The sequence below is a fragment of the Meriones unguiculatus genome, chromosome 14, assembly GCF_030254825.1.
Source record: "Meriones unguiculatus strain TT.TT164.6M chromosome 14, Bangor_MerUng_6.1, whole genome shotgun sequence".
NCBI lineage: Eukaryota > Metazoa > Chordata > Mammalia > Rodentia > Muridae > Meriones > Meriones unguiculatus.
The window spans coordinates 6,789,544-7,064,357 of NC_083361.1; the positions used below are offsets into that span (position 1 = coordinate 6,789,544).

Genomic DNA, 274,814 nt, shown 5'->3' on the forward strand with positions numbered 1-274,814 from the left:
GCTTTGTTTCCCATGCTCTGATGAGTACTCCGGCAGAAAGCAACTTAAGGGAGAAAGGGGCTTATTTCTGATGATGATTCTGATGATGATGGCTGCAATCCACCCTTCTGGGGACGTCAGGGCAGGGACGGCACAAAGCTAGTCACGGTCAAGGGCAGAGAGACATGAACGCATGCTTGTCAGCTTGTGCTCAGCTCTCTATCTTTAGTCATACAATTCAGGACCACCTGTCTAGGGGGCAGAGCCAGCTCCAGCGGGCTGGGCCTCCCCACATCACAAACTTGATCCAGACAATCCCTCTCCCAGGGAAATCTCAATTTAAACAGCCCGTCCCTCAGACTCTCCAAGTGATTCTGGGTATGTCAGGGTGACAACTCAGGATAATGATCACAGCCTCTGGAAGCATGGGCCCAAACGAACTGTCCCCCCTTTAAAGTGGCTTCTGTAAGGTTCTGGGGTATAGTGAGGAGTAAAATAACTAATATATCACATCCTCTCTGTCACACGCCTTCCTGTCCTACCTGGGAGAAATGAGGTTGGGAATATATCCTCCTGTCCCCTATCTGTCGCACGCACGCACCTCATGTTGACATGAATCAACATGAGTCAGAGGACCCAGCCAGTGGTCAGCAGTGTCCAAGGACCTGTGGGGGAGTAGTAGCTTAGCAGAGAGGGTGTGTAGGGCAGGACCAGCTGGTCTGACACAGTGCCACAGGGGGAAGGAGGACCTGAAGGTGTGGCTAGGCAGGGCACTTCTGGCAACTGGGCTAACAAGCAGCTACCTCTCAGCCACCTGTAGGCCATCACCAGGCCAGACTTTGTCTCGAAGGACCCACGCATGACCTTAGAGGTGATGTGGTGCAGTGAGAGGCATGAGCGCGCCGCCCGGTGCACTTCCTCAGCTAATTTACACACTCCCACGCCAACTCTCTAAAATCAATCTTTCCCCAATTGCCTCCTGGCTCCCAGCAGCGTCTGGGTCTGCCCTGCATGAGTAACTCCAAAATGTTCTCCCACACCCCCGAGCGGCTTCTCCTGTAGTCCCTGCCAGAGCCTCTGCTGGGCGGGAGCAAGGAGGCACAGGGAGGCTCTCTCTGCCTCAGCCTCGGGGGAGGGGAGGGGGGGGTTGGGAGGGAGCTGTGGTAGGTGGCAGGAGGCATGATGAGATCTGATGGAGAGCAGTGAGGGCTGCGGTCAGGCTGGTTGGAAAGGTTCTTGAGCAAGAGCGGGGGAGGGGTGGGGAGACGCAGGGAGTGTCTGACATAACAAAACCACTATCAGAGCAGACCCTGCCTAGAGACCCACTGTGCAGATGGGGCTGGGTGGGCAGTGGCCATGGGCAGTACTTCCCGTTACAGCCAAGGAGAGAGCGCTCCATTCAACGTTCCCTGCCTCTCTTTTGTAAATATTTGGGATAATTACTTCTTTTACACATTAATAAGCATTAGGCTGGCAGTTGGCTTAATTTTGACATATTTTGTGTCAAAAGAAGTGGGGCTGTGATTAGCTGGGGGCAGGTTTTCCTGAGACGAACGGACACGAATAGCTCTCCGCTCATCCTCTGCTATTTTTAAAAAGTGTCCCTTATTAGGGAGTTGAGACTCTGTAGCTGAAGACGGAGCCAATATACTGTGTGTGTGTGTATGTGTGTTTCTGAGTTCTCAAGAACCCGTTAATCATGTGAGTTCAGGCATGTTACTCACCCTTCTGAGCCTTAGTCTCCTTCTCTGTAAAATGGTTCCATGTCAGTACTTACCTCTTGGGGCTTTCGTGCAAAGAATTTGAACCAGTGCCTGGCCTGTAAGTGCTGGAAACCTTCTGAGAGTAGGGAGGGCAACACCTGCCTTCTGATTCCCCCTTCTCTGTAGGACTCTACCCTATCACCAAGGCGGGGCTCTGTGCCCTCCCCACCCCCGTTTCTCTTCCTTCAGCTCCTCCATTCTGCACTTGTGGAGACTTGGACTAGATTCTATTAGATCTAGCTTTCCAACTTATATTCAAGGCCCTGAAGGTCTTGCTTATCTCTCCAGCCAGAGATGCCCCTCTCACACTCCGGTTCCTGAAGGCTTCTTTTACTCCAGTTGCCCAAGCTCTCTGCTTTCCTCCCTATGCTGTCTTTCTTCCTGTGTTTCTTCCTCCCCATGTGTCTTTCTCACGGGTGGGCTGCCACAACCTAAGGTCAGGGGCTGACTTAGCATCAGTTCATCTCCTGTCTCAGCACACTTCTTCCCACGAGGGGAAGCCTCGTGGTTGCTGCTCAGGTCCATCCTAGGTCTTGGCGGGAGCCAGGGAGACGTCCAGCTCAGATCCTGAACTCACCAGGGCTCCGCCTCTTCTGGGTGTGCTGTCCGGAGCCTGAGGAGGAGGGACCGGGGACGCCCCGCCCCCACCTCAAGCCACGCCCCTGGCCCCGCCCCGCCCGCCTTGGCGGAACCCGAGCAGGTTCAGCTGACGCCGCACTCCACGTGATACTAGCGCCGAGTGAACATGGCGTCCGCCGCGCGGTGAGTGCAGTTTGTTCCTCGCTCCTGCCCGTGGGCGCGTAGAGGTGGCCTGTCTCGGCGTTCCGAGCTGTACAGTTGGTGACAGCCTCCGGGGTTCGAACTGAGGTTTCTCTGTGGCCCTCGGGAGGCGCGATTCTTCTCGCGAGCACCGGAACCTAGCGCCTGGCTGCAGTGGTACCCACAGAGTCCCTGCACGTTCGCGGTTGCCCACTGGCCCTTGGGTCTCTCCTGGAGCTCTACTTGTGGCGACTTCATCGTGTGTGGCCGGGATCGGAGCTTGATAAATCTGTTCACTGCCACGCCCTTCCGCTTGGGTGGTCAGCCTGGTCTGGGCGCCAGATCTCTAGGCTTTTCCCCAAAAGAGAGGGAAAGTGTGGGTAGTATTTGGAGTGGGCGTGGAATCCCGGTTAACCAGGCCAGCACTTTCCTGATTCTTTCCTAGCCCAAACGTCAGCTCCTCCAAGACACTTTCCTCCATCTGATCAACTCTGTAGTGCCTCATTTTCTACCTGTCCGTTGTCTCCTCTCTGTTTCCATTGCGGGTTTAATGCCGAGCCTAACTAGCTCAGTTTCTTGCTCAGTTCAGGCCTGATTCTATATAATTAAATTATGATTCTATACCATTAAAGGGTCGGTGGTCCTGTTGGGAGGAAGTGTAGACAGACGGGCTCTCTCAGTGTTGGGGAGGGACAGCTGATCAAAGGTTAAGAGATATAGATTGAGAAAGTGGGGTGCATCCTTGAGCTTGTAGGTGTGGTGCCCAGTGACCTCTCCAGACTTTGCTCTGGGGGAGCAGGAAAGATTATCATCTGGGATCTGTTTTTTTTGTTTGTTTGTTTGTTTTTTCCTTTTCTTTTCTTCTACACAGGGTTTCTCTGTATAGCCTGGCTGGCATCTGCTTTTTAAATTTTTTAAACAGGGTTTCACTATGTAGCACAGGCTGGCCTGGGACTCTGAATCCGCTTGCTTTGCCCTTCAGAGTGCTGGCATTACAAGAATATAGATAGCATTAGATCCTGCTTGGGATCTGCTTCTGCTCCTCCTCCTCTTCTTCCTCCTTTTTGTCCTCTTCCTCCTGCTCTTTTTTTTTTTTTGAGATAAGGTTTCTCTGTGTTCCCCTGGCTGTCCTGGAATTCAACTCTGTAGACCAGGCTGGCCTGCAATTTGGAGATCCCCCTGCCTCTGCCTCCCAAGTCCTGGGATTAAAGGCGTGTGTCACTTGGTTTCTTATTGAGCCTGATAGCATGAGCTGTGATTTCAGTGGGAGAGGGTGTGGACCTGATGGGAGAGGGTGTTAGGAAGGATAGGGATAGAAGAGGGCAATTCTCCACACATACTGTGTTTGGAATTGAGATAAGCATGGGGAAACTAGAGGACCAAATGTGTCTCTCTCTGTTTGAGATGTGGGAGATGGAACCAGTGGCATCTTAGCTGGCTCCTAAGGTTAGGAGAGTGTTGAATGTAGCAGTCATGTGGTGGATGCCTGCTGTTTTTTTAGGGACAACCCTGGGCCGTTAAAGCTGATGGGCATGTGGGATTCTCTCATTTACACTTTGTGCCTCTGATCTTGGTTTGAGCCAGCAAGCGGCGTGTGCTCTGCAATGATCTTTGTGCTAGGTGATCTCTGGGGTAAACTTTAAACAGTGAGACACACTTAGAGGGGAAAACTGCAAAGTCCAAGAGGCCAGGACTAGAACTTTGCACCTAACCTCTGACCCTCTGTTAAGAAGCGCAGTGAGCAATAAGTATGGTAGGTATCGATGGGTCTTACCTGCTCATCTGGGCTGGCCAGCTGGTCACAGGCAGTTCCAGCAGCTGTGTTTGGGTTTGAGGCTCCAGGCTGCCTCAAGGCTTGTTGTTTCTTTCTGAAAGATTCTCAGTCTGGATTGGAACTAGCCACACCCTCAAAGGAAGCCTCCTGTCACTGAGCTGGTTCTCTGGTGTCATCACGAAAGATGATTGAAAAGGTGACCCAGGTCTTGGAGAGGCATATTTGTTGGGAAAGCTGACAGAGGTGGGGAGTTTCCAGCTGGCCAAGGCCTCCTTGGGAGGATGGTTGTAGAACTCTCCTTGGAAATGTTGAGCTTGGCTGAGTCTAGCAACCTCCTTAAGGGGACAGGTTGGAGGATGTTCTGCAGAAAACTTGGCTTCCTACTGCTGCATTTCCATGATAGGTCAGCTTGTCAGTTGTCTCCCACGTTTTGGAAGTATCAGGGTTGTAACCCAGGACTTGGCTTGTGCCAAGCCAAGGGGTCTTCTACATTCCTTGTGTGTTTTTGTTTGTTTGTTTGTTTATTTGTTTGTTTTTTAAATTTAGCTTTTTGAGATAGGGACTTACTTACAGGCCTTGAACTCATGATCCTCCTGTATAAGCCTCCAGAGTACTGGGATGACAGGCTTATACCCTCATGCCCAACTAAGAGTGTCAGGTATAATGAGCCCCAACTCATAGCCACAGGCTTCCAATGAGTCAGCGCTGCTTTCCTGCAGAGTCCCAGTGAAACCAAGGAGAGGGCAGCTCGTAAGAATCTCAGGTGTACCCTATATGAGTTGGGGAGCAGTAGAAGCTCTAAGCAGCATCTCAGACTCAGAGAGAAACTCCCCTGATTCTGTGCACTGCTGGAAGGTAGTTCTGCTTTTTCTCATTGAGCCACGCTTTGAGTTTTCTATGTACAGAGGCTGAGACCTCTCAGCTGCAGTTAGACCTGTTTGCATTTGTTGCCCTGTATTCTCCTTGTCCTGGGGCCTGCTCACCCGATGGCCCTGGGATGCTTTTGTCTTCTGACATGATTAAAAGATTGTTCGCAGACTTACGGGTCCACCCTGAGGGCTCCTTCTCCCGTGAACAGGCCTCCCATTGAAGGGTCCCTGCTCCAAACCCCCAGAGAATCTCAGTTTTGTGTTGGTAGCACACAGCTTCTCGTCTTCCCATCATGAGTAGCTGAGGGCTTGGTTTCTGTCATCCCTTTCTTGGCATCCTTGGAGCCCAGGGGCCAACTTGGTTTATATCCCTTGGGCCACCAAGGATACCCTGTGATTAGAAGTTGGTGAAATGGTGCCATTCGAATGAAAGGGACATTTGCCATATGAATTATTCCAGAATCTTCTGCCTTCCTGGGAGACAGCAGTGGCCAAGGAGGGGAGTTGTGGGTAAGAAAGGGGACAGAATTCAAAGAGTAGGATGAAGAACGCTCTCTCATTCCTCACGGGCTTCACACAAGCTTCCCTGGGTGTATATCTGAGGAGTTACTTGCCATGCTGAATCAGCATTCTGTCAGGGTCTTGATCAAAAGCTGTCACACCCTATGTGAACTTTGCGCTGCTGAGCAAAGTCCTCATGCTGGCCCTGGAAAGCAGATGAGCCGGTGGAGTCAGGCTGGCCCAGGCGCCCTTTGCCATCTCTGGTTCTTTCCTAGGCTCAATCCTCTCTCTTGTAAGCCCTCTCCTTGTCCCTAGATGCATGTGCTTGTTCTCTCTAGTCCTTCTCAGGAGAGAGGGAGGTGGCCGTGTGGTGGCACCTGCCTCCTGCCCAAAGTCCCCCCAGTCAGGAATATCGTCTTGTAGATAGGTAGCTAGTGCCTGGTCATACTTGCCTGGCCCCTCTTTCCCTGGGAGCTTATCCATGTGGCTTCAGGCGGCAGCACAGGGATCTTGTTACGGTCTGTGCAGTGGAGCTGGTAGGTATTGGTGAACCTGTATGCCGTCCTAGCCTGTTTTCTGCTGCTGTACCTACATGCCTAAGGCTAGTACCTTATAAAGAAAATCATTTTAGTTTGGCTCACGGCTTTGGAAGCCGTGTCAGCCGACCCACCTGATGTCACTTGGTGGGTGACATTGCATGGAAGGAGTGCACATGAAAGGGACCTTGATTGTGAAGGCGTGATAAATGAGAATGTTGCAGCAATGCTGTGGAGCGAAAGCACCGGTGAGGGCTGTGGGTGCTGCCTCCGAGACTCAGTGGCTGGTTGCTACACCAATAATTGAATAAAATGCAAATTTGAATGATAAATTAGAGAAAACAAAGGAGCATTTTTCATCAAGAAGACAAGGTGTTAATGTTCTATGTGTGGCTCTCTGTGGGCCTTAGGTCAGAAACCAACAGGTGGCCATTGAGGGCAAAGGAGGGGGTGATTGTGCTGACTAGTTTTTTTTTTTTTTAATTTTTTTTTTTGATTCTTTGTGAATTTCACATCATGCACCCCAATCCCACTCATCTCCCCATCCTTTTGTATCTGCCCTTACAACCCTCCAAAGAAAAGAAGAGAACAGTGATTTTTAAAAACACCATCCCACAGTCCATCCTTCTGTCCACACATCTTCACCCACCCATGTTCATTGCAGTGAGTCGTTGGTCTGGTTCGAGGCCTCTGGCTTCTGCTACACTGTGTGTGCTGGGTCCTCATGGGGACTCCCCTCGGATATCCTGTTGTTGCCCTGTGTCACGGAGATCCTGCAGCTTTGGCTCTGCAGGACTGGCGCTTTCACTCATTCGGGCAGTTCGTAGATGAGGTAGGTGTGGGGGTGGGCCAACTGGAAGCCCTGGAACTGGGTCTGGGAGGTAGCTGATTGGTCAGTCCGCCAGCTCTCCTGTGCTCGTACCACCGGGGCCAGCTCCAACACTGCCCTGGCTAGCTCACCCCGTGCCGATGCCAGCGAGGGGCAGGGGCAGCTCTCCTGCTCTCAGGCCCTTGAGGCCGGCTCACCTGCACCTTCACCAGCAGGGCCTGCTCTACGGTGCTGCCCAGGAGGTGAAGTGCTGCAGCCATGGAGGGGTGGGGCCAGCTCACCCACCTGCCACAGGCGGTGGTATTGGGGCATCTCTCCCTTGTGCATTCACCCCATGGCAAAATGGCAGACGAGGGTCAGGGCTGTTCTGGCTAGCTTTAATGTCAAATTGACACAAGCTAGAGACATTTTGGAAAAGGGAACCTCAATAGAGAAAATGTTCCCACCAGCTTTGTCTGTAGGCACCCTGTGGTACATTTTCTTGATCAGTGATTGATCACGGAAGGCCCAGCTTACTGTGTTATAGAACCCAGGACCACCACCCTGGCTGGTGTCCTGGGTTCTGTAGGAAAGCAGGCTGAACAAGCCTTGGGCAGCAAGCCAGGAAAGTAAGCAGCACCCCTCTGTGGCCTCTGTATCAGCTCCTGCAGTGAGGTTTGTGTCCTGACTGCTTGGATGATGGACTGTGATGTGGGAGTGGAAGCAAGTAAACCTTTTCCTCCCCAAGTTGCTTGTGGCTGTGGTGTTTACCACAGCAACAGAAACCCTGAGACAGTGGCACAGGGAGTTTGGGACAGGGTTAGGCTACAGGGGCAATGGCATTGCCTTGCATGCTCCCTAGGGGCTGGCTCAGTTATTAGTTATTAGTCTGCTATTGACCCCTGGCTGCTTCCTAGGCCTTGGTGGTTGGCCTGGGAGGGTCTGTCCTGTGAATGTCTTTAGCCCAGAGCTGGTCCAGCAGCCACTTCGTTCCTCTCAAATATATCCCTGGATTGTGTTTTGTTTGGCCGGGACTCAGAAATGGCATGCTGGGGACTAAGGAATGACATGCTTGTGCTTTTGAAATCCCAAGCGTCAATTAATTAAAAAACAAACAAGCAAAACCTTCACAAACCAGTTGGGCAGCCAGGCCTAGAGGCAATGGCCTGAGATCACAGCTACTCAGGAGTCTGGGGCAGGCGGATTGCAAGGTCAAGATCTGGGAGAGCAAGATCTTGGCTGGGAGAGCAAGTTCAAGGCCAGTCTGTGTGAAAATACAGTATTGAAAAAGGGGTTTGACTGGGGATGTAGTGCAGGGGTGGCGTGCTCGCCTGGGATGTGCCATTTTCTGGGTTCAACCCCCCCCCCCCGCATCATGTTTTATGGGCGCTACATTAGGTGAGCTTACAGGGAGAGGTTACTCTTAGCCCTGGCCCTGTCTTTCCCTCCAGGGGTTTGGTATGTCAGGCCACGCCTGAGAGCGTCCTGGAGTATTCTGTTACTGGAGCACATGGCCTTGCCTGGCGCCTCAGGCTAAACTGCCTTTCTTTAACCCCAGCCCAGGACGAGGTGGGTGGTGTTGGGACCGAGACATGTGGAGGGTAAGTTTGCTCACCCCTCATCTCCCAGGGCCTTGTCCCAGGAGACCCTCAGATAGCAACATGTTCAGATGCTCAAGGCCCGTATAGGAAGCAGGCAGCAGGCCCCGAGTCTGGGTGTCCGAAGGGACTTCAGACCTCTGTACCTTCTAGCCAAGAGGCCAAGAGCCTTCTAACTGGGGTGATCACATGCCAGGGACATTATGAGGCTTAAGGAGGTGTTATAGACACGGGAGGCTATGGGAGGCAAGGAAGCTCCAGCAGGGCATTTTCAAACCGTGGTACTGTGGGTGGGGTGACTTGGCCGGGAGCCCATCCATGGCAGGAATCCCTCTGCATTTGCTCCTGAGGACCCTGTAAAGATGAACTTCGCTCCTGTGCTCTGCTGACTCCCTTCCATGGGTGTGACTGAGAGGGCAGGGAGGGTGTTCGAGTTCCTGGGTGAGGGTGCTAGAGGATGCACTTTCAGTTCCTGTCAGCCAGGCCAGCTGGGAGCCATGCCTACGAGCTGTTACCAGGATATGCCTGCCCTTTCCTCCTTGCTTTGTGGAAGCCCTAGGTACTCATGCCCACCCAAGCTCGCACTCATTCTCCTGGGAGGAAGGAAGGGCAGGTGCTGGGGATAAGAGTGAAGTATCTAGACCATGGGCATGTGAAGGTGTCCCCCCTTCCCCATCCCCCCAGTTGATGTGGTACCCTCCAATCTGTACAGTTGGGGGTGTGGCCCCCCACAAACTAACTGTGACAGTGGCACACTCAGCAGCTGTTTATCGAGCACTTGCTGTGTCAGGCAGGGTGCTAGGCACAGGACACAGACTCAGACAGATGCAGGTCTGTCTCCTGGGGCGTGGACGGCCTGTTTCAGTTAGGGCCCTGGTTGAGGCCGGGAATTTGTTGCAGGGATGTTTTCACAGAACTGCAGGAATGTGATGGGAACCTGAGAAGAAGAGGGGAGCCGGGCCCCTGCTTTGAGGCCTGCACAGACCTGCCAGGGAAAGAGCCAAGGGAGCTTTGTGCTGATTTATTCCTTCTCCTCTCCCATCCCTCACGCCTCTCATAGGCTCAACCGACCTGGAATCCAGAGGCAGGACACAGGCTGATGAATCTACGGAACTCTCAGTCAATAGGTCCCCGACGTGGGTTAGGGTTGGATCTGGAGGGCAGGTTGGGAGACTGGCCAAGTGCTGTGGGGTTGTGCTGTATGTGTATACTGAGGGTTTGGGCATTGCTGGGCCTGGGACTACCAACATAGGCTATAAGGCTGGCAGCATATGTGCAGGGGCACAGAATGGCATGTGCAGGATGGTTGGCAGTGCTGTCTGGGTCAGGGCTCCGCCCTCCCACCTGTTCTAGAAAGCCCAAAGCAGATGGCAAGCCCTGGAGCGTGGCACAGGAGTGGTCTCCCTAGCCCCTGCAGAGGCCTGCCCCCACAAGCCTTGCCCACCTACCAGCTGAGTAGGTACCCTCACCCCTCATCCCCAGGGTAAGCCAGGCGCTCAGGAACAGAAGGGTGGAGAGCATGATGGACAAGCCTCTGTAGCCTTGGTTGGGTCGGTGAAGGATGCTCTCTGGGTCCCAGTAGGTTGAGCTTGGGCTGACTTGCCTAAGCTCCTCCGCAGGCCCAGACCTCGGGCGACGGCGCTCACTGGCCAGTGCTCTCTGTTCTCATGACTCCGCAGTCCTTCCTTTTCCCTGGGGAATGAGACCCTGAAGGTGCCACTGGCACTGTTCGCCCTGAACAGGCAGCGCCTGTGCGAGAGGCTGAGGAAGAATGCAGCTGTGCAGCCTGGCTCAGTTGTTGTGTTGCAGGGAGGTGAAGAGATGCAACGCTACTGCACCGATACCTCCATCATCTTCCGCCAGGTGAGCCGCACCCCACTCTCACAGGCCTGTCTGCCTCCAGCATGGGGCTGGGGGCGAGGCAGGGGTGGTTCCCAGGGCCTCTAGAGGCAGCATGGGAGCAGGGATCCACATCTGGGGTCAGTACCTCTAGTCTTACCTGTTGGGCAGAGATCTCAGCATATACGAAGATATATCCCTGGGGGAGCAAGCAGGAGGAGTGGTGTTTGGAGTGAGCTCTGAAGAGCCAGGGTGAGTTTGGACAAGCAAGAGGATAGTGTGCCTAGGAGTGGGTAAAACAGAGGGTGGTCTGGGCCATGGCAACAGTTTTGGGTACAGCAGAAGATTAAGCTGAAGGCGAGAGGTTGAGTCCCTGGGACCAAATGCTGGCAAAGAGGAGAGCTGGGAGGGTTGTGTGACCTGGTTTGGCTGATGTTCACCCTTGCCACCCTAACAGCCCTGTATGTGAACCAGGGACTCTGAGGTTCTGGAACTCTGGTGTGCACCCTAGACATCCTGTACTTAGCTGAGAATTATGCAGCATGAAGTCCCCAGGAGTAACAACGCTTGCCCAGGAAGCTAGGGTGACCCAGGTTGGGCCTGATCTCATTGATCCTAACATCATATGCACTTTAGAGAGGAGGACACAGGCCTGGGGGAAATAGCCTGCCAATAGGTAGACCTGGATTAGAACCCTACCTTCTAGCTGGGCCCGGTGTAGGCCTATGATCTTAGTACTCCAGAGGCTTAATTAGTTGGATCACTAGTTCAAAGCCAGCGTGGGAAATTTAGGGAGACCTTACCTCAAAACAAAACAAACAAAAAGAACTGAGAATGTCATTTAGTGGTAGAGCCCTTGCCTAGAATCCCCCAGTGAGGGGCTGGGGGTGTGGCCCAGTGGTATAGCCCCTGCCTAGAACACCCCAGTGAGGGGCTGGGGTGTGGCTCAGTGGTAGAGCCCCTGCCTAAAATCCCCCAGTGAGGGGCTGGGGGTGTAGCTCAGTGGTAGAGCCCCTGCCTAGAATCCTCCAGTGAGGGGCTGGTGGTGTGGCTCAGTGGTAGAGCACCTGCCTAGCACATAGTAGGCTCTAGCTTCAATCTCCAGTACCACCACCACCACCAACACACATGCACACACCCTAGTTTCAATCTCCAGTACCATCACACACACACGAGCACAGACATGCACATGCATGCATGCACACATGCATACAAGCATGGATGCATGAATGCACACACACAAAACTATCTGACTCCATGGTTGTGGTCATGGTTGTGGTTATTTTCTCTCTCAGCTTCTAGACCCATAACTGTAGCCAGAAGCTTTCTTGGAGTAGGAGTGGGGCACAGAGGAGTGAGAAGGGCCAGGTGGTATGGAAAGGAAGGGTAAGGTTGGCCCAAGCTGGTGCCTGTCCATGGCAGCAGCACATCACCGCCCTCTGAGGCTCTTGCTCGTGGCCCCATTGTCCTCACAGCCATAGGCCTGCAGTCCCCAGTTGCCCAGTATCATGGAGGTCTCAGTCTCTTTCTGCCTCGGCTTGAAGCTTCTAGAGGTTTATGTATTTGTGGTTTAAAAATCACCTTTCTAAATTCAGCTATGGGCTCCCTCACTGATGCCATTCTGGGTTCTTCTCAGAAGAGCCCCTCCCCCACTTCATACCTTGACACCAGCTCATTGCTTACTGCTAAGCATCAGAGAAAAAGAGAGAGAGAGAGTGCCCCCATTTGGGTTAAGATAGTCTGTGTGGGTTTCCAAATTGCTCTTGTGCTTGCTTGATGCTGTTGGCTGCTGGCTGCCATGAGCCTAGTTAACCTTCAGATGGATGAAGTGGGGGCATGCAAGAAACCTGAACCATTAAAAAGAAAAGACAGGAGTTAGGCTGGGGAAATGGCTCAGTGGATGAAAGTGCCCGCTGCCAAGCCCGGCCACCTGAAATTGATCCCCAGGACCCACAAGGTAGAAGGAAAGGACTGATTCCTGCAGGTCGCCCTCTACATGTGCTGTGGCACATACAGAGATACACAGTACATAAGTAAATGTGATTCTTAAGAGATGGTAGGAGGCAGAGTCAAAGGGGCCCTGTCTGCTCTTGAGAAAGCACATCACGGCAGGATGGACAGCGGCAGCTGGGCTGCTCAGGGCTGGGGCCATTTCCCAGGAGGAAGCCTGAGTCCCAGCTCGCCTGCCTGTTGCACCTCATGCTTCTGCTCCGTTCTTGCTCCCCCTGCAGGAGTCCTTCTTCCACTGGGCCTTCGGTGTCACCGAGTCAGGCTGTTATGGTGTCATTGATGTGGACACTGGGAAAGCAACCCTGTTCGTGCCCAACCTTCCTCCCAGCTATGCCACCTGGATGGGAAAGTAAGGAGAGGTCCCTGCCTTGGTACCAAGCCTGCTGGGAATGATGGTGGGGTGGGGACATTGTGGGGGAGGGACAGTAGCCAGCCCTTCGCTGGCAAGCTCTGACTCAACAGCCCTGAACCTCAGTTAGGGAGAGGGGTCGGATCAGAGCTGTAGGGTGGGGGCACAGTTTATTGAAAGCCCAGATCCCTTGCATACTAAAAATGCCTGTGGCCTTTGCACAGTAGGTGGTTGCTTCTGCATGGGCTTGCTGGGGGATGTGTGCTGTCTGGGTCCCCTTTCTGAGGCTTGTCACCATGTTCAAGGGTGTTACTAATGCCTGTCTCTGGCCTCACATGCTCTGCCCTTCACTGTCCTCTCTGTGAGAGATGGTGGAGAATTAGGGCTGTGCCGTGGTAAGGAGCAGAAGCCAGGTTAAGCTCCCTGGGAGAGACTGGCCCACTTCTACCCTCTAAGACACCCGGCAGCCACTCCCGCCTGCTCGCAGCACTGAGGCAGAGGCTATGTAGCCAGGGACGCTTGAAGCGATCAAAGAATCTTGTCTTCCCATCTGTCATTGTTCCAGGCTAATGTGTAAATTGCAGCCTTGGCTACCTGGTGCCCATCTTGCTCATGACCAGGTGGGCTAGTGAGTCTGTGGCTGGTTTGAATGACACGGCACCTGGCTGCCACCCTGACTCCGAGCTCTTAGAGAGGGCCAGACTCCTAAAGGGCTGTCCTCCAAACCTGCTGTGCTTTGTGTGCTGTCCCTTCCTGCTGCGAGCAGACTCCACGGCGTCCATTGCTGGTCCTGGCATGTCACCCTTCTGCTGTCTCGGGAGGAGGGTTCAGCTCCACGAATTGGCATCAGTCCCGCTTTTAGGCCACTTGGCAGCATCCCAGGCTGGCCCTGGGCCACCAGGTTTGCTGTGGAGATGCAGCTGAGGTAGAGTTGGCAGCAGGAGAGATGCAAGCTCTGGTTCCCCTGTGACGTTGTCTTGGCTTGACGCTTGGGAGGGACCAAGGCAGGATGAGGAGTAGACGTGACTTGTCTAGCTGCCTTTGGGGTCGACAGCTGGACTGCCAGGGAGAGGCCATGCCTGATGCCCACCTAGCTCATATTCCATTTGGAACCAGATCCTTACCACTTCCCTTCTAAAAAGAGGAAACAGGCTCAGTGTGCTGGGGAGAGCTATGTCAGCACTGTGGCCTCTTCTTGTGGGAGTTGTGATTGGAAGTCAGGCTTGCCCATGGCCTCTCCTGGCCTCCTTATGGTGGCTATGAGGCACCAGTGCTCCGGTTCCTTCCTAGGAAACAACACCATCACAGTGGTGTGTTGTTGGGTTGGTTGCATCTGAGCTGCCAACGTGAAGTGACGGTATTGCTAGGAGTACCATCCCTGAGTGGCTGAAAGTCACTGTGCAGTCCCAGGCTGGCACTGAGCTTGTGATCTGCCTGGCTGGAGAGGTGGGATCTGTTCACTCCTGTTTGACCTTGGCCTTGACAGGATGGTGCTGTGTGACTGAGGCCAGGCCATGGAAGCCCCTTGTCCTCTCTGATGGGATGTTAGAACACAGTTGCCCTATCATAAGGAAGCCCAGACTCACCCCTTTGGAGAGCCTCCAGCTGGTGCAGCACCAGCCACAAGCATGGAGGAGCCTTCAGATGAGTCAGGGCTGCCGAGGTCACAGGTGTCATGGAGCAGAGGTCAGGCCCAGGCTCTGTCCTGCTTGCTGACCTTGAGAGTCCACACATCAGTGACTTTTCTCATTTCAACGAACTGCCTGACAGAAGCAACCCAGGGGAGGAAAGGTGCATTCTGGCTTAGTGTCTCGAAAGGCACAGCTCATGACGGGTGGGGAGGCATGACAGCGGGGGTGACTCCAGGGGTGTCAGCAGGATGAGATCACATCATGGCAGCCAGCTAGGCAGCAGAGAGCAGGACCAAACATGTGGCCAGCTGTGCCTCTCACAGCTTGCCCCAGTGACCCAGCTAATAAAGGTTCCGCAGCCTTCCAGAACAGCACTCACCTAGGGACCACATGTTCAGCCACATGAACCTATGGGGGATGTTCAGATTCACGCCATAGCAAGCGCAAACAGTTTTTTGATCTTTGTACTACTCAGCCGTGGAAGTCAGGTTTTCACTGCTATGACAAAGTACCCGAGGGAAACAAGATTTTAAAAGAGGATGTTAAAAAGAGGAAAGGTTTATTTGGGCTCATGATTTCCGAGGTTTCATTCCGTGGTCTGTAGGCTTCATTACCGTGGATCTGACTTAAGGGTGAATCATAGCGGTAGGAGCATGTTGCACAGTAGGTAGAAAACAAGGGGTAGGGGAAGACAGGCAGACAGCCTAGGGTGCTAAGATACTGTTTTAAGGTTATGCCTCCCAGTGACTTATTTACTCCAGTTAGGCTCCGTCTCCTAAAAGTCCATTGAGCTATTAGTTTGTCAGTAGTTAATCCATTGATGAAGTTAATACCTTTATAAGCCTCTCCTGAGCATTGCCTCACAGGGGAGCAAGCCTTTAACATGTAAGTTTGACGCTTCTTATCCAGGCCATAGCATCTAGAAACTCAGCCAGCCTTGAAGAACTGCTTAGGTCTCATCTCCGTAAGGTGCTCCCAGAATGCTTCCTGCATCCCAAGCTGTCCTTGGTGAACAGAACCTGCGGCTGTCTTTGATGATTTGAATGAAAATGGCCCTCATAGGCTCATAGGGAGTGGCTCTATGACCTTGGTGAAGTGGGTGTAGCCATTTTGGAGAAAGTATGTCACTGGGGGTGGGCTTTGAGGTCTCAGGTGCTCAAGCCAGGCTCAGTGTCTCACTCTTCCTGCTGCCTGCCAATCCAGCAGCATGCCTGCCTGCCAGCATGCTTCCCACCATGATGATAATGGACTAAACCTCTGAACTGTAGGCCAGCCCCAATTAAATGTTTTCTGTTATAACAGTTGCTATAGTCATGGTGTCTCTTCACAGCAACAGAAACCCTAACTAAGACAGAATCCCAGGGACTGGGGTATTGCTGTGATTGGCCTAACCATGCTTTTGCCTGGAGAAATGTGGAACACTTTGGGACTTTGAGTTAGAAAAGCGATTAGACACTTTGAGTGGGGTTTAATGAGCCAGACTAGGAGGAGCGTGGAAGAGAGTGGTGCTGAGGGTGATTTGAACTGTGGAACCTGGCTCAGGAGGTTTCAGAGGAGAAGAAAAGTAATGTGCGGCTTAGGAACCATTCTTGTGATATTTTGATGAATAATGTGGCTGCTTTTTGCCCTTGTTCAAAAAAGTCTGCCTGAGGCTAAATTGAAGAGCTATGGATCAACAACTTTGGCAGAGGACATTTCAAAACAGCCTAGTGTTGACTGCCACGTGGTTATTAGTGGCCAATCTTATGGAGGTCTATAATGAAAAGGAGCAAGCTGAGCAAGGAAAAATACGAAATGTACAGATTGTGGAGAAAAGGGACACCAGGAGGTGTAAACAGATTATGGAAAAACCTGATACTAATTGGAATAAAGGGAGTGGTGGTCTCAGAGCCAGACCCATCCAGCTAAGCGTCCAACTTGTGATAAGTGCTCCAATTTGGTAGCAAACACCTTTAATCCCAGCACTCTGGAGTCAGAGGCAGATGGATTTCTAAGTTTGAAGCCAGCATGTTCTATAGAGTGAATTCTAGGACAGCCAAGCTTAGGCAGTCAAGGAAACCATCAAAAACAGCTGGTGAAAATGCATTTGAACAAGGGGTCTGTGCTCCAGACCCAGCAAGAAGAACTTGACAGCTTCGGCCATGTGGTTCTGGCTTTAGAGTCAAGGATAGAGGAAAGGGGTTATAGGACCGAGGAAAGTTTCCGAGGCCAGGTGTGTGTCAGGGGTGTCCCTGCATGGAAGCCCAGAGAGGCCATTGTGAAGCTGTGAAGGTGAAGCCTGGATTGCCTTGGAGACTCCATGATGTTGGAGATGCCAGAGTCATGGTTCCCTGCTGAGGAGAGCTGCTGAGGGAGTGGAACCAGCCCAAGAGAGAGACCTGTGCTGCGGTCAAGAACGCTGAAAGGAGTTGGAGATCTGAAGAGCGCTTTGACGTCAGACATGGAGTGCAGAGCTTGGAGTTTTCCCAGCTGGTTTTCAGTCTTACTTTGGTGCAGTATTTCCTCACTGTACTCCTGTTCCTCCTCTTTGGAATGGTAATATATATCCTGTGCCATTGTAGGTTGGAAGTATGTGATCTTCTTTTTCATTTGATTTTACAGGTGGTTATAATTAAGAGTTTGCCATGAGTCTCAAAAGAGAATTTGAACTTCGGCCTTTTGAAGTTGGACTGTATGCATTTTGCATTATGATATGGCTGTAAGCCTATGGGGGCCAGGGAGAGAAATGTGGTAGTTTGAATAAACTGGACTCCATAAGCCCAGCGGGGTAAGCCCCGTTAGGAGATGTGTCCTTGTTGGAGGGAACACATCACTGGGAGTGGGCTTTGAGCTTCAGGTGCTCAGAGCAGGCCCAGAGTCTCACTCTCTTCCTGCTGCCCGCCAGTCCAGTGCCACCGAGCTTCCCACCGTGATGATAATGGGCTAAACCTGGGAAACTGTAAGCCAGCCCCAATTAAGTGCTTTCCTTTTTAAGAGTTGCCGTGCTCATGGTGTCTCTTCACAGCGATAGAAACACTAAGACACTACCCTCATAACATCCACTTGGCCGTACCTCCTTGCTCAAACTGAGCTTGCGAAGACAGACAGCTCAGAGGTTGGCAGATACTTTCTTTTTCTTTTTTTTTTTTTTTTGGCAGATACTTTCAGCTGTGAGCTGTAAGGATAGAAAGCAGAGGTCCACGAGGGTCAGCTCAGGGCCTCAGCGGGCCCCACCTAGAGCTCCTGTCTGGAGAGGTGGAGACCCTCAATGTGTCTCCTCTACCGTCTCTTCTCGTTGCCTCTCGGCTCCTTTTTCTCTTGAGACGGAATGGCACTGTGTAGCCTAGGCTGGCCTCAGATTCATAGCTGCCCCCCTCCTCCCCAGTGCTGGGATTACAGGTGGTCATCACCATGCCTCCCTGAAAGAAGTCTGTGAGTGATTGTGTGCATGCAAGTGTATGTGTGGTGTGTGCTGCTGGGCAGTGGATCTGGACCATGCACAAGCGAGGCGAGCACTCTGCCATTGAGCTGTGCACTTCTTAAGAAGAAAGGAAAGGAAAGGTGTGCCTGGAGCGGAAGGCCGACGGCTTCTGCAGCTGGTAGACTGGAGGATTGATCGTGCCTAAGGGACTCTCTCCCAGTTGCTGAACCCGTGTGAACGCCCCATGTTTTCTACACGTAGTGTATCCTGGGAACTAATAGCTCTTGACTGAAGGGCTTAAAGCCCTGGACCTGATTGGTCAGGTATCAGCAGTCTCAAGAATACAGGAGCCCCTCAGCTGGGTCTGAGACAGTTCAGAGCGCCCCCTTAGTCTACCCCTGCTTTGCTGAGACAGCTCACTGCCTGATGCAGAACGGGTAACCTTGAATGTAGGAGCGGGCCTGCAGGGTTGGCCCCCTGGTGAACGAGGCTGTGTGTGCTCTGCAGGCCAGACCAGCAGACACCATGGCCGAGACAGTTCCTCAGCAGACCTTTCCCTTCTGTGCTCTGGGGCGATTGTCTGTCTCTATCCTGAGTGTTTGGGAGGGAAGGCCTGATTGTAACGGGCAGGTGACAAAGGGGCCGGTTGTCTGGGCAGGAGCTGGGAAGCAGCCAGATCTGATGTGCACGGCTGCTTCCAGACGCCACGATAATCGATAGGGCACCAGGAGCAAGGCTGACGGGATTACCTGGCCTTTGCAATCAAAACCCACCAGACTGCACATTTGACCTTAAGCTCCTCAGCTTCCTTTGGAGTCTCTATCTGATGGCTTTTGAAAATCCATCTGGCAGATTCTACAATCCAGAGTCACTCAGGGAAACCCGCTGGAGAATCCGCAGCTGCCGTGGGCATAGCCTTGCTGTCAGGGTTGCCGGTGCTGGGGGAGGGGACTGGAAGCCTAGGGCTGGCCCGCACCTCACCCCACACCCTAACTGAAGTAGGAGGGGGAGCACCTGATAGGTTTTTGTAGGAGTCTTTCCAAAAGGAGGGTTAGCTGACAGTGGCTCTAGCCTGGGTATCTGGGCCCCTCTAAGCAAACACACTGCTTTGGTTCTGGTCATTCCTGCTACCCCCCCTCCCCCCCTAGCAAACTGAAAGGAGAGTTAGTGTGCCTGGCCTAGCAGGAGGTGGGAGGACCTGTCCAGCCTCAGGCTCCTCAGGAAGAGGCTATAGCCTGGTGAGCTCTCCAGAGCTGAGTCCCAGAGGCCCCGTGCACAGCTCCTTGTGATAGTGGAGCCCTTGTGGGCGTGTGCGTGCGTGCGTGCGTGCGTGCGTGCGTGTGCATGCTTGTGGTGAAATGCATATGAGGTGACTTTTATTTGAGACAGGGTCTTGCTACAGAGGATAACCTTGAATTCAAGATCCTCCTATCTCAGCTTCCTGAATACCGGAGTCCTAGGCGTATGCCATCACGCTTGGTTTTATGTGGGCCGTTTGTGGCATGAGATGTGGTGTGTAGGAGTTGGTCTCTTTTATGGCACAGCCCCCACCTCCTATAGTCTTTGGAGACACAACAACCGCAGCTTCCTCGGCCTCTCTGGGGCGGTACTCTGGCTCCTGCTGTTACCAGGAGGAGGGATGGTGTCTTTGAGGGTGGCAGGCCTTGAGAAGGGGCTAATGGGTGCTTTCTGAGTCCCCCTGAGCGCCTGCACCTAGGGATCAGCCAGAGCCCCTAGCTTTCATGGCTGCGCCACTTTTGGCCTGTCGGTCACCGATCCTTACCTGGCCTTCCTCTGCCTGGCTTCTCCATGTCGGATAATCTCAGTGGCTGCGCCATGGCCGCTCCAGCGCGCACACAGGAGCAGTCTCCAGGCTGAGAACACTGCTCTGATTCGCAGAGGGCTACTTTCCTCTTTGAGAACTTAATGACATCCTGACATGGTTGCTGACTTCTGCCCTGCAAGCACCATCAGCGGAGTAAAAGGCAGCGGCATTGTTTGGAGCCGAAGGCAGGCGCCAGGCACTGGAGATGGACGGCGGCTGCTATCATTTGGCCTTATTACTTATTCATTAGCCGCATGTAGGTGGCCAGCTAGCCACTGAGACCCACTCTTTAAAATTTCATTTTCTGGAGCGTTCCATCATGTCTGCATCACGTGGCATTAATTGAATGGCTCCTTCTCATCTGAGGCCTCTCGCAGGGCTTCCGTGCTCATGGCACTCTGAGCAGGCATCATCCACTCCAGGCTTGAGCTTGGGCCCAGCTGCTTGGCAGAGCAGGCCTGCGAGGGCCTTAGTGCCAGACCTGAACTGTGCACTCGGACGGGCCGTACCCGAGTGAGCTCAGCTCTGCTCCCGATTTGTTCCTTCAGTCTGGTTCTTTCTTTCCATCAGGCTCTCCCATGTGATGAGGCCAGGCTGTGCTTGCTCAGCTCCACAGGCCAGCTCAGTGTAGACCTTCCAGGAAGCCAGTGGCCCGGTCAGCACACCCTCAGTGCATTCAGTCAGTCCAAGCGACCCCTCCCCCCCAGCCAGTGGACCTGTCACTTCTTTCCCATCAACATCCTTTCCCATCAAGTCATGGCTGCCAAGTCGTCCATGGCTGGTTTGATCGTGCAGCCTGGCACACATACCCCTTCAGGTAACATCTAAATGATTTTTACAGTAATTAACCCACAGACATGAAAAAAAGCAAGTACTGTTCAAACTTAATTATCTCTGCCCTTTCTAAGAAGAATGTAACGTGCAGAGCACTAGAGAGAGTGCTCACAGCCCTTCATAATTTATATGTTGGTGGTTATTCCTGGCAGGACAGTGTCTGTCTCCCAAGACCCAGCAACGTTGGCCCCCATAAGGAGAGCAAGTACTGGGCAAAGGGCGCAGGGTGGGACTTGTGCCCACTTCTTCCTGCTGGGGCTTGTCTGGGGCCAGCCACCTCTGGCTCCACCTGGCCATTTGCCCAGTGGAATGGCTCAGGACACGGTTGAGGTTTGAAAGTCATTTGTCCCCCGTAAGGTCACGTATTGAGTGCTTGGCTCCTACCTGGTGGTGCTGTTGGGAAGGACGACTCTGGAGGAAGTAGGGTGGGATGTCTCTGGAGTGGCGTCTTGTCTTAGGCAGTCCCCTGTGTCTGCTTCTCCCGTCCACCATGAAGGGAACAGCCTTTGCGGTACATGCCCTCTACTGTAGTAATGTTCTGCTCCCCACTAATTCCGGATCAGTGGAGCCAAGAGCCACAGACTCAGCCCTCCGAACCCCACAACTCTGAGCCAAAATAAGTAACTCCTTTCTTAGGCTGTTCTGTAAGGCATCTCCCCACAGTGACATAACAGTAACCGCCTTACGGGAGTTTGTAGGTGAGCACCCAGCTGCGGGGACACCCAGTGGTCACGGCCCGCTACGGTAGTTTGCTGCCACCTTCCCTGGCTTTATGCTATGAAGCTCTTGACCTGGGGTTTCTCTGCTCTGGCAATTGTCTGATGAATCCTAACTTGTAAGAGAAGGACAGGGAGAGGTTTCCTGGTGGCTTCCTTCTAAAGGATGGTTTTTGGAGGGAGGCTTTGGGTGTCCTACAGCAGTGGACATGAGGTTAGGCCCTATGGAGTGGCTGCTCTGACCTCCTCTACAGAGCGCCCTGGAGGCTGGATCAGACCTTTGTGCTTCTGAATCTGTAGGGAGATGGCTTTTCATGCCTGTCACACTGGTGATGACAGAGTGACTGGGGCTAGAGAGAGCCGAGCAGGCCCAGCTACAGAGGGAATGATAAAGATACCCAGCAACTGTTTTGATGGTGGCCCTGCCTCTTGCTTTCCCAGTCTGCAGTTGGGACTCCCAGAACCCAGGTGAAGTGAGACCTCCTGCCTCAGCCCCTGAGGCCTTTTGCTAATGGAGGTGTCAGATCTTGGCCAGTTAACTTGTGAACCCTGTCTCCTGGCGGAAGCTAATGTGACAGAATTGTGCAAATTTAATTAATGCAAGAGCTTGACACCCAATGAGTTTTTCAGAGGCTCAAGGAGAAGGGGGAAGAAAAAAAGCAGAGGGTATTCCATGAGGTCACAGTGAGACTGCAGTTCCTTAGCCTGAGGTGGGTTTTCTACCTGCGCTGGAGCCCCTTGCTGCTGGCTCCACTGCCCTCCCCGTCCCCCGGTCCTATAGCCCGCACCTCTGGCAGCCAGTTTTGCTAGTTTTGGAGATTGATGTTGGACCAGAGAGAGCTGTGGGCTCCCAGTTCCCAGTGTTGTGGTGCATAGGCCGTGGAGCTCTGAGGCTTTCCTCCTGGTTTCATCTGGGACTCCCAGGAATACCACCCCCATCTACACACCCCAGAAAGCCCTGGAAGGAGAACGTGAAGACCGCCTGCTTTACCTGTCCCGAGGCCTCTGTTGGATGGGACCCATTCTGTGAGAGTGCAGGAGGACAGAAAGGGTGGATGCCTCCCCTTATGTGGCAGCCAGCGAGTGTGTGAGAGTACAGGGTGGCATATGTGCACACCACTGGCCGTGGCTCTTGGGTGGTGGCACCCCCTGTGTGAGCTCGGTGAATCCAGGGGAAAGCATCAAGAGTTGGCTGCCGCTTGCCTCACCTTATCTACTCCATGCTTTCTCTTTGGCTAATTTTTTTTAAGTTTGACGAATAAGCTTAAATCTTTAAAGTGTTAATTTATTAACCTTCCATTAAGGAGGTATAGCCTGGGAAGTCACTTATTCTGTGCCCCTAACGGTGAGACATAATGGCTGCCTGCCTAGAGGCTCAGTGATGTGGAGAGAAAGAGTGGAAGCAGGGACCTTCTCCTACCACTGCTTGCTGCAGGCAGCCAGGGACATGGTGGCCTGAACCAGGGGCCAGGGATGGCAGAGGTGGTTCCGTGGCACAACGCCCTTTATCGTCAGCTGCTGGGTGTACCTGTTTGCTGCGGGATCCTCACACCGAGGCAGGAATGAACCCTGAGCTTCGTCGCCTGGATTTGGCAGGCAGAAGGTGGCCAGGCTGAGGCGCTGCCAAGCCCTGACCGTGGTTTCCGTTCTGCTTTCTTTCGAGGATCCATTCCAAGGAGCATTTCAAGGAGAAGTACGCAGTGGATGATGTCCAGTACTCGGATGAGGTGAGTAGCCGACATGGCGCTGCCTCTCTCAGTAGCCCTGGACTGGCAGGAACCCTTCTTCCCTGGCCAATCTCCCTTCCTCTGCCACAGTCTGGGGACACAGCTGCTGGACACCAGCCCCTCAGGAGCACCCCTGTGTAGAAAGTGCAGGCAGAGAAAACCCACAACAGATCTCTCTGATCAGAGGATGCTCGCCTCAGGCTGGAAAGTGCATCTACCTCAGGAAGAAGTCGCCTGGGTTATGGTGACCACTGAGGTCCCTTCAGGAAGGGTGTCTGTGAGAGGCAGCCTGCCTGCAAATGGGACAGAGATGTCATCAAAGCTGCCAGCAGGCTTGGTCTGAGCCTTCATGTGTTGAGGGGACTATTTATAAGAAGAGCCGAAGGTCGTGAATGGCCCATGAATAGACAGGAATTGGGATACCTTGACTTGAATCTATCTTCCAGCCTGGTCACCCAACAGATGCTGGGTGGTGTGGGCAAATATATCACTGTCGCCCTGAGGCTGTGACTCTGCCCCTTGTCCAAGCAGATGAAAGGGGCTCTTTCATCTTCCACTGCTGACAGAACAGGGCTGAGGCAGAGATGGGAGCAGAGCTAGGAGCTTCAAGGTCTGAGGAAGCAAAGGCTTCTGATACCATGGCCACTGCCTGGCACACAGGGGGCTTCTCTGCTCCATCCCTGGACGCTGTCACAGCTCTATGCTCTGTGCAAGTCAGAGCTGGGCAGGAGTCGGCACCTGTCACTGGCCATCCATCCTGGACCTGGCTGGATCAGCTGGACAGCACACTGCATGGCCCGAGACAGAGCTTGAGAGTGGACACGTGCTAAGAGCTGGGGCTGCCAAGCTTTGGAGGCAGCATGGGTGCCTGTCAGTACAGGAATGGAGAGAGGGTTGCTGTGTGCCCACAGTGGACTGTTAGGCAGCCCTGAAGTCATCTGCAGGAAAGTGATGGCCTTGAGGACCCTCATGTGAATGGAAAGAAGGCAAAAGCCATGAGTTTGCCCTCAGATGTGTAGTCTAGGTAAAACCCATCTATCTACCTCCCTATCTCCCTGTCTCCCTCCGTCTGTGTGTCGGGTGAAAGCAGAAGGACTGTTTGGGAAGCTGAAGTTGACCAGTGAGGGGAGGAGGGAGACAAGATAGTGGAGAATGTGATAAAAGATGCGAGAGATCAGGCATGAGAACATCGTAAGGAAGCGCAGTTTTGTGCTGTGAATATACATTAATAATTTCTCTGGAAAGACGTTGATGAAGAAAAAAGAGGTAGCAGCGGAGAGAGGAGGGGAGCTTTGAGGACCAGGACTGGGCTTGAGGTGGTCAGGAGTGCCGTCCAATGGAGACCAAGCAAAAACCTGTCGCACTGGGCAGGACACAGCTATGTTGGGGTAACAGAACCAAGTGAAGAAGCAAGTTTTGGGGACCGTGGCCAAATACATGGCACTGTCAGGAGCCTGCCTGTCTCTGCCCCGTGTTTTGTGCCTGGCCACTGGCTCTGGGGCAGACAGTTCTTCTTGACCTTGGTCAGAGCGGCTTCCGCCGCATCCTGTACAGAAGCAGCATGGTTCCCACCTTGAGTCCCGTAGCCCTGGAACGCTAATCCTGTTCCACCGCTCATCACCTCCACCCATCGAGGCCTCGTGCCGGCCCACTCCAGGCTCTCGGGATAGCTTGTGAATGGCAGCACTGCCTAGCCTTCCGTTGTCCTGTCTCTATCTTGTTTGCCTTGCCATGCCATCCTTGCACTCTTCCATCCAAGTCCCAGAGACGTACAAGGAAGTATCAGAAGTGTGTAGACCCAGGGCTCCACCTGGCAGCATGGGCGTGGGCCAGCACAGGAAGTGAATTCATGGATGAAGCCACTGAAGGAAAGTAGCGCCCTGTCAGGTTCCCAGGAACACCTCAGGGAAGGTGAACACTCACATACATACCTGTACCATGGTCCGTGTTCTCTCTACCTTCTGCCCTGTTGGACCATGAAGAGATAGATAGTTTATTATCTTTTTCTGAAGTATTTAAATAATTATTAGTATTTGTGTGTTTAAAAATATTATTTACAAGTATGTGTATGTGTCTGTGTCTATGTGCTTGCCGTAACTATGGATGCCAGAAGGGAGCATCAGACTTCCTGGGGTGATGAGTTATAAGTGGTTATGAGATGCCCAATGTGGGTGCTGGGAACTGAACTCCGAAAAGGCAGCTGGTGCTCTGCACCACAGAACCATCTCTCCAGCCCCCAGAATGTATATACATTGTAGAGGAAAACGAGTTTCATTGTTACGTATTCACACGTGCACACTGTGAACTTTGTTCATGCCTCCATTTACTGTTTGGCCTTCTTCTCAAATAGTTCCCCTTCTACTCTGGGATCTTTTCCTTTTAGCTGTAGATTCTGCAGGTGAGGGAAAACACACCAGGTTTGTCTTTCCGAGTCTGCTTTAACAAGATGATCTTTGCTGCCGGTGACTTAATCTCATCCCTTGTATGGTCAAATAATACTCCACTGTGCCTGTGCACCGAATCTACACTCTGCATTTGTCTATTGATGGCCACCTAGGCTGACTGCACATTACTGTTGTGAATTGAACTACGATAAATGTGAGTATGCAAATATCTCTGTGGTAAGCTGATTTAGCGTCTTTTGGCTATATATCCAGGAGTGGTGCAGCTGGCTTATACGTAATTTTGTGAAGACCTTCATACTGATTTCTGTATTGGACGCCCTCATCTAAACTATAGTGTATATGGTTTCTTCCCCCACATACCGGGAGGCAGCTTTTGATGGATGCTTATGCCATATGACTTCAGGCTTTTAAGGGGGACTGAATGTTTATTTACATGCTCCTAGTGAGGTCATTTGCGACATTTTGTCTCTAAGCGCTAGAGAAGAGAGATCTGTTCATCCTTCACCCTGACCTTGTCCCTGATGCCGTCCTTTGGCAGGTATGTTTCCATCACCTCCACCCGGTAATGTTCATCTCAATGCCTTGCTCTCTGGGCCTTGACTGAGCGGTCTCCCACTGTTAAACCTGGCAAGAGATCGAGAATAGGCTCTGTCTCGGGGTGGGGAAACAGACTCCGCCTTTGCCTGGGCTTCATCCACTGCTTCGAGAGAACCTTCTCTGGGCTGCAGTCTCAGTGATTGACATTTTGCATTTATAACTGCAGGGAGGGGAGAATTCAACTCCGATTTACACTGTGGTTTCTGGGGAAAGGAAGGAGGAGCCCCCCAGGTGTAGGACAGAAGAGGAAGAGGAAGGATCCAGGTGGGAAAGTCCTCAGTGAAGGTGCAGGCCGGCAGCCACTCAGGCCAGCTGGCTCTTAATCTTTTAAGGCAGAATGGTAAATTCAAAGCTTCAATAGAGGTCAAAGGGCAGAGCCTCTTTAGGGTTCTGGAGTACTCTGCAGGAGCAAAATAATTATTATCGTCATCAGTCAGCCCTGTTGATCACCATGATTGTTGTTTTGTATTTTTTTATTTCTCTGCCAGAGAGAGACCTAAGGGCCTTGGACATGCTGGGTGCTGGCACTGAGCCATGCCCCCAAGCTTTGACTGCAGTGCTCACTCTGGGGTTGCTTGCAATAATCCCTCCCAGTCCCTCCCATCCTGTCCCCCAGTGAACCACAGATCCAGCCCTATTTATAGACAAGGAGGTCAAGACTGAGAGGCCCCACAGCTGGGGTGTGGCAGCGTTGGGGTGACTCTAACTCTGCACTTGCCTGTCAGAGGTGAAAGGCTGACTGCAGGAGGCTTGCTTATTTAGAGGTGACCCAGGCTTCCAAGTTCCTGAAGCTGGGAACGAGGCCCACCAGAGGAGCTACTGCTGCTCTGAGCCCCTGGGCTGGGAGCATTTTCTGATGTGGGCAGCGCTCAGGGCTTGGTCTATCAAGGAAAGTGACAGAGTGTTCCGTAGGCAGGTATTCCTGGGCATTTTATAGTGTTCAGTCCTATCTGGCCTTGGCCATCCTTATAAACCAGACAGCTAGCTGCAGGTTCCTGCATGCTCTGAAAGAGGGTGGGAGTGGCCCCCGGTCATAGCTCATTCCTTAGTGGCTTATATTTAAAATTAAATAAACAAATAAATAAAAAGCAGGTATCAGAGAGTGTAGCTCAGTTAGTAGAGCCTGGCTTGCAGGAAGCCCTGAGTTCGGTGCCCAGAAGCAAATGAATGAAGCTTAGTGGTGCCTGCCTGTAGCACTAGCCTGTGGTAGGTGGGGGCAGGCCGATCAGAAGAGAAGACCATCCTTAGCCGTGTAAGGCACTCAGAGGCCTACGCTGGACGAGACCTTGCCTCAGAAACAATGCAGTCATGTGAGATGACAGGCCTGGTCCCCCTCCTCCTCACAGAAGAGCCAGAGCACTCAAGGGACCCCTGGGAGGGGGCTCCACAGCCCTGCGGTGTGTCTGACTAACTGGGAGCCAGCAGGATGGAGGGTGATTTTTGCACCTGCTTTATGGCACAGGGCAGATGTTTGAAGGTCACAGGGTCAGTGACTCAGCTCCTCAGCCGTAGACAAGGAGCATGTAAGAGAAACAACCCCAGCTGCCCAGAGCTAGATGCTCCTGCTTCTCAGCCTCGGTGTGGGAGGCTTCCGGAAGTACAGGGGTCTATAAAGGTCAGGCTGCCTTGCTCCGAAGGGGCTACTGTATACCCCAATTGTTCAAGAAGAGTCAGATATCCATATTGTTGGTTCATTTTAAAAGCAGATTCAAAATTTTAAGGGCATTTCAGGCCACTGGTGTATGCTGGTGTTTTGGGAAACTGCCATGAATAATGGCTTGTTTTCAGGAGTTTGAATGCTGCTAGGGCAGAGCCTGCACACGGGGACCACATGGGCTTTCTCAGCAACACAGTTGAAGCGCATCTAACTCCTTTTCAGAGTGACTCACTGGCTTGGTCAGAGTCCTGGTTAGGAGCCTGTGCAAGACTCCCTGGGGATTGTCCCCAGGGCAGGATCTGGGCTCACAGGGTTCTGATAAATTCTTAGGGTGCATGTCCACTAGTCAGGGCTGCCTGGGAGATGGATGCTGGCTATGGCCTGCAGCAAGACAGGAACATTTAACAGCCCCGCTGGGAGAACAGACGGGTCCCCTGTGGCCTGCACTCCTGGGGTTGGCCTGGGGTTGTTAGAGCTGTGCTGTCTAGTCCTGGGGCTATATTCAGAGCCAGTGACAACAAAAGAAAACCCGCATCTTATTCCCTTAATTTCTGAGGCCTCCAATCGGTGTGCTGATGAGTGTAGCACTGATGGGTCTCCACAGGGAAGGCAGATGGAGCTGCTGGGCTGGGAGACAGTCTGCAGCCATAGAGGTACCCAGGGCCCACTCAAACAGCTGTGATCAATAACAGACGTTACTCTGCCAGGACTCACTGATGCCCGGCCTGCTCTCAGCATTCGGCCTCCATGCATCTGAGCAGCAGGCCTGCAGCGAGGGGGCTTTCTCCTCCATTGTTCCTAACCAGCGTGTCCGGAGAGTCACTGCGGAGAGAAAAGCCATCAGCCCACACATTTGTTATCAGCTCCTCTCCCAAGGACAATAGCAGATACAATCCCCAAGTGCCTCCTCGCTCTCTGATTCTGCCGCTGTAATTGACGGCATCGTTGTGTGCTGATGAATGTAGACCCTTCATGTCAACGAAACAACACACCCAGGGCCTGACACACTCAGCTCTGTTGGTTTTAATGAGCCTCTCTCCCCTCCCGTGGGGGAGGGCAGGCGGGAGGAAGGGGCTGTGCAAGCCTTCATTTGTGCAACACAGAAGCCAGAGCTCAGCCATTCTCCAAGCCGGTACTGAGTGAGGGGAGAGGGGCGGCTCCTGGGGAGCACTCCTGCCCAGATGGTTGGCATGGAATACTGGCCTCTGGCCCCAGCCCCGTATTCAACTGGGCCACTTGAATTTTTAATTTTATTATTATTATTATTATTATTATTATTATTATCACCCCTCTATCCTTTTGTTCTTACCTTCCTTTTTGTTTTGTCTTGGTTTTCTTTCTTTTTTTGAGACAGGGTTTCTCTGTGTAGCCTTGGCTGTCCTGAACTTTGTAGAATAGGCTGGCCTCAAACTCACAGAGATCGGCCTGCCTCTGCCTCCCAGTTTCTTGTTTTTTTTTTTTTTTTGTAAGGTAGGGTCCCATGGGGTATAGCTGGTCTCGAACTTATGATCCTCCTACCTCTACCTTCCAACTTCTGGGAAAATAGGCACATGCTGTTATGCCTGCTCATTTAATTTTTAAGTAAACTTTTGTTTTTTTTTTTATGAGATAGGGCCTTACTTTGTATTCCAAGCTGACCTCAAACTCACAATTCTCCTGCCTCAGCTCCCCAAATGCTAAAATTATAGATGTGAGCTACCACACTGCATCAGGAAATAAACCCTTAAAGAATATGTAAATATATGTAAAACCACATATACCAGGATGCACACACAGCGTTATTTATAATAATTCATCATTATAAATAATTTACATGACTAGCAGAGGGAAAGATCAAGTAAATGTTGCTGAGTCTATTCAGAGAGGCTTTTCTGTAGCCATATGTTAAAACCTGGGCTTTGCTAATTCTTTTTTAAAGGGGTGCTGTGTGTGTGTGTGTGTGTGTGTGTGTGTGTGTGTGTGTGTGTGTGTCCCTGGGAACTGGAATTATAGGAGGTTGTAAGGCGATCAATACAGGTTTTAGGAACCAGCTTGGATCTTCTAGAAGAGCAGTGGTCAGAGCTCTTAATCCTTGTGTCTGCTCACTGTCCTTAACTATTTCTTAACTGTGAATTTAGGCTCCATAGCCGTCACGCAAGCCGTTTTCATCTGTGAGTCCTGGACATTTGGAAGTAGTGTGTTTATGGGTGGTTAAATGAGGTGATGTGTGTAAGATGACTGACATGGGCCATAATCAAAGACTTATTGAACGTTTACCATCCCCAGCGGTAGTGACTGCTAAAAATTACGTGTTTGAAGAATATTTAATGACAGGAAATAAGCGAAGCATGTAATTTCATATGATCCAAATGTCATTACAGTTCTGTGTTTCTATGCATAGAGCTGAACTGTCTCTGGGGAGGATGGCAGGTGCATTTTCCCTTTCATGGCTTCCAATATGTTCCAGCTTTTCTCTGGGAGCCTTTTAGTATTGAAAAGTGTGTGTATACGTATGTCAAAACTTATCAAAGTATCCACCTTAAATGCATACAGCGTGGAGTGTTTCAGCAATAGCTCAGCCAGTCTGCTACCTCAGCGCCCTCCCCCTAAGGGTGTCAGAGAGCATAGGGCGGGGGGGGGGTGAGGAGCATGGCTCATGTGCAGTCAGCCTGAGGATTAGATTGCTTCCAGCAAGGTGGCCAGCACTGGAGTGCAGGTTTCCTACCTGGTGTAAGATGGGCGCTTTGTCATCTGAGCCCATCTCCGCTTATACACGTGCTGGGATGGAAACATTCAGCATGCGGGCGCAGGAGGCCTGAGGGGGTCAGGGTAGGAGCCGGTGGGTGGAGCTGAGGACCGCTAACTCCCCTCAGTTTAGTCCAGGAGGTCAGCAGCGGGAAGAGAGGGAGGCATGTGCCTTGAGAATGGGCAGGCCTGGGGCCTGTGTGTGACAGGACCGCTGTTTCAGAAGAGCAGGGAATCTGCACACTGCCGCTGGCCCTGGAGAGCGGCCAGGTCTGGCTCTTCGGAGCCAGGGATCTGTGTGGTGCCTGGAGGCCAGCCTCATGGTGAGGAGGGTGCCAGGTTTAGCTTCGTGCCCTCTGTACTGTTTTGACAGCTGTAGAGCTTTCCAGAGTCCTTCCGCCTCTCTGAACCTCAGTTTCCTCAACTTAAGGATGGGGTGGGTGGCAGTGGCCTTGAGGACCTACTCCCTAGATGAGGGATGTAATCATTCGGTCGTGGTTGTCCATGCTCTCCATTCCACTTTGTTGCTGCTTGGGTTAGTCACTTGTCACGACAGAGTACCTGAGAGAAGCAACTCGAGAAAGGGAGAGTTGATTTTAGCTCACAGTGTCCGAGGTCTCAGTCCATCGAGGGTGCAGTTTGTGATGGCAGGAGCGTGTGGCAGAGCATGAGCATTCTCGTCAGCGGGCAGTGAGCATGAGCGAGCGAGGCAGAGATCTGGGGCTGCAGGAACGCTCTTCAGGGCAGCCTGCAATCTCCTTCAGCCAGCCAGACCCTGCCTCCTAAAGGATTTGCAGCCATCAAGTTAGTGCCACAAACTAGCCACGTAACACACTAGTCTGTCTGAGGCATTTCAGATTCAAACCATGTGCTCTAACATGGGTTTTCTTTTTGATTTTCAGATTGCCAGTGTCCTGACCTCTCGAAGTCCCTCTGTCCTCCTCACCCTGGTAAGTGGCTGCTGCCCGGGGATTGATTGAAAAGAAGCATAGATAGGCTGGTTTGGGAGGCAGAAGCAGAATGAATCAGAGTTAGAGGCTTGTTTTGGCCTAATGGCTGACTGTGGCTAAGATGCTATCCTCCAGTCTGAGTGGGATGTGCTGTGTTCTTGTGGCCACAGTGGCAAGGTACCACCAGCAGTCATGGGGTTAAAACCAGGCTGGAAGATGCAACTGCGTCCAGCTTAAGCTTGTGACATTTCAGTTATAGATTGTCACTCTTCATTTTCACCCTGAATCCGCTGTGATGACACAATTTGAAAATCACACTCCTGGCATCTTAAGGAGGGGCACGGTGTGGGGTGCGGTAGGGGTGGGGGCTAGGTTGTTGTACATTCTTCCTTCTTGGCCTCAGGATCCTCTTTCACACACAGAACCCTTCATCCTTCCAGAATGGCCCTTCTCTCCTTTGTTATTGGAATAACAATACACAGTAATAACCTTCCTCCTGCTTCTTCTCTTTACTAAGCAGGAAGATTAACTTATGATGGTGAGAGTTGGCCCAATGGGGTTTTGTTTGTTTGCTTTTTAACTTTTTATTGATTCTTTGTGAGTTTCACACCTTGCACACCAACCCCGCTCATCCCCCCTTCTTCTCGTACCCGCCCTCCAGCCTTGCAAGCTCCCTCACAACAGAGAAAAAAATAATCTCGTTGTGAAAGCAGTAGTATGTGAGAATTCTGGAATTTTGGTTTCTTTAAAAAACACACACACATACATACATACATACATACATACATACACACACATATTAAATATAGGAATGTTTTTGTTTTAATCCCAGGTATGGGGCTGCTTGCAGCAGCTGACTATGATTTGCCTCGTGCTCTAGGAGAGGTGTGGTTTTGCCAGCTCCAGATAGTTTCTGTGATTGTGTGACGTTTGGAATGCTGGGAATTTTTCAGAGGATTATATAAATGCTGTGGACCCAAGAGGTGGGGTTGGGGTTGGTTGTAGTTCGTTAGTGCTCAACGAAGAAACAAGAACGAAATGAGATTCAAGAATGTCTATTTCTGTCTCTCCCCTTCTTTCCTATCTGTTGATAGGGGTTGAAACTGGGAATAAACAGTGGGGGGAAAAGTAGCAATGACAGCTACAAGCAAAGAAGAAACAAGAAGAAAGAAGTTAGCTTCACAGATCTCTCTTTCTCTCTGCCCCACCCCATCCTTTCTCTTCTATCTAGTGATGCTGGTGAAACTGGGAGGATAAAGGGTGGGAAAAAGAAGAACCCACAAATTAGCAAATCCAGCTACACTGTAGTGTGTCTCAGTGTGTCCCACAATACACCCTTTGTTCACACTTCTTTGCTTGCAAATGTTCATTTCAGTGGCTTGTTGGTCTGGTAAGAGTCTCTGGCTTCTGCTATTTTATCAATACTGAAACCTTACTGGGACCCCTCTCAGAGGAAGGATGGGGCCAGTTCTGCATAGCCCTCAGACATTGACATGGCCCTGGGCAGCAGGCCAGACCAGGCCTATGGCAGTTAACAGACCCTTCTGCTGCAGGGCCACAGACCCCGACGTGACCCCTGGTGGCAGTGCAGGCCAGAACCCTGCCATGGTCCCAGGTGGCATCACCAGCTATTCACATTCATCTGTTCCTCACTATCCTCAGAGTCTCCAGTTCTGCCTCTCTTCATTGTGCCCACATCCATCTGCTTCTCTTTCTCTTCCATTTCTCCACCGCTTAATTGTTCCTCTTAGTGGTACCCAGAGTCTCTGAGTGTCTGGGGTCATCTTGGGCATGATCTCCTCCTTACCCCAGGACGGCATGGCGCCAGCCTGCCAGTGACCTCAGCCTCCCTGTCCAGACCCCGTGGAGCAGTCTGGCGGTGTCTCTGGCTTGCTCCTTGCCCAGCCTGCCTGAGTGGCCCCTTACACTGGTCGTCTATCTTGGGGTCACTCCTGGGTTTGTAGTCCCAGGCAGGAATCTTCTGATCTCTGGCTTGCTCCCCTCCTGGTGCTGCCCCGGTGGTCGTCTCGGGCTCCCTTTTTTTAGGGAGTGTTAGGCTACTAATCATCCAGACATTCTTAGGTCAGAACACAGTGTAGACACGGCTTCCCTCCTCTCTGCCACCTACTGACACACAGCCACACCTGCACCGCCTCCACAGGCAGGGGGATCTGTGTGTTCCATGTGGAACGGAAGTTGGGCAGGGATCAGCTGAGATCGAGAAAGCTGTGGCTGCTGAGAGCTTCTTCCCCCTCTGAGGTGGCTCACTTCTCTCCGAACCCCGTGTTTCCTCTCAGCGGATGGCTGCGTTCCTGTTGGATATCCGACGGAGGCCAAGTCCTCAGTTGTCCCTGGGTATCCATAGAGGGTCGGTTCCCAGACCCCCCGGGGATCCCGACACTACAGATTCAGGAGTCCCTTTCACCGCGTTAACACACGCACAGCCTCCCGTGTCCAGCAGCATCTGTAGGTGACACGGAACACCGACTACAGCGCCAATGCCTGTCTTAGTTAAGGTTCTGCTGCTGTGAGCACACCGCGACCTAACGCCCCTTGCAGTCCGTCATCTGGGGCCGGGCAGGAACTCAAGCAGGACAGGGACCTGGCACTGATGCAGAGGCTGGAGGGACTGCTGCGAACTGGCTCGCTCCCCGTGGCCTGCTCAGCCTTCTTTCTTATAGAACACCTGCCCAGGGAGGGCCCCACCCACAGTGGGCTGGACTGTCCCACGTCAGTCATAATCAAGGAAATGCCCTCCAGGTTTACCTCCACGCTAATCTGGTGGGAGCATTTTCTCCACCGTGATTCCCCCTTTGCAGACGACTCTGGGTCAAGTTGACATAAAACTAGTTCCCTGTGTATAATGCTAAACTATCTTGTTTAGGGGTGATGTTAAGGAAAAGAATCTGCAGCTGTAATTGTTTTTGGGTTTGGGGGAGATTTTGTTGTTGTTTTCAAATATTTTTGTTTTGTGATTGTGGATTCTGTGGTTACAAAAGAGCAGTATGGAGAGAAGGCTGCATTCCTTTGGACCGTACATTAGTGAGAGAGAGAGAGAGAGAGAGAGAGAGAGAAAGTGTGTGTGTGTGTGTGTGTGTGTGTGTGTGTGTGTGTGTGTGTGTGTGATAAAAGATAAGGAGACTTGCCTGGAAAGAGCAGGTGGGGTGGGGGAATTTGTCTGTGTGTGTCTGTCTGTGTCTGTGTGTGTGTCTGTGTGTGTGTCTGTGTCTGTGTCTGTGTCTGTGTCTGTGTGTGTGTCTGTGTGTGTGTCTGTGTGTGTGTCTGTGTGTGTGTCTGTGTGTGTGTCTGTGTGTGTGTCTGTGTCTGTGTCTGTGTCTGTGTGTGTGTGTGTGTGTTGGTGGGGAAGGAGTCTCAGGTTCTTGCTTTTCTTGCCCAGCCCCTGCCTGAGCCTGAGTTTCTGAGTAGTGTGAGCAAAGTGCTCTGACCCATCCAGACCCACCCTACTGTGTACCTGGGGTGCTGCAGCACACCCACCCCTATGTACTCAGGGTGCCCTGATCCATCCAGGCTAGTCTTGATCTGGTGGTGTCCCCTTCCTCAGTGTCCCCCGTGTTAGAATTACGAGCATGCACCGCTCTTGCTGGATATCTCTGCTTTTCACATTGCGTTAGGACAAAAGGCCCTGTCTTTGCTCTGGGGCCCAGCTTAGACTTAGCCTGCTGTGGAGCTCATTTGTCAGGGAAAGGCCAGAGGGGAAGGCCATGCTGTGCTGTGGCAGCCTCCTTGTTCTCTTCCATTTGAGTCTGTCTGGAGGAGGCAGCCTCTCCTCGGCAGGCCCGGGGGATCTTGCAGTCCTTGAGTTACACACCTGATCTCCTCACGTTCCCTTCTTCTCTCCACAGCGTGGTGTCAACACGGACAGTGGCAGTGTCTGCCGGGAGGCCTCCTTCGAGGGCATCAGCAAGTGAGTCCGTCCTCTGCCCACTCCCACCTTCACCTGCTGATCTTTCCCAGGCTAGCCCACAGGCCAGGAAATGTGGGAGTGTGCTGAGAATAGGTGTGATCAAGTGTTCGGAGGGAACATGTGTGAGATCATTTGTGGAAAACCACTTCTTCCTCGTTCACTTGAAGGAAAACAGCCATTGGTGTTGGGCTCCATCTTGGAAGAGCCTGGGGGCCCTGGCCACTGTGTGGCTAAAGCAGCTATTTTCTTTCTTTTGTTTTTGCTGTTTTTTACACTGACTGATCGGTTATGTGTGTATGTGGGGGTGAGTGCATGCTGTGGTGCATGTGGAGGTCAGGGGACAACTTGGGGGTGTCTTTTTTCCTTCCACTGTGTAGCTCCTGGGACCTGATCTGAACTGCCTGGCTTGGTGGCAGAGCCACATCGCCCACATGACCAGCCTTGTTTTGTTTTGTTTTGTTTTGTGTTTAGCCCAGGCTGTCCTAGAAGTGGCGTAAGCAGTGGCTGGTTGCTCTGAGCTTTGTAGTCTTTTTTTTTTTTTTTTTTTTTTAAGTTACCCCTCTCCCTCTCCCCCACACCTCCCAGTCCTGGTCCAGCCCAGTTCTCAGCAACTCCCTGTGTCTCCCGCTCTCCTGATCTTTTACTCACTACCCAGTTAAGCTCTGGGCTGAGCCCCTTAATCCCTACTCAAGAAATTGGTCCCCTCTCTGGGCAGGAGGGTAACAGGTTTGTCTCCTTGTCACCCCTCCCCAGAGTGCTGCCAGCCAGGCTGGGTCCTGCGAGGTCTGGGCTGGAATGATTGGAGTGGTATAGATGGGCCCCTGAGGCAGCAAACAGCCCTTAGCCATGCTCCTGCACCTGAGCCACAGTGACCTTCCAAGCACAGGTCCTCTGTAGCCACTTTGTCCTCTGTTGTCCCTTCATGGACCAAGGTAGTCCCGGAAGAGGCTCCTTATAATTATGTATGAGTCTGAGCCACAGGAGGGAATCTGTGCATGTTCGATGGAAGGGTGATTAGAAAGGATTATGAACTCATGAATATGTATCGCTTCTCCAATGAGAAGAGCTTCGGGGCAGGGGGCTGGGTATCTAGTTTGCTTCTTTCATGGCACAGGCTGCTGCATCCTCTGGTGAGTTTGCCCTAAGTGGCCCAGTGGTGGCCAGCCCAGCTTGCTGAAATGCCGGCTGCCAGGTCTCTGTTCTCCTCTCCCAGCACCCCAACACCCTCTTCACCTTTCACAACCCAAATCACCTGCAGCCTCTGCATGGGTCTCAGCTCCACCGTGGGAACCAAAGGAGACAGCTGGGGCCCAGAGCCTGCACAGTATTTGGCCGCCTGCTGCAGGTCCTGCTCAAATCTGTTACCCCAAGAGCCTTGGTCTCCCCATCTGTGCAGTAGCCAAATGGAGCCAGCACAGTCAGTGGCTGTAAGCTGCAGCATCTGGTGTCTACCTCAGAGGATGCTGAGTTTCTCCCAGAATGGGGTCTGGTGGATCATGTGACTGGTGGGGTCCTGGGGTGAAGCTGCTGAGGCAGGAGGTTCACCGAGAAAGGCAGGTGGAACTCTGAACGGCCCTCATGGTCACCGGGAGCCAGAAGTGACCCTGCCTCACTGAGAGGATTCCCTGCTTGCTTCCACCACTGTCTCCCCCCGAGGCTCCTCAGTCTTTTTCAGGATCCCTTCCATCCTCCACCCAGTTGACATCTTGAGACTTGTGTGTCTGATTTTGTTCTTGAGACAAGATCTTGTCCTATCGCTTAGGTGGGCCTGGAACTCACAGGGCTCATGTTACAGGTACGCACCAACATGTCAGCCTGGAACCTTTTGCTGAGACCCAGGGACCACCTTTTTCACAGTTTTTCCCACTCATGGGGCACACATATTTCATTGGGGCGCTGCCTGTGGTGCTCCCCAGGTCCCATAGCAGCTGAGCTGGGTTGGGGGACAGCTCTCCATGCTGGGTGTGGACTGGTTTAGTTTCTGCACCATGTGATGGCCAGAGTCTGACCTGTATGTGATAACTATATTCCCTCCCCTCCCTGGTCCAAGGGAGATTTGCCCCTTACACTGTGGGCCTCACCTCTCATTCTGTCGCCCTATGTGGTTTTCATGCGTTCCTCTGCTGGGACAGGAGCCTTCATCAAGTGTCCTCTACCCCACATGCCGTGAGCACTGACTTGGGATCTCGGCCACTGGCTCAAGGGTCCCTAGCTCTTCCCTGTTAAAAGTGACGTCTATTCCTGGGCTCTGGTGTTTCTCGGACCCCTTCCTCTCGCCAGACAGGCAGCTAGCACCTCAGGCCTCTCTCTGTGCCAGGTTGGGAAGAAACCTTGTCCTCAAGGGCCACCATGACTGAGGATTGCATTTACCTGCCTGTCGAGTATCTCCAGCTGGTTGCTGGATAATAATAACCTATTTCTAAGCAAGATGAGTCATTCTGTTGTCCTAGTTTCCAATATGTGGAACTGAACTGTCCCCAGTCACCTCTCACTGTCCAGCTGAAGCACCACGTTCCTGGGATTTTTTACGTTTGACCTCTTTAAATGTGTCTGAAATACCTCCATCTTGGATCTCTGTTTGACCCTTCTTCCTAGACTGATACTCAGGTTTGGCCCTCTCTGTCTGTCCCGAGGAGCCTCCCAGGCTGTCTTTTCCCCTTGGCCTGCATGAAGGAGGGGCTGGCAGTAGCCTGAGTTGTCTACGCCCCAGACCCTCTGAGCTGCGGTCCAGCCAGGTGGTTGGTGTGTGACTTTCACTTCCAAGTGTGGCTCCCTGGGGCTACCTTTCTGGGATACTGTCCAGTGTGTGTATACCTTGAGCTCAGACCCTCCTACCTCCCAGGACCAGAGACAGGCCTCCTGAGGCCCACAGCAGGATGCACACCAGTTCTAAGAGTGGCAGGGACAGTAGAGGAGTAGAGGGAGAAAGGAGGCAGAGGTGAGGGAGGTGGAAGACATGTCAGAAGCCAGAGAGCTCTCGCTGGAGCCACAGGCCCAAGAGGTTATGGCTTCTGACTACTTTGTGGTATTTGTGCTGAGTGAGGGGTCTGGCCCAGCCCATGCTATCATGATTGGCCCTGTTGTATTAGAGACGAGTTCCAGGGAACGCTTAGAAGAAGGCCTCTCTGTGGATTCTGGAGGCATATGGTACATGGAAGCAGGAGTCAGGTACTCGTTGCCAGGCTCTGCTGTGAGTGCAAGGGCTGGTTTGTGGGCTGGAGCTGGGAGAGGCAGAGCTAGGGAGGACAGACCTGTGGTGAAGAGGACTTGAGATGGCTTCTTGTGGACTCCAGGCACCCAGTGCCTCTGGAGCACTTGGCTCCTGCAGCCCATGGCCAAGCCAGATGACGTGGATCTGTGTTAGTGTCTGAGGAAGTAGATTTGGGGGCAGAGTTTATTGAGACTGGGGAACTGACCATGAAGGCTCTATGGAGTGTGCATGTGGCCTAAGCCGAGGACCACCCATCCGTCAGAGTCAAGGCAGGGGCTGGGGACATTTTCCCAGCACGAGACCATCCCCCTTCCAGACACGCAGAACCTGTGCCCATGAGTTCTGGGTGGAGACAGCAAATTACAGAGGTCGCCGTCATCCGAGAGAGAAATATGGTCCTTATTTCACATCAGCTGGCTATTGAGAACAAGCGTATTTCTTATCTTTTGGCATTTAGTTAAATTGCCTTGCCTATTTGAAGACAATTGGTTACAAATTAATTCCATTTAAATAAGCAGTTAAATATGAAATGCTGAATTTGGGACTTGTTAATGCAAGGATATTAATATTCAACGATGTGAATTTTAAAACCCAGGAACTTAGAAGGACATTTTTAAAACTTGACGATTTACAGCAAAATGCCAATTTGTGGTTCGGGAACCATGACTTTTGGATAACGGTTAACTTGCATAGCAAGTTAATATTTAGGATTAGGCTTCAAGTTATGGCCCATGGAAATCTCCATGAAGGGAGAATCTTCCCCAAACCCCTTGGAAGGTTGCGGGGACGGGGAGAGGGTATGCCTCATTTAGTGGCTTAGAAACTCTGGGCCAGGGATGGGGAGAGATGGAGGCTCAGGGGCCGGGCCTGCCCTGTGCTACCTTCCATTGTCTGCCTTCCACCCTCGTGGGCCTGGTGGGATCTGTTGTGCTTTGCAAGATGAACATATTCTTGTGAGTAATGCCTGAATTTTATTATTTAAAGCTAAACCTATCCACACAGTCTTTTGAACTCTTTCTGTGTGCTGAGTGTGTTTCTCACTCAGTAGAATTCTGTGTGTCTCTCTGTGTGTAATGCCTTGGTCTGTGTGTGTTATTTGTGTTTCTGTGATTGTCCTTCCAGATGTGTGTATCTGACTGTCTGGATGTATGTGTCTGTACATGCCTGGATGGCCCTGAATCTGTTATCGTGTGTGTGCTGTATATGTCTGCCTGTGTCCGTGCAGAATAATCCCTCCTTTATTTGTAGCTTTGATTTCTGCCATTTACCTACAGTCAACCACAACCTAAAAATATTACATGGAAAATTCTAGAAATATGTAAGTTGTAAGGACCCCAAGTCGGTGCTCAGGGCATTCAGGGTAGGACACCTATGGCTCCTGTCTCAGCATAGTAGCCCCTGAAAAATACACAGTGGGGTGACAGAGTTAGAGGTGAGGCCAGAGAAAGGAGGCACAAGGGGACAGGCATTCCTGGGGACAGGCCAGGCACTCCAGAGCACACCGCCCACTGCTGAACTACTCTTGGCCTTCACTCGTACCCTGCAATTTGAGATAGGGTCTCCCTGTGTAGTCCAGGCTCGCCTCAACTTCATAGTCCTCTTCCCTCAGACCCCTGCGTGGCTGAGGTTGCATGCATTGCCAAGCTTGGCCAGTTCATAAGTTCATGTTGTTCTGCCAAGCATGAGCCCACCTGGCCTCATTTACTCAAGACATGAACCATTCCCTTGTCAGTTATCCATGACATCTGACACTCACCCGTTAGTCTCAGTAGCTGTCTGTAATCAAATCGGTCGCGTGCTAGCCCAGTACTTGTGTACTGATAGCCTTTATTGTACTTGAAATAAATTTTTCCAAAGCTCAAGTATAGTGACAGTGACAAGTTTCTTAGAGCATGTTGTAATTGTCCTATTTTATTATTACTTTTTAGTAGCCTCCTACTGTGCCTGACTTATAAATTCTGCCGTAGCTGTTCAGGCTTGCGGGAGGGAACCACGATACACCTGGTGTTCTATACTGTCTATGTTCTCGGGCATCCACGGGGGGTCTAGGCGTGTGTCCTTCCGGTAACACAGGTGACATCTGTGTCCATCTGTGCGTGTCTCAGGTATCTCTTATGTGCACACCTGTATATGGCTTCTACACCCACAGCTGTCTTTGTATGTGTGTTTCTGCAGCTGTGTTAGTGTGCCGCCATCTTACCCTGTTTAACCTTACTGCTTCTGCTTGTGTGTGTGTGTGTGTGTGTGTGTGCGCATGTATGTCTATATACGCGTGTGAATGTGCATTGTGTGAAGTGCGATGCAGCCAGCTGTTGAGTAGCTAGACCAGTGCCTTCTCTAAGGTCACAGTGAGACCTGGCAAAGATGGAGGCAGCGTCTGTGTTGTCCTGATTTAGGTGACCTGCTGCTCTGATCTTGGTTCTGAGCCATATCGGGCTGTTTGTAACCTCTGTGATACTTCTTAGGTCGGACTCTGATTCTCTGTCCTTAGATCTATTTTTATTTTATGTATAAAATAAAATATGTGTCTGCCTGCATGTATGTCTGTGCAGCACGGGCAGGTGTTCTCAGAAGCCAGAGAGAGCCCTGGACCCCCTGGAACTGGAGTTACAAATGATTGTGTGCTTGCAGGTGCTGGGAGCTGAACACAGGTCCTCTGTAAGAGCAGCAAGTGTTCCTAACCACTGAACCACCCCTCCGGGCCCATTTTGCTTCTAAAGTATTGAAGTTGACTTAGAACCAATAAGCCTTGTTTGTGTACCTCGGAATCTCCAAAGCTTCAGAGCTGAATCTCTGAGGCTACTGGTCCCTTTTCCTGACCATCCCTGCTCCTTGGTTAGAGTCAGGCTACTGGCCCTACAACCATGCCTTACCTCAGTTCAAACTCCATGAGGCCGTGGAGAGCCTGAGTTGTGTGACATCAGGAGCTCATAGCTCTGCCTGTGCCTCTGTGGGGGAGATCATGGAATCCAGAAGGCTAAGTGCTTACCCAAGGCCTCTCTGCTGGTTCACATGAACAGGGTGCTGGGATGTTCGCTCAGTTATCTGACCAGCATCATTATCAGTTTGGGAACATTTTCACCACCAAAGAAGCCCCGCGCCTACCTGCAGACAAGGCTGTTTCTCCAGGCCCCTCACCCTGTGCAGCTCCTAACCAGCTCTGTCTCTCTGTTCAGCTGACACTGATAACAAAGGGAGTCATCCCGCCTGTGGGCTTTTGCATCTGGCTTCTTTCTCTTGTCAGTGTGTTGCATGGAGGTGGGGGTAATGCTTGTCTGTGCGTGTTTGCGTGAGTGGGCATATGTGTGTGTGCATGTGTACGTGTGTCTGTCGATAATTTTTAAGGAGTTATAAGCAAAAGCTACATTCCTGCTGTCTCCATATTTGCCTCTATGGTACCTTTACCAGTGCCCCATGCCCAGCTAAGGTTCATTTTTATTGGTGTCTATGTGTCTGTCTGTGTGAGTGCACAGATGTGTGTGCAGGGCCTGCAGAGGCTAGAAGAGGGCATTGATCCCCTGGAACTGGAATGACAGGAAATGTGAGCCACCCAAAATAGGTACTGGGAACCAAATTCCTTTCTCTGGAAGAGCAATCTGCACCCTGAACCACCAGCCATTTCTCCAGCACCAGCCACGGTCTTTAAACAAGCAAACGAACAGAGACCCCTCCCCTTCTCACATTCAACCATCTCTGTGGGTGTGCATAGGGCTTACTCATGGCGCACATGTTGAGATCAGAGGACAGCTTGCAAGCGTTGGTTCTCTTCCACACTGTGGGCCCCAGGAATCGAACTTAAGCGATGAAGCTTGCAGCAAGTTTCTTTACCCACTGAGCCATCTCCCTGGCCCATCCGTGCCTGTTTCTCCTTCATGGAGATTCAAGTCACTCTGGAGTGCCCCTTCAGCCTAAAGGAATCCTTGTGGGATAAGTTTGCTAGCGATGAATTCCTCTTGTTTTGTTTATCTGAGGTGTTCTAATTTTCCTCCTCCTCCTTCTTTTAGCGATGCAAGGGACTGTTTCTTTTCAAAGAATTTTGCCATAACCATAGCGAACAGGGTCCATGCAGCTGTCTGTTCTTTCCCTTCTTTTTGTACGAGTTGATGGCCTACTTCCTTGCAGTCCCTCTCTAGGGCAGCCAGATCCTTCTGCCTCAGAGAACTCCCCTCTTCCATGTCCTTACCCTGATACCAGTTTACAAAAAGCCCCCTTGGCATACATCAAGTCAAACTTGTGGCCCATGCAGGTCCATGCAGGCCCAGGCCTCAGCAGTGGCAGGCATGTTGTTCGGAACAAGCATGGCCCATTGCATGCTGGACCTTAGCCAGACTCTGAGGCACCACACTGGGAGGCAAGTAGTTGCTGCCAACCTTGGAGCTCTTGTGACACCAGTCCACAAACCGGCTGCTGTTCTTGGTCTTGATGACGGTGGTGGCGGCATTGGCATCCTTGGGTAGCACATTTCCATGGTGCAGGAGGCAGCAGCACGTACACTTGGCCGTGCTGGGGAGGCTCACTTGATTGGGAGGCTCAGAGCAGCTCTGCCACCCACAGTGCCCACAGGAGCCTTCTCCACAGAGATGACTGGGCCACACACAGGGGCCAAGGGGAAGGAGATACAAGCTCATCCAGAACTCTAGATCTGTGTGTGATGCCCCTCTGAAGAGCAGAATTGCTGTGATAGAGGAGCCAGTTGAGCGATGAGGCAGCCGAGCTGGTGTAGGCTGGGTGTTTGATCTCATGTATGCTCTCATATTCCTCCATGAAGGGGCAATCTGTGCTCCAGGGTGGTGTGGGTGACCAAATGAGAGCTATATGGTCCCCACATCTGTGAACACCTGGGGCACTGGGGAGACGGAGAACTCCAATTCCGGCATCTTGCCACAGTCAGTAGAGGGCTGCTCCATCAGCAGTGGTGTGGAGCCAGCGCCCTCTCCAGAGCTGTGGGGACCCGGGAAGCCCTGAGCACACCCTGACTTGGGGAGCTTCTTGCCGGTGATGCAATGGCTGTGGACAGAGTTGTTAGTGGCATTCTTTGGGCAGGAGAGGCAGCAATATGGGTCATCTCAGATCTCACCAGTTGCCGTGGGCTGCAGGTCTACAGAGACCGCCTATGACTCAGGTTTTCTGGCACCGGTTTCTATCAGGCCGAGGCCTGTGTCCTAGACAGTCAGGCTCACACAAGTCTTACCTGTCCTGATATAGGAACTGAGCTGCATTCACACTTGATGAACCCAGTGGTGCCTCATATAGTCAGGGTCACAGGTCACAGTAAGACCCCTTTCTTTCCTTTTTGGAGCATATATTTGCTGGAATTCTTTGTTCTCAAATTTTTGTTTCTATCAGTCTTGTGGCTGTTAACCCAGGGCCTTCTGGTTGGCATAGTTTCTGATTCAGAACGACCGCTGATCAGAACACATCAGGAACATCCCCTACGTGTGAACTTTCTCATGATGCTTACAAGATGTGGAAGCTCCTTGATTGACTGTGCTATGTCCTGAGCAGCCTTTTGTGAGGTTAGAACCTGGGAGTTGGACCGTTCAGATGTAGATGCTCCTCATCATATCCAGTCAGAAAACGGGGAAGACCCGGGTCCTTCCACCGTGAGTTCGGGCCCACCAACGCTGTTGCTAGGCAGTTTGGCCAATGGTAATGTCTTGAGATTTGGGTCCTTCCACCGTGAGTTCGGGCCCACCAACGCTGCTGCTAGGCAGTTTGGCCAATGGTAATGTCTTGAGATTTGTGCTCCGTAGAGACTGTTGAGCTTTAAGGGTCTGGAGAAACGTTCAGTGGCAAAGAGCACTGACTGCCTCTAGAGGACCAGGTACTGTTCCCAGAACCCACGTGGTAGCTCCCAGCTGCCTATAACGTCAGTCCCAGGGAATCCAGCACTCTCTTCTGGCCTCTGCAGGCTACCAGCCATGCATATAGGGCAGCGATGTACATGCAGGCAAGATAGCCACGCAATAAGATGAATTTGTTTTTTTAAAAAGGATTTATGGTTTTCTTCGAATTACTGAAAATTTCAGTCTCTTCCCTCCAAAAAGTCTTTCTGCCCCTTCCCTTCTGGTACTCCCATTGTGCGTGTGTTAGTGAGCTTGATAAAGAGTCTGCCTAGTGAGGAAGGAAGGGTGTTTTATAGTCAAAATGATTGCTCTCCTACTGACCACGCTTAGAGCTAGCAGCCCAGGCCTCCAGGCCTGCATGAGGTGAGCAGCCCCTATCTCTGGTCCAGGGAGCCAGGAAGCTAAGAGGTGGGGGCCTCCCTTAGTCATGGTGTATTTGTGTTGAATGAGGTTTTTCTCTCTGGGATATGATAGGCCATTCAACTGATGCCACTGGTGTATTTCCTCTCTACAGGTTCAATGTCAACAACACGATTCTTCACCCAGAGATCGTGGAATGGTGAGTACATGGCTTGCGACTGCCTCTGCTAATTGTTGTGCTCAGTTCATGGAGAATGAGAACAGTTCCTACTTAGAGAACCCGTCCTGTGACCCACGCTCTTCAAGGCTGGGCTCTTCCCCACGCAGCTCTTCCCTGCAGCACAGCCGGCCCGTCAGATGGCTTTGGGGTGAGCCTTCTCAGGCTGGGGGTGGTGTCCGGGTGCCGTCACGTCTCTTCCCAGGCCACACAGCTGCAGGCTTTCTTCGTCAACTGGCCGTACTTACTGTGAAAGTGGGAGCGAGGCAAGATGGAGCCTGTGGCAGCGCAGCATGCTGTGGGGAGTGGCGAAGACCTCTCACTGCAGATCCGGGCTCTTCACGGGGGGGAGGGGGATTCCTCCTACTTAGGACATCTGACTTGGGAGCCCTAAAACGTGGGACTACTGTGTCCTAAACACGATGGGGGTGAAGGTGGTGCACGAGGAGGTGGGGGTCAGGAACTGAGGGCTAAGGAACCCCTTGTCCAAGGACATCAGGGAAAAGGGCAGTGGTCTCGGTGGCTCTTCGAAGCCAGGGAAGTGGGCCCTGAGTGGACTGAGGGACGTTGTTGCTCTCAGGTTTTCAGCTCTGTCCTGAGAGGAAAAGAAGGCACAGGAAACTTTTGAAGGACTTAGGACGGTATGGATCAATTGGTATTTCCAAAAGCCATTTTAACCTCCAACTGGAGACTCAGCTAAAGGCAGGAGTGGGAAGCAGTTGGCCCTGAGGGGACTCCTGTAAGAGCCAGGTGGCCACGGAGACAGCAGGGTGACATGTCTGGGAGTAACGTGTCTGAGATTTATCTCCGTGTGTTGAGTCTGAGGCAAGTGCCCACGAGAGATGGGTAGAGACCCAGAGCCGCTGGGTGTGTCGGCACTGACCGTGGCCCAGCGCCCATTACAGCCACACACTCCATGAGGATGGAGACTGTGTCCCTCAGGCTCATGAGACCTCTTCTTGCATGTGTCAAGTAGCCGACATCTGTCTCTGCATCTCATTCAGCAGAATGAGTCCCGAGTACTCGGCATTGGCCTGTGTCCGCCATCTGCCTCGCCGTGACTTTCTCCTGAGGTCGTCACGGCAGGGAGTGTGCTGGAGACCACAGCTGGCTTGTGAGCTCCAGCATCTCCCTGAGGGATGAGCCATTAGTTCGTCACTTTAGAGCAAGCTCACTTTAATTCCAGTGACATTTGCAAGGCTCCAAGGTGGAGTCTGCGTTTATAAGAATATCTCTCAGCTTTATTAAAGCGAGCAGCAAAAAGGACTTATTTGGCATTTGATGGTAGTAGAACAATTTCAGAAATGTCACATTGTCCTTGCCGCCTCGGGGGTGTGTTTTAATAGCACAGGGCCCAGTCTCTGCAGTGATACAGTTGATCTTGGCAGATCCATCATAGCCACAATTACTGCCCTTTTTGCCAGAACCCAAGGAGGGGCTCTGGCTGTGACAGCGGCGGGTCCTTTATCTCCCAAAGCAGGTGGTCTTTTCTGTGATGTTAAAGTAGCATTTGGGGAGTACATTTTGGGTAGATTTTGGGGAGTTCCTGGGTCTTGCTTACGTGTGTGTGTGTGTGTGTGTGTGTGTGTGTAGAGGGGGATGGGGAAGATTACTGTATAACTCAGGCTAGTCTCAAACTGGATGCTCCTGCCTTTGCATCCCAAATGCTGGGATTGTAGGTAGCTGCTTCCCAGGTCTTGAATGCCCTGGTGGCTGCTCTCTTTCTCTCAACCTATGGAGGGGATCTGTCTAGGGAAGAGACTCCCCGCCAGCGTACAGACTAGCCCCAGCATGTGTCCCTTCCAAAAGCATCGAACTATTCTGTGTCTGCTGCTTTAGCTGTGAAACAGCTGTGCTGAGACCCAACTCATGATGAAAATGGAAGGATTTGCCAGCCTCTGCTTCTTCATCTTCAAAGCAGGTGGCTGGTGCCGTGATTGAAATGAGACAGGAGTCAAAGGCTGGCACGCCTTAAGGACACTGGCCCCTGCTGAGACTCCCCATGTAAGGCCTGTGCTAGTAAACACTGGCATGCCACACTGTTTAAAGAGGATGTTGTTATTGTATATGAGGCAACTGCTCTAGCTGTCCCCATGCTACAGATACGGCAACTGAGGCACAGAGTTAGTGACTCACCCAAGGAAGAGCCAGGCTGTCGGCTCCACAGTCTTACACAGCCTCTGGTAGCTCAGCAGAACATGCTGGAGTTCAGAGCCTGTTCGAGGGCCAGCCTCCCCAGCTCACTCCTAGGCCATCTGGAAAGCCAGCAATCCTTGGACTGGGTCTGGGGTCTAGTGCAGCAGGCCCAGAAAGCAGGGGCTGTAGGAAAGCTTCCTGCGTATCTACACAGTGCCCCAGGCCCAGGTTGGCATGTGGGGCTTTTCCGTCTGATTGGGAGGCAGAGAACAGCCTCTCCCAGCACGGGGAGCTGGTACTCTCAGATTTTCTTCTTGGTTTTTGGTTTTGGGTGACATTCATTTTCTTTGTGTGACTGTTTTATTGTTCTCCATCCTCTCAAGCGGCGCTTTTTTTTTTATTTCCTGTAAATTCCTCCATAATTGTACTTTCCCCACAAACACAAGATCATAACTGCACATTTCTTCCCTTGTGCTCAGTATTGCGGCTAGAAGGTACAGGTCAAAAGTTGAAACGTACTAAGAGCAGGCATGTCACTGCCATAATTCAGGCGGGGTCTCCGCTTTGCTGTTTTGTAGAGGATGAAATTGATCTGGAGGCAGGGTAGGAGGTAAAAGAAGATGCCTTCATCCCGTCTCAGAGCTCCGTGCCAGGAGCCCAGATCACACAAGAGTGAGTGTGTCCATGGCTTCTGTGGTTCTCCTTAGATTTTAAGTGAGATTGTGAGTCAGATACTAGTTTTAGAACTGTGAATTACACGGAGTGAAAGTGGTCTGCATTCATTAAGATGTGGGCTGTGGATAAGGCAGCTACTTTTTCTCCTCTGCCCGCGGCCTGCACAGGTAAACTGTAGAGGGCTTCAGGACAGAGGTGCATCGGACCCACCATCTCGGGTAACATGTCCCAAATTTTAAAATGTGTGCCGATGATGACCTAGATTCTTGGTAGACTGCAGTAGGACCATCGCCTGTTTCCTGCTGAGTAGTCCTGGCACTCTTCAGGGGCCCGTCACACCGTGGCCAGAGGTTCCCAAGGCAGAGTGAGAACTGGGTTCCTGAGTGCCAGGAGGTGGGAGACGGGATGGGGGAGTGGCCCTGTGCCCAGAGTCCTGTACCAGGAATCTGATCCAAGAAATCAGGTCTGGTTACTAACCTCAGAAATCAAGTGGAAAGGGGAGTGGCCACCGTGGTTGTACTGGGAAGATGAAGAACAGGAGTGTCAGCCATTGGAGGGCATCGCTTGAGTTTTAGGGAAGGCAGGACTGAGAAACCTGTAAGCTAAACAGTCTGGCTGTTTGTGGTCTGGCTGGTCCTGGTGTCAGTTCTGGTTCTGGCAGGTGAGTCCAGAGAAGTCCGAGCACTTGAGGGGACCATCTAGTTCTTATGAGAAGCTTGCTCCTGTTCAGGGGAGAGGAGACACTTTCTTTCTCTGGTTCTTCAGTCTTTGAGGCCATTTCCCCCAGTCAGGTGATCTGCCTGCAGGCCTCTGCTGTGACTGCAGGTTCAGAACAATGGTTGGAGACATTGACCTGTCTTTGAGGGTGTCTACTGCTAGGATAAAACACCGTGACCAAAAGTAACTTGGGGAGGAAAGGGTTTATCTGGTCATACTTCTCGATCACTGTTCATCAGTGAAGGAAGCGGAGACCATGGAAGAATGCTGTTTACTGGCTTGCTCCCCGTGGGTTGCTCAGTTTGCTTTCTCATGTACCCCAGGACTACCTACTTTCGGACCCTATCACCCACAGTGGGCTGGACCCTTCCGTATCAGCCGTCAAAACAATACCTCACACACTTGCTTACAAACCAGTCTTACAGAGGCGTTTTCTCAATTAAAATCCCCTCTACCCAAGTATGTGTAGGTGTGTGTCGAATTGACAAAAACCAGCCAGCACAGGGGGTCTGAGTAGGATGTTGTCAAGCTCACAGTACCATCCTTAACTAGTCTTTATTTTGTTTTTGAGACTGGGTTTCGCTATATAACATGGCCCACACTGGAAACTCGAGCCTCCTGCTCCCTCGAGGCTGAGTATCTTAGTTACTCTTTATGCCCGCAGCCTTGAAGAGGAATAAAATAGGTCAAGTTTCATTTCAGGCAATCAGATTTTAGACAAACATCCCTTCAGTATTCACAATGTGTGGCCTTGAACAGGAATCTGACCCAGAACGAGAGTAGAGACGCCAAGTTTCCTGGAGCTCTGGGTCTGAGGTGCCCAAGTAAGGAGTCTGTACTGTTTTAGCAAGACCCCGAGTACTTTTTCTGTCTGCACTGCGACATGCACAGTCAGGCCCTGGTCTGTGTAGAGGACTTCCCCCGACACCCTCTGTCCCCCCAACCCCTCTAGAGGCTGAGCTTGGCTCTGGTTTATTTGAGAAGACTTGCTGGGGGAGCCTCGCAAGGATATGTAACTCTAGCCAGCCCCTTTTGTGTCCCTCCTGTTACTGGCAATTTTCTCCTTTTTATCTCAGGCTCCAGTGTGGAGGGGATGTTGCAGCAGGGCCTGGGGAGCCCTTTGGTATTGAGCTCCTGCCCACCTGGCTACCACAGAACCATCCCTGCGCATTCATCTTTGGGAGAGATGGAATTCCTGGCCCTTTAAATGGATTTTATTCAGCAGGCTGGCACCTTGATGCTTAGAGACAGATCTGGGAAATACTTCATCCTGTCTTGCTACTATTTTAATCAGTGCTGCATTCAGACCTCGGTTAATTGATGTCTTAATCCTGGGTTTAATACCTAGAGGCAGTTTTGTGACCTGTGAATATTTAAGGAGAAAAAAAAAGATTGCACAAATAAATCTCTGCCTACTATAGTTTTCGTCATTTCAGGCCTAGAGCAGGAGACTCCAGTTTCTGGTTTGAGGGTGATGCCTGTGATTCTCATCTTCCCACGTACATGTTGGTGCCTTTGTTGGGGGGGGGGTGTATGTGTGCACAGCTACTCTACTACTGAGCTTCATATCCAACCAGTGGGATTTTGCAGTGCCCAGGCTGGCTTGAAACTCAGAATCTCCCTCAGATCCTCCGGTCTCCATCCCCTGAGTGCTCACCTGTATGTGCTGGCAGGATCTGGTTTGTTCTAGCCTATCTGTTTGAGCAGCTCCCTGGGTATGATGACCCTCAGAGCCATTACCCCAAGGCCGAGCACACATCACCCTCTTTTCCTGTCTGAGAACTCAAGCCGCCTCCTGCCCCAGCCTCATAAGGGGCTGTGTTGTCCTAGCCTGAGCCCTGGTCCTTGGTGAATTCAGAGGAGGCAGCTTTGACCTCTTGTGGTGATATCAAACTTGGTGGGTAGATTTTATATTTTCAGTAGCCATCTCATGCCTCCTGGGACAGTTGAGAATCCATCCGTCAGGCTCAGTAATCTATAGAAGACAGAGAACCATGCAGCCTAAATGTTGTATATGTAATAGCTGTGTTTTGGAATTAGCCAACCAAGTAAGACAGGCCCTCTGCCTGGCCCCTGGGAAAACCCACAGGGCTAACACACCAAAGGGCTGTGTAATTGATAAATTAGTATATGCAGATATTTTCTTAAGCTTATATTAAGTCGGGAGGGCCAACTAGGCCTCCAAGTATTGTCTTTCCAGGATAATTTGCCTTAGTTCTTGTTTTGCCTGTTTGGTTTTGGTTTTGTCAGTTTTTCCAAACAGACTATGTCTAGGAGGCTCAGGCTGCCCTCAAATTCCATCTTCCTGCCCCAGTCTTCCAAATGCTGGGGTTAGAATAGGGTAGTTTACTACTCCAGCTAGATTTCTGTTTAAGGAGACTTAAAAAAAAAAAAAAGTAGCTAAAAGTCTAATGACAGGGCCCTGAGCCTCCAGCCCCACTGGCTGCACATGAGCATGGTCTCTGTCTGGGAGAGGGCTGTGTGGGGTCTGGTCTCCTTTCTTCCTCCAGGGATGGTATTCCATTGCAGACAGGAGCCAGGATGAGTGTGGGAGGGAGTAACGGTGACCAGGGGTTCGAGCCTGGGCCTCTTTCAGGCATACGTGTGGTGGGGCGTGTGAAGGACTGTAGCCTGGGCCTCTTCCAAGGATGAATGTAGGGCTTACTTCCCAGATGGGAGTAAGGCTCTGGAGTGGGGGATGTTTCCAGCCTGGGCCTCCTCTCTGTGCTCCAGCAGCAGTTTCCAGGAGGCTGCACTGCTGGCCTGACAGGACAGCAGTCCTGGTGGACCCCGCTGCTCTGACTGGAACTGAAGAGGTACCTGGTTAGAACTAGGAAGGCAGTGATCTCTGACCCTTCCCCTCACTAGGCTAGCCCCAAACTCATGCTCCTGCCTCAGCCTCTTCAATCCTGGGATTACAGCTGTATGTTACCATGCCTGCCTTTTTTTTTTTTTTTTTTTTTTTTCTGAAGTGAGGTCTCCAGTCCGTGTACTGTCTGACTGTTCTGCTCTGACAGTGGTGGTGAGCATCAAATTCCTCGGCTCTACTCTGGGCCACAACTGTCCATGCCTGTGGGTTGCTGCTCTTCAGATTCACTCAGTCTTCTGAAAGAGATATTCAGTGCATTCATTCTGGGAGGATCCCTCAACTCTCTGGGACAGAGAAGGGTCTTGGCTTAGGGTGGGGTAGGGGAGCCCCCTGCAACCTTGAAGAAGCTATTTCCTGGGATCTGGGGCCCGCCGAGCCAGGTGAAAGGACAGGTTCCAGACAGGAGGGAGGAGGCTGCAGGAGAGGCAGCATGTAGGTCGTGTGTAGGAGCAGTCAGGGTCGTGTGTCTGCCCTCATCGAGAGCAAGAGGAAGTCAGGGACCTGGCCTGCCTCACCATGACCCCACGTGAGTGTGGAGCAGGCAGGGGTGGGGATGGAGAAAGGGAGGGTCTGGAGAAGTTCTGCAGGTGAGGGGCAGCTTGGGGCCCTGGGTTAGATGTAGGCTCTCAGTGGACCGGAGGGAGATGTCTTCAGCAGCAGAAGGGTTTGAGAGACCAGAACACAGTGGGACTTCTTGCATGTTGGGGCCTCGCTCCTAGGGAACTTCAACAGGAGATCCCGTCCAGAGGCAGGTATAAAGGCAAAGCGGAGGGGCAGGAGGGCAAGAGGATGCATGTAGTGGTGAGCCCTGGGTTCCAGGAGCAGGCGAGAGGAAGGTTGGCAGAAGGGTTCGGGGGCAGGATAACCAGAAGGCAGAGAAGGAGGGCAGGTTTATGGTGAATGAAGAAGCTGCTTTTGAGGAGCTTGGCTGTAGGTGAGGGGGCGAGGGCAGGCTTCCCACAAGGAGGCCCAGTTACAGGGGCCCTAAAGCTGCAACGAGAGGGGGATGTGGGTAGCTGGCGTGGCGCCTATTCCCATAAGCCCCAAACTCCTGCTAAGGCAGGGAGGTCAAGAGCTCAAAGCTAGCCTGGGCTACGTGGTAAATTTGAGGCCACCTTGAACTATAGAGTAAGATCTTGCCTCAAAAAACAAAAACAAAGCGGGTGAAGAAGGTGGCAGGTGGGGCAGAGAGCCAACTGCAGGAGAAAGGATGAGAGGATGTGTCCCCAGATACCAAAGCCGGGAATTGTGGAAGGAGAGGCAGAGCGGCCTGCCCCTGTTCAGTTGTTCATCTGCTGAGAGGGGACTCTGCGGGAGGCGGGGGTGGGGGGTGGTGGAGGAGGAAGAAGTCAAGTTTATGCCTCTTGAATGCTCTCCCAAGGGATGGGGCCTGTGCAATGATCAAGTGGCTGGCAGCGTCCATGCCAACTGCTGGGTCTTGTGCTTTCTCCTGCACTCTGCAGCAAACAAGGTGGGGTCCTGCGGGTGGGCAGACGCAGGCTGAGGGAGCATGATATACTGGCTGGAGCAGTACAAGCCCCGTAGAGGGGCCAAGGGCCAGAGGTGGCACTCCCATGTCTGATTCACCTCCGCCATCACTCTGGCCATCACTGCATCCAAGAGATGCCCGCAGTCCGTGGAGGGTGGCAGTGAGGAATGAGATGCAGTGGTCACAAGGTCATCCTGTGGGTAGATGTGCACCTCCGCTGTGAGCGGGAGCTGCTTCTCAGCCCCAGCTGTGTCTCGTGACCCGCCCCTTCTGGGGAGTACCACCAAGCATTCCGTTCCCCTGGGGGGACTGCCGCCAGAACCCTGCTGTGGAACCAGGCCCCTCCGACAAGCAGTGCAGTCAGTCTCCTGGGCTGTGGTTGGTCTGCCTACCTCAACCTAAAGGAAGGCTTTGCTGCCTGTGGAAGGCCTTCCGCTTTTCACAGTAACCATGTCTAGCTGCCCAGCGTATGGCATCACAGAGCATGTGTATCTTGTTAGAAAACTCAGCTAGCTTTCTTGGTAGATAGCCATTCCAACGGAGTGAGGCGGAACCTCGCCGCATTGCCCGATGTGAAGGCTGATGAGGTTTCCTCGCGTGCATATTGACCATTTTGTATGCCACCTTTTCAGAGCTGCCTGTTCTGTGCATTTGCCTATTCATTGATTGGCCCGTCTGTCCAACCAATAAATTGATTTTATTTTCTTAATAATTTTTTAACGTATTACAATTTATTCACTTTGTATCCCAGCTGTAGTCCCCTCATCCCCTCCCATTCTTACCCTCCTCATCTCCTCCCACACCCCTTCCCAGTCCACTGGTAGGGGAGGTCCTCTTCCCCTTTTATCTGACCCTAGCCTATCAGATCTCATCAGAACTGTCTGCATTGTTTTCCTCTGTGGCCTGGTAAGGCTGCTCCCCTCTTAGGGGGAAGTGATCAAAGAGCCAGCCACTGAGTTCATGTCAGAGACAGCCCCTGTTCTCCTTACTAGGGAACCCACTTGGACACTGAGCTGCCATGGGCTACATCTGTGCAGGGGTTCTAAGTTATCTCCATGAATGGTCCCCAATTGGAGCATCAGTCTCAGAAAAGACCCCTGGGCCCAGATTTTTTGGTTTTGTTCTTGTGGAGTTCCAGACCCCTCCAGGTCTTTCTATCTCTCCCTTCTTTCATAAGATTCCCTGCACTCTGCCCAAAGTTTGGCTATGAGTCTTTAATACCCTGCTGAGTAGAGTCTTTCAGAAACCCTCTGTGTTAGGCTCCTGTCTTGTTTCTTGTTTTCACCCTCTTCCGATGTCTATCCCATTTGCCTTTCTGAATGAGGATTGAGCATCTTACCCAGGGTCCTCCTTCTTGCTTAGATTCTTTAGGTGTACAGATTTTAATGTGATTATCCTATATCATATGTCTAATATCCACTTATTAAGTGAGTATATACCATGTGTGTCTTTCTGCTTCTGGGATAGCTTACCCAGGATGATCTTTTCTAGTTCCCATCATTTGCCTGTAAATTTCATTATTTCCTTGTTTTTAATTGCTGAGTAGTGTTCCATTGTGTAAATGTACCACAATTTCTGTATCCATTCCTCAGTTGAGGGACATCTGGGTTGTTTCCAGATTCTGGCTATTATTAATAAAGTTGCTGCTAACATGGTTAAGCAAATGTCCTTGTTGTATACTTGAGCATCTTTTGGATGTATGCCTTGGAGTGGTATAGCTGGATCTTGAGGTAACACTATTCCTAATTGTCTGAGAAAGTGCCTGATTGATTTCCAAAGTGGTTGTACAAGTTTACATTCCCACCAGCAGTGGAGGGGGGTTCCCCTTTCTCCACATCCTCTCCAGCATATACTGTCACTTGAGTTTTTGATCTTGGCCATTCTGATGGGTGTAAGGTGAAATCTCAAGGTTGTTTTGATTTGCATTTCCCTGATGACTAAGGACGTTGAGCATTTCTTTAAGTGTTTCTCTGCCATTTGAGATTCTTCTATTGAAAATTCTCTGTTTAGCTCTGTACCTCCCCTTTTTAATTGGTTTACTTGATTTGTTGCTGTTTAACTTCTTGAGTTCTTTATATATTCTGGATATTATCCCTCTTTCAGATATAGGGTTGGTGAAGATCCTTTCCCAGTCTGTAGGCTGTTGTTTTGTTCTGACGACAGTGTCTTTGCTTTTGAAATCGATTTATTTTTTAAAGAACATTCTGGATGGTAATCCCCTGTCAGGTGCTTTTTCTGCCACTCTAGAGCCTGTCTCCGTTGGTGGGAATGTAAACTTGTAGAGCCAATATGAAAATCAGAATGGAGGTCCCTGAAAACCTCACATAGAGGACATATAATCCACCTTACCACCCCTGGTGTTTATCAAAAGGAATCAAAGAGTGCTACAGACACACCTGCACACACATGTACAGCCGTGACACGGAATCAGCCCACCAACAGCTGAAAAAGAAAATGCGGTGTTCGTACACTAATGAGCTTGATTCAGCCACAAAGAACGAAATGGTGTCATGTTCGGGAAAACTGATGGAACTAGAGATCATCATGTTAAGGGAAATAAGCCAGGTTCCAAAGGGAAATACCACACCACACATGGCCCTCATGTGTAGAATTTAGATGAAAAGTGTGTGTGTGTGTGTGTGTGTGTGTGTGTGTGTGTGTTTGTGTGTGTTAGTGTTTATGTGTGTGGTGGTGTAGGGATGTGGGGGGGCTGGGAGTATGACATGGGAAGGTGGGGAAATTTGTGTGTGTGTGTATGAGGGGGTGAGGGATGATGTGGAAGGGTGGGGTAAGGTGTGTGTGGGTGCATGCATGCATGTGTGTACACACGCGTGTGTGTAGAAGTGGAATTATTTGGGCAGAGGAGGTGACCTAGCAGGAGTGCAGGATAGGAGTGCAGCATGACAAAGCACATTACACACAGGTGTAGGTGAAATTAGGCATGACAGACATGCCTTTGATCCCATCACCTAGGAGGCTGAGTCAGCCAGAGTCATGACTTTAAGGCTTGCCTAGACTACTATAAAAAAAGTGAAGTACAAAAATGTCAGAACAAAGCCCATTATTTTATATAATTCATATATGCTGATAAGTGTTATTAAGAGAAAAGGCCCCTCAGTGCAGAATAGCACAGGGGCCGTAGATCAGAATCCAGCAGCCGTCCGGCCTGTCGTCCCTCACAGCACTGTTGCTCTTTTGGCTCTTCCCTGGGTTCCCTCTGCCTACTTGCCACACAAAGGCCGTCTCTGTGACCTGCTCTACACACCACCTTCCTTCCCCTCCCACGCTGGGGCAGCAGGAGGCCCTCCTCACACCCCACGTGGCTGTCCTCCGACTCCCATCATGTTTACGTGGTCAGGGTTCTTACTGTTTCCTCCGTGCTCTATCAAGCAGTAAATCTTGCATGTTTGGGCTGAGATGATAACTGTAAACGGTAAAAATAACAACAAAAGTAAAAAAAATGAACAAAACCGTAAAACTGGGTTTGCACGGACGTCACATGGCTGTGTGGCTGTGGGCCACGAAGAGCGCAGGCTGTCCCCAGTGGCCACTCCGTGTCCTAACATCCCATCCAGCCTCTGCAGGGGCAGGCTGCTAGGAGCCAGGCAAACAGATTTTTCTCCCTTGCGTAACCAGCAGCTGCAGACCTCTAGGGCCTGCATGTGGCTCTGCAGTAGAGCCTTTGCCTAGCGCCCATAAGGCCCTGGCGCCGTCCCCAGAGCTGCACAGAAGAAGAATTACTCTGCGTTTTCATTTATCCCCCCTTGGTCCACCTTTTCGAAAAGTAAAAACCCTGTTGTTAGGGTAAAAGCAGCATTTGTACCCTTTTGAATGTTAGAAAATATAGCTGGAGCGTGGGAAGAGTGTGTGGAGAGAGAGAGGTGCTCAATGCACGCAAGGACGCAGCCGGATAGACACGACTGCCAACAATTGACGGAATATTCGCAAACAGCCCCTGGGGAGGAGTTTTGAATGTTTTTAATATAAAGAAATGAGACATAGCCACCTGTAGGTTACACGCACCTGTGACCCCAGCACTCTACAAGTTCAAGGCCAGCCTGGACTACATGATGACTTCAAGGCCAGCCTAGTCTACATAGTAAAACTCTATCTCAAAATAAAATAAAAAGGTCAAAAAAATGTACGCCTGAGGTGATAGATTTACTGATTATCCTGCCAGGATCATTAAACCTCTTGAAATACTTCTCCCTACTCATAAATATGTACAGTTTGTGTGTCAGTGTAAAACAGGCCAGTATGAGGAGCTGGAGAGAGAGCCCAGCAGTGAGGGGTACTAGCTGCTTGTCCCGCCTACTTTTTTGTCAACTTGACACTGGTCAGTCATGTTAGAAGAGGGGGCCTCCATCGAGAAAATGCCCCCATCAAATCTGTGGCCTGTGGTCAAGCATGCAGTACTTTTTTTTTTTTAATTAGGGATTGGTGAGGGAAGACCCAGTTCACTGTGGGTGGTACCATCCCTGGGCTGGTGGCCCTGGGTTCTGTAAGCAAGCAGACCGAGCAGGCATGGGGAGCAAGCCAGGAAGCAGCCCCCTCCATGGCCTCCGCATCGTCTCCTGCCTGCAGGTCCCCGCCCTGAATTCCCTGGATGCTGGACCACAAGCTATTCTTCTTCCCCCAGCTGCTTCTGGTCACCGTGTTCTGTCGCAGCAATAGAAACGCTCAGACTGGCTGGCACCATATCAGCCATCTTACCAGCACCTATGACTCCAGTTCCAGGAGATCCAAAGGCACGTGCACACACACACAAATAAATCTGTAAAAATGTTAATGTTAAAGAGGAAGCCCCCCCTTTTTTTTTAGTTAAAAAAAGAAGTATAAACAGGAATTTCCCCAGTTGTCCTCCTATCTTCCCTGGATGTAGTCACATTTTCTTACCCATGATTGTTGGTCAGCTTTCTGCCACTATGACAAAATCCCCAAGATACTCGTGTAAAGGAGGAAAGGTTTATTTTGGCTCACATTTTCGGAGGCCTTGGTCCATGGCTTCTGACCTGCCTTCCTCCAGCTCTGCCCACCTAGTAAAGGTTCTACCCCAGGCTGGTTCTTCCCTGCAGGCTGGTGACTGGGGCTTCAAAATTTGGCCTCTGCAGGGACAGTTAAGGCCCAGGTGACAGCCCTGGCCTCTGAGAAGGGTGGCCGCTGTGCTGCAAAGCTTCTGGCTTCTGGACTCATGTGGGTGGCATTTTCTGTGCCCCTTTGTAGTCACGTCGCCTGTGGCCTGGAAGTCAGGCCTACTGGCATTGTAAGCGTGGGGTGTGTGTCTCTTACATCTGTAGCCTCTGTGCACCTGTGTTTAATCCAGAGTTTTACCCACCTTCTCCTCTCTTATTGAGAGGCAGCTGCGTTTCTCCTTTACCACATCATTGAGCATTCGGAAGTGTCTTGAGTGTCTATGTGGAAATGAGCCCAGCCAGTTCTTCTGGTGGATGTTCTCAAAGCCGCATACTTTGAGCACTGAGTTTTACAGTTTATTTCCTTGACCTGCTGGCCACCCTGCCTTTTAATTATGCTGCTTCTTAGAGATGGCTCAGTGGTTAAGAATCCATACTACTTGTGCAGAGGACCTGAGATCGCAGCACCCACATGGTGGCTCCCAACCACCCGTAACTCTAGCCAGGTGGCCTCAACACCCTCTCTGGTCTCCATCGGCAATGCCACTTATGTTCACAAACCCACACACAGACATCCTCATGTTGTATGGTTTGGTTTGGTATGGTTTTGATACAGGGAGTCTCTGTGTAGCCCTGGCTGTTCTGGAACTCACTTTGTAGAACAGGCTGGCCTCAGACATACAGAGATCTGCCTGCCTCTACCTCCCGAGTGCTGGGACTAGAAGCATGTGCCACCATAAGGCTACTCCTCAAAATTAAAAAAAATAAAAATGAAAATAAGTGTTAATAGTATCTTGTTATATCTGTTTATCATCTGTTTTGTATGTATGATGCCTAGAACTATTTTACTCCTGAGCTTTTGAGTGGCTGACCACGTCCCACCCCCCTCCCCCCGTGGTGTTTGATTAGTAGATTAGGTATAGAGTTCTGGTTTTGTGTGGAGTGTAAGGACAGGGGAGCCATGCAGCCTTTGATATTGTTTTGGCTAAGTCTCAGTTTGAAAAAATGGGAATGAAGATGCCTTTTCAGGCCGTGTTCCCTGGGAAACTGAACTCTGAGGTAAATGATCAGGAAGTGTACTGAGGAGGCCAGTGGTGAAGACGCAGGCCTGAGCTGGGCCCACCAGCAACATCCCCAAATGAAGTAAGGGGTCACTGAGACTCCGGGAGAGGCCTGGTTGGCTACCAGTTCTCTGAGCTGTTGGGAAATGAGTGCTGTGGTGCCTGAGGAGGTGAGTTAGGGCAAAGTAACCAATAAGCAAAAGGCAATTTAAGAAAGGAGGCTATGTTTATTTTCTGAGGTGTGTCCAGCCTTGTGGGTGGGCCTTCTGTAAATTCCAGTGTTTGGATATGCAGTAATCCCTGATTTCCATGGGGTCAGTGAGCTACGATGAGTAAAAGAAAATCCAGAACATTCTAAAAATCAGTACTTGGATCTACCAAGCACTGAGCACCATGCTAAATCTACCTAAAGGAAGTTTGTGGGGATACCCAGGTCTAGGCTCTGCTATCCCCCGACCCTCAGTCCTGCCCCAGCACCGGTTTTGTGCATGTCATCCATTGCATACATAGTTCTTGTGCTCTGTGGTGAGTCCCGGGGTGGCTGCGTCTGAACTTACATCAGTCACTTTGTATCTGTGTGACAGATACAGACCCACTGAGGGGAGAGAGAAGGGTTTGTCCTGGGTCACAATTTCATGCACAGATGCCTGGCCCTGTGCCCTTGGGCAGAGCGTCATGGCTGCAGGAGCATGTGACAGAGGAGGGCTGTTCCCTCCCCGGCCGGGCAAGAAGCAGAGAGAACTGACAGAGAGTCCACCCCAGGTTTCACCCCCGAGACCTGTTTCCTCCATTTAGTCCCTGCTTAAAATCGCAGAATCTCCCAAAGCAGTATCGAATCTGGGGAGCACGCAATCAGAAGATGGGCCCCTAAAGACAGTGCAGATTTAAGCCACGGTGGGGTACACCTGTAGCACCCTATTTCCTTGTCAGTTCCTTGTGAACAATAAGTCATCCAGAAGCACTTCAAAGGACAGGAGGATGTCTGGGGGGATGTGTGCAGGTTGTGGATTTGGGCATCATGGGGGTCCCAGAAGCAGTCACCTGTGAGTACTGAGGGCAAACAATGCCATCATCTCCACAGATGAGAAAGCAAGACAAAGAGTGGGGTGTCTGAGCTGTAGCTGGGGTGTGGCGGCTCCCTGGCCTGTCTCTGGCCAGTGTTCCCGGTGCCTCTCAGGCCCATGAACCTGTGACCTGGTGATGGTCACAGTGGTGACCTAGTGGTGGTCACTTCCGGTGGGTGCGGGTGGAGAACTTACTCCTTTTACGTGAGTCTCAGTTAGGGAGAAGCCTGGGTCAAGGACTAGAAAGCAGGCTCCTCCCGGCTGATGCGTCCCCAGGGCTTAGCTGTGCCCCTCCAGATACCTCCGGAAGTGAGTTTGTCGGAGATTCCTCAGGGTCTGCTGCTCATGCTTCATCGCTCCCTCTATCCTCGGCCTTCCCCAATGTCCTGCTCTCTGCAGACCAGCCGTGTCCACATTTCCCTGCACACAGGGAAGAGGGACCCACATCCCCTTGGTCTCCTACCACTCAACCCTGTCTTGGCTGAAGGCCTGAGCCACGTGGTGTGCTGAAGGACCCCGGGGTACTGTCTTAGTTAGGGTTTCAGTGCTGTGAAGAGACACCACAACCGTGGCAACTCTTAGAAAGGGAAACATTTAATTGGGGCTGGCCTACAGTTTCAGAGGTTTATTCCATTATCGTCGTGGCTGGGAGCTTGGCAGAGTGCAGGCAGACATGGTGCTGGAGAAGGAGCTGAGAGTTCTACATCTCGAGTAGAGGCAGCAGGCAGAGAGTTAGCCTCTGGGTCTGAGCTTGAGCTTCTGAGACCTCGAAGCCCACCCACAGTGATGCACAAAGCCACAACTACTCCGAAAGGCCACACCTCCTAATAGTGCCTCTCCCTGTGGGCCTATGGGGGCCATTTTCATTCAAACCACCGCAGGTGCCTTCAGCCAGTGGCACAGATTCCTGAGATGCCAGATCTACCTACCCCTCAGTGTAAGGCCCAACACAGCTGCCATGTAGATTCTGTTCCCCTGCTGTGGATGAGGAAGCTGGGGCTCAAGCAGACAGGGTGTGTATGGCCCCCCAAGGCTGGGGCCCCCCAGCAGCTGCCAGCCATCATCATGTCAGGGTGCATGCCTGTGGCTGGTGCTGGGATGAGGGGCAGCTGCTCTGTTTCCCCAAACTCAGGCTTTCTTCTAGGTAGCTCAGGACCGCCTCTTGCTGAGGGTGTCGGGCCTCTCTGGCCTTGCTTCCAGGAGTGATGGTTGGTCTCCCTGGGGAGGTGCAGGCCCAGCTGGATCTCTGACTTGGCCCTTTCCTTTTCTCCTCTCTGCAGCCGAGTGTTCAAGACAGACATGGAGCTAGAAGTTTTGCGCTACACAAATCGGATCTCCAGCGAGGCCCACCGAGAGGTGAGTTGGGCAGCAGCACCCATCGGGACGTACATTAATGACCTGGCTAATTGATGTCATCTGACAAGTCATCTGACTTCAGGGAGGAGGGCTTTGTTCTGTCTCACAGTCTGTGATGGAGTAATGGGTCACTCCACAGTGCGCATGACTCCATGGTGCCCCCCACAAGAAACAGCTCACTAGCACCCCATTTCCTCCACTGAGGCCGCGCCCCCAAAGGTCCCACAGCCTCTCCCAAGCAGCACCACCCACTGGGAACCAACTATTCAGCACAGCAGTCTGTGGGGGAACATATCACATCTACACCTTCCCAGACTGCATCGCTTTGGATAGGGCAAAAGAACTGTGAGGAAGATAAGGCTCACAGTTGGGGACCAGGCTGTGGTCATCAGGGACCACATCAAAGGCAGGAAGTTTCACAGGAAAATCCTCTCTTTTTTCGTGAGTGTAGGGCAAGGACTCTCTGCTCCTTCTTTTCATCTTACAATTCCCACCTTCCTGAGGGTCATGATCCCAGTCCTCGGGGACCGGCCCAACCAAATAGCCCCACTTCCAAGAAAGCAAGGCTCTCCTTCCTGACATCCCAGACTCCCCAGCTCGTGTTAGAAACATCTTTCACCTGTAACTGTAATTCCAGCTCCCGTGGCCTCCTGTCTCAGCGTTCTATAGCTGTGAAGAGACACCATGACAACTTTTATAAAAGAAAGCTTTAGTTGGGGCTGGCTTACAGTTCAGAGGTTTAGTCCATCGTCATCATGGCACACAGGCAGACATGGTGCTGGAGAGGTTGAGATTTCGGCACCCAGATCCACAGGCAGGAAGAGGGACTCTGGGCTTAGCATGGGCTTCTGTAACAAGTGGCACCCGTCCTCCAACAAGACCATACGTCCTAATCCTTTCAAATTGCTATTCCCTGGTGACCAAACATTCAAATCTATGATCATGTGGGAGCCGTTCTTATTCAAACCATCCCATTATCATTCTTATTTTTTAAATTGAGGTTATGGCTTGTTTGTGTCTGTGTACATTTGCATGTGTGTCAATTTAAGTAGTGTGCATTTGAGTGCAGTGCTCTTGGAGGCCAGAAGAGGGCGTGATCCTTTGACAGACAGTTGTGAGCCCAGTGTGATCGCTGGGATCCAAATTCCAGTCCTCATGAATGAGCAGCAAGCACTCTTCAACCACTGAGCCATTTCTTCTTTCTTTCTTTTTGTTTTAAAAGACAGGGCCTTGCTGTATATCCCAGGCTGGCCTTGAGCTGACTGTGTGGCCCAGGCCATCTCAAAGTCACGATCCAACACCTCCACCTCCCAAGTCCTGGTATTGCACGTATGCTTTACCAAGTCCGCCCATCTCCTGTTTCCCAAGAACAGCTTCACATGCGAATAAGGAAACCAGGACTTTAAAGGCCGCTCTAGGTCCCTGGGATGGCCTGCCTGCTCAGGGACCATCACAGACTAGTGTTAGGCCATGTAATCTCTTGTGCCTAGCTAATGTCTGAAAGTTAGGAAAAAGTAAATAATAAATAAAGCCCTTTTCTAATATTCAGGATTCACCAAACATCTTGGTCATATCTTTTGTCTTTAGGTTACTAGCCATCTGCACAGTGTCTGTGGGCTCCCAAACGAAAGTGCTCCACAATGATCTAAATAAACTCTGCGGGTCTTGGAGCTGTTAAAAGGTCCAATTTGTCACTTTTCTGCACCACTGTGCACAGATCACCCTTCCTTTTTTTTTTTTTTTTTTCCGTTTAAAGAGGAGCTTTTGAAAAAGTGTTATACATTATTTATAAGGCCGTGTTACTTATCTGCTTAATACAAATGTCTTTGCTTAATGCCCATCCTCTAGGTAATGAAGGCTGTAAAAGTGGGAATGAAAGAATATGAGATGGAAAGGTAAGCTGTGTCTCTCTGGGTAAAGATTACAGTGTGAAAAAACCCGGCGGTTTATGTTCCCCAAGCAAGTACCAGCTGAGGGGCTGGAGTGCGTGCAGATCGAGTGGGGATTATGTGCAGCTTTGGGATCCCAGGCAGAGCTTATGGCCCCTCTGGCGGCGGCCACCTCCCTGGCTCCTGGCAGAGTGCTTGATGGTAATGGGCCTTGATAACTTTCCAGGCCGCTTTAGTGTCCCATCATTCCACTCTTGGACTTTGTTTCTGCAATTTGTAGGGGAAACTTTACCAAATAGCTGCTATTGCGCCTCCAAAAGCCACTAGTAAAACAGCTTGCCGTTTCTATGTGTAAATACCACCCTTCTACCGGCTGTGCTCTGCGACGGGGTTGAGGGATGGTGGAGTGGCTCATAAAGCGCCCTGGAGAGCCCCGTCTGCCTTCGGCTCCAATTAGGCTTGCCGCTCGCAGGTCGCCATGCCCACCTACTTCCTGGGGCTGCCCAGCTCCACTCCGGGACCCGGGGGTGGGCTTACTCCTGCCCGAGCCCAAGGATCCCCCACCACGCATGTCCTGGGTCTCCCGCCAGTGACCACAGGGTGGCCCAGAGAGGAGCTTCTTGCCCTACCCATCCCGGGTTCCCTTTCCTACCAGGCCTCGTGCATGCTATAAAAAGAGCCAGCCTGGCAACACCCAGACCTTTGGCTTCTTAAGAGACCAAACCAGTAAGCCTGATCTTGAATTTTTAGTTTCCAAAATTATGAGCTATACAAACCTCTTTTCTTTATAAAATAGCCTGCCTTGGTTATTTTATTATAGTAACAGAAAAGGACTGTTATGCTCTCCCAACCCTCATGGCATTGCCTGCTGCATCAGTGCAAAGAGCAGTACTGAGGCACCTAGGTGGGGTTAGCAGTGACCAGCTTGACACATCTGTTCGCTGTGGGCTTGCACGCGGAGCCTTTTTCAGAGTTTAACCCTGAAAGGTGAGCGGAGTGTCTGTAGTCCTCTTCTTACCCCGCAGGGCACGGAATTGTTAAGATGGCTTTCCTCTGCTGCTGTGACATCCCGGGAGGGGCCACATAACAGCTGTCTATCAGAGCTGCGGCTCTGTCTCACCAAGGGCGCTGGGGAAGGACATGCGCCGTCTTTGCTTGCATTCCTCCTAGGTAGGAGATGAGAAGGATCTCAAGGATCTGAGATAAGAGAGCTCCAGGGCTAGCGCGGGGAGGAAGGCGGAGCAATGAGTCCCTCAGACTGGCACTGCCCCAGAAACCTGTTCCCAGCTGAGTTGACTCATAGTGACCCATAGCAGATGCCTCAAATAAAAATAACCAAGGAATCGGAGCAAGAATAGCGTATCTCGGCGCGGGGCCCCCACAGTCTCTGCCTGCCAGCCAGCTGTGCCCTGTGCTCTGGGGGGTTGGCTCTGGAAGGGACCCCGAGACACTCTTTCCTTAGCCTCTGACCCTGGCTCTGCTGCCGTCACAGGCAGAGCTACGTGGGCTGTGAGTCTGTAGCAAGGACTGCTTTGGAATAATGGAGGGTTTTTGTTCTTCAGAAATCTAGCGGAGTTCGGCTAGCATAATGAACCCCAAGGCCGTCATCCATTGTTGCTTAGCCTTGTGCCTATGTTTTGGTTTGCTGGTGTATGTAAACAGCACAGACAGACATCATGTCACTTCTCGTGTAAATATTTCAGGAGATGCCTCAGTCGGCCAGCCTCTTCCCTTTTTATAACTGCCATTATCCCATCTCACCAAATAAACAATACAAGCAGCTTCCTCTACCTGAGCAGCCGCAACGCGGTTTCAGGCCTGTGCCAACTGTGGTGCCTTTTTTTTTTTTTTTAACTTGCATCAGTAACTGAACATGCGCAGGCCTTTTCTTGTCGTTGTCCTGTAGGCCACGCAATGTAGCTACTATTGACACTGTATTGGGACTTATAAGTCACCTCCAGTGGGTGTGACGGGTTGGGGGAGGGGGTGTGGGCATAAGGGGCTTGGGCATCAGGCAAGGCTGCTTAACTTCAGTCTCCTGCCAAAGACGGACTGTGATTTCTTATAGTCAGTTAGTTGCTTTAGTGGGGGAGGGGGCACTGCACGCCTGAGCCTGCCTACGGAGGTCATAGGATTAGCCCCAGGATCAAACTTGGGTTGTCAGGCGTGGAGGCAAGTGCTTTTACCTGCTGAGCCATCCTGCTAGCCCGTGTGCGTGCGTGCGTGTGTGCATGCGTGCGTGTATGTGTGAGTATGTATGTGTGCGCACGCGCGTGTGCCTGCCTGTCTGTCTGTGTCTGTTAGTTTATGAGCACCAGGGGTATGCAGGTGCCTGGGAGGATAGTGGATCCCTGGGACTGGAGTTCCAAGTGGTCCCTCCCCCTGATGTGTGTGCTGGGAACTAACCCTGGGTCCTCTGGAAGCTCAGTGAGTGCTTTGACCCCCGAGCCCTCCCTCCCTGACTGTGATTTCTTAGTATCATCATTTGCATTGGTCTGCTTTGGTGTAAAACTGTCTTTTTTTTTACCTTTTTGGACTCGGCTTTCTTAAGCCTAGATCCAAGCAGAGGCCGCACATTGGGCTGGGCTGTCAGGAATCCTTTTGGAGTCGAGGGTGGCGAGAGTTTGCAGCCTCCTTTTCCTTGGTGACGCGATCCCTGATGGGCAGAGCAGCCTGAAGCTTGGCCAGGTGTACGGAAGGTGCCAAGTGGACAGGTTTGCCATGATGCCAGCCGGTTTTCTCACGTGTGCCATGTGTGCTATACCCACCTGTGGCCCATGGTACAAGGCCCAGACGTCTAGATTCTAAGCAGTGGTTCTCAACCTGCGGGCCAAGACCCCCCGTGGGTCATGTATCAGATATTCTGAATGTCAGATATGTATGTTATGCTTCATAACAGCAGCAAAATAGCAATTATGAAATAGCAATAAAATGATTTTGTTGCTGTTGGAGGCCACCACACGGGAGGAACTAGGAACGGCGAGAACCCCTGTTCTAAAGGGAAATAGTATCTGTCTGTGGACCTCAGCCACGGAGCACCTGGTCTTTGGGTCCCCTTGAGCTCAGCATAAAGGGGCGAGTGGGAGTGGGGCACGCCCCGGGAAAGGGTAGAAGTGGAGGTAACAGGAGTGAGACCCGAAGCCTGTTCCCGAACACAGTGAGAAGACAGCAGTTCACGGACACCGTCACATCTCAAGAAGTCTCTGCCTAGCTTCAAGAGGGTGGGTTCCCCTGTCCCTCGAGCATCGTAGCCATGAACTAGACTGCTGTTAGTCCCAAGCTCTCTCTTCACAGGCAGGCCTGTCTGCCACTGCCTGGGTCACTCTCTGGCACCGTGGCACAGTCTGTGCCCAGCAGAACCTAGAAGCGTGTCAGGAATCATGTCCCATCTCCCTGTTCAACAGCTGGTATCAGGAAACACGTCTGGGCTGTTTGGATGGATGGATGGATGGATGGATGGGTGGGTGGGTGGGTGGGTGGATGGATGGATGGATGGATGGACGGACAGATGGATGGAAGAGAGAAAAAAAGGATCTGAGCTATTTTCTACGCATCCTGCATGCCACCAGACTTGAGTATTATTCTCTTAAACTGGAAATCAGAGTCTTCTAAAGCAGTGTTGTTGGCTGCCCAGGGGATGTGGCCCTTCGAACACAGACTGGACTGTTACCCCAGCGGATCAGGGCAGCTCAAGTGCCACGTGGGCCGTGGGCTCACGGGGACAAAAGGAAGTGAGCTTCTTTTGTGTGTGTGCTGATGGTGCCCTGCACTCATGGTGGGCGTCCTTCAAACCTGCCGGCCACACAGAATGGGCTGGGGGCGGGGCAGGAAGCCTTTGAGGCAGGACTGGGGCTGGGGTGGAGGACAAACAGCTTTACACACTCAGAGATGCCAGCTGGAGACCACATTCTAAGCCTTGTCTTCCCACCCCCCTGCCTTTTTTAATTATCAGAGATTTATTATACAATCTTGAGGGCATGTTAAAAAAGCGTAAGCTAGCTGATGTCGTTCATGAAGGCGCCGCCTCCTCCTCCTCCGTGCTACGCCTGCCAGCAAGGAAATGAAAATCATTTTCTGAAATCGAGGTGTAGTAAATTGTGTTAAACCAATAAGACGTTAATGTTTGGACAAATCAGGCTCGCCCAGCGTCTGACTCCGGGCCCAATCAGGCAGTCCGTTTTACCAGCTCGTATTATTTAATGTTAGTGGTGTAACTGGCTTGTAGCTGGCTGGCACGGGGCTGGCAGCTGAATCAATTACCTGCAAACACTAATTTAGAGCATGCTCAATTGGCTGTGTAAGCAGGTCCCGGTTCACATTTACTACCAGGAGATTAATAACTTGATGCCGTTGACAGCCTGGGACCTTAATTGGGATTGCTGTCTCCCTCACTCCCAGCTGTGAAGGGGCTGTTTGGGGCCCTCTCATGACAGCTGTGTGTGGGGGGGGGTTTACTGTGAGTAACTTGAAAGACAGGTTCTGTGGGTATGACCATGTCCCATCGCCTTTCTCCTTCCCCCTCCCCACACACATGCAGACACACAGACACACACACACACACACACACACACACACGCCTCTCCTAGTGCGGGAGTCCCTCTTGGCCGACCTTCAGCCCTGCCTGGAACCCCCTCCACCAGGACTGGGGTTTTCTGGGTTCCTGTCCCAGGCAACAGCTCGCAGGGGTAGCCTCTTGTTTTCTTTTGGGCCTGTGTTAATGAAGAACTTGCCCAGCTGTGCCTCTTCAAAATTAAAGGTCTTATTGCTTTTTCCTGCCCTTTGGCCAAACGGAGTGAGTCATGTGTGTGCTGTCTTCAGGGTGCCCGCTGGGTCCAGATCTGGGGAGGAGGGGTGGGACGTAGCCCGAGGGCCTTCATCTCTTCATCACATGCATGCCACACTCTGTACACACTACACAGTGACGCCTACCGCCCATATGCCTGCACCCCCACACTCACACCACACAAACACAGCTTCTGTGTGCGTGCACACTCCACACACACCAGCATGCCTGAGTCACGCATCACATAGATACACATACACACACCTCTCGGAACTCCGTCAGCTCACCTCCAACTTGGATATTTCACCCAGGTCTGCGGTGCTGGGGCAGTCGGGAAGCTTCCCACGTACCAAGGGCTGAGGTTGCAAAGCCCCAGCCATACTCACTGCACACGGGCCCGGTTTTTTCTGTCTTTAAAGAGTTAGAAACTGGAAACCCTGTGGCCAGAGCTGCAGGGGAAAGCAGCCTGCAGCACATGGGCTTTGTGGACCCCTCACTCTGGGCAGGCAAGCATTGGCTGCCCTGGCCGTCAGCTAAAGCTGTTTCCAGCTCTCCTCCTCTTCCTGTTCCTTTTCTTCTTCCTCCTTCTCTTCTTCCTCCTCTCCTTCCTCCCCACCTTCCTCCTTCTCTTCCTCCTCCTTTTCCTTTTCCCTCTTCTCTTCCTTCTCCTTTTCTTTCTCCCCGATTTTCTTTCCCCCTTCCCCTCATCCTCATTCTTACTTCATCACCTTCCTCTTAGTTTTTTCATGTGGAAATGAAACACAGGACCTTTGCACCTAGGCAAAACACCACCACCTGACCTGAAATTCAAGAGCCTCCTTTGCTTGCCTTCCAAACACTGGTTTTAGACACTGTGCCCAGATACGCCCTTCCTTGTTCACCCATCCCTCTTGGCACATTGCCATCTCTGAAAAATGACCGCTGTGCCCACACTGTCCTCTTCTTGTTCTGGGGCTTGCCCACATGCTGTCTTCACTGGGCATGAGGTCAGACCTGGCCTTGTATGTCCATAGCAAGGGTTGGAACTCCTCATGGGTCATTCAACAAGATAGTTTTTGTTGATGGTGGATGTCCCTCAAGTGTGTTTCCTTCCTGGAAGAGTCCGGAGATGCCCTGCTTCCAGCTAAGTTACATTCTTATCTAATCTGGCCATGGCTGGACATCAGTGAGGCTGTCCTTGGTTTACTGTACTCTCCCTTGTAAAGGATACTTGGGTTTTGTGGAGATGGAGGTTTTGGGGACAAAACTGGGGTGCAGACTGTCTCAGACCTGGGCACCAGGGAAGAGGTGATTGACTGATGGTCCTTCTCTGTGAGCCTGGTGATCGTCCATAGGAGGTGCCGGTACTTCCGTATCAGACACAGCTGCATTTAGCCAAAGCTGAAGGGTGAGAGCTGTGGTACAGCTCATTCAAAAGGGATAGGCCACTGCGAACCCGCGCCTGCCTATGGGAAACCCTTCTTGGCCTTGATGGCCTGGTGTGGGTTTCTTGGTGTGGCATTTCCTTGGTAGCCCACCAGGACAGAGGTCAGCAATACCCCATCCCACCTTTACCCTGAATGTGCTCATGAGTGCGTGTGAGCATGTGCTTCCTGTAAATTTATAGTCAAGTGATGGACTCATCTGGGCTTTAGAGACAACACCAACTGAAGCAGGCACCCATTCCTGTGCCAGAGGTGTCAGAACCCAGTGAGGCCCATTGGGCATCTTTGTGGATCTGAACTGGTTCACCACCAAGGGGGTTCTGTTCATTTCAGATAATGTTTAGCATGAGTTTAAGTGTCTTCCTGGCTTGCTTGGAGATTGTATCAGGAGAGGATGTAGAATGTTATCAGCTGCCTTTTAAGTATCTCTCTTGGCCAAATTAGGGTACAGCTCCAACTTGTCTCTTCAAATGTCTTTAACATTTTTATTGTATCTCTACTTATGAGCGTCTGTATGTGAGTGTATGCCGTGTGTGTGTGTGGCGGGGGGGGGGGGGTCCTTGGAGGCCAGAGGAGGTCAGGAAATCCCCTGGAGCTGCAGTTAGACATGGTTGTGAACCACCTGGTGTGGGGAGTGAGATCCAAACTCAGGTCTTCTGCAAGAGCAGGAAGTGCTTTCGGGAAGTTTTATAGTAGAGAGTTGGGGGCACAGCAGAGAGTTCTGGGCACACGGGATTGTGTTGCTGACACGGCTGTGGACAGGCTCAGCCCCTCGGAGCAACACTGATACCGTTAGCTAATCTGTTCTAGGTTCCTTAGCTTTCACCCAGTGTCCTTTTCCTGGTTCAGGAGACCCTATGAAATCCATCCGTACTGTGTCCTGGAGTCCTCCGCTCTGGCAGTCCCTGGGACTGCCCTGGTTTGTGATGACCTTGACAGTTCTAAAGAGTCATGTTTAGGCCATTGGAAAGGCACCTCCCCACTTTAGTTCCTCGGGCTTAGCTGTTACGTCATACTTGTAGGAAGAAGATGAGATGTAGCCACCAGAAAATAGCAAGGCCGTGTGCTGTCATGTGGTGCGTCCCCCTTGGTGTCGCTCTAGGTCACCTGCCTAGGTGCCCTTTGTCCGGTTTCTCCCTATGAGGCGACGCACACCCCTTCCCCCACCTCCTCACTTGTGAGGCCTAGGTGCACACTGCTCTCTTCTCTCCTGGTTATTTACTCAATTTGTTATATGTGTCTCTAGTTAGATGCCTGGCTGTTTCATTTTAGATTTGGGGATGCAGCCTGAGCACAGGCTGTTCATCTCAATACCCAAGTCGTTCAGTGTTGAGTGTTGAAGGCTTTCACTCGGCTCTCGTGTCTCTTTGATAAACACCTGTCATTTTGCTCTCTGAGCACTCCCTTGGCTTTCTTTCTGATTGCAAGGTGCTCCAGGCTCATCTTGTACATTCTTTGTTCAAGCCCTCAGGGGAGACATTTCTCTGAGGAGTGCCGGTTGCTGTCACTGGAGAATCATGTCAGAAACCGGGGTCTGGGGGGCTGGAGAGATGGCACAGCAGGGAAGAGCACCCGCTACTCTGGCAGAGAAGCCGTGGGTTCCCAGCACCCACATGGTGGCTCACAGCTATCTGTAATTCCAGTTCCAGGTGATCAAATACCCTCTTCTGGTCTTCGTGGGCACCTGCACGCATGTGGTATACATACACATACACATAAAGTAATGACTAATTTTTTTAGGAAAACGACCAAGACTTAGCAGTGAGCACACCTCAGGTAACTGATGGCCACAGAGCCAGTTCAGCATCTCGGAACACACTGCTTTGCCGGGGTGCATTGCTGTTTTAAACAAGCTTGAGCTTGTGTCTGTCTGTCAGTGGGGGCAGGGGATTGTCTTGGAGTTTCTGTGGTTAGAGTCCCCAGAGATGGCTGTCCTGGGCTTGGCTTCCGGCTCTGCTACTTAAGCAGCTGCATGACATTGGGCAGGTTGGTAGCATCGCACCTCGATTTCCTCATCTGAGATCTTTGGTTATAACCCTTCATTGCCTGGCTGAGAGGATTCAGTGAGTGTAGAGGCTGCTTATAGTGACTTACTAACCACCATAAAGGGGTTGGCTCATTAGCATTCTCTGTTCACATTTTATATAGTATCAGAACAGAAGATTTGGGCTCCAGATGCCTCCCCCTCCCCATATCCCTTAGCTGTGTGGTCACCTTAGATCACAGGTTGGGGCAAGCCCATCTCCACCCCCAATTTTCTTTTTTGGGGGAACAGTATAGGAAGCACAAGGCCTGGCTGTCTCTGGTGTGGTGACAGTCCTGTGCCACTGTCAGACCCCATCTTGCGGGTGGGGTTCCCGCAGAGCTGACTCACTCCAGTTCTCACTGGAACACCAATGCAGTGTAGGCTCTTGGAAAGGTTTTGCTTTCTCCGAGGATTTCAAATCACCGTTTTCTGCTCCCCAGTTTTTAAAGTCTCTCCTATAGCCATGGTTACATTTCCCTTCACTTTCCTGCCTTGAGCCCACGTTCCTCCTCTATTGATCAGGTTGTAACAATCAGATCTGCTTTATTGGTCTTTTCTCCAGTCCTAAATTTCTTTTCTGACTCTGTTGTTTGTTTGACTCATGGGTTTTCAGTTTCACCATTTACTCCTTTCTCTTCTCTTCCCAATCCTTCTTTTCTGAACATCCAAGTTTTAACCTCTGTAGATGAATCTCAGCGCGCTCTCTCTCTTTTCTGATAATAAATGGATTTGGGCTAATGTGTTATTGAGTACAGCCTTGGTCATATTTCAGTAAGTTTTGATTGATTTGTTTTTTGACCCGAGAAATGAACTAATTCATTCCAGATTGATATATTTGGATTCTTCTTGGTTAACTTTTTGTTATTAGTTACTGGGTTTGTCACCATTTATAATAAGAAAATGTGGCCTTTGTTAAAAAAAAAACAAAAAACAATTAAATTTACTTCCAGTGTTTCTTTGTGCCTTATTTTATAGTATTTTTGTCAGTATTTTATAGAGCACAGAAGCTTGTTTAGTTTTTAATTTAGAGAGACTATTTCAGTGCACACTCATTGGGTTCTAGTCTCGTGTGTTCTTCCTCCTCTCAACTTGCATTTGCTCTCGGACCGAGACATGGGCTTTATGAAGTCCCCTCATGGGTGAAATCCCTTTAAACTAAAGAAATCCCTTTAAACTATTTGATCAGAGACTTGAATTTTATTTGTATCTGATTTTGTTGGTGGTGATATGTTTTCTTTGTGTTATATTTCTTGCTGTCTTTGTTCTCTTGTTTGTTTTTTGAGACAGGGTCTTTCTTTGTAGCCTCAACTGGCCCACCTACCTCTGCCTCCTGAGTGCTGGGATAAAAGGCGGGTGCCACCATATCTGGCGCTATTTGTTTTTCAGGTTGGTTGATTTATTTTTATGTGTGTGCAGGTTTGGTCTCCTTGTCAGGGCACCGCATGCACGCAGCTCCTGTGGGGTCTCCTGGAGCTGGGTTTTAACCAACTGTGAGCCGCCCCATGGGTGCTGGAAACCGAACCCAGGTCCTCTGCAAGAGCAGCAAACTCCCTTCACTGCTGAGCCATCTCTTCAGCCCGTGTTTGCTTGCTTGTTTCTTACTTGCTTTCTACTTTGTGGTGCTAGGGACAGATCCCAAGAGCCTGTTCACACAGAGCAACTGCTGTACTGCTGAGCCACACCCCTACCAGACCCGTATTTTATTTTATTTTGAGATAGGCTTCTCACGGGCCTGAAACTCACTGTACGTGCTAGCTGGCCAGCAAGCTCCTGGACCCACCAGGCTTCTCCTCCCCAGCTCCAGGCTTGTAGGCACAGAAATACCATACCTAGGTGTTTTTGTTTGTTTACTACATATGGGAAATGGGACTTGAACCCAGGTCCTCAGGATTGCCTGGCAAGCACTCTGCTGGCTAAGCTATGTCCCCAGCTCCTTTTCCTTTATTTTGATGTTTCCTGTTGCTTTTAAGTTGGAGTTTGCTGCAAATAGCTGGAAGGGCCTGCCTGTGCTAGCAGAGCCCTTCCCTGTGGTGGGCTGGGATGTAGCTCAGTGGTGGGACCCTGGCCTAGCATGTGCAAGGCCCTGGGTTTGGAACGCCCGCACTGCAAGAAAACAAAAATAAAAACAGACTTTTTTTATGTGACACATTTAGTGGGGAAACCGCATGCCTGTTCTGTCCCCTGCAGTTCCCGGATACTTTCTGGTTTCTGTTTTAACTTTATAGCTTTGATTTTTTTTTTCTTGCTGCTTTGAACAGCTGAAGTGTCCTCTGTGTTCTCTCCTGTGCATCCCATTTTCACTGCGGAGTCACCTGTAAATTAAGAAACAGATGACTTGCGTTTCTCTGTTGTCTATCTGTGTTAAAATTAAGTTCATATCTCTGTCTCAATTAAAGAGCTGGAACTTGAGTGTATACTTGCCTTTTAATCCCTTTTCCTTTTACCTCTTAGTTGTGTGGTCTTATGGTGGGTTTTATATGACTTATATTTCCTTGAATTACTTTCCTTGTGTGCATTGTTTTATAGTGATGTAAACTTGTGTTGCTAAAATCCTTGCCTGGCTTGGCGGTGGCGTGGAGGGATGAGGGGAGGGAGAGACACCCTCCTCCTCCCTCTCATTCCTTGACATCTGTGGCAGGTGGGAGAGTCGGGCCCCCAGGTTATGAGAGTGGGAGGACTGGCTACGCCCCTCACTGGCTGCAATACATAGGAGAGCGGGCTGCATCTTACTTGGGCAGTGGGGTAGAGCTGGCCCTGGTTGCAGGATTTGCTAGTGAGCCGCCCCGAGGGCATGAGAGCCGCTCAGATATCCCTCAGGCCCAGATCCAGGGCTTTGAAATGACCTACCCCACCTTAGGCCAATCCACCTTATTGATGAACCGCTAGGGTGCATGAAGAGGCTGATCCTACAGATCCAAAACCGCAGGATCTTCATGACACAGGACAACGGGATATCTGAGAGGGGTCCCAGTGAAGTGTCAGTATTGATAGAGTAGCAGAAGCCAGAGGCCTCGAACTAGACCAGCCAGTCATTGCAATGAACATTTGCAAGCAAAGAAGTGTGGCCTCACTACAGCTTCCATAATTTTTTCCCCAGTTGTTGGGGGGAGGGGAGAAGCACAGGAAAAGGGGAGATGACTAGAATTGGAGTGTGTGATGCAAATTCACAAAGAGCCAATACAAAGTTTTTAAAAACTCCTTTCCTGGGGGAGACATAAACAAAGTCTACCTCAACAATAAACCGAGGCCCTGGTCCGTCCAAGCTCACTCTAGGAAACCAAGGTGTTTATTAGGCTTGCAGAGCGATGGATGGGGCAGGCAGGCAGGAGTGTGGGTGACACTAGAAGGTCTGTACCTAGCGCAGTGGCATCCCTGTGGCCGTAGGCACGGAGAACCCTTCTTTGGTTCTTCTCAGCCTGTGTACTTCTGACCCCTCCCCAAGGCCAAATGTGATTCCGGCAGAATTAGATACGCTGGCTGGCAGGAGTGGTTGGACAGTCTGGCGTGAGTCTCCTGATGCGCCGATGTCCCCTCCCTGAGCCCCACTGTGATGTCTTTTGCAAGTGGGCACCGCTGAACTCTGGCTTGGGAGATAGTCCGGTACAAGCACCTGAGGCTCTCTTAGTAAAGGCCTCGTGTGCCTCGTGCTTTTGAAGTCTTGGCTCGGTGTTTTGAGCGTCTCATACGTGTAAATCTTCTGTGATCAATGATGGCATAAATGGTTTCCCCAAAATAACTGACTTGTCTTTGACAAGTTACATGCTCTTTTTTAGAGCACTTTTAGTCTTCCTGCCTAGACAGATGCCCCTAGGATTCTTAAGAGAGAGATGGTTTCCCGTGGCTCTGTCATGGTGCTAATCAGACAGATGATGTTCCTGGAGAGTCTGAGGTGAATCTGTCCCCCTGCCAGTCACTGGAAGACCAGTCAGGGAGGCTCTCTGAACCTAGGCCTGAGCAGGGCCCTGGTAAAACTCCGTTTTTCAGCTGGCGGGTAGCACCTTAGGTAGCAAGATTCAGAGCACTAGGTTCTGACTTGGGCCCATCAACACTGGTCAGAGGAGCAACCACATGTAACATAGGAGCAGATGAGGGAGGAGGGACAGCAGAGCTGCTGCTGACCATCTTCTGGAACAGGCTTGTGCAGCCAAGCCTGTTGCCCACAGGCTGCTCTGCCTCCACTGTCCTGGGCTGGCAGTCCTACTCAAGTGACAGTGTCACATGGCACATTGTTACTATCATTAAACCCACAGCAGCAAGCCTGCAACCCCTCAGGTCAGGTGATCTCAGACCTGTGACGGAATGGTTTATCATGCCTCTCTGAACGAGTCCCGACATCTCTCTGAGGCTTCCTTCTGTGTTAAAGGAATATGGTGTGGGCAGAAGCCATGCTCTTCGGTCAAGGGCTGTCTCTGTCAGCCCCATCAATGCCTGTCTTTGTCTCTGGTGCTTCTTTAAAATCCCTGCTCTCACAGACTTACTCCAGGACAGCCGTCTAAATCAGGGTGGCCACGAACTCCCAGAGATCTTCCTCCCTCCGCCCCCTAGGGTTTCACTAAATTGTCCTGAATGACCCTGAACTTACTCCCTAGGTCAGGCAAGCCTAGAATGAATGTGCGCTCCTTCTGCCTCTGCCTTCTCAGTAGCAGGAGTGACAGCCTTTACCACCAAGCTACCCCCATCATAGCAAAGGCCAGAGCTCATATTCCAGCGGCCTCTGGGTTCTTCTCAGTAGGACAGCCTCAGTTTGGTCCATAGAGTGTTTTTTTTTGGGGGGGTTGTTTTGTTTTTATAATAATTTTTAATTTTTTTTGAAATTGTAATTATATTACATCATTTCAGCCAGGCATGGTGGTGAAACACCTTTAAGCCTAGACTTGGGAGTAGTGATAGTAGCCTTCAGGTGCAGGACACGGCTTCCCCACAACCCTCCCCAGCCCCCACCCATGCCCCTAACCCTCCCCACGCCCCTTCCTAACCTTCCTTCCACCAGCCCCTCCCAGCACCTTCCCCTCTATTCCCCCTCTACTCCAGGCTGACTTTTCCCATCACCCTCAGAATGGTGAGTCTCTCCTAGGTAAAAAAGATTTCTCATACCAATGTCTCTATCAAGAGAGGCGGAGAGGGAGAAGTCTAAAGGGTCACATATTTTTTTTTTTTTAAGAAAATGGCTGTGCTGTGGGCAGAAAATAAAAAGGCCTTTGCGTTTTATGCTTAAATACCGGGCGTGCTCTGCTCCTGCCAGGGTCCTCCAGGCCTCGGAGTCAGCTCTGCTTTCACCCAGGAGCCCCCACCTTTCCTAACACACTCCCAAAGGGGTCCCCTGGTGTAGATCCCAGGCCCGTCTCAGAAGGGCTTGCTCCTCCTCCTTGGACTATCAGGAGCCACTGTGGTGCTGTGGGGGGTCTGGGAGGGCTGCTCCAGAGGAAAGGTGCTGTCAGTTTGGCTCCCGGAGCAAGCAGACGGCCACGATTAGCTGCCAGCTTCCTTGCGGGTTTTTAGAGAATTCTCATCCAGACCTTGTACATGCCAGTGCAAAACGACGCTCCCTGTGGGAGCAATTATTCCGGGCCGGGAGTTTTTTTCCTCCCAGCTCTGAATTCCGTGGACGTCATGATGGGTTTAACCCTGGAACTTTGAAAGGCGTTTCCGTATCTCCACTAGACACGTCTGCTCCTGAAACCTGGAGTCAGTTTTTGTGGCACATGGGGGTGGGGTGGGAATCCTCCTGTAGAGACCTCCGTTCTTGGGGCAGTGAAGCCTCCCAGGCTGGGCTAGCCGCTGCCCTGCCCACAGCTAAGGCTGTGTGTGGCTTCCCTCAGTCAAGGAATATAGATGGTGAATGTGTGAGCCCTCGGCTTCTTAAGCATCTGTCCAAGAGCGTGCCGGGGAATGGCACCCAGACTCCCATAGCTACCCTAGAACGAGTAGATGAAGCGTGCCTGGGGCAGTCTGCCAGCATGCCAGGCCACCTCCCCCTGCTTGCCACAGTGCCTACGGCTGCCACACAGTGAGTGACCCCCACACACTGGAGAGTCTGAAGAGGCTGGGACACCCCAGGGAGCCAGCTGCTGATGGTGGTGAATGATGCCCAGTGCTGTTTCCAGGCCCTGGGCGGGGCTGTCAGGATCTCGCCCTGTCTGCAGGAATGGTGCTGTGTTTGCCAGGAATCGGAGGTTTTAGCCACTTCGGGAGCCTAGCAGGGGTTTTGGGTACAGGGAAGGACCTGTAATGGGTGCTTGCTGGTTACAGACCTATCCAGCTGCCTTCACATGAGTTCTACACTCTTCGACAAGCTCTTTCTGTACAGGAAGAGTCCATAGCCTTACCTCTCCATCCCTGCCTGATCCTGCATTTCCCTAGGGCTGCACAGTGTGAAACACACACACATACACACACATACACCACACACACACACACAGACATACATTCACCACATACACTCACACACTCACACTCACACAGGCCTCTTGGCACTCATTCTGCAGACACAGTATCTCTGGCAGCAGTGACTGTATAACAGCAGTCTTTAATAGCACTCTGGGTCCTTCCAATTTGTGAGTGGCTAGCCTGGCCTTTTGTGTCTGGGCCAGGGTTAGTGCTGTTCCCATGTCACTCAGCCTTCAACAGCAGCACTGTGGCCTGCTCAGAGTCTTCTCTGGGAAACCCTATCTAGGATTAGGTGTTTTGTGGCGCTCCCAGTATGGAGTTCCAGGGCTTCTTGGTAGAAGGCTCTTAATGTCTTTCCCGCCCCTTGCCATGCCAGTGCCTGGGAAGCTGAACCTGGCTAAGCTTCGTTTGTGCTGTTTTATTTTCTACCTGTTCGTCCAAGCAAGAGGAGCAGGCTCAGCTCCTTCCTAGACAGCTGGTGGCATGGGGAGAAAGATTCACCTGAAAGCTGTATGAGCCCCCATGGATGGAGAAGGCCTAACCACCACTGTGAAGGGAGGAAGCGGTTCTCTGCCTGCAGAGCCTTGCCCTGGGATGAGCAGCCACAGCTGAGCATGCCCTGAAAGAGAGCTTTCTAGGCTGGGGGAGGGGAGTTGCCAGCAGCAAGGCTGGGGGTAGGGTTCCCTTGGGATACAGTATGCAAACAGGGTGCCTCCTCCCTCCCTCTAACCAGTCAGCTGGCATATGCCCTGAGATTGTCAGTGGCACAATGCAAGGGGCAGCAGGGGCCTGGCCTGGCTTGGACATGCATCAGCCTCGCCATTCGACCCAGGAAAACACTGCAGAGGGCATGTGGCTCCAGGGCATGCCAGAAGAGCAGCAGCATGCTGGCCAGTGCTGGCCCCTTATGCCGGCTTATGCAGAAGCAGCTTTCACAGTCTGTATATTTCTAGCCACAGCCAGAGTCTTTGAATCATTTATCTCATCAGCTCTCCTTAAAGCCGGAGAAGGGTAGAAATTCATCTGGGTCCTGAGAAAAGAGCCTAGAAGAAAAAAGTGTCTGGTGGTGGCCGTGATGGGTGGCGTGCCTGGAGATAGTGCTGGTGGCTGGGAGATCAAACAGCTGAGAAATGGTTTTGTAGGAAGAACCTGGGGAATTCTAAGTAAATAATGAGGAGTGACTCTTTTTTGATTTACGGCGAGGCTTGGCAATCAGTCTAGAATGCTTTGAAGAGGAAAGAAACGAATCCAACAGGCTTGGAATCTGGTTAGGATGAGTAGCCCTTGCAGGGTGGGGTGGTCAGAACCCCAGCTGGGGACAAACAGGTCCTCTCCTCTGTCCTGAAGATCCAGGTCTCTCCTGCACAGTGTCAGGGACTGGCCTGGAGGAGAGCTCCTGTCTTTTTACTGACTCCTCCTAAGGTATTAACCCTGACCCAGGAAAAATTCTAGTTTAGAATTCAAGTCAGGGTAATTCGGGTGCCCTGATGTACCTGGGGACCCTTCTGTCACCCCTCTGACTTAGAGGTACAGTTACTGGTCAGCTCAGACAGACTGGGAGGTTTAACAACAGAGATTTATTTCTTATGATTCTGGAAGCTGATAGTCCAGGATCAAGGAGTCAAACCATGTCCATGTCTTCTGGAGCTGGAGTTACAGGCAGTTAAGAGCTACCCCATATGGCTGCTACAAACCCAACTCAGATCCTTTGCAAGAACACTACATTCTTAACCTCTGAGTCACCTCTTCAGCCCTGGGTATCATCTACTTTCTTCAAGGCTGGCTTCTGGGGCTGGGCACACAGGTGACATCCAGAAGGGCGACATAGGGAGAGTGTCTTAATCACTCTTCTGTTGCTGTGAAGAGACCCCATGGGCAAGGCAGCTCTTATAAAAGAAAGCATTTAATTGGGGTGCTTACAGTTTCAGAGACTTAGTACATTTTCATTATGGCAGGGGTCTTGGCACCGGAGCAGTCGCCGAGAGCTATATCTTGATCCGGAGGGGGTGGGAGCAAAAGAGAGAGCGAGAACGTGGAGAGTGAGAGAAAAAGACCCTATGCCTGGTTGGAACCTCAAAGCCCACCCCCAGTGACACACTTCCCCCAACCAGGCCATAGCTCTTAATCCTTCTCAGTGGCACTCCCTGATAGCTGAGCATTCAAATATATGAGCCTCTGGGGGCCATTCTCTTTCAGAGCATCACAAAAGGGAAACTTGATAGTAAAAAAACATCTTTGTCCAGGAAAACAAGGCGCTGGCTTTGTCCCTGCCCGTCATGGGAAGGTGTGCCACAAAAGGAGTGAGCGAGGCCTTGAGGGGAGGAGAAGGGTGGGCAGCCGAGCCAGTTCTCAGTACCGCTCACAGCAAAGTGAGCCGAGCTGCTCCTATCAGCTGGGGATGTGGCTCTGGGCGGCCAGTGGATGGGAGGAAGGTGCTGAGAAGGCTGGCGAGTGTGTCTGAACAAGATGAGGAAGAACAGTAGGGAGTCCCAGCTGCCAGGGGCGGCTTTGGCTGGTGAGCATGGGAAGCGACCCAGGCAGTCCTGGGCACCCTGCCTTGTGTGTTGACATTATTCCCTGCCTCCTGTAAAACTCAGAGGCTCTGCCTTCCAGCCATACTTTTATGAGCTTCATTAATGTGGACAGGGAGGAGTCCCCCAGGACTCTGGTGCTACAGTAAGACACATACACACATACACACACGTGCAGATACACACACACACGCACACACATGTGTGCAGGGTTGGGGTCGGGTCGACAGTGAACATCATGAGAATACCCATGAAACATAGTCTGTGTCTGCACAGCTCTCAGCTCAGAGCAGGCTGCTTCAGCCTGTCATTACGGAGCATCTCCTGGGTATTGTGAAGTCCATGGATGCAGTAATGAGGAAAGGGTCCAGCTCCACCCAGCACAGGTGCGCTGGTTGCTTCTTCCATCCGTGTGACGTGGCAGAAGCCACTTAAAGGAGGAGAGGTTTGGCACACAGTTGAGATGTGGCGAAGGGTGTGTGGCTGCTTCGTAGTTTGGTGAATCAGAAGCAGAGAGGTTGGGCCAGAAGCAGAGGTGGATATATGGCCTTCAAGAACCACCCCGAGATAGTTTTGGGACCTTGTTCAAAAGGCCCCAAAACTTCACTCAAACAGCGCCACTGGCTGAGGACCAGGTATTCAAATACTTAAGCCTAATAGGGGACATTTCAGACTCCATAGCCACAGTTCTTGGGACTTCCAGTGGACATGCTGAAGACCTGGTTACAGGCCAGTTCTGGTCTGGACCCCATATGTGTCTATAATTAAAGGAGGGTATGAGGCATCAGAGCTTCAAAGCTGCCCCGAGAGCATAGTGGCCATTATTAAGCTCCTTTAATGGTTGAGGAACAAAGAGGCTGAGTAACTTGTCCATGTCCATGCCAGAGACAAACTGGGGAAGCAGGATTCGGAGGTTGGCTGGCTGTCAGCCCTGGGGTCTACTGCCAGGCCTACGGCGAGGCCTAGCACCCAGCAGTGTGAGTATCCCCGTGAGGAGGAGGGATGAGGCTGCACGAGGAATGAGATCCGCAACTCCTCGCCAGGCACATGGCGGGAGGTGGAGGGGATCGGCCGCTCAGGGCAGCGTCAGATCTGGGTCACAGTCACCTGGGTCTGTGTGTCCTGCCAGCAGCCGTGCTTCCTGGGGATGTGGTTGTCACAGCCCAGGGGTTATCAAGGAATCAGGTCCGCGCTGCTGGGATGACAGATAAAGGGCATGTTGTTGGTGTTGCAATGAGGTGTGTGTGCCAGTTGGTCCCCATTCTCAGACAGGCCGTAGCCTCACCATGAAGATGTCAAATGCCTGCATGGGCTTCTTCGGAGGCCATCTCAGGAAGCCTCAGGGCTAGTGTCTCTGGCCTTCCCAGAAGCAACAGAAACCACTGGGTTTGTTTTCCCTTCAAGAGCAGGGGAGAGAGCCTGTTTGTCTGTCTGAGTCGGGATCTTTCTGTGTAGTCACATAGCCCAGTCTGGCCTCTAGTGCCCAGGCTTCCCACCCGTGAGCCCTGAGTACTGGCTTTACAAACACCACCACCCCTGCCCCAGCCAGGAGAGTCCACTGTTGTTTCCACAGACCATAGGTGGCCCCGAGTCAGCCAGGAATCACACCTCTGGGTTTCTGATTCAGAAAGCTCTTGTTGCCGAGCAGTTCAGCAGGTGTCCCCCCATCCTTGCCGGGAGGGTGGTCTGGTTCCTACTGCCTGGCAAGAGTGTCTTCAGGCTGCCTGCGCCGGTTTATTAGATCACAAAGACTTACAGAAGTGTCAGGCCCTCTTCTGGGAGCCGGGGAGACAAAAAGCGGGGAAAATCTGTCCGTAACGCTCTAGGAGATAAATCAGGTAAAGAAGTCAAATGTGGTATGCGTCTGGTGACAAGTCCAGTGCCAGAAACTGAAGTCGGGGAAGGTGACGGGGGAATGTTGGAAGCCATTTGCCATTAGCTGCATTCGCGGCTGTCACTGTGCCACAGCTGAGGCGAGAGGCCTGTGAGGAGGGAAGGTTATTTTGGCTCACGGTTGCAGTATTTCTGGTCCACGATCCAGTGGCTGCATGGCTTCAAGCCTGTGACAAGGCAACACCCCGTGGAAGCACGCGGCACAGCAGCCGTGTTTCCCACAGAGAAAGGGACAAGCGTCTCATTGTCCCCACTAAGGCCATGTGCTTACTGACTTGAAGACCCCAGCCAGGACCTCCTCTTAAAGCGTCCATCACCAAAGGCACCAAGCCTTGTGGATCGTAGGTGGTGCTAAAGGCCTGCTGTAGATGCATCGGCCTAGTGAGACCTAGTGAGGTGGCAAGAGGCCCCAGGCTGTCAGAAGAGAGAGGGGGCTTGCGGATAGGAGGGCAGGGGCTGGGGCCGCAGGGAGCTGAGCAGAGACTTGGTGAGGCAGGCTTCGAGGACCAAAAGCTGAAGCAGGGAATTTGTGAAGGGGCCTAGACTCAAGATGAAAGAGATGAGGGGGGATCAGGGGCAGAGAGCGGGTTGACAGTACACACCCCTTTCTCCCAAGGTCTCAGAAACACACCACAGTAGGATTTCACCCTTCACTCACCGGACACAAGTGCGGTGAGCTCAGAGCAGTCCCGAGGAGAGTCCTCACCTCGAAGAGCTGATCGCTTCCCCATGGCCCCATAGAGACCCCTCCTCTGCTGGTCATCCCCAACACACGCCCTAGCATTTCCCGGAGGCCCAAGGCATGTTCGGCTAGGCAAATTGTATATGAATGGTCGGGAGGAATTGCCCAGGGACCCTCCCCACACCCTCTTAGGAAGGGCTGTCATAGTTCACAGGCTCAGTCTTGGTGGACATTTCCGAGTAGGCACAGCTGATCTCATGAAGACGTCGGCAGTCTGGCTCCAAGCACCTGACAGCAGCTGTCAGAGTGGACAAGAAAAGGGGCAGGGCCAGTGTTCTCTGATGAATGAACAGCTGCACATGTCAACTTGCTGCTGAATGAGGCGGGAAAGGCTAAGAGAAGGGACCCTCCACCACATGGGGAAACTGAGGCAGCAAAGGAGAGACCTGAAGAGCATGTGGCAGAAAGGTTTACTTCCGGCCCTGGATACCACCCCCATGGCACACCACATGGGAACATAGGATTTCACTGAAAAGGGTCGCATGACCCTGGGCTGTGCTCGAGGGAAAGGCAGCGTTGAGTTTGCATCTAGAGAGTGGTTCAGTAGATAAAGGGGCCTGCCACCAAGCCTGCTGACTCAGTTCAGCCCCCACACGGTGGAAGAGACTAACTAACTTCCTCAAGTGTCCTCTCTGACCTCCACACTAAATAAATAAAGTTTTAATTCTTTGTAAAAAGCATGTATTGGAACCAGTGTTCGGCATTCCCTCCAGGGAGGTAGCACCTTCACGGTTGTGACTTGACTTTCTCACAAGACGGAGTGACAGCTGGCGGGCCCTTCACAGGGTAGGGATAGGATAGCCTGGCCAAGGCAGCCCCGGGTTTTGAATCTGTGTTCACTTGAATTGTCTGCGGTGGACTTTGCTTTGTCTATAAAGTTTTTTTTTTTAGTTGTGTATACTGGGCGGGGCAGGTCCACAGGCACACAGGTGTCTCTGGAGGCCTCAAGAAGGCACTGGATTCCCCTGGAGCTACAAATACAAGCAGTTGTGGGCTGCCCAGTGTGCATGCTGGGAACTGAGTTCAGGCCCCGTGGTGGGCTTGGGTTGGTACCTTCTCACTGAGGAAATTTCTTTCCTAAAAGGCTTCGACAGGGCTGGGCTTGGTGGTACCTACTATCTTAGTGCATGGAGTATAGGCAGGAGGATTGAGGCAAGATCAGCCTGATCTCAAAGAGTTCTGGCCATCAGACAAGGCCCAGTGAAGGTCTTGGCCTCACCTATCCTAGAGCATGAGGCAAGGGAGGACCTTTTGACATCTTTTTCCTGGTGTCCCACAAACATCAGTTTTTAACAGCCACAAAGTCAGGGCCTGGCCTAGGAGGGGAAGCAGCCCACCGTGTTGGCCTGCAGCCGAGCAGAATCGCAGACAGGTGTGGCGTCTTCTGCTGAATGGGTACAGCGTGAGTCCCGTGAGAGTTGGGGCATCTGCCCATCAGGTCCTTCCTAGTTCTTGACACTACCGGTCTTGTTCGTTAGTGACACCCTTGACGCTTGTGTCTGGGCATATGGTCAGCCAGAGGGATTTGGGGGTGAGCCCCCCAACTGTTGAGACTCACTGACTGCTTTCAGGCCTCCTGCCTCATACCCCACCCTTGCACACTTCACTGCATTGTTCTCCCGTCATCCCCAGACCCCCCCCCTTTTTTTTTTTGCCCTTTCCTTGGCTCTGCTATGACTTCGCCGTTTCTGGGAACAGGGTAGGAATCAGACCTCACGAGTTACCAGAAATGTAGGCTGCCCCTCCTCATGCAACACATGATGAGAATGTGTTACAGTGAGTGAGAAAACAGACCCCAAAGCATGTGTTCGGTGTGTTTTCAGAAGTCAGCGTCTGAGCTGCTGGTCATGACTCCTCCCCCTTGAGAATCCCCCCAGTAGCATCACGGCCTGCTCACCTGTAGTAGGCAGTTGGCTGGATTTATGCCAATGGGCTCCTCACGTAGCAGTTAAGAAAGAAATTCATCGTTTTGCTATAAAACATCAAACCTGTCATGACCTAAACGATTATGACAGCAGAGGGTTCAACCACAGTCTAAAATTCTAGCTTTATTTATGACACTTGGAGGTCTTGTGTCTACAGCATCTCCTTAATCCAGTCTACACCCAGAGTGCTGTCTCCTGGGCTTGCCCGGATGTCTCCCGGGGCTGTTAATAACTGCTCCTCCAGGCGCCCTGTTTGCCGACGGAAAATCCATCTGAGGTTTTACATGTCACGTGGCTGTTAAAACTTGATGTCTCCTTATTGATGTCACCGGTTCCTGCCAAATACTTAGGGACAAATAAAAGTAGCTGGACCTAGAGACAAGCAGAAAACCATTTGTTCATGAAATTGCCAGCCAATTGATTTTGACAGTTAAACAAGCCATCATTTAAAAGAATCTTGAAAGGAAAAAGTTGACAGTTGTGAGACAGGATTATTCGGGGTTTTGTGCCAGGGCCCAGGCGATGCTGCCTTTCTGTGGGTGGACACCCATTTGGCCTGGAGGCCTGCCACTTTTTCAGGCTCTGTGCGTGCACGCTAGCCAGGAACTTGCTATTGTAGACCAGGCTAGCCTCAAACTCATAGAGATCTGCCTACCTCTGCCTGCTAAGTGCTAGGATTAAAGGTGTGTGTCACCATGGCTGGCTCAGGCTGCAGTTTTTGCTAAGGTCACTGATCCTCTGACACACCTCTGGATTCCTACTTGCCAATCGTTCTGAAGGAGCCACCAGCCCAAGGTCTGGCCTCCAGGCCCGTCCCACGGCTGTGTTCTCCTGGCACATAGCTTCTGTCTCGTTATGTTCAACATTGACGTGGAAGGCCTTCTCTTCCATAGCCCTGGGGCCTGGGTTTACCATGTTGTCATTGCACTATGTGGCTGGCAGGCACATAGTAGGTCTATAGAAGGGTTGCCTGCAGACGTGACAAATGAGCCTCAGAGTGTCAAGGGCCAGTGGAGTACGGCATGATAGCTGTCTGCCACCGCTTCTCTCTCGGGATCTGCTGAGATACAAGCATAGGTACCCGAGTGCCCCTACCCATGCCCCGTTCCAGAGATGCTGGTTGTGTTCTGGCTGTCCTCCATAGTGATTGGCAGGCAAGCAAGTGGGGGAAGATGACATAAACACTAAGATCGGTTTTTCCACACAGATGTTAGTTTGCAGTGTAGGAACCATGCTAGTGAGCTCTGGCCAGCAGGAAGAGGACAAAGGGTATCTTGGAAGAGTGTTGCCCGTGGTCTCTGGGCCCGTGGCCCAGGGCCACACACGGTGGGGCAGTTGTCTCTTCAGGTGAGCGTGACTGTAGCCATCTTGGATAAGCAGCAGCATCCTGGCATGGGCCACTAGGAGATACTGAGAGAGGTGGGGTGCTCAGGGCCTGGCTCTGGTCTTCTTTCTCCCACTCTCTTCATTGTCCTCATCCCCCACTGTCCTCATTTCTTTTCCCCCTCTCTTTCTTTTTCCCCACTCCTTCCTCTTTTTCCCCTTTCCCTTCATTCCCTCCACTTCCCTCATTCTCCTTCCTCTTCACACTTCTCATCCCAGCCAGAAGTAGCACAAGATGGGACCAGCAGTGACTTGAACATGGTTTATGCAGAGGCCTGGCCCTGCATTTGCAGTGTGGATACCTGTTGGGCCTACAACTCTCCAGAGAGTGGCCTCTCAGTCCTGTGAGGCAGGGTTGGTTACTAACAGGAAGAGCTGCTAGGATTGCCTTCTTGGGCTCACACTTCCTGGCCACTCTTACCCATGTCCCCGCCACGTGATGTCATCTGCTATGTTGAGATGCAGTGAGGTGCTCACCAGAAGCAGCCAGTGTCTTCTTGGGCTTCTAAACCCACGAAGTAAATACATAAGTCTCTTTGCTTTATAAATTTCCCAGCCTTGGATACTTGCTGTAGCAACAGAAGACAGACTGAGGTGAGACGGAGAGGTCAGAAGGAGTCCAGGGCTGACCTTAGCTGAGCCTTTCCCGGTCTGCACCTCCCTCTCGTCCTTTTGCTGCTCTCGTCCTCCGTGCCCACTCTACCTGTTTGCAGTTTCCAGAGTGTTCAGTGCCAGACACCTGAAAGAAGAAACCTACTAAGGGCCCACAGGGAGCTTCTACACGTCATGAGCACCCCATGGGGCGGTGTCCACAACCCAGCTGGGGGACATCACAGGAAGGTGGCCAAGTGTGTGGTGAAGTGAGGGTTGGGGCACCGGTGTGCCCGCAGCCTTCAGCCGTTCTCGTCCCTGGATCCTGCGAGGCTTGCCCACGCACGTGGACAGCTAGGAGACACACAGCCTAGAAAAACAACCTCTAGAGCCCTCGTGCTCACACTGATGAGGCAGCAGAGGCTCGAAGGACGTGCTTGAAGATCTAGGGCCCCAACACCAGGGCAGCCATACCCAAGGCCAAGCGAGGGAGTGGGTTCTGCAGGCAATGGGAAGTAATTCCAAGTCCCCCAATAAACTGTGTCCCCCAAGACTTTTGTTCCTGGCTGTAGCTGAGAGGGGGGGCTTGTCTCCCACTTAGGCCCTGTCCTCTCTGAGAGGCCAAGGGGGGGAGATGACAGGAGCTCACCCACGGGCTCACTTGTCCTGGGGCTTCCGCTTGGCTCAGGTTCTGTTTTCCATCATATTAATTGCATTTATTCATAAACTGCTGAAACTGGCTTCTGGGGCCCCAATTTCCCAAGGCCCCAGGCTGTCACAGCAGAGGCTCCTCTGTGTCGGCGTGCCAAGGGTCCCTCATGGTTTTGGGTCAGGATCAGACATTTGCATAGCCAAAGGGCCTTGGAGGGCCTTGGAGCTTGGAAATGAAAACAAAAGACGCCCCGGCTTAGCAGCTTCTGCAGCCACCGCCGAGGGTGCTGGAAATGCCGGCTGGATGAGGGGGGCCACCCCCACCCACGCTCACCAGCCTCTTCCTATTCCAGCCTGTGCCTTTGATCATCTTTCCAATTTTTCCCCTGAATTTTGGTTTTTATAAGTTGTGGAGCCGCGAAGGGACCCAGGGCCTTGTGCATGCTGGGCAGGCTCTCTCGAGGCTCTCTCGCCCTGCCCTGCACCCACAGCCTTCGTGCCTTTGAGCTTCTGAGTCCGTCTCCTAGACCCACCCTTGAGAGCTTTCTCTGTGGAAGCTAGTGTCCACCTCACTTCCTTCTCTCAGGTGTTTGAAACTGTCCCATCCATGGATGTCCTTGAATGCTGTGTCTGCTTAGCAGGGAGGGCCAGGCAGGCCCGTGCGGGCAGGCCTCACCTTTGATTTGCTGGGCTTTCTGCTGCTCTGACTGGCTTGTTTCTGAGCCTGTTCCCAAGCTCTGTGGAACACTTCAGTGGGCATGACCTTACCCCCAGCCAGGTAAGAATGGTAAGAATGCCCAGCTGGCAGCTCTGGCTTCCTGTTGAGTGGAACCTGTGAGAATTTGCAGAAACATAAACATCTACCTGCCTCATTTCAAGGCCTCAAGACGATGCAAAGACAGGTCCCATTGAGCTTCACCCTGGGGAGCCAGAGTTCACTGGGCTTAGCACAGCAGTGAGCATGGGGGAGGGGTGGGGCCACATGCAGGAGAGTAGGGAATTTCCCAAAAGCGCTCCAGTGCAGTGTCTTTCCCCTGGGGGATGATGGCGTTCCCACAGCCACACAGATGGAGGTGTTCTCCTAACCTTCCCTAGCCTCTGTACCGTGGTGCCTCACAGGTCTGCGGGGCCAGTTAGACAGCCCGGCAGCCAGGGCAGAACTGCGTACAGATGACCTGGAGAATCGGCTGGAATCTCAGATGGGGCCAGTGACCTACTTACCTCTGACCTTAGGGGTCCCTTGCAAGTGGTCCTAGTGCGCGCTCTCTCTCACTCTTGCTTGCTCTCTCGCCCTCTCACTCTCTCTCTCTCTCTCCCCTCTCTGTCTCTCTGTTTCTCTCTGTCTCATTTCCTTTTCTATGACGTCTCTACGTGTAAAAAGAAAAGTCTCAGCCAAGAGAAGGTCACCCGCTCAGCATCCCGCTTCTGCCTGCCGTGAGGAAGACAGCAGTAGGTAATGGGCAGCCCCTCGAGCATGGTGAACCCCGCTGACACCTTGTGTTCAAGTTCAGGCTTCCAGGTTCATGCTGGTGATGGCCTTGAAGGCTTAGTTCCTGTCCAGGGAGAAAGCAAACAGGAAATAAAAGTTCTGGGACTGTTGCTGAAAACCAGCCATCAGCAGCTACGAAACCTGAGCAGCCCATGTCTGATGCCCCAGCAAACCCACTGAGCAGGTAGCACCTAGGCAGAAATGTACGAGCACACATGTTCCAAGACCAGGATAGGTCTGAAGTTGGGCAAAGCTGGAGCCTGTTGCTGGTGGAGCAAATGTGCCACACAACGGTGGCTCAGGCCAGGCGAGCAAGCAGGTGCTGCTGTGCACAAGAACACGGATGGATGACGCTCAGGAAGGTGATGTCAAATGACAGAAGGATGGACTCCAAACAAGCCTCGTTTATAAATAAAACTCTCAAACAAGTACAACCCTGCTAAATGAGGAGCAGAGAGGAGCATGGAGGACAGGACAGCAGGGTCCCCTAGGAGACCAGAAATGCCCTGGGTCTTGGCCTCCAAGAAAGGCTTGTGCAACTTTCTCTGCCTGGACACCTCAGATGCCTGGGCATTACTGGAGTTAGTGACCGTTTCAAAAAATAGACTACAAAGCAGGGCCTGCTGACCCAGAACGGCACCGGCAGGCCTGAGTGGTCCTCGTAACTTCAGATTCACAGGTGTCATCTGGAATTACGAGCTGACACAGTGAGGTGACCACTTGACCACTTTCTGAATTAGTCTGCTGACCAAGGACAGAAATTGGAAAGTTAAATGCAATCAAGGGAAGCACTGCCCCTGCTGTCTGCTAAGGCCAGGACCTGAATGTTGAGTCTATTAGAAGCAATTACAAAAGGGACAGAATTTCTTCATGTTTCTCATTTGACAAGAAGCTTTTTTAAATATGGGACATTAGTTAATAAAAAGTCCCCAGAAGCCCAATGTAATATATTACCTAATTCCTTACAGCTCATAGCCACTGGAATAGGTAAAAAGGGGGATGTAAAATTAATATATAGTTATTATTAAAATTGCCTTATAAATTAGTTAAGGCCCCTTGAGGGACAAAGTAGCCATCATCATTCTAGGACCGTGTCAAGGGCTTTGCTGTGCCCCACGTGTTTGCAGAGTGGGGTTGCCCTCTGTGCAGGGTGGGGCAGGCTGGGCACTGGGGTTGAAACACTTGCTCCCACTATGGAACCAGCAGCCAGGACGCTGCTGTTTCCCAGCAGGTGCTCTTCCTGGGTCACTGAGGTTTCCAGGGAAGCAAGCACTCTCGGGCATCACCCAGAGGAGTCCTTGCTGGAGGCAAGCAACGACAGACAGTGTAACCCCACCCATCAGGGTCGGACATGGCCAGAGCGTCACATGGGAGCATGTGTAACTCTTAGGGTCCTGGGGACCCACTAGCTTGTCCCAACCCTGGTAAGGTAGAAATAATTTCCTGAAAGGATGCCCTAAGTCACAGGTAGGATGGGGAGGAAAGCCTGCAATTTTAAGCATCCGTACAGGCTGCTGTAGCTGGAACGGCACGACTTAGGTCACGTCCGGGCCACTGGCTCCAGGCCGTACGTCCTGGGAGCCCAGGATCCTCACCCTTCCAACCTTTGCCATGCAGCCGTGCGTTTAATTGGGGGATTTAGAGGCCGTGACTGTAAAGCCCTTCAGATCCAGGCCGTTGGTTGAATCTCCGTTTTCAGTCCCAGGAGATTTGACCCTGTGAAACTCTCTACAGTGGAGGTGATTTGCCTGGGCCTGTTGGATCTGTCATGGCAGCAGGCTGGAGTCCACCGAGTGACCTGGCCTCCAGGGTGGACAGCCTTCCTGTTGCTCCCTGCCCAGTAGAGGATAGCACCAGAGGCACCTTGGCTGTGTTAAGAGCTGCAGGTTAGCCCCACTCCGCCTCAGGCCGCAGCCGCCACCCTTAGGGCGGAAGGTTGTCTTGGCTTACATGGGTGACCCCAGACAGAATGCAGTGTGCGTGGGATGGAAGCCAATGAGGGGTTTCCACCAGGTGCAGCCCCCCTGTTCACCATGTGGGGATTGTGGACCCCTCTCTGTGCAGAAGGTTTTTGAGAGCTCCAGTTTTAGAGAAAGGCTTTTGGAGGCAGAGCTGAACAGATGTTGTGGTGAGAGTTTCCCGAACCTCACACCAGCACCTTGCCTACAGTCTGTTCTGTACTTTTTGACACAGTGGATAGGAGATGGGGTGCATGTCCTCTAAGAATACACACTGCCCTGCTGAGGTTTCTTCTTGACCCCTGCCTTTCACGGGTTTCTGTGGTTTTCTGGCTGGGGGACACCGATTGTTCTCAGAAAGCAGAAGAGCAGCGTTATCCGTGTCTTTAGGCAGAGCTGCTACCAAGTGTGTGTAATAAGAGGCTAGGAGGAGAGTCTTTGAGGGCACTGTCCTTCCTGGGAAAGTGCTGTGCCCAGGAGACACAGGGAGACCATGAAGGAGGCATTGGCGTATGCATTCTGAAAAGTCCCCCTCTGAAGAAAGTCCCTGTGCGGTTCCTGGGGTGGAGCCTGCGACCCCAGTCCCAGCAGCACTGAGTCTCAGCCCATGTCCAGGATTCCTGCCTGGAGTCAGGCCAGTGGTTTTAATTTGTTCCTTACAGTGGTCTAGAAAACAGATGGTGCTCACGGTCAGCTCACAGGTGTTTCAAGGTGCTCCCAGCTGGAGGCTGACGGTGCGCACGAGCGACCCCTTGTGGCAGCCTCTGAAAGTCGTCCTGGCTCTAGGCCACACTTCAGAAGTGTGGGTTGTAGCGAATGAGAGGAGGAAGGCTGGCTAGTCCATTGCTCTTTGATGGGCAGTTGTCATCACTCTCAAAAAGTATTCAGCAATGAAAATAACTGACAACCTCTTCCTGTTGTCAGCACAGAACGTTGTGAACTAGATTGTGGGAAAACCCGTGTGATGAAGCTCACCCATCCCCTAGCCCACAGGCTGAGGGTCTCTCTGAGTCCCAGAAGAACCCACCAAATGTGCAGGAGGCTCACACTGGGGGGTGGTCCCTCCCTCTTTACAGACCTGAGGCGCTCTAAAGGGAGTGTAATCTGCCTGTCCTGTCCCCCGCCGGGCAGCGAGATAGTCCCCAGGGTACCTCAGATACCTTGAGGTAGCTGACACTCCAGCTATCTTCCTGCTTTCGCTCCTCCGTGAGGATGTCAAAACGATCGTTGTTTCAGGGTGAATTCCTGCAATGGAATTTCTGGGAATATTTCAAAGCACAAAGCATAACTGCCTTTCAGGAAAACTGTCCAACTCACAGTGCCAGCCTGCGGCGGTGGGCAGCTGCGGGCCACTTATGGGATTTTTCAGCTTACCCTAGGAGGGGTCAGCAGCAGGCGCTCCGCCTAAGACACAAGCAAAGAGGGCTTAAGGAACTGCCCCAAGGCCTTGGCCTTGAAGGAACCAGGTGAGCCTTCTCCAGAGGCCACCATGTCCACCACTGTGCCCACTGGACCTCAAGAGTAAGAATGACGTCATTCTGATTCTTGTTCCCCGGACCAATGAGAAATGTTTCTTCCCATCTTTGTGGATGCTTTCTGGGGAGCTGGGGAAGTTGGTCTTCGCCCCTCAAGCGTTTATCTCTCGGCCTTCTTTGCTCTTTGCCTTTTGGTAAAAGGACGCGTGGAGTAGACAGACTGGTCTGTGAGAGCCCTGGGAGGTAGGGCGGCGTGCCTCATCGTTTGCCTATGTTTTGAAAATATGTTTTACGGTGTGATACGGAGAAATTCTAGGCATCAGCTTTCAGACCGGTCTTCTCTTGTGTGTGATTCACACCTCTGCTTAATCGCATTTGCCCCATTGCTGTTTGCATTACTGCAGTACAGCAGTATGGGCGTTTTCTGGTCTTGACAGTTTTACCTAAAGATTTAAATGTATTTGTTATTTATGTTTGAAATTGCAAATGGTGTTCAAATACTACTGCGCATGGCATAGCATATTCTGTAAGCACGTGGGTTTGCTTTTGGTTTTGAGACAAGTCTTGCTAAGTAGCATAGGCTGGTCTTTTTAATTTCAAGTTTTTAGATTTATTTCTTTTATGTGTGTGAGTGTTTTTGAGTGTTTTACACGTGTACCTCATCTGTACCTGGTGCTTGTCAGGGTTAGAGGAGAGGTTTAGAGCCCTGGGGCTGGAGTTATGGATGGTTGTGAGCCACCGTGTGGTTGCTGGGAACAGGACACAGAACCTCTGCAAGAGCACCAAGTACTTTAATCACTGAGCCGTCTCTCCAGCCCCTGGCCTGGGATTTCTAACCATCCTGCATGAGCACTGGGATCAGAGGGTGCGCTGCCGTGCCCAGCCGTGCCCAGCAGTTCCACAGTTTAATGTCAGGCACCTCATCTACCACCTCACTTAAGAGTAAGTTACGGGGCTGGGAGATGGTTCATTGAGTAACATACTGTCTGCGTGAGCATGAGGGCCTGCGTTTGATCCTCAGAACCCACATACAGAAGCTGGGTGTGGGGGTCACACTTGTAATCCCAGCACTAGGGAAGTGAGACAGAGACAGGTAGATCCCTGGGCTCCCTGGCAGCCAGCCTAGCCCCTTTGGTGAGCACCAGGCCAATGAGAGACCCTGGCTCAAAACAAAGGGGCGGAGGCTGGACAAATGGCTCCTGGTTAAAAACAGGTGCTCCAGAGTTTGGTTCCCAGCCCCACATCAGACAGCTTCCAACCACCTATGACTGCAACTTCAGGGCCTCTAGGGCCCTAGTCTAGCACACGTGTGGCTCATGTGGCATACATACCCACAGACACAAAAATAAACAAGGACAGTTTCTGAGGAATGACACTTGAGGTTGGCCTCAGGCCTACACACGCATAAACACACATAAACACACACAGACACGTAAACACATGCAAAAAGAATCTGCCTTTTTTGCCCTAAGAAATTAGCCAGCTGGCCCACTGTGTTCTGGATAATGTCTCTGCCCTGTTGGTTTAAAACTACCTCTTCTAAATGTGCATCTGTTAGTCAGCAGAGAACAGCTTTTGCTGCAGTAACAACAAAAACCCAAGTCTGCATGGCTTAGCACAGTCAAGTCTTATGCCCTGGGCATGCTGCAGCCTGCAGCTGGCAAGGGCTGTTCCCCCAGCAGTGACGCCAGGTTGCCTCCACTTCCCGCCTGGGCCGGAGCTGAGCGGCGGGAGGGAGCGGGTGGAATTCCTATTCATACTCCTGTTGGGGGGAGGCAGTCACATGGTCTCCACTGAACGGTATACAGTCTTAGAAGTGAGCCCAAGAAGGGAAAAGGAAGTTAGATGGCCAAATCTCCACCAAGGCCCATCACTGGACAGATGGAACTTAAAGTATACAGGATGTGTATACATCGTGTATACAAAGGCTCTGCCATGGTCATTATGCTTGCTAGGCTAGCTCTTGCTGCCCTCCGTGACCCTGTCTTTACACGCTCTCTGAGGACCTATTCTGAGCTCAACCTTGTGCCCAGCCCTGACTGGGTCCAGGTGCTGTGTCCCTGCCTTTAGGAACTGACACAGGAAGAGGCCAGTGCTGTGGTCAGCTTCGTGCCAGGCCGAGAGCCCCGCGGAGTAGGAATGGGGCTGAGCTCAGTCGTGCAGGGGTTTGGTGGTGAAGGGAAGGAAGGAAGCGCATGAGGAGACAGGGAAGTTCCTGGGGAGGGCGATCAGGCGTGGTATCTGAAGGGATGCAGGGTAGCGAACAGAGGTGAAGGTGCTCCACTCCTACCCCCTCCTGGGTGGAGTGGGCCAGAATGGAGATGGCTAAAATTGGGAGGTCGCCGCAGTGGGGTGCTGACACTGGGTGGGTTTGGGCTGGTTGCCGAGGGAGAGCTTGGGGCATGCTGGACAGGCATGTGGGTGTGTGCACTCCCCCTTGACTGAGCACCGCAGAAGGGAAAGCACCCTCCAAGCTCCCCTTTTGTTTTAGGAACCTTCTCCATTCCGGTGTTCTGGGTGGCTCGTCCTCATGAGGGCTTGCAGGCCAAGCAGTGGCAGGTTCCAGGGACATCCTGCTTCTGCCTTAGAGAGCAGCGACTCCACAGGGCAGGAGAGCTGCAAAGATGGGCTACCCTTGGGCACCCCTACCACCCTACAGGCCACCGAGATGGTATTTTATGCATGGAAGAAATTCTTCCAATGTCTGCTGGCCCCATTGAGCAGTTATTAACATAAAGAATGTTCAACTTTGCATCGATAGGCAAAGAATAATTAAAATGTAATTAAAAGCATGAAACCTTCTAATTATTAGCTTTGTATAATGCGTATTTAAAAACAAGACATCTGCAAACGCTTCCTTTTGAATACATCTAGAAACAAGAGAAGGTAGCATTTTAATTAAAAATGGATTATTTCAAAAACAGTTTAATCATCCTGTCATCAAAAGATGTAGGCCTTATTAATTAGCTATTGCTATGTAGGCCTAACCTAGCAGAAATTTAAATTCTTGGGCGTTGTCTCTGACACCCTTCTCCAGGAAGAATTTCTTCAGAGCTCCTCTGTGTCTTTAGGATGTCAGCAGGAGCAAGGTCTGGGTCACATGGCTCTAACTCTTTTGTCCTCCTTTATGGGCCGCAGTGGACGTCCTGGGTCAGGGAAAGATGGGGAACGCCATGTGGCAGCCCCACCTCTCCCGCCTCTGTGGGCAGCATAGGTGGGTGCTGAGGTGGCGTCTGCCCACTACATGTGCCCTTCCCACCTGGACCTTGCCTGGCACCCCTCTGACAGGCACGGCATGTGCTGCGAAGCACGGGCGAGTCCTGAGCCCTCCCTCCCCCCGCACCACGGCAGTCACATCTCCTCCTCAGGGCTGGGCTTTCCGTAGGGGCATCGTGAGCACAGCCCCATCCATCATCCTAAGTGGATGAAGACATACAGCTTGATGAATGGTATTCGTGTGGCTCCCTTGGCCTGCCGTGGCTAAACTAACGCTCAGAAGTCACCCGGCTCGGAACAGCTGGGCCTGTCCACACTCAGCACGCCAGCACACCATGCAGGGCAGAAAGGGCCCCCTTCCAGGACCCACCAACGACTCAACCAGGCTCTGGCCCTGCCTCCCTCCTCTGTAGTCCTGGATCTGTCTTGGGCTTTGTAGTTCCTGGATGCTTCAAGACATTTCTCAGGAGGAAACGGAAGCTAGCCTTCTTGGTCCTAGCTCGTATTTCCTGAAGGTAGCAGGGAACTTGGCCTCTCTTTCTAGGTTTCTCCAAGCTGGCATGGCCTCTGATAACCCACTGACCACTGGGCTGCCGCTTGGGTGACTTACATTCTTATATTGAGTCTCATACCTAATAGCATCTCCGGTGACTTGTGACTCTGCCTGCCTGCTCACAGTGACCACTTCCCCCTCTGACCCCTTCAGTACCATCTGCAGAGACGTGTGAACATGGAACCCAAGAAGTAGATGGGGGAGGGGGGTGGTGGCTGCAGAGGGCTACCCAAGACCTAGAGCTTGGGATGACATACGGAAGACTGTGCGTGCCTCAGAAAGGCATCCATCCAAAACGGCATTTCCTCACAGTCGTTTCTGAAATAACTCACAGGGTTTTGCATTTATAAAATATCCGAAGTAATAAGGCTGAGGAGGATTGAATATCTAGAAATGAAGTGTCGCTGGAGTCATTTAAAGTGGCACAAACACCCTGAAGGGCTTTACAAGGCAAAACACCTTCCCTAAAAGGGGATTTGGTTCTGCCATCCTGCCTGCCCTGGCTGGGACCCGGGCTTCCAGTATTTAGGGAACAGCTGTCTGCTGGAAGATCTCAGACTTCATTCTGAAGGGAGAACACAGAGTTGGGTAGCCTTGAAGGATCCCCCAGTGGAGTGAACAGCCACTGGGCACTAGTGGTGCCTGATAAGTCTGGAGACTGATGCTTGGGCCAGGCTGTGTCTAGGGACAGGTCTCAGGATGTTGAACAAAGAAGACGCAGCGTGGCGCCTGCCAGCGCCCTGGGCTGTGGGAGGCACCTACGCCAAGCCTTGTTAGCAGAACAAGCCATCCTCATGGATTTGGCACTGCTTAGATAGTGCCCTCAGCTGCCAGATTCCCCTGAAAATGACTTCAATCCCTTAAATCTCTCAGCACCCCAGGTCCAAAGATCAAGAGGCCTGTTTGGCCTTTGTCCACAGTCCTCTCTGGCCTGTTGTCGCATGCCAGCTGAGCCAGGCAAAGATGCAGGCTCAGACACCGAGGTGAACTTGGAGTCCGTTGGAGTTCATCCCACAGCTGCTTGAGAGCACTGGAAAAGAGTCCAGACACAAAAACACTCTCCTGTAGAACCAAGACCAGGCTCTTCTTCCAAGAAGCCTCAGAGCAGAAGAGCCAAGCCCTGGCCATTTGCTTGACACTTTCTCAATTTTAGCCAATTTCATATCCCACACCTGCTATTTCTGCACCCTAGCTTTTGTTGAGTCTTTTCCCTGTAAGTATGCTCTTGAAAAGATCGGTTTCTGTCTATATGTATGTGTATGTCTGCATGGGTCTATGCACATATGCATGCAGGAGCTTCTGGAGGCCAGAAGAGGCTGTCTGATCCCCTGGAACTGGACTTAAAGACGGTTGGGAGCCTCCTGATACAAGCGTTAGGAACTGAACGCAGGCCTCCACAAGAGCAGAGTGCCTGCTGAGCTGTCTCTCCAGCCCCTTTTAAAGTTTTTATTTTAATTTAATTTTATTTTTTTATGTTTTTGTTTTTTTGAGACATGGTTTCTCTGTGTAGCTGTCCTAGACTCACTTTGTAGACCAGGCTGGCCTCGAACTCACAGAGCTCTACCTGCCTTTGCGTCCCTGCGTGCTGGGATTGCAGATATATGCACCACTGCATCCTTTGCGTCCCTGCGTGCTGGGATTGCAGATATATGCACCACTGCATCCAGCCCTTTTAAAGATTTTAAACTTTTATTATTTTGTTGTTTTGTGTTTCAAAACAAGGTTTCTCTGTGTAGCTCTGGCTATTCTGGAACTCGCTCTGTAGACCAGGCTGGCCTCAACTTAGAGATCTGCCTCCCGAGTACTGGGATTAAAGGCATGCGCCACTGCCCAGCTAAAATAAAAGCTTTTTATTTCTATCTTAAGTGTAATTTTCCAGTATGACAAGTAACAACTTAGAAGAGACACAGTAAATGTCCCTTGGGAAGAAAATGGCCTCTGGGTTACGTCAGACTATAACCATTGCCCTCCACAGTGGAGACCTTCTGTGTGGCCTGAGTCTCCCAGAGTGAGTCCTGCTCCAGGGCATCGGATAGAGAGGGGGAGGGGTGCTTTTAGAGCCAAGAACAGTGGCATGCTGTAGTCATCACGACTGGTGGGCTCCGAGCAGTTGTGACCAGACCTTGGCCCCAGCCAGAATCAGGTAGAGAGCCATCAGCAGGCTCTACTCCCATCCTCCAGTGGAGCCATCCAGAGCTGGGCTCTCCTGCTCAGGGTACCTGTCCCCAGAAGGGTGCTCAGGCCAGAAATTTCCCACCCGAGCTATGTGCTGTGGGCTTGAAGCTTCTGCCTCCTGTGTGTTGTCGCCTGGCCATTGTCCTGGTGCGTGTCCTACCCCGGGTCCCTATTCCTCTGAAAATCATCGAAAGGGATACTGGAGAGCGGCAGCGTGTGCCGGGCCAGCTGCTTGGGGTGAGCGTGGTCCTTATCCTACTGGCCCCAGTGAGGGCAGGAGACAGTGCTTGCACTTAAGAACAGACCAGGGGGAGCTGGAGAGATGGCTCCAAGGTCAGCAGCACTGGTTGTTCTTTCAAAGGTCCTGAGTTCAATTCCCAGCAACCACATGGTGGCTCATAACCACTATGATGATATCTGGCGCCCTCTTCTGGTATGTAAGCATACATGCAGGCTGAATACTGCGTAAGTAAATAAATAAACCTTAAAAAAAATAAGACAAGTGGAGGTGCTGGGTGTGTGTGTGTGTGTGTGTGTGTGTGTGTGTGTGTGTGTGTGTGTAGAATTCATTTTTTGCTGGGTGTGGTGGTGCACATTTTTAGTCCCAGAGGAAGGCGATCTCTGAGTTCGAAGCCAGCCTGGTCTATAAAGAGTGTTCCAGGACAGCCAGGACTGTTACATAGAGAAACTCTGTCTCTAAAAAACAAGCAAACAAAAAATAATGTCTTTTACCAAGATGGTGGTCTAGGTCAGTGTGTGAGGGCACTCAGTGAGAGAAGACAAAAGGGAGCCATTATGGTTTGACTCTGACTTTTCGTGTTGTAGATACTTGTGTCGCCGTGGGCGTACTTTGGGAGGCTGTAGACCTTTTAGGAAGTGGCGCTGGCCGGTGAAAGTAGGTCAGCTGGGGCAGCGTTGGAAGGTTCTGTCTACTCTGGCCGCCTCCTGGTCTGAAGCCACACGGACAAGCCTCTACCTTGCACCCCGCCACCACAGATGGAATCATTCCGTCCTCCCTTCCCTGCCACAACAGGCCGAAAGCTCTCTGAGGTCATGCTCCACATCAGCTCTGCCTCCCCCCAGCTGTCTGCCGGCTGTTTCGGTCACAGCCACACCAGGGTGACCGACTGGGCCCTTCCTCAGAACCTCAGCCCAGTCCAGTCCAGGCTGGCTGGTAAGTGGGGAAGCAGAACCCTGCCCCACACTGAAAGGAATAGTTTATGTTATGACGGGGGGAGGAAAGAGCAACCTTAAATATGATGCCAGAGGAAGAAGCCGTAAAGAAAAGAGTCAACACCACACCAATAAAAATGTAAATGATCTGTCCAGAAATACCATAAAGAAGATTAAGGAGCGGAGGAGAGAATGTTACATGGATGAGAGGCCGAACCGCTGCCTAGAACCCTCCATATATAAATCCCATAAGGATCAATAAGAAGATGAACGTCCACATTTTTCACAAAGGAACAAACCATTGAGAAAGGAAGAAATATGAAGACTAAGCATTTCAGACTCATCGGTTTATTAGTAAAGCATCTGCTGTTTGGTCTGCCAGATGCCCAGTCCTGTGGGCAGAGAGGCCCCAAGGTGGGCGCTGCCCAGGACCTTGAGAGTCTTGTGAATGTCCAGAGAACTGTTTGCAGAACACTCCCTGAGACTAAACACAGGCATATGTTCGGTAATTCCATTGTTAGGAATTGAGCCCATGCCAGAGAAAAGGCACATGGCCATTGTAACTCAGGTGGAAGTAGCCCAGACACCTGACCACACGAGCTAACGTAATAAATTGTAAGCTCTGTGTAAAAGCAACCGCCAGCTATACTTATTCAAAGTTAGTTATTTAATCAGTCTTCAGAAATGTAGGGTAAACCTCCTATGCGCCCAGCACTAATATGGAACAGATGGAGGTGAACAAAAGATGAACCCCAGCCTGTGCCAGGCGAGGGAGAGAGGGAGGGAGGGAGGGAGGGAGGGAGGGAGGGAGGGAGGGGCAGACTCAGGACTGGCCTCTCTGGGACTGAGTCATTAGGAGTGATACCTAGAGAAGGTAAGAAACCACACTATGGATTTTCTGGGTGAGCTGGGCCTTCTGCAGAGAGAACAGGTTGTACCCAGAGGTAGGAGGTCAACTGGCAGTATCAGGAACAAGGGAAAAAAAACTATGAAAATGAAAGGAGCTAAGGCAGTGAAGTGAGCTGTGGATGCTACGATTAAGCAGGAGTTCTGTGACATCCTGGGTTACTCAAGGAGACAAGCAGAAGGCCAGCCAGACTACTGTTGACAATGACCAGGCAAGAAAGGAGGGTGCCTGCTCAGGACACGACAGTGGGAGTGGGGAGAAATGGTCAGCATTCAAAACAGACACAGGTCTCCTGGCAAAGAGCAGATTTTTGAAATTCTTGGGTTCTCACCGGGACAGGGTAGGCTTTGTCCACAGACCCATCTTGGTTCAATGTGGCTCCCTGCACAGGTATGAAGAGGAAGACACATCAGACAGAGATTTGGTGCATGTGGCTACCTGGAAACCCTCTTGTCCCTTCTCTGTTAAAGCCGAACCCACACAGGCCCCTGTGAAGCAGTGCCCTGCTCCCAGGTGTCAGCTCGGTAGAAAAGCACAGGGACCCCAAAGACCAGGCGGCTTTCACAGCTGCAGCATTCTTAATGGCTGTGACGTGGAAGCAGCCTGAAGGCCCACTGTGGAATAGGAAAATACGCTGGGCTTTACTCAGCCAGGGATCCGTGCCCGTGATGGTTGTTTTTAAAGGTATATTTATTTATTTTTACATTACGTGTTTGGTACACATGTGTGCATGTGTACCACATGTGTGCCTGGTGACCATGGAGGCTGGAAGATCCTTTGGAACTGGAGTGATGGATAGTTGTGAGCCATCATGTGGGAGCTGGGAACTAAAACCAGATCCTCTGCAAGAGTCAGTGCCCTTAACCACTGAGCCATCTCTCTGTTTCTCTCCTCTCTCCCAAGTGGTTAATTTTTAAGTGTGTGCATGTATGTGTTCACATAATGTGTAATAGCATGTATGCCTATGTGTGAATGTGGCTATCCATGTACAATGGCACAGATATCTAAGTCAAAAGACAGCCTTGGATATCAGTCCCAGCTGTCTTGATACTGTGTCTCTTTGTTGCTTTTGGTTGTATACACTAGGCTTTTCTGGCCCTTGAGGTTCCTGGAGTTCTTTCTCCACATCCTGTCTCCCTGTGGGAGTGCTGGGAGAATGCACCCTCGAGGCTTTTATGTGGGTTCTGGGGTTCTAACTCAGGTCTTCACATGTGTACAGAATTTTACCTGCTGAGCCATGTCTGCGGCCCTCTGGTGGTTAATCTTGAGTGTCAGCTCGACTGAATTAAGATGCAGGATTAGCGAAGCCCACCTCTGGGTATGTCTGTGATGGCATTTCTAGAAACCGTCAGATCATGCGGGTGCCAGCGCACCAGTGATTCAGTCCCCTGATGGTGTCGGAATGTGTCACTATTCCTGGGAGGCTGTGAGAGATGGGAGGTGGGCCTGTTTGGAGGAAGTGCCCACTGGGGGGTAGGTCACTAGGGGTCACTGTAGACAGGAAAGAGAAAGAGCACACAGGGACAGCATCTTGCCCTGGCCTCTCCCTGTGTGCTCTTTCTCTTTCCTGTCTACAGTGAAGAAGTTCACGAGCCCTACCCCCCCCCCCAGTGCTCCGCCATGATGTTCTGCCCAAGATGTGGGACCGAGCAACCAAAATAAACCCTTCAGCCCTTACGGTGCTTTTGTTGTGTGGTTAGGTTCCAGTGATACCAAAGCAGCTCATAAAATGAACCAGTGACTAGGACGAATGGGCAAGAGCACCCACCACCCACACAGATGTCACACACGGGATGCTGGGTGGTGGGAGGTGCCACACAGTAAGAGCATGCTGCCCGATCCTACCTGCAGCTCAAAAACCAGCAAATGCCATCTTCAGTGTTAGGAGTCTGGCCACGAGTGGGGAGGAGGGGCTGATGGAGCAGAAGGGGCACACGCTGCTTTCGTGGTGCCAGTTCATTACGCTGCCTCCTTAGGATCTGGATTCTGCCTGCGCGGATGTCATCTTTCAGTAAAACCACTGACAGCTAATTATATTCTTAAATCTGTGTTTATGCATTTTAAAAATGGCTAGGAGGATGTTCAAAATATTTAATAGAGGTTATCACTGAGTGACGGGAGTGAGTGTGTGTGTGTGTGTGTGTGTATTCACTGTGAAGCCTCTGTCAGCCTGGGCTCTCTATGTAACCAGGCTGGCCTCAGACTCTTAGAGATCCACCTGCCTCAGCCTCCTGAATGCTGGCATTAAAGGCGTGTGCTGCCATGCCCAACTATGTGTATAATTTTTAACAAGGTTTGTTTTTAGTTTAGTGTATGGGTGTTTTGACATATATTGCAAGTGGACCCCATACGTGGAGGCCGGAAGATCCCCCGGAACTGGGGTTACAGATGTGAGCTGACGCATGGGTGCTGGGAACTGAACCCACGTCCTCTGGAAGAGGAAGTGCTCCTGTGTGTCATCTCTTCAGCCTCCACAGTGCATAATTTGTTAAAAAGTTAAGAATGTTTTAAGAATGTCTAAGATCCTTGTGTGTGGTGTGTAAGAGTGAGAGGGGGAGAATTATTAGCAGTCCGCGGCAGCCCGGGCTTTGACAATTAAAGCAACATGTGGAGCTCCAGTTGGCTTTTTTTTTTTTCTTCCAATAACTGATATGGACAAAGTCAGAAACTCAGCTTAATCAAGCATGTCAAGAATAAAGGGGACGATTTGTTAATTGAATGTCATGTTATGTCCTCCGTTATGCTTAATAGAAGATAGGCAATTTAGAATTCCCAATTATCCAATTAAAATGCTAATTATCTCGTACCTTGATAAGGCCTTTCCGAGTGAAGGGAGCTGCCGCACAGTCACTGCTCACCTTCTTGTTTTCCACCGTGACCGCTGCAGCCTCTGCTGCCGCCTCTGTTTAGTGGGCCGGGCCCTCTGGGGTTCCTGCATCCCAGCATCCTTCCTCCAGTACCAGCTGCTACTTCACACCAGCCACCTGGGGTCGCTTCACCCAGCCTGGGGGAGCCGCATGTCCTTGCGGACCCGTGCACAGCTCTAGAGGGTGTCGCAGCTCCTCTGCCGCCGGCATTTGGCAGCACCAAGCCCTTCCCTGCACGGACTCATTCAGTCTTCCCAGGAAGGTCTGCAGAAGGTGCCGTTCCAGCCCGCAGGTGCTGACAGGCCCCACCTTTGGAGGCCGCCATTTCTGAAGTTCTGCATAGATGCCAAGCCCGGCCCCACTGGCCCCTGTCCCTCCTTGGTAGGACCTTAGACTATAAGTGTCAGGGTTGATCTTCACTAACATCCTGATTAGAGTTTAGAATCATCTAGGAGGCACAATTAGAGGGATGTGAGGGTTTTCCTGAGAGAGTTATCCGAGGGAAGAAGACCAGTCCTGATTGGACAGCACCATCCCTGGGCTGGAGTCTTGGATGGAAAAAAGAAAAACTCCAGCTGAATGCCAAGATTGGCCTCTGAGGCAAAATAAGCTCTTCCTTCCTTCCTTCCTTCCTTCCTTCCTTCCTTCCTTCCTTCCTTCCTCCCTCCCTCCCTCCCTCCCTCCCTCCCTCCCTTCCTTCTTTCTTCTGCTTCTGCTTCTGCTTCTTATCAGGTGTTTGGTCATAGTAGCAAGAGAGGTAGCTAATGCGTAAAGGAATCCCATCAGAAGCAGAGCAGTTAGGACAAATGGCTCAGGGTGGTCTGTGCAGGCCCAAGATGCCCTGCCCATGCCATGTGGTAATATTGGCAGGACCTCTGTGAAGCTGGGCTGGGAAGGCATTTCCCTAGTCAAGTCTTCTTGACTAGGACCAGAGCAGGGCTGGTGGGAAGAGGGATGATGGAGGCCTGAGGAGCACCAGGAAGCAGGAGAGGCCACTAAAGGCCAAGATGCTACCACACTCACTGCAGACGGCCTTGTGGCTAATGATGCCACGTTGGCGCAGGCTGTGCTGTGACGCTGGCGGGCCCTCTGCTCCTACTGGTTTCACTAATAATGCAGTGCTGTTTTAGTCTAAGGCTTCACGACCCTTCCTGGCAACGTGCTATGAATTCCACTTGATCATTTAAGACACACACAGCCTTAGTGGTGGCCTGTCTGTCCCTAGCCTTCTCTGGGTCTGTCTTCACCTGGGGTCTGGGGCAGAGGAGGCCCAGAGCAGTACCCCAGTTTGCTTGTCCCAGTGTCTGTCCTGCAAAAGACCCACAGAAACTACAGGTAGAGTCTGTCTGCCAGGGGCCTTCTGATGACCCCACAAGGAAGGAGTTATTCGGGGGAAGAAGACCCACAGGCTGCTTCCATTCTGTGTCCTCATGGAAGAGGGTTCCCTTCCGCTGACATACCGAGACCAAATGTCCGATATAAGGAACTTCAGGAGGGATGATGACTTTGGCCTCACAGAGAACTCAGTTCATGATGGCGGCAGCACGTGGTTGAGTTTGTCCTCCAATTCTGAGCGGGTAGAGAGCAGAGAGAATGCCAGCACCCAGTCACCTTTTCCTTTCCCCCCTTTTTATATTGCTGCGTCTCCACCTCCTGGGACGGGGCCAGCCACATTCAGGGAGGGCCTTTTTCCCCACAGCAAATCCTCACTGGCATGCAGCAGCCGATTTCCCAAGTGACCCTGAATACGGCTGAGCTGACCATCACTGTGGCTCCCAGTCTCTGAAGCTGCTGCTGACACTTTGAGGAAACAGGGAAGCACCCCGTGTCCCCTGAGATGCATCTTGGGCTCTTCTGTGGTGCACTGTGTCTCTCTCCCTCTGAAAAGGACTCCCCTTCACCATCCCTTAGGCTATACCTAAGGAAGCTCTTTCCACACATACATAAAGCCTTTCTTATGTAGAAAACATCGGAGCCAGTATATAATATAAATGTAAATTAAAAGTAACTCAGGCACAATAAGTTATAGAAAAAGTAGTTCGGGCTGACAAACTGGCTCAGTGGGCAAAAAGTGCTTGCAACTCAAACCTGATGATCTAAGTTTGATCCCTGAAATCCATTTAAAGTGAGAAGAGAGAATCAACTCCACAAAGTCATCCTGACTTCCACATACACATGCCAGGGCACTCCCCATCACAGACACAATAATAAAAATAAATTCTCAAAGATAAAGGTGCCTGCTGCCAAACCTGGTGACCTGAGTACCATCTCTGGGAGCCACAGAAGAGAGCTGACTCCTGCAAGCTGTCCTCTCTCTCTCTCTCTTTCTCTCTCTCTCTCTCTCTCTCTCTCTCTCTCAGAGAACTGACTCCCGCAAGCTGTCTTCTCTCTCTCTCTCTCACTTCCCTTTTTTCCCTGTTTTCATGGCCGGCCCCGAGACTCCAGGATCAGCCCTGCCTGAGGCTATGATGAAGGGTCAGGAAGCCCTTAGGGGAACATAGATCCCGGGGCTGTGGGAAGCCCCACATTTGCCTCCTCCATATATGTCGGCCTGTCCAGGGGCTGGTGTGACTGCACTGACACGGAAATGGGTGTCAATCACAAGGGCCAGGCCTGGTGGCACACGTCTTTAATCCCTGCTCTTGGAGACAGAGGCAGGTAGATTTCTGTGTGAGTTCGAGGCCAGCCTGACCTACATAGCAAGTTCCAGGCCGGTCAGGGCTACATAGTGAGACCATGTGTGTTAGGGGGTGGGGTGATTTGTGTGTGTGTATGGGGTGTGAGTCTGTGTGTGAGTGGGGGGGGGACAGGGTAGCCAAGGTCTGATTCACACTCAGTGCTAGGTGCCTATAACTTTCTGTTTCCTACAGGAGAGGGCTCTACCCTGTGGGCTCCCCTCAAGCTCTTTGTTCTGCACATGGTGCTCTTGTGTGTCAGTCACCGATCCACATATTCTAAGGGTTAAGCCAATAACCCGGAGCAATGGGGTTCCACTATTGCATTTTTCACAAGTGAGGAAACTGAGGCCCATCAGGCACACACAGCTGACAAGTGGCAAGGTGAGGGTTTAGTGTCTGAGTGAGATTTGAGCAGAGCCCAGGAGTCAGGGCGTGTGGATTGCTCATCAAGGAGCAAGAGCAGAGGCCTGGGTTGGGGGCTCCTCAGGGTTCCCCCTTTGCCTCTACCCGGCTTCGTAGCCAGCGTGCAGACTGCCCACTCTCCCCGCCCTTCTGCTTGTGGCCTGCACCACCCCTGTAGTCTTCCCTTCCCTGCTCATGCTGTTCTCCACATCTGGAAGTCCTTAGATCCATCGGGGACCAGCCTGGGGGATGGTGTGGCCAGCCGCCTCTGCTGACCTCCAAGGCCTCAGCCTCGAGAGCTACCAGTCGCTGATAGCTTAGCTGACCTTTGCTCCTGGGGCAGGCCGTCTGCTGTTCTCTTTAGCTCTTAGTGCATCTTACAGGCCTGCTTATCATCATGTGTTAGATTATAAACCCTCAAGGGCTAATGCTGGGCCACGTGCCAGGGAGCACTCCCAAGGCCAGAGAGGCAGACTCAGCAACGCTGACCCCAGGGACATGGTTCTACAGACATGGGCCTGGGTATTTGCTGGTTTTGCTTCATTAGTCATCTCCAGGCACTGACAAATGGCCCTGCCCCACTCTGTCACTGCAGTGACTCCATCCACCTTGTTATTCACTGTGCAAATTCTCGAAGGTTACCTCAGGTTCTCGTTTATGCCTGGTTACAGTGCAGCTTCTACCCGAGCCTGGCTTGAGAGAACGCCCAGGCAGCGGGGATGGGGGAAGGGTGGGTGGCTAGGACATCGGCAGCCCCTTGCCCTCAGGAAGTCCCTTGGTGGGCACCCTGTGCCTAGTCAGCGGGCCTGTCTTGGTCACTCTTCTACTACTGTGAAGAGACAACACAGCCAAGGCAGTGCTTGTAAGAGGAAGCATTTAATCGGGGGCTGGCTCACAGTTTCAGGGGTCACAAGAAAGCATGCTGGCAGGCAGGCAGTGGAGCAGGAGCTGAGAGCTGCATCCTGACCTGTAGGCAGAGAGAGAGAGAGAGAGAGAGAGAGAGAGAGAGAGAGAGAGAGAGAGAGAATGAGTATGAATCTAGGCCTGGCTTGAGCTTTTGGAACCTTGAAGCCCACCCCCAGTAACACGCTTCCTCCCACAAGGCCACACCTCCTAATCCTTCTCAAGCAGTGCCACTCCCAGATGAGGAAGCATTCACATATAAGAGCTTGCAGGGGACAGTCCCATTCAAGCCCCGTAGTGCCCATTCTAGATCCTTTCAGGTAAGCCAGAGGGAGCAGGATCGATCAGCAGTGGAACCCAGCACCACGCCTAAGGGGTGTGATGAGTGCATGAGTCTACGGAGGGAGAAAGGGCGTGATGAGTGTGTACTGAGTCCATGTTGATGGGGTGTGATAGGCGTGTGAGTTCATAGTGGTGGGAGGGTGATGCGTATTTCTTGTGTGTGAGCATCACACACGTGTGTGTGGCACGAGGTGTGCGTGGCACGGTGGATTGGCTATGTATGTGTGGCGTGAGTGTGATATGAGCGCAGGAGAACTGAACTGTGCTTTGTCTCTGGCGTATGTGATGTGCATGAACGCCGTGTGTGGCACGTTCATGGCGTGTATAAAAGCCTGTGCTGTGGATGTGTACACGGTGTGTGAGTGTGATGTGTGTGATGTGCCGTGGGGGTGACAGGTGTGTATCTAGGCCTGGGCTGTGGCGGTATCTGCGGTCCTTGGCTGACCCTCCTGAGGCTGTGGCTATGCACTTCGGACTCCGTGTGCTCCTGCTAGCAACTCCAGGATGACAGTCAGGGACTTGAGTCTTTTGTTTCTGTCCCGCTCGTGGGTTCTAAACCCTGGAGATCATTCCCACTTGAACAAGGAAACCTGCGGCTAGTGAAGCCGTGTTTGGATGCTGAGATATGCGTGCCCTTGCGTAGCCCAGCAGGCATTCTGGCTGCTTGCTCTGTTCCCAAGTTGTCCCAAGTCCCACCTCGGTGTGTGTGTCACCATGTAGGCCCGGCGTGGCGTGTACACGACCTCTGCCCTGCGCCTGCCCACAGGGCACTTCAGCTATGGCTTCTGGGTCCCTGGGCTGACTGGCTTCTGCTCCATGCATTCTGCCCCTCCCATGTGTTCATGCTACACCTGTGGGGGTGGGGGCGGGGCAGGAGGGTTCTGGCTGCAACTCTCTGGCAGTTCGCATACTGTAGTTCCTGAGGGGCAGCTGGCGGCCTATGGCAAATCGTGATCATGGAGTTGGGTCACTCGGCAGTTGGCCTCTCCATTGGTAAGTGAGGCAGACGCCTTCTCTGCCTTACAGTTGGCCCTGTTTCCCAGGAAGAGGGGTCTCTTTGAAGTGTCCTGGCCCATACTCGTTCATCCCAGCTCTGTCTGCTGAGCTCAGACCGGGCTGTACAGAGCCTTGCTTTGCTCCATGCACCAGCTGTGGCTCAGTCCAAAGCCTTCGCTCCTCTGTGCTTTCCCCCTAAAGATCATCGATGCGTTACTTCATCACGTCCTCCTCTCCCCAGTCACCCTCACTTTCCTTAGAACTTCCACAGCCCAGGCTAGAAGCCTGCAGAAAATGTGGCTGGCCCACTTAATTTACTCATCACCTCGAAAGCATGCATGTGTCCTTGTTTTTCTATCAGAAAAGGAGAAAAAAATGCAAACACCAATGGCGTGAGGGTAGCTCCGTGGCTTCGCTTGTGCAAGCTCTAGATCTCGTTTTGGCTACTTTTCCTATGGCATGACAGAAGAGCTCACTCAGGCTGCTTAAGGGAAGAAAGCTTTATGTGGGCTCACAGTTCAGGGACTTTCAGCCCTTCATGGCAGGAAAGGCTTGGCAACAAGAGGAGCTCCGCCTTGGGAGAGTTGGGCGGCATTCCTCTTATTTTGGGGGATCAGCAGGTGGAGAACTGGATCGTGGAGTGCGCCCACTCCTAGTGGGCTTCATGTTCCAAAGGTTCTGTAGCCTCCCCAAATACCAGCAGCAGCTAGCCACCAGGCATCCAGACAACCATTTAAAACAAAATAGGCCGCTGTCCAGTGTAAAGAACCAGAACCTCAGACTCATTATAGGGTGGGTTTTCTGTAAGGGGGGGGCTCTCCTTCCTTGAGTTCCTGCTTGTGGGAACATGGGATCATACATATGGCTGGAAAATGGCCAGTGTCAGGCTGAGGCATACAGCGTCGTCTTTGCCTTTCTGCTAGATGCTCCTGTAAACCAGGCCTAAGCCAACGATATAGGAACAGTTGTCTGCTGAGATTAGGCCCCAGGCAAGAGTGCCAAACCCATCCCAGGCTCCATCGTGGTGAAATACGTTTGCCAGTGGCATGGCTACCCCTCTGCCTGTCCTTTCTGAAGCCAGACAATCCCAGTAGCACCTCAAGGGTCAGGTACAGGACACCTGACTCCACTCCAGTAGAGTAGCCATGTAGCCCCTGGATGTTTGTGGAGGACCACAGCTCCTAAAGCTAAGGAGCACTGAGGCTCCGTGGGTGCCCCGAGGCCTGCTGTGTAGAGAGGGAGCTGTTTCTGAGGATTTGCAGACTACCCGGGGCACACAGAATATCGCAAGGTTGTGCCTAGCTGAGATCTGTCTGTCCATGGCCTCTGTGCTCCCATTGTGAATTCGGGACCACCTAAGGAAAGGAGTGGGTGTCCCCCCCCACCTTCGCACAGCTCCTCAAATCCTTTGTGTTGAGGAAACATTTCACTTGTAAGACACCCAGTTATCCTGGAAGGTTTGCAAGGCAAGCCTGAAAGCCAGTCAGATCCCATGGAACCGTTTCTGCATAACAACTACTTAATACCCAATCATAACAATTATACATAATTTGTGTTTACAGTGCCTAGAAGATTAAACTCCTCCGCAGACACTTTCCAAAACAGGCCTAGATCATGCGGGGCTGGCAGGGCTGCCGCTCCGCGTGCCCGTGGCTGCCTCTGGCACTCTGCAGATGGCAATAGGAGGGATGGGGCCGCTTAGGCCCGCTCGCTGTGGCAGTTAGTCAGGGCCCAGCAGAGAGAACGTGCTGGGGCCTCTGGGATGGAGTGAAGGCGGCTCCCGCCATTGTCCCCTTACCAGCAAGGTTCTGCAGAGTCTGGACAGCTTGTGTCCCAAGGCTGAGGGCCAAGGCATGCGGGAGAGGTGGGGCCCAGGGGCATTCTGAAGCACAGGGCAGTGCAGCCTCCCTGGGGTTCAGCTTGCTTTCTTTAAATAAATAAAGCAGGCCTAGTGGCACATGCCTTTAGTCTCGGCACTCTGCCTCTTTGAGTTCAAGGCCAGCCTGGTCTAGAGTTCCAGACCAGCCAGGGCTTTTTAGTGAGGAACTGTCAAGGGGGGTGAAGAGAGGGGGTTTGCTTTTATTTTATTTTGTTTTGCCTGCCTGCCTGCATGCATGTATGTTTTGCCTGCCTGCCTGCATGCATGTATGTTTGTATGCGCACCACGGGTATACCTATGCCCATAGAGGTCAGAAGAAGGCACCCGTCCCCTGAAGCTGAAGTGTCAGGCTGAGAGACTTTAATGTGGGTGCTAGAACCAAACCGCAAAGACAGAGCCAGCTCCCCAGCCCTGCCTTTCTCCTGTTTGTTCTTGTTTGGTTCTTTGGCTGGTTTTGGAATTTTGAAAACAGGCTTTTCACATGTATCCCAAGCTTGTCTTGAACCCATAGCAGTCCTCCTGCCTCAGTGTCCCAGGGGCTGGGATTACAGGCATATGCCACCATGCCCACTAAGAGTTCGGCCTTCTGATGTGATGTCTGGTCTGTCAGCATCTGAACAGCCTCCACTGAGTCTACCCAATGTGAGGAGATAGCTCACTGCCCCTCCCCTAACAAGTGTTCTCACAGCTGAGCCTTCCGGAAGGCCGAACCACCTCTTGCCCTCCTTGTCACTATGCAGTACTATGATAGCCCAGTCTCCCAGAGGCATCCCTTGGCACTGGCACTGGGGCCAGAGCCCATCTATCCCTCCAGCCCTTGCCCTTGGGCCTGCCTGTTTAGGTGTGAGCATTTCCCTAAGCCCAGCCGACTTCTTGCTTTCTCGGGCAAGGAGACGTAGAACCTGCCCCCAGGACCTGCCCTTCGTCACCTCCCTGGAGAATGCCCTGCCTTGCCCACCTGCACCAGCCCTGCCATCCCATCTGCATAGCACTCCCTTGGCAGCCCAGGATAACACTGGGTCATGCCACTCCTCAGCCACGCACCTGTCAGAGAGCCACAAGGAGACCCTGGCAGCCCTGTGTCCCTCATCCCAGCTTTTCTCCCAAGAGTCAAGCTCTGGTGCTCTGCCTGCCCAGGAGTCCTGACAGTCCAGCAGGCAAGCTCCGCCAGCGAGGGTCTGTGCCTGCCTCCTTCTCAGTGGCGCTGGCTTCCAGAGTTTGGCCCGGGGCTGGCCCTGTGCTCACACTCCCTGGGGAACTCCAGCCTGCTCAGGAGTGTGGCAGAAGCAGGTCACTTGGGGGGGGATCTGCATTCAAGGCTCTGCCGACTCCAGTCACACCCCACCGTGTGTCTCTCTCCACAGCCTGTTCCAGCACTACTGTTACTCTCGGGGTGGCATGCGCCACACCTCCTACACCTGTATCTGCTGCAGGTAGGTCTTGGGCCCGGGCCTCCCGGGAGGACACGCAATGGGGAGCACTTCATCCTCCCAGCACCTAGCTCAGGGCCCCTTGCTCACTCCTGAACCCCCACCAGTGCCCGGAAGTCATCTTGCCCGCCACTGCTGGCACTCCATGCTGCGTCACATGCACGCATAAGGCGAGCAGCTAGCCTACGGGTAGCATGCAGCAAATGGGTGCATTGCTGTGTGTGGTGGGGGTAAAGCACGGATGGAGCTGTGCCAGTGCAGGGCTGCGGTGCCGAGTCCTTCTAGAGGGGGGGACGATGCCGGGCGCTGTGGGGGTGTTCGCGTGGCACGCTGAGGCTGTGTCATCGGCACGTGGCAGCCTGTGCCCCAGCACACACACGGAGAACTAACCCTGGCGGCAGGGGCAGCCGTTGGCCCTGACCGCACTGCTGAGGTCTCCCCGGGCATGCACAGCTGTGTGAGGGGCTGGGGTCATTCTGGGTGTGACCGCATGGGCACATCACAGGTGTGGGTGGGTGGCCTCTCGTGTCTGGGGCTGGCCCAGGCTAGCCTCCCAAGCCCTACCCTTGCAGCCCGGTCCCTGCTCAGCCTGGACAGCGGTGGACGCTCTCGCTGATGCGCCTGAGCACCCTCACATATGAATAATACATCCAAACACCTCAGTCCCTGGAAATTTGCTTCTCTGGTGGATAGAGAGAAAAATCATTATTTCTACTTTTATGATTCCCGAGACTCCCGAATAGGGCCATAAATATTACACCCAGGTGTGTTTTTCCCCTTTGGACAGTTCTTTTAAGTTCTTCTAAAGGGGTGCTCATTAGGGTAGCTCCATGAAATGGGGAACAAGGAGATACTGGCCCCGAATAGCACTCCAAGATGCCCCTGAGACTGCCAGGAAAACCTCCCCACCTTTAGTCCCTCTCCAGGTCCATGAGCCTCTGCTCTTTGCACATGCTGCCTGCACCCCCAGCCCAGAAGGCAGCTGTCCCCAAGGAGCTGCTCCCGGCTCCGTGTCAGGCAGGGTCAGCATGTTCCTCTCCTGGCTGTGGGCCTGGCCCAGCCTCCTGGGCCTGCTGGGTGGCAGTGAGCTCTTACCCACCCTCCGTGGCTCTTTGCAGTGGTGAGAATGCGTCCGTGCTGCACTATGGCCACGCTGGGGCCCCCAATGACCGGACGATCAAGGATGGAGATATTTGGTAAGTGAGGCTGAGCTGCCGTCAGCCCACTGTGCACATGCACAGCCAGGACAAAGGTAGGTGCTCCACATCTGGGTCAGCCAGAGGCCTCTGGGCCTCTGCCCCAAGAGGGTTGGCTACAGCATTCAGCCCGGACCTCTCTGCTATAGCTGTCAGCCTGCAGGCTGCCTTCTCCCAGCCTAAGGCCTGCACCTTATAAGCAAACGTCATGAGGCAAGATTTCATGTGGAGCTGGGAAGGGGTCAGGGGCTTTTTGACTATCCCAGGCTGTCCTTTCCCTGTGTGTGGTGTTCCCCACCCTAAAACCCATTACCCTTGGCCACCAGGCTCCCTGCCATGTGCAGCCATTGCGTCAGCACTGCCATCCCCTCGGTTCCTCACCAGGCCGTGCTAGGCAGGTGTGGGCAGAGCCTGCTGGACTGCCACCCTTGGGCTTGGAGGGATCTGCACTCCCAGTCACTCCTGGATCCCCACCAGACAGTGACCGGGGCTGGCTCAGCTGTTCTAGGCTGCTAAGGGCCACCGTGAAGTCTGGAGCTTGGTCACGAGCCACAGAGAGCCAGCACGCCTTGGTCTTCAGATGTGAGCACGAGCTGACCAAAACTGTCCTTCCCTGCCTGGTTCCTACATATGTGTTTGTGTTTTGTTTTGTTGACTGGGGGTCTAGCTAGAGCTGGCCAAGAACTTACAGCAATCCTCCTGCCTCTGCCTCCCAGGTACTGGGATTACAGGCAAAAACCACCATGCCTGGCTGGTTCTTAGATGTTGTTTGGTCCGTTGTTCAGACCGGGGCTCCTTGGCAGTGCCACGGCCTCCTCTTGGCTTGACTGGAGGTGCCTGGCCAGACCATCAGCTTCCTTCTCAGCCACCTGCTACCCTCATTCCCTAGCCTCGGGTTCTTGTGGTGGCTGCTCACTGGGTGGCTTTGGCCCTGCTGCAGGTAGACATGGGGGCTCATGTCTAATGAGGGGGAGCACACATGCATGGACAGACAGACATAGCTGCAGAGAAAGACATCATGCTATGCGCAGTCACTACCAAGTACAAGACAACCACTCAGTCCCAGGGTCCACGCTGGCATCTGATTGGCCAGTCTGCCCCCAAGGGTCAGCAACTAAGTGAGACATTCTGGTTGGAGCCACTCAGCTTTCTATAAGGGAAGCTTCTTCCTATGCCTCAGTTTACCCATCTGTGAGTAGACATAACATACACATCTCAGGACTCCCCATGATAATGGCAGAAAGGGCATAGGAGGAGCACAGGGGCTAAAAAGGACCTCTTCCTGGGGCCAAAGCTGAAGAGACAAGTGGGAGCCAGCAAAAGATGAGTGGCCGTAGAGACCAGCATTTATGACTGCCAGACCCCCACCCCCTCCCTAACAGCAACGGGCCCTCAGTCAATGTCAGTCTCTCTGTGCTTAGGCCTGGGAGCTGCTTCTAGGCAGCGGGCTCAGGCACTGGCTAAGGCTGGAGTGACTGAGGTTCAGCAGGGTGCTGGGCTCATGCGTGGTGTCATTGGGATTGGGGGAAGGGTTGGCTGCCTCAGATTTGGCTTAGAGGAGAGAAGGAAGAGACGAATAGGCCTTTGCCTCTAGGCCATGGTGGAGCCAAAGACAGCCAGAGAGGCCACCTGGTCTCTTGAGGCACTAATTGCCCAAAGCTTCCCCCTCCCTGCCCTCATGTGCTCCTCAGCCATGTCTCATGGCATTCCCCAGTACCTAGGGCTGTAAGCATGTTTGGCAAATTCTCTAGCATTGAGCCGAACCCACATCTAGCCCTCTTTTCACCTGTTATTTGTGAGACAGTCTTACTAAGTATTCCAGGCCCTACTTGAAGTTTCAGTTCTCCTGCCCCTGCTGATACTTTGGCCTGAAGCACAAGATCCCACTGCCCAAGAGCTTTTCTGATGCTCTATGGCTCTGGCCTGTTCTGGCTAACACCAGAGAAAGGGATACTGGAACCCAGCCCCAGGGCAGAGGCTGAGGCCAGCCACATTAGCAGGTCCCCACCATCCAAGGAAGCTCTGGCTGGCTGGAGCCCCCCTTGGCTACAAGCTTGACTGTTCTTGAGTTCAGCGTACCCTAGAGGAAGCAGCTACTTTGCTTTATTTTATCTGTCCAAAAGCGGGTTCTTTCCCCGTGAGAAAACCAGCCCTACCTACAATCCTGGGGATCCCAGAGATGGGTAGGGGCCAGCCAGGATTCTGTAGAGGCCTGGCCTCTACCTGGCCCAGCCCTCATGGCAGCATGTGGCACCTGTGCCTCCTGATACAGCTGTGGACAGGAGTGATCTGAGGAAACCCACGGATGTTCATGCCAAACTCAAATTGGTAATTTTGCTTTTCTAGTGCTAACTTTGAAATGTAGCCAGTGGAATCATTATGAGTTTATTATAGTCAATTTATTATGTAGCATTTAGAACATGTTTTGTTGATTACTGCTACTGCCAGATTGCTGGCTGCATTTATAATCCATTGTTTTATTGAAATTGATCTGCCAAGCACCTAGCGCATTTGGTAAATAATAAATCACACTGTTATCATAACGTAAAGTCATGGTACTTCATCAGAAGGTAGGGGACCAGAATTTGTGTATAGTTTGGAGTCTGACAGAAAGCTGAGTGCCCCTCGGGACGGGGCATGTGTTCCAGGCATGGAGCCCAGGGATGGGCTCTGGGCTCTACCTAGCTTTTGATAAAAAAGCTATTTTAGCAGTAATAGGGCTGTTGGTGAGTCAGAGCTGGTTCAGAGCAGCGAGGGAAGGAGGTGCTGGGTGACAGGCAGCCCCCTCGGCTTCTTTCAGTAGTTCAGGAGTGAGCACGCCCACACTTCCAGCATATAGCCACAGAAGCGCACCAGGAGCCATGCTGTATGACCCTGAACACAGAGGTTCCTCCCTCCCACCCCACTTCTTCCATCTGTGGGGTCCTAGAGCACCTGGCTGGGGCAGACCTGCAAAGCCTCACATGCCGGCTTCCTGCTTTCTGCATCTCTGAAGTACGCGTTGCAGTCCTGGGCTGGGCAGAGCACAGAGCGGGCCTACTTTATTCCAACGACCTCTTTTGTTTTTACAGCTGAACGAGGGTCTCGGGTGTCGCCCAGGTTGGCCTTGCTTTATAGCTGCGCCCTTGCCTTGGCCTCCCACTGAGGATGTCTCCACTGTTGCAGGCCTCCATGTAAACCTTAGGTGGAGCTGAAAGTCAGCTAAGGCCACTTTCAGCCACTGTGGGCCACAGCCCTCACTCGCCCAGGCTGGTCTGCACTGCAGATGGAGTTGTCAGCCAATTGCATCCCAGCTGGCTTCCAGGTCCTTTCCTGTTTCCCTGGGCCAGATCCCACCCCCAGATGCTCGGTGTGCACCCCAGGGAAGGCATGGGGACATGTGGGACTCGAGATGTCCCTGCCTCCCATCAGCTCAGTTCAGAGCCCTGAGGCCTGTGCAGTGCCTGCAGCTGCTGTTAAACCTCTCAGAGTTTTCCTCTTGGCTCCCGGAGCACCTTCCAGCTGTGTCGCCGGAGTTCCGCCTGAACCTGCTGCTCGGGGCACTGTCCTGCAGGAAGCATCAGCTGTATTTTGTTTCCCTCCTTAAGGCCAGCAGGCAGGGCTTTGATGACCGGGCTTGTCCAGGGCGCTGTCTTGTGGGTTGATGCTTCCAGCATGTTCACATAGAGGATGGTGTCAAACAAGGTCACTGGAGGCCCTTCCTGAGTGGGAGGCCACAGAAGGTGCTGCGCACTGCATCTAGCTCCAGGCAGGTGGGTGTGAACACATCCGGCCTAGAGAAACAGGGAAGGAGCCGGGCCACCGGCTCTGGGTAAGGAGTGGTCCCCATATCCTCCGAGCCCTCCCACAGCCAGCTCAGACCGTGGTCACCTAAGCCCACTGACAGATAAAGGCTGCACCTGGGCCAGCAGGAAACCACCGTCTGTACCTGAATCCACCGACAAGCAGGGCATCCCAGGTTGAACCAATCTTGTGCAAGACTCTGCAGCCCAGCTATGCCATTCTCTTTCTCCTGACTGTTCTACAAGCTCACCCCAGACAGCAGAGGACGTGTGCGCAGCGGGGGGCTAGGCTCTGGGAAGCATCTGGGACACTTCTCAGCTGTCTGCCACCCGATAAGAACAAGAGTTACAGCTAGGTGCCATGCCCCCTCTCCCGTGCTTTTAGAGCACAGGTCCATCAAGTGCTTCCGGTCTGGCTGACAGATAGGTGGAAATGCAGGGTTTTCCAGCACTGGCCAGAAGAGGGCAGTGTCGCCTCAGGACTCAGCCAGGCCTCTCCGGTTGTGGTTTGTTATGCTGCCCTGGGCTGTGGGAGGTGGGCCTGCAGTCCAGCTAGAGACAGGCCTATCCTAGCCCTGCACTCAGCATCTTGCCAGCAGCTCCAGCTCTCTGTCCATCTCTGCTGTGGCTTCCAGCCTCATCTGTCTCCCTGCTCTGGTAATGGCCATGTCTGGAGGTCACCAAAACCCAGAGATCAGGGGGGTTTCATCTCAGGACAGTTAGTACTTCAGGCACCTGGAACTGTGCTACTGTCAGTCTGTCTGGGTCACAGCTGGAGCCAGGGTAGCATCCAGGCTGTCTTGTAAAGCTGTTGCCTGTTGCCATCACAGGCATGCCAGTTCGCACCCCTGGGCTGCAGATACTAAGGGCTGAGGCAGATCCTGCCTCACTTGAGCCCTGCATTGGAGAAGATGATTGTGCCTGTTCTGGTTGTGTGTCTGATGGCCAGCTGGGACCCCAGGCAGGGTGAATGTGCCCAAGGCTCTTCCCTGCTGCAGAAGACCTGGGGAAAGGTGGGGGCGGGTTAGGGGCTCCACGCTCCGAGCCATCAGTGCCTAGTATTCCAGTAGGCTTCAGAGGAAGTCAGCCAGGGCTAGCCCCCCACTGCCAGGCTCAACTCATAGCCCCTCTCCAGCCTTGCTGTTTCCAAAGAGACGCTTGGTGGCCACCAGGGGGCCCCACGCAGAGCATTTCATAGGGGAAGATTTGCCAGCCTTTGGCTAAGAGAGCTCTCTTGCAAACACAAGGCCCTGTCTGTCTGTGACCAAGGCCTTCAGTGTCCCATCCCAGAAGGCCATTAGCCTTCTAACTAGGGCTCCTTTTTGCAGATATGCCTCCTGGTCATAAACAGATGCCCTCCCCACATGCTTTCTGTCCTGTTTAGTTTGTCACTGCTTTGTGGCCGCACCCACTCCATTGACGTCACAGCCCATGGTTTAAAAAGCGCTAGTCTAGACAGTGCTCACCGACATCACAAGACACTGGTCACCAAAAAAAAAAAAAGTGAAATGAAGCATGTGCTGTCTGCATGATGCTGACTGCTGGCCTCTCCCCACCCACGGCAGCCATGGCCCTGGTGCCCGACCCTGGGCCCACGGGGCTGAGGCAGGAAGCAGCTGAGTGCCTGCCCTCCAGTCCAGGCTACACTGTGGTGCTCTCCTCGGGCTTGGCCTGGCACTAGTGCTCTGCATCTCTAGGACATTTCTTAGAGGGTAGTGCCAGTGATCTGGGGCTTGGGGACAGAGATCTGCTGCTGGCCTGGGGGGACCACCCCTGCCTACCTAGACCCTGAGGAGCAGCTGGCCCAGGAAGTCTATAGGAAGAGCTTTACCTGTAGCCGAGGATGGCTCTTCTGCCGGCTGGCATGCACAGGAGGCCTGGTGGGGAGCTTGGTGTGGCCAGCTGACCTGTGGGCCAGAGAGGCAGGCGCCCACTGTGGCTAGCCTAGAGGGCATGGACCGCCGCAGAGACAAAGTGACCAGCTACCATCCTTTCTGTCCCCTGCTGAGGTCCAGGGTGGATGAGCTTTTTCCTCTGCTCAGAAGCCCGCCTCCCTCCCTCCAGCCTGGGACACAGCCTGGGGAGTCTGCACAGAGCAAGCATGCTTAGCACACGTGCGTGTAAGATGTCAGTCTTGGGTGAGAAGCAGCACACACTCGGAGTAAAATGAAGCTACAAGCCGAGTACAAAGTGGCCCTTGTATAAACATTGCAGCATTGCCTTGGAGGCCTTCTGCCTGTGGGCCGGCCGGTCCCCGCACAGGGCCTAAGGGAGTCAAGCAGGACCTGGACAGGGTCTGGGTGGGCCCATGGTGGCAGGTAGCCCAGGCCTGGAGCCGCCCCACAGAGAGCCAGCGGAAGACAGAACCGTTCATCCCGGCCAGAACCACAGCCATAGGAACACATGTGGGGAAAAGGCGCCAGCACATTGCTGGGAGACATGTCATCTCCCAGATGTCTCAGATTATCGCGCAGACCCGCTCTGCCAGTGATGGAGGTGTCCCTGGTGGGTGTCCCTACACCGCCAGGAAGGGGAGATCTCACATTCTCGAGTGAGCCAAGAATGACCGAATTCTCTATCGTAGCTCTGCCTGGAAAGGGCAGGCGCGGTAGACAGAAAACTGGAGGCAGATGATTTATAGGAGTGATGGCTTTCGTCCCTGGATCCCAAATGGCTCGAATTGGAATCACTTATGCATGGAAAAGCACCGAGGGAGGACTTTAAAAAAAAAAAAAAGTAAACAACAACAGAAAAAGGCAGAAAATATGGGGAACTGAGAACACAAAAATAGACCCGAGCCCCTGCCCGGGTGTCGCAGGGCAGGATGGAGCTGGCCGGCTGAGTGTACACTTCCTTCTCCAGAAAGTCTTGACAAAAAAGAGAGTTGAAGTATTTAGAAGCTAGAGGAGAAAGCCTGGCAGGCTGAAGAAATCAGAGCACCCACCATCTCGTCCCTGTTTCAGGCAAAGTTTGGAGAACCTGATCTTGTCCGCTGTGCCCCGAAGAATCTTGGTTTGTCCTATTCTAGATGATTCTAGCACTTCATGTCATCTTGCGAGCTTCCTGGTTTTTAAAAATAGTTCATTTCTGTTTTTCCTTTAGCCCATCACCAGTAGACTCTTCTTCCCCAGGGCCGACTGCAGGTCACCTTTATGTGGCGCCTCCCAGGAATCAGTGTCCCCACACGCCTGACCCTGCCCTGGCTGCCCAGGCCATGTATTCTCAAATGCTCCTAATCCATCAAACGGTGAAGCTCTGCTTCCCTTACTGACTCCGGGAAGCCCAAGTAAAAGTATTGTTGCTTCCAGCAACCCGAGCCTGGGACCCCGAGCCCCTGTCCCCACTGCGTTGGCCCCAAGAGCCCTTTACACACCTTCAGCTTGCAGGGGTCGCATTTTAAAGGTGGGGAAATGAGGTCCCCAAGGCTACGTGCCAGAGGCAAAACAAGGTAACTGAGATGTTTACCATCCTCGCCTGAGGGCTTTGCTGGACCTGTGCTCATAGCCTCAGTTTCCCTTCCATCTGGGGCTTTGGTGTGCCCAGTTCTGAGGGGGACACCCCCTCCACAGGAATAAAGCTGCAGGCAGTTTCTGGCCCCAGGGGCCACAGGGCAATCCAGGGAGCAGATGCCCGGCTGTGTCTCCAACGGCTCGTGTTTCATGGCCCTCTTGTAACTGAGCTGGGTGGGTCTTTCTGAAGAGAGGCCCAGGTCCCTTGAGTCTACACCACACAGGGTCCCCCAGAGACTTTGACCCAAGCCAAAGTTCCCAGTCATGCTGGGGGTTGTGGGGGGCGGCTCGCTAGGAATCACCTGAGATGTTATCTCTGCCTTGCCTTTCGTGCTGTTGACCCCGTTTATGGCGTTTTGCAACCAAAAGAGTCAGGAGATTAAAAGTGCCTTGTGGAGGACTTTGGATTCCAGGATGGCGTCCAGGCATCCTGCGCATTGGAGTTTTTCCTGTAAAATCAGCTGCCACGCAATAGCCAGTGCTGTCTGGCAAGCCATGCAGCCGGAGTCCGTGCTCTGCGTGCAGGGCCGGGGTCGCACCCTGCTGCCTCGCTCTCCCTCTCAACACCAGCACACAGGCAACTTGTGGAATGTCTGTGGTTACCGTTAGAGTGGAATCTGGGTGAGAGGCCCCATTAAGGAAGCCACAGATATGCCCTGGGTTCAGGCTGGCCGGCGTGTGTGTGGCTGCAGATGGACATAGCCACCCCCCACCACACTGAGCAGAGCTGGCCTCCACTGGTGCCGGGAGACTGAAGCATGGCCCCTCAGCCAGTTTGATTGGGATGAATGTCATGACCCCAGGAATAGGCCCGTGCTCTGTGTTGCCGGACCCCCCCCCGACAGGTGCTAAAGGGAGCGGGTTGGGAAGGGGCACCCTGTGTGTACACACCCCTTTGCCTTAGTCACTCTGGCCTTGAGGTGACCCCTTGCCTGACCCATGTTCCGAAAGCCAGGCCTAAACCCACAGGCCTTCTTTGGCTCCATCCCAGATGGTACACAGGGCAGGACTCTTCTTGCTCCCAGAGTCGAGCCCCATGGCCTGCTATGTGGTCTCTGCCATACCAGGAGCCATCACACGCTATACGGAGGGAGCGCCATCCTCCTAACTCAGCAGGCTTGGCTGCTTCCCACTGTCCAGCCTCAGCTGGCTCAAGGCTCTGGGCCGCTGCTTCCTGTCCCTCGGGTCCTCTTCACCGTCTCAGCCTGCACAGCCACCCACCTGGGAATCACGTGCAGTACCCTTCATCCAATCCCCAGGAAAGCACTGCTAAACGGGGCTACACACACCCCAGCATTTCCTCTTCGCCCCTCTCCTATGCCGGTGAGCTGTGTCCTACCTGAGCAGGGGGAGCAATGCTACCAGACAGTAGAGCAGAACCAGAGGCGCCAGCCTCTTGCTGGTTCCTCCCGAGCACTGTGGGCCTGTCAGAAAGGCCTGCTGCAGCTCAGCCCGCTGGGCACGTGTCCTGGGTACAAGCAGGGTGGGGCCAGGGAGTCTCTAGGCTTGCTCACGTGGCAGGCAGTTGTATGTGGGAATCTGGAGACCTACTCACCTTCCCTTGTGCCCCCTCCTCCCCCATCCTGAATGCACCCCTACAGCTGAGGATAAGGCCAGGCAGGCTTCTTCCTTAGCTTTCCTGGACAGCCTGAGCCAAGCTCCCCCCCACCCCCATCCCTCCCTCTTCCCTTCCCACCTTTCCTTCCTTCTGTGGTTCTGGAGGCCGAGTCTGGGATCTCACGTGTGCTAGGCTAGTGCAATCCAAGTGCCATCTCCAGTGCTCTTTCTCCTTTTTTTCTGAGATTGGGTTTCACAGAGTTTCTAGGCTGGCTTAGAACTTAACTCTATAGCCCAGGCAGATCTTGAAATTATTCCAACTCCACCTCCCCCCCCTGCACACACAGGTGCCTGGAACTCGCTCTGTAGACCAGGCTGGCCTCAAACTCGGAGATCTGCCAGCTTCTGCCTCCTGGATGTTGGGATTAAAGTCATGCACCACCACACCCAGCTCAGTCTTAAAGTTTCAGTCCTCCTGCCTCCAGCCCCCCTCCCCCAAGTCACTGAGACCTGCATCCATCCCTTCTGAAAAGGAACCTCCTACAGCAGTCACATCTGCTGAGTTGACCTCAGCTCCCTGCCGGGCTGCAGCGGGCTGCAGTGGAGTGAAGGGGCGTGCGGGATGGCGCCTCCGAGCGTCGCCTGCCCGCCTCACGGTGCCCTGTCCCCACAGCCTGTTCGACATGGGTGGAGAGTACTACTGCTTCGCTTCAGACATCACCTGCTCCTTCCCTGCCAATGGCAAGTTCACGGAGGACCAGAAGGCCATCTACGAGGCAGTGCTCAGGAGCTGCAGAACTGTCATGAGCACCATGAAGCCAGGTGAGGGGCGGGAGACCCTGCGGAGGGCCTGCCTGGAGGGTGGGGCGGGGCGGTCCTGAGTGACTGACAGACACCAGCAGGAAGCAGATCCCGAGTCTGTTTGCATCTACTCTGCATGCTTGGCCAGTTAGATTACAGCTGGTGTGAGGCCTCCCAGAGCACCCTATGGGTGCAGGACTGGCCTCCCATCAGGAACAGAGCGGGGTCTGGAAGTTCAACCCCTTGCAACCCCGTGTCCTGTCCTGTCACATCTCTTTACATCATCCCTCCACCTGTACGGGTCACAGGGACAGCAACGTGCCCCCTGCCCTATCCCGAAGCAGAGTCCATTTGAGAAAGGTCCAGGCCAGCTTTGGGTCTGGCTCTAACCTCTCGGGGGCCACGCCCTTGAGTCCTAAAGTTCTCCTGGGGTTGTTTTCCCGCCTGTATGTGGGGAGGCAGCACCCTATAAGGTCTAAGCTGAAGGGTAGAAAACACCTAAGACTCCAAGCACCAGGTAGTCATCAGTCATGGTCACTGTCCCTGCCACAGTGGTAGTATTGGGCCTGGTGTCCTTTCTTCCTGCAGCCAGCTGCTGCCCCCTTCACTGTATGGTGTCTCCCACACACCTTCAGACCACCTACAGAGCCCCCAGAAACTCCGCCTCATGGCATCTCACCGCGTGACGGTTCTCTAAAGGGAAAGTGAGCCCAGCCTTCCAGCCTTCCTGCTGGGACCTTCAGGTCCTCCTGTTCCTAGTTCAGCCACTGACCGTGCCACCTGATGAGCCTACTCCCACCCCCGGCCTGTAGTGCTGAGATGTGGGACCAGGCACCCACAGCACCGAGCCAGCGCTCCCTGCCGCACCTAGCCGCATCAGGGAGTCCTGCCTGTATGGGCTCCTCAAAGGGAAGCATTTAGGGATATGATGGCTCTGCTGGGTTCTCACCTTGAGCCCACCCTGTGGGCTTGGGGTTCCTTACGTCATCCTGAAGACAGCTTTAAGTGCCAGTCACACACACACACACACACACACACACACACACACACACACGAGGCCAAGCCCTCTAGAGACACATGGCTACTGGGTACCACCTAAGTCTGTTTGCTGCGGCCAGGCTCCCTCTGGCCATGGGGCAGTCTTCCCTGCCTGTCTCCACCTGGTGATTCCCGCACACCACCCCAGGCACACACATCCCACTAAGTCATCTCTGCCTGTATGCAGTAGGGTCCAGACATGGGTGGTCACAGACCTGGCCATGCAGACCCCAGCTTCCTTCCTTCTACATGAAGCCCCATGAGGGCTACAGGTGAGAACTTAAGATGATGGCTCACAGCACTATGCTACCACAGAGCCTCCTTCCCTGGCCCCGCCTCATCCCAGAGAAGCAGCTAACCACCCCCAGGGCAGCCCAGACCTCCCTGGGTGGGGGTAGGGGACACAGGCATCCCCCCACACCACCTGGGGCCCACAATGCAGAAGGGAACACAGTGGGCCCAAGGCATCCAGGCCCAAGCCCTGGCCCCAGCCCAGTGGCAGGCTTGTTGCAAGCTGGGCTTTAGCCTTGCAGTTTTCTTTTCCCAGCTGGTGGGGTAGCTCCCTGTCCTACCACAGAGCCTATGGCAGGCTCACCCAGCTCTGGTCCCAAGCATCCACACTCTTAAGGACCAGGGAGCTGGCCGCAGCCACCCAACTCTTCTATGATCTGGAGGTGAGAAGTAAGAGCTCCAGGGTCTGTGGGGGCCATGGGAAGCCTGAAAGCTGATTTGATAGTGTTTCTAAGGATTCTGGTGGCCAGACTTGTACATCTCCATGGTGCCCTGATTTTATTAGAGAGAGAGAGAGAAGGACGATCTTGATCCCCAGAACTGTAAAAGCCCCAGGATGTGGCATGCTGTAGTCCAAATGCTGGCTCAGCATTTGGCTAAATTAGTCTCCTGTGACCCCGTTTCCCATTGTTGGAATATTTACATTGCGGTCTCAGGGACCAGTCATTTTCAGAGGAGGAATGTTGAAAACATCCCTTCAGTGTGGACCCTAGCCTAGAGCTCCCACCAGAGGCTAGGAGCTGCAGGTGGCTGTGGATACAGCCAGCCACTAGAGCCAGGACTCGACCCCCCCAGCCCCACCCCCTTACTGGGCATGCAGGAGCAGAGCTTGACAGATGAATGAGTGCAGAGAAAGAAAGTCAGTTTGCCTGAAGGGAGACAAGGAAACTGTGAAAGCAAAGCATTCCGATAGAAAGCAGGGGTGGCTAGCTCACCTGGGCTGCTGCAGGGCACAGCAGCTTAAAAAGCAACAGTGCCCCTGGGCATTAGGCAGGGTGGGGCACCGGGAACTGTGGCCCTCACAGCCGCTCTGACTCAGGGAACAGTGTTGTCTCCCGTGATGTATAACTAGTGCTACTCCACCAGGGACTGGGCCATCTTCCCACTGAGGCCTCTCCACGGGGCACAGTCCCTGGGATAAGCTGGGGTTTCTGCCATCCAGTGTCTGTGATGCTGACCTCAAGTCTCTCTCTGCAGACAACTGTGTCATTCCGTGGGTTGAGCTGGCAATGGCCCCGTCACATTGGGTGGTATCTCCAAACCTCTGCAGGCAGCAGTGAAATGCGGGTGTTGGGCCAGAAAAGGCTGTTCCCACTGGTCAAAGCAGGGCTTGCTGTGTAAGAGCCCCAAGGCCAGCGTGAGCCCAGCCACCCTCATGTCCTGATGATCAGGCACCAGTGGTTATCACGGGAGCAAGGAGTGGGCCTTTCCGACCCCGCCTCTCCACACAGGAAAGAAGGGCATGTCGTTGTCTGCCACACGCCACCGTGAAGGCTGGAGGAAGGGCTAGGCCTCAGAGAGGAGTGTGGACACAAGGGGAGCAGGTTGGAGCAGCAGTCCTGCTTATCAACACAGCCGTGTCTCTCCATCCGTTCACCCTGGAGCACCAAGCCTCCACCCTTCCATGCCACCTGCGTCTTGGCCGCTGCAAAGCCTGCTGACTCTGGACATTGTCACCCGTCAGTGGCTTGGCCAGCTCAGCCCACTCCAGTTGTCCAGGAAGTGGCCAGGCTTACAAAGCTGGTTCCTACTTTGCAGTCAGGGAAGCCTTTAGCTGGATACCTACACCCACCTGGTCACCTCTCTTAGCTATGCAGACTGCTTGGGGCAAGCACCAGGCTGGAGCATCCAGACCCAGCTCCTGTGAGTCCACCTCTGCAGCCCACATGACGAGGAGCCTCCCTAAAGGTCCACTCTTTTGTCAATTCGAGGCTCTTGTGGGCACAGACCGGGCCTAGGAGAGCCCACACTGGTGGCTTGGAGATTCCTTGCGGGAGAGTAGAGCAGAACTCTTCTGTAGATTACGGCACTCTGAGGGTCCAAAAGGGCAGAGCTAGGCTTTTGTCTGGTCCCCCAGGATAGGCCTGACCCGCAGGGTTCCTGTGTTCACAGAGAGCTGCTCAGTAGCTGGGGACAGTTTCCCTCACCAGAGTGGTGAATTGGCAGTGGCTAGGTCAGGCCCCTGCCCATCTCAGTGGAATTGCCCCTGGTTTGTGGGTTCAGCTCCCGAGCCAAGACAAACGCCCTGCTGAGACTGCCCGGCTGCTTCCTGAGACCTTCCAAGGAAGAATAAATAAAGACAGGCAGGAAGTCAGACAACGACGCCCAGGGGAAAGGCAGGACCAGAGTGATCAGAGCACACATGGACCAGCAGCTGCAGCCCCAGGGGATTGAAGAATGCAGGCCTTGGCTCCCGTCCTGGGCCAAGAGGAGGGGCAGCCTCTGTCACTCAGAGAGCAAGGGTCCGTTGAGCTTGGCCCGGAGGTCACCGGCCAGTCTGCAGGAGTATGGGCAGGGTGGGCACGCCGCTCTGGCACCAGGAGAACACCGTCCGCTGGGGCTGGCTGCTGGCCGGGTGGAGTCCAAGTTCAGGTGGCTTTGGGGTCTTCAGGGCCCGCAGCCCATCCTGTGCCAGCAGCCCCCTTTGAGATTAAAGGCGTTCGCCACCACACCCAGTTTCAGTCCTCCTGCCAGTCATTGGTGCGGGACCCACCATTTCTCCCTGCCCTGCCCAGCCGCAGTCTGCCCACACACACCTTCTCCCCACGTGAGTGGCTGTTGGTAAAGGCTGCTGTGGCCCTCCTGACTAGTCTCTGTGTGTGGGGATGCATGCCCACACACTGCAGCAGACGCAGAATAGCAGCATGAAGTGAGGGGGTGGCTGGCACTAGCCAACCAGCAGTACCCCTGCTCCCAGAATGCACCTGGGGCCGAGAGGAATGTAGGTGATGACCAGGTGGAGTAGGGAGGGCCTCAGGGCAGCGTCTGCATCAGCTGAGTCCGTATGTCTTTTGTTGATCCGTGTGTGGGGAAAGGGCTCACCTTTCCTGGCTCCCTCCTACCCCAGCAGGCAGGTAGGGAAAGGTGAGGTGGCTAGATTTCCTGTGGACCCTTGCCCTCAGAGATGGCGAGGAATGTGGAGATTGTGCCATTAGTGGTACAGGGACCTCATGACGCCCATGTGCCCGTTGCAGGAGCCAGACCTGGGAGGGCTGTCCCGGGTCCATTGCCCACCACCCACTGGTTGCAGGACGGAGAGGCAGTGCTCCCTCTGCCTAGCCGGGAGCACTTGTATGTGTGTGCTCCCAGAGTGTGGAGGGAAGAGCTCCGGGAAGTGTGCAGACCACAGCTCCGCCCCCGCTTCATCAGCAGCATCAAGGCGCCTGCAGCCCGGACACATGCTGCTTCCTGCCCCTCTACAGGGTGAATGAGTCCCCATGGTCCCCAAGTAGACACTGCAGGGTGGGCTGGGCTAGAGGCCCTGGGCCTGATGCCAGCTTGGCCTGCCATGCAGCTAGCTCACTGCAGCTCCAGGGCCTGCCCTGAGACCTGGGCTTTATGCCTTTGCTCCCACACCCCACAGGCCTGGCTCCCACATGAGCCATCCCGTGAGGGCCATTGTCCACTATGAAGTGAGCTCTTTGTCTGACTGAGCACCCTGGGGGTGGGAGAGGGGATCTGCTGCCTTCCTGGCTTGGCTTGGGAGCCCCCCAGGGCTGTCACACTCTGGGCAGGAAGCCTGGGGCTGTGATGGATGCTGCTAAAGCTCTAAGAGGCCTCCCTGGCTCCAGCAGCAGCAGGCTGCAGGCCTACTGGAGTGCTGGCAAGGGAGGCCAGGTGGAGCAGGGGGCCCGAGAAAGCCATCCTGGAGCCCAGGCACGGGCACTGTCTCCCCTCTCAGCCCTTGTCATGAGGTGGGTGGTGTGGTGCTGATGGCCGGGATGCTCTTCCCACCCGGTGCTCTCATCTCAGAGTGGGGTGCAAATCACGCATTGATTCGGGGCTACATATTTCCAGCTGATGAAAAGCCACGCGGAAGGCTAGTGCTTCGCCTACTCCTCACACTTAGCAAGTGCCAGGCACAGAGCAAGGCTAGAACCCCACCCCCTCAGGCCCAGGCTACACCGTCATGGGTTGGCTCTGGTAGGCCAGGAAGGGACCGTCAGAGAGGACTTGCTGGGGAGAGTAAGACAGAGGCCCGGGATGGAGGAATAGGTGCTTGGAGAGGCATCTCAGCCGCAGGGACAGCAGGGAGATGGGAGCACACAGAGGGATGGGTGAGACCACAGGAGGGATATAACTTTGCTGCTGACACCCTGGTCTAGCTGCTCCCCAGGAGTGGGGAGCAAGATGCCATTACCATTGCCCAGCAGTCTCTCCCATACCTCTGAGCAGTACCCAGAGATACTGCTGTAAGAAAGCAGGAGTGAGATTGCCAGGAGATCAGGCAGCATTCACCCGATCCATAAAGGGCACTTACTGTGATGTCTAGTATGGGCCTGCTTGGATGTCCCCAGCTCAGGACTATGGGCTGCAAAGGTAGAAGGAGCCCAGGAGTGGTTTGTGCCCAGCCACTGTCTTGTCCAAGGAAGGCAACCTTCACACACTTCAGAGTCCGCGCCCCAGCCGTGAGTGTCAGAACCACCACCCATGCCAGATGCTGAGGCCAAGTTGCTGGAAGTTTAATCACTGTCACAACCCAACCACACACAGGCAGAAAGCAAGCCCCCACTTACAGCCAAGGGAACTGTGCCTTACATCTGAGGATGTGCCAGCAAGGAAGACAGAAGCACAGGGGCCCCAGGCCTATGTCTGGGCAAGTGCCAACAGCCCTGTAGGAGCCACCATGAAGCGTGGGCTCTACCTGATGCCCTTCTCAGGTGAGGCTCAATCAAGCATGTGGGCCCATCACTGAAAGCAGCCATGCTGGGAGGCAGGCTGTTTCCTGGGGCTCTCCTTTAGTGACTAAGGAAGGCCCTGTGCAGGGAGAGAGTTTAGGCGACCTGTGCTGGGCTCACTGGAGCTGAGCACACCTCTTTAGACATGTGTAGGGCCTGAACTCAGGGTACATGTTCTGCCAAGCCAATTCTTGGGGTGTCATGGTGGAAGCAATTAAGTGGCTGTATCAGGGAGTGTACAGGGAGCATCGGCAAGGATGGGGGATGTCTTCCTGGACATCCCCAGCTCACTCCACAAGGATAGCTTAGCCAAGGCCAAGGCACCAGTGTAACTTGTGCTTCTGATAACCTGATCTCTGGAGCGTCCTCCAGGGGGTGGGCTGTAGGTGGGACAGTGAGCCTGAGGCTACTCTGGTCTTTAGGAAGAGCAGCCTGAGATGAGGCAGACTTGCCTCACACACCTAGAGCACCGTGACCAGAGTGCTGAACCAGGCTCTGGCTGGTCATAAGTGACAGAGCATTAGTGCCCTGGAGACACGAACTGTAGCCAGCTTTGTGGGACTGCTGTGTGGCTCCTGGGCAGAGGCAACACCTGCGGGTCAGGGAATCAGGAAAGCCTGCTCAGGCCACAGCATGAGTGACAGCTGGGATTCCAGTTACCCAGCCTGCACTGATGAAATGCCAACCACTGGAGAAAGCCCTCACCCACAAGGGCGCAGACTGGGTCGGTTGGGGCATTCTGTGTGTCTAGGAGGCCCCCAGATGTGAGGCGGCAGTAACCAGGCGCACCCTAGGAATGCGGATTCAGCCTCGGAGACAAACTTCTCCCACCCCTCCACACATAGCCGTCGGGCCAAGTGTCGCCCAGCACCCAGTGAACTAGGCTTGCAGCCTCACCACCTTCACGAGACCACGTAGCCAGCCTTCTGTCAGCCAGGGAGGCTCCACAATCTGAGCCTCCAGGCCAGGCCTGACCCTTTCTGGTTCAGGAGCCTGCAGAGCAGCGGTTCTCAACCTTCCTTCAGTTCCCCATGTCGTGGTGACCCCAGCCATAAAACTGTGTCATTGCTACCTCCTAACTGATTTTGCTGCTGTTATGAACTGCAATGTAATCATCTGATATGCAGGGTGGTCTCAGGCAACCCGTCACTAGACCCACAGGTTGAGAACCCTGCGGTAGCGCCTGGAACTACATAGCATCCACAGCCCTCCCCTCTTACAGCCTCGATCGTCAAGGTATGGGGCTGATGAGGGCACACCTGGTTCTCAGCCCAGGGAGGCCTTTGGGAGCTCAAGTGCCAGCCATGGGGTTGAGCCTGACCGGGAGGTGTCGTCGTGCTAATGCTGTCACCTCTGGCCAGTGCGCACTGCTGTGACCTATGCTCAGCCTTTGGGGTCAGCACTGGACTGCCCCAGCCTTTGTGTGGTGGTCTCCCTAAAGGAGAGTAGCAGGCAGGCAGCCCCTGACCCAGCATGAGACCCTGCATGGGGCCTATTACTTCAAGCAGTGCTCATTTCCTGTCCTTAGCCTCAGGCCCATGGGGGCCACGTTTGGCCCCTGAAGCTCTGTGCCTGGGCGGTGTCTCGGCTAGGGTTTCTGTGGCTGTGATGAAGCACAGTGACCAACTTGGGGAGAAAAGGGCTTATTTGGCTCCCATATAACCGTTGAGGGAAACCAAGGCAGGAACCTAGAAGCAGGAGCTGATGCAGAGGCCATGGAGGAGTGCTCTTTACTGGCTTGCTCACCCTGCTTTCTTACGGAACCCAGGACCACCAGCTCCAGGATGGCCCCACCTGATATGGGCTGGGCCCTCCCCCATCAATCGCTAATTAAGAAAACGCCCTACAGGGTTGCCTACAGCCTGATCTTATGGAGGCACTTTCTTAAATAAGGCTCTCTCCTCAAAAGAGCTGTAGCCTGTTAAGTGGGCCTAAAACTAGCTAGCACTGGAGGCTCTCCATAATGACCTTTGCCCCAGAAACATGGGGTAGAGATGCATTTGATTGGCAGCCTACCTTCCAGGCAGCCATGGAAATTGTTCCAGACCCCTGCCACCAGAGGCTGGCAGAAGCTTGGTCCCCCAGCGTGATGATGCAGTCTTGGGGTCCTGAGCTTCAAGGGCAGCCTGGGCTCTGTCACGCTCACCCCTTGGTCTGTGGAGCCCTGACAGAGCACGGCCTCTCCTTCAACCGCAGGTGTCTGGTGGCCTGACATGCACCGGCTGGCTGACCGTATCCACCTGGAGGAACTGACGCGCATCGGCCTCTTGAGTGGCAGTGTGGAGGCCATGCTCCAGGTCCACCTGGGAGCGGTATTCATGCCGCACGGGCTGGGCCATTTCCTGGGCCTAGATGTACACGACGTGGGAGGCTACCCTGAGGTCAGTGTGCGCACTGGTCTTGCTAAGCCTAGCCCTTTGGAGTAGAGTAAGGGTTTTTTTTGGGGGGGGTTGCTGGGGATACAGTAGAACAGGAGAGGTGGGTCTCCCTATGATGCACAGGAGAAATGGGGTCCTGGACACAGCAGCAACGAGTGATCTTCCCCAGTGGCTGCACAGGCCTCGGAGAGCATGGAGTGGGTGCCTCTGCCTCCAAGGCCCCCGGAAAAATGCCGAGTGGTAGTATCTGTGCAGGGTCCACAGAGGATATGGGACTGAAGTCAGGTCTCATGGGCACTGTTCCACCAGACCCCACCCGTCCTTCTTTCAGACTTACCTCAGCCCTCAGGAGCTCAACAGCAGCCCCTCTCCTGCGCCCTGGCTGGCTCGCCCTCTGCTTCCCCACCACCGGCAGGAGAGGACAGCTCAAGGGCATCGTCAGACAAGGCTCCCTCTCCCTCTTACCACAAGCTCTCAAAGGACCACCCAGTGGGTGCCTGAGGGCTCCTGGGAAGCCCTACCGGGCAGGTGGCTATAGCCCCTCAGGGCCTGTCCCTGCTGCCCAGCCTGGCCTAGTGCCTACCGTGCAGGGGGCTGGTTGTGCAATTGATGCACACCCAGGGGCCCAGCAGCCAGTGAGCCAAGCCTAGACCCAGCCTCTTGGCTGTGGGGTATTTTGAAAGCACTGAGAATGATTTTGGGGGAGGGGGAAGGATTGCTCAAGAGAAGCATTATTATTCAATTATTTTTTCTCAAGTGTAAACAGTTAAATTTGGAGAAACAAAATCAGTTTTAATTTCCTAATTTCTGTCCATCCTATTGTGTGCAGGGAGCCAAGAGCAGGCCCTTCCAGACATTGTTAGTTGAGGTTCGTTATTCATTAGTCGCCAAAGTCCTTTTTTTCCACCAAAGAAAATTGGCAGCAAACTGTTTTCATCTTTTCCAGTAAGCAGCCCTTTGTGCTCGGTCTATTCTTCTGACAGATAAACACTGTGGAAAAAATATGGCTTTTCCTATAAAAGTCATTTGTTTTATTTCAGGCCTGCAGACACATCTGGGCCTCTTCTCAGAGTCCAGTACAAGTTGAGGTTTCACTGAGCCCTCTTCCCAGTCAGAGAAGCAGGCTTGGATGCCCATAGCATAGCTGGAATCCCTGACCAACAGGAGGGGACCCATACTGTCCCCATCCTGGGCCTGTAGGTCACCTGGACCAGCTCACCACCCTCCTCTGCTGTGTCTGTTGGAGGCTAGCCTGTAATCCCCAACACATACAACCCCTAGGAGCAACTGTTCTGAGAGTGTTCTCAGACAGGTGTGTCCTGTAGCCCTCACTGCAGATCCTTTAGTGTCCCCTAATCCAAGGTGGAGTAATGGGCCTAAACTCTCCTGGTGGCAGGAAGATGTGCCCCTACACACCCATGGGACAGGATGGACTGGGCCCACTGGGTCTAAGCTCAGTGGCAGAGCACTTGCCTAGCATGCTCAAGACCCTGAGTTCCAGCGCCACAAAAAAAAAAACTGACCAAGCAAACCAACCCAGGAAACATGACTGGTCAGGCCTTGACCCTTAAAGGCTCACACCGCCATGGCTCACAGAGAAGGCCCAAGCACTTAGAATGTGGCACGAAGGAAAGGAACAGGAATGCGAGCCTAGAGAAGGTACAGGCTTTCAGTGGTAACTGGAAGGCTCTAGAGCAAGAGCACAACATACCAAGGGCAGGAAGCCGCCTCCTCTCCTTGACAGGAGCACCTCCCACCTGAGCACAGAGGCCTAGGGCCTTCTAGGTGCATTCTGCTTCCCCAGAGCCTCCAAGCTGGCTGCTCCAGAGGCACCAACCAGGGCTCTTCCCAGAGCGTGACCCACAAGAGGCATGGTGCTTTGTGCCCCATCACCACCTCCATCCTGGCCTGTTCATACCAGGTCACAGTGGCCGTCCCTACCCTCGCGAAATCCCAGTAACAGCCATCCTCACTGTGCCTGGCCTTGGAGGCTGAGCCAGCCTGTTTCTGGTTACCTTACTTGAACCACTAATTGAAGTCTGATGTTCTTGGCCCCCAAACAGTCAGAAATGACAGCTCCGTCTCCAGCAGCTGGGCGTCCTTGGAGGAGCCACAAGTAGGGCAGGGCAAACTCAGATCCTGACCAGAATGCTTACTTGCTGCCCACTTGCTCAGAGGCCCTGTCCACAGGCCAGTGGGTGCCCCGGGGAGCTGGGGGAGGAGCAGGGTGGACAGAGCTTCAGCAGAAAGCAATGATCACTAGTGCCTGCAGTGGCCATAGGGCTGTTTCCCAGGGCCCGGGTACAGGCTAGACACAGCAGGTACTGGTGGTAACAGGCCCATCCTGATGACAGCACCTGTCCCTTCCTCTGTTGAAAAGGCTGGTTTGGCTTGGAGGAGCCTGGACCAGCCGTTTCCACTTGAGTTGCCTGGAAGAAAAGACAAGGAAGGCCCTGCAGGCCAGGCAATCTCCTAAGAGCTTTTCTGGCTTCTGTGGTTTGGCTTCTGACTTGCAGAAGGCCTGAGGGCAACCAGACACCCAGCCAGCCTTAGGCCTGCCTGGGCAGCTTGCCCTGCATGTGTACATTATCAGTGTTCTGAAGGCAGATCTGAGGGTAGCCAGGGTCAAAATGCCCTGAATACAGAGGTGTGTACAGACAGGGCAGAGGGCTCGTGTGGTCCAGACCAACAGGGTTAGGCTGGGCTGGAGCCAGTCCTGGCTGGCGTGCTCTCAGTGAGGCGGTGGTCCTGGTAGCCAGCCCTGGGGACTGTCAGCTGGGTCTCCCCACCGTTGCTCTCCCCACAGGGTGTAGAGCGCATCGATGAGCCTGGCCTACGGAGCCTGCGCACGGCAAGGCGCCTGGAACCAGGCATGGTGCTGACCGTGGAGCCGGGCATCTACTTCATCGACCACCTCTTGGACCAGGCCTTGGCGGACCCGGCCCAGGCCTGCTTCTTTAACCTTGAGGTCCTGCAGCGCTTTCGCAACTTTGGTGGGGTGAGTACTTGGGGGCCCACATTCTTATTCCCAGGATGTCCCCCACCCCACAGCTCGTCCCCTCAAGAAAAGGTAGGACAGAAGACTGTGTTCAGGGCTTTTTCCAGGTGGCCAGGTCAGGCTGGCTCTGCTACTGTGCAAGTTAAGCCAGCCTGGTCATAACTGTCCTGTCAGCCCCTTTATGTGCGCCGTCACCAAGCAGGTGCCTTGCCTCCCAAAAGAAAGAGATTCTTCAAAATGCCCACCAGTCCCAGAAGCTGCATGTAAGCTCGCAGCACAAGGGCCACAGGAAGCTTGAGACCAGTCTGTCTTGTCACAAAGACTAGTCCCATCCCTCAGCAGGCTTCTCCCAGGTGGCCCGGTCAGGCTGGATCAGGTGGGCTCCTCTATTGTGGCGAGTTAAGGCAGCCTGGTCCTAACAGCGTCCTGTCTGTCCGGCCCAGGTCCGCATCGAGGAGGATGTTGTAGTGACTGACAGTGGCATGGAGCTGCTGACCTGCGTACCCAGGACCGTGGAGGAAATTGAAGCATGCATGGCAGGCAACGACAAGGCCTCTGGCCCAAAGTAGAGTCAGCTGCGACACTCGCTGAGACTGAGCCCTGGCCTTTCTGTGGTATCAGCCTGCCCATGGCACCCTGACAGCAAGATTCTGGGGCTCTCATTTGATCCTATCAAAACCATCACTGCTCTTTCCAAAGGACAGCATTTTATTAACCTGCAAGATCATACCTCTAACCTTGATTTCGCTTATATGAAAGTGATTGTGCTGACTGAAAAAAGAAAATCCTTTAATCATAACTCAATTCTCCTGCTGCCATTTATGGCCATGTGCTCAGGAAAGATGCACTTGTGTCTTCTCCCCTCCCCCCCAAAAAAATCAATATGCAGAGTAGAATTTGCAATAAAAGCTTTTCTAAACTGACCCTTTGTATCCTGCTTCCTCTAACTCCTTCACAGAAGAGATGTGTCAGCTTTAGGCGTCCGTTCCCAGAGCAGGACTGTTAGAAAGCACAGGCCTGTGCCCTCTGCTTCGGCCTTAGACTGGCTGGGGAGCACCGGCCGAGTCCTCCAGCAGCAGCTGTCACCCAGCTCCAGGGATTCTGCCAGTTAGTGCAACACTGTCACGGGTTGCCAGGATTCTCATGCAGACAGGCACCAGACCCACTGGGCATCTGCTAAGAGATTCTGGGAGCTTGACTTCATTCTTATACTAGCAAAGATGGCATGTCAGTCAGCAGCACTGTGTACTGCCGGTTTTCCTCCCGCACCGCAGTTCCCAAAATAACGACTCTGAGACTTTATGGATAAATGCCTGGGCCATAAGCTTTGGCTTATTCCTCACCTAACCTTTAACTTTAGTTACCTGTTTATCCGATTCTACCATATACCACATGGCTGATCACTTTTCTCAGTTTTTACACATCTTTCTCAGCCCTCGGGCAAATCTCCCACCTTTTTTTCCCAGAGTTCATTTCTCTTTGCCAGAACTCCCACCTCCTATTTCCTTCCTCAGCTAGTAGGCCATTAGCTTTTTACTGAGAGGTGATGCTTCCATACAGTTCACAAGAGTCTCTCTACAGCACTAAGGCAGCAGGCGGCAAAGGAAGGCATAGTCATCTCACCCCCCCCCACCAGGTCTACTGACCCAATTTCATCTCAAAGCTGTGAGCCATGTGCAGCCCAGCTGTGCCCATGGTGGACCACCTGTCCTCTTTGCTTGACAACATGTCTGACAGTCCGGAGACCTGGCTGCCCTGGTCCCAGAGCTGGCTTCTAGAATTCTGACAGTTCCACGTTTCTCTTATTAGGGAGATGAAGACCAAGTGAAAAAGGATCCACTAGGATGTGGCTCCCTAGCACTGCCATGCCTGTTTCCCCAGGACTTGGGAGGCTGCAGGCAGAGGATCAAGAATCCAAGGTCATCCTTGGCTACACAGTGAGTTTACCAGCCTGGGACAGGAGACCCAATCTCAAAGCAGAGGCAGGCCAAGTCCAGCCAGCTAGGCCTACAGAGAGATGAGCAAGAGAACGGAAGAATCAATTTAAAAATAAAACAGAACTGTGATGGAGGAAAAACTGGTCCACGCTAGAGACTTCAAGCAGCCACTGAAAGGTTTATTTACTACAAGTTGCTTATGATGTGGCCACATGAAACAGCTACCAAAAACAAAAAAACAAAAAACAAATGCTGACCTCAGTCCCAAAGCACCATTTATCTCATTTACTTCTTAGGTTTACAACACCCGTTCTTAGGGCTCTTGCTGGTGCAGATGGGCCTGTCCCCTCGGCTACCCACCAGAGACACAGCAGTCTGAGCAAACACAGGCTTACTCTACCCCATGTTCCTGAGGCTGCGTCCATTTCCTCCAACCTCTGCAGAAATGTGCATAGCTTCACAACTGGATCATCTGCTCCATGTGCTCAGGGCCAAGTGTCTCCTTTGAAGCTTCACTTCCAAGTATGTTGGCAGTGTTACCTCAGTGAAACATGCCATGAGGGAAAATGACAGAAGGCCAAGACTAAACCAACAAAGGTCTGAAGTGAAAAGAAAGAGCTCAAGAAGTAGCAGGGAGGATGGAGGGATAAAGGCGCTACATACCAAGACTGGGGGGCAGTGAGGAGCAGGTCGGACACTGCCATACAGGAGGAACCACAAGGCACCAAGCCCGTGCAGGCGAGGAGAGCGGCTATGAGCGGGGCAGACTAGGTGGTAGGGTCTGAAGCAGGCAGGCACGCTCAGGTCCAGTTTGAACTTGGTGCTGTAGAAAGGCACCTGACAGCTGCTTCAAAGGGCAGGCTAGGAGTCGGGGGACTGGCTGGGTCAAAAGACAACTAGGGGTAGGACGTTTTCAGTGCACAAAACACAGTGACAAACTCTTCAGACATATGCAAGCACTTGAAGAGCTGGTTGTTCTGAAAGTATTTTTTATTAAGACTCGATTTTGTCACAAAGTATAAAATTCTCTAATACAAGTTATTAGAAATAAAGTCTAACAAGAGCAGTGGATGCTGCTCACCTAGCACACAGAAAGGCCCAGGTTCAAGGCCCAGTGTCACACAAGACCAGATGGAGTGGTACACACCTGAATCCTAGCTCTTGGAGAGGTAGAGATGGGAGTCAGAAGTCACCTGGCTGCATATCAAGTTGATTGGCTGCATGAGACCATCTCACTAAAACTAAAAAACAAACAAAAAGTTACAACTAATTCAAACGAAATGGGACAGAACACCACAGACGTGATTACTATGCCACAATTTTTTTTTCTTTCTTTTTCAAGACACGGTCTTTCTCAGTGGTACTCAAGCTGGCCTCAAACTCAAAATCCTTCATCTCCATAATGCTGGGATTACGGGTATGCACCACCATACTCGGCCACACAAACTTCACAACCACACAATCTCCCCAAACACAGAAAGAACCGAAGGACCAGAGAAAAGCATCTAAATGGCCATTTTCCCCTTGGAACACACAATTCAGACTGGATTCTTGGACACATGGTATTTCTGACAGCAGCCAGTTCACTTCCATACCCAGGCACCATGTAAGTCAAGATGGTATTCATACTCTAAAATGTACAGCTAAGGATAGGTCTCAATGAGAACCATGGGCTGGGAACCGCCAGGAAACTGGCAGCCTTTGCACCATGTCCCCTACTTGGGAATGCAGTTGTAAGTTAGAGCAAACAACTAAAGATGCACTCCATGTTTAGAGATGCAAACGTGCACAAAAGCGCCCTACTGGCCCATGCCCCACAGCCCGGGACAACAGCAAGAGGCAGCCTGCAGGCCCTTCGTGGCCAATTACAAGTGAACCTCTTGCTAATGCCCTAGATAAAGAAACCCACAAAGAAAAAGTCATTGTTCCAAAGATGTTTTATTTTTAAATTCGTTGAAAGAAATAAAATTATTTAAAAAAATAGAGTAATCTCACAAACTGAAAGCCAGGAACAAAAGAACAAGTTAGTGCTTTTTCCTGAGGCAGATCTGATTAGCTGTAGAATGGAGTCTTCCCTCGCCTGTCAAACAGGTGTCTTTCCTATTTCTAAGGCATCAGAAGCACGGTAGGTGCTCCACGGTTGTTTAGGCACGAAGCTTCAGCCCTCCAGTGGGGGGATTAAGAAGTAACAAAAGCTGTTTCTTATCAAACTGTACATGTTTCCACTTCCATAAACTGAGAACTGTGAAAACTGAGCAATCTCAAACACCCAGTGACATTTTAGTAAAATCCTCCTTAAGATTCCAGAGTCAGCTGTGATGCGAAGGGCAGGGCGCAGAGGGGCAGCTCTGACCCCTCCTCCACACCCAGAACTAGTCAAAGGGCACCCATCCCAGAAGACACAGATATGGCTAATCCACAGTAGTGTGGCTCCTAAGCCACCGGACCTAGCCATAAAGCTTCCCCAGGAACAAGACTTTCAAAAGTCACTCTACAACTTCCAAAGCTTTAAGCTTTCCCACTCCCCAAACCTAGTTTCCCTGTTTTATACTGATACATCTATCAGGCTAAACAGCACTCCCACCTTTGTGAGAAAGTCCAAACACCAGCTAACATGTGTTCAGTGAAGATGGCTCACTTGTGCGACCAGTCTGACCTACAAAGGTAAGGGCAAGGCTGGAACTCACCCGTTCATTGTGACTTGAAATATTGAGCACTAACTTCCCTACAGCTTTTTAAAGTTCTGGTAACCATAATCTCCACGAACCATCCACTTGGGAAAGCTGCCGTTTGGGGCAGGAGTTTCCAATGCCTATTGTAGCTACCTACAATGCTTATTGTAGGTACTGGTAAAGATTAGGATTCTATGGGGGCATCCTTGCTAGCTACCCGAAACATCTATCAAACCAAGGTAAACTGGTGCTGAACCCTAACTTTTAAAACCCCCTCATTTCTTGGCTCCCTGAGACATGCCTGTCTTGTCGTCAGCTTTGCTGAGCTGCACTGACAGGCTCTGCCCAGGAGAAGAGTCAGCACTCTTCCTGCCACGCTGAGGGGCAACAGGTTACACTGGGATATGGATACCAAGTCCTAGTAGGAAAGATGGCCAGAAATGACCACGTTCAAACAGGACTCCCAGCAACACAAACCTTGATCAACCAAGAGTCATGTTTAGCCAACCACCTCAGGAACCACCAAACTTGGGCTGGAACTGTGCAGAAACCATGAGTCACCAAGCCATTCTATAGCACAACACTGATAAAAAAGCAGCCCCTAGAGACGCCCTACCAGCCTTTCGGTTTCACAACAAAAAAGTCAATATCCTGAGTTTTGTCAGCATTTTGTCTCTAAAATAATTTATCCAGAACACAAAAGCATACTGATGAAAGCAATAACACATGAAGTCTGGAAGAACAGCCCACTAAACTAGAAAAGAGATTCCTCAAAAAAGAAATAAAAAGATTTAGGAAATAAATTAAAGATTCAAACCTTATACTTTCAAGTTTTGACTATTCTTTTGAGAGATGGCATGAAGTTGGTACATTTTTCTAATAACCACTTAATTGAGACCAAATACCAAAATGTGCCTCTTCACACAAGCACACACAAAAAACTTTACCTGTAAAAATCACGGCCCCACTGGTGTTTTTTCTGAACAAAGGAGAAACCAAATGAATTAGAGTATTCTAAATCATGGTCTGTATCATCAAGCCAAGGTGTTTTATTTACTAACTTGGCTGTCAAAAAATGGTTTCTCCCCCAAACCAAATGCTACCTTTTCTTCTATCCACAGAAACTAAAATTCAGCATACAGTAGATACTGTTTTTTAGGACACAGATTGTGCTCATCCAGTAAGCAGAGGCCCCAAGGTCAATCCCACTCTCTATGTCCTTTAAAACAAATAAGGGGGAAAAAAACACAAAATTACTTCTTTCCTTCCTAAATGCAATTTGTGTCTTCAGCTACCTCTTTAATGTGGCCTGATGGGATTCTTTACGTCACCTAAAGACATTTATGAAAATGTGTACTTGTTGGAAAAAACTATGTCAATTATGCTAACAAAGGTTTATACTATCTATAAAACGAGGCCAAAGTATTATGATTGGTTTCTGTAGCCCTAGAATTTACAATACACAATTTAGAATAAAATCACAAATTGAGGAACACAGGTGGAAGTCAGTTAAGCTTTTCTTAACCCGAGGTCTTGTCTCATTAAAACCCAGACCTTTTTTCTATCTGACCTCCCATTTTCCCATTCCTACAGAAGAAGCATTTTGGGGAAGTCAGGATTTGTTAAGAATATTCAAGTCCAAGAATTCTGTTTTAACCATAACCCCTAAGTTTTCTTTTAGTGCTTCAGAAATCCATTATCATTTAGGACCAGATAAATTACATGGCTACTCAGCTGTTCAGTGATGAACCCAGAAAATAACCTCCAACGGAAAAGACCAAGTCTAGCACTGAACAAAGGTGCAGGGTGATTACACCTCGCACATTCAAGTCACAGAGCTGTGTCGTCTGGAAGGTGCTCTACTGCCCTGTGCTGTCAGGGTTGGCCGCAGCAGGGTCAGTGCTGATGGGCTGCACGTTGTCTGCGAGGTTGTGTGCGTGCTCCAGGAACAAATCCTTCAGTACACTTAATTCCTTTGTCAGCAACTTAATTTTGGCTTCCAACCGTTCATTCTCTTCCTTGAGCTGGTTCACTCTCTGCAGTGTATCTTGCGCTTTCTGCTTGCTTTTTAACCGGCTCTTTTTCACGGCCATATTGTTCCGCTCTCTGCGCTGGCGATATTCGTCACTATTTCGATCCATGGGTGAGCTCTTTTTGCTTTGCTTGCTTGGAGGCACAGCTTTGCCTCCTCCCCCAGGCCCAGCTGGCACCAGCTGAGGAACCTGCTGCAGGCCGCTGGCATGTGCCTGAGTATGAATGACGCTTATTCCATTCACTCCTGGAGCGGCTGGCTGCGACAGCTTGCTCATTTGGGCACGTTCCCTTGCCAACACTGAACAGGTAGAAATCAGAGCAATGTGATGAGCAGAGGCCACACTCAACTGCCAAAAACTCTTCACATGTACCTAGTTAGAAAATAAGTTGTATTAAAATATTTGAAATGACAGGATCAAGTAAGATTAAACTTACATGGACCTAACAGAGTAGGCAACTTCCTGGTTTTGCTTACACAAGCAACTGTCAACTATACCAATGTTTCCAAATTTCAAAAGGTAAGTTAGTTCAGAAGCACCATAGGTTGAAAGCCAGTCCACAGGAACTAGCTGTGATTATCAAAAAAGGGAGGAAAAAACAAAAGCATAGCAGGAAATTACGTAGCACCTGTGAGCGAATATCGCTGGACAATCTGCCAGGGAGAAAAATCTGAGCTGTTTGGGTAGGCATGGAAAACAAGTTCAATTACTGTAGAGCAGACACCTACAGTGTGTCTGTGGGGGTGGGGGGGGGGCGGGGGAGACAGGTCAGGTTAGAATGCAGGATGAGAACAACCATTCTGCAGGACCCATGAGGATCTGGATGCTGCTATGATCGTGCCATGTACCCTAGTCAATATTTCCAGGGTGAATTAGCAATGACCTCACATTATGGGCTATTTTTTTAAGGCAGGGTATTTTGAGTTGATTAGATGATTTGCCTTTTTACATTTTACTAACCTTAAATGATAGTTTACTGTCTCTTGTATTTAGGAACTAACGTATCCAATAAAGTACCTCCATTCCAACTGTGTCAGGAATATTTCCTTCACACATTAATGAAATGCCTAGACATACTCAACCTGATTCAAAAAAAAGTCCTAATGATACAGGCAAGGAAGGCCAAGTCCTGGAACTAAAGCTGGACCAAGGGACAGTGCAGGCCAGTGTTGGTACAGACTTCTCTCTCAAGAGTTAAGTGGACTTACTAAAGCACTCCTATGAAAAACTACTGAGACCTGGTTTGCTGAGTGTAGCTAATCCCTCAGGCCACTTGTGAATTGTGGAGTGTGAAAGCACACCTACCCCATCCCTATGAGGACATGTCACTAACTAAACAGCTCAAGCAACTGTGTCCACCTAGGAGACTCAGCACCCTCAGAAATGTACAAGTGTTGTTACGAACCATGAAACTGTCCTGTTCTCTTTTCCCAGAACTGCTAAGACGACATCAGTGGGCAAAGTTAGGGAAGTTAGCTAGAGTTAGGAAAATGTCCCAGTGAGTACCCCCATATTAAGAAAAATTCAGTCAGTAAACATCAACAGCTTTGGTCAGCCCAAACTTTAGCCAAGCCTTTCTTCAAGCATGCTTATTAAGTTGGCTTTTTATTATTTATTACTATTAATCTTTGCCTTTAAATGTCCATATATCATTACTTGAATTGTTTTAAAAGCTACTCAGCCAGCCCTGAGCTAGTGGGTCATCTGTTCTTACTCCAGCACTAAAGCAAGACAGCTTCCTTCCAAGCCACGATGGATATGGACTTGGAGTTAAGAGTCATAATAGATATTTCATAACTTCCCTTGAAAATGACTATGTGGTCTCATTTTTCTCCCACTTAAAAGGTGGTTGTTCAAAATAAAAAAGTAAACAAATTAATTAAAAAATAAGAAGTGCTAGTCAATATTAATTTAAGCCACCAGGGCTACCACGTAACACTGATGCTTATCAAGTTGGTATAATGTGTGTAACCTAATTTTAAGAACTTGTATAATTCAGTATCTCTCCTGAGACTGTCTCAACAATCATATTCATCTTAGCTGTCTGTTTTCTTGTATTCTTATGCTTCAAAACTAATCTCTACAGCTGATCTGGCCAAGCTAAAAGATAACACCAACAATCCAAAGAAGTACAGACTAGAAAGGACAGCAAATCTTGCCATGGCTTTATCTCCCTCATTTTCACCCTGGACACTCCTCTTCCCTCCTGTGGGCTTCAATCCCCTGTCTGTACAGCAGGGATGTGAAAATGGTATGATGCCCCAACTAACAAAATACCATGAACTCTAGTCACTGTAATTTATTCACAAATTCCAAATTTCAGGATGTTCTGTCTGTTCCTGAACCCAAAGACAGGAATCAGGTAGGGCTGATGCTACCTAACCTTGCTAAGGCGCAAACCAGAACAAAGGAAAGTTTTGAGTGAGCCTTTTGGCTAGAAAAACAAGAGTATTTTTATTGAACCTACAAACTTGCAAGATAAAATTTTAAAAATAATTCCTGATTTTTTTTTTTAAAAGGCTGGGCAGTGGTGGTGCTCACCTTTAATCCCAGGACTTGGAAGGCAGAGACAGGTAGATCTGTGGAGTTTGAGGCCAGCTTGGTCTACAGATTAAGTTGCAGGACAGCCAGGGCTACACAGAGAAACCTTGTCTTGAAAAACCAAAATAAATTAATTAAGGGAAAAATTAAAAAATAAAAAGTAGGTTGGATATAGTGGTGCATGCCTTTAATGCTAGCCTTGGGCGGTGGCGTCAGGTGGAGCTCTGTGAGCTTGAGACTAGCCTGTTCTCTAAGATAACCAGAGCTAGAGACCCCTGTCTAAAAAGAGAGAGAAAGAGACAAAGACACAGAGAACTAGACAGAGACAATCAAGGAGTTAAAAGGTTTCAAACAGATCAATTTTGGTTTTGCACTGATCAAAGATACTTGTCATTTTTGCCTTTGTTCCTTCCACAAACATTTACTGATTTGTACAACAAAGCAATCTGACATTTAATATCTGGATATTTAACTCTAAGTCAAAGTCTGCTTCGAGATAGACTAATGTATTCCAAAGCTCAGTCTACAGGAAGTAGGGTGGTGCCTTCTTCCTTCTCCTTGTCAATCAATCACCCAAGAAGTATCAGGAAAGCTGAGGGGCAACTGTTCTCAAAGTGGCCCCTGGACCAACACCAGCAACTTTTTACAAGCACCAACTCCTGGGCTGCCAGCTGAGGAAAAAGTTCTGGACGTGGGCTTCCAGCCTCGTTTTAGGGGCGCTCCCAAAATGATTTTGATGACCCGATGGAGTACTATGGCTGCATAGAAACAATGGATCTTAAAAATATGAGGCTAAATGAAACAAATAACAGCTTTTTTCAAATGCAAATTTCTTAATTGAAGTAATGTTCATTCAAAAGAATGAAACACTGAAACTCTGAAATGTTAGAATAGTAAAATAAAATAGAAACTTTTCTAAATTTTTACTTGGAACAATAAACCTGTATAGTTTTCCTAGCTTGTCATTTTTTTTTTTCAGAAACTAGATAGAACCATATATATCTCCATTAGTCTTTCAAAATAAATTTTTCACTCAATTTCCTTAATGAAGGCTGACTCTTCAGATTTACAAACAAAAATATCTTATATCTATCACCCCTCCTAATGCCACAGAAATTACCTCAGGCTGACATCATCTCTCAGGGGCCCTAGTCTCAGGTGTGGCAATGGGAGCTCCCTTTAGCCACTCACTCTCTAGACTATCCAGAGCAGCGCCTCTCCACCTCCCTAATGCGGGGACCCTTTAATACTTTCCTCATGTTGGAGTGACCCCAACCACAAAATTATTTCTTTGCTGCTTTGCAACTCTAATTTTGCTACTGTTGTGAGACAAAGTAAATATCTGTGCTTTTGGACAGTCTTAGGTGAGACCGGTAAAAGGACTGTTCAGCCCCCAAAAGGGTTGTGACCCACAGGTCAAGCAATCTTCCACTCAAACCAAATTATATCACATCTTGCTACTAAAAATCAGTGTCTGTTAGAAGGGGAGGAGGACCTCCCCTATCCGTGGACTTGGAGAGAGGCATAGGAGAAGAGGGAGGGGCTACAGCTGGGATACAAAGTGAATAAACTGTTAAAATTTAATTTAAAAAAATCAGTGTCTGTGACTCTAGCCTACTGGCTCAACCCAAGGTCCTAACCTAACCCTCTCTTATGCTCAACTTGGGACCACTACACTACCCCAGTGCCTCCTCCTAAATGGTGTCTTCTCTTTTTTTATGGTTTTTGTCCAATCTGCTCTGCCAATTTCTGTGGCAAGTCCAGCTTCAAGGTGTCTCCCTGGAAACTGTTGAAGGCAGGAACCATGAGAGAGAGGGAACTCCATCAAGTTCAGTGTAAGTGGTCCACTGGAGTAGAAGAAGAAAATGTATGCGTCTTCGAAGGTCATCCTTTAAACCTATTTATAGTACTATTTAGCACATTCAAAAAAATACACTGGTTATAAATGCACATTTATTACGTGTCCCTACTCAGGTCTCTGGCTGCAGCGCAGGGCACAGAACAGGTAGTGTTACGAACCTATGCGGCCACCCCTCAGAGGACAACCTAAAACTGCTACAGCAGTCATTATTGTGACTGAGGCAACTTTTGACCAGGTCCTGTGTCTCCTTCCCATCTCAAGAGAGGGGATACTCCCAGGGGCTTTCCCAAGGATCCTTTAATTCCCCAGGGATGAAAGCACCGCCCCAAGATCACAGAGCCCAGAGGCCGGCTGGTAATCATGCTGTGCTTGTGAGAATGTTACAGGATACTGGGGGAGGGGTGCCGTCTGCTCCCATCTACTTGTTTCTGATAAGTAATGAAAATAACTGAGCCAGCCAAGCGTGCCCACCAGAGGCAGGAAACAGGCTCAAGTTTTTCTTCAGCTCAATAGTGTCCTGTCGTTATTTACAGTCTTTCAGAAACAAGGAAATAACGCCAGGAATAGCTTATCACAACTACAGCTGAAATGGCAACAGCCGAACAGACGGCTCAAAGGCTAGGGATGTGGCTCAGAGGTAGGGGAGCTGGCCTGACACGCTCTGAATGCTTCCATGTAGAATTTCTCAGTAAAGAAAGCCCTTATGGTGCTTTATGTCAAATCCTCCTCTGCGACACAGGTCTGCACTCAACGATAATATATTCAAGTAAGGATACAAGTGGGTGGAAACTCAAGAGACACGTCCCCTAGCTGTTGTGCAACACGCAAAGGTTAAAACCTTTCTAAAATTGACACATCTTATGCAGCTTACAAAAAAAAAATAAAGAAATAAAAAAGAAAGAAAGAAAGCAGAGCAAAACTAAACATGCCAACCTTGAGACCAGAAAGACACAGGCTCTCTTGGAAATAGAAACCATCCTTCCCGTCACACATGCATGCCCAACCTCTCCACCTGGATACCTCGGCTGGCTCCTTTCCCGACTTCCCTTCAGCCATGCTAAGGCTTCATGACTTGACCTGCTTCTAAAGAACTGGTGGTCGAGGCGCGATCACCTAGGATGCCCCACCTCCCCCAGCGAGCCGCAGGGCACGCGACCGCCCCCAACAACCAAACGAAATCTCCCTCTTGCAGCGCGATGTGTCTAAAAGCCCAGTGCTTTCCCTAGGTGACCACTAGGTTAAGTCCAAACACGACCCGGAGCCTCTCCCGGACCGAGCTGTTTGGGCAGCGACAGGAAGAGTCCTAGGTGCCTCCAAAGTAAGAATCGGTCCACCTTCTATTCCAGCAACACCCTCCATCCCCCAGGGGCCAATGCGCGCCGGGCTTGTCACGCCGCACGTCGCAGGAGGCCGGGTTCTGGAGGGGCCCACCCGGTCCTCCATCCCTTCCCCGACCGCGGTGAGGGGCGCCCCGGGGAGCGCTGGGGGTCGGCGCCGGGCGCGGCGGCGCTGGGCCGCGGCCAGGGATGAGCTCAGCCCCGCCGGGTGTTGCCCGCAGGTTGCATCAGACGCCGCTCCGGGCCCCCGCCCGCGCCGCCAAGCCGCCAGGGGCCTTCCGGGCCAACCTGCCGACTCGGGCAGGGCCGGGTCTCCTCGGGCCGGGCCGGCGCCTACGCGAGCGGCGGGCTCGGCCGCGGCCTCCTCCCCACAACCCCTCCGAGCAAGAGCCCGCGGCCTCCTTACCTGCGCCTCCGGCCGGCCCGCCCGCCCCCTAGACGGCCTTCACTCCGAGCGGCCCCCGCGCGGCGCGGCCCGACCCGACCCAGGCCTCGCAGCCCGCGAGTCGGCGAGGAGGAGCGACGGTTACGAAACCGGCAGCCTCCGCCCGTTCCGCCACCGCGGCCACCGGCTCTCCCCTCCTCTTCGGGTCCGCGCGCCGCCGCCGCCGCCGTGACCAATCGAAGCGCGGGTTCCAGGGCGACGCGCCCGCCCCCTCGAGACGGGCGGCGCCGCCGGCCAATCAGAGGCAGCGCGGCGGAGAGGGGCGGGCGCGCGGCGGGGCGGCACCGGCGGGCGTGGTGGGCGTGGCGGCACCGGCGGTGGCTGGAGGCGCGCTCCGTGGGTTCCCCCTCCGGTTGCTGGTGCTGGCGGGCGGCGGCCCTGAGCTGTGGGAGTGACCGGTGGAGAGGAAAGTTCTCCCCCGCGTTGGCGGCTGGAAAAGGCCGTCATCTTAGGAGGGCCTCACCTGCCTTTGGGAAACGACCTTTCCTGAGGTGGATTTTAGAGTGGTTTTGTTGTTGTTTTTAGGCCTCGCGGCCCTGAGGCATTTGCAGACTTTATTTTGACCAAAAAAAAAAAAAAAAAAACACGTTAAGGAAAAACTGTCCGACTTAGGGTTAGCACTTGTCGCATTTTAGTCTTGAGAACAGCGGACGGTCAAGTCCTGTCAAGTCACCATTTCCGAAGTGCGCTCGCCTCCGTGAGAACGGATGATGGACGTGACATGCTGTCCCAAAAGTGACTAGCAGTCCAGCCTGGCTCCCCCAAAGAGTTCACAAGAGCATCAGAAGGCGTTTTTGAAAAACAGGAAGCGGGGCGGAGGGCAGAGCCTGCCTCGTGGGTTTGGGAACGCTTTGCTTTATGGTTCGAAACTCCCTGGCTTTCAAAGAGGAAATGTTTCTCCTTCGCCAAGGCCTGGAGAGCCGCTCTCCACCTAAGCTTGCTTCGAGGAATCCCTGAGAATACCTGCAAAAAGGAAACAGAAACAAAAACAAAACCGTGCAGGCTTGGGAAGCTAAGAATGTCCTCAAAACCAGGTTGTCTCTTCAGGTTCGGATCTCTGTGTTAAGAGCCTCAGTTTCTTCAAGACTTTTAGCCCTTATCAGAGTTGTACTGTGCTCTGTTTCTCACAGTCATGATTGTATCCCTGAGATTTTCTAATCACAGAAAAACTGTAGAAAATAAAAACATCCTTGCATGTCGTGTGTATATTGAGTTTGCCTCTGTTTTGCCAGCCACCCTGGCAGCTGCTTTCAGTGTTGAGTCTAGGCAAGCCTTCCGTACCCAGCAGTCAGTCAATGCCCAGGAGTCTTGAGATTTCCTTTTTAGTTGATAGCCCATAATTCTTTTCCTGTTTACAAGCATGTACTTGAGTCCAACTATGTGCTAAGGTGTGGACCAAGACAGTCAGCAAGGAGGAAGACAGACACTCCATCGCTGCCCACATGGAGCTTACCCTGAAAACCAGAGATTCAAGCACCATTTTCACTGACGCCTAAGGAAAGAAGTCCAAGATGCTGGGAGGGATCGTAGGAAGGGGACCTGACCTAATGCATCAGAGAAGGCCTAAAGATGAGGAGGGTTTGGCTTTGCTGAGAGGCCCAGTGATGGGTGGAACTCACAGTTGAAGCCCCATCAGAGACTGATGGGGCAGGGCTGACCCTGGGAGCCCAGCAACAGTTTTGATCGGGCCCAGAGGCTGTTTGAACACAGGGGATACATAGAGGGTAAGTGAGCACTCTACCACTGAGCCAGACCCCAGCACAGGAGTCCTGTTTTTACCCTCAGCAACTGGAAACACTCATCACACAGAAATGAGAACTCCGGTGAAGACTCTGCCTCCAGGCTGAAGAAATCTAGGTTGTTGTCTTGAAAGTCATAAAGACTCAAACCATCCCAGTAAAGCAAAATGTCCTGTGTGTATCTGTGCTTCGCTAGTGTCCAAAATATATTCTAGAAACCCAAAGAAGTTGTAGTCCAGCAGTATATTAAAATCTCCTTCAAAGAACTTGAGAAGCAGGAGATCCTATTGGTTGAATAATCCAGCCACTTGACAGCTACTGTTACCAATCACGGAGTTCACAGCTTGAGCTCTCAACCTTCCTGATGTTAACAGTTCCTCATGTTGTGGTGACCACCAACCATAAGAGTATCTCGTTGCTACTTGATACCTGTATTCTTGCTACTGTTATGAATTGTGGTGTAAAATATCTGTGTTTTCTGAAGGTCTTAGGTGACCCCAATGGAAAAGTCATTCAACCCCTAGCGGGTCAAGAACGCCATGTTGAGAACCACTGACTCAATTGCCTTGTGACGTGATGATTAACCTCCGTCATCCGGAACAGGGATGACAACAGTACTGTGAGGATTGAAAGAATGTGTGTTAGGGAAGTGTTGGATAGTATCAACATGAAGCAAATATGGACGAGTGTATTCACAGAAGTAGACTGAAACAGTTCAACGTTAAGTCAGGCTCACGTTTACATTACCCTAATGACTCAACTACTCGGAAAGACATAATATTGAAGACGCCGATACCAATGTGCCCCATCAGATATTTTTTCTGACAGTAAACTTAATTAGCACATCTTCCCTCGTTCCCATGAGAGAAGAGTGGGCAGAATTTGGTAATTTTTTTTTCTTTTAGATGCATTTTAAAGTTAGCTCTATGCTTCTGTCTGCAGTTTGTGCACCTGGGAGCAGTGACTGGAGAGTCTGGAAGAGGGTGTTGGATTCCCCTGGAGCCGAAGTTCCACATAATTGCGGTCCACACAACATGGATGCTGGGAATCGAACTCCCAGACCTCGACACATGCCGTAAGCACTCTTAGCCATCAGATCTCCAGGCACTGGAGTAAAAGTTGTGAGCTGCTGGTAGGTGCTAAGATCTGAAACCTGGTCCTCTGAATGAGCCACTAAGCCATTGTTCCAGCCTTTGTTTGGTTGGTTGGTTTTTGTTTTGTTTTGTTTCTTGATTTTTAGATATAGCTTCACATTGTCACTCAGGCTAGTCTAGAACCATGTACTCCAAGCTGGATCTGAACTCATGAGAATCTTCTTTCATTCTCCTAAGCATTGGCTTTATAGGCGCACACACCCTCCCCCACACCCTGCTGGAAACCTCTGTGTTTGAAATCCAGATAAACTGAAATTTGTTATACAAGCTTAAGATTAAGCATATTTGGAAACGTTCCTTGGAAATTAATACAACAGATCACCTCAGCTGGTGGCCTGCACCATGCCTGTCATATTCTGAGAGTTCAGGGACCATCTGTACCAAGTTTGAGTCTTGGCAGATGGTATCTCTGTTTTGTTAGCTCTGTTCTGAGATTATAATTCTGCATCGGCTAGGGATCCTTTGCTTAGAAATAAGTTGTTTGGGTTTTTTTTTTTTTTTTTTGGTTTTAGTTTTTTGGGAGTTTTGATTTTTGTTTGTGTTTTAAATTTTGTTTTGTTTTGTCTTGCCTTGTTTTTGTTTTTGTTTTAAATTAGGATCTTATCTGTACAGCCCTGGCCTGGGGCTCACTCTGTAGAGCAGGCTGTCTTCAAACTCAAGAGATCCATCTGCCTCTGCCTCCCGTGCCCTCAGATTTTTGTTTGTTTTCACACAGTCTTTGTATTAGGTTTATGTGGCCTCAAACTTTCCATGCCCCTGCCTCCACCTGATTCGTACTGGGATTGCAGACTTGTGCCACCATGCCCAAAACCTCCTCACTTAAAAAAAAAAAAATGCCAGCCAGGTGTGGTGGTGCACCTGTAATCCCAGCACTCAGGAGGCCGAGGCAGGTGGTCTACAGAGTGAGGGTCTACACAGAGAAACCTGTCTCTGTGTAGACTTGAGGTGGGGCTTGGTGTTGTTCATCTTTAATATTAGCATTCAGAAGGGAAATGTAGGCCTTTGTAGGTTAGTTAGAGAGGCCAGCCTGGTCTACATAGAGAGTTTCAGGTCAGGTAGGGCTACACAGTGAGACCCTGTCTAAATGTGTGGGGTGGGGCAATAAAGATTGTGGAGTGCTCTTCATTAAATACCTAGATCATGTCACAACCAAAACTAATCAATCAATCAATCAATCAATCTCCCTCCCTCCCTTATGTTTTTCTGCTTACACTTAAGCTTTCCTCACATGGCCACTGGCAGCTTCGATGTGGACAGCCTCAGCAGTAAGGAAACTTAAGCTCTTGTTCTAAGAGTTCTAGGTGAGGTCGCTAGAACTGGCCCAGCTGGGTCAAGGGCTCCTCCGTTTAATAGTCAAATGGCCAGGAACAGGGCACAGTGCACTAACATGGCAGCTCTGGAGGAGATGGAGGAGCTTAGCAGCAGAAATTCAGGGGTGCTGAGCCAACAAACCCACAAATACTACTTGAAATGGCAGGTCTTTCTCTTGGACACTTCAGTCACTCTGACAAGTAGGTATGTTCTTTCTCCTGACACATGGTCCCTACCCTTGAGATCTTGCCTGTGGGGACACTAGCTAGAATTCTGAAAGCTATTATTGTCTTAGGACAGCCTCAGGTTCATACATGAATCTATGCATAACATAGAAAAGCCAGCAGTGCAAACATCGGTGACTGGCAAGTATCAGCGTTAATTATTAAAAATCACTTTCCTGCATATCATTATCATGGCTGTTCTGGCAAGAGATCTCATCCAAAGACCTTCTACGTCTGTGTGATCTGGCTGGAATACAAACATGCTTTTAATCCAGGAGACAGAGGCAAGCAGATCTGAGTTCTAGGCCAACCTCGTATAGAGCAAGTTTCAGGTAAAGAAAAGCTTAGATCCAGGCGTGGTGGTACTTACCTTTAATCCCAAGCAATGAAGGTAAAGTTAGTTTGTAGAAGGAAGCACCCCTGTTTGAAAGTGATGAAACAGTGATGAATCAAAAAAAGACTTGACAGAATAGTATACTCCCAATTCTCACAAGAAGAGAAAGGAAAAGGAAACTACTTAAAAGGGGCAATGCAGATCGGGAGGGGAGGAGGCAGTTTTTACCCGGACAGTAATAGATGGGTTGCGGAGAGAGAACTCAGGTGAAGACCGGAGGAGCCAGAGAATGAGAAGGAACCAGGAGATTAGAGCAGATTGCTTGAGTTTGTTGGAGGCCAAGCAGAGCAATTCAGGGGCAGAGACAAATGCCAGACTGAATAAGTCAGCTGGGAGAGGAGTTTGAGCCAGGGCAGCTCTGCTGAACCAGCCAGCCCAGAGCTCAGAACAAGAAAGAGTGAGCTTATTCACCAGTGAGTCTCAGAGGCTGAAAAAGTTCTAGGCCTAGGTTTGATTGTAGGGAGGCTAGAAGCTTTCAGGACTAGGCCTAGGTTAGATTGTAGGGAGGCTGGAAGCTTTCAGGACTAGGCCTAGGTTAGATTGTAGGGAGGCTGGAAGCTTCCAGGGTTAGGCCGAGGTTAGCCAACTGAGACAGTAAGCCTCTGAGACAACAGAACCAGGCGAATAAAAGTACTTTTACAATTATGCAGTAAGATGTCATCGTGCACAGAGGGCTCACATGTGCCACATGAGCACATGTGAGCCTGTTGTATTTGCACATGAGGAGAAGTACTTGCCGTCTGTGCACGTAAGGGAAGAGGTAAGAACCTCTCTGTCCATTAGGACCAACATCCCACTCCTGACACCACCTTCTGAAATACCATGACCAAAGCGACTTATGGAAGGGTTTCTTTTGGCATATGGCTCCGAATGGAAAGTCCATAATGGTGTGTGGGATAGGGTGAATGGCCACAGGCTGCCAGAGTGGAAAACTGAGGGATTGCGTCTCTATCCACAGGCATGAACCAGAGGGCCAGAGGCCAAATGTTCAATACCCAAGCCTATGGGGGACTTTTCTCATGCAAGCCACCACATTCCATTTCATGGTCCCCGTAGGCTCATGGTCATATCATAATGCAAAATGCATTTAGTTCAATATGTGTTTCTTATGGATCTGAGAGTCATTTTGTGTCTTCACCTCACAGAATCAGCACGATTCTCTGTCCCACGATGGCTGTGAGGTAAATTACTGACGTATCTGTGGTGTATGTTAGCACGAAACGAAAGATAAACGGTTTTGTTCGTCTGTGGTGCACGGAACACCAGTGCCCATCACAGAGGTGGGACAGGCTTTGAGACAGGACGGGGTGGCACAGGCTAGCTTTTAACCTCGCTAAACTTCTCTTCCTAGTTGTAGAGTGGACGGTGACCACATCATAGAGTCATCCCAAGGACAACAGACACGAGAAGGAGCTGGTGCCCGCTCACAGAAGGTCCAGGAGAAGTAGGTTCTTAGTTTCTGATACGGTTCTCCAACAAAGGGAACCATGTTCCTTGGAGACATGCTAGGACAAGGGTAAGAAATGCAAAAAGGGTGTGTGGCTTGTCGTGTCAGACAAGAAGAGCTCAAAAATCAGTGAGGTTGTGTGTCTCAGTATGCAAAACCAACACAACATTAACTGCTGGTTTAAAGAAGACAAATTAATTTCTCAATATCCGAAGGTTGGGAGTCTAAGATTAAAATGCTGACCTTCTGCTGTTTGGCTTTATGATCAGGCTTGGTGGCAAGAACTGGCTGGGCCATCTCCAGCCAGACTCTTTTTTTTTTTTTTTTTTTTTTACCCTCATGTATGTATGTATGTATGTGTACCACATGCACACCTAATTCTCATAGAGATCAGTAGGTGTTCGGATGCCCTGGAACTGGAGTTGGGGTAGTTATGTGCCACTATGTGGGTTCCAGGATCCAGACCTGAGTTCTCTACAGGAACCGTCTCTCAAGCCGGGTACAGCAACACATACCTGTAACCCCAGAACTCTGAGAGGCCGAGCAGGTGACCTCTGTGAATTTAAAGTCAGCCTGGTGTACAAGGTGAGCGGGACAACCAGGGCTACGCAGAGAGACCCTGCCTCAAAAAATTAAAATAAAAAAAAAAAGAAACATCTGTCCAGCTCCTCGTTTGTTTGTTTTTTTGTGTTGGAGACAACATCTTCCCCTGTAGCCAAGACTGCCCTCAAACTAGAGATCCCCCTGCCTCAGCCTCCTGAGTGCTGAGATTGGCAGGCATATGTGCCATACCCTGTGGCAGACATCATCTGGAGACATTTTCTCTTGCTTCGTCCGTGGCTACCAACTCCCTGTGAGCCCACATGACCTCTGTACACAGGTTGGACACAGGTCTCAGGACACCGGAGGGCAAATTCTTCCCATATCTCTCTTAGGAGGGTACTAATCTATCAAGAAGGCACCACCCTCATGACCTCATCAGACCCTCCTCAGCTACCAGCACATTGCAGGTCAGGCCGTCAGAGAATCCGCAGGTAGGGCCAGACATTCCCACAGTATGCCAAAGGGTCACAGGACCCAGCAGAGGTCCTCTCTGTGCCAAAGCTGGGACAACTGGAGAGGCAAGATAAGTTAGCACCGAGCCTGGCGGTGGTGGCACACACCTTTGATCCCTTCACCCCGGAGGCAAAGGCAGGCGGATCTCTGTGAGTTAGAGGCCAGCCTGGTCTACAAAGTGAGTCCAGAACAGCCAAGGCTACACAGAGAAACCCTATCTCAAAAAAAACAAAGCAAACAAAAAAAGGTAGTCCTGGATTGTAAACTGGAGCATAAAAATCAATATTTATGAGTCCATAAGTATATTAGCAAATGATTGCATAAATAATTGGCAAAAAGGAGCTAAATCTGCTATTTGGAATACCATACAACCTATCCACTCTGTCCTCAGTAGCTAATGTAACTCCTCTGTGTGTGTGTGTGTGTATGAGTGTGTATGTGAAGTACATCGGGATCAGAGGACACGTGTGTGAGTCCATTCTTTCCTGCTACCATATAGTCAGGTCAAGCCATGAGTCTTGGCAGCAAGCACCTTTACCCTGTGAGCTCTCTCTCTCTCTCTCTTGTCCGTCCATCCCCAAAATTAAAATAAAGAGAGAAAATAAGCTGGAAGTCTGAGTAGGGTGGCACATACCTTTAATCCCAGCACTTAGGAAGTAGAGTGTTAAGTTTAAGGCCAGCCTTGTCTACATTGCAACTGCCAGGCTGGCCAGAGCTAAGGAGTGAGATCCTGTCTCGAGAAACAAAACAAAAAAGACAAATAAATATAGGAATAAAGGAGGGAAGGGAGAAAGAGAAGGGAAAAAAGTTGTTTTTTCAAAATTAAAAACCTTCGTCTTGAAAGAACACTATTTCGAAAACGAATGCACCAGGGCCTCATGAAAACCACCGGACCAAAGTAGCCTCATGCTGGAAAAGCCTGGCAAACCCAGGCGCCAGGGGTCAGAGTCAACAGCAGCTGTCATAAATCATGATGATAGCCATGAACTTGATAGGATCTGATAAAAATGGCACTCAGCTTCCTTGTCTTCCAACCCTGGCAACCTCAGTCTAAACACTGTGAAAGCCGAGGAACTTCAGAGGGAGACAGTTCCCCACAAGACCTCCCCCACACCCCACCCCCGCACGGGGAAAGCCAGGAATGTCCCCGTTCCTGGGATCCTCAGACACGACCTGGAACAGAAGACAAGCAAGCCAACAAGGGGATACGATGGAAAAAAGCCAGGAAATCCAGGTACAGTGGGGGCGTCCATCATTAGAACACATCAATACACGCTCAGCAACTGGAACAAGCAATACTGCGCTAACGTAGAACGTTGGTGGGTCTAAGACAGGCTCAGAGTGAAAGCAACCTGCATCCAGTCTTCGCCACCTGACCGTCTAAGATCATTCTTCTAAGTAAGATTTGTTCCTTCTCCTTTCATTTGTAGGAGTATTTTTGTCTGCATTTATGGATATGCACCAGGTTTCTACCTAGTGCTTAAGGCCAGAGAGGGTGTCGCATCCTGAGGGACTGGAGTTTCAAGTGTCTGTGAGTTGTTTGTAGGTACTGGGAACCAAACTTGGTCCTCTGAAAGAGCAATAAGTGATCTTAACCACTGAACCCTTCAGCCCCCTAAAGTTTTGGGTTTTTTTTTTTTTTAAGTATTTGAATATACTGCATTGTGTTTGTTTTGTTTTATTGTTTGTCCATTTGTCTCAAACTTGAGATCCCCCTGACCATGCCTCCCTCCCACCTGAGTGCTGAGATGACAGACGCGTGTACCCCCACCCCACCCCACCTCACCCCCCAACACAAATGCAACCATGCCCAATCGTGCCACAATTTTAACATTACCTGAACAACTTTTGAAAGCATTAATGAGTCCCAGGACAAGAGACGTGACTCAGGGGTTAAGAGTACTTCCTGCTCCTCCAGACAACTAGAGTTCAGGTCACAGCACCCACATCACGTGACTCGGGGCAGCCTGATGCTCCAGCTCCAGGAGATCCGGCGCAAACAAGAATCTGACTAAAGCCCAGAATTTCACAAATACAGCTGAACTCAGCAAATGAGCCGGAGTCCCATTTCCTGTCATGAGCCTCTACAGTGGCGACCATGTCATCAAGGAAAACCAACAGGAAGGAGAAGGAGAAGCTGGGGGATGAGGTCACAGGGGAGCTGTGGGATGTGAGGAAGCCAGGCATTTTAGGGCATGCTGGGGAAGCCAGTCCTCACCCGGAGATATGGGGCCAGCCCTTCAGGCCACATACAGGAGGCTGAAGCAGAAGGCCTGAATTGGAAGCCAGTCTGGGCTACATGGGCTGGCTACATGTCTAATGGGTCTAGATAGAGGAAGACAGTTATCAGCTGTCCATCATTGAAGTCTGTCTCAACCAATAGATGTTTGTGGAAATTCCACTCCGCCATACACTGTCCCAAGTGCTGGGAATCTTATGAGGAGCGAGATTGGGACTGTAGAGTGTGGGGGTTGGAGGGGGCTGTTACTCAGTGCATATAAGGCAGAGGAAGCTGGCAGGTTGAGTGGGCTTGTGGGGCAGCCCTGGGCTTAGAGCCAACTAGGACTTCGTGTTCTCTTCTGCACTTTTGTCATTGTTTCTTCCCCTTTCGGGTTTTTTTTTTTGCAGTAACCATGGGCTCCTATGTGAGCCTGAGCTGAGGGTTAGCATGTTTGGGCTTGGAGGGTGGGGCCACGAGTATTTATTTGAGTAAACATTGGATGGAGGCTACAATAATGGAGGGGGAAGGCCTGATTTTTTTTTTTTTTTCCTCAGCAGAAGTGTTTTGGGGAGACATCTGAGTTGAGCAAGATGCTGGAATTGTGGGGTGGGGATGGTGATGAGAGCTGTTTGCAGGGAGTGGCATATCCCTTAGCTCTGTGACAGACTCCTTGTGGCCCGAATGGGAAGGAGGATGAATACAGAGCCCCTCCAAAGGTTTTAGAATCCTGTATTTGACAAAACAAAAACAAAGCAAAACAGGAAGCCACACTCTCAGCTCTGTAAATTGAAGGGGTCTGTCCTCGAGGGAGTTGGAGAACCAAAGATGCAAACGGTACCTTGTGAGTACCGAGAAGTAGCCATTCAGGGATCCACTCAGAAATATTTGATGATGGAGGCTGGATGGAGCCTGTCCTGTGCCGGATCGGCCCAGCTGTCTGGGTAATGAAGAGGTCAGGCCAACGGTTTGGATATGAAAGGTCTCTTACAGGCTCCGTTGGTCCCGGCTGCTGAGGCTAGCCTAGCAGGTAGTAGAGGCTTAGGAAGTGGGACCTGGAGGAAGCAGCGACATATCTTCAGCTTCACCCTACCCTGCTACAGGCCCACCCCTACCAGGTGCACACCTGCTTTGGAACCTCCCTCCTCCCCCACCTACCAGCAGAGGTCTGCCTCAGCCACCCTCCTACAGGCCGTCTCCTGTTGTCCCAGTCTGGCCTCTGTGAGCCACTGCGTTAGGATTGCCTTCTCGCCCCATAGAGGCCTTGCCTCCTCTGGGGTCTCACTTCCTAGTGCTGCCACACTGTCAGGCTCCTCAGGGACCTCCCATGCCCCAACCCTCAGGCCTGCCCCTGGACCCACTCTGCAAGTGGACAGCTCCTCAAGGAACTTGAGACCTCATTTCTCGGTGCTCTCAGGGAGACCCTGTCTGTCCTCCACCCCATCCCACACTCCCCACCCCCTACTCCCAACCCACAGGCCTCTGACTACTCACTCAGGTCCCCCGCCCTCCTGCCCTTCACCTCCTGAGCTCACAGGCCTGTCTTGAGGCAGACCCAGAAGCAAGGCTGTGCTAAGGGGAGAGTAGTGTCTACTCCAGCAGTCCCCAGTCTACTCTCAAAGGGAGGCCTGTAACCTTGATACCAGTTCCACCGCCGGAGGAAACATCCCAGCCCCTTACCACTCAAGGCTCTCCCGAACCTCGGCATACACCTATACTCAAAGGAGAAAGGCGATTTTAGAAAAGAAAGAGAGAGAGAGAGAGAGAAGGAAGGAAGGAAGGAAGGAAGGAAGGAAGGAAGGAAGGAAGGAAGGAAGCTGCAACTAGCAGGGCTTATCTATGGCCCCTTCCTGTCTTCCTCTGTACCTCCTCGCTACTGTAAGGTCAGCACCTTGGCCCTGTGACAGCCTCCCACCTGCCTCGATGCTCTGCCTCCTCGCAGGCCCATAGCAACGGAGCCCTCTGACCGTGAACTGAAACTGTGGCCCAAACTAACTCCCCTCCTTTACGTTGTTTCTCTTAGGTGTTTGTTGTAGCAACACAAGGGCCAGAATGGGAAGTTCATTTGTTGGCCCCACAATGGATAAAACCAACTGTGACCGTATCCAGAAAGGCCTGTGAGGTGGGGCTGTGTCTAGAACAGAGAGAAATGGGAGATGGGAGGTGGGGGGGAAGAAAAGCTAAAAACATCCACCAACCTGTTGGAGAGATGCCTCTGTGGTTAAGAGTACTTGTTCTTCTTGGAGAGAGCCAGGTACGGTCCCAAACACCCACATGGCAGCTCAGAACCACCTGCAACTCCCGTCCAGAGGAGGGACCATTGATGATGCTCTTCTGGCCTCCATGGCCACCAGGCACATATGTTGAGCATGGACATGCATGCAGGCAGGCTCAACGCTCGCAAAGGTTAACTAAAAATCAATAAAGCCTAACCAAGACAGAAACATCCACTGAACTTCCATAGGCAGCTGGCGGGCCATTCCTTTCCAGCCCCAACATGTGCAGGCTCTCCCTTTCCTGTGCCTCGCTCCTCCACCCAGGTCTGAACCCCTGGGAGCTGCTAACTATTCAGGTTCTTGCTGGGCCTAGTTTTTCCTCGCAGGTGTCACTGAGCTCAGCATCAAGATAGACAGGCTTTTTGCCCACCGTGCTCAGTTTTTGCTTCGTTTTCTTTTGTCTGAGGCAGGGTCTCACAACGTAGCCCAGGCTGGCCCCAGACTGACAGTGCTCCCCATCTTAACCCCCAAGTGCTGGGATAAGAGATGCCCCAGCAGCACGCTGGCCTGTACTCTGCTCTCACCTATGAGGAGGAGGAGGCCGGGCTTTGCTTCTACATCCCTGCACCATGCCCCTGTGAGACACAAGGAACATAGTCCATGATGAAGCACACGGCCCAGCCGAAAGAAGCTCTTACACTCCTACATAGCAAACCACCGTCAAGGGAAGTTGGGGCAGGGACTCAGGGCAGGAACCTGGAGGCAAGAACTGAGACAGAGGCCCTGGAGGAACTCTGCTTACCGGCCTGCTCAGCCTGCTTTCTTACAGGACCCAGAACCACCAGCCCACAGGTGGCGCCATCCACATCAATCACTAATTAAGAAAAGACCCCGCAGGCTTAGGGACCAGTCCCAGGAAGACATTTTCTCAATTGTGGTTCCCTTTTCTCAGGTAGCTCCGGCTTGTAGCAACTTGATAAAAACAACAACAAACAAACAAAAAAACAGGACAATATGGCCCAGGGAATGAATGAATGTGTCCACCATGATGGGGACCTGGAGCTGTCACCATGGCATCTTCAGCAACCTAACTCCTGCTCTGCTTAGAAAGTTAGCCTCTCTGGGAACAGCTTCTCCGGGATTCAAAACTGGCCTCCTGCGTCAGACAGTCTTCACGTTATTGTGACAAAATTCATGACATAAACAATTTAAGGAGGGAAAAATCTTATGTTAGCTCACAGTTCTAAAGGTGCCAATCCATCAAGGCAAGGGAGGCGGGACAGGGAGGGACAGACAGCTCACATCATGGCAGCCGGGAAACAGGGATAGTGAGAGAGAGCATGTGTGCACCCGTCTTTCTTTCTCTCTCTCTTTTAAAGAGCTTTTGTATGTCACCTTAGCTAGCTGGAACTTACTATGTGGACCAGGCTGGCCTGGAACTGACAGGGATCCACTGCCTCCCTAGTGCTGGGATTAAAGGTGCCCACTGCCATGCTGGTCCATGCCTGCATACCTCCTCATTCAGTCTGTCCATCCTTGCCCACAACATCTGATGGTGCCAGCATATTCACCAATGAATCCTCTTTGAGAACACCCTCAGACACCCCCCCCAAAGGACTCGCTAACCTAAGTATCTCTCCACCCAATCAAGCTGTCAATCAGTCTGAGCCATCACATTTCCCTTCCCAGACAAACGTAGGAGAAGACAGCTGAGGGATAAACTGCACGCCTTTAATCCCAACAATCAGGAAGCAGAGGCACGAAGATCTCTGTGAGTTCAAGGCCAGCCTGGTCTACACAGTGAGTTCCATGCTAGTCCGGGCTTCATAGTAAGACCTTATCTCCAGTGTAAAAAATAAACAAATAAATAAACAAACAAAGTAAAAGACCCTCTGTGAAAAAAAGATAAGTAATCAACAAATAAATAACAAGTTACAAACATAAGGAAAATATATACAAAACCCGTCTTATTTTAACAGGGCACTTTAATATGCTTTTCATTCTTTCATAGCCAGGGAGAGAATAGTTTTTAAGGGGGCATGGAACTGAAGGGGCCTCGATGGTGAAAGAGCACCAGAAAGTTCCGAGCTATTACAAGCATGCACAAAGCGCTGAAGGAAACATGCTTAAGGAGCTCAGAGAGTGCCAACAGGATGGCTCAGCAGGCTAGATGCTGCCACCAAGCCTAACCTGGGTTTGATCCCCGAGCCCCACACCATGGAAGGAGAGAGCCAACTCCCGAAAACTGTTCTCTGACCTCCACACATGCACCTGTGTGCACAAACACAGGCGCGCGCACACAGTAAAATAAAATGCGATGAAAACGTGTTTAAAAGAGTTAAAGAGACGACAGGGTGCATCAGACTATCCATGAGCCGAAATCATTTAATCAGAAATGCAAAGGAATGCTGGAGCTGCAAGTAAAATAAGCCAGATGTGGTGGCACATACCTTTAATCCCAGCACCCAGGAGGCTAAGGCAAGAGGACTCTGAGAGCAGCCTGGTCTACAGAGTGAGTTCGGGGCCAACTAGTGCCACATATTGAGACCCCGTATATAGGGTCTCATAAAACAAAACAAAACAACAACAAAAACACCAATAAGAAAACAAAAATAAAGGGAGAAAAAGGTAAAATAATCTAAATTAAAATTTCAGTAGAAAGGCTTAACAGAAGTTTAATTTCACAATTGCACAAATGTAAACGTGAAATTGAACACAGATCAATATAGATCATTGTCCTTTTTTTTTTCTTACTGTGATAAAATAAACTTCGGAGCAGTGGTGGCGCACACCTTTAATCCCCACACTGGAAAGGCAGAGGCAGATGGCTCTCTGAGTTCAAGGCCAGCCTGATCTACAGAGTGAGTTCCAGGACAGACAGGGCTGTTACACTGAGACCCTGTCTCAGAAATACCGAACCAAAACACCCACTAAAACAAGTCAAGGAAGGCTTCCTTCAGCTCCTGGTTCCAGGGCGTGATGCCCCACTGCTAAGCAGGGATGTGAGGTGAATGGCACATTGCTCCAGAGTCAGGAAGCAGAGATGAGCCATGGCTTTCTCCTTTCATCTGGTCCAAACTCCAGCCTTTGCTGCCTTCTCTAGGGCGGGTCTTACCACCTCACTCCAAACCTGAAACTCCCTCCCGATGTGCCCAGAGGCTTATATCTAGCATGGCTCTAAATCCTATCCAGTTGACAGGATTAACCACAATGATGTAACCAGAAGTACAGAGACGTTTTTAAAAGGACACATTAAGAACCTAATGAGAGGGGACAGAGAGGGACATCTAAAGTATCTTTAAAAGAATCCCTAAAAAGAATCGCAATGTTTGAAATTTCCCAGACTGGGCATGGTGCTCACACTTACAGCCCTCGCACTCCGGGGGCAGACACGGGGGACTTCGGATTCCATCCAGGCCACCTGGTCTACACCGAGAGACTGTGTGAAAAGGAGGTACAGGGACTCAGGGTTGGGAGTACTGGCTGTTCTTCCAGAGGACCCAGGTTCAGTTCCCCGCACCCACTGACATAGCTGCATCACACCACCTGTAGCTCCAGTCCCAGGGGACCAGAAGCCCCTTTCTGACTTCCTGAGGCACCAGGCCCAGGGGCTGCACAGACGACACACATGCAGGCAAAATACCCACGCCTATATAATAATTAAATAAATCTAAGGAAAACATTAAAGTCAAGGGGGAGGGCTGGAGAGATGGCTCAGCTGGTAACAGACTTTGCTGCTCAAGCGTGTGGACGTCACATAGACCCCCAGAATCCATATTAAAAGCAATGGCTGCTCTTCCAGAGGACCCAGGTTCAATTCCCAGTACTCGCACGGCAGCTCACAAGTGTGTGTAACTCCAGTTCCAGGGGATCTGACAGCCTTCCAGACACACAATGTAGGCAAGACACTAAAATAAAAATAAATGTTGTTTCTTAAAGGCCCAGAGGAGGGTGGCTCGTTCTTCCATCCCTGCTGGGCAGGTGGAAACGGCTGCGCTGTGGGATGGCTGGCCAGCCCCACCCCGCCTGCCTGGTGAGCTCCAGGCTCCTGCCAAACCATCAGGTGGGGCTGGGGAGATGACTCACTGGTGAAGGTACTTGGCACTCCTGTGGAGGACCCGGGTTCAGTCCCCAGCACTTACATCGGGTGACTCACAACCACCTGTAACTCCAGTTCCAGGGGATCCGGAGTCCCCTTCTGGCCTTCACGGACACCTGCATCCACACCTACACATACTTACACCGACACGCGAGTGCACAGACCAAACCAAATTAAGTTAGACTAAACACATCTTTTAAAAATGTAAATGAAATAAAATTTTAGTTAAAAAATGAACTACATATGTAGTTGAAAGCCACAAAAAAAAAAAAAAGGAAAAGAAAAGAAAAGGTGAGCAGCAGCAATGACTGGGAAATGATACCCAAGACTGTCCTCTGACCTCCACACATCTGTGCACATACATGCACCAACACATGTGAAAACTCACACACACAGAGTTAGAGTGTCTGAGTAGGGCTGGAGAGATGGCTCAGAGGTTAAGAGCAATGACTGCTCTTCCAGAGGTCCTGAGTTCAATTCCCAGCAACCACATGGTGGCTCACAACCATCTATAATGATATCTGGTGCCCTCTTGCGGATAGAACATTATATGCATAATAAATAAATCTTAAAAAAAAGAGTGTCTGAGTAATAATATAATAAATACTTAAATAATGTGGTGGTTTGGATAAAAATGGCCCCCATAGGTTCACAGGGGCTGGCACGATTGGGAGGGTTAGCCTTGCTGGAGGAAGTGTGTCACAGGGGGTGGGCTTTGAGGTTTCAGAAGCTCAAGCCTGCCCCAGCGTCCCTCTCTCTTCCTGATGCTTGTCAATGCTCCTTCTCCGGCACCATGTCTGCCTGTGTGCCACCATGCTTCCAGCCATGAAGACAATGAAGACAATGGACTAAACCTCTGAAATGTAAGCCAGCCCCAAATTAAATTCTTCCTTTTATAAAAGAGTTGCTGTGGTCATGGTGTCTCTTCACAGCAATAGAAACCCTAACTGAGACAAGTAAGTTATATTTAGATATTCAATACATCAATGTTCTGTTGGCCAACGAATATACATTCTTTTCCAACATTCATGAAACATTTATTTAAAATAGAGATTTCATGTTGGGCAGCAAGAGAAATGGAAATCTATTCCAAAAAAAAAAAAACCCTCAAATTCCTATTATCTACAATAAAACTGGATGTAAAGCAAAGAGGATCAAGAACGCAATCAAGTAACCCACCAACCTAAAGAAAAACAAATTGGTGTGTGTGTGTGTGTGTGTGTGTGTGTGTGTGTGTGGTGCTGTTAAAGGAAAAGTAACATTTTAAAATCTCAGGTGCACAAATCTTTTGGATGTATTTTTTAAAAGACAAATTCAGTTATAATTAGAAAATAATAGTGAGAAGAAAATACATTAACTTTTGAGGCCTTGGGCCAGGCATGATGTCACATGCCTTCAATCCCAGCCTTTAATCAGGAGGCAGGGGCAGAGCAGACTGCTTTCTGTAAGTCTAAGGCCAGCTTGGTCTACATAGCGAGTTCCAAGCTAGCCAGGGTAACACAGTGTTCTCACTGTCTAAAAATACAACAAAATTGGGGGCCTAGAGCCAAAACTTAGTTGACTACTGAGCCACAGGGGAGCCATTTTGTTCATCATTCAGCCATTTTAAAGGGTTACTCTCTCATTGTAGCACGGGTATGGCTACACTAGACACAAGTAGATCTGCACTAAAAGCTACAAGGCTGTCACAAACTGTTAACAGTAACACTGACTGCTTGGGTCACCAGCACAGCCACTGACTTAGGCGAATGAGGCAACACCCTCATTCACTAACAGCTCTGGAAGGGAGATCAGTGGATACAGGGTCCTGACAGGGAAGGATGGGGGAAGGCTGCTGCTCCACAAAGCCAGGCTGCCACATCTTAACGGCAAGCAATTATCATCTCTGTTTTTTGAAATATAAAATCAAGCCCTTTGTTAGACTTTGTGTCAAGGTAGAGCTCTTACTGTATCCTTTTCCATTGTTGATGAAATTTCAATTTCTTGCTACTTTGTTTGCTTTGCTGTTTTGATTTGGTTTGGTTTCGAAGACAGGGTCTCCCTGTGTAGCCTTGGGCCAGGAATGTAAACTCAGGCTCTCACACGAGTGCAGCATGCCCTCTGTTGCCTGGCTTCATTTGGGAAGAGAGATTCTCAGCTGTGACAATGCCCGGGTAAGACTGGCTTGTGGGGAAGTCTGCCAAGCATTTTCTTGATTAGTGATTGAGGCGCAGGGGTCCAGCCCACTGTGGATGGCACTAACCCTGGGCAGGTGGTCCAGGGTTCTATAAGAAAGAGGGTGGAGCAAGCCCGTAAGAAGCACTCCCCAACTTTTATTCTAGAATAAAGAGATATCTGCCATGTAGGTTCCCCTCCCCGCCCCCTAAATTGAGACAAGGCCTTACTATGTGGCCTGAGTGGCACAGAACTCACTTTTTAACGAAGGTTGGCCTTGAACTCGAAATCCTCTGGCCTCTGCCTCCCAAGTGCTGGGATTACGAATATATACCACCAAAACAAACAAACAAAACCTATAGCAATTAGTCCTTTAATGTAAATTTCCTTTTCTGATGGCAAAGACATCAAGGGAAGGAGACGGAGGCCTTTTGGAACCAGCAGGCTAACCCATAACTGGAGTTAGTTGCTATTACCTCCAGCAAGTGTCCCCCTCAGAAGGGCTGGGTGCTCAAGAGGAGGGTTCGTCTGGGCCCACATGAACCGGAAAATGGGGCCAAGCCAGGCCTTCCTGCTGTGCCCAGTCTCACACCTCGGGTCTAAACACTGATTTTTTTCCTGAGTCACCAACAAAAGTTGTGCTCGTCTATTTTCTGTTGCTAGAGCAAAATAACATAGGCCAGGTAATTCATAAAGAAGAGTTTACCTAGCTTCTGGTTCTGGGGCGTCCGAGCATGCAGACATGGCGTCTGTCCAGCTGCCGGCGTGGGCCTCAAGCTGTGTGGTGGTGTAGCGACAGAAAAAGGGAGATGTGGTGGGCAAGGAGATAGGTGAGCCACGCTGATTTCTAACCCCCTGTTCTGACGGCAACCCATCCACCCAAGAGCCCACTTGCTCCACTGAGAGCAGCATGAATCACTTCTTGAGTGTAGGATCGCCAAGACCCAAATTCTAGTTCCTACTAGTATAAAACTTCGGGAGAAGTGGGGACCAGATTGCAATGCAAAATTTGCTGGGGTTCTTTTTATTACTACATTTAGTGTGTGTATGTGTGTGTGTGTGAGAGAAAGAGAAAGAGAGAGAGAGAGGGAGACAGAGACAGAGAGACAGAGAGACAGAGAGTACAGCTTGTGGGAATCACCTTTCTCATCTACTGTTTTGGGGCTTAGGGACTGAACCAAGGTCATCATCAGCCATGGCCGCAAGTGACTCCGCCCCCTGGGCCACCTCAGAGGCTCTAGATGTAGGTTTTAGTTGTTGGTTGGTTGTGTTTGTTTGTTTTGTTTTGTTTTGTTTTGTTTTTTGAGACAGGGTTTCTCTGTGTAGCCCTGGCTGTCCTGGAATTCACTCTGTAGACCAGGCTGGCCTCGAACTCAAAGATCCGCCTGCCTCTGCCTCCCGAGTACTGAGATTACAGGTGTGAGCAACCAGGCCCAGATTAGATGTAAATTTTAAGGGGGTCAAACTTTAGGAATAATTAAAAGGAAATGAATAATTTATTTGGTTTTTTTTTTTAATAATGCGTTTATTTTATATGCAGTGGTGTTTTGTCTTCATGTTTGTGTGTTTGAGAGTGCCGATTCCCCTGGAACTGGAGTTACAGACAGTTGTAAGCTGCCGTGTGGGTGGTGGGGATTGAACTCGGGTCCTCTGGAAAAGCAGCCAGCACTCTTAACCTCTGAGCCCTTCAATAATTTATTTGATTGGGTTTTTTGTTGTTGTTTTGGTTTGAAAAAAAAAATTTTTTTAATATTTTAGACAATGTCAACTCTGTAGCTCAGGCTGAAACTTGTAATTCCTCTGCCTCAGCCTCCAGAGTTCCAGGCAAGCAAACCCTCACACCCAACCTGAGGAAACCGACATTTTGGCCTGTTTTGTTCGGCTTTCCTGTTTGAATGCCTGTCTTAGCTGTTCCGTTCTCTCTTCCGAGAGTCCAAGAGACAGGCAGTCCTGTGGGCAGGCGGCCTGAAGGAGCATCATGGCTGACGGGACCCACTCCTCCCAGGGCCGGCTCTCCTGCCTTTCAGGAAGCGAGTGAGTCACACAGGATGAGCACCTCTGAGCTGGCTGCCAGTATCGGTGTCCCGGGTCTGGAATGACAGGCGTTTGTTTCCTTGGAGCCGTGCATTCCAGACTCCAGTGCCAAAGAAAAGAGGTGTTTGATGAACACACAGCATGCCCAGGCCCGCTCAGAAGCCTATTTTTGTTTCTGTGCTCCAGACCTACATACCACTTCCCAGTATGGCTCTGATAAGGCACGGGACAGTTCTTTCTTCCTTTCTTTTTCATCTTTTTTTAAAAAAAATGTCTGTTTGGTTTGTTTTTCTTTCATTTGGGCCAGGGTCTCACCATGTAGGCCTAGCTGGCTTACAACTCTCTACAGAGGCTAGCCAGGCCAGAAAGCCACTGCCTCTGCCTCTGTGCTGAGGCTAAAGGTGTGTGCCTCCATGCCTGTCTTGCATGAGGCATTTTGCTTGTATTTTGTATGCACACACTCACTCACACATGTAAGAGAGAGAGCGAGAATCATGTATCCTAGGCTAGCCTTGAACTCCTGATCCTCTTGCTTCAGCCTATCATTTTCTGGGATTACCACACCTGGCTCAGAAACTGGGCTCTGTTAGTTAATTTCATGTTTAAATCAAACATTGTGTTTGTATTCTAGTTCAGTGTTTAGACAAGTTTTCACTCTATAGCCCAACTAACCTTGAAGTCTTTAAATTATTTTTTAAATTTAAGAATGTGTGTGTGTGTGTGTGTATGCACATATTCTTAAAGAAGAGTAACAAGTAGGTTCAGTTCCCAGCACCCACACGATAGCTCACAACGGCCTGTAACTCCGCTTTCAGAGGAGCTTACAGCCTCTTCTGACCTTTCAGGACACCAGGCACACACATGGTGCGCATCTGTACATGCAAATAACACGCTCATACACATAAAATGTCATACATAAATAATTAAAATAACAGTGCTTACTATGCAGCCACGAAGGGCTGAGTTTGAACCCCCAGAACCTGTGTAAAGATTTGGCATGGACTGTGTGTGCCTATAACCTCAGATTTGGTGAGAGATTAGGGACAGAGGAAGCTGGATCCCGGGAGCTCTGGGGCCAGCCAGGCTTGCCAAAATGGTGAGTTTCAGGTTCACCGAAGACCCTGTCCCAGGGGGTGAGATGCAGAGCGATGGGCTAGGACACCGGATGGCTTCCTCTGGCCTCGTCACACACAGATGCACAAATAGCACAGGTACACATACACAAATAATAATAATAATAATAATAATAATAATAATAATAATAATTTTAAAGGTCAACTTGACCTACATGGTTTTGGTCATAGGTAACCCCCTGAGGATTTTCAAACGCTTTCCATCAACTTGCGGCTATTTCCTTCCTGAGCATAGGGATTGCTCACACCTAAACAGATAGAACTTGATTTCCTTCTTTGGTTGTTATAATTCATCCCGTACATATATCTGTCATGGCCCCGAAGGGTGTGTGCAGTTATTCCAGTGTGGGAGAATCTCGGATAATGAAGGCCAACCTCACTGTTTTGAAGGTGTGACTGTTGTGGGAAGAGGCAGATAATTAATTAGATTTGAACAGTCTGTGTGCCCGACGTCTGTCCTTGGAAGTAATTGAAGCCCTTCCAAAAGGAAAAAAGGGGAAAAAATAAAAATAAAAATTACTTGTGTGCTTTAGAACATTCATCAAAAAACTCTAAAATGTTTCAATAATTCTTAAAATGTCCATAATTGCCCTAGTTCCTTGCGCTTAAAGGGATTTATTAAGAGTTATTTTCCCATGACAACTTAAAATGAAAAACTCCAAGTTGAAAAAAAACGAACTGCAGTAATTGGCTTTGATGAATTCAAGTCACTGTCCCACACTGTAACTTTGGGTGAGGAGAACTTAAAGTCACAGATGTGCCATGAGAACACTGTGGAAGAATGAACCCAGGCACTGTGGAAGGGGGCTGGGGGCATGTTTGCCTTTACCCCAGAACTGGGTCAGCCTGAGCTTAATTCCTTCATGGTTTCAGGACCAGGCACGGTACAACTTTACAGATAATATCTCATTTGTTCGGCCAAACTTCAAGAAAGCCTGCCCCGGTCACACAGAACCAACCCAGCCCGGCTCCCCAAGCCAGGACACAGCCCTCCTAGAGATGCCTGGCCAGAGCTCAAGCCCAGCCCGGCTTAGGGTCTCCAGTGGCAAACAGGGACTTCCAGCTCTGGTCCTGTGGCTTCCTATGGGATGAGGAAGCTTCAAGCAGGACCCGGGCAATAAAGAAAAGCAACTGCCATTTATTTCTCAGTTTGGTTGAGTAAAACTCAGCCAGCCTTTGGCCGGTGGAGGGGGGGTGTGTGTGTCACAGTAAGTAAACAGTTTTCGCTTTGTTCTTCTGGTGGAGTTGAGGGTAGAATCTTGAGCCTCGTGCATAGCCGTGCATAGCCGAGTCCCGCTCCCCACCCCACCCCAGCCTAAACCACAGTTTTTCTCAGAGTGAGTTTCACTTTCTGTCTCCCTGGTGATTCCTAAACATGCTTTCTGGACTGTAATCATCCATGTTGAGGGCAGAGTGAAAGACAAGATATTCTTGCCCAACGAAGACATCCTAATAGACTGAAGATGAAGCCAAACGCAGGGGCTTCTGGAAGCTTCCATGGCTCACAGGTCTAATGGCGGCTCAGCGGTGAATCTGCTCTCAACCGGCTTGGCCGTTGCCCCCTGAGAACAGACAGAACACGACGCCTGCCTCCTCAGGTCTGGCCTCTGCCTGCTGTGCTCATTGTCCCCGGGTGATGTTTTGTGCCCTGGATCACCGAGTGTCAGATTTGAGTTCCTCACCGTGGGCCTGGGAGACGGTTGGAATAATTTGTGCTCCGATTCATGGGTTGAAAAACTGGTTCTCAAGAAGATAATGGTGTTGAGAGCTGGTGGGAGATTATTGTGTCATGGGGTCTCCACCTTCCTGAAGGGATTAACATAGCTAATTCCCTGAGGTGGGGGGGGAGGGGGTTAGTTATCTCCAGAGCAGGTTGTTATGAATAGAACCTGGTGTCACCGCTCACTCTTTCACACATGTCTGCCAACCAGTCTCCAGAGACACTCTTGCTCTGTGATGCCAGGTGCTGTGCTGTGCTATGAAACAGCTTGAGGACCTGGAAAAATCTGGCTACCAGGCTGGGGGTGTGGCTCAGTCAGAGAGCACCTGCCCAGAATCCCCCAGTGAGGAGCTGGGGGTGTGGCTAAGTGGTTAGGTCGCCTGCCTAGAATCCCCCAGTGAAGGGCTGGGGGCATTTGCTTAGCATGCACAAGGCCCTGGATCCCATCATCAGGACTGCAAAATAACAACAATAATAACATTAACTGTTTTGAGCTGGGTGTGGAAGAACACAGACAGCTGAAGCAGAATATGGGCCAGCCGGGACTACATAGTGAGGCCTTGTCATAATACAAAACACAACAGAAAATGTAGCTGCTCAGTTTCAACCATCTTAGTCTCTAGGACCACAAGCTAAAGTAAACCTCTTATCTTTATAAACTACCCAGCCTCGGGTGTTGTGCTTTAGCAGCAGAAAATAGAGTAACCCTGCAATTGACAGAATTTGGGTCTCATGCTTGCTCCAGCACCCAAGAAAATAAGGGTTTGCCTTTGTACTTCCAGAGGAGCAAGGGCACAGTTGAGCTAAAAGACAGTGGCCTGGGGGTACCCCTATGCAGAGACAATACAGCAGGTGACTGGCCAGTGCTAGTGAAGACTGAGGTGCCACCATGAGACAGAAAGTGGCCAGCCAGGCTCAGCCAGTGGCCCCTGAGTGGCTGAGACTGTCCAAGGCACTCCATGATTAGGCTCCAGGATCCTAGCTCTGAAGGCAGCAGGATCCTCCTCTTCCTCCTCCTGCTCTTCCTCCTCCTCCTCCTCCTCCTCTTCTTTCAGAACTCACAGGCATCTACAATGGACCCCAATCTCTTGTCACATCCTATCAGGAACCCAGAGTTAACACGCACCTCCCTGTGAGGCACTGGGCTTCCTACAGTGATCTCCAAGGAAGCTCGCAGCATGCTAGGAACACAACAGTTACTGAAAACATATGTGTTGACCGGGAATATGAAACCAGCGACTTATGTGCAGCGCCGTGCCGTGCCGTGTTCTGGAAAGTGAAAAGACCATCTGGGAGATGCTCCAGGGAGGAGCGCACCCGGCCTTCTGCTTCGCTGGGCTCCGTGCCGCCTCGGCCGGTTAGCTCTCGTCTCTGGGTCTCTGCTTGTCCCTCTGCAGACTCTCATGCGAGTGAAAGTCTGTCTCGGGGAGAGTCAGAGGCAGGCAGACAAAGAGCCTGGCAGGAGTCCGGCATCCAGTTCACCACTTGGTCCTTCTAATCGCCTGTCAGCCGTTTCCACATGACGACTCCCTCAGACGCTTCACGCCATGATTAAAGACAAATGTATGTGCCTTTAAATTACTCTTCAGAGGCTCTTAAGTTAACCCCCAAATCACTTTATTTCCTAGAATGTGGTTTTTCTAGGATTTTATGTCTTGATATTAGGAGATTAATATTTACTGATAATTATTTTTAAGGTTTATTTTTAGTATTTTAAAGTGTGTGTGTGTGTGTGCGCGTGCGCGCGCGCGCACGCGCGTAGGCATGTATACATGAGTGCAGGTGCCTGCAAAGGCCAGGAGAGTCAGAGCTTCTGGAGCCAGAGTTACAGGTGGTTGCAAGTCACCTGACATGGGTGCTGGGAATCAGGTCGTCTGAATGAGGAGTTACTACATGATTTGAACTTTTGAGCTTTTACTTCCAGCCCTAACGATTCATTTTTAAATGGGACTACGATCAGAAACAACACAACTTGATCCAGCATATTTAAAATCTACCCCAATATGCCGGGCACGGAGGCACACGCCTGTAATCCCAGCACTCTGGGAGGCAGAGGCAGGTGGATCTCTGTGAGTTCGAGGCCAGCCTGGTCTACAAATCGAGTCTAGGAGAGCCAAGGCTACACAGAGAAACCCTGTCTTGCAAAACAAAAACAAAACTCCTCCAATATACCTCAGGGTAACACTAAAGACTTCCCGTCATTCTTTTTCAGTGATGGGGACGGAAGCCAGAGCCTTGTGCATGGCAGGCAAATGCCCCGCCATTAAGACCCAAGCCCCTTGCAAAGGCTTTCTCCAAGTGTTTAATCAACTGCTGTGGACTCGAAGGTCAGAGGACAGCCTGTGGGGGTGAGGTCCCTTCTCCCACCAAGCAGTTTCCTGGGATCAAACTCAGGTGGTCCTGCTGGACAGCAAGGGCCTCTACCCGCTGAGATGAGACCCCCCCCCCCCCCGCCCTGCCCGCTGCAAAGACATTTTAATCAAATGTTCCAGTCTGAGTGGAGGCAAAAAATAAAATAACTTAAAAAGGCTTAGTGTTTTATCAGGGTTTTCAGTTGCCTGTGAATATTTATTGGGTGATTACCGTGTGTGAGGCGTGGTGTTAAGCATTTGGTATACGCCAGGGGGGAAAGCAAAGAGGTCTGGCCTTCTGTGGGTCTACTTCAGCGGAGGGAGACAGATACAAAAACCCTAACCCTAAGTCCCACGGTGGGGAAAATGCAGGTGTTTATTATTTTTTTTATAATTACACACGGGTTTATGCATGCGTGTATCTGCGCGCACATGCTGCGCGGGCGGAGGTCAGACCGGAAGTGGGTTCTTCCCCTCCACCGGGCGGGCCTCGTGGATTGAATTCAGGTCGTCAGGCTGGGTGTAGCGAGTTGTCATTAGCCGCCGAGCCATCTCACTGACTTTGGAGAGCTTGTTTGTTTGCTCGTTTAGATTCAAAGCTTTCATTACAGACATTGATCTGTTTAGGAGCGGTGGCGTCCCCCGGCATGAGTGCGGAGGTCAGAGGACAATGGGCAAGAGCTGGGTCTCTCCTGCCGTTATGCGCACCCCTGGCTTCAAACTCAGGCAGCCAGGTCTGGCAGCAAGCACCTTCCCCTCTGTGCCCTCTCCTCGGCCCTTTTTATGCTCTCTTCGCGATAGGGTCTCGTGGCCCTAAGAATATCATATACTCACACTCACAGAGAGAGAGAAGGAAGCCGACACCACGCCTTTCCTCCCGGCCCTCAGGCAGGCAGAGGCTGGCAGATCGCTGGGGGTTCGAGGCCAGCCTGGTCCACAACGCTAGTCCAGGCCAGCCAAGGCTACACAGAGAAACCCTGTCTCGAGGAAAAGGGCGAGAAAGGTGGGGGAGGAAGGGAAGAGTGAGGAGAGGGTGACAGAAGGGGGAGCGGGAGAGGGAGGAACGCGGTGAACTGTACTTAAGATCTGAAATTTAAGTAAAATTCATCCAAGCTACCTACTTAGCAAATTGCTAGCATTACTGGAAGCACCTGACATGCGCGTTGGGCTCCCAGGGAACTCAGGTCCACTTTAACCACCGAGCCATCGCTCCAGCCCAAATTATGACTACTTTTTAAAGGACCTAAAACGTGTCCCAACAAGAGCTCTCAGGAAGCACTCGGCTTGAAGGGAGCGTGTTCTCTTGCTCCGGGCCGACGGGTTTAGTAGCTGCAGCGCCTGCTTCCAAAAACTCCCGAGAGACCTGCCAGCAGGCCCTTCTCCTTAGGTGGAGGGCGGCGGGGCCGGGCGGCGAGCCAAGGAAGCGCCAGCTGGGTAGGAAATCCCCACCTGCCATTCCCGGGCTCTTCGTGGATGTGGGGTGGCCGTGAGGGAAAGGAGAGGAGGGAGCCGCTCTCCGCACAGGATCTAATCACATGAGGTCCGCAGATGCCAGAACCTGCTGAAGAGTCCAGGGTAAATCTGCAGCTCGCTCGGTTCCACCTCCCCCCCCCACGCCCACTCCCTCCCACCCGCCCCGCGTGCGCTCTCCAAAGCCGCAGCTTGGAGAGCTGAGCTCTGCCCCTTGGGATAAGGAAGAAGAGGGGAAGGGTTGTTTTTGATTACAGGTTTCTATGGTAACCGGGAGCTAGCAACGGAGGGGGTTTGGGCATAGCAACTGCAGACTCAGCTAGCTTTGGGACACCCAAAGCCCGAATTCTCCGCAGTAATCCGCGGGGGACAAGGAAACGCTGTCCTTTAGGGGGATCCATGGTGAAAATTAGTTTTGGATTCCTCGGGGATCAGAACCACATCTGGGTAGCTGCACTGGGTCTATTCTTGTCTTGTTTTTTTCCCCCAGGTTGCTTTTCCTTCTTCTTCTGAAACCTTTCTCCTCAATTCCATAATAATAATAATAATAATAATAATAATAATAATAATAATAAAAACAATACAGTTGACACGTGAAAGGCCCAAGTCTGAATGGTGTGGACCTACTAAGTGTGGGTGTGGAGATTTTCAGCAACTTGAAAACATTGAGAAAAAGATGCGCCATAGACACGGGATAAGATGTTTTATCGCTCGCTACCGTGAACTATGTGCGGAGGCTAGAATAAGCTACAGCTCATCAGAATGGACTTTGTGCAGATGTTGTGCATGACTGCGTGATGCCGTTGCGACCCAGAGAAATGTAAACAAACCTACAGATGCGGCATTAAATCATAATTGCATAAATTAACTGTAGCGCAGAGTACATACCGTCCTGCTTTAAGGCTGCCCTAGCCTGTTGCTGCGGGGGAAAATTACATGCAGATTTCTTTGAATTCGTGGGGGCTGGCGCCTAGCTCTCCCAGGTAATTCCTTAGCTAAGAAGAGTACGGTTGATGTTTCTTTAGCCTCAATAGCTGGCTTTGCTGCTGCTGCTGTTGAGCCGGAGTTTCAGGTGCCCACGCTGGCTTTGAACCCTCTGTGTAGCTGAGGATGACCTTGAACTTCCAACCTTCCTGTCTCTACCTGCCCAGCACTCTGTTTCCACCGGAGTGCTTCCATGCTCAGCCCTAAGCTGTGCTGGGTAAGGGCTCTGCCAATTGAGCTGCCCCACCAGCCCCAAGTCCCCAGCCCCCAGCATGTGCTCTTTTGAGGGAGGACTCTGCAAGCTGTCGATGATAGCGTTATTTAGGAATGCTGCCAGGAGCTCCGATCTAATACTCACGATTCGTATTCCTGACCCTGGGGACATTTGTATTGTCCTGACAAAGGCGTTTTGTTTGCTTTTTAACGGAGGTGTAGACCCTCACCAGGCTGATCTGAAAAAATCTTTATTTATTTTAAGGAACTCACACGTAGAGGAAAACTGCACCATTCTCAAGCATCACATGCTAAGTGCTGGTTCTTGTTCCCTTTCATTTGAGACAGGGTCTCTTTATGGACTGGCCGGGAACCCACTTCTGTAGACCAGGCTGGCCTCAAACTCATAGAGATCCTCCTGCCTCTGCCTCCCCCCGGTGCTGGGATTACAGGAGTGTGTGTGTGTGTATACACGTGAGTGGGGGGGAGGCATGGCCAGAGGACAACTCTGTAGAGTGGGTTCTCCCTTCCCAGGGACTGAGCTCAGGTGGGCACAGCTGTGTGGAAGGAGCTTTTACCTGCCGAGCCAAACCGTCGCTCTCAATCCTCCCACCTCCGGTCCCATGAGTGCTGGGGTTATGGTTGTACACCCCCATGCCTAGAGGACAGCCGGCTTCTCTCCCTCAACACTGCGTCCATAAGTTCTGCCTGTGCTGGCGGTGTGTGCGGCAAGGGCTCATTTTCATCGCTCTGTGGAAGTCCGCTGTATCAACGTGCCCCAATGCATCTCGCCGTTCACCTGCTAGGTGGCGAGCAGTATCGCCCAGCCATTTCCCAGAGTGGCTCCCCAAAGTCGCCCCAAATCTGTGAGGTGGCAGTTGGTCACGTTCCACATGGACTCTTGCGACCCCTGCAGCAACTCCATTCTTGAAGGTCTAGCCCCGGGTACCTGAGACTATGGGTCTGTGACCAGGACGAGTGGTTCAGGCCTGTAATTGCAGGACCCCAAGAGACCGAGACAGGGAGCGGGAAGTTCAAGGCCCACCTAGGCTGCAGAGCAAGTTTAAGGTCTGTCTGGTCAGCTTAAGGAGACTGGAGAGCGAAAGGAGGAAGAGAACTGGGGTAATAGCCCAGGGGTGTCTGGCATTAGTGATACCCCAGCTCTGACTCCTCGAACAGCACAAACAGCGACACTCAACTGTGACTGTATGGAGACAGGGCTTAAAACATGTTTCACAGCATTTGTAAACAGTGACAGTTTTATTTCTTCTTCAATCCTCAGACCTCGTGTGCATGTGAGTTCACGTGTGCGCATATATGTGTGTGTGTGTGTGTGTGTGTGTGTGTGTGTGTGTAGGCACATGAGGCCGAAGGCTGATGGTGAGCAGTGGCTCCTCAGGTGTCATCCACCATGGTGTTTGTTTGTTTGTTTGTTTGTTTCTGAGATAGTCTCCCATTGGCCTGCAACTTACTGAGCCTGCTAAACTGGCTGGAGAGCCCCAGGAGCCACCTTCCTGCCGCCACCTCCCCGGCCCCGTGATTACAAGCCCGTGCAACCACCTTTGTCTGTCTGTCTGTCTGTCTCACCAGTTTTGGAGATTGACCTGAGGTCCTCATGCTTGCGTGGCAAAGCATGTTTCCAGCTGAGCTGTCGCCTGCGACCCCTGCCTTTTAGAGACAAAATCTTGCCTTGTGCTTGGGCTGGCCTTCAGTTTGCAGTAATCTGCCCGCCTCGGCGTCCTCAGTGCCAGGAGCACGGGCGTGTGCCACCACACCTGCCCGGCCCTTTGTCCTCCTTTCTTCCCTTATTGCATGGCTTAGACTCAGTCGTGCTGTATCGAATCAAAGCACTGACAGTAACAATAGACTTTTCTTATGCATTTTCCCAGGCTGCTGATTGAAGTTTCCTTCTTATTATTATCATTTTTTTTTTCTATTCATAAGTTTTTAGGGCATCCTACAAGCTTGCATTCGTTTTTAGTTTGGGAGAACACATGTTCCGGTTTGCTTCTCTCGCAGTGAGAAAACACTGACCAGAGGCAGCCTGAGGTTTATTTGGCTTCCAGGTCCCGTTTCATCAGCAAGGGACACCAAGGCAGGAACTGAACGCAAGGCAGGATCCTGGAGGCAGGGATGGACGCAGAGGCCACGGAGGAAACTGCTTGCTGACCACATGCAGCTCCCTTTGCTGTGGAGTCCAGGCTCGCCTGCCTAGAAATGTTCCCACCCACAGCGGGCCACCCTCCGTTATTAATCAGCAATCCAGAAAATCACCCTCAGACACTGACACGCCCACAGTCCAGTCGGATGGAACCACTTCCTCAGCTGAAGTACCTTCCTTCCCAGCTCTGTCAAGTTGCTGGCGGAAGCTAACTGTGACAGAAAGCGTGGTGTTTTTTTCTCTTACATGCCTCTGCTGCATCTATTGAGGTAGCCGCACAATCCCCCCCTTTATTAGGTTATTCTGGGAAACCGTCATCTGCCGTTTAAAATACCAACAGTGGCGCATCCCTTTAACCTCAACACTTGGGAAGCTGTGGCGGGAAGATTACTGAGAGTTCAAGGCCAGCCTGGGATACATCATGTGACCCTGTCTCAAAATAAAACAAACAGAAAAGGCCTATCAAGCCCAGGGGATAAAGGTCATCCTCTCTTCCTATAGCAGTTGGGAAGGGCTCCCCCTGTTAGCAGTTCCTGGAAAAACAAATATTTACTGTCCTTGGCTGTTGAGCGGTATCGTCTGCCCGGACTTGGTGTATCTTTTCTGGGAAGCGATGTGATCCTACAGTGAATGTATTCACTAGATGTGACATTATTCAGGTTTTGCTTGCTTTTAATGGGTTGTGGGTTTTTTAAACACTAGATTGCATTGGAATCCCAAAATTTATAAGCATAAAAACATCCTCAAACTCCTTGTTTGTTATATCCTCCCTTGCCCTGTGCGTGTGTGTGTGTGTGTGTGTGTGTGTGAGTGTGTGTATGTGAGTGTTTGTATGTGTGTGTGTTTATGGGTATGTGTGTGAGTGTGTGTGGGGTGTGGTCTGAGACAGGGCCTTACTCGTCCTAGCTGGCCTGGAAGTCACTCTGTAGAGCAGGCCAGCCTTGAATTCACTGAGATCCATGTGCCTCTGTCTCTCAAGTACTGGGATAGAGGTCCTGAGCCTCCCTGCCTGCCTCAAACACTTTTTACCAATTAAACCGCTCATCAGTTAAGATAGCTTACTACTCTTGCAGAATGCCCGGGTTCAAGCCTCAGCATCCACGTGGCAGATCACAATTGCAGGTACCTCTAGTTCCAAGGGGAATCTAACACCCTCTTCTGGCTTCCATGAGCTTCTGTGAGACACACAAACCAATTCTCTCTCTCTTACACACACACACACACACACACACACACACACACACACACACACACAGATAAACAAACACACAATCCCAAAAATGTATCTCAGCATTTTAAGGTCACGATATGAGTCATTTATACTTCTTTCCAAGACGATTAAAAATAGATTTGACTATTTCACCCCCTCTCTCCTTGTGGTGAACACGCTCTTCACCCCGCCGAGACCCTCTGGCATTGACCACTCCTTTCACGTTGGCTCCGTTTACAGCTCCCTCCATCTGTGACTCAGCGACTCCTGAGCCCTCAGGATGCTGATGGAGGAGCCCAGATTGGACTGGAGGAGCTGGGAAATTAAAGGCTTCCTAGAGTTGAGCCCCATCGACCAGTGGCCACGGCCGCCGGGTAAACGTCCCAGTTTCTGTTCTCTTTGGGTGAGATTTGTGCTCAGCCCTGGCTCCCCAGGTTTCCCAGCCGGGAGAAGCTCTGCTGAGTCACAGTGAGACTCTTTGTTTGTGCACTCTTTGTTTTTGCACGCCTGGGATTCAAACCCAGGGCTCAGCTTATGCTGGGCAGGCACTCTGCCGCTGAGCTATGCCCCAGACCCAACAAGGTCCTACAGACCCCCTTCCCTTCCTAGCTCCCTCAGGCCCAGGCGTCCACAGGATAGCTTCAAGAGCGTAGCACTGCAACGCTGGGGTTTCTTCTTGCAAAGCTCTCTAGCCCACTTTGTGTGTGTGTGTGTGTGTGTGTGTGTGTGTGTGTGTGTGTGAGAGAGAGAGAGAGATTAATAGACTGTATTTGAATTCCCAAATGTATAAACTTAAACATATTCTCAGACTCCTTGTTCACCCCTCATATCCTCCCTCACCCTGTGTGTGTATGTTTATATTCTCTCTTTCTCTCGCTCTCATACACACACCCACACACAGACAAATAAATAAATGTGTTTCAGAATTTTATTTATTTATTTATTTGTTTTTGTTTTTCAAGACAAGGTTTCTCTGTGTAGCCTTGGCTGTCCTGGAACTCACTCTGTAGACCAGGCTGACCTCGAAGGCAAAGATCTGCCTGCCTCTGCCTCCCAAGTGCTAGGATCACAGGCGTGCACCAGCACGCCCAGCTTATAGCTTAGAATTTTAAGGTCATGATATGAATCACTTATAATTAATTGAGCGAACTATTTTAGGATATATATATATGGTTTTGTTTTGTTTTATATATATATATATATAGTTTGTTTTGTTTTGTTTTTCAAGACAGGGTTTATAAAGCCTGCACAGCCCTGACTGTCCTAGAATTCTGCCTGCCTCTGCCTCCAGGATCAAAGGCATGAACTACCATGCCCAACCTCTGTGCATATATTTGTATTATGTGTTTATAAAATCCATGTCGTCATTTTTATTTTTTATTGTTGTTTGGTTTTTGAGACAGGGTTTTCCTGTGTAGCCCTGGCTGTCCTGGAACTCACTCTGAAGCCCAGAACTGGGGGAGTCAGTCCGTGTGCACTGCCCATAGGAAGCCGAAGAAATGTTATAAACAGTTATTTGAGTAGGGGGAAAAGGATTCCAGGGTTAAGAAACCACTAGAAGGTGGTGGCACGCACCTTTAATCCCAGCACTCAGGAGGCTGAGGCAGGAGGATCTCTGTGAGTTTGAGGTCAGCCTGGTCTACAGAGCGAGAGCCCAGTCTCTGTATAAAACTAAGATGATAAGCCAGGCATGGTAGTGCACGCCTTTAATGCCAACACTTAGGAAGCAGGGGCAGGGAGGACTCCTGTGAGGCCGAGGCCAGCCTGAAGTTCTGGGCTTCCTAACCACTTCTGCTCACTGTGCACCCCCTCTGTTCTGAGAGCAAGTCTCACTCCGTGGTCCAGGCTGGCCTCAAACTCTCTCCTTTTGCCTTTCCGTCTTTCTTCACCTTCATCTCTGAAGCTTGCTTTCACTGGACATGGAGCTCTGGGTTGGCAAGTTATCTGCTTTTAGCTTATTGAAGACATTATCTTCCAGATGTGGTGACATCTGGACACCAATTCAAGGCTCGCCTGCTTTACACAGTGAAGCCCTGTCCTCAGCCCAGGAGAAAGAAGATATAGAAAGCTCATATCTTGGATATGAGCTTCAAGAGGTCACTGGGGACAAGGAGTTTATTAGAGGGGTTGTTAATGTCACAGACAGACAGACAGACAGACAAAGAGCATGGCAGGTGCTCCCAGCAGAATTCAGGCCCCAGCATCAGATATAGATGGCATAGTGGGGCCTCTAAGGAGGAGAGTTCAAACCCCAGCACCACAGCGAAAGCTTGGAGGGAGAAATCAGCCCCCCCCCCCCCGCCCCTGGCAGAGTCTTTGCAGCCCTCTGAGGAAGGGGCTTTCCCAGCACCCGCCTGCAGCTGGGCTCTCTGATTCCCTGGCAAGAAGGCAGGGAAGGGGCGGGGAGCAGGCTGCGTGGCCCGCCAGACTTGTTTCCAGGAGAGAGAGCTGGGTGTCTCAGCAAGGTTCCTGTGAGTGTGGGTGAGGGGCTGTGCAGACACCGAGGTCTTGCCCTCTGGTCTCATAGACACCCTGCATTATCCTCCGTCCTAGTTTCCATTCGCTCTATGACAAACTCAGCTGTCAGTTTTACTGCCGCTTTTGAAGACAATATGCTTTCTCCTCTAAGGCTTTTGAGATTTCTCCGTTTGCTGGTGAAATTTTCCTTTCAGCGATTTTCTTGAACAATAAATCAATTTAACAAGTGTTTATTAAGCCAGGCTTGGTGGCACAAGCCTCTAATCCTAGCACTCGGGAGGCATAGGCAGGTGGGTGTCTGCGAGTTCAAGGCCAGCCTGGTCTACAGAGGGAGCTCCAGGCCAGCCAGGCTTATTTCCACCAACACAAAAATCTTTTAATGTTTATTAAAGTATATCGTATTGCTTTAGAGTCCTGAAACATAGAACCTAGCATAGTGTGTGTGCACACATGTGTGTATAAATAGACGGATTACAAGGAAGCTGCTCACGTGACTATGGTACCTAAGAGGCCCAGATCCGGAAGGGCTCGTGGTGTAAGTTTCAGTTTGGGCTCCTGTCCAAAGGCAGGAGGCCAGTGCCTCCCTTAGAGATAACCCCTTTTCTGCAGTTTACGTAATTTCATCACTTAGCACAGTTTAAAACTCATCTTTAGACTTAAATTATGTGTGTGTGCTGTCTCCAGGTGCCCGTGAGTGCAGCGCCTACTGAGGACAGAAGAGGGAGCCATTCCCCTGCAGCTGGAGATACAGGAGGTTGTAGGCCACCCCACATGGGTGCCTGGAGCTGAATGTGGTCCTCTGGAAGAGCAACACATACAAGCAACTGCTGAACATTCTTCTTGTTCTGCTTGGTTCTTTTTCTTTTTCTTTTCTTTTCTTTTCTTTTCTTTTTTGGTTTTTTTGAAACAGGGTTTCTCTGGGCAGCCTTGGCTGTCCTGGACTCCCTTTGTAGGCCAGGCTGGCCTTGACCTCACAGAGATCTGCTTTCTTTATGGCTAGATAAAACTGCCTTATGGTGTGCGTTCCGCTTTGTTTCTCTGTCCGGCTCTTGATGGGGCTCGGCTGCTTCCACAGCGCTGAGTGCTGTGAATTGTGGCCTCGGTAAACACACTCTGCCCGGACTTCCGGGATCACGGGTAGTTTTGTCTCTTGTTTGTATTTGTTGGTCAAACAGAATCCTGTGTGACATACTTGTTTCCTATTTCTACATAATACGTTCACCCAAGCGTCACAGCTTACGTGAAAATATTGATGACGTCATGGTGTCTGTGGGTCAGGGTTCCACGTGTGGCTGGAGATATTCTGATAGCATCCGGAATGGCACCTGCAGTCATCCTGAGTTCCTTCAGCCGTTTGTCAGGCTCATCATTAGGAGGATGGCAAAGGGCACACCTCGCTTTGAAAGTCATCTACGACTACAAGATAAAAGGTGGCAAAGAGTGCCGGGAGCAGTTGTGCATGCCTGTGATCCCAGCACTCGGGGAAGCAGAGGCAGGCAGACCTCTGTGAGTTCGAGGCCAGCCTGGTTTACAAAGTGAGTCCAGGACATCCAAGGCTACACAGAGAAACCCTGTTTTGAAAAACAAACAAACAAACAAACAAGATGGCAAATAGCTAGGGGGGTTGCAGAAGAGGAGAGGGAAAGGGGAGGAAGAGAGAGCGTGCAGAGAGAGAGGATGGGAGGGGTGCAGAGAGGAGGGGAGAGGATAGAAGGAAAGAGAAGGAAACAGGTAGAGATTCTGAAGAACAGACTTTCCCATCAGCCTGGAGTTGCTGGGGCTACCCTACTTTTAACTGGCTGGGGGAAATGCGTATTCATCATAATTGCTAGAAGACTGACTCTTTATTCTATGATAAATGCGTATTTATCATAGAAGACTGACTCAAAGACGGTGTTGTGAAACCTGAAAATGACATAAGGAAGGGACACATTTTAAAAGTTACTCTATAATTCAGTTTTCTCTATCTTCTTTCCCTAAAAATGTGTACAGCCAGACATAGGAAAAAAAAATCCCTAAATTAGCTTAGAAACACAAAAGACCCCACATAGCCAAAGCAATCTTAAGCAAAAGAAATACTACTGGTTAGACCACAGTGTCCTTCTCAAATTGCCTACAGAGCCACAGTGACAAAAACACTGACGCTGGCACATGCACAGACGCCGTAGACCCAGGGAGTCGAACATCAGGCCCCACACCCGTGTGCATCTGAATCCCGGTGAAGACGACCAAGGAGAAAGGGCGGGTCCCGGACAAATGGTGATGGGGAAGCCTGGCATTCCTCGTCTTTCACACGACACAAAACCCAGCTCAGGATGAATCAAAGAACCATAGTGTCAAACTCCACGGTTCTGAAAAACCAACACAGGGGGGAACTTCAAGGCACAGACATAGGCAAGGGCTTTCGGAATAGGAGTTCAGTGGCCCAGGAAGTAATAGCCGGAGCTGACAGATAGCTACAGGAGATTAAAAACCTATACAGCAAGCCGGCTGTGACGGCGCACGCCTTTGATCCCAGAACTCAGGGGGGCATGTGAGGCCAGCCTGGTCTACAAAGTGAGGCCAGGACAGCCAAGGCTACACAGAGAAACCCTGTCTTCAAAGAAAGGAAAAGAAAAGAAAAGAAAAGAAGAGAAGAGAAGAGAAGAGAAAAGAAAAGAAAAGAAAAGAAAAGAAAAGAAAAGAAAAGAAAAGAAAAGAAAAGAAAAGAAAAGAACAACAGCAAAACACCTTACAGCAAAGGAAGCTGCTTCTCTGCTTACTTCGTTCTACAAGGCTGCTCTGTCCTGGAGTTTCTCCAGATTCACTGTAGATCAACTACACACGGTTTCTGATGCTTGTACCTCGGCAAGGCCAGCAAGTAAGATCCCAATATGCACCGGGACACAAGTTAGCTAAGTCGTCCCTTGGCAGGATGAGGTAGAACGGACCTCAGGAAGGCAATCTGGCCTGGCGTTGTACGAACCCTGTATGCTACAATGTCACCTATTAACACATTGAATGAGAGGGCCGGAGTGATGGTTCTCTTCCAGAGGACTGGGGTTCGATTCCCAGCACCTACACACCAGTTCATGACTCAAGCCGCAGGGGTTCTGACACCATTGTTGACACTCTGTGGCTCAAAGCAACTTAGGGAGGAAAGGACTTATCTGGCTTATATTTCCTTGTCCTTGTTCTGACTTGAGGGAAGTCAGGACAGGAACTCAAAAAAGGTAGGAAGCAGAGGCAGGAGCTGATGCAGAGGCCATGGAGGGGTGCTGCTTACTGGCTTGCTCCTCATGGCTTGCTCAGCCTGCTTTCTTACAGAACCCAGGACCACCACCAGCCCAGGGATGGCCCCACCCAAAATGGCTCAGCCCTTCTCCATTAATCACTAATTAAGAAAATGACTTGCAGACGGGTCTTGTAGATGTGTTTTCTCATTTGAGGCTCCCTTTTCTCAGCTGGCTACAGCTTGTGTCAGGTTGGCATAAAATTAGACCCGTGTGCAGGCAAAGCAACCATACACATACAATACAATGAAAAGATTAAAAAAAAAAAAAAAGGAATGATCCAGGCACGGTGGCACACACTTGCAATCCAGGCGCCAGGCAGAAAGATCATGAGTTCAAGGCTCATCTGGGCTATGTAGCAGCACCTTGTTCTAAAACAATAACAAAGAAGTGGGAGTGAGCAGGAGGAGGAGAAAAGAGAGGAAGGACAGGGCATGGATTCATGCACTACTCTTCTTGTTGTTTTTAATGGGGGTACCTGGAGAGATGGCTCAGCTATTAAGAACATCCACTGCTTTTGCAGGGGCCCCCAAGTTTGGTCCACAGTATCCATGTGAAACTCCGGCGCCAGAGGATTTGGCGCCCTCTTGTGGCATCCTAGGACATGCACACACACGTACACACATGCACGTGTGCGCACACACACACACACACACATAAATAAATAAATAAATAATAAAGTAAGTCTTTACAACCAAACAAAACATAGAAGGGAAATAAATTCATACGACAGTACAGATACCCTCTAAACCATTTCAAGCACTCTGTTTAACACAAGCATGTTCGTGACAGCGTGCAGAATGACGCTGTAGCTTCTTTCATGTTTTAAAACAGAACCTGGACCCGGTGGACGTGAGCTCCCAGCCCCTCCCACCCCAGCATGCATCTCTCCACTTGCTGTTTCTATGAGCTTGACTGCTGGAGGGAGCTCCTAGGCAGGAGCATAGCCTTGGTGTGGCTTGCTCATTTCACTCAGCACAGTGTCCTCAGATTTCCTCCGTACCACGGCAACACCAGAATTGTCTTCCTGCTGGGTCTGGTTGTGCATGCCTGTAAATTCAAAACTCAGGAGGCAGAGGCAGGAGGATTGAAGGCTGGAGGCCAGCCTTGGGTGAAACCACATCATAAACAGATAAGCAAACGGACGGAAGGTATTCTCTCTCCCTTTGAAGCTTCCTAATGTAATAAGACCTGACTCCTCCACTTTCGGTTGAGCCTTTGTCGGCGAACACTTGAGCTGTTTACAATGTCTGGCTCCTATGAATTGTGTTCATTTGAACAAGCATGTGCAAAAGCATTTTTGAGACCTTGCTCCTGATTCTCTTGGATACATAACCCAATCCACAGCTGCTGGATCATCATCTGGAAATGAGGATCTAATATTGATGGCGTCGAAGAAGCCAGAGACTTTGAACCAGACCGATGACTCACTGCGATGAGCACGTGCAAGTGACGATGTGTGGACAGAAGGGTGGACCGTGGGACACGCTGTGACACGGCGGCTTCCACAACGAGATGTTTTCCATGCTTTGTTTTGGTTTTGTCTGTTTGTTTGCAGGTTTTTTATTTGGGTGGAGGGGAGGTTGAAAGGGCGGAGGGCAGATGTGAGCAGGGCTGGGCTACGTGAGATACACAAAGAATAAAAAAGTTTAAAAAAATTATTTCCTCTGTGTGTGTGTGTGTGTGTGTGTGTGTGTGTGTGTGTGTGAATGGACATATATGCATGCCTTTGGAGATCAGAAGGAGGCATTTGATCTCCTGGAGCTGGGTTTGCAATCAGTCTTGAGCCATCCAACATGGGTTCTTGGAAGCAGACCTGGGTCCTTGGGAGAGTAAGTGTGCACATACTCTTAACCACTGAGCCACCCCCCTGCTCCTGGGGATTCTGTTTCTAAGGTTTGAGGGACTATCACAGCTTTTTTATATTCTCACTACTACTGTGTGAATGCTCCCCAACTCCTAATTCTCTACACTCTCCCTGACGCTTTCTTCTCTAAGAAAAGAAACAATGGTAATATGGCCATCTTGGTTTATGTGGACCAGGATGGTTCAAGGCTTGCCGGTGACTTGCAAAGTGTAAACTCGTGGAAGGCAGTGCAAGCCAAGTCTGGTGACACAAGCCTAAAAATCCACTCAGAAGGCACAGGCAGAAGGAACCCTCCAAGTTCAAGGCCAGCTTGGTTTAACAGAGTGAGTTCTGGGCCAGCCTGGGCTACATGGTGAGAGCCTGTCTCAAAGTGGGAAGCACGCAGTGCAGCGCCTGCGGAAAGTGCCACATTTGGTGGAAGCACGGCCACACAGACACCGCAAAGGGCCCTGCAGGAGAAGGTCACATGCCCGTCAGCAGTCAGCAGCCTCTAAATCAACAGGGCTGCAAGCCGGCGTGCTACAGCCACCGACATGAGGGAAGTACGGTAGGGCACCCCCCCACCCACCCCAAAAAAGAAACCTGTGCTTCGCTGCTGCTCTCTACCACAGGCATGTAGAGAAAAGGCTGGCCGGGCACAAAGAGGAACCAGAGCTATTAAAAGAATGGAGGAATTAGCCCAAGACTCCAGTCCCGGCGATGGCTTGGGTCATCTGTTTCCCCTCCGTATACGGATACGCCGTGGTCCGAACCCACAAGGGAATTTCACGGTGTCTTTGGGCAACACTGCAAAGCCTCGTTGGAAGGGGAGTCTGAGTTCAATATTAGATCCAAACCATCAATGCCAGGCTGTGCAAGACGAGGAATAGCTAAACCAGAAGCCCAGGAAGTGCTATTTTTGGAGCCCTCTGCACTGAAAGTAGTTTGTCTTATTGGAGGGAAAGTTCATTCTTTCTACAGATCGATTCAGTAGCAGCAGGAAACTCTGTCTCTGTCTTTTTTAATTAGTGTGTGTGTGTGCACGTGTGTGTGTGTGTGTGTGTGTGTGTGTGTGTAGGTAGTTAGGCATAATGGTGTGGCCTGTCATTGCAGCTTCTTGTGGGGTGATCACACGTTTGAGGCCTGCCTGGACAACAGAGTGAGTTCAAGGTCAGCTTAAGAATCTTAGTGAGACCTGATAGGCTAGGGTCAGATGAAAGGGGAGGGAGACCTCCCCTATCAGTGGACTAGGGGAGGGTCATAGGGAGAAGAGGGAGGGAGGGTGGGATTGGGAGAGGCCGAGGGAGGGGGCCACAGACAGCCAGGGTACAAATTGTAATAAATGATAATAAGAAAATAAGAAAAAAAAAGAATCTTAGTGAGACCCTGGGTCAGAATAAAAAAAGAGAAACCGTAGGGCTGAGGGCTTAGTTCAGTGGCAGAATTCTTGTTTTGCATGAACAAGGGTCTGGCTCAGTCCCCAGCACTGAAAAAAAAATGTATATACACACACACACACATATATATATACACACATATATGACTATGTAAATATATAGTCATATATTTACATAATTTATATATGTAAATAATAAATAATATATATTTCTCTTCATGAAGAGAAAATGTTTCTTAGTTCCCCATTTCTTTCAGCAAGTGATCAAACTGACGCTCAGTGTGTCTGGAAGCAAGCCTGTCCCCTTCCCCTTTCTAAGAAGGGCTGGACGTAAGCGTCCTCCACAGGCCACTGCAGCCAGAGCTTGGCTGGCACTGACTTTGTGGATGAATTAAACAATGGATCAATTCATAAAGTAATGGCCTTGCTAAGAGGTCATGGAACCTGGCTGAAGGTGGCCCGTCACCAAGAACTGAGGCATAAGGGATGGGCCATTGAGGCAGGGGCAGAGGCAGAGACTGGTTTTATTAGACAGCTGGAAGGAGCAGACTGGAAGGCAAACACGCCACAGGCTCATGGGTGGCAGCTGTGTGATAGCACCTGGGAAGCAAGCAGCTGGTGAGGCTTCAGGCTGAAGAACGGTGTCCCAACGGCACCTGGGCACAGGATGCAAGCATCTAACGTCCTGGAGGAGAGAGGTGGGCCTGCTAGCACACGCCTTTGATCCTTGCACTCAGGAGGCAGGGCCAGGAGGATCTCTGAGTTCAAGGCCCAGCCTGGTCTACCTAAGTGAGTCCTAGGACAGGGCTACACAGTGGGACCCTATCTCAAAAAAGGAAAAGCCAAAGTCACAGAAGAGCCACTGTGGTCTGGACACTGTTTGGAGTGTGTCCCCAAAGGCTCAGGCCCAGAATCTTGATCTTCATGTGGAGATGTTGAGAGCCAGAACCACTTGGAAGGTGGTTAAGTCATTCTTAAGAGGTTGTTGTCATCTCTGGTAGAGATTAACGACGTCCTCAAAGCATCCGAGTTCCCACAAAGCTTACGCTGGTTTTTTTTTTTTTTTTTTAAGTATGGATCTGAATCCTTGTTTCTTTACTGCGGAATAAACAAATATATGCACAACAACAAACAACCACCCGCACAATGACCACCATCACCGTCACCAACAAACAGACACAATCACCACCACCACAATCATCATTGCCATCACCACCAACAGAAACCATCACCACCACCATCGCTAATAGCTACAACAGCCACCATCATCACCACCACCAAACAACCATCACCATCACCACCATCACCACCACCACCAAACAATCAGCACCACCACAATCACCACCACCATCACCACCACCAACAACACTAAGAATGCCAACACCATCATCACCGTCACGACCAACAATAATATCATTACTACGCCATTCTATGTGAACTCACCACAGACGGAATACATGGGGCTGCCAAAATTCAAACTTCCAGTCTACAAAACTGTGTGTGTGTGTGTGTGTGTGTGTGTGAGAGAGAGAGAGAGAGAGAGAGAGAGAGAGAGAGAGAGAGAGAGAGACTCTTTACTCTTAGGTGTTTTGTTATAGGAACAGACAAGTGAAATAGAGACGCTAGCCGGGACCTGAACCCAGGGGAAGAGGAGCCGAGAAGCAATAGGCCAAATGAAAGAGAAGGAAGAGCATCAGTGCTGCCTGGAGGAAGAGGAGGTGTGGCCTGAGAGCCTATTGGATCTGGAGGCACCAGGGTCCTTTCACCAAGAGCTGTCACTGGGCAAAGATGCAAACATCCACGGTGACTGAGCAACACGGTAGGTTTCTGTCACAACCCCTGGTTGTGAGTGGAGTCAGGCAGGTGGCTGGGTACGGAGGCTCACACCTGTAAGCCTCTCCTCACGAGGCTGATGCAGAAGTACAGTGCTGAGCTGGAGGCCAGCCAGGCCTCTATAGCGAGTCCTGGGCCAGTCTGGAATCCCGTCTGGAACAAATAAACAAGCAAACAAAACCAAAGGTGTTGGGGACCCCCCAAAGAACTGGGGGTAAGTGGAAAGGATGTGAGCTGGGGAGAGTTACTGAGGGTGGGTTTTGTTGGGTTTGTTTTTTTTTAATCAGGAGTCAGTGCCAATGGGCGGTGCACTGAGAAGGTGAGAGAAAGTGGGCTTGGCCCCAGGGAAGGTGCATCACTGCCCTTGCCCCAACAATAGGAAGGGGAAGGTCTGGGGATGCTGCTCCCTGGCAGGGCACTTGCCTAGTGTGTCCAAGGCCTTTGATTTCACCCCCAGCATAGCACAATTATCTGTACACTTCTATCAAAACATCAAAAGATGTTTTGATAGAAGTGATGAAGGTCAAGTGTACAGATAATGATGAGAAGAGGGAAGGATGAAGAAAAAAGCGCACCCTCTAAAACAGAGAGAGAGAGCATGAGCGTGTGAGCAGATTACCCACAAGGCAGTGAGATCAGTACCAGCATCCTATCTCTCCATGGACACTGACTGATACTAGAGGGCATAGTGCCCTGTAGCTCATCCTGAAAGACGTTCACTACCTGAACCCGAGGCTTCGGCCAATCCAGCCGGCATTCCACACGCAACAATGACATTTTTCAGTTATCCAAATACCTAAAAGTGACCATCGACTTCACCCCTGAGGTTTAGGAAAGGAAGAAATCCAGAGTCAACCCCCCTCCCCCAGTCTCTTAGAGAGATGCGTGGACAGTCCAGGAGGAAAGGTGGCAGGTACAGGGGTGAGCACAATTGAGTCTAGACTGTTGATGGCTTTTTGGTTAAATTTTTTTTTTTTTTTTTTTTTTTTACATTGGGGCTGGAGAGGTGGCTCAGTGGTTAAGAGCTTATATTGTTCTTGTAGAGCCCAGTTCCCAGCATCCATTGCTCACAACCACCCGTGGCTCCAGTACCAGGAATCAGGAAGCCTCTGTGGGCATCTGGACTCATGTGCAATCACGCACACACACACACACACACACACAGCTAGAAATAAATCTTAGATTTTTTTATTGCAATATAATATTTGTACATGTTTATGGGGTACAGGCTAGCTATTTTTTTATAAATGTAGTTTGAAAGCCAAGTTTAAGTGATGTAAGCGTAAGAGACGGGCGAGGACAGAGACAGGGAAATGAACCCCACTTCTTCACCTTGTTCGAGGGAGGAAGTGGAGGTCAAGGGCCTCTTAGCATTGACAGAGAACTGTCTTAAAGCTGTGACTATAATAGGAGGAAATGAAAAATGTATAAATCCTATGTATTCTTTAAAAAACATTTAAGAAAAACTTGAGTGTTTTTTTTTCAGTGTGTATGTATGTTGTCTATACCTAAGTATGTGCACCACAAGCATGCCTGGTGCCTGAGGTCAGAAGAGAGCATCAGGTCCCCTGAAAATGGGGCTATGGATGGTTGTGAGTTTCCACAAGGGCGCTGGGAACCAAACCCAAGTCCTCTGGAAAAGCAACAAGTGCTCTTAATCACCGAGCCATCTCTCTAGCCCCAAATTCTATATATTTTAATTCCCAGGGGAATCCAACGAATAAAGTTGTCCTGGCTAGTTTTATGTCACCTTGACACAGGCTACAACCATCAGAAGGGAGGGAGCCTCAAATGAGAAAATGTCTCCATGAGATCAGGCTGTAGACAAGCCTGTAGGGCATGTTCGTAATTAGTGGTAGATGGGAGAGGGGGCCCCTCCTGGGCTGGTGGTCCTGGGTTCTCTAAGAAAGCAGGCGGAGCAAGTCATGAGGAGCAAGCCAGGAAGCAGCATCCCTCCACCGCCTCTGCATCAGCTCCTGCCTCCAGGTTCCTGCCCTGTTTGAGTTCCTGTCCTCATTTCCTTTGGCAATGAACAGGGATATGGAAGTGTAAGCCAAATAACCCCTTTCCTCCTCGACTTGCTTTTGGTCATGGTGTTTCACTGTAGCGATGCTGACCATAACTAAGACAAAAAGTCCTACTCATTTAAAGCGGGTAGAAATGCTTTAAGTGTAAAAAGGAAGAGCTAGGCATGGTGAGCCACACCTATGAGTCTACTACATGGGAGGCTGGTGCAGAAAGGTTGCAGGTTCAAGGACGGCCTGGGCCACTGAGAGCGACCCTGTCTCAGACATTCAAAATAAGTTGCTAGGTAAACAAATTTACTACTAGCTAGAAATAAAAATAGAAACATTGTAAGACGGCATAAATAAACTCAAACATACCTCACTGAGAAGAACAAAAGAATGAATTCATGGCGAGATACAATAAATATAGTTGTATCTCTTTTTTTAAACGCATTAACTGGAAGGTTACTTTTGTTGCTATTGCTAAAGGTTTGTTTCTATTGTATTTGTTCGAATGAGTCTTGAGTGAATATATAGGTACCATGTGTGTACCTGGTGCCCTCAGAGGCTGGAAGAGGGTGTTTGTCACCCGAAGCTGGAGTTAAATTACAGGAAGCTGTGGGCCTCTTAATGTGGGTGCTGGGGGCCGAACATGGGTCCTCTGCAAGAGCAGCCAATGCTCTCAACCTTCCGAACCTTCTCTCCAGCCCCATACTACCCTGAACTCTCCCAGTCTGTCTGATCTCTGAGCTACGCAGGGCCAGGCCGAGTCCAGACTTGGATGGGAGTCAGGTTTGTGTCAAGGAAGACTGAGGGCTTCCTTTCCCTGGGCTTCCTCCCAACATGGCGGCTGCATTTCTAGGTCACGCATTGTGGAAGAAAAAAAAGCCTGTGGCAGCTGCCAGTCACACGGTCTCAGACATCAGTGGATTAAGTGGTATGTTAAATGGTAACAACACAGCAATGGCGTTCTTTTCTTTCTTTTCCCTTTCTGTCATTCAGGTGAGGACCAAGCCCAGGACCTTAAAATACTAAGCCCTTGTTTTTTTGGTTTTTTGTTTGTTTGTTTGTTTTGCTCTGTTTTGTTTTTTGTTTATTCAGACAGAGCATTGCTTCTCAGGGCTATGATCTAAGCATGCAGCATCACACCCAGCCAACCAGTTTGAAAGCATCACCAATCCTATGAATGATCCTTCGGGAAATGCCACAACAGTCTTCCGTTCCAGCCCTATTAGAAACACAGGCCGAGCAGGTCAGTTACTTGCGATTTCAAAGAAGTATGGGCGTTGGAAAGATGGCTCAGCAGTTAAGAGCCCTGGTGGATCTGACCCTGATTCGATTCCCAGCACCCACATAGCAGCTCACAACCATCTGTAACTCCAGCTTCAGGGGATCTGATGCCCTCTTCTGGCTTCCGCAAGCCCTGTATATACAGGTAAAGTGCTCATACTTGCAAAATAAAATAAATCCTTTAAAGAATCACAAGCAAAAAAAAAAAAAAAATCACAAACACCTTTGAAATAAGAAGATACAAAAATATACTAGACACCCTGAGAAAGGTAATGCAGGGTGAGAACGTTACGTAGTTTCATATTTATTAATCTTACAGGTAACCAGAAAAAAAGACGTTTTAAGGCGATCACCAACACTTAAAGAACCCTGACTGCAGTGCTGTTTGCACAGGAGTCAGGGAACTGCAGGTCTGCATGCGCACCGTATTGATTGGCAGGTGTGTGCCACTATATTGCCTTATGGAGGACAATTTCAGGCTCCGTTAAATTTTAACCCCCATACCCTTTGACCCAGCTACTCCACTAGAAACAAGTTGAGTAACAGAATCTTTGCTCTTCAGTAGTGTGCAGGATCTGGAAGAGAGTGGATTCTTTTCCTTTCTTTCTTCACTTCCCCTGTTGCTGCTGCCGTTTTTGTTTGTTTGTTTGTCTGTTTTTTGCAGTGTAAGAACTGGAACCCAGAACAGCATGTGCCGGGCGAACGTAGCACTGCTGAGCTACGCCTCCCACCCACCACGCACTGTAGGTTTCCTTGCTTGAGGCAGGGTCTCAGGGAGCCCAGGCTGACCTTGAACTCACTGGGTAGCTGAGGATGCTCTTGGACAATCTTCCCGTACCTACCTTCCAATCGCTGGGATTAGGGGCGCACGGCACCTTGCCTGGTTTCTATGCAGTACATTTTTTTAAATAGATGAGTCAGAGGAAGGGACAGAGAGGGGAGGGCAGAGGTGGCACAGGAGCTGAATTAGAACAAAGAATAAGGAGACGTGTATGTTGAAATGCCATAACGAAACCCTTTGCTTTTCACTATAGCTTAACAAGTAAGTAAATAATCAAGACAGTCTCTACACGTGATATGAAGGATGATCAACACACAAAATGCAGACACACAACACATATGGCAGGAGCTACACACACAAAAGGTTAACACAACACTGATGATGGCGGCTTCCTCTTAGTACTCCAGTAGGGTAGAAGTTTGAGGTAAAGAAAGAATTAGATATAATACAATAACAACATTTATATAATAATTTCCTATATGCTATTATACTTTATTTCTTCAGAAATATTTATTTACTTGCTTATTCATTAATTTACACGCTTGTGCATCTTGTGCACACAAGGGCCCTCAGAGGCCAGAAGAGGATGCTGTATTCCCCGGCACTGGACCTACTTTGTGACTATGAGTCATGTGGGAGCTGGGAGCTGAGCCTCAAGTCCTCTGCAATGACACTGAGACTTCTTCACTGCTGATACATCTCTTTAGGCTTTACCTTGAATTTACTTAAAAGAAAATACATATGTGAGCTGTGGATTTTAAAATTAAAGGGGCTGAGGTTGTAGCTCCTATAGGCCATGTGACTGACAAGTCTGAGGGCCTGGGAGCAATCCCCAGCACACAAAATACAAAGAATGAATCAAATAAGATTAACTTTTTTGTTCATACGTATTTTAGTTTGAGGAGGGTTGTTTGTTTCTGCATGCTGGAGATTGAACCCAGAGTTTGTGCATGTAAGACAAGTGCTCTACCACTGAGCCACACCCCAGCCCCTCACTGGGGGATTCTAGGCAGGGGCTCTACCACTGAGCCACACCCCAGCCCCTCACTGGGGGATTCTAGGCAGGGGCTCTACCACTGAGCCACACCCCAGCCCCTCACTGGGGGATTCTAGGCAGGGGCTCTACCACTGAGCCACACCCCAGCCCCTCACTGGGGGATTCTAGGCAGGGGCTCTACCACTGAGCCACACCCCAGCCCCTCACTGGGGGAGTCTAGGCAGGTGCTCTATCACTGAGCCACACCCTGAGCCCCTCACTGGGGAATTCTAGGCAGGGGCTCTACCACTGAGCCACACCCCAGCCCCTCACTGGGGGATTCTAGGCAGGGGCTCTACCACTGAGCCACACCCTGAGCCCTTCTCTTCTGTTTTAAGGCCCTCTAGTGATTTTATTTTATTCTTCACTTTAATATTTTTGTCTGTAGACTCTCTACTTGGTCCTTCTTAAAATTTCTTTTTCACTGAAACATTTTCTGTTCTTTTGTTTTGAACAGCCCTTCAATTAAACTCTCAGCCCTAGCTGTGACAGTCCCATTGGAGTTGGTGTCTGCTCGTTTGCCTTTCCCTTAGACTAGCTGCTGTGTCCTGGAACTTTGGTACGTCTGGTGATGTTGCATCACAGATACTGTGAGGGATACACCGTAGATGCTACTATGTTTTCCTGAAGAATGCCCATCTCCTTTTTGGCTGAGTTCAAACTGTGGTTCACGGCAACATAGACATGATTCCTTCAGACTCAGCTGGCTGCTGGGTGACTGTCCCAGGCCTGCGAACTTCATAGGTCAACCAGAGGAGTCGGTACTTCATCCACGACAGGCTTGGCTTCTTGGCCCCAGTTCTATGGTCTCCCCGCCTCGCTTCTTTGGTGGCTAAGCCTGTTAATTAACCATCAAGCAAACAGCACTATGCAGTCTTCTATGAGAATTGTAGCTTCCTCACCTGGGGCAGACAGGTTACTCATCTTCAGGCAAAACATGATTTAAAAAGAAAGAAGAAACTCAGCCAGTCAGATGGCACACGCCTGTAATTCCAGCACTCGGGAAGGCAGAGGCAAGCGGATCGCTGTAAGTTCGAGGCCAGCCTGGTCTACAAAGCAAGTCCAAGACAGCTGGGGCACCCCAGAGAAACCCTGTCTCAGAAAACACAGCACCACCAAAAAGAAGAAGAAGAAGAAGAAGAAGAAGAAGAAGAAGAAGAAGAAGAAGAAGAAGAAGAAGAAAAGGAAGGAGCCCCTGTTACCACGTCTGCTTCTGAATGTCCCCCCTTTGCTGCGGCTTTTGTCAATTCTCCATTGTCTTTGTGTAGTTGGCTTTTACTTATTTGTCTGGACTTTAGAGCCTGATATCTGTGGATTTTTGGTAATTGGTTGTAAAGGAGTCTGCCCCAGGGTGTGTGTGTGTGTGTGTGTGTGTGTGTGTGTGTGTGTGTGTGTGTTAAGACTTTCTGTTCTAGCTGGTCAGGGGATTTCGACTTTGATTCCACTTAACAAGCAATGTTAAGCCCCTCATTCATTCATCTGGGTGTCAAGAGGCAGTGTCACTATGTGCTTTAAGCTGACCTTAAACTCACAATGGTCCTGGCTCTCTCTACCTCCTAAGTGCTGGGATTACAGGCATATTGCCACAGCAGGCTTTGAAGAAGAAGGAAAAAAAAAAACAACTGTAAAACTCCCTACACTGGCCGTTTTCTTTTCCTTGCTGACACAGCTAATCTTCAGTATTTATGTAAGAGCTACGAACGGCTTATTTATTTAATCCTTGCAGCTCTGCGGAGAAGAAGGTGCCTTATCCTCATTTGAAAGACGAGGAGATGAGGAAACGAAGCAAGAGAGGCAGCCGGCCTACCAAACTCACGGTGCACAGCGGCTTTTCAGCTGTCTGCGCCGCTCTCTTCTTCCCAAGCCTGGCTCTGAGAAGTGGCTGGTAAGGAAGGCCAGGTGTCAGGATCAAGGTGGTAGCCAGGAGGAGGAAGTGGAGGAGTCATCTGTGACTTTGAACTTGGCCAGGTCCCCATTAGTCATCCAAACCAGAGGCCTATCCCAGGGGTGTGCGCAGAGCTCTGGCTGGGGGTGAGGAGTCGGGGGAGAGAGGGGAGGGAGTCGGTCAGTCAGAAGCAGAGACAACAGCACCCCTTTCCATGAAAGAAGAGACAAATATAACAGGGTTCAGAGCTGAGCACAGCTTTAGGAAGGGCAGAGGATCCCGTCCCCAGTCCCCATGGCTCGGGAGACCAGCTGGGTCTGCCACTCCTTCACCTGCTCCCCCTGACTGTTGGTGGCTCCCACTAGGTTGTCTGCTGTTCCCCTCCATGCCTCGTGCCAGCTTTGAGGGCTGCTTGCCGGGTTGGGAGGTGGAACTCCCAAGGTGAAGACATTCCCAGACTTGGAGGTAAGGATTAGCCCAAGAATCCAGTCAGTTTCCAGTCGGGGCAAGGTCCCTGTCACTAAGCCACTGGGCAGGCTTCATGTGACCTATCTGCCTTCTAGGGATTTCTCCCAGAAAAACAAGCTAGCCAGAGCAACTCGTGTTGTGAGGGTCACCTGCAAGTTTCCCTCACTCCGAGGAACGCTGAACTCTGGGAGCACACTGTTTTCCCGGGAGTCTGACTCACTCTGCTTTTCGTTTGACTGTTACTGAACCTTGAGTGAGATTAAAAACTATTTTTTTTAAAAGGTTTGGAATGCATGCGGGACAGATTTTCTAACCGAACGTATTTTTAACCGGATTCTAAAGACATGCTTGTTGAAACTCAGTTTTCCCAATGTCAGCTCTACCTATTGACCAAGCAGATTGGGAGTTCCAACTGTATTTTCTTGGTTCCCATGATGGTGCACAAGGATTTAGACCTCGGAAGTGATCTGGCCAACTGCAAGTGTCACAAGAGTTGGTTATATGCTTTCCAGTCCACCTTTGAAGGTTCTGGGTTTGGTTGGTTGGTTGGTTTTAGTTTTTTGAGACAGGGTTTCTCTGTGTAGCTCTGGCTGTCCCTGACTCACTTTGTAGACCAGCCTGGCCTCGAACTCACAGAGAGCCTCCTGCCTCGGCCTCCCAAAATGCTGGGATGACAGGCGTGCGCCACAAGGCCCAGCCAACTTTTGAAAGTGGTAGGATGGTGAGCAATGGGAGAAGTAGGGAGGGCCAGGGTGGCCTGTGCATGCTCCCTAAGCTGAGAATTAGTACCAATGGGGAAAACCAGCTCTCACTGGGGAACAGCTCTGTGATCCATGAAAGTATTCTACTGAAGCTCACAGCTTTATGGATTTCCTTGGGGCCACTGTTGAAGATAAAACTCCTGCGTAGGCCCATTTATGTTTTGTCCATTTGGCTCTTCAGCTTTAGGAAAATGAAACCCAAGCCTTCTCATGACATCGGGCTGCTGTGTTTTGAGCAAATACAGACAAGAGGGACAGTTAATTATTGCTTATGTGATGTTTAATTCTTCCATATATCTTAACATCCATTGCAGAAATGTTCACCCAGTTGCAAGCCCCTCTCCCTGCATGTGAAAGGTCCCAGACAGAAATGTGCTTATGGCCGACTTTCCCTTCCTCCTTGCATATCTGAAATATATGTGTTTTCTATAGAACCTCTTTCCATATGCACACATATACTGCATACCTATGTATTCTGTTTTCTTTTAAATTGCAATTCTTTTGTAGTGATCTGCAGAGGTTCATTTGTTGGTAACAAGGTCTCTCGCTGTAGTCGGATTTGCTCTTGAAGCCAGCCTGGCTTCAAGTTTACAATCCCTCTCCTCCCTCCACTGTCAAGTGTGGGGATTCCAAATTGTTGTGTAACAGTTTCCTCCCAGACAGAAACATTCTATCCCACGGGCTGATTCCTTAAGAAAGAAGGCAAACAATTCAAAATAACTTCCGGAAGTCCCTGAAACCGACCAGATTCTCTAGGTCCCTCCCAAAGCCAGAGTAAACCGTGAGAGCTGAGCGTCACTCCAAAGTGAAGCGGAGCTGTCCCAAAGTCCCGCAGACAGAGAAGCTGCAAAGAAGACTGAGACCAGACCAGCTGCCAGGAAGAGGTTCAGACCAACCCGTGAGGAATCTAGAAAGGGCGCTTTCCAACCTGTTGAGCTGCTTGCAGGCTGTGCTGGGTGCCGGAGCTACCCACGCTTGTAAGCTGTCACCCGTGCCCGGTGGACTTTGGTGATGCAGCTGTCTGAGTCATTTCTGTTCCTGTAAGTAACCCCTCACCCACACTCCCGTAGGCAACCCCGTTAGAACGCGATGGTTCACAAAATTGGACTTTGGAGATACCCGTACTTTGGTCTGTCATGGGTTCCCTAACAGGGGTGAGTAGACTTTTGGGTTACATCTCCCTAGGAAAACGTCTGTCACACCGCACAAGCGTGTGCCGCCATGACCTGCCGGAAGTAAATACTCGTATACAAACAAGCCCTTTTCCCTTTCCATTAAGAATGACTCATTGAGCATCAAATCGAATGTGGTTTAGTGTTGATAACCGTGAGGGACTTGCTTAGGAGAGAGCTCACAGATCAACACACGGTTTGTTATTAGAATGTTTCCTAATCCATCCATCCATGTATAGACGTCATAAATATGGGTGATGAACAAATAGAGCAGAAATCTTTCCATATTCTTCTAGCTTTTTTTAAAGGCGTGAACATATATCTGTGTGTGTGTGCATGTGCGTGTGCGTGATGGTGTGCGGAGGTCTGTGGTCCTCCGTGTGTGTCTCTGGAACTGAACTCCAGATTCCAGGCTTGCAAAACAAAAGCCCACTGAGCCATCTTGTTTAGCCCCCCTCTAGCTTTTTAATAGAGGCACGAGTTATCATTAACCAGCTATTCCACGGCTGTTCAAGCAGTCATTGTTTCTAGGTTCTTGTTTCCTTCTTGCAATTATTAACAGCAAGGCCGGACATGGGAGGCTGAGGCAGGGGGAACCTGAGTTTGAGGCCAGCCTGGGCTACAGAGAGAAACCGTGCCTGAGTAATGACGTCAACACGGTGGTCAATATCCTCACCGGGGCCTCTCTGTGTACACCTGAGAGTTTACGGGTTAAATTTCTAGGACTGGAGTTGCTAGGTGAAATAAGAATGACACTCTGAGACGGGATAGTCCTTGTCACAGCCCCCTGGCTTGTATCAACATGTGGTCCTGCTTGCTCTGCCCAGGTGTTAGTACCAAACATTAACCTGGTATGGTTGTGGTGGTTCTCTCGTTCACATTATCAGCACTTTAATGTATTTTTGTGTTTGTGTGTGTGGTGTATGTGCATGAATGTGTGCAGGTGAATTCACCTGTGTGTGCCCCCGGAGGCCAGAGGAGCCCAGTGTCCTGCTCCACCCTCTCTGCCGTATTCCCTCGAGACAGGGTCTCTCCGTGAATCAGCGGTCCTCTTATTCTCCTCCTACAGCCACAGCCTGGGGTTACAGGTGCGCGTGGCCATGCCCAGCCTTCTCCACGCATTCTGGGGAGCTGACCTTGGGTGCTCAGGCGTGTGCAGAAGGCACTCTTACAATCTCTGAGCTATTGCCCCAGCCTCAGACTTTTACATGCGTTTGGAATTCATTTGCCTCTTCTGTATCTTTGTTTGGTTTGTTTTGATTTTTGAGATCAGATCTCACCATATAGCCCAGGCTGGCCTGGAAGTCACTGTGAACTGAGAAGCCCGACTCCCCATTCTCCTGCCTCAACTACCCAAGTGCTACAGTAACAGGACTGTGCCACCAATACCAGCTGTGTTTTGTTTTGTTGGTTCAAGACAGGGTTTTCTCTGTGTAGCCCTGGCTGCCATGGAACTTACTATGTAGACCAGGCTGCCCTCAAATTCACAGAGATCCACCAGCCATACCACCACCGGCCAACATTAGCTGTTTTAAAAACAAAGTCTGATCCTAACTTGGAGGATTTTATACATAAATAAATGATCTTTTGATCTTTAGGATGTCCTGTCAGCCCAGCCTGGTGGTGGTGGCACGCACCTTTAATCCCAGCACTCGGGAGGCAGAGGCAGACGGATCTCTGAGTTCAAGGCCAGCCTGGTCTGCAGAGTGAGTTCCAAGGTGGCCATGACTACACAAAGAAACCCTATCCTGAAAAATAAAAAATAAAATAAAAAGAGAGGAAAAAAAGAAAAGAATGCCATGTCCACAGCAGAAATTAACATGAGTCAGTACCCACAGTCGGAACAGTGCCTCATCTGAGAAAACTCACAGAGGGGAAGAATAAACATTCTCAAAGCATTGTTTGAACTGTTCTACTTGGAAAATATGCTCACCAGGAAGCATTCCGAATTCCTTGCAAAACCAGGCAATGCTCACTGCACCACTTCGTATTTGAAGAGCAAATTAAGGCAACTTAAAATATTTTATAGTATATAAAACTATAAAAATAATAAAACTATTAAAGAAAGGTGGCTTCAGATAGTTTTATAGTTTATAAAAAACCATAAATGTAATAAATACATACTTACCTGTCCAAAAAGTCCAATAGATCTGAGTACTCAAATTACAGACTCCAGACTTCAAGCTATGCTCTTTCCGCATAGTCGGAAACTCTTAACAGGTGTGTGGGCCTCACCTACTCCTTTATACATGTAAATGTGAATTTAGTAGGTTTTCCTACAGGCTTTTTGTTTGTTTGTTTGTTTGTTTGTTTGTGAGATGGCTTCTGTACATAGTCCTGGAACTCACTATGTAGACCAGGCTGTCCTTGAGCTCATAGAGATCTGCCTGCCTTTGCTTCCCAAGAAGGTAGCCACCACACCTGGCTTCTTTTAATGGTACATGAGGAATCAAATTTTGCCCTTATACATATATATTAGGCAAATGCTTTACCACTGAGCTAGGCCCCTAGCCCTCACTGGGGGATTCTAGGCAGGGGCTCTACCACTAAATCACACTCCAGCCCCTCACTGGGGGATTCTAGGCAGGGGCTCTACCACTGAGCCACACCCCAGCCTCTCACTGGGGGATTCTAGGCAGGGGCTCTGCCACTAAATCACACTCCAGCCCCTCACTGGGGGATTCTAGGCAGGGGCTCTACCACTGAGCCACACCCCAGCCCCTCACTGGGGGATTCTAGGCAGAGGCTACACCACTGAGCCACACCTGAGCCCCTCACTGGGGGATTCTAGGCAGGGGCTCTACCACTGAGCCACACCCCAGCCCCTCACTGGGGGATTCTAGGCAGGGGCTCTACCACTGAGCCACACCCCAGCCCTTCACTGGGGGATTCTAGGCAGGGGCTCTACCACTGAGCCACACGCCAGCTCTACAGTTGTGCTACATTCACACACCTCTGTTTCACCTTTTGAGACAAAGTTTCACTCCTTTGTGACAGCAGGCCTTAGGTTTGTAATCCTCCTGCCTTAGCCCCTTCAATAGCTGGGATGACATGTCTATGCCACTAGGCCTGGATTACAAATAGGTGTTTGATTAATGTTTTCCTAGTCAAGTGGAAGCAGCAGGAAGTCTCACAACTTGTTTTGTCTTATGTAAGGATTCATTCCATCACTGTTCCAAACATGGAGCCCTTTGAGGTCTGCCCTTCACATCTGTAAACTGACCATGCCTTGTCACGGGCCCTAAGAGACTAATGGTGAGGAAAGCACTGAGTCTCAACCAACATGCTTGAAACCACATAGCCCACTGTGTGCACCTCATTTGCCTCACAGCCTCAGTGTCACACTTGAAGGACATCTGACTCAGTGTTGGTGATCTCAGTCTTGAAGGAGTCCAATCATAAGAGCAAAGGGCTTACATTAGGCCATCACTCTTTTTTGTTGTTGTTTGTTTTGTTTTTCTGAGACAGGGTTTCTCTGTATAGCCTTGGCTGTCCTGGGCTAGCTTTGTAGACCAGGCTGGCCTTCAACTCACAGCGATCTGCCTGTCTCTGCCTCCCTGAGTGCTGGGATCACAGCCGTGAGCTTCAGTACCTGGCTGGGGCTGTCACCATTTATCTCTTGATTTTTCACAAAGTTTGGTTTCTTACCTTGTTCAGAATTGTGAAATGTCCCTTGAGGGCATAAATCCTTGGACTCAGCAAGAAGATAGGATAGGGTCAGGATAGTGAGTTCAAAGTAGTGAGAGCATGCTCAGTAGGCTGGCCTGGCCAGTCAGCAAGCCAGAGCCGCTCCTGTCTCCCACATGAACCTGCAGGGGACAGACCTGTGCCCCCAGCCATGTCCAGGTTCCATGTCTGGCTCTAGCAATGGGCCACAGACCTGACACACAGCAGAGGCGGAGGCAGCCTCAGGGCCCAGCTCTGGGGACCTTCACTGGCAAAGCCTCTTTCTTGTCCTGCCTGGATTTTCCTAATAGGCCCTTTCTCCTCCCTCCAAGGCCAAGCCTCTGGGGACCACATCTGCCTGAGGGGGCCCGCTTTCCAGTCAGCCCTAAGCACTATTGTATACAGTCTGGTCTTTCGGAAACCGCTTCAAGAGGCTCTGAACTGGGTCTGCTCTGGGGAACAGGGGCTGGCCCAGGGGCTCATGTCCTCTCTGGCATCTTCAGAGCTATCCTTCAGCAGCCCTCCTAGGCTTGGGGACAAACTGGGTTCTAGAAGGGTGTCTGGGTAGCTGCTGTCTCTCACAACGTCTGTGTTCATTTAACAAATATTTGAGACTCTCCTCTCAGCCAAGGCCTGTTCTAGCCAGGGGGTGAGGCGGGATGGGGGGGTGGGGGGTGCAGAACAGGACAGGCAAGGTCCCTGCCTTTGTAAAGCTGGCATTCTAGTGGGGGAAGCCAGATAAGGATCAGGTAAAATAAGTAAACAAGACCATTCTTCGGAGAGAGCTATGAGGAAAATAAAATGGTGCGATGGCACAAGAGCTGTGGGGGAGGGGACGGCCCACACCTTTCTGAGGAGGTGGCACTCAACTGACCGGAAGGAAAAGGGACTGTGCCAACATAGGAAGAACACTCCAGGGAGCAAGCAGAGTAAAGTGCAGCCCCCGGGGGCCAGGCAAGCGTGCGTGAGGGGAAGCAAGGGTACATTTGTGACACACTCTTCCAGAACCTTCCTCCCTCCTTTCTAAGCAAGGTGTTAAAGGGGGTTTAAGTAGCTGAAGAGCCTGAGCTGAGTATGTTTCGAAGGCACCAGGGGGTCTCTTGCTGGAGGGAGGTGGACACAAGCAGGCCAGGAGGAAAAGCAGGAAGGGGCTGTGTGGAGAGTCAGTGTCAACTGGGGGGGGGGTGCTGCAAGCATGGGAAGGAGGGATGAATTGGAGGGGGCAGACTGGGGACTATGCATGTGTCTGTGTTGCTGGGGATTGAACCTAGGGCTTCCCACTTGCTAGGTGCGTGCTAGACCACTGAGCTATCTACCCGCCACTCTCTTTTCACCTTTCATTTTGCTGTTGGTTTTGTTTGTTGTTTGTTTGTTTTTTGTTTTTTTTTTTTAGATAGGGTTTCTCTCTGTAGCCTTGGTTATCTTGGAACTCCTTTTGTAGACCAGGCTGGCCTCGAACTCACAGAAATCCACCTGCTTCTGCCTCTCCAGTGGATTAAAGGTGTGTGCCATCCTTCCCCCATCCCTATTTTCCAAACGGCTAAGTTCCAGTAGCTGGTCCTCTAGCACATTCTGAGACTTGCTTTCTGTTTGTTTGGCTGTACTGGGGATGGACTGCCGAGCCATACTCTCTTATTAAAGAAGTCAAGGAAGGAGCACTACCACTGAGCAACATTTCCAATTCTTCACTAGGGTATTCCAGGTATGTGCTCTACCTCAGAACCACACTCCTAACTCCCCACCAGTAGATTCTAGGCAGGTGTTCTACCACTGAGCCACACCCCAGCCCCTCACTGGGGGATTCTAGGCAGGTGCTCTACCACTGAGCCACACCCCAGCCCCTCACTGGGAGATTCTAGGCAGGTGTTCTACCACTGAGCCACAGCCCAGCCCCTCACTGGGAGATTCTAGGCAGGGGCTCCACCATTGAGCCACATCCCCAGCCCCTCACTGGGGATTCTAGGCAGGGGCTCTACCACTGAGTCACACCTCAGCCCCTCACTGTTGAATTCTGGGTGAACACTACCATCTAAACCACATCTCCAGCCTTGAAGTAAATGTTGAGACAGGAAATCTAGAAAATATTTTTACCTAACAGTTTCTTGGTTTTGGTAATTGTTGGAGGATGGTGTTTGGGTTTGATTTCCTTCTTTCTTTCTTTCTTTCTTTCTTTCTTTCTTTCTTTCTTTCTTTCTTTCTTTCTTTTATTTTTTTTTAGTGCAGAATCTCACAGTTGGACCTAGGCTGGCCTGAAACTCACTGGGTAGCCTCAACTGGTCTTGAACTCTCAGTGAGATCACAGAACCTGTGATTCTCCCACCTTAGCCTCCCAAGTGCTTAGATTATAGCCACGTGTCACCACGCCCCGGCTCAGCGGTAACTTGGCATTTCATTGAACGTGAAATGGGGACTGCAATTTGTATCTTTGTTCTTGGCTCCCCAGGCACGTGGAGAAGATGAGTCCACGTCCAGGATTTTCTCTAATCAGTGCTTCCTTGCTGGGTGGCGGTTCTGTGGTTCATCCAGGATCTTGACACCAAAGCAGCGTAAAGAGCTTTTCCCAATTTGCTGAACAAAACTAACATGTTTTTTTTTTTAATTTTCTGCAGTTTGATTTGATCTCCTTCTAGAATCTCTGCTTTTGCTTATCTGTTCACAGCTTCAAGCAAATGGAAAACAGAATACAAACAACTAAAGAAATCACACACGTGTTACAGTCTGTGACTAGGAAAACTGGAAACAGCTGATTGTCGTGAACGCAGGATTTTTTTTTTTGATCTACCGCATATTCATGGCTCTTAAATAGCATTCACAGTTACATTTCCTAACAGGCAAATCACTTCTGCGATGTTTGACGGAGAACAAGTTCACATAGCTTTGCCATGTGAGCGAGACTGGGAACCCCAGCTAGTACCACCCCAGGCATCCCATAATCTCACTGAAGTGAGCTCCTTCATGTGACAAGTTTCTGGAGAAAACGGAACCTCAGCAATATGTGCTACTAGCAGCAAACAGCACAAGAAGGTCTTTCTCATCACCGTCAACAGCATGGCCAGAGCTGACCTCAGCACACAATCTCCCTAACCCTTCCACAAGCCCCACAATGAATTACCGAGAAACTCGCTAACTTGTCTAAGGTCATCCAGCTAGTAAATGATGACGTAAGTATTTTAATGTGTCTTCAGAGCCCCTCGCTTAGTCAGGGCCTCCCGGTAGAGATAGGATATGTGTAATCTGCTGGATGGTTATGGGAGCTTCTCCAGCTCCTGCTAAACCATGGATAAGGAACTCCACTCCTCCACAAATCAGGCCAGTGGTGTCTGGCAAGTGAGTCCCCTGTGCCACCCATCCCCCCCCTCCAGGGGCTTGGAGGAAGACATTATATACATCACGAGGTGACAACTCTAGCCAGAAGCCTGGCACCTTGTATAAATAGATGCTATGCTCTGGCCCCGTCCTAGGTCGCCTCAGTAGCCTCTCCCGGTGGAGGAACTTGGTTTGGAACAAGTTCCTTCTGCTGTGGCCTAAACTGTCAACGGACCCGCAATCCTCTTGCCTCAGCCTCCGGAGTTCGGAGATTACAGGTGTGAGCCACCACGCCCTTTTCTGACTCCACTGTTTCTTACCTAGCCAAAAGCCCCTCTCCATTCCAGCCAGGGTAGCTTTCTCAGAAACCCAAATGGGACAAAGACGCTCCCAGGCCGGCCACCTGAAGGATGAACGCCTGTGAGATAAAGCCCTTTCCCGTACCTGGGATGGCCTTGGCCATCAACCCGGCCCTGTCTGTGGATCCAGCCTTATCTAGGCCCCTCCCTAGCTCGCCCCACACTCCAGCCTGTCAAACACCCTTGTCCTTTGTCACCAGAACAGGCCAGGCTCCGCAGCCTCTCCACCTTTGCACCTGCCGTTCCCTCCTCCAAGAGGGGGAAAAAAAAGGCTTTCCTTCCTTATCCTTCCAGCGAATTCCTGCCTGTTTCAGGAAATGGCTCAAAGGTTCACTCCTGCATGAAGCCCTCTCTCCCTTCATGTTTCAGTGGGCCCCACTAGGATTCCACAGGCCGAGTTGTGTAAACATATGTATTTGATCCTCACTCTCCTGGAGGCTGGAAATCTGAAAGTCAGGGTCTGCCTTCTTCAGAGCCCAGTACTGGCTGGGGCTGGGTGTCTCCATGGCGCCACGTATCTCTAAAGCATGGAACCATTTCATGGGGGGATGGCTTGCCCCCTGCTCCTTTGGTATCCCCTTCTCTGTGACAATCCCTTTCTTCCCAGCTGGCTGCAGACATCCTTCCCTCTACCTGTGTCACACACAGGGACACTTCTCACTCACATGTAGGAATTTGGAAGGATAAGGGGCTCTGTCGGCTACAGGGCCTGCAGGCTTAGGCTTTGGGGCCGGAGCCCCAGTCCCCACGACTCACCTCACACACTTATTACACCCTTCCTTGTTGGTGCCTGTATTCTTGTGCTCCAGTTCCCTCCAACCCTAAGCTCCCGCGCTCGCACGAGGAAGGACAGGCAGGTGTCAGCCTCCCGATCACGTCTCTGTTAGCTAGGAACTTTCTCACAGCGTTCCCTTCCCCCTCAGGGGGAAAACAAACAAACAAACATTATTTTTAGCTGAGCAGAAAGACCGAAAAATCCCTCTTGGCTTTTAAGGATTTCTCTCCAGGGGACACTCCACAGGTGCGCGGCGTATTAATGGGTCGCGCATCTGGCCCAGAGAGCGCTGCTCCGCTCACACCAGCTTATTTATTTAGTGTAATCTGCTTTTTTACTCGCTCAGTTCAAAAGCATCAAGCTAAAAATAATCTTGTTTATGCTCCCTGGCCCGAAAACGAAGCACTTGGGCCCATTAATCACTGAGAATATGTAGAATGGGAATTTGATTAAAGTACAGGATGCGTCCTCCAGACCAAGTCGGTTCTGTACTGTGGCCACAGTGGAAGCCCAGCGGGCCTCCCCGACAGACTTCTTAGTGGAGCCTCCTCGAGCCTCCTGGGCGGATCGCAGCGCCTTTTCTGACCCGAGGGGGCCACTGCACTGAGGGTCTTGACCCGCGCACCCTGGAGTCGCAGGGAGACCCCTGACACCAGCGTGGAACGCTGACAAACGGGGTCCGAGAGGTCGTGAGGACTCGATTGAAGAAGCCTCGAAAGGCTCCTCGGGGTGCAGAAGGGAGAGACTCGGGTGCTCCTCAGGCCCCATCTGCCCCGACCCCCGCGGTCCAGGTGGAGAATGAGGGGGACGCCACGTGGCTGGGGAGCCGCTGCAGGCAAACGCCTACCCGCAGCGGCGAGCCTGCAGGCGGCTGGGGACCCTCCTGCCGGTGGGTGCTCCGACCCCGACGCCGGGAACCGACGCCGGGGCTACCGAGGTCGGTGCCCACCTGAATGACAGTGGGCACGGCTCCGGACCTCTGACCACGGTCCCGGAGGCAAGTTCAACCCTCTTACTCCAACACCCTGCCTTCTCCCCGCCCTCGCGCGCTCGCCCCAGCGTCCTGTTCCGCGAGTCTGGGAGGGCCCACCCGCCGGTCCCCAGGGGCAAAGGAAAACAAAAACAAAACAACAACAACAAAAAGGCCGAACAGTTTGACCGGAGGCTCCACTCAGGGAGCGCTCGTCAGCCTAGCAACCCTAGCGCTCTGGCCTGGAGACGTAATTAAAAAAGAAAGTTTTCCAGCCAGGGCGGATGGACCGGCCAGGTCCTCCGGGCTCCGGAGTTAGCGGCCGCCTCCGCTCCCCGCCGGGTCCTAGCGCCCTACGCTGAGGAGCCCGTGGGACCCTGGAGAGAGGCTGGGCGGGGAGGAGAGGTGCTCGGCCTGGAATCAGTGAGGTCGCTCGGAGTTCAGAGATAAAGACGCACAATCTCGGCGCTCTCTGGGCCTCGCCGCTCGGTGGTGCGCCCTGGGTTGCTGGTCCAAAGTGGTCCCCAACCTCCCTCGCCGCGGCCCCCCAGGTGGGGGACAGGCCTAGTCCCAGCTTTTAAGACCAGTCTGCACCACAGTGGCTCAAGAGTAGCATTCTCCCCTCTCCCGCCCGGCCCCCTCCCCCGCCTCCCGTTCCGCCTCTGGACGCTCCCGGGCTCCCCGGTGTTGGCTGGAAGTGGGTGACTTGAAGGAGGGGCGCCTAGCAGCGGACCACGTGTGTGCGGGGGCGACAGCGCCGCCGGGGTGGGGCTGAGCGCCGCCAACCGGGTTCGCCTTGCTGCGCAGGAGGCGGTGGGCGTTGCGCCACGGTCCCTCTCGGCGAGCACTTCGCTCCCGCCCTACTTAGCGCCTCGGAGAGAGTCACACGGAGGGAGAGAGCGAGAGAGAGCGAGCGAGAGCGAGAGAGGCGGGCTCTAAGACCCAGCAGGCACCATCCCGCTCTCGTCCTGGGTCCGGGGGACCCGCTCGGACACCAGGGGGCGATGCCCGACCCGATTTAAAAGCGGTCGCCGCGCGGGCCTGGCCATTCGCGACCCGGAGCTGCGCGGGCGCGAGCCGGTCGGGGGCTCCGGGTGGGCGGCGGCGCCACGCGCGGGCTGGAGGCCGCCGAGGCTCGCCATGCCGGGAGAGCTCTAACTCCCCGATGGAGCCGGCCGACTTCTACGAGGCGGAGCCGCGGCCCCCGATGAGCAGCCACCTCCAGAGCCCCCCGCACGCGCCCGGCAGCGCCGCCTTCGGCTTCCCCCGGGGCGCGGGCCCCGCGCCGCCCCCAGCCCCACCTGCCGTCCCGGAGCCGCTGGGCGGCATCTGCGAGCACGAGACGTCCATAGACATCAGCGCCTACATCGACCCGGCCGCCTTCAACGACGAGTTCCTGGCCGACCTCTTCCAGCACAGCCGGCAGCAGGAGAAGGCCAAGGCGGCGGCGGCGGGCCCCGCGGGCGGCGGCGGCGGCGACTTTGACTACCCGGGCGCCCCGGCGGGCCCCGGCGGCGCGGTCATGTCGGCGGGGGCGCACGGCCCCCCTCCGGGCTACGGCTGCGCGGCGGCCGGCTACCTGGACGGCAGGCTGGAGCCCCTGTACGAGCGCGTCGGGGCGCCCGCGCTGCGGCCGCTGGTGATCAAGCAGGAGCCCCGCGAGGAGGACGAGGCGAAGCAGCTGGCGCTGGCCGGCCTCTTCCCCTACCAGCCGCCGCCGCCGCCGCCGCCGCCGCACCCGCACGCGTCCCCCGCGCACCTGGCCGCCCCGCACCTGCAGTTCCAGATCGCGCACTGCGGCCAGACCACCGTGCACCTGCAGCCCGGACACCCCACGCCGCCGCCCACGCCCGTGCCCAGCCCGCACCCCGCGCCCGCGCTGGCTGCCGCGGGCCTGCCGGGCCCCGGGGGCGCGCTCAAGGGCTTGGCCGGGGCGCACCCCGACCTCCGCTCGGGCGGCGGCGGCGGCGGAGGGGCCGGCACGGGCAAGGCCAAGAAGTCGGTGGACAAGAACAGCAACGAGTACCGGGTACGTCGCGAACGCAACAACATCGCCGTGCGCAAGAGCCGGGATAAAGCCAAACAGCGCAACGTGGAGACCCAGCAGAAGGTGCTGGAGCTGACCAGTGACAATGACCGCCTGCGCAAGCGGGTGGAGCAGCTCAGCCGCGAGCTGGACACGCTGCGGGGCATCTTCCGCCAGCTGCCCGAGAGTTCCTTGGTCAAGGCCATGGGTAACTGCGCGTGAGACGCGCGCCTGCGGGACCTCCCCGCCTTGGGCCGGCCCCCTGGCCCCGGGACCGGAGAATGGTTTCGGGTCGCTGGACCTCCAGGCTGCCCGGGCCGGCCGCCGCGCGAGCCCGGACTAGGAGACTCCGGTGGGTGTCGTCTGAAAGCCTGGCCTGCTCCGCGCGTCCCCTCCCTTCCTCTGAGCCGGACTCGGACTCGGTGCGTCTAAGAGGAGGGAGCCAGGCCGTGGCTTCTCCTTGAGACGGGGAGACTTTCCCCCACCCCGCAGAGCCCAGCGGGGAGCCCGGCAATTCTAGTATTAAGGAAGTAACCTTGTGCCTTGGAGACTCAAAACTCGCTCCTTTTCCTACCGAGTAGGGGGAGCAGAACGCGTGCCTTGATGTTTTATTTGGAGGATTCCTGTCTCCTCCGAGGCTGCAGCAGGGCCCTCCCCGTGAGAAAACGAAGGGGGCAGGCCCCAGGGCAGGAGGAAGGTTCAGGAAGCTGAGATCCCCGCGGTGCTCCCGGGGCAGCCCCCCAGTCCCTGTCCTTGGAGGGGAGGGACTGAGGGAGTTGGGGATTTGAGTCTTAAGGGTGTACCCCTCCCCTGGCTATATGGAGATGAAGGGTCCCTGGTTTCTTGATTTCCCCACCTCCGCCTTCGCTCCCCACCTCGGCACACAGGCTAGATCTCCTGGGTGAGTTCATGGAGGATGGGGGGCTCCACCCCGGAGTCAGACCAGAAAGCTAGGTTGTGAGTTGGCCATGTGGTTAAGGGGACGCGGTGGGAACCTAAGTTTCTGGTCTTGGGGGTTGGAGGGGTGGAAGGACACCAGGACCGGCAGCCTTGTGTACTGTAGGTCGCCAGCCGCTGTTGCTGAAGGAACTTGAAGCACAATCGATCCATCCCAGAGGGACTGGAGTTATGACAAGCTTCCCAAATATTTTGCTTTATCATCCGATATCAACACTTGTATCTGGTCTCTGTGTCCCAGCGGTGCCTTGTGCAATGTCAGTATGCACGTCTATGCTAAACCACCATTTTATTTGGTCCTTTGTTTTGTTTTGGTTTTTGCTCTGATTCTTGCCAAAATGAGACTCTTCTTCGCTCGCTAGTGGCTGGGGGAAGGAGCTGAGTGAGGCTCTTCTTTCCTTTTTTTTTTTTTTTTTCCTCCCCGAGGACCAATGAAATGAAGTGAGCTTCCCCCTTCCCCCGGTTTTGCAGGGACGTATGTAGTTGTGGGTCTCAGCTGAGACTGCACACAGCTTCTCCCCCCCCCCCCCCCCCCGCCACCTCCCTACCCCCCAGAGGCCCTGGCTCTGGGTCTGGAAAGAAGGCCACCTCCAGCCAATTTGTATGCCCCCCTGCTGCTGGGAGCAGGGGTAGACTGTTTCCTTCTCTTCTTTGGGGGAGGGGAGGACGGGACACACACAGAGTTTCATGCTAGATGCCGTATGTATCATATCTATAATATAAACATATCAAACTCAATTTCGGTGTCTTTTTAAAACCAGGAAGAAGCCCCTTGTAAGGTTCGCTCTGGGCTGGGTCCCGTTTGAAACCGTGTTTTCTGTGTCTGAGGTCCTACGGTTTTGCATCTCTCCAGTGTCTCTTTGCCTTAGTGATGTGTGTTGGGGGTGGGCTTTGCCTAAGGAAGCCATGTAGCAGTCAAGTTTGATAAGGACTCACTGAGAAGGCCCGGGGTCTGAAGACGGAGTCCCCTCGGAATTCGGGAGTAAAGGGCTCGTGTTGCCTTAGGATCATGCTCTCTCCTTGCGTCTTAGAGTAAGAGAGATCCAGAAGAGAACCACTCGGCCTGAGCCAGAAGGCCACATCCCCAAATCACTCAGCTCCAGGTCTAGAGAACAAGGCTCATAGTGCCTTTGCCCAGGCTTCCACTGGGGCCTTGGAAAACTCTTCAGCCCTGCCTGGTTTCCATGCTCCAGAAGGGCGGCTTGCAGCGGGAGCCCCCTTTGCCCCTGCCTCACCTCAGCCTACCCAGGGAGGGGGCCGCATCTGCCCCAGGATCTCCATCCTGGACCAAACAGGAGACTGGCTTCTAATGATTACATATCCACTGCTCCCAATGCCCCAGGAGGCACAGGCATCCTGTTAGCTGCACGAACAGCTGCGGAAGGAAAGGGTGGCCTTCCTCACCATCCCCACCTGAGCCCAGGGGCCACTGGGCTCTTTTCACCTGTGATTGCTGAACAGCTTACAGTATATACAGTGAGAAGCGACAAGTTCTCCTAAATTCCACAAACTTTCGTGTCACCCGCCTTTGCGGTTACCACAGCCCCTTCCCCCACCGCCCTCTCTGTCCTATGCCTTGCCGCCTCCTCACCCACGGCTGCCCTTGGCAGAGGAAAGGCCAAAGCCCAGTGAGGAGGCGGTGGCCTGCCCCGTCAGCCTGGGAACTAGGGAGGCAGAGCCCCACCGCCTGCCTAGAGGCTGGGGCAGGCCTTGGCTTGCAGGCCCCAGCAAACCTTCTCTGAGTTCAGTGCGAATTCCAGTTTTTCTTGTTTCCAGGGAATGATCCTTGACTCCCCACTTTGCCCCCAGAACGGGTCCTAGGCTGGGCGGGGGAGGGGCCCCTCCTGCCCTCTTTCCCCCACCACCCGAGGTGTGGGGTGGTCCTCTCTCCAGGGGCTCATAAAAGGGCACCCTTCCTGCACACTGAACCCTAGCTTTCTAGTAGGCCAAACTAGGATCAAGAATGGCCCGGCACACCAGGGAAACCTCTCTGTGTTGAGGGCACGGGCAGTGTGTCGGGTGGCCCTGTCCAGCGTGTGCTCTGTGCCTAGTTGGGAGTGGCCTCTCCAGGGGATTCGTTTTTCATGAGTAAGCGAATGTACCCCCAGATATTCATTGAACGCCATCTTATGCCACGGCCTGTGCCCAGGATCAAGGCTCCACTGAAAACATACTCAGGACTTGCCCTGAGCTGACAGTGCTGTGCCCCCACCCCCGAGCCATGCTGGGTGACAGATGCAATAAGGGGCCTTTTCTGAACCTAATGCCTGACGGGGCCAGCTGCACATGGACCCTGTCCTCAAATGCCTGCAAACTCCTGCCATGTCTGAGCACTTCCTGGGACTGCCTTGGCTGCAGTTTCTCTGGAACGCTCCTGAGCCTTGTCTGCTGGCGGCCATTGGGAAAGAAACAAGGGCAGGAGTGACAGAGGGAGGCGACTCCTCTGCCACCAGATAGCTTAATGCTGTCACGGATGTCACCCTTATCTCTTGGATCTCCTGGGAATCTGTGATCACGGGGTTTGGCCCTGACACCACCTGCCATGAGCCACTACCAGGGCGAGGAGTGCCTGCCCCTCCCAGGCCTCCCGCCCCCTCCTTCCCAGCCCAGGTGGAACCTGCTGGGCCTCCACAAGCTGCTGATTTCACAAGAGGGGAGGGGGCCCCCATCTTGAAGGTCAAGGGGAGCAGAAGCCCTCATTTTGCTTAACCATGGGGCCACTTTTTCCAGGGCGCCCACAGGCCTTCTGCAGACTTGAAGCATTGTCCTTTCCTGGATGGCGGTGACATTTTTGCTGCTGCTGCTGCTTCGCTGCACTGGTAGATAGAAGCCCTTTTCTCTTCGCCCATCTCCTTCCTTTTCTTCCTTCCTCTCATCCTCCCTTTCTTCCTTCCCCTCTCCTCTCCCCTCTTCCCTCTTCTCCCTCCAACTCTTTCTTGCCTCTGTAAATCTGCCTCTTCTTTCTCAACCCCACCCCTCCCCACCCTTATCCTTCCCAGTGGATGGAGCGTTTAACAAAAACTGTAACCTAGGAAAGAAACCAATTCACTATCAAAGCATCCTAGCCCCATCCCAGAACAATTAAACAGCCAGATGGAATCTCTGGGAAAACGCATTAATAACGCGAACAATCTGTGCAGGCCGGCAGGAGCCCAGGAGCCTGGAGCAGGGGTGGGGGGGGTGGGGGCGGGGCGGCAGAGGAAGGCTGGGGATGCTGGGGTGTGGGCGCCCAGCCCCATCTCACCCATGTGGTGCCCAGAGAAGGCCATCCCAAGGGTATGCCAAGCCTGCCTGCAGCTGTGCTGTCCCCTCTGGCCCTCTCAAGGCCCACTGTGTGCCCTGGATCCTAGTGGCTGCAAACAGAGCCAGACAAATATGGAACCCATTACCCAGCCAGCCACAGCCACAGCCAGCCCCATTCTGGCACCCGAGCGCTGTTTCGCTTCTCTTCACTTTTGTTTTTATTTATTATTTTTCTAGCGTTCTGGCCCCACCCGTGAAGAACAGGCCTCCCTGGGTGTATGCAAGCCTTTTTCTCTCTCCCTCACCGTGCCCGCATCCACTCCCTGTATGGACAATAGCAGAAGCTGGCCTGAGGCCCTGGAGCTCCCCATAGAAACAAAAAGTCCAGGGTCCACATTGTTTGGCCACCCTGAGGGCCTGGACAGGGCTGAGTGTGAACTACAGGACCCGCTTCTGTCCTTCTCAAGCTTGCTCTAGGTTGAGCTCAGAAGCTAAACTCTTCTGTGGCAGTTCCCCTTTTGCAGACTATTGTCGGCAGGGGCCCACGTAGGCTCTCTCTCCCTCTCACTCTCTTTCTCTCCCTCTGTGCTGCGACTTTAAACTTAGGGTCTCCACACAAGTGATCTGCTACTGAGATACAGCCCAGCCCTTGTCATCATCACTACTACTGTTCTTTTGAGACAGGCTCTCCCTGTGTAGCCCAGGCTGGGCTGATGAGACTTGTAATCGCTCTGCTTCAGCCTCTTGTATGGCCGAGGATGGCCAAGCAAGCGGCACCTTCCCCGGAAAAGATGGCGTTTTTTTCATCTAGCTATCAGGTTGGGGTGGGAATTTGCCTGTTTTAACAAGTCTCCTTGTTGGGGGCTGGAGAGAGAGCTCAGTAAAGTGCTTCCCTGGGGTGGGGACCTGAGTTTGATCCCCAGAACCCACATTAAAAATACATAATATCCTGTTAGGCCACAGAGGAGGGCTTTGCAGCCAGTCCTGAAGATACCTGATAAAACAGGATCAGATGAATGGGGAGGAGGTCCCCCCATCAGTGGACTTGGAAAGGGGCACGGTGGAGATGAGGGAGGGAGGGAGGGACTGGGAGGGAATGAGGGATCGGGACACGGCTGGGATACAGAGTTAATAAAATGTAACTGATAAAAAAAATACATAATAAATAAAAAGAAAGGAAAAAGAAAGCCTGGGTATGGTGGCAGGTGTTTGCACTGGGGAGGCAGCAAGAATGGTGGGTTGGCCAGCCCACCACTCCAAGCCAGTAGAAGACTCTCTCCCCGTCCCTCCTTTCCTCCCTCCCCCTCCATCCCCTCTCTCTACACCTTACTGCCCTCTCCAGCCATGCATATACACACAGATGCACACACCCGCATACACATAAACACGTACAGAGAGAGGGTGCAAAAGAGAGACAGAAAGAGGAAAGGGAGAAAGAGAACCAGGGAAGTATCTTTTTGATCTTTACAGACCAAGAGATCTATTTTCTGACCTCCGGCTTTGCTGTCCCTTGGTCTCCATCCTCCGCCCTTTTCCTCCCTCAAGGTCACCACTAGTTCTTAGAACTCCTCTGGGTCCTTGCTTGGCGTCTTGCTGACCTTGGCTTCAACAGACATCCAAAATCTAGCCCAGGGCAGGTCAGTGAACATACATTTGAATGCCAAGTATCTCCTTCAGGCTTATCTCTCTCCCACCCTTGCCCTCTTCTTTCCTGTCAAGGGTCTCCTGGGTTGGCTTAAGCGTGAGCTGAGTGCACATTGTCAGAAGCACATATGGGATGGACGGAAGACTTCCACCTCATGGCCTCAAATAGATGAGTTCTTGCTTCCGGAAGGTTTTAAAGAGCAAGACTCTAAAGCTGGGCTCAGTGGTGCACACCTTTAATCCTGGCACCCAGGAGGCAGAGGAGAGTGGATCTCTGTGAGTTCGAGGCCAGCCTGATCTACAGAGCTACTTCCAGGATAGCTAAGGCTACACAGAGAAACCCTGCCTTGAAAAAAGAAAATCAAAAAACAAAACCAAACAACCAAATAAAGAACAAGACTCTCACAAGGTGATCTGCCTGGTCCTCAGAAGCTCTCAGTGGTGACGTGGTATTAATTTATCAGCAGATTCTGAGGGTAGCCAGGCCCCCACGGAGGGGTATGTTTTACAGGGACCAAAGATGGGGAAAAGCTAGGTCTCTAAAGGAGAGAGCAGGGAGGAAGGACACAGCATACCTGATATATGCCACGAACTAACTGCATATATCACCTCTGATACTGCAGAGGTAAAGGGGCAACTTCAGATTTGAAAGGTCCCCCAGACCTCTATGTCTCCCTTCTTATGCCCACTTTAGAGTGCCTGGAAAGGTCTTCATAGAGGGAATAATGGCCCAAGAGGAGGGACGACAGTGGTCTAGCTTCGAGACATATCACCGAGTGGCCCGGACAGGGTCTGAAGAGAACCACCACAGCCCGCCCCACACCCTCCTCCGCCTGAAGCGATTTCTACTCCTTGGCAAGTGGCGTGGTCAACCTTTCACTTGAAATAAAGCCACCGCTCCTTCCTAAGGAACCCCTGTCCCTGTCCAAAGCCACAGTGGCCAGAGAGAGAGCCCCACACCGCTCCCTGATGCCGCCCCTGAAGCCCACCCTCCTGGAGCCACACGCCACCCCCCCACACACACACCAAGAATGCTGGAGCCCTCTCGCCGATAAGGAAACGAGGCCAGCTTCTAGCGGCTTTCCTGTGTGCGTGTTGGGCAATAGAGTCTCGGCTGGACACAGTTGCCAAGCCCAGACAACAGGTGGCAAAGGGGGTGTCGGGAGCCGGGTACCAGCTCTTCGGGGAGCTGCCGGTGACCTCCGCCATCAGGTTAGGACCCGTCAGAAGTGGCCTCCTTGAGTGATTTACAATTTGCAAACATGTTTTATTTGATTCCTGAGTTCTGCCGGGGCAATTACAGTGACTAAGCATGACAAATCACTCTCCGCACAGTGTCTGCTCGCTGTTAAGAAATGTGTTTGCCTCACTGTTTTGCCTGCTGCAGCAACATTTTAAAAATAGACTCCCTCACTGTACTCGAAGGCAATTTGTTCCAAATTTTCCCACTAATTTGATTTTAATCTGATATTTAAAATTCGTGTGACCACATCCCCACTGATTTATAGGGAATAGGCCCTACCTGGCGGCGCTGTAATTGGCTTTGGCCCAGGAGTCCACGGGACAGAGCGTTTATCCCAGGACAATTTGAAGGCACTTGTGCCTTAATGTTTTAAATACAGTCTAATTTAGCCTCGCAAGTTCCGATTCCCCGGGGGCTTGGCGGTGAGTGTTAAGATTGCCTGGTGTTCTGGTAGAGGGGCCCTCACGCTCCTGGGGTGCACAAATCCAGCCCAGGCATCCTGACTCCACACACCAGCGTGTGTTTGTTCAGGACCCCTGATGGTAAGGGCACGTGTCCCGTCCCTCCCAGACCACTGTGGAGACGGCCTGTGCGGCTGGACCATGCAGTCCCGGCTTCAGGCTGGAGTCTGGCTTTTCCTCTGGAAGTCTGGGTGGCACTCACCAAGCCTCTTCAAGCCTCCCTGGTTCAGTTTCCTTTTATGCAAAGCGTATGCAAAACAAGCGCCTCGTCATTGCAGAGTTGTGAAAGGTAAACAGGCCAGGCTTGTGAGACACTTGGCCCAGTGTAGGAGGAGTAAGACACACCTCTGTCCCTGAAAAACTGTGAATAATTTAGGGCAAAAACCTCTTCCCCCCTGAAACCCAAGGACATGCAGTTATGTTAAATTTCCCTTTCCCTAAGGATGCCTCTTATTTATTTATTTTTAATTTTTTGAGACAGGATATCTCTGTGTAGCTTTGGCTGTCCTGGACTCAATTTATAGACCAGGCTGGCCTCGATCTCACAGAGATCCTCTGGCCTCTGCCTCCCAAGTGCTGGGATCAAAGGTGTATGCCACCACTGCCCGGCCAGCCTCTTATTTTCTTCTAAAGCATTTGCTGAGCTTCTCCTGGGCTAGCCTCCCTCTGTATTGCTCAATGTCATTTACTCTAGTTCTTTTCTTTAAGTGTGTGTGTGTGTGTGTGTGTGTGTGTGTGCATGCGATCAAGTACACAGGCATGTGTGTATGTGTGTATCATCTCTGTGGGTGTGTGTATCTGCGTGTGTGTGTGTGTGTGTGTGTGTGTGTGTAGGTCAGAGACTGCTTTAGAGAGTTAGTTCTCTCTTTCCGTGATGTGGGTCCTAAGGCTCAGGTATGTCAGTGGAGCTGGTGTGGAGCCAGCACGGCTGCTTTCTTGGAGCATGAATACAGAGTCTTAAGTAGTGACCACTCAGTGACCACTGAGCAATAAGGATCAGCAAGCATCCTTGCTGGAGTGACACCCCAATCTTCATGGGGCATTCCGCCTCTTGGGGTTCCCTTTGAACGCTTCCTTCTCTTCTTCCTTTCCTCTGTCCCCTCTCTTCCCTCTCTGTCTCTCTCTCTTCTTGATTTTTTTTTTCTTTTGAGACAGTCTCACTATAGGCCTCCAGCTTGCAGACACATTCCAGGCCCCACGGACGTCTTTTTATTCGGAAAGCTGTGCCCTGAACGTGAATTTCCTTTACCACCGGGAGGGGTGGGGGAGGCATACACCGTGTGCCAGGGCTGTCCCCTACCCCTTGCCTCCTCCGTTCTCCCCTGCATCATCCTGATGGAGCTTGAATCCGGGAAGAAAGTGATGGAGACTGTCTCTTGCCCTGGCAGAAGAGTTGGTCAGGGCAAGCCTCAGACTGCTAGAGCTCCTGGGGTCCTGGACATGGGCACGAAAGCAGGTAAAGGGAGGCTTTGGCCAAACTTCCCTAGAACTGAGGCAGCTGACAAGAAAGAACTTTGGAAACCCTTCCCTTTCCCCCATCACTGCCAGGAATGTCACCGTGAGAGTAGTTCCAGTTAATAAGCAAACTCCTCAGACGAGGCAGGAAGGCAGCTCCTGGGCCTCACTACGAAGCACAGGAAGCAGCCGGATTCCACTTGCCCAGCGCAGGGACAACAGCAGGTGCCGAGGGGACTGGAGGCCTTACATTAGCGTCAGCTTCTCCACACCCAGGTGAGCCTGGCTCCTAGCACAGGACAGCAGAAAGGATGGTGGACAGGCTCAGGGGGTGGGTGAGTCCCAGGGCGGTCCAGGGAGAGTGGTTCTGTGTGGGTGCTGGCACGGGGACAGGAGCACGCCACACGAAGACACGCGTGGGGCCAAATCAGAGGCTCTGGGGGCAGCATCCATGCCCGGGAAGGCGAGGGGGTTCCCACAGGAGCAGTTGTCCAGGTCCAGCCCGGGCTGATGTTCTCTGCTTGAGGAGAAATCTCAGGTGAGAAAGGTGGAGGCAGGTGAGTCACAGGCCAGGCCCCTATGCTGAGGGGAGGTGGGGACGATGGCTCTGAGCCCAAAATGTGTCAGAGGAGAGATGAGCATCTTGAGGGACGCGAAGTTTATGTAATTATGTGGGGCAGCATGCTGCTCAGGTGTGTGGGAGCCACGCTAGGAAAGAGGACAGCCCTCCTGCTCCGTGTCTTCTGCCTCCCTGGGCTACACTGACCAAACAGCCCAGCATCTCCACAGGCGGCCCGGCCAGCTGCCCGCAGTCACAGAGTCAGAGTGTACCGGGGTTATGTCTTTCCAGGCCCAATGGGCTGGGGCTGGGTCGGAATCGGTAGCTCTTGGGCTTCCACTCTGCCCACTCAGTGTAATGGTTTAACCCACGGCTCCTCCACATCCAGCCAGGGAAGGAAGACACTCTTTTTTTTTTTTTTTTTCTTAACACTTGAGTAACTGGCTCCATTTCACATTACCTCCCCTTGCCAGCTTCCCTCTGTGTTGCTCAACCTAATTTACTTTTAGTTCTTTTCTTTAAGTGTGTGTGTGTGTGTGTGTGTGTGCACGCGCGCGCACGAGTGAGAGAGAGTGAGCATGTGTGTGTATCTGTGTGTGTGTGTATGTATGTGGGGGGGGGTGTATCTGCGCGCGCGCGTGTGTGTGTGTGTGTGTGTGTGTGTGTGTGTGTGTGTGTGTGTAGTTGAGAGACAGCTTTAACGAGTTAGTTCTCTCTCTCCATGATGTGGTCCTAAGGATCAAACTCAGCTACGCCAGATTCCGGTATGTTGCAGTCCGTGCTATCTCACTGGCCCTAATTCTTAATTAAAAGAGCGAATGGGCAGAAGATTGTTTAGAGCACTGTGGAGACTTTTTTTTAAAGTCGAGGCGGCCTGTCTAAATCATGGCCAGGCTCGGGCGGTCCAGGTGCCGTCTGTCTTCAGTCACCACAGCCTGTCAGCTGGCCGTCTCTTTCTGCCTGCCTGGGAACCGGTGTGGTGACAATGGGACATCCCTGAGGCTCCATGAGATGCTGCTCACGGTGCCCAGGCCACGGTGCTGGTGACACAAGGGCTGAACCTGCGCTCCCACCCGCTGGGAGCGTGAGCCCGGGTATGCCCTGCTCCCCCCCCCACACACACACACCTGCTGTGTGACCATGCTCGGGTTTGGCAGCCTCTCTGTTGGAGCACGTCTGAGAGGTGTGCCGGGATCACCTCCGGCGAGATGATGAATGCTGTTCTTCTAACACACAACAACCGCAAGAGCCTGATCCCAGGACCAGTCACAATGGGGAGGCTGGGGCCGGAGCCACCTGGCCACCGAGAGGGGGAAAATGAGTCAGACACAAATAAGCCACCTGCCAGCCAGATGGTTCATCTCTCCAAGAGAGTGAAGGGTTAGGAGTGAGAGGGCTGCAGGCCCCGGCTTGGGTAATTCCCTGCCTGCCTCTGGAGCCTAGATCCTGGGCCCTTGCCAGCCAGGTCCTAGGTGATGCTGATGAGCTGGATAGTAAAGGGCGTTAGTGCTCTTGGCCGGCCCCGGGGCTGGGGCTGAGAACCCTCCGCCGGCCTGCTCGTGCCTTCTTAGGTTGTAGGAAGTGGGCATGTCAGCGCTACTTCCTTTTGCAGATAACCCTGGCCAAGCTCTGGCTAGTCCACAGCAGTTGGCCAATCGCTGTCTTTCTTCCATGTGCCCCCCACACCCCACACCGCAGCCCATATGGAAGAGGGAAACTAAAGGGCTGAGGGGAAAAAGGATCCAGGATGAGGATGTCACTCTCAGTGTCGGGTGGGAGCTGCACCCCAAACCAGACCATTAGACCCCCAGGTCACTTTGGCTAGGAGGGAGCAGTCCCCAAGACCTGCGGGAGGCAAGAAGGAGCCGGACAGGACATTGAGGTCAGGCTGCCGACATGGTTTGGTAGAAGGCAGGCAAGTTAATTCTTCAGCCTTTGATCTTATTTTCATGTGTCCTTTGCTACATTTATTTCTCCTGCTATTGTACAACACGGTGGCTTTTGGCCAAGGGCAGACTTCTTCCAGAATCTCCCACCAGTATTTTTTTTTTTAACTCTGGGTCCTGTGAAACACGGATCTGAGTAGATTCACCAAAGCATCACTAGCCAGTGTTTCCCTTCACGCTCATCAGTTCCAGAAGGTTCTTATCTGTCTCTGTCAATCCTTAAAAACAGCCAGAGAGTTGGCTCATCCGTTAAGAGCACTGGCTGCTCTTTCAGAGGACCCAGGTTCAATTCCCAGCACCCACGTGGCAGCTCACAGCCGTCTGAAATTCCAGTGTCGGAGGATCCAGCACCTCTTCTCACCTCCTCGGGTGCCAGGCACACACATGGTAGGTACACTTACATACATGCACATGAAGTGATAAAACGGCCATCATTCTCGCTGTGTTTTCTCCCTCATCTTTCTCACAGACACTGTTACAAATACACTCTCCCCCTAGCCCACATTGCTCCTGTACTCTCCTTCTGTTAGTGTCTGATGCCTTCACGACACGTTTCTTCTGACAGCTTCCCTAGTTTGCTGATTCTCTTCTTCCCAAAGTTTTTTTTTAAGAACCACGTGGGCTTTTATTATTCACTCATATTTCTCAGAAAAGGGGGTTTAGTAAACAGGGCAGAACCGCATGAAAGGCTCTGGGGTGACCCAGCACTACCATTTCCACGTGGGAGCAGCCGTGTCCTCACATCGGGCACAGCGTGTGCACTTGTCTGACTGGCCCTTGCACACACAGCCCTGGGCACACTTGGAGCAGCCCACGGGGCAGCAGGCGCAGCAGCTCTTCTTGCAGGAGGTGCACTTGCAGCTCTTGCAGACACAGGAGCTAGAGCAGGTGCAGGAGCTGCCGGTGGAGCAGGAGCATTTGGGGTCCATTCTGAGATCTGGTGAAGATGAAGCTACAGAATAAGCCAGGAGATGACAGGCAGTCAGGAGGAGGCTGGAAGTCTTGGCCCCAAAGTATTTTTTATTCATTTGTTTTTATCTTATGGGTGTGAGTGTTTGTCTGTGTGTGTGTGTCTGGGCACCATGTGTGTGCGATACCCACAGAGTCCAGAAGGGGGTGTCAGAACCCCTGGAACAAGCATTACAGATGGTTGTGAGCTGTTGTGTGGGTTCTAGGAGTTGATCTGGAAAAGCAGCCAGTGCCCTCGACCACTGAGCCCTCCCTCTACTGTTGGGGGATGGTCTCATGCACTGTGTGTTCAGATGCTGATTCCTGTGCCCAGAGATCTGGCTGCAGTCTGGACACTGGCACTGTCATGTCTATGAAGAATCTCCTGTTTCAATGTTGTGTAAAAATTGTTCTCCATCCTCTCTGATTGGTTAATAAAGAGCCAATCTGCCTATAGCTGGGCAGAAGAGGAGAGGAGGTGGGGCTTCTGATCCCAGTCAGGGGGTCTCAGGTGGGGACCACAAGGAGGAAGAGAAGTGAGAGAGAAAGAGAGAGAGGAGGAGGAATGGAGAGAGGAAGAGGAGGGAAGGAGGAGGAGGGGGAGGAGAAGGTTGCCGTGAGGACAGACAGATGGAGCAGAAGCAGCCAAGGTGAAACTAAGATGCGGAGGAGCGAGAGGCGTGCGGCCACGAAGTAACCAGGCTGGTATAGACAGGTCAGGATAGATCAATATCTGTGCGGCTTTAGTGCTCAACGCTCGTTAATAAACGTAACAGGTCTCTGTGTCATTATTTAGGAGTCCCTCCTTATACTATATTTCTACACTCTGCCTCCTCAAAAATATTATAATCTGCATGACCATTGCATGCTCTCTACTCAGGTTAATGTTATTTTGTTTGTAGAGATGAAATTTCTTTTTTTTTTTTTCAGATCTATTTCAATTTTTTGTTGTTGTTTTCTGAGACAGATCTTTCAAAGGTGACTACACTAGTGTAGAATTTGAAACCCTTCTGCTTCAACCTCCAAAGTCTTGGACTTTTGGGCGTACACTATTGGATCTAATATATTCTACTCTTCCCAGATTCCCACCACTACAGTTGTTTTTAAGCGTGTTTTATTACTGTAAACATAATACTCATAGTTATAGTCAATGATTTGAATCCTTCATAGGTCTAGTTCTTCTAGCATTAGGCCACAGTGCCGCCTTGTTTTCTTATGTGTCTGGCTATCTCTGACTAGACTTTAGTCAGCGTTCATAAGAAAACCTCGAGGTGTAGGGGGGCATTTTTTTTTTCAGACCGTCTTTTATTTCTTCTCTGACAATTGTGTACATGTATACGCTATACCTTGGTCTTATCCACCACCCCCAACTCCACTCTCTTACTCCCCTCAGAAACCCCCAAAACACAACCCCTCCCAATGCACTCGGGAGCATTTTCATTGACTCTAGACCAACATCTCACAATACTGCCTGTTTGGGACCGCCTTGATCCAAGCTTAAGGTCTCGTGATCTGCCCAGGAGATGAGAGGAGAGCAAGCTTGTGTGAGGGCTGCTCTACTTCTGTATCACCCTTAAACTGAGGGTGTAGCCCTTTGGAGTTCCACACCGATGTGGGATGGGTATTTACTTATTCATATGCCCCACCTGTGTCAGTCCTAAGGTTTGATCACTGTCTCTCATTCCACAAGGTTAACAAATAAAACTTCAGATTTGTCAAGATCAGGAAAACAAACAAACAAACAAACAAACAAACCGGGAAAACAATAGCCTCTCCTATTTATCCACCACGACCCCCTTTCTCCTCAGTTTTGGCCTGGCAATCCCCTTCTTTGCTTTTAATATATTATTAAAATCTTATCCAGCCCTTTGAGCCATTTTCAGCGAGATGGGCCAGGGCTCTCTAGCGCGGTGTGCCAGGCACCTGACACTCCTTCTTCGTTCATTTATCCGACAAATGTTTTCTGAGAATGTACTGTGTGCCCGGCACTGCGCTGGGGCCCCCACAGGACACCTGACCCGCAGAGCAAGCGCTTATGGTGTGTACACTCTTCTCTGTAGAGACAGAAAATAAACAGAGTTACACAATCGATCAATTAATTGCAGCCATGACACATAGCAAAGGAAGGAAGCTCAAGGGTGGTGAGAGTCGCTGACTGGGAGTTCTCCCTGCTTTGGGAAAGTCATCGCTAGGGATGGGACGGCAAGCTGAGATCTGAAGGAGAAGAGGTATGAGAAAGTTCAGTTGCCAGGACATGGGCAGAGTGAGCAGCCGGTAGGAAATTCAGACACGGCAAAGAACTGAAAAAGAGTAAGTGTGTGTGTGACCTCAGAGCAGGTTGGGGACAGAGGTGAGTGGGAGGATCAGTGGGGTTAGATGGACTTCCCAAGCCCTCAGACACGTGAGTCTAAGATTTGATCAGCAGCCCAGAAATGAAAAGAGCCATAGAACACACACAGTGAAGGCACGGTTGCTTTTGAGGGTGATGGCTCTACTGGGTGTGGTTGTGCACACCTTGAATTCCCAGCTCTTGGAAGGCTGAGGCAGGAGGATTGTGAGTTTGGAGCTAGCCTGGGCTACTTGGTAAGCTAACGCCCCCAAACAGCAAGCTTGGTCTATTGATGTGTAGAAGATGGGTCATGGTGGCAAAGTGGGCATCAGCCCGGCCAGGGCTGAGGTGGTCCTGTGGCTCAAGAGGAGAATGGAGTCAAGAGACCCTCAGGGGACAGGATCAGAAGACACGGAATCATCTGCCAAACCTCGCTCACTCACACCCGCTCTTCCTCAGTGGCCCCTGGCCCTGCATTGACAATCATGCCCTACGGATTCCTACGGGGCTTTGCCTGTGTAAAGCAACAGCAATCTGTCTGAGAGATAAAGGGGAAAGAGGCTGGGGTGACTATTTACTGTTTCAGGGTCTCATATCTCCCTAAAAGTATAACCTCTGTCCACCAGGGTCTCTGCCCTGTCCTCACAACTCCAGTTCCTACCAGGCCCCTGAGCACTGGTTCCTTCCCTTATTGCTTCAGCTGTACAGGTGGCTACAATGGCTGCCACAGCTAGTTTCTGAGAGCACTTTGTCAGCCCCTCTAATGGATCCCACTGTTAACAGCTGTCTACTGGATGAGATGCAGAGACTGTGATTTCTATCCTGGATCCTGAGTTTTCAATGTCCAGTACTTGGAGGGTTTTTTTTTTTTCTTGTTATTATGATTAATGTTTGTTGTTCCATTGGTTGGTTGGGTTTTTGTTTTGTTTGTATGTCTGTTTGTTTGCCTTAAAGACTCCCATGGCTAAAAACATTGCTCAGTGGTAGAGCCCCTGCCTAGAATCCCCCAGTGAGGGGCTGGGGCGTGGCTCAGTGGTAGAGCCCCTGCCTGGAATCCCCCAGTGAGGGGCTGGGGTGTGTCTTAGTAATAGGGCACCTGCCTAGAATTCCCCAGAGAGGGATAGAGGCAGGTGTGGTTCAGGGGTAGAGCGCTGGCCTGGTAGGTCTTGAGTTCCATCCCCATGCATAGGGGATTAATAACAACAACAATAATAACAATAACAATAATAAAATTGAGAGCATTAATCTGTCTGGAAGCCCTGGAGAGAGGCCAGTCCCCTGGGGCAGCTAACCGGTGTCGTCAGCCCACATGAAGGCCCTGCTGCTGGCCACATTCCGTACAAACATCCACATGTGTGTGCAGGGCCAGCTAGTGCCAAATGACAAACACGGCCGGGACAAGTTTATGGGGATGCAGTATCGAGGAGGACAGAGATAATTAGGCAAATCATAAATATGTGTGGTGATGTCTTTGTCTGCGCAAACCCTGCCTGTCTACTGGGAATTCCAGCCTGGAGATGGGTGGAGCAGGTTGTTGGGAATCTTTGTTTAGACTCCCCCTCCCCAAACCCCCAGTCCTCTCTGATGAAACAACGGGGGGTGGGGGAGGCTGGGGTGAAAGTACCTCTGATTTCAGGGGTGGCCTTGCAGGCATGATTTTCTTCCCTTCCTTGCTCCTGTACCAACTCAGACACAGTTTGCCTCAGTTTACCCTTAGAAACAGCTCCTCCCCAGAAGTTGATAGGTGCATGTACTCTCCTTACCCACCCCGGTGAAGGGATCTTGGACACAGAGCTGAGAAAGCCTAGCTTTAATGCTTTGACTACAGTGGGGAGACACTGGTGGTCACTGAGCAAGAGGGTGGTGGGATTCAGATATTGTCTTCACACTCCAGTGTTCTCTGGGTGCCCGTGTCACTGTTCCTGAGCTCTGGGGAAGCAGCCAGAGCCACATTTGATCGAATCTCTGTCCTCACACAGCTTACGCTCTGTGGCCAGGAATGCCGATGCCTGAGGCTTCACCCAGTTCTGCTCTGTCCCTGGACACATCAGCAGCCTGTCTGGACAGATGGGAAAATAAGGGGCAAGAACGCTGCACCGAATCTTTTTCTTTCTTTCTTTGTTTCTTTCTTTGTTTCTTTCTTTGTTTCTTTGTTTCTTTGTTTCTTTCTTTGTTTCTTTCTTTCTTTCTTTCTTTCTTTCTTTCTTTCTTTTCCTAAGTTTAACAATTAGCGCATCGTTGAGGCCTACTTCCAAATTCTCCTCAAAGAGAGGTCTTTCTTGGGACCACAGGCAGCACGAGCTGTCCCTACACTCCACTGCCAGCCACTGAGCCGATAACTGGCTCCTAAATGCTCACAGAAACCCAGCAGGATGACGGGAGATAGAGGCAGGAGGAGCTGTGAGTCAGAAGCCAACTGCACCGTGAGACTCTCTCAAAACAACAGCCAAGCAAACAGTAAATTTCCAAAAATCCCAGCCTGCGTGGCCAAAGCAGAAATGGGCACATGGAAGCCGGGCGTTGGTGGCACACACCTTTAATCCCAGCACTCGAGAGGCAGAGGCAGGAGGGTCTCTGAGTTCGAGGACAGCCTGGTCTACAGAGTGAGTTCCAGGACAGCCAGGACAGAGAAACCCTGACTCGAAAGGGAGAGATGAACATGAAAAAGAAAGAAAGGATGGATGGAAGAAGTGGACATGTGGCAGAGATACCCAGTAAAACTCATCTCTGAGCTGTGCTGAGGACTCACAGGACCTAATACACTAAGGAAAACAATACGTGATGGGATTGTCTTCAGGGACTCTGAAGCCTCCTCTCACCCCCTCTGCCTTTTCAGCCTTTCTGCTGGCTTCAGTCTCTAGCTGGTTGGGATTTAAAATAACTCAGGGTCTCCAGACAGACACCGTAGAGTCACTAACCTCTGAACAATCCTACCTGAATACCTGGCGTTGCCTGTGGTGGCTCTTATATTTAATCCCAGCACCCAGGGAGCTGGGGCAGGAGGATTGCTTTGAGTTAGAGCTATATAGTGAGTCCCAATTGAGACCTGGTCTCAAAAAAAGAAACAGGTTCTGGTATTGAGCTCTCCCGGGCCTTAGAGTCATCAGAGAAAGGAAGATGTTGATTGGCCAATCCTGGGTTATGACCTCATCCCCTCCCATAGTTTGGAAAGCTTAGCTCCACCTGCATTACACAGAATGGGTTAGAGTGGGGATGTGAAGATCCTCAAGGAAAACAAATAGGAAACTCAACGAAGAGATTTGGATGCTGGGGTAGGAGACGAACTGGCACCCACTGCGCCTGCGCCCTTTCCTGGAGGAAACGCTTGAGCCAATGGAGAGGGGGATGACTCAGGGTGACTCCTTTACCATGGCAGCAAAAGGGAAAGTAAGTCCGTGGCTCCAGTGCTTTTCTGGAACCAGCCATTGTGGTCTGGGTCCTAGGTGAGTTCTGGTCTTTTGCCCTGCCTCGGTCTCTTCCTATAGGTCGTGCAGCCCACCATGAGGCCCCAGGTAGGACTGGGATGCAGGGAAGACACGTGACAGCGACCAGCAGCTCTAAGAGATGACTGGGCCTTTTTGTCCTCTGGCCATAGGAAGAAGGGCTTCCAAAGAAACAGGTTTCATCTTTGGCCCCTTACTCAGCAGCACTCAAGAAGACCCCTTGATAGCAAGGAAGGTGTCTTGGTTAGTTTTTGTTGTCAACCTAGTATCATCTGGTGAGAGGGAACCTTGATTGAAGAACTGCCTCTGGTGCCTTGACCTGCGGGGGTGTCTGTAGGCCACTATCTTGAATGCTAATTGATGAAGGAGGACCTTGCCCACCGTGGGTGGTACCATTCCCTGACAGGTGGTCCTGGGTTGGGTAAGAAGCCGGAGACCACAGTAAGCGCCGTCACTCTACGGTTTCTGCATCAGCTCCTGCCCCGGCTTCCTTCAGTGACAGACTGTGACCTGGAAGCATAAGCCGAAATGGTCCTTTCCTCCCCAAGTTGCGTTCGGTCAGAGTGTATCGCCTTGGCAACAGAGAACCAAACTGGAAGGGAAAGAGATCCGTTTGTTGCGTACCAGAGGCACACTGACACATTCTCAAAGCTCTCATTTCAGCTACCGCGCAGGAGGTTTCGTTATGACGGTCCAGTCTCTTCCCTACAAGCCGTCACCCACGTCAGAAGTTGATCCTGCCATCAGCCGAAGCAGACACCGTACCCAGAAGAATGGAAGGTGTTGACTGGCCAGTACAGAGTCATGTCCTAGCCCGCCTCGATTAAAAGCGGGCGTCAGCCCACCCAAAGACAGAAGATGAGTATTGGGAGGTGAGGGCTCCCCAAAGGCTCGCCAGAGTGGACTCTAGTTGTCAGACCACGAGTACCAAGGCCACAAACCCTTTAGGGCCTGTAAGGCTGTAAGAGGTGAGTTTGGGGAGGCAGGGGGGAGAGGCACAGGGAGGTGACAACAGGTCTCAGAGCTCATCGGTTCTGGGACAAGAGTCTCCGGCTCCGGGAGGAAGGCAACACTGAGTCCGAGCCCGGCGGAGTGTGCAGCCCCGTCAGGGATCCAGAGAACAGCTTCCTCATGGTGTCTTCATGCCACAAGATGTAAAATAATCCCCCAGGCTCAGAAAAACACATTTTATGGCTGTCTGACTCATATCCCACAAAGCTAGGCCCACCCCGCCCCCACCCCACAACCTTTACAGCTTTTGTTGTGAAAAATTAAAAAAAAAAAAAAGTATGTTGAAGATTTTAGGATGACTTTTACACATAAATTGTTCTCTTCCTCACCCTCATCCCAGGCCCCCCTCACCTAATTTCTCAAACGCTGGCTGCCAGTGGCTGTGGAGGACCTAGTCCAAGTGGGTGTGGGATGACATGGGGAGCTCTGGGCCTCAGAGCCCCAGGCCAGGGCAAGCTGATGCCTGCTGGGCACTGAGACAGGCCCAGAGCTCTGGGGAGAGGGATGAGGGGCATCCCTGAGCCTGCTGGTTTGGGCTCTTAGGCAGAGATGTCACTAGCTTCCAGCTTGGCAATCTCCTTAGGGGGCTTGAGGGACAAAGGTCACTTCAAACTGGTTGCTTTTTCTGTCAACACCCAAGCTACAGAGAGTGCCACAGAGCACTCTCGTTCCTTGAGCAGGGAGGGACAAGTCCCCAACCCTCGGTGCCAAACTGCACCACCCTTAAGCTCGCCAAAGTGGACTTGGGTGTCCTTGGATGTTTGGCTCCATCCAGGGTCTCACAGGCCATCCATCACAGAAACCCATCCATTGCCCTCATTCTCTCAGCTGTCACGGCTGTTATCAGCATCCCAGAGTCTCGTCAGAAAGCAATATGCCAGGGCACATGTCCCACAGACAGCAGGGCTCGGACAAGGGACCATCTCACAGCTCTTGCTGATCTCCAGAGGGCTGAGGGGAAGAGCCCAGGTGGGAACCCAGGGACGCAGCAGGCAAGCCTATTCCTGAGCATCCGTTTGATTTCAGGTTTTAGGTCTCTGTGAGGTGCCCACTGCCCACAGACCTTCCTGACCTTCCGCTTGGCACAGCCAGCACCTTCCGCATAGTGTCCAGTTGACTCTGTATCTCTTTGGGAGCTCACCTGAGCAGCTAGCCCCACCCGAGGCCTCTAGTCCCCTGAGCACTGCAGGATTAGGGTCGTGGTGCCTGCCCTGTCCTAGATGCTCCACAAGCTGGAAACACAGGGGCACAGTGTCAACCCAGAGGCTATTCACCTCTGACAAGAGGCCTAGGCAGAGACTGTGGGCGCATGGGAGCTGCCAGGCATACCCAGGTCTCCGCCATCCCCCTCTACTTCTGCCCATGCTCATCTTTAGAGATGGCTCTGGTCTGGCCATGCAGAGTTTTGGATTTCCACCTGGGAGCAGGAAGCAAGTATAAAGGATGCCTGAGCAGCGGGCAGTCTCAGGGTCAAGGTACTGGGGTCTAGGATAGACATGGCTCCTGCAGGAGGGGGCTACGGATGGAGGGGTCTCCCAGCCAGCCTAGCCCACAGGCTAGGAGACAGGCGAGAGGTGATGAGGACTTCCCTAACCACCAGAAAGTGATTCAGCTAAATTGAGGAAGACTTCCGTTTCAGCAGAACACATTTTCCGCTACGGTAAGAGATTTTCACCCACGGGCTCCAGAGGCGCAGAGTCCTCCGGAGAAGGTTTGGGGAGTTTCAGTTTGAATCGTCATTGCAGATTCTTAATCATCGTTCTGAAGAGGCAGCTCTTGGTGTTCCAGCAGGTGGCTGGGTCCCGAGGCAGTCAAGCCAGGTGTGTGTGTGTGTGTGTGTGTGTGTGTGTGTGTGTGTGTGTATGAATGCATGTGCATATCTGTGACTTGATGACCTTGGAGGCCAGGAAGGAAGGGAGTCACCATCATTCCTTTGGTCAGTGGTAGGCCCTGTCCAGGTCTGCGGGGTGACCTGGATTCTCCACCCTCACAGCGCTGCCCTGAGAGCCAACAGCTACACCAGGGGCTCAGTGTGCCCCAGGCTGGGCACTCACAGCCTTGGGAACCTACCTATCAGCTGAGGCTCCGAGAAAGGAAAATACCAGTCAGCAGCCAACCAGATGCACACCCAGGCAGCCTAACAGTATGGCAGCCACCCCGCCTCCCACAGCCACCCCAGCTCTGGGTTCTCCTGTCCCTGGCATCTCCCTGACACCACCCGGGGCTGACAACGCCGAAGCCAGTTGTGGTGACCCAGACCCCAGCAGCTCGGGAGGTTGAGGCACTATGACATTTCAACCGAGCAAGATCCTGCCTCAAAATAAGGTGGGAACAAAGAGGGGTGGGGATGCTAGTTCTGTGGTAGAGTGCTTGAGATCCTGAATTGAACCTCCAGTACAGAACAAACAAACAAACAAAGCTGAGCCGAGCTGAGCTTCCCCGGTTTGAGGGAGGTATGAAGTTGAGGCCTCTCTAACGTAGTGCTGGGCCCCAGGCAGGCTGGGTGGCAGGGAGGGTCTTCCAATAGTGTTGAGGCAGGCCTAATGCTTCTGGCCTAACAAGTATGGTGAGGACAAAGCCTGATTCAGATGCCTGATGGAACAGAAGGCTGGCTGCTTCCAGCCCCTCCCTTTCCTGGACAAGCCCAGGTGGGGACCCTGGAGGCTCAGCAGCAGGTTCTGGCCTGGGCAGTGGCAGCAAGGTGTCAGAAGTCCTGGCCCCAGGCAGAGGCTCCCTTAGCGGGAAGGCACCCCTCCCTCAACCCTCCAGGAGGCCATGTATCTTCTTCCACTAGGCAAGATTCCCAGCTATACAGGTCCCCTGCTTCCTCGGCAGGCCTTTCCCCAAGACTTCATCCTCCCAGCGGTGGAGGGATGCTGACAAGGTGCAGGACCCTCCTCTTGCCTTGTTAGTGGCTAGACCCGGATTCCCTGGGACCGCCACATCCCGTTCTACCTGCCTCCATTTTGGCCTCCAGGCATTTCAGAGAACAGTTCAGGCCTGGCCAGCGGGGCTTTGCTGGTAGAGGCCAAAGTGAGGATTCTACTCAGAGCTAAGACACATGTCTTGCTTGGGATGGTCTCCCCAAGGCCCAACTTGGTGGCCAGACTCCAGGGAAGAGCAACAGGAGCTGTAGAGGCCCAGGCAGGAGGCCAAGCCTGCAGCCCCCTGGTGCTTGCCAGCAGCTCCAGAGCAAAGGGCAGGTTGGCTCTGGCCAGAGGAAGCAGGGCAGGGGCCATCATGAAGATGGAGGTTGGGTTCGGTGACTAATCAAGTGGGAGGCCCGAGTCCTAGGACCCCATCAGAGAGGCAGAAAAATGGGACAACAGGAATGAGAGGAATGAGTCAGAACAGGGGTACAGCACCCTGGCAAAAGGCCAGGCGGGGGGAGAAGAGGGGCCTCTGGAAAGATGAAGCAGACACAGCAGGGAATTCGGAGCCGGCTCTAAATATCCAACCCCGCCTGGGCCAGAGCCTCAGGAGTCTGGCCATAGCCAGGCTGGGCCTGTGGAGCAGAGAGCTCCTAAGAGAGCCAAGGACTGCCTCTGACCTTCCTGTTTATTACCCTTGACCTCTGCCTGCATGGAAACCCCCGCCTTCCCCAAGCTCAGGTCTCACAGCAAGCTTGTGGCATCTGTGAGAGCTTCTACTCACGGGTGCATTCCCGTGTCTGAAGCCTCTACTGCCCCGGGGCGCCCATCAGAGCAAGGCTTCTCTCCAAGCCCGCCCCAGTGAGGCCAGCCCTGTGCGGAAGCTGGAAGTGCTCTGAGTCTGATGGTCTGCTCTTGCACAGGCCCGAGAGGCCCTCCTAGCCCACTCTGAAAGGGAAGGCCACCCATCCCTGGGAATCACCCAGTGCCAGGTGGAAGGAGGACCTGCTGGACCCGATGCCTGGCAAAGGCAGCATCTAGCTTCGGAGCTGGAAGGAGTCCGGTTCCTGGAGAAGGCCACAGAATGTCTCTTGCCTGTAAAGATCAGTGTGTGTGTGTGTGTGTGTGTGTGTGTGTGTGTGTGTGTGTGTGTATACATGCACCCACGTAACATTCAACCCTTACACTCATTCGCTGACCCATGAGCTTTCTCCGCCTGCTTTATCTCAATAGCTCCCTGTTGCACAGGGGACAACCTGAGTTCTCTGCGGGTCATTACCAGACCCCACCCAGCCCTTTCCCCTGTGGCCCCTTCACACAGCCCAGCCCAACCGGGCTAGTGCTCCCCGAGGGCACTAGTCGTCCAGCGTGCTTTCTCGGCAGACTTTCGGCAGCGAGTACACAGCGCTCACTCTGCCTTTGTGGCCTCTGCCTCGGCTGGGGTCTGAATTGAGTGAGAAGGTGTGTCAGGGAAGAAACCTGATTTGCACTAGTTGGAGCACAAAAGGAATTCTTGCCATGGAAAAAATCCAGACGGTGCTGGCTCAAGGACAGCTCGGGGGCACAAATCCCCACTCAACTGGTGGGGGGGGGAGGAGTGTGTGCTCGTCTTTCATCCCAGCACTCTGGGAGGCAGAAGCAGGCAGATCTCTGTGAGTCTGAGGCCAGCCTGATCTACAGAGTGAGTCCAGGACAGCCAGGGCTACACAGAGAAACCCTATCTCGAAAAACAAACAAATAAACCAAAAGAATCCCCACTCATCTCTCTTGGCTGCCTTCGCCTTCCTTAACCTCCAGGTCAGCTCCCATCAAGAAAGCCACTAGGGTCCCCCTCTGATTTACCACTGAAAGAAAATAAAGTCTTAGCGTATCCAGCAAACGTCTCAAGGTGACTGCCATGGTCAGGGCCAGGGCATGTGATCGCCCGCCCGAGCCCTGGGTAGCCCTTCCCAAAGCACATGGTCTGAAATGGTGAGGAGAGCTGGCTTTCCAAAGCTAAGCTAGAGGCTGCCCCTGAAGAAGAGAGTAAATGCTTGGCAGCCAGCACCCGGGGTCCTTACTGGGGACCCTGTGCAACGCTCCTGTCCTTGCTCTTATTCCCAGTCAGTGTTAGAGTCTAGAATTCTGCCACCTCATCTCTTGGGGTACAGATGGAAAACAGGCCCAGAGAGCCAGGTCACTGGCTGGAGTTTGCACAGCCTGTTTGACCAGAGCTAGAAGTAGCCTAGGACCTGGCTGTCCACCCAAGGTGGGGGTCATGCAAGCCTGGCTGCGTGTCACAGCTCTGGCTAGCCAGCTTCATAGTCTGACTTGCAAACCCCACATGGCAGTGAGGACCAGCCATCAGGAACCACAGGGGTCAGCCAGGACCCCCAACTGGAAAACTCAAGTTCAGAGGCACCACAGACGATGACTGGGGTTTGGATTGGAACACGGGGTAGGCCAACCTAGGGTACAAGGCAAGAGGATCCCTAGCTTTGACACCATAGGACCACCTGCTTCTGCTGAACAGCTGGGGAGGGGGAGTAAAGCCTGAGCCACGAGCACAAGAGAGGTCAAGGGGCAGAAAGGCCAGAGGGGCCGAGCGGGCTCCAGCAGGCTGTGGACACTTGGCCAGAAAGGCCTGTTTACTGAGAGGCCCGGGAGGTCAAGGCCCAGGCCCAAAGTTAATCATTAACGGCTCACCCTGCTCATGGCTGCCTGGTGAGGTCTGGACCAGGCCCCAGCACACAGGTGCTGCCAACTGCTACCCTGTGTGTCGGGGTTGAGAGAGGACTGGTGGTTTGGGAAGGGCCTGCAGCAGGGTCCTGGGGCACAGAGACAAAAGTCATTTGCTTCCCACAAATCAGTGTCTGGGGTGTGAAACCTTAGACCTTGGTCAGGAGAGGGTCAGGCCAAGGCAAGGGCTCAGAGGGAAGCCTGTGAAGCCTGTTTTACTGAAACAGGCTTGGTGGCAGGATGCAGAGCTGGGGTGTGGGGGTGGTCTGCACCCTAGGCCTTTCTCACCAGGGTCAGGGCTGGCCGTGCTCTGGAGTCCACCTGTGGGGCTGTGGCTTGTGCTGACCCTGGAGGGGGAGAAAAGGCCTTTCTCTCCAGGAAGCCGGTGCTGACAGGATCGATAGTGGGGTTAGCAGCCATGTCAGGGCAAAACCTCTCTCCCTGTGCCTGGCTTGGGAGAGAAACAGCAGGGAGGAACTGACACTGACAATAACATGGAGTCAGCCCCTGTCCCCAGCTCCCAGCTTGGGCGCAGCCTGTGGCCTCATTTTCCGTCCTGACCCAAGGCCACACCACGAGGAGAGGGTGGTATAAAGGAGGCTCAGCCTTAGCCTCAGCCTCGCATTCTCCCAGCATCCCTCACTGGACAACAGTGGTACCTGCAGGGAACCTGGTTCTGACTCTAACGCTGGCTGTGCCGGTGGGCTTGGCCTAGGTCTCTGCATTTCCCATGAGTTCCCCAACGACTGAGTCAGAGCTTCCAAATGACCCCGCTCCCCAATACGGTAGAGTCCTCTTGGAACCTTTCACTTCCCTTTGGGTGCACAGCCGATCAATCACTCTTCTCAGTGTTGTGTTCATGTGTTAAAGCTTTTGGTGGGGGATGCGGATGAGGGGCGCAGCTGCCCAGCCCGTAGGGAGTCTGGGCATGGGCATCACTGCTCTTTGAGTCTGTGGAGCTGTTCCTACTTTCATGGCATTAGGGGGAGGTGCTGAGTTTACAGGCCAGCCTGTGCAGCCAGAGAACTCAAAGCAAGTGTTTTAGGACGCAGCCCATGGTCCTTGTTTGGGGACAAGGGCTTCTTATAGCTGCTTGCGATGACCCAGGCCAGGCTCAGAATTTGTACAAGGTTTTTTTGGCTTGGGCCCCAAAGAGCACTGCCCAGTCCAGACCCTCAGGGTCCACTCAGAGCATAATTGTTCCGTTTTCATGCACCACTTCTGCCTGACCAGGAAATCCTGAAGCAAGGCTGCCCAGCCCTGAGTCAACACTCGTCAGGAAGAAGGGTGGGGGACAGAAGCACAGCCTATAGGGCTCAGCCCAGCCACACCAGACCCAACGAGGCCAGTAAGGGCTGTGCAGGCACACAAGCATGTGCACACGCGTGCATATAGCCCTCGCCCTGCACACTGTGTACACATAGGCTCCTTCCTACACAAGCACACCCACAGTCACACAGGCACGCTGGTGTGTGGACATGGGTCCACTTATGTGGAAACCCAGGCCCATGCATAGAAACAGGCACATGCATACCTAAACAGGCACACGCATACATAAATGCATACATGATGGCTTCTCCCAGCAGCCACCGTGAGACCCAGGCTGGCGTAGGCATGCTCACCCACACAGACTCTCTCGCACAGCTCAGCTCGCCCTCCCCAGGGACCGTCACAACGCTCACTGGTCATCTCTGCAGATACAAACCACTCAAGAACCTAGTCCTGAGGCCGCTAAGGGAGTGTGCGGTCTTAAGCCTCATCGTGCTGCTCTCCGTCTTTGTGGCCAAGAGCCACATTCGGCCCTGTGACGGCACGTGGGGATTCTGTCTGGCACACAGTAGGCCTCTGCTCACAGAGCGGTGTCACGAATGAACAAAGCCCCAGAGGAGAGGGCCCTGCCCCTTGGGCTTCCTTCAGGGCAGGGGAGGTCTTTGCTCCCCTGCCATCCTGGCGCACCTCCACCGTGTGAGAGCAGGACCCAGGTGAGCCAGTCTGCCCGGAGCTCCCGTGTCTGGGGGTGGCAGGCAGGCAGCCCCAGGACGTGCCCACACACAGCTGCCCCGCGGCCGCACGCCAAGCCCACGCCAGAAGCAGGCCAAGAGCCGCAGTCTCGGGGCCTGCCCACCACCCACGTCCTGCCCAAGCTAACACGCCTGCTCTGTCTGAGGGGAAAACCTGGCAGGAGCCAGGCTCTTGGCCACAGACCAACCCCCGGGAAGGACTGGCCTCTCACCCTGCACTCCGACCCCTGAGACCGCTGCTCACAGGTAGTCAGGGACCTTCGCAAAGGTCAGTCAGATGGCTGCCAGGGCCCAGCCCATGGACGCTCTCCAGAACTTTAGTTGGGTGCTAACCTCTTCACATCCTGTAAGCCTGGCTACCTAGCCCCTTGCTGCTGGATTCTAGGCAAGAATTCTGCCACTGATATCTCCAGGCTTCTTCCTACTCACTAAATTGACCAGGGTGATAGAACTTAAATCTGCCTCGGACCCCCAGGTCTCTGGAAATAACCGGCCTTCACCACCAGGCTTCACCGGCCTTTACCTCTTCAGGCTTTGGCTGTTTAGGTCACCTCTCTGGGAAAACCCTCTCCAACATGTGCCCCGGGCACAGCAAGGTCACATTTCATTACCCGTTCCTCTTGATTTCTGGACCGGCCCTGTTGTCAGCCTCGTGCATACGGCTGTCTCCTCCCTTCAACATGGGATTGCCCATCCCATGAGGCAAAGGGGCATGTCTGTCTTAAGTCTTCATATGCAAAGGGCTTCTAATGGACAGGCTGTTGACACTACCCGAGGTTTGGTTTTCGCTTTTCTGTTTGGCTGCAGACCAGACTCAAACCCCAGGGCCCTGAGCATGAGAGGCAAGCATTGCACATAGCACAGAGCCAAACTCCCAGCTTTCTGTGGTGTTTGTGGGATGAATGAGTGAGTGAGTGAGTGAGTGAGTGAGTGAGTGAGTGAGTGAGTGAATGAGTGAATGAATGACTGATCAAGAGGGGACAAAGCTGAGCCTAAATGTAAAACAGAAAGGGCCTTGTTACAGTGTGCAGATCTTCATGGAAGCTGATGGGGACCCAACTCCTGACATTCAGACTTAGCGGGCCTGGGCTAACATGAGAATTGGACCCCTGCCCTTTGTTTCTTCCAGGGTCCCGTGTCACTCTGGCTGTTCCTTGCCCTGCCTAGTGAAACCCTTCTCATGGCCATCCTCCTGAAATCATGGAGGCCTCGTGGCCATCCTCCTGAAATCATGGTGGCCTTGCCTTCTGCCAGCTCCTGCCTCCACACCTATGCCTCGGACCCTCTGCCGCCTGGAACGTCTTCCCTGTCTGCCTGGCCAACCCTTGCCCACCCCAGTGCCTAACCAGAGCTCCAAAGCCCCTCCCTACGGCACCCAGCCCCAAAGCTGTGTCTAGCTACTCTGTCGGCTTGCCAGGCTGCAGGCAGTCCTGTACTGGAGAGACCACTGGGGGCTGGGGGCGGGGAGGTAAAGAGGGTGGGTCACAGGTTCCAGGTACTTCCTGGGCTTCTCTTGGGATCCTCACAGCCTTGGTTGGGCAGGTGGGCAGGAAAGGTAGGGAGACACCTGCCTCCGGGTCAGTAAGGTAAACTGGAAGGAAAGGGGCCAGTCAGAAGGGAACTGCTCATTTCAAACCCAGGAGCTAAGGGCCTTGTTGGTTGCTTCCATAGTGAATTGGGTAGCTCATCTGTACGTCGGTTTCCTCCATCTGCCAAGTGCGTACTGTGTCTGGGTCCCTTCTCTCTACAGCAGCCTCTGGGTCCTTACGAGAGAATGGGCTAGCCTGGTCTCCAACAAGGCTGGGAAATTTTACTTGGTTCTTATCCTGGGCCAGCGGCTAGCCACAAAAGCTGCAGTCAAACTCTGGTACTGGATTGAAAAAAAAAAAAAAAATCAAGGGGGCTAATAGTTGGCTCAGTGGGTAGGATCGCTGACCAGCCTTCCAGATGACGCCCGGGCTGAGCCTCCTCATCTACACGGCAGCTCACATCCACCGGTAACTCTAGTTCCAGGGGATCCGAGGCCCTCGTCATGCTTCTGAGGACATCACGCGTGCATGCAAGGCACATACGTAAAACAAAAACACAATCTTTTTTTAAAGAAAAAAAGCAAAAGTATACTTTAGGAAAATGATAGAAATCCACATTCCACTGTCTATCAATAAAGTTTTATTGGCACTCAACGACGGTTCATTCATTTGTGGATTGTTAGTGGCTGCCTTTGCCCTGCAAAGAAAGTCGAATAGCTGCAACAGTGGCAGAAAACAAACAAATAAATAAATAAATAAATAAAATTGGCCGTCTGTATATTTTTAGAAAAAGTTTCCTGCCCCGAGGCTCTAGGCCTTGCACTGACCACTCAACTGGCTGTGAACAAGTTATCTCTGCTCCCAGGACTCAGTTTCCCCTTTTCATGATCCTGGGGGTTGGTTCATGCTAGGAAGCATCAATCTCTTAACTACATCCCCAGTCCCAGGCTGGGGCTGGACCAGTGGTGATGCTCTTTGGACTCAGCCTCCTGAGCTCAGTTTTGTCTTTGGAGAATACAATGAGCATCATGAGCCCATAGAATATGAGAATGAGGGTGTATTGGGGAAAGGGGGGTTTCACTAAGTGGCAGGGCTATGTGATGCCCTTTCTTCTTCTCTCATAAGAAGCACTCATTCCTGGCCAGACAGGAGTTGACCTGATACCCAAGGCCTGAGTTCAGGAGTCACACATCCAAGGACATAGTAAACATTTAACCAGAAGAGCACAGACCAGGGCCAGGGGACCTGTCCTGGGACTTTTACATAGATGCTCCCCACGCTGGAGAGATGGCTCAGGGGTTAAGAGCTCTGGTCCTCTTGTAGGGACCTGGGTTTGCTTCCCAGTGCTCACACCAAATCCAGGTTTGGGGGATCTGACCCTTCTTCTGACTCTACCCTGGCACTGCATGCACGTGATGCACACACACACACACACACACACACACACACACACACACCGAGGTGAAAGACCAGGTGTTAGCATGCTACGTGGTGGGTACAGCTGTCTTTATGAGCTAGAGAACAGAGTCTGGAAGAGCAAGCAGACCTGGATCTGATGGGGGTCGTAGAGCCAGGCTGTGCAGGGCACTCTGGGTAGTCAGAGGTCAGTACCCATGCCTGCCCTCTCACCTAGGTTCCCTTCTAGGTGGGCCATAATACCAGCCAGGCACAGATGTCAGAACGTGGTGGGAAAGGAGCGTTGGGTTCAGGGGGAGGCACCCTCGGCTCGGCGCTCCTAGGCCTCTGCACCCAGCTGGCGATGCCGCTGGAGTCGGAGGAGCTGGCTGCAGCTGGCGGGAGAGACTTTAACGGGGTCTGCTGCCAGGACTGGGGCCGCCTGGTCCTGCCCCTAGCCCCGGGCAGTTGATGGAGTCCAGAGTGGAGCAGGCCGCCACAGGTGAGATGGGGGAAAACTGGCAACAAAGGTCTATTCTTCAGGGTTTAAAAGAGTCTCAGAGCCTGTCCAACTTTCCTTCATTAGATGCTCCGAGATGTTTCCCCTTCCAGGCTGCTGGAGATACGTGGCTGATAAAGGTGCGATTTGAAGAGACTTAATTATGGCCCCGAGACCATGATGTAAACATCTGTGGAGTGTTTGCTTTGCCCTTCCCTGCTCAGCGTGAGCAGGGAAAGCAACCCAGGTGCCAGGGAGGAGGACCTGGTGACCCCAGGCTTTCCTAGAGAAGGAGGAAGCCAGGACCAGAGTTGGGGGTGCATTTCTGCGCTGCCAGCTTTGGGTTCTGCCGTTACAGTCTCTGATCATTCGCCCACAGAAAGCTGGCCTGTGATAGTTGCAGGCATCTCTCATGAAGGCACCAGGCAACCGAGGACATGCTAAGTGCTGGGCAGCACCGCGAAGGGTCTAGGTAGTTTCCCAGGCTGGCCTGACCCTGACACAGGCCCCAGCCCTCTAGGAGGAAGCATCTGGTTCCATAGCTCTCCTGGCCAGCTGGATGACAGCGAGGAAGGCAAGGCTTTGGCCACTCAGTGGCCCCAACCCGGTGTGTACCTCCAAGCCATGTGATGGCCAAAGGGGCTGCCTGGGCCTTTGGGGGGGCTGTGCCTTCTCAGGGGAGGGGACATGACTCCAGTGGGTCAAGGTTCCACTGAGGAAGCAGGTGGAGAGATGCCCAGTGTTTCCTGGTATGTGCCTTCCTCCCATGGTCCCGAAGTAGCCACCCAAATAAAGTCTCCAGTATTAAAAAAACAAGTTCACTTGATCCCTGCACTGCCCCATGCCTGGTGACCAGCAGGACACAGCTAAGCTTCATTTGAAAAGAAGCCCTGCTCAGAGAGAGAGGACAGTTAGAAGTGGGAGGAGATGGTGCGTCCACCCCAGTCCAACACAGGTGCACGTTTATACCTAGTTACACACACCATACACACACACACACACACATACACACGCACACGCATCATACTGCAAACTCATCAAGCCGGGACAGGTGTGTGAGTGCGTGTGTGTGCACCAGTGAAGAGCCAGGACCCCCAGGTTAAAAGAAGAGAAAGGGAAAGTGAGAGAGAGAGGCAGGGAGGCAGTGACCATCTGAGGTCACTTGGGCAGGACCCTGTATGACCTCAGGCAGGTGTTTTCACTGAAGGCCCCACCCACTGGAGGAGCTTCAGGAACCACTTTAGGAAGGACCGTGGCTCAGCCCTCAGCGATGCCCCCCACAGAGGTACAGAGCCTGCCTCCTTCTACAGATGTCCCTTGGCCACTTGTCCCGGCACCCCCACTCTTACCCCACTATGCCTCCACTTGAGACTAGGAAGCCATTTTGGTCCGTGATGAGAAGAGGAAGTCCTGTGGCCCCAAAACAGAAACAGGAACCTGGGAGGGGGATATGGATAGGGAACGGGAAGGGGGCCACACACCCAGCAGATGCAGCCAGAACAGCCCAGCCTCCCCCAGCCCCACACAGAGGGAGGACTGAGCATCTCTGCCAAATCCCGATGCTGTGGTCCTCTGGGCATCCAGATGTGCCATATGAAGGACAGGCTTGCTAAGGGTCCCTCCGAGGCCGTGTTCAATTACCCAGGCTCATCGGTCCCACGGAAAGATGGATGGAACTTTTCTGTCCACCCTCGAGTCTACATATCTGACCCATCATGTTTCCGGCTTCTGAGGATTGCTACCTGGGACCCCACACGGAGCTTTCCTGCACTTACGTCACTACAAGTCCCATCTCCTGAGAAATCCCAACTACCTAGCCCTGGTCTTTCCTTCTGGAATCTTCCATTGACCAGTGAATGGCCCCTCTCAGCTGCTCTGTAGGATGTGGCAGGTCCCTGGCCTCTACCCTTACTGGGCAGCTATACTCAGAATTGTCACGGTCCTTTCACCCCCAGGCCAGAACCGGGAATCTGCCCCATGGGGACCGTTGCCTCACACTCTCCTGGGCCGGGCCCGTCCTCAGCTGGGCTGTAGGGGAGGCAGGAGAACAGCTCTCGTTCAGGGAAGCCATTTGCCTGTTCCTCCTCCTTGGGTTTGGAGGTTCCTGTGGGAAGACACTAGAGGTGGGTGGGCGGGGGCCGAAGCCTAGGGGACAGAGACATATGTCACCAATTTCAGTTCTGCCCCAGCTGGCCTGAGGCAGTTTGGGACTTCCCAGGGTGGAAGGACAGGCTGGAGGACCAGGTCACCTGGTGGCAGGACAGACCCTTGAGTGCCCTCTCTGTACCCTAACTGTCAACAGGGGAGGCAGGGAAGCTCTGGGCTGCCTCCATGAGGTACCCGGGTACCTCGTCTCTCGCTGAGCCCCCAGGACAGCCTTCTAGGACTTCCTGTCACTCAGACCAAGATTACGGCAATAAGATACTTTCTTGGCCAAGTAAGCCCTCAAAATGAAGTCTTTAAAGGTTGCAGATGCCTCAAGGGCTTCTGGGAAAGATTTTCAGTGTGAGAGTGAGGTGTGCCAGAGAGATGACCTGGATGGACCACTCTCCCTCCCCAGACTGAAGGGCAAGGCAGAAGCCATAGGACATGCCACCGACTGCTCCCCAGAGGAGGGACTTGGGGAATGGAGTGGGCAGGTGAGGGAAGCCCCCACCTCGGCCTAGGGCGGTCACCCCCAAAGTCAGCTGGGAAACGGCTTGGCCCGAGGTAGCACACGCGACCGGACCCTGTGCTGGGGAGCTCAGTTGTGAAACTCGCTTCAAACCCCCAAACCACAAAAACGGCCGATTTTCCCAGCTCTGCTCACATTTCTCAGATCAGCCAAGGAGTCTTCATTATTTCCATCCGAAAAAAAAAGCCAGGCCAGCCACCCGCCCTGGGGGGCGAGGGAGGCAAGAAAATTCCGAAGGTGGGGAGGCATGGGTGCCGTGGCAGCCCCCTCGGCATCGGCACCCTGTTCTTACCGGTCTCTTTGCAAATGTGGGGCCTGGAGAAAGGCCAAGGCCTGCTGGAGAAAATAATCTGGAGATCCAAGCAGAAAGATCTAGAAGGGATTTAGGGGTGCCTCACAGTGAACTCTCCAACACCCTTGCAGAAGGAAGATGGCGTCTGGCAGATGCAGGGCCAGAGGCGAAGTGCCGGAACAAGAGCTTGTGTTGGAGAGAAGGTTCCAGGAGCTGGGGCTTTTCTTCCACTCTCTTCACCAAGTGAGGTGGCCTCCTTCTATGAGGACTTTGTTACGGCAGGAAAGCAGACTCTCACCCTGCACGTGAGGGTGTGCTCAGCACGCCCCTGTAAAGGGACCCAGCTCCCTGCTTTTCTAGCTCCACTGTGAGTGATAGCTTAAGCCATCTCCGGAAGGCAGAGGCTGACTTTGGGTATGTATCCTGGGTAATGAAAAGCCTGGAGCCCTCAAAGCTCCGTTCCATCAACAGGGCAGGCAAGGCCCTCCTTAGGAACCTGTAGGCACCTACCCCTGCTTCCTCCCATCCAGCTCCTGGGCCCCAAGTAAAGCTGATTAGACCCTGGTGCCGTCTCTGTACCCCACACTGCGCCTCAACCATGGCATCCCAGAAGCCCTGCCCTTACCACGGCCATGCGTTCAGGGCCCAGCCCCGGCTGTGTTTTCCTTCGGACAGGGACAGATGCCCCGACCTGTGTTCATTTCAGGGGCGAGTCCTCAAACAACACCATAGGCTGTTGCTGTGTGAGCCTGGCCGTGTCTCCCCGAGTGCTAGGCTGGGCTTAATCCTGTCACATCTGAGGGGATTAATGCTGTGCTCCATGTGAACCACACTGCTGGGAAACACTGTCCGAGACTCGATGGAAGTGGAACACAGCACTGTCCCTGAAGGGAAGGTGAGGGGCCACAGAGTCCAGGAGGAGGGAGGCCCCCAGAGAAGCCGGCTGAGGAATCCACCAGCTAATGAGAGGCAATGGGCCTAGGACACAGCAGGAGAAAAAAAAAAAAAAGCATATGCTTGTGTGAGCCTCAGCCCTGTGCAGCTCTTTGGGTACTTCTGCTTGTACGGCTGCACCTGTCAATCCGCACGCCAGTGTCTGTGGCTGAGCCCTGTGTGGCTTCTTCGGGGGCCCCCACTCATCAGTGTCTCAATGAGCTTACACTCCTGTGTGCTCAACCTCTGCCTAGCGTGGACGGCTGGAAGGCAAGACAGCACACCTACGCTTTGAGGGCAGAGCGTAGGGGATCCACGGGGCACTTTTGGGAGGCTGTGGGTGTCCCGAGGAAGGGTCTGGATGACCTGGGCTGTGTGGGAGCGGTCAGGTAGATGGTCGTTACAGTCTCAAGCAGGGGGAATTGCACGTGCAGAGGGAGGCACGAAGGCGTAGAAGCCATGAGTATGAAAGTGGGGTAGAGCCAGGGTGAGAGCCAGACCATAGGCCTGGAGGCGAGAAGGAAGATGGTGGGATAACCTTGAGGACCACGGAAAGGCCGTGTGAGAAGCATGGGCTAGTCAAGTGGCTGCTGGATAGCTGCTCAGAGGAACGGTGCTGTAGGGTCCCTGGATGACACCGGCACAGCCAAGCACCAGCCAGTGGCTTGAGTTGTGCAGACGTGCACAGGCGATGGAGCTTAGTGGCATGTGCAAAGCCTGCAGGCTTCCTGCGTGTCCGTGCCCACGTGTACGCACACGGCCACCACATGTGTTCGTATGCACGTGTGGCTGTGCACATGCCTGCAGGGGGCTCCCTTCAGCTTGGCCCTCGGCCTTCTCCCTCTCCTCACCAGCCTTGGGCCCTGTCTCCCACAGCCTTCACCACGGACATGACAGTGACGGTAAAGTAGACTCCGTGTCGCAACCGTGCTTCCTCTCGAATCCAGGTCCGCCAGAGATTAGCGAGAGCTACGCGTGCACCGGGCGATAACACCCCACCTCTCGCCCCCCCCCCATTTCCTAATCTCTGATTCATTTCCAACTGATAACAGGATGAGGGCCAAGGTGACTAAGAAATAAAATACCCAAGCAGGTCCTCACGAGGCTGAAGCCAGCTGCCTACAGGGGCACCGGCCAGCAGAGACCAGGGAGGCTGAACAGAGGGAGGGGGCGGGTAGAAAGAGAATGCAAGGGGAGAGAAAGGGAGGAGAGCAGGTGGAAGGGTAAGTTGAGAGAAAAGGCTAGAGAGAGATGAGGGTGCAAGAGGGAGGGAAGAGAAGGAGAAAGAACACAGGGAAAAGGGAAGGGGAGAAGAGAGATATGCAAGAGGTGAATAGATGGGGAGACAAAGCCAGAGAGATAAAAGAGGGGCAAGAGGAAGAGGGAGGGAGAACAAGGAAAGAGAAGAAAAGGGAGGCAGAGAGCAAATACAGAGAATAGAAAGGCAGACAATACAGAAAAAGATAGGGGAAATAGAGAGAGACAGAATAGAGAAGGAAGAGAGGCAGAGAGTCAGAGACAAGAGGTGGAGAGAGAATGAGAAACAGGGGCCAGACAGGCGGCAGACACAAAGAAAAGAGGGTCAGGCGATGGGGAAGAAGAGATGGCTGACGGGTGTGTAAATGCAGAGAAGGGTCTCAGGTCAGACTGAGGATTCACTAAAGAGACAGAAAGAAGAGACAGAGCAAGGAAGGTCAGGGGAGCTGGAGAGTGTGTGAAGTGCCATCCGATTATAAACGAAACACCCTAATAACAGAGAGGCAGCAGTACATGCAGAGGCCAAAATGGGGTGGGCGAAACTGGCTGGTTTGGCAGCCTGGACACAGCAGAGGGGTGGCCTTATTGACCTCACCTCTGTGGGCTCAGGTACCAGCTGGGATCAGGGAGTCAGGGCAGGAGTCCTGGAACCCATCCCTGGGTACCTCTCAATGACTCGGGAGGCCAGACCCTCACAACCTCACGAGGCTCAGGGTGGGGCTGGTGGCTCTTGACGGCTAGAAGAGGCTGACCACGGCTGTCTACTGGGCCCACCGAAGCAGGGCTTGGCTAAGGCAGAGGGGACGGAAAAGTTTGTTTGGGAATCTTAGCAGAGTCTAAGCCAGGAGTTCTGTTCTGAAGGCAATAAAGTAGCCCTTACCGTGCAGCGGAAGGGGCAGGGCACCAGGAGAGGCAAGAGCTCCATGCCAGGCTCTGCCGAGAGCTGGGGAGGGAGGGTAGCCAGCCTCCCAGCTGTTCTCTTCCCAGGCCCGGCTTCCCTCTGGCCACAGAGGCCTGAGCATGCTCGGTGATGCTCAGCATTTAGGGGTGAAGAGAAGGGAGCCTTCGCTTATACCAGCCCCCTTCCTAACGTAGATGGAAATGAAAACAGCTGCCGGTCTGAGGGGCACCAGGAGCCAAGAGGACACCCCTGGGCTCCTGAGGAGAGAAAAGGGGAGGTCCCCTAGGCAGCCAGGTCAGACGCTCCATGCTCCCCAAAGGGGAAGATGCCAAGGGGCTCTGAGGGAGGCACACCCTTGGTGCTCAAATCCGCTCAGGAGGAGCGGGCAGTTTTTAGAGGAGATGTGATGGGCGGATGCCAGGAATCATAAGGCCCAGGGTAACGCAGGCCCCAACCAGGTGGCTTTGTGGCACTTTAGTTGGTCCTTCTGTCTTCTCAGGCCACGGAGGAGAGCAGCTGGCTGTGCCTGGCAAGGGGGACTTATGCCTCGGGCCAGGGACCAGAGAAAGTTCCCCCTGTCCCCTCCTGGTTCAGGGAAACCACCCCTCTGATTTTGCCACGCCCACCCCCTGATTTGCCATTCGTGCCCGCCCCATGCCCTGACTACGGACGACCACAGGAAGCGCTGCCCCAGCTCAGTACTTCCCGTTTCTGAAATCTGCCCCCAGCAGCCTGGTAGCCAGGGAAGGCAGACTTCCCGCCGCCTCCACCCCGGGCTCTTCCCACCGGTCACAAGTGGTTTGTTCCTGGGCAGAGGTGACCCTTTTTGCCACAACCACAGATCAGTTATTTATCAGAACAGGAAAGATGGCTCCAGAGATATGTCCTCACCCCGCCCAGGAGGGCCTGACCTGCTCCAACGACCACACTCCCGTTCCCCACATCACACGGGTCCTGCTCACCACATCACACGGAGGGGCGTGGCTGGCGCGTGCCAGTGAGGCTGCGTTGGGAGGGGGGGGTGGAACAGGAGGTCTGGTGGGCAGGTAGGGTGGGAAGTGGGGCCGGAGGGCTTGCGTGAGGCTCTCTGTGTGGCTGGGAGCTGTTGAGGCATCCGGCAACCTTTGGGTCCCTCGAAAACCACCTTTCCCCCAGACCCACTCTCCCGGGGATTCAGCACTTAGCAGTGACCAGTGGGAGAACTGGCCATCAGCGTCCTCCACAGCAACGCCCTCGACACGTGAGCTAACAGCCCTGCTCTCGGGGACATCGTGTGCATTGTGGGATGTTTAGCTACGCTCCTGGCCAAGCCCCACTCAGTGCCAATAATACTTTTCCACCACTAGCTGTCAATCATGATAATCCAAGCTGTCTTTAGACATTGCCAAATGCCCCCTGGGAATGCAGTAGTGTTCAAAGTCAAGAACCATTAACCCCAGGAGCACCAAAAGGCCTTGGTTTTATTTTCTGTCTTATTTTATTTTACTGTTTTGTGTTCTAAAGTCCTGGAGGGAAGAGACTAACTGACAGAGTTTGGGGTTCCTCGTCTGAAGACTCTGGCTGTAGGGACCCCCCTGGGGTTCTGGATGTAACTGTGGCACAGAGCCCGGAACCAGGAAGGGCTGTTGTGAAATGGGGGAGGTTCCATTTGAGGGAAGATTGGGGAGATGTACCGCGGGGCAGAAACGGGGTCACACTGGGGCCACATGGCTCGCAGGGTCTTGAGCCACAAGGAGCAGGAACTCGGAGCTGAACACAGGGACAGGGTGTGTCCTGGACTCCCTGAGGGGGTGAGCTGGAAGTGACTCCTCCCTAAAGCCCTGCAAGAGGACTGCAGGACGAGGGGACTCCAAAGCTGGCCTGGGGCGCTGTGTGAATCCCTTCTTACAACCGTAACGGTACCTTGTAACCATGGACAGGGATGGACTTCAGGGTTACACCTCAGTTCCAACCCTGCAGACACTCCTCCTCCTCCTCTTCTTCTTCCCTTCTTCCCCTCCTCCTCCTCTTCTTTTCCTCCCCCCATTCCTCCTTCTCTTCTTTTTCTTTTCCTGTTGTTGTTTTGAGATGGAGTCTCCTGTAAGTCTTAGCTGGCCTCAAACTCACTTACTTTGTAGTCAAAGATGACCTAGAACGTCTTCTGACTTTCCTGCCTCTACCTCCTAGTTCTGGGAGTGTAGGCATGTACCACCTAAGAGTTAGGGGTGTGGTGAGAACAGATAAACAAATAAACGCAATTGCAGGTAGATTCCAGCAGAAATCAGTGTGTGTTGGTTAAATCTTAACTGTCGACTTGACTGGGCTGAGAGGCGCTTAGAAGGTGTGTGAACACCTCCTGGTGTATCTGAAGGCATCTCTAGAGAGGGCTAAATAAGGGGAAAGACCCAGGCTGAGTGTGTGTACCATCACACAGCAGGGTGGACTGAGAAGGGACAAAGGAAGTGGTCCAAGAACTTCTCAGGAGCTCACAAAACTGCCATCTGTGAGCAGTTCTGCACAACACACACACACACACACAGTCCCTCAGCCTTAGTGGATAGAAACCTTTGAAACCAGGAAATCAGGGGTTAAAGTAAATTCTCCCTTCCTCAAGTTGTTGTCTGACATGTATTTGTCACAATGATTAAAGTCTAACTAGCACACAGTCCTTCGAAACACCCACATCACAAGAGGAAAGAAAAGCTCAGTGGGTTGGATTATGTAAAAACTAATAGGAGTTCAAAGTAGAATTAGGAAACCGAAAAAAAACATCAGGGGAAATTTAATGAGATATAGCACAGAGGTAGGAAAATATGAGAGGTTGAGGCTTGTTTTAGAATAAGAAGGGCCAAGATGCATATAATGTGACCTCTGTGAGGGAGAACCTGGGCTAGAAATAATTCAAGACCTAATCTTTAAGAAAATCTCAGAAGTGGAGGAAAATCTTCACATTGAAGATACACACTGAATCCTAAGAAGGGTCAATGCTTGTCACATGCCTGTAATTCTAGCACTCAGGAGGCGGAGGTCAAAGGATCGTGACCAGCCTGATTTCTCTCAATAGTCATGTAAAATAATTTAAAATGTTTAAAAAGCACTCCATACAACAGTAAAACTAAAGAACATTAAAGACATTTAAAAAAAAATATGAGGGAGAAAGGAAGATCACAGAAGAAAGGTGAAAAAAGCTTATCTTTATTAGCCTGAAAAAGCTTTTCTTCATCAATGCTCTCGGAAGATTAGGGGACGGCAGGTTGGTGGATCATCAAGAAACAGAGAGTTCAGGAAAACCATCTCACACCCTGAACCGAACTGCAGACAGATAATCAAGATGAAGAATGCTGTGCCCTGGGTAGGGGCTTGATGAAAACATGAGTCTTTGGAACGAGTCAAGACTGGCGAGGCAGATGAGGAGTGATCCAGGCTGGCCTGCTGGCGGACAGGTGCTTCACAGAGGGTGGTGCGTTCAATCTTGAAAGTGATGAAAGCCGGCTGGGCAGTGGTGGCACACGCCTTTAATCCCAGCAATTGGGAGGCAGAGGAAGATAGGTTTCTGAGTTCGAGGCCAGCCTGGTCTACAGAGCGAGTTCAGGAACAGCCAGGGCGACACAGAGAAACCCTGTCTTGAAAAACAAAAACAAGCAACTGAGACAAGTGCCTGAGGAGATAAAGCAACAAGAGAACCGTGTCATGCGGGTAGGGTCAAAGGTCAGCCATGGTCAGAGGATAACCCTCCATCTCCTGATTGCAGTCATTCTTTGCCCACATCTCACCTGATCTTTCTTTGCATTCTATTCAAATATTGCCTCTTTCGTATGCCTTCCCGGCCCCTTCGTCTAATGCAACTTGTCAACCCATGAAGTATCTTAAACTCTGTTATTCCCTAGGTCCGCCCCGGAGTGAGGGCGTCTGGGAGAGGGAGCAGGGCCTGAGCCTGCCCAGTGGTCAACATCCTCAGGTGCCCTTACTGAGGGCACCTGTATTAGTTACTTTCCTTGCTGCTGTGACCAAATAAATACACAACAGGAGCCACTGTAGACAAGAGGGAGTTTCCTTGGCTCACAGTCTATGAGACTTCAGTCCCTCGAGGCAAAGAAGGCACGGCAGTTATGGAGGCAAAGAAGGCACGGCAGTTATGGTGGCAAAGAAGGCAGGGCAGTTATGGAGGCAAAGAAGGCATGGCAGTTATGGAGGCAAAGAAGGCATGGCAGTTATGGTGGCTGACCGTGATGGCAGGAGCTTGCAGCGTGGCTTGTTCTTGCAGGATCAAGAGGCAAAGAATTCCATCCAGGTGTCAGATATCACCTTCAAGGTTCACCTCCAGTGGCCTCCTTCTGCCAGCTGGGTCACAGCCCCAAGTGTATAGTCTCCCAAAACAGCACCACCAGTGTTCAAACACATCAGCTGCATTAGACATTTCATATTCAAACCGGATTAGCATTTGGTGTCTCTCTCCACATGTGGACATTGATACACGTGGGTCCCTCTTCCAGCCACGGCTGTAGACAGGGAAGAACAACATGGGCTGGATAGAATAACGGTGACAATAAGATAAAATGCAGTCGCATCTTGATGATTATGATGACGGTGACGCCACTGCATCCTGGAACTCGCCATGTAGACCAGGGTGGCAACAAACTCACAGAGATCCCTTTGCCTTACTTCCTGAGTGTAGGGATTAAAGATGTGAGCCTCCATGCCCAGCCTGGTGAACCTATTAAAAGTTGAAAACCTAATACTTATATCAGGAACCTAATACCTACGTGACTGGTATTGAGGGTGAGGAGGCTTCGGGGTGTTATTGGGGTTACATGAGAACCCTAATACGGATAAAGTCCCCGCAATGTCGTCAGTGGTCTCATAAGCCCAGAGCCTGCAGGCTTGTTATCACTTTACGGTGAACCAGGAAAGCCCTCAGCACATGCCAGCAGAGGCCAACCCTGTGCTCTGCATTTCCAAGGCTCCAGAACTGTGGGCCAAACCGAAACGTTTGCTCAGTCACTTTGGGGATAAGGTCTCCCTCAGCTGCCCAGGCTGTCTTCAGACTTGAAGCCCTCTTGCTCCACCTCCTCACACAGCTCAAATCACGGGAGTGTACTACCGTGCCTTAGCTTACACTTTGTAAAGTCTTTAAGTTATAAACCACCCAATCTCGGCCCGTTTTTGTTATGGCGGTACAAAGCAGACGAAGCGGAGAATGCGCTGGGTACTTCCACCCTACCAGGCTTCATAGCTTAAGAATCCAGAGCAGCAGAGACTGTCAATTCTCTCTTTGTAATCCCGGGGCTGCCCAGGAACTGTGTTCTGCTGCAGCCGCTGCCCCTGCCTGGCACCACAAGAGAAAATCCTACCAAGCACCCGAGAAAAGGTCCATGTCCTAGATTTGAAGTATGGTTTCTATTCAATGCATATCCCTTTTGCAATACCATAAAGAAGAGCAAAAATAGTACAGCCAGCTACATTCGGTTGTGAGTCTGGGACTCTGTATGTATGCCTGAGCACCTGAGGTTCACGGACCCTTCTAGCCCACATTGCATAGAAACCCCCCGGCCAGGCTTCCAACCCTGCCGATAACCGGAAAGCTATACCGTCACCTCCGTGATTGTCTTAGTTGAGGTCACTGTTGCTGTGCTGAAACCCCGGGACCCAAGAAACCTGGGAAGGAAAGAGCTTATTTGGCTCATACTTGCACAGCAGCATTCATCGTCAAAGGAAGGCGAAGCAGGGACTTAAAAAGGGCTGGAACCTGGAGGCAGGAGCTGATACAGAGGCCATGGAGGGATGCTACTTACTGGCTTGCTCCTCGTGGCTTGCTCAGGCTGCTTTGGAATAGAACCAGGTTGTGCCAGCTTGCTCAGGCTGCTTTGGAATAGAACCAGGATGGCACCACCCAAAATGGGCTGAGCCCTCCACTATCAATCATTAATTAAGAAAATGCCAGATGTTTCGGTAGTGTATGCCTTTAATCCCAGCACTCAGGGAGGCAGAGGCAGGTGGAGCTGTGTGAGTTTGAGGCCAGCCTGGTCTACAAAGTGAGTCCAGGACAGCCAAGGCTACACAGAGAAACCTTGTCTCGGAAAACAATGAAACAGAAAAGAAAATGCCCTATGAGCCAGGGGTGGTGGCATACATCTTTAATCCCAGCACTCAGGAAGCAGAGGCAGGCGAATCTCTGTGAGTTAGAAGCCAGCCTGGTCTACAAATCAAGTTCCAAGACAGCCATGGCTGTTGCACAGGGAAATCCTGTTTCAAAAAACAAAAAAACAACAAGAAAGAAAATGCCCTTTGGGCATGCCTACAGCCCCATCTCACAGAGGCATTTCCTCAAAGAAGCCTCCCTCCTCTCTGATGGCTCTAGCTTATGTCAAGTTGACATAAAAGCAGCCATTGCAGTGATGAAAGCACCACAGGCCTTCCACAGGGCCTAGGTTCAAAGCCTAATGTACGGGAAAGAGAGCTCAAGCCTGGCTCTGTGCAGGTCTTGATGTGGGACTGAGGGTAGATGTCCTGCTGGGGCAGGATCCGGCAAAGGGTACCATCAGAGGTTGTCAGCGTAAGAAGTCCCCAGAGGCTCCAGATGTCAGGCTTTTCCTGGATGCCGTGGGAACCCAGGGAGCCCTTGAGAAAAGAAACCACAGGGTGAAGCTCTGTGTCCCACCTCTGGGTGAGAAAGCCCAGGCGCTGGCAGAGAGAGGCTGGCTTCCCCATGGACCAACGGCAGCAGAGACAGGCACAAGTGAGCCTGGCCAGTAGTCCCCGGCAGGCAGCTTGAGCGTGGGCTTTTGGGTCAGCCCCAGGGAGTCCAGCTGTGGAGGCCTGCGGCATTTCTCAGAGGCTCTGCATAGGGTTCCTGACAGAGAGTGACTAAGGCCCTGTTCAGGAGCAGCCGCCCCCACACCCGGAAGGAATGGCAGGCGGACACTTGCATGGCACCGGGGGCCACTTCCTAGTTTCATCTTGTCCTCTCTGGGAGTATGACTCCTGCCCAGTCGGCTGGCTCTCCAGACTCTGGGAGGGCCAGAGCTAGAGATGGAGGTTGGAACTTGCACCTAGTCAGGAGGAGTCAGGGGCCAGGCACAGCCAAAGTAGGCAGGATGACCTGTGCCAGACCAGGCATGGGACCCTCCAGAGAGAAGGTGTCTGTACTGTTCTCTGAGGTGCTTCTTTCCAAGCTCCCCCATCCCCCACCGCACCAGGAAGGAGTGGGTGTGGGGATTGTGCCTCTCAGAAGTCGGCAGCTTTTTCGTTTTCTTTCCCAGGTTATCAGGTGGCTTCCATCTCCACCGCCGTGGATGCCAGACAGAAGGCCCTAGTGAGCAGTGGCCAGGGCTCACGGTTGCGACTCAGCATGCAGTGAGGAACCAAGAGCAAAGGCAGGAGCCATCGCACCCCTGAACTCACTGCCTGCGATCAAGCCGAGGGCAGCACTAGTTAGACCAAGTGGGTTCATGGCGACAAAGAAAGGAAAAACCCAGTGCCGGGGTGGGGTGGCGCACAACTTCGGCCCAGGCACTCCCAAGACAGATGCAGGTGGCTGTCTGTGATTTTGAGGACAGCTTGGTCTGCACAGGGAGTTCCAGGATGGTCAGGCATGCACCTCCACACCTGCCTCTGCCTCGCCCTTCGCACCCTGCCCCCTGCCCAACCCACCTCCCAGGAAGGTGTGGCAGCCTGGATGCTGGGAATCCCACTGCCCACTGCCTGTGACCTCCTGGAAGAGCCCTCAGGCCTGTGAAAAGCCAGCTGCTCCCAGGAGCCCACACAAGCCCTCACCTGCTCTCCCCGCCCCACCTTTTCCAGCTAATTCCCCGAATGGCCCCCAGCAGGTCCACAGCTCAGTGGCGCCCGGGGCTCTTTGAGTTAGCAGGGTCTAGCCAGCCCCAGGGTGGAATGTCAAGAAGTGAGTCAGAGGCCCCCAGGGCCTCCATCTCCAAGATGGGCCCTTTGCCCCCATCAGCTCAAGGTTCAAGGATCTGAGGTCTGGGACAGGCCTTCCAGTATCTCGGGACCGATGGTGGATCTCGCTCCGACCAGAGGTGTCTCCTGTAGGAGAGAGAGGTAGGTCATTTGTTCTGGGCACAGATATGGAGACCCCCACTCCCATCTGAAGTCTTACGTGCCAAGCCAAAGGGACAGCAGACCCCCTGGTCCAACCAAGAAGGAGTAAGTGAGGTGTTCTGTGCCCACTCAGATTCCAGGGCGTAGAGCTCTCGTTTGGCCCTTGGGGAGGTCCCCAAGCCCAGACAAAGCTTCTGCTTCCCACCAAGCACGGAAGCCTGACCCCTCCCTGCCTGCCTCCTCCAGGCTTGCAATTTCCTCCATTACCCTCCGTATTTCTCCCTCAGTCCTGGCCCTTCCGGAGCTCCAGTGTGGCCAAGGGGAAGTTTGGGAATGGCTGGGGATGAGGAGGGGCCGTGTGGCCCCGGGGCTTTTGTGAGTCCATCAAGCTGGCTCTGTAGTTTGCGTTCAACAAGAGGCACAGAGCACTCTGTGTGTCTGTCGGCGAGGTCAGCGTGGCATGTGTCTGTGGGCTGTGTTGGGGTGGTATGTATGGTGTGTGTTTGTGTGACAGCTGGGGGCTGTGTCCACGTGGCGTTTAAGCGCTGTGTGCACGCACCCTGTGTATCTGTGTTACATCCATGGGCTACATCTGTATGGTGCGTGTGCTCTGGGGAGGGAGGAGCACACGGTTGTGTGAGTATTGGGGTTCTCTGAGCTATGCCTGTGTGGTTGTGTGCTCCATCTGTGTTCCCATGTAGCTATGTGTGGGGTGACACACGGGCTGTACCGGTGTGTCGTGTGTGCTCCGTGCATGTGATGTGTGCCTGCCTGTGTGTTGTGTGGCGTTTGTGGCTATGTGTCATTACTGGGTTGTGTGATGCCTCTAGATTGTGTCTATACAGTGTAGCTGTGATACAAGTGTTTGCTTCTGTGTGGCAGGCACGTGTCCCTGGCCCTGGGAGAACAGGGCCCCCATGAGTGCTAGGGAACGCAGTGTGTTTTGCTGAACCTGGGCCACCCAGGAGCTCCAGGCCCCAGTAACCATGAGAAACAGAAAACCTGGGTTCTCTCGGAGGGGGGCCTACCCTCCAGGCCTCATGGGGTCCAGCTCAGGACTCTGATCCCCACATTCTCCTTCCCAACAGATGTTGTTTAGACTCCAAGGTGGGAAACTAGGGGATGGTATCTCTCTTCATGGGGCCAGGTGGGGCTCCGGGTACTAACAGGGACAGAGAAGCTGACGGTAGACCCGCCATGGCCACGGTCCCACTTCTGAACTTGCTCTTGTTGGGGGAGGGGGGTCACTTACAGTGGGATGTTAAGGAGTCCACCCAAGCTCCAAGTCTATCCCAGCCCCCGGGCTGGAGGAGCCAACTCCCGTCTCAACCCTGGCTCCCCAGTGGGTAGACTAGGCATCCCAGATGTCAGAGTTGGTCCATCTGCATGCTGTGCACAAAGCACTCTAAGCCAGAACCCCATGGCAAGGTGGCTTAGGTTATTCCTATCTGACTGACCCCAGTCCTAGCTAGAGAGGCCACCCATGTTCTCGGAGAGACCAGAAGACTGCCAGAGGGGTGGCCAAAGGCACGGCCAAGTCCATGGCGTAGGATGCAGGCTTCAAAACAGACAGCTTTTCAAACCTGGTTGTATATGCCTGTGATCCCAGCTGCTCTGGAACCGAGGAAGAAAGTTTGCATACTCAGGGCCTTCTGGGTAATTGAGTGAAATCTTGTCTCAGCGCAAAAAGTAAAAGGAGAGCTAGAGTGTGGCTCAGTGGTAGAGCCCCTGCCTAGAATCCCCCAGTGAGGGGCTGTGGGTGTGGCTCAGTGGTAGAGCCCCTGCCTAGAATCCCCAGTGAGGGGCTGGGGTGTGGCTCAGTGGTAGAGCCCCTGCCTAGACTCCCCCAGTGAGGGGCTGGGGTGTGGCTCAGAGGTAGAGCATCTGCCTAGAATCCCCCAGTGAGGGGCTGGGAGCATTGTCCAATGGAAGAATACTTGCTTAGCATATATGAGACATTAAGTTCCATCCCCAGGCCTGCAAAACAAAACAAAGCAGGCAAACAAAAAACCACGAGTTCCCACAGTTGGGCCCTTCTGCACTCCCCACTGACCTCTGGGCCTCCTGCACACATAATCATCTGCCTATCTTCCACCCAGCCTGGCCTGCTGTCTCTTTGCCCCTGATGGTTTCCCTAGGGAAGCAGACCAGCAAAGCCTGGGCAGGGCAAGCAGGTCTCTGCGGTGAGTCAGGACTTTGACAATACGCCTAGAGGTGAAACTCAAGGCATGGACATTAAGGAAGAAGCTAGAGTCCCGAGATTCTGGGGTCAGGCCCATGAGGACAACCATCCTTGCCTTTCCCGATTACACCCGTCTCTATGCCCGTAGCCCCCTCGGGAGCACGTTCCCCACTGAACGCTCACCCACATCTTCCATGTTAATAGACAGCTTCTCACACCTCTCCCCTGTTCCTCTTCTCTGCCCTTCCTCCTCTGCTTCTCCTCTTCCTCTCCTGGGAGGGGAAGTTTCTCTCTGTTGGAGTCTGGGCCCTTGTTCCTCCCGGTAGCAGATGATCTCAGACCTGAGACAGAGAGGGGCTGAGGTCCTAGGTGGGACTTGCAGAGTCCCCCAGAGAACAGAAGGCATCTCCTCTGAGGAGCCAGGTAAGGGTCACGTGGTCTTGCCGTCCCTCAGTCTCAGGTCAGTGGTGTCTTCCACGGAGCTCTGGAGTTGCAATTGGAGTGGTCAGAAGAGTGGGTTCCTGGCATCCCAGCAGAGCCACAGTGTGAGAAGATCTCTCAAGCAGAGCCGGAAGAGAGGGCGGGACAGGAGCCGACACATCAGTGCCCCTACCAGCTAGGGCACAGGGCATACGACCCCAGGGAGCACAAGGGGGGCCGTTGAGTAGCCCCTTTCTCTGTCCATGTCCACGCTTGATCTCAGGCTGGCAGGTTGGACTTGGTGCTGGGAAGGACCGTCTGGATTAGCAAGAAAATATCTCCCCATCCCCAGGGCTTTGAGGACTGGCCCGAATGGCGACTGTATGGTACCTCCCTCTACACCCCACTTCAACCAGACCATGCTGAGACCCAGAATCCAAGCCCAAGGCACAGAAGTTGGACACTACTAGGTAGCTTTGGGGACACTGGAGATGTTGGAAACAACGCAGGAAGCTACCCTGAGGCTGGAGTTCCCACAGTTCCTCAGCCTCAGAGGGCTTTTCAAATCTCTATTCATGGCCTCCCTGGGCCCTGGAGCTGCACGGGGCCTGCACACAGAGCCTCCGCCTATAGGGTCAGACTATGCATCAGCCCCTTGTCTGAAGGAAGGGGAAGAGACTGGGCGTGCAGGGACAGATAGCCACACACCCTCCTTCCTCTTGAAGCCTGGGCCAGAGCCAGGGGCCAGCCCCTCACCCACCCCAGAAACCAAGGCAAGGATTGGTGGAAAGACCAATAGGTTCAGGGGTCACCATGTGTGGCCAGGTCACAGGTCAGAGATTTGCTGACAGTAGTCTGGAAGTTATTGATCTAAGGGGGGGAGGTGACAGAACTCTGACCCCCGCCAAGGACTGTGGGCAAGGCTGGTGGTCAGCAAGCTGGATTCCTTGCAGCCTGCTCCGAGCAGGGCCGAGCACCTGGCGCTTCTGGAGTCCCTCCCATGGCCCCAGGTCTCTCGGCAGCAGGAACAAATGATGGTGCCACAGATGATGTCGTGGTCATCCTTGAACTGACGCACCGGCATGCTGGCCAGGGGACAACAGGGACCAGAGGTCATGTGCTCCAGCTTCTACGGCTCACAGGTTTGAGACAACTGAAGAACTGACGGAATTGCGAAGCCCCGACTTGCTGGGCGCGCTGACGCACACCTTTAATCTGAGCACTTGCGAGGAAGAGGCAGGTGGATGGTTATGAGTTCGAGGCCATGTGGTCTACATAGTGAGTTCCAGACCAGCCAAGGGCTGCATAGAGAGACCCTGCCTCCAAAGATAAAGAAGGAGGAGGAGGAGGACAATGACGATGATGATGACAGCTGAGGAGAAGGAGGACGAGGCAGCACCTCACCCCCAGCAGGGAGCCGCAGGCTGCCTCAGTGGCTCTCCCAACCCTCACAGCGACTGCCTTAGTTCTCAGTCCAGCTCACTGGACTGCAGGAGGAATTCCTGCTCTCCCCCCCCCCCCCGCCCCATCGGCTGCAGTGGGTAGATCTGGAGAAGGCTCCCTGCTCTGACCAGAGAAACCCCAGTCATGACTGCACACTGCAGCTGTCCCTCAATCTTCCCGCTCCAGTACACCCACCAGTCCAGATGGAGCCGAAGAGGCAGGTGGGAAAACACTGCCTCCCCAGATAAAGTCGCCCCAGGGGTCCCTCTCCACCTACCTACAAGAGCCTGGGGAGAGAGAATGTGGATGTAGATGATGTGTGCATGTTCTCTTTGTGTGTGTGTGTGTGTGTGTGTGTGTGCATGTAAATGTTCATATGCACAAGCATCTCGGCACCCAGTGCACTTGATGTGTGTGCGTGGGATATTTATGTATGTGTGTTGGCGTGCATCAAATGTGTGTGCGTGTGTATTTGTGTGTACACACATGCATTTGTGGGAACATCTGAGTACATCTGCCTGCACTGGCGTGTGTTTGGCTCCTGTCCAAGTCTGGGACGGCCTCCTTCAAGGCTCTGACTGGAGAAACACTGGAGTTGTCCCTTGCAATGGCTTGGCCCTGACTTAGAAACTTACCGGTCCCTATAGTCCTGGCCTTGGCCAGCGCTTCTGGAGCTAAAGGCTACTGACCAGTACTTGCCAGCTGGCAACATGACCAGAGGGCATCTCTGTCCACTGGGAGGACATGTGGTGGCCCCTGGCTCAAAGCAGACCCAGGCTGGAGGTCACCAACACTAAGGCACATGAGCCCTCTTGGGTCTTCAGCTTGGAGACAGCCAGTCCCTGGTTGGAACTTCCTCCTGGCAGTGACACCTACTGGGCACGAGCGGTACTGCAGACTGACTCTCCTAGCCCTTGTCAAGACAGACCGGCTACCTTCTTAGGAGCAAGGTCCCACCCTACAGCGAACAAAAGCTGGAGTTTGTCTTGGGGTCCTCCCAGAAGCCTCTGGGGTTCCCTCATGTCCTTTCAGAGCTCCCCCCACCCCGACACACACACACATTGGAGGTTCATGGTTCCTTACCTCTCTCCTCACATAAGAGTTTTATGCTCTTCAAAGACATTTCTCTGAAAGTGTTTTCACATCTCTAGGCTACTTTCAGCTGCATACATCTCCATCAGACCATCCTGTCCGAATGATGAAATAGATGTCTAATGCTCATGGGTAGAGTGTTTACCCAGAATCCAACACTGAAGGGCTGTAAGTTGATAGAGCACTTGCCTAGCATGGGTAAGGCCCTGGGTTCAATACCTCAGTATTAACAGAATAAAATAAAATAAAAGTAAGTGAGATATCTAGTGTTTCAAACACCCATCAAGGAGGGAAAAGAAAAACAGTGTGACGAGAAAGAGCAGTGATGGGGTATGCTGTTCAGAGGAACGGTCAGAGCCAGCCTCGTCCTTGAGGGAGTGAGGGCCTGGGTTCTGAGAATTTATGAGGGAAGAACTTCCCAGGTAGAGAGAACAGCCAGTACGAAGGCCCTGAGGCAGAACAGAGCCGACTTGAGGAGCAGCGTGGCTGCTGCCAAGTGGGTGACAGGGAGGAGAGCGAGGCTGCGGGAGAGTGAGGTTGAGTCTTTGGGCTTACTTAAGTGGAGGTCATAGAGGTTTGAGAGGTGAGGCAGACCACCCCTGCCCTGACTAGGGAAGCCCTGGCTATACAACTGAGGTGTCTGTCTAGGGTTTCAGCTGCTTTTTATCTATTGAAGTTAGGGCTGGTCCTGTGCGACCCTCCGGCCACGGCGTCCTCTCTTTGCAGCCTCCACCTGTTCCACACAGGGCAGACACTCCAGCCAGAATGTTCCAGCTTTGTGTAGAGGGTCTGGCTCCTGAGGGGGACCTGGTGAGAAGAAAATGATGTGACCCAAAGCTCTGTCTCCCGAGCCACCAAACACAGCTACCGAGTCCCACAGTAGCCTGGGCTACTGTCTGACTGTCAAGGTAGACCTGGGTAAGAACAAGGCCGAGGATGCACCCTTATTTCACTGAGGCTGGCAGGAAGGGGAGGCACGGGTGGAGAGCTCACCCAGAGGTGCTGCAGAAGGTCCCCTTCTGAAGCAGGACACCGGGGCGCCTCAGCCTGGTCTGTGGGAGCAAGGTAGCTTCTATAGCCTGTCTTTGTGGCTAAGATGGCAACAGCCCACCTCAGCTTGCGACCTAGACACTGCAACGCGCCAGACTGGGAAGTGCCCTGTACCCCTAGGATAGGAATACGGAGTTCTAGCTCCTTTGCGGAAGGAGGAGGGAGGGAGCTTTCTTCGGTCTCATGGGCTCCTGGTGACACCTAGTGGCCAGCATTTTCTTTTGGACAGTCTGCCCCCATTTCCCAAGCTTGTTTCTCTCTTCTGGGGTCATCCGCCAAAAGCAAGGGCACCCCTGCCCGAGGGCTCTACCCACAGACCTATTCCCACGGCCCGCCACTCTGCTCCCACGTGCTCACTCCCACACCTTCTTTCACGGTTCATCCCTCCCACGCACGCACACACTCAGTGATGGCTCGTGGGGCCCACAGCAAGGGTGTCTCCGGGCCCTCTGGGCAGAGGGTCTTTTCAGGCACCCTACCAGGCTAGTAGCACCTCTCTGCTCCCAGCCAGCTGTGCCTTACAAAGAGTACTCTTTGTGACTTGCTAGCCCATAGAGAAAGAAGAACCAATGGCTGCCCTGGACCCACCCACCCCCGTCCCATATCCCCCCACTGGGGTTCATCTGCTGGCAAAACCAGAGTCAGAGCAAAGCCAAGACAAGGGCAAGAAGATAGCTAAGCCAAGGTAGGAAAGAGGACCACAGCTGACCAGAAGCCTACAGGGACTCAACCCAAGAGCCGGCCTGCGGGGATGACAGCCCTCTCCTGACTCAGGCCAGGCTCAGGAGCCAAGAGGCAGCCTTTCTCGGAGCCACAGCCAAGCTGCCTGCGTCACCGAGAACTGGAGGAAAGGCCTGGTAGCCAAAGGGTGCCCAGAGCCCTGCCAACTGAGGAATGGGACAAGCAGGGCCAGTTACACATGGCAGCACCGGGGATCTGAAGCTTCAAGCTCAGCTGACCTAAGGCATCTTCCTGTGTCTATATCACCCGGAAAGGAAGGGGTCTGTCGTGTGGCCCTTTTCTCAGCCAGAAGCCCCAAAGCTGGAGCCAGTGGGGGCGTGCTGCTGCAGAGGAAGGGGATGGCGCGCTGCTTCTCCGCCTGTGAGAGGAAAGGTGCTCAGTTCCACTCCCTGAACCTTCCCCGGACCCAGGTGGCCCTCAGCACTGCAGGCCCAGGCCTGCGGACTTGGAGGTAGCACCTCCTTCTGGGAAGTGTTTGCGGTCCCACAGCACAGTGCAAAGCAGGATGGGAAGGAATAGGGTCTCTGATGGCACAAGCGGGGCGTTTCTGAGGAAAGGATGATGGGTAGGGGTAGTCACAGCCTTTTCCTACCCCCACTCATGGTGCCCCGGGGACCACTTGGGAACAGGAAATTTAGGCTCCCCAGAGAACTGGCCTGAAACTGTAAATTCCTACAGAATTCCCCCTCCCCCCCCCCATGGGATTTAAGGTACCCCTGCCTCCTGCTCACCTTTTCCTATTAGGATTAGGGCTGCTGTTTCCTGGTGGGTATTTTCAGATAGAGAGAGCCCATAATCATAATCCACCCAAGGGAACTAGGGGAAAGGCTCCGGGTAGGCCACGTTGCCCAGAACCCTGCCAACTGAGGCACCTGCCAGGCTCCCCCTCCAAATCTTGCAGAAGAGGGAGGCGGCAGGAAGGCAAGATTTCAAGTGGCTCCCTCAAAGGATCCCAGGTACTTAACCCTGTCTACTTCGGGCCCGCTGCCCCTCCAGGTCTGGATGCACTTCTGGTGGGGGAGGGGGACACAGGGAAGGAGGAGGAAGAAGCCTTCAAGAAAGAAAACAAAATTGAACAGAGCCGTTCTCCCAACTTTGCCACTAACAGTTAGCATGCCTTTCAGGAGGCAGACTGAGGCAGAATCGTGAGGCTGCAGAGAGGAAGGAAAGCCCCTGGCTGAAGCATGGATGAAAAGCACGTGAGGGGAGCTGCTGGGGAGCAGGGGGAACCCAGAGACAGGTGGGGGAAGGGCAGATCAGAATCCTCCCCTCCCCAAGAGAAGGACAGCAGGGCAGAGGGAGCCACACCAGGGCAAAGGTGGGGCGCAGTTCCAAAGGAACTGCCAAGGAAAAGGCACTTGGAGTGGCTGAAAGCGGGGGGGAGCTGCCGTTTAGGGAGGGGCCACAGACAGAGCAGGAGGAGGTGTGGGAGGCCTTGCTTGGAGGAGAAATGAGGGCAGCAGATCTGACATGGGGGGTGGGGGTGGGGGGTGCTGCCCCTCCCCCAACCACTGCATGAGGGAAACAAGTGAGTCAGAGACCCTGAACCACGGTGTGCTCCTCCCACCGAGCGCCCTGAAACCAAGAGAGAGAGCATGCTGTGCTTTGTCCCTGTTCTACTGTACAGAAAAAAAAAAATGCCTGAGGCTGGTTAACTTACAAAGAACAGAGGTTTCTGCGGTCCGTGGTGCTAGAAACTGAGGAGTCCCGCTATCAAGGCGGTGGCACCTGGTGAGGACGCTCTTTGCCACCTTACGTTGTGGCGGAAGGCTGTGCGAATGAAGTCAGAGAGACCGCGTTCTCACCACAAAGGCACTCCTGCCGAAGCCCGCTCATAGCCAGGTGCAGAGGTGCAGACCTGAAACCCCAGCACTCCAGAGACCCAGGCGAAAGCAATGGGGGTTTAAGGCTAGCCTGAGCTACATAGTGAGAGCCTGCATCAAGATAGATAGATGATAGATAGATAGATAGATGGATGGATGGATGGATGGATGGATGGATGGATGGATGGATGGATAGATAGAGCGAGCACGGGCTTGGGAGATGGCTCAGCTGGTAAGATTCTTATCATACAAGAGTGAGGACCTCAGCTTGGACGCCCGGAACCCACGTAAAACTGGTCACAGTAGCACACACCTAGAATCCCTGTGCTCTTCCTTCAAAACTGGAGACTGAGCAAGAGTCTCCGGAGGCCCACGGGCCAGCTAGCTGCAAACAAGGGACCCTGTCTCAAACAAGGAGGGAGAAGAGGACAGTGCCCGAGCCGGTCACTAGTCTGCGCATGCGTGCACGGTAGCAAGAGCACGCCGCGCTCAGCGCACGCTCGCGTTTTCCTTCCGTAAAAGAGAGAGCAGTGTGCCTGACTGCGGCCAGCATAGGGCAGGGAAGGGGAGAGAAGGGGAGGGAAGAGTGTTCCCCTTGCTTGTTTTCCTTTTGCAGAGCTGGGCATGGAACAGGGGCCTTGTGCACATTTGGCAAGCACCCGCTACTGAGCGGCACCACCCTCTTCTCGGGTTCTTGCCTGTGGAGCCATGGGCAGCAGGTGAAGGTGTCCCCTGCCTACATAAAGAAGGACCCCGGGCAGCGGGGAGGTTAGCTAGGAAAGCAACCCTGTGCTCAGACACTGCCCACCAAACCATCAGCTTTAGGGAAGCTGGGAGTGAGCTCTGAAGTGGGGTCCAAAGTGGAGATGGCGGGCCTAGAATGTACCCCAAGCAGAGGAAAGAGAGCCCCCCAAAAGGCAGTGCTGGGTAGATGGAGCATGGGGGCATGAGAGCAGGCAGAGGGTCAGGTCCAGGGTGGCTTGGGCTGGAAGGACTGGACAGGAGTGATTCTGGGGTGGTGGAAACACTGTAGGGCGCTGATGCTCTTTGACCCACGTGAAGGCTTCCCCCTGAGACTACGAAACCATCAGGCCCTATTCAGGCCCATGAGGCTGGCCACACCCAACCGCTGGCAGGCCTGTCCATCCAACTGGCAGGGCCACCATGAGTGGACTCAGGGGAGAATGAGTCAAAGGACCCCAGGGACATATCACAATGCCTACCAGAGATTCAACTCACCACTTAACCATTTGACCTTGGCCTCCTTCTCTCACCTCTCCATCTTTCTGCTTTCCCCCTCTGAAATGAGCAGACTGCAGCTCCCAGGTCCCTCACAGATCTGGCTAAGTCATGCCCTCCTTCCTGGCAGGGTCCGGGCTTGGCCAGGTGGCCTAGGCCCTATCTTTCACATTTTACCGTTCAGATGAAATAGCCTTCGACCAGTGTCATCACTGGGAAAGCTTTAGGCAGAGAGATCCTCTGTGATTCACAGAGAAAGGGGGCCAGACTCAGACCTTTTTCCAACAGAGATATTGAACCAGCCTTCTGGAGTTTTGGGTGCCTTTCTTTAAAAAGTTGGGGTGTGGCCACCCCTACACCCCAACTCCCGGGATGACTCCAGCTCATGACTGGAAAAGACTGCCTGCTTCAGGACCCCACAGACCTACACACTCTGTCTGTCTGCGTTTTGGTTTTTGAGATTGGGTCTTGAAACGTAGCACGGGCTAGCCTCAAACTCTCTACCCGGGATTACAAGCACGCACCGTGGCTCCGGACTCCAACAAAGAGAGGCTTAACCTCTCACAACCTCCGTCCCTTTTCTCTTTTTGCGTTAGAAACATTTGTTTGGGGTGAACACCTACATTCCTTTCATTTCTGCTCCCAAATTTGACCTTTCTTCAAGCGTCAGAAAAGCCTGTTTGGCTCTCAGCCCTGCGGTGCCCATCCCTCTGCCGTGGAGGCCCAGTTGGGCCACCCGCGCCTTTCCCATGTCCCCTGTAGGCGGGAGTCTGAGCCCACGGGCCTGCAGAGCCCCTGTCAGAGCTCCACCGTGGGTCTGGCAGGGCTGTTCCACTAAGCTGTGAGAAAGGCCCAGGCCCATCAGATAAGGCTGGGGCGCCCCCGCAGCCAGTGCCACCGTGTGGCCTCCTGGTCTCCCAGCCTTGCCTCGGGGCAGGTGTGCTGTGCGGAATGAATCTAGCTAGCAGGTCGCTGGGGTTTCACTATGAGTTTCCTGACCCCGGCCAGCACCCACGGCCCCCACAGGGCCCCCTCTGCACCTTCCAGGCCAGGAGGCAAACACTAACTGAGGCTGCAGCATGCAGACAACTAGGGGATTTCAGGGTGACCTTCACTACCTCTAGGGGTCTTGGGAGAAGCTAGGGTCTAGGGTGCTGGGGAGCTGAGCCTGCTCCCCTGAACCCTCTATCACACCCATATCCCATAAACGCTTAGAAGCTGGAAGGTCCGGCTGAGACTTTCAGGCTGTGAAGGTGGAGGGACAGGCTGCCCTCTAGTGTCTATGTTTGGGATGGAAGGCGTCTGTGCATGAAAGGCAGGGGCGTGAAGGTCCAGAGAGAGAGGGCGGCCTCCCCCCACCCCACCCCCACCCCACTTCCAGTTCAGGAAACCGGTCTAGTTCAGTTCAACCCACGACCACCTAGAGGAAAAAGAGTTACAGGTTCCAGATCAGAAACCCGAAACCCAACTTAGGAGTGCTCCCTGCTGATCCTTGTAACTCACAGTGACCGGGGTGGAGGACTCCAGGTAAAGGCAAAGAGAACCAGGATTTGTGAGCTCCTCGCTGGTCAGCCCTCCCCTCCACTTCCTCCCTGGACCTTCGCAGCCTGGCAGCAAGAAATAAGTTCACAGAATTTATCAAATACTCAGAGAGACGCCCGTGCTCCCTGGCAGAACAAGGGCTCCAGATGTTAAGAACTCAACCAGTTCCAAGACAGAGGCAGGGCTAGGGCGAAGATGATGCCCTGGTCAAATACTTTTTTATTATTATTTCTCTCTCTGTCTCTCCCTCTCTCTCTCTCCCTTTTCATTTTGGTTTTTCAAGACAGGGTTTCTCTGGGTAGACCTCCTTATCCTAGACTCACTTTGTAGATTAGGCTGTCCTCGAACTCACAGAGATCTACCTGCCTCTGCCTCCCAAGTGCTGGGATTAAAAGCGTGTGCCATGTGAGTCCGGGACAGCCAAGGCTACACAGAGAAACCCTGTCTCCAAAAACCAAAAACCGAAGGGGGGAAAAGTGTGCGCCACGGTCAAGTACTTTTTGGGGGGACCTGCCACACATCCAAGAGTAAGGTCAGCCTTTGAATAGCAAGGACAGGGGCAACATGGGCACAGGACGGGCCTCCTTCACTCTGGGGGCATATGAGTGAGTGACTGGCTGAGTCACTCACATATGCAGAGCAGGGTGGCAGCTTTTAAAGAAGAGTGACCAAGCCGGGCGTGGTAGTGCAGGCCAAACAAACAAACAAACAAACGAAAAAGAGTGACCAAGGTTGGGTGTGGCCTTTACTCCCAGCACTTGGCATCAGAGACAGGCAGATCTCTGTGAGTTTGATATCAGCCTGGTCTGCATAGAGTTCCAGGCAAGTCAGGGCTGTGTGGTAAGACCCTTTATCACCAAAATAAAACACAAAAACATAAGTGTGACCACAGAGCCAGCTTAGGCCTGCCTCATACCTGTGAATAGTGGCTTCTTTTGTCCTCAAAGCTCATTCCGGGGACGTGAATAGTCTGGGTGCTGAAACCTTACCTGGATGGGGCGGGGATGGGGATTCCCGTCACCTAAAGCATCACTGGGCAAGGATGGCTTGGGACGGAGGGGAGCAACGGAAACGAAGCTGTCCACCTCAAGGAAAGGGTGTGGGGTGAAGGGGTGGCAGTCAGTGTTCTGGGTGTGGGAATAGGTTCTGGATCCCGGGCGCGGGAGGAAGCTGGTGCCTTGTGGCATTCAACTCCTCGAGAAACCCGAGGGTGGCATGCGCTGGTCGTTCTAGAAGCACCGTGAGATGCGGAGCTGGGCCACGCATTGGGTGGCACCCGCTGTCGACCCCGCCACCGTTGTTACCCCCACCACAGAGAGGCGGGACCCCTGCTCGCAAGTGTTTTCCTGAACTTCAGGGTCAGAACGTTCTCCAGGTGGATAGCTCATGGAGCAAATGTGAGCAAGAGGCCCCTCATATCAGAGGATGCTGGGCAGAAAGCAGCAGGTGCGTACACAAGGATGGTGGGGACGGGGTATTTGAATTTGTATGAGAGAGAGAGAGAGAACACGCAAGAGACAGGTGTACAGTTGAGTCTGTGTGGGTGTACCGGAATTGGTGCGTTCTTGTGAATAGATCAGTGTCCTAGGTGGCTTCTCTGTTGCTGGGATAGAACCCTCACCAAAACCAATTTGAGGGACTAAGGGATTATTCTGGCTCCCAGTTGGAGGGTTTGGTCCTTTATGGACAGGAAGTAGGGGCAGGGGGAGCAGGAGGCATCCACACTTGGGAAGCAGAGAGAGGCCAGTGCTGTTGCTCCTTTTATTCGGAGCAGCACTGCACCTGTGGAATGGCTCCAGCTGCACACACTTTAACCCAGTCTCTCTCTCTCTCTCTCTCTCACACACACACACACACACACACATGTACACACACTCTCTCTCTCCGAGGTCTGCGTTCCTAGTCAAGTCTAGATCACCGCAAGCTGACGTTAACCACCTAACCACGGTGGGGTTATCTCCGGGGGCTTCCTCATGAAGCACGCCTTTACCCCGTTAGCTCTTTTGCTCTGAGGAGGTGGGTCTGTCTTCCTGGTCGTGTGACGTCCCTTGGCGGCTGTCCTCCTTGCAGAGAGTGGCTAGAGTCCACCTGTGGATGTCCCTGGCCTTTTACTTGTTTTTGTTTCTGCTTTGTTGTTGCTGTTGTTTGTTTGTTTTGTTTTTTTTGGTTTTTGCTTTGACAGTGTTTCTCTGTGTAGCCTTGGCTGTCCTGGACTCACTTTGTAGCCCAGGCTGGCCTTGAACTCACAGAGATCCGCCTGCCTCTGCCTCTCCAAGTGCATCCCGGCCTTTTATATCAATAGGACAGGAGAGCTGCCTAAAGGTTAAGTCTCTCAGGGACATCCTGTCATCATCCCTTGTGTCCCAGGGACTTAGCTGATCTGAGTCAGGAGACAAAATAGTGCTGTCCTCTTAGCCACACTGTCTTCGCTGGCTTTGCTCTCATTGTGAGGCTGTCCGCACTCAGAAGGTCAGTTACAGCAGTCCTGAGGAACAAATCATGGTTTGTTGTACAACACTTAGATAATGCTGGCAAAGGCAGGGTTTTAAAAGTTTCATTTTATGTGTGTTTTGCCTGTGTACTACTCGAGTGCTTTGTCTATGGAGGCCAGAAGAGGGCGCCGGAACCCCTGGAACTGGAGTTACACCTGGTTGTGATGTGGGTGCCAGGAACGCAACCCACGACCTATGCAGGAGCAACCAGTGCTCTCGACTACTGAGCTGCCTCTCCAGCCCCTCAAAAACAGTTTTAAAAGGCATTTTATTCTTCTTTTAAATTCTCTCCTTCCCTTTCCTGTATCTCTCCCTCCCAGTCACTGCGTGATGAGCAGCTTGGCTCCATCCTGTAGCCCTCAATAAGATGTAACCCCTAAGTGCAGGCCCAAAGGCTGCAGGGTCAATCCATTATCAACTTGAACCTCCAAAGCTGGGAGCTAAGATAGACCTTTTTTTTTTCCTTGCTGAAAACACCTTTGAGGAAGTTCACCATCTCCACAGGAGAAAAGTCCTGAAGAAAGCAAGAATACCAGGGACATCCTGCAACAGGCTAAAGACTGCACACAGCAAACCTATACATGACTGTATGCTGAACTGGGGACAATCGAAAGCCTTTCCTCCAAAATCATGAGCAGGACCAGCACGGTGCTTTGAGTCTCTGCTGGAGCAATAAACCGAGGAAAAGGAATGAAACATCTGTAAATAGAACAGGACAAAGTGAGACTGTTCCGTACAGACAGTACGACCCTAGCTTTGTTTGTTTGTGTGTGTTTGTTTTTGTTTTTTTTTTGGAGTTTGTTTGTTTGTTTTGTGTTTCAGGGTTTCACTGTGTAGCCTTGGCTGTCCTGGACTGGCTTTGTAGACCAGGCTGGCCTCAAACTCACAGAGATCAGCCTGCCTCTGCCTCCCTGAGTGCTGGGATTACAGGTGTGTGCCACCACACCCAACTGACCCTACTCTTTGTGTGTGTGTATGTGTGTGTGTGACAGTTTCAGATGAGTATCTAACTTGTAAATATTGTACAGATTTTAATAGCTTACATTGTATATACAGCCCAATAAAAACTTGAATTAATCATTGGTGGGACCTGCAATCCAGGACCAGGGCTGGGTTCCTTTCCTTGCCCAGCCTGTAGGCTTAGGAATGGGGTTCTCCTGGAATGGGGGCGCTGAGGCCGTTCAACAGCTAGGCTGAGCACTGGGAGCTTGGTACCTTTTCCTTAGTTCTGAAGTCAGACAGGGTAGCCAGGATCTGAAAACTGCGTAGCCAGTTTAATGTGGGGGTTGGACGGGTGGCTGGTCGTGGGATGGCTGGCAGGGGTGAAAAGTCTACATTTTCTTGTCTTCAGACCCCTGATAGTGGAGTCCAGGTCAGCAGGCTTATTCTGAAGCTCTACCTAGCACAGCACTCAGAATCTCAGATACTGTTTTGTCTGTCTTGTCTTGTCCACGTCATCGGCCCCACTCTCTGTGTCGTCTGTTTTCCTTAGCTTCTACCAAGCCAAATCTGGCTTATAGCAAAGCTCCAGAAGGCCAAGGGTGGATGTCCCTGGCAGGTCTGTCCTGTGAAGGCCTCAGAACAGGGTCAGTGGTTGCTTCCAGAGAGGGTGACCTAAAGAAACGCACCACTGCCTACACGGGGCACAGCAGCTGACATCTCTGTGCCAGCGTGACTGTTGCTTGTGGACTCCTATGCTGGACAGCTCTCCCCAAGTGGACACTCCCACACAGAGGCTTTTTTCCCTTTATGAAAGCAAGGCCTGATCTCCAAGCCCTTCAGCCGTAGACACTACACCTCTTTCTCTTACCCCATTCCAGATACAAAATCCACTTCCTCTCCGGTTGCTGGTCTGTGGAGGGCACTGCCATATGGGCCGATCCCCAGGCCTCAGAAGCCTTTCTCAAGGAGCCAGGCTTCAAGCTGCTCCTGTCAAAGGAGCCCTTGGGCAGTGGGCTCGAAAAATTCTTCCACATCCTTGTGTAGAGCCCAGATGTCTCCTTCCACCTTCCAGGTCACGGTCATCTGTCGGTTGCTGTGTGTGATGTCCTTGTAAATGGGGATGTTGTGCATCCGGGAGCATGGAGTACAGTAAGGCATGCTGGGAAGGGAGGAGCCTCCCTAGGAGGCTGCCAACTACTGGGAGAAGGAAAATGTTTGTGCTTCGGTGGCGCTGGGATTTTGGTAGGGGAAAACAGGCATGCCACAAACTGGCATTCACCCCCAGACTCCACAAAGCTAGGGCTCTCAGGAGTCCCCTGGGTCTGGTTCAGCTGCTGTCTCCCACAGCTCATTGGACACAGTTTCTCCAGTGCTGCAGAGTGGCTCAGAACACAGTAGCTGCCATCTTGACTTGCCCAACTGTGAGTGCCATCTGTGCCAACCCTAAAACTCCACCACAAAACTCCAAGACCCCATAAACACTGTCAGCAAAGTAGCAGAATGCAAAATTAATATACAAAAATTAGTAGTTCTCTTATAGGTCAAGAACAGAGTTACCAATACATACATACATACATACATACATACATATACCTGATTTCTTGGTTGGCGGTGCTGGGGGGCAGGTACTATGCTTTGCTTGGCCAAGTACATCACCGGGGTGGACTTTGAGATTAAAAGCCTCTTCCAGTTTGCTCTCTGCTTTGTGATTGAGATTTGAGTTCAGCTTCCTGCTCAGGCCTCCATGCCTGCAGCTTGCTGCCAGGCTTCCCTGCCAGGATGGAGTTTCATCCCTGTGAAACAAAAATAGATTCTCTCTTCCTTAAGTTGCCTCTGGTGGAGGTGTTTTGCTTTGTTTTATCACAGCAGCAGAGAAGTAACGATGCTCTCATGTAGAAGAACGAAACCATGCATTTTTCACCCTGCGCAAGAACCAACCCAAAATGGATCAAAGACTTGCAACCCTGAAGCTGCTAGCGGAAAAACACTTCAAGGTGCAGGCATAGGCAAGGGCTTCTAACCAGGACCCCAAAAGCCCAGGAAATGACTCCGAGAATTGGCAAGTGGGAGCTGGAGAAATGGCTCAGCTGTTAGGAGCACTGGCTGCTCTTCCAGGTCCTGAGTTCAGTTCCCAGCACATGGTGGCTCACAACCATCTGTAATGGAATCTGATTCCCTCTTCCAGTGTGCACAGAAACAGAGCACTCATATACATAAAATAAATAAATAAATCTTAAAAAAAAAAAGAATTGGCAAATGGGATTTCATGAACCTAAAAAAGTTTCTGCAGAGCCAAGGAAATAACCAGAGTGAAGACTCAGCCTACAGAATGGCAGAAAAATCTTTGCTAACTCTGAATTAGGCAGGGGTTAATATCTAGAATCTACAAAAAGCTTGACAAGTCAAACAGAAAGATCCCAAACCAGCTCATCGATAGATGAGCAAATGAGTTGAACAAATAGTTTTCAGGAGATTGAATACGAACGGCCATAAATATTTGAAAGGAAAAGAAAAAGTTAAACATCCTTAGCCACCAGGGAAATGCAAATGAAAGCCGCCTTGAGATCCCATCTCACCCCAGTCAGGGAGTCCATCATCTGGGGGGGACGATGGACAAGAGATGCTGGTGAGGATGGGAGGCAGGGGGGGGCACTGTCACCACTGGCAGGACTGTAAACGGATGCAGCCACTATACAGTTTCCTCCAAAATCCAAAAATAGAACAGGCATACGACCCGGACATCTCACCCAAAGGACCCTGTGAGCCCTCCACAGAAACGCCGGCACACCCGTGATTACTGCTGCTCCAGTCACAATAATCAAGACACCAAACCAGCCTAGATGCTGGCCAGCGACGGAGAGATGAAGGACACGTGACATATAGGCACAATGGAATTTGATTCAGCTGTAAATAAATAAATAAATAAATAAAGTAAAATTATGTCATTTGCAATAAAATGAATAGAACCGGAGTTCATCATCTTAAAGGAAATAAGCCAGACTCAGAGCAAGTATCACGTCTTTTCTCTTACATGGAGAATTTGTGTGTGTGTGTGTGTGTGTGTGTGTGTGTGCGCGTGCGCGCGCACATGGTACTATGAATTATGAGAGATCTAAAAGGAATGAAAAGCAGAGAACAAGAGACGGTAGTAGGGTAGGAAAACTAAATGCCACATGTTTTCTCACTTATTGTGGAATCCAAACTATGTATGTATGTATGTATGAACATATGTATGTATGTATTTCTGCCATAAAACAGAAAGAGATTTACTTGAGAGAACAGGGACTAGAAAGAGTTGTGTGGGGGGGTGAGGAAGGGTGGTGAGGTGCATATGTTCAAGGTGAGGATACGTGCAAAGTACAATCATCGGCCCGTTTGAAAACATTATCACGAGACCCACTGTTTTGTTTGCTAATTGAAACATTTATGAAAGAAGTAGAGGCTTTCTCTTTAAAAGGGCGCTCTTGGGGGTTACAGGATGAGCAGCTGATACAGATAGGTCTCAGGGTTCGGTGTGAAGCGAAAGTTTTGAATCTCTGACCCACCGCGGTGTTCTGGAATGGCTGTCTCGCCCCCACGGCTCTGCAGTGTCACTTGGTGGTGATAAGCCCAGGATGGGTGTATCTCTACGATTCATTTCCCATCACTGGCCCGCTGTTTACCTTTGCCTCGATACCATGTATCTTTCACACTAGGGTGTATGGCTTCCGATGTTCTACTTTACAGAGATTTCAAAGGCAGCTTGTCAAGAATTTACAGCACCCCCCCCCCCAAAGGGGGGAAATAGAGAAACAAAAAGTGGTTGAAATGTGTCCACTGTAAATCTATTCTAAGGTTAATTTGTCAAAAATAAATAAATAAATAAGGCAAATTCTCACTGTGCAGCTTTGAGCCAGCCTGAAACTCACTATGTAGACCAGGCTGCCCTCACAGAAACCTGCCTGCCCCTGCCTGTCTCCTAATGCTGGGATTAAATGCATGCACTACCGCTCTCGGGGGGAGGGGAGGAATTATTTTAAATTCCAATATCCAAACAGTATATTCTTGAGTGTTTTTAAGAGAAGATTTTCTTAACATTTATGTATGTGTGTGACAGTTTAGGCGCACTGTGCGTGCGATACCAGTAGTGTCCAGAAGGAGGTGCTAGATCCTCTGGGCTCTAGATACAGATGGTTGTGGACCTCCCTGTGGGTGCTGGGAACTGAACCAGGGTCCTCTGCAAGAGTAGCGAGCGTACTCAACCCGTGAGCCGTCTCTCCAGCCAGAGTATCTGGTTTTATTTTATTATGAACTCATTTGTTAATTGTTGCTGGTATGTAGAAATACAGTTCGTTCCTATAAATGAAGCTTGCATCCAGTGTAACAAATAAATGCGTCAGCCTGCAATTCAAGTCTGTGGTTTACCTCTCAGGCGCCCAGTCATATCCTATGTGAATGACGGTTTCTTTTCACGTGAAGGCAGCCAATGTTTCTCACTTGTTGAGCTTTATGGATTGCTCTGCTTACGTCGCGGAGGACCATCTCTTTTAAAAGGTCCCACCTTTGCCTCTTCCTGACCTTCCGAGCTATGCCCCCCAGGAGAGACATGCAAACTCCATCCTGTGCAGGGCCCTCCACTCAGCCCTTCCTCTCAAACCCAAACTCCGCATTCCAAGTCCCGGGAGACGTGCCATCTCTGAAGAAAAAAACAAAAAACAAAAAACCCACTGGCTTCTGGCCTGTGCCACTGATGCCATCCTCTGCCCTTTGGCATCCTCGGGGGACTCCTTCTGGCTGGACCCTCACCCAACAGACCTTGGCACTGCCAAGACAACGAAGTGGTCGGTCGAATCAGAAAGTCAAGGCCCCGGGCGCTTCCCGCCCGCGACAATCGTGAGTGTCCTGGAGCTCAGGACGGCTGTCCCGCCCGACCCGGGCGCGAGGCTCCTTTAAGAGAGCCCGCCGCGTTCAGCTTATCGTCTCTGGGGCGGAAGGCAGGCGTCGCCAAGAATGTCGGACTCCGTCGGGAGTGCGAAGGATGAGGCTCGGCCGGGCGGCTTCCCCCTCCTGGTCCCCCCCAGACTTCTCCCTCTCCTATTTATCAAGTCCCCGCACCAACTCGGGGTCCGGGCCAAGCTCCCACCTCCGCGCTCCGCCCCCAGCCCCCTGCTCTTGGACTCGAGCGCTGGTCCCGTCTCGGGTCCGCCCTACCCTTCCCCAGCAAGCTCTGAGGCCGCGATCAGGGGAAGGCCCGGCGGCCCCGCGTGGCCTCATCCTCATGCAGGGGACGGCGCGACGCTGCGATCGCCAGCAGCACACAAAGGCTGTTCCGCCGCCGGCCACACCGTGCCAGCCTCGCTCCGCCCGCCGTCCCGGTGGCCCCGACGCGCCCCTCCCCTCCCCCAGCGAGCCCGGCTGCAGCTCCGGATGGCTTCCGGGAGGAGGCAGGCTCCCCCGGGTCCTGGACCCCCGAGACGACTCCTCCTCCTCCTCCTCCTCCTCCTCCTCCTCCTCCTCCTTCTCCTCCTCCTCCTCCCACTTCGCGTCTCCCTGGTGCTTCCAGGAGCCTGGTCACCTTGAGCCGTACTGGACGGCGGGGGCCACAGTCGGAGGCCACTGTGCCCCGGTCCTGACCGGCG

The 274,814-nt window shown here is 52.0% G+C and overlaps 4 protein-coding genes, 3 long non-coding RNA genes and 1 pseudogene across 8 annotated transcripts; 2 read left to right on the forward strand and 6 right to left on the reverse strand.

Annotated features, from left to right (window-relative positions):
• The first annotated feature begins 2,409 nt into the window (after positions 1 to 2,409).
• Positions 2,410 to 135,348, forward strand: Pepd (peptidase D). 2 transcript variants are annotated; one of them, XM_021641879.2, is made up of 15 exons: positions 2,410 to 2,504; positions 10,267 to 10,450; positions 12,658 to 12,785; positions 22,855 to 22,918; positions 31,204 to 31,251; positions 35,115 to 35,176; positions 44,748 to 44,792; positions 61,234 to 61,309; positions 63,158 to 63,204; positions 111,912 to 111,980; positions 113,096 to 113,173; positions 122,695 to 122,843; positions 131,246 to 131,430; positions 134,234 to 134,425; positions 134,869 to 135,348. In XM_021641879.2, the coding sequence occupies exons 1-15, from the start codon at positions 2,488 to 2,490 to the stop codon at positions 134,992 to 134,994; spliced, it is 1,470 nt and encodes a 489-aa protein (XP_021497554.1). In that variant the 5' UTR covers positions 2,410 to 2,487; the 3' UTR covers positions 134,995 to 135,348. The 2 variants fall into 2 exon arrangements, with proteins under 2 accessions (XP_021497554.1, XP_021497564.1); XM_021641889.2 differs by having other exon boundaries at positions 2,455 to 2,504; positions 10,330 to 10,450.
• On the reverse strand, positions 33,300 to 33,417 carry LOC132647573 (small nucleolar RNA SNORA17; annotated as a pseudogene).
• Positions 115,551 to 121,911, reverse strand: LOC132647132 (uncharacterized). The gene is made up of 2 exons (XR_009585418.1): positions 121,804 to 121,911; positions 115,551 to 116,946 (listed from the first exon to the last, which is right to left on the reverse strand). It is a non-coding gene; the product is annotated as an uncharacterized LOC132647132 (long non-coding RNA).
• A 2,933-nt stretch (positions 135,349 to 138,281) lies between the features above and the next one.
• Positions 138,282 to 147,347, reverse strand: Cebpg (CCAAT enhancer binding protein gamma). The gene is made up of 2 exons (XM_021641902.2): positions 147,213 to 147,347; positions 138,282 to 141,439 (listed from the first exon to the last, which is right to left on the reverse strand). The coding sequence occupies exon 2, from the start codon at positions 141,341 to 141,343 to the stop codon at positions 140,894 to 140,896; it is 450 nt and encodes a 149-aa protein (XP_021497577.1). The 5' UTR covers positions 141,344 to 141,439; positions 147,213 to 147,347; the 3' UTR covers positions 138,282 to 140,893.
• A 46,585-nt stretch (positions 147,348 to 193,932) lies between these two features.
• LOC132647133 (uncharacterized) lies at positions 193,933 to 199,472 on the reverse strand. The gene is made up of 2 exons (XR_009585419.1): positions 198,520 to 199,472; positions 193,933 to 196,502 (listed from the first exon to the last, which is right to left on the reverse strand). It is a non-coding gene; the product is annotated as an uncharacterized LOC132647133 (long non-coding RNA).
• A 9,172-nt stretch (positions 199,473 to 208,644) lies between these two features.
• Positions 208,645 to 211,560, forward strand: Cebpa (CCAAT enhancer binding protein alpha). Its single transcript, XM_021641915.2, has one exon. It carries the CDS (start codon positions 209,005 to 209,007, stop codon positions 210,085 to 210,087), a length of 1,083 nt encoding a protein of 360 aa, XP_021497590.1. The 5' UTR covers positions 208,645 to 209,004; the 3' UTR covers positions 210,088 to 211,560.
• A 10,520-nt stretch (positions 211,561 to 222,080) lies between these two features.
• On the reverse strand, positions 222,081 to 222,313 carry LOC110551617 (metallothionein-1-like). Its single transcript, XM_060366306.1, has one exon. The coding sequence runs from the start codon at positions 222,300 to 222,302 to the stop codon at positions 222,081 to 222,083; it is 222 nt and encodes a 73-aa protein (XP_060222289.1). The 5' UTR covers positions 222,303 to 222,313.
• A 27,033-nt stretch (positions 222,314 to 249,346) lies between these two features.
• LOC132647134 (uncharacterized) lies at positions 249,347 to 257,967 on the reverse strand. Its single transcript, XR_009585420.1, has 2 exons — positions 256,596 to 257,967; positions 249,347 to 254,215 (listed from the first exon to the last, which is right to left on the reverse strand). It is a non-coding gene; the product is annotated as an uncharacterized LOC132647134 (long non-coding RNA).
• Between the last annotated feature and the right edge of the window lie 16,847 nt (positions 257,968 to 274,814).

Bases quoted from the DNA above. Each gene is read 5' to 3' on its own strand.
- Pepd (XM_021641879.2), top strand. The intron at 31,252-35,114 runs GTAAGTGGCTGC...TTCTCTCCACAG, and splicing joins CCTCTGTCCTCCTCACCCTG to CGTGGTGTCAACACGGACAG. The intron at 131,431-134,233 runs GTCAGTGTGCGC...CTCTCCCCACAG, and splicing joins ACGTGGGAGGCTACCCTGAG to GGTGTAGAGCGCATCGATGA.
- Cebpg (XM_021641902.2), bottom strand. From the start codon at position 141,343: ATGAGCAAGCTGTCGCAGCCAGCCGCTCCAGGAGTGAATGGAATAAGC.
- Cebpa (XM_021641915.2), top strand. From the start codon at position 209,005: ATGGAGCCGGCCGACTTCTACGAGGCGGAGCCGCGGCCCCCGATGAGC.
- LOC110551617 (XM_060366306.1), bottom strand. From the start codon at position 222,302: ATGGACCCCAAATGCTCCTGCTCCACCGGCAGCTCCTGCACCTGCTCT.